We start from the raw sequence: 222,193 nt of genomic DNA, 5'->3' as shown, positions 1-222,193 counted from the left end.
TTTCCATCACTACTATAAGCATTTTTAAAATAAAGTTACTGTTATATTCAGAAAACAGTTGGATTCCGCAGTCAACCCTGCTTCAGTTTAGTATCTCAGTATGAGGGATCAGGTACACTAACTTAGTTACTCTTACAAAAACAGTGTGTGACTTGGCACCCCAGAAAAGATGCACAACCAATTTTAGCATGCAGGTAATGATTTGTTCCAAGTACATTTCTTATCACTGCACACTACATGACATTAGAATTATTATTAAAATGTCTCTGTTACTTCTATATCTGATTTAACAGAGCCTACAAGGGCAGATAATTGGGAAAGCATCAGACTTTATTGTATGTTTTCATAGTGAAAGTTATTTTATACTGAATAATTAATGCCTTATGAAAGATAATACTGAGTTAAGAGCAAAGAATCACAGGTAGCATGGTCTTGATTTGATAGGACAAATCCTATTGCAGATAACACTGTTGCCTGGAATCAGATAAAGATATCATACATTCACCAGGGGGGAAAAAGTGTGTTTTGGATTATCTCCATGTAGCTGAGCTTTTGCATAATTTTGTATTGTGGTAATGATTCACAGTTCAGAAAATGCTTTTTTCTTCCTTTATAAGGCTTTTTTCTGACAACACCATCAAGCATTACAGCGGTAGCATTTGTGTATACTTGTTGACTGAAGTGCTCCAAGGATAACAGTGTTTTAATAGTAACAATGTTATTGTTAAAGAAGCAAATTAATAAGTTAATTGAATCTGATTTTATTTACCTGTATATCTCCTTACAAACTAGAGGCCCACCTTTGAAGACGCTTTGAAGAAGAACTTCAAAGAAGTTAGTCTGTACTTTGTATTGAGATATGCATGCAAATAAAATCAGATTCTTCTTTCTGAAAACCCTATTCAGTTAACATGAGATGGCAAGTCAGTGCTAAAGGCTTCCAAGACAGTGATGAAAGCATCTAGTTCTTTAGCTTCTATAATTAATCTCAATGTATTTCACAGGGTGGCACCTTGTACTCATGGAAACATGACATTACTGTAGCATCACCCTCCGAAAAAGAGCGTAGTCTGGGACATACCTGTTCATATGAAGTAAAGTAATTATTTCTGGTTTACGACTAGCAGCATAACAAGGTGCGTGTGTATCTATCAGCCACCTAAATGTGCCAAACAGTGCAGCAAAGTTGAAATGATATATAAGGAAAATTAATTAACACTGGATTAATATAGATGTAGAATCATGTGGGTTAGGCACATGTGTATGCTGCTTTACAGAATGATGACAGATATGCCCTCAAGAAATGTCACTGAAAATGTGTCAACATGTATACTTACATTGTGTCTGTCTCTATATATACACACACTACAATTTGGCCATCTAAGCGAAGGAATATAAGCATATATAAATATTTAGACTTCTATATTATTACTGATCAGTTTCCGTCTCTCTAACATGAATAGTCCATTGAAGTCAGCACTATTACACAGGAAAGCAAGTAGTTTAAAACCTCCACCAGTATTATGTGTGTATCCAGTGTCAGCTTCCTGCAAAAAATCAATTCTTGGTTAGCTACCAAAACATTAAATATGTGACCTGCTTACAAACTAAACAAATCTTTAGCCAGAATGTAGATGTTGAATAAACCACCTCCTCGGGCCAGGAGTGTGGTGATTCGGGCACCCACAGCGCAGTAACGAAGGGAGGAAGGAGGGAGAACAGAAGAGACCTGCTGAATCACTTGGAAAGCAGAATCTTTTTGGTTACACGTAAGCCTGCCTCTGAAGTAGGATGGCTGCTCAAAGCTTTTCCCTTCAGTTTGCCCCAGTTTCCTACCATACACCAACCTCTTTAGCTCCTTGCTAATGTCCTCCTGGGACTTTCTTGGTCGGTTTTGTTCCAGCCTTCCTCACTTCTGGAGGTGTCTACTGTTGTCGTGCCCCAGTTCCTTCTCTTTGACTAAGTGTATCTTAAGTTCTCCTCTCCAGCCTTGCTTTGGCCCCTTGCTCTTATAGTTCCTCAAAGACTGAGATGATCTCCCTAGGACCTAGGAGATCCCTAGGAATGAAAGCTGATTCTTCTTATCATGGGAGCTTTGATGAATTCCACCAACTATAAAGACAGCTCTGCTGGTCAGAGCAAAGGTCCATATAGCCCAGTGTCCTAATTCCAAAGCAGCCAATTGCAGATACCTGCCAAAAAACTGTAAGAAGCTAGCAAACATGTGATGCTGCCTCTGAGTACTTCCCAGTCTCCAGCAGGTTTGTGGTTCAGATGCAGTTTCTGTGCACACAGCAATGTTACACAGCAGTCACCCCAAGAACTAGGCCTCTAGGGCCTGAATGGCCCTGACCAGTCCCACCTGGGAACCCCCCCTCCCCACCCATGGGCCCAGGAACCCCATTTCGTCTCAGCCCAGGGCCTTCAATCCCTGCCTAACCTAAGGGTCTCCAGCTCTCTCTTCAGCTCCTGGCTGGACCCCTGGGATGTATGCTGTGGTCTTGCCTCCAGAAAAAAAGCCACCCTGATTTCTTTATATGCCTGGAAAATTAATGTTGAAAGATTATTAACATGTCCACTAGTTAGTCGGGATTTCATATTCACGGTATCATGAAAATAATAGTTGTTGGAAAGCACCTCTTGAGGTCATAGCATCATGGGATACTTCAGGTTGGAAGGGACACCATGAGGTCTCCAAGTCAAAGTAGGGTCAGCTGTGTGCTCAGACCAGGTTGCCCAGGGCTTTATCCAGCCTATCTTGAAAAACCTTCAAGGATGAAGACTGCACAGATGTCCTGTGGCATGACCTCCTGCTCAGAGCAGGGCTACTGCCACATCAGGTCAGCTGCGGCTTTGTCTGGCCAGGCCTTGAAACCTTCAAGAATGGAGGTTCCACCATCCCTGCAGATAACTTGTTCCAGTACTGTGTTACAGTCCTAGTGAAGAAGTTTTTCCTTACACAATTTTTAGTTATATATAAGCACATGTTATTATTCTATATGGATTCAGTAGACACAGAAGCTATTGTACAGTTACATTTGCCTTCCTCTAAATATTTGTAACATGCATTAAGATCCTCCAGAGAGAAAGCACTTTGGAGCTGTACATTAGTTGTTTTAATAACCCTGATGCTCCATCTGGAAAAGAAAAAAGTCTATCATTGGCTCTGCCAACACACTCAGTATTTAAGGTATAGTCCCAAACCTAATACAATTTCTCAGACTCTGTCAGGGATTTAAAACTAAGATTAGTCAGAAATGCATTGGTGGTTCACTAGCGTATAACGCATTCTTCATTAGAATTATTGCAAAATGTTTTCCATGTTTTTAGATGCTGGCATGTTGTAAAAAGAGTAGGGTTTTCTCCAGGATAAGGCTGTGGTCACTTAAAGGAAGTGTGGAGGGAAAGCAGAGAGGGAAGACTTTTTGCACAGGATGATTGCTAATCTCCATCTCTCACCATTGTCGTGCTTGGACAGTGCTTGTTCACATGTTAAAATACATTATAATCAAATGATTCCACCAAACTTTCGCTAAATTTATCATAACTAACCTTTCTCACAGGACTCAAATGACACATTGATAAGACTTGAGAAAAGGCTTGGATAATATGGCACCACTCCTTCAAATGCTTGCATGCATGTTCAATAGTAGACAACAATGAATTTTATATGTGCTTTTGAAATAAATCAAAATAAACCTTGGGCAAGTCTTTCATCCTTGGGCAGCCTGCTGAATTATTTCTGCAGGTACTCATTGAGCTACTCACTGTAAATGTAATGATGTTTACAATCATTCTAAGATTGGCAACATGATATTTACAGAATTCCATCAAGGTCAGCAAAACAGAACCCTTGTGAACCAAAGTGGGAAGTAAATTCAAGAAACAAGACCAGATCAGAAAACATGTGACAAAAGGCTTTTCTTCTGCACAGCTGGGGACGTATTAGTGCAGAGTATGGTTTCTGATGTATATTCTGGAAATAGTATGTGGAAAGGATTGTTGCATTTTATTTAACCTTAAATTTGTAACACCTGTTCTTGGCAGGCACCTGCTCTTTTCCCCTTTTAAATATTTAAATATTGAATAATGTTTATGATTAATTTAGTACAACAAGATAGAAAATGCAGCTCATATCACAAAGAACCAAGGTGCATCTTTTGTTTTCTGTAGCCTGCTTTCTAAACTGTTCAGTAATTTATCACAAGAGGACCATAATGGAGTAAAACCTTGCAGAAAAAAACCAGTCTTAAGGTAACAATTGAAATAAAATACTTGCTCAGTAGTTCTAATAGTTTGGCTAAGTGCCTACAAAAATTGTTTTATTTTCTTTGCCAGTGTTTACACTTATTGTCAGTAGGAGAAACTACTATTCACATTCTCTCTATGAAATGCCACTGAACAGTATTGCTGGTACAGAGTAACCCAGGCATGTCAGGGAAGGTCCAGTAAATACAGTTTAACTTTTAAAAACAATTTCAGCCTCACCTCCAGTGTGCACAAACATGGGCTTGTGGACGTAATCACCTGCACACACCTCAGAATCTTCAGTCATGGCCAAGAATCCCAATAGTGCGAAACTCTGTACAAACTCAGGGAGCAAATGAAGGCAATTCCTACCACAAAGATCATACAACAGGTGGATACCAGACAAAAGAGGGAAAAGAAAAAAGGAAACAATTAGATTACCTGGATCTACGTGATTGACCATGGTTTAAGCACAGCAGCAACCTAATTTTTGTCAAAGGTTCTGTTGGCATCATGGGCAAGGATGAATTTGTAGCTTACAGGAAAGAATTTGTAGGTGAATTTTGTTGATGGATCCTTTGGCTTAAAAGAAAACCAGGCAAACTTATAATTTTCTTCTTGAGCCACACAATATAAAACTAACCTGAATATACTTTTTTTTTTAAAATGGTAAACTCCATACGCAAAATTATAGGCCTCATTTGGAAACTTCAATTCAGCTCAAGAAAATCCAGTAATTTTTTCTAAGTGAGAAGATTTGTGAAGATTATGCCTGCAAAGAACTGTGAAGGCAAGCAGGTAGACTTCCTTTATTGAATGTGCTAAGAGCACGAAATACAGCTCTCATAATTACAGTTATAGAAATAAAGTTATATTATAGAAATATATAGTTATATTCTAGAAATATAACTCAGATTGTTATCTTAATATCAAAGTAGGACAGTGATTTATTTGCAGTCTGCAATTTTTCCTGGTCAGATTTGTAGTTGGCCTCAAGTCACTTCTTCATGCTGCTTGGGAAATTTAATTCCCTTCCCCCTCTATAGCTTGGTGGCTTGGTATACATACAACTGCTATGGTGTTTTAAAAGCATCAGCTGACTATTTTTTTCCAGGCTAGAAGATACATTGCTGAGAAGTTCCACTGACTACATGTCTGTTCTTCCAAACAGACATCGGAAAGCATGTTTGTAATTTCAGACACTGTTTTGTTAGACATACACAAATGCAGAACTAAAACCAACCAAAAATCCATTCCCTAAAGAGAATAAATGTATACAGAAATATTTGTTCAGAAAACTGTTTCTAAGCAATGTATATGGTAAATGGTATACTAGAGTTTTCTTTTTAATATGATTTTACTCCAGTAACTCTAATTAGCAAAGGAAAAGTTAAATATTCAAAGCATTTTCCTTTGCCTTGGAAATACTAAAAAGAAATAGCAGCAAGAGGTCCCAGGTCCAAACAGGACACCTGTGTTTGTGTGCACTGTATTCGTGTAGAATAAAGAGGGCTGCTGTAGCAAAACATTTAAGGCTTAAATACATGATGGAATACAGTGGGCATGCGAGTAGCACTGTTTCAGTGAAGGCAATTGTACATAGCCTAATAGTTAATTATAGTATGGTACAGTAGATATTAGTGAGAATACTTCTGGTTTAAGGTTTTCTTAACTTAATAGAATAACAGGTTTAAATGAGACCTCCTTATCAAAGTATATTAAAAAAAAACAACTATAGGGAAAGCATAGTAAAAAGTTATAGACTCCAGTGGAAAATAACTGACTACATGCACTTACAAGTTTTGGTTTGGGATCACGGCTGTATTAGTATTCAAAACTGCAGTGATAACTGTCATTAAATACAAAGCACAGAAAAGTCAACACATTAACGAACTAAAGTGGCATCATTGTGAGACTATTTTTGGGGGTTTGGGGTTTGTTTTATTGGGTTGGTTTTTGGGTTTTTTCTTCCCTGTGTATGTGCAACCAGGGATTAAATTTGCAGACTTTTGGGAAGAGACCGTAAGGGAGACTCCTGAAAGAGGCTCAAATACAGTCAGCATTTTTTGTCTTCTAAAGAAGCTATTCCTGAAATAGGAAATAGGTTGAAATTCTTTACACTTTCTTTCATCCCACTTTTAAGAAAAACTAAACAGAACTTTTTTAGCTGTATTTCACTGTATTTAAAAGTTGATTCCTACGCTATTAAGCAAAGTGTTTATATGTTTTTTCTTGAACTAACTAAAAAATGATTTTGCTAGAAATGCTTAAAACTCGGCACATTCATAGTCCTCTAAGGAATGCATACTATGCCAAGTCTGAAAACACTTGGAACAGAAAGAAGGTCTGAGTAAATCTTGCATACTGTGCTACATTTTTTTTTACTGATTTATGAACAAGACGCTGATGCTTAGCTTGTACAGTTTGTCTGATCTAGGCAATTAAATAAACACAGCTGCATTTATGACAGTGATTACATAATCACATACTTGGTACCCACAAACTTCTGGGAACATGCAGAAAGCAGTATGTGCTAAAAATCCTAATTCCCTTTACTTTCTCTAATATCACTCTCAATTTATTTTAAATTTAATAAAGGGTTTTGTTTGTATAAGTTAGAAACTTTAATAGTAATGTTTCTGCAACACCAGTAATTCAGATCACTTACACTGTTGTACAGCAGTGGTACTACCACTGCACATGTCATAGAAAATAAAACCAGGCCAGCCGTCACAGGTATTGCTTTGAGTTTCCTAATTTGGAGGTGTATAGATCCTCACGTAGTGTAGACTTTACTACTCAGTGTAATTTCTAGATAGCCATAAAATAGCTTTTCCCTTACTGTCAGTCTTCCAAATTATTATATTGGAATTTGAAAATATTTTATTAGCAATATGCCAGTCTCTGAGACTGACTGGGTATATAAACAGAAACACTGAGCTTTGCAGCATGAACACATTGGATCTCATCCCAGCCAATCATCACGTAGATGAAATTATGCAGAGGAACATAAACAAGGCAGCCAGAGACCTTTAATGATCTACCACAGTGGGAGATTCTTCTCAAATGAGTATTTTTAAAAGTCAGCTTAAAGCCAAAAGAATTTTTTCTGGCATCCTGTAAATATCCACAACATGGATAGTATACTAAATATATTTCGGAAATATTTTGTATTTTTTTTTAAATCTGAAAATTTCAAGAAGTATCCAAAACCCCTAAAACAGTGGGGAGGTGAGTTCAGGCAGTGGTGGATTCTGTTGCAGATTCCTGCACACAGCCCCCGCTACAATTTCAGCAGCGACTGGTTCATCCATGGTGGAGATCACAGTGACAAACCATGCTCACTCGCAAGAAAGAGAATGGGGAAATCTGCGTTGGTTGATAGATGGTTTATCATGCCCCACATTTTTTTCAGTGACCAAAGCCTGTATTTTACTTATGAGGCGGGAGCTGCTGCAACGTATCAAAAATCATTTGTGACCAAGTGGCGTACCATCCATCTGCGTTCATCAGCTGAAATAGGGTGGCATATTTTTTAAAAAGTGTTATAGTTTAAACAAGTACTTTGCTGTACCTGTAGTGACTGATGGTGGGAAGCTAATACCTAAGGAGAAGTTGAGTTCTGCTTTAGTGACCGGCACAGTCTGCATGTTTGGGAAGCAATTTAAGAGGCTCCTGTCTGTTGGATGTATTGTTTGCCCTGAGTCTTGAGGCATTCATTTGAGAAGATAATCAGCCTTGTTAAAAGAATACAATTTCAAGTCTTGACTGAATTGTTTTCCAAACTGTTTTAGGCTTTTTTGTTACAATATTTAGTTAATGAATCAAAATGTAAACTGTGTAATTACTTCAAAGGAGACCACATATAACACAATTAGAGAAGACATAAATGTGGTCAGTGTCTTAGATAAAAATTTCATATGGAATTTACAAAAGCTTTCAACACAAACTATTCTAATTAAAGCTAGGGACAGCAACAAAAGACTTTGCTCAGCATTTATGAAACCTCCATATGTTGAGTCTGATTTTCAGCTGGTAATTCCTCCAGGATTTTTTTTTCCAGATGAAGGTTTTCTTTTACAAATGATGACACCCATATTCTTGTCCTACAGTCACTTGCTGTATGCATACCTGTAGCTGTGTAACTCAGTAATAATGAATAATTATACATGACTTAGATTAGATTTATATTAGATACAAGGAAGAACTTTTTCACGATAAGGGTGGTGAGACACTGGAACAGGTTGCCCAGGGAAGTTGTGGATGCCTTATCCCTGGAAGTGTTCCAGGTCAGACTGGATGGGGCTTTGAGTGACCTGATCTAGTGAGAGATGTCCCTGCCCATGGCAGGGGGGTTGGACTAGATGATCCTTAAAGGTCCCTTCCAGCCTAAACCATTCTGTGATTCTATGATATTTAGATGGCTGAAGTCCTTGTGAAGTGGAAACCGAAACACTTTATCAATTAGAAGAAAAATATATCAGAAGTTTTTTTTGCCACAGAGGAAGCAGAAGTGAGGCATGCACTTTGTTAAAAGACACAGAAACGCCTTAACCAAATGAAGAAAATTGGTATGGCAACTGCAGGAGCAGTATTATTGATCCATTGAGGTAATTTCTCAGCAACTTGGTTTCTCTATGGGGAGAGACAGCTTGGGGGAACTGGAGTCCTAAAGGTGGGTTGTCTCTCAGTCCCACACTGCCATTGTGACTGGCAGTCTTCTCTTTGCACTGTAGTCCACTGAACACAAGGACCAAAAGCCTCTGACGATCACTATGTGCTTTGAGCTCTGAGGGGGCTGTAATGCTATAGTCATGTTTTCATAGGCTCAATGATCTCTTGCATGTGTTTCTATTCACAGCCTAGATTTTACCCCACTGTTCTGCTCCCTTGAGAATGATCCAACATACTGCTGTGTCTTAAAGTGCTGAGAGCACATTTTCCTGCAACTTCTTCACAACACATCAGCTGCCTCATTTTATGCAGCACAGCTGCAGTGGTTCTACACTGAGGACCATAGATGCTTGCAGAGCAAGCTACAGACCATGCATCTGTAAGCAGGAACGGAAAGAGGAAAGCAGGGGTGGAAGAGCTCCTCTTTTAGTGGCAAAGAGCTGTTACGCCTGGTTGGTGTGTTGTTGAATCATATCCTTAGGCCATCACAACTACCACTTCCCCCATGGTGTCATTCCTACTGCAGTTAGCTTTGTTCCATTGCACCATTGCTAGCATGGCTTTTATCCAAAGACAACTGTGTAAGGACAGAAAAATGAGAAAGGGTTTGAGAGATTTTAAGCTGGCAGAACACAGTGTGCTAGCTCTTGCACTTGTGTAGATATGCAGAGCTCTGTAGCTCTGAAAAGCTCAAGGACCAGCTAGCAGAACAACCCAAGGTCTAAACCACAAGCTGGACAGACTCAAAGAATAAGTTTTAGCTCAATGTTAGGACAGAGAAAAGAGAGCAGGGACAGAAAAATCACAGGGACTGGTGCAGCAAACCACTAACCTTTAAGATAGTGCTCAAGAAAATACTAAACTCATCTACTGTGAAAGTGTGGATACATCTGCTAAGTACTTTGAATAACAGGGATGAAGGTGTTTGAGTTACACTGCTGCCTTTGTTTAATGGTGAGGAAAAGGAGCAAAAATATTACAGAACTAAACAGAAAAGGGAGCTCAGCTCCAGGCTTCAAGCAAGTGCATGACGCAGGGATAAGGCAGAGAAGGTGAGCTTGCGGCTGACAGAAGTTGGAAACAGTGAATATCCAGGGAGACAGGACTTCGTAAGCAACCAGTGTCAGAGAAGCACCTGTCATCACCGGAGAAGTTCTGCTATTAGTTCTAAAAGAATATCCACAAGATTCCATTTCTGGACAAGGAGGGAGTCTTTTGGGCCATGCTGGGTATGAATTCCAGTACACAAAAATGCCAGTCCCTGGCATCAGTAAGCTGGAAGAAAAGTGATGATTGGAAGTTCTGCAGCATCATCAGGCAACGGTGATCTTCAGTCTAACATAGTGGCGTGTAAATTTAAAGAAACGCAGCAAACCAGCTATCATTTTTTTCTATGGTAATTAATTTGATCATTTAACAATACTTATATGAAGCACAAAAAGTATGCAGTCATGAGGGACTGACCACAGAAGAAATGGGCAAAATTCTGGTACCATCTAACTTTTCTGCCTATCTTATGCAGGTTTCTTTGAAAAAGGTTTTCTTTTGAAGACAGAAATGAAATGTATGATGATTAAAAGAGACCAGTGACCCAACAAGACTGGGAGCATCCACATAGTTTTGGTTAACCAGGAAAGAATAAAATGTCAGAAAACTTCCTTCTCTTGCAGAATTGCCTCTATTTTAAGCCTACACCAAACTTCTACAGCTCAACAGCCAAAGTAACTCAAAAATACAGAAGCTGACTCTGTGCCCAGAACATTGAGCTTGCCTTCTCAATTACAAACCAGAGCTCATTAGTGCTGCTCTGGGAGCAATCAAGAAATGCCCTCCTCAATCCCTCCAAGTTGTACTGTTGTTTATTTCTGTGTATCAACTTGGTTGGGCTTTGCTAGCCTACACAGGCATATAGCTTGAATCTGTGGGCTAAGCTACAATGGATGAGCCTGGTGATTCCAGCTGACCACATCTAAACTACCCTTTTGGAACGTAACTACAATTTCAGGAAGAGCTGTCTGATGTTTCATGGTTGGCCACGTGGCTCTTGTACTAATGCTCGCCATTTGCTTCTAAGAGCCCAAATGGATTGCAGAAGCAATCCGAGGGAAGAGCAGCATTCATTCTGCAATAGGTGATGAGTAACTCCCACAAGACTTGTCTCCTGTTTCTTGAAATAGAACATGAAAGTTAATTTGGTAATTTAACTTGAGGCTTAAAATGCTGAAGGAAGAAAGCTGCAATTCAGATGTAATGAACTCTCCAATGAACTTTGAACTTTCATTAAAAATGAAATCAATATTGACTTGAAACATTTAGTAAAGTCTCTACTGTCCTTTTGTCTGTCTTCCTCCTTTGTGTCTTGGTTTTCTAGGCTCTGTTCCACTTCTCAGAGGATCTCCCACTCCTGACTGAGGGCATTTGCAGGTGTGAGACCCAGAACGTCAGGTCACAGCTCTGCCAGGCTTAGCTGCACAAGTGACAGTGACTGCTGCCCACTGAGCTTGCAGACCTCCTTCTCCAGCGGACGCAGCTAAATGGAAAGCAGCCCCTCGCTCCCACCACTTGCATACCACAACTGCCACAAACTGCGTTGACCTGAACGTGCAGGGCTGTGAGCCGCAGGGGAGGCTCACCCAAGGGCAGTGGCCTGCCGGACAGCGGGGAGAAGCACCAGGGCCATCCCCGTTCCTTTCCAGCATGATGAATACTTTAAATCTCTGGCTGTGTAAGTATCTAGGCTCCGTTTCCCTTCCTACGTCCCCTCCTTTTGCATGGGAAGAAACAAGCTCTGAGACTGTCCTTTACTGGTTTCAGTTAACCGATGTTCACATTTCAGTCACTCAATATTTACGTTTTTTTCACACCTGTTTTTTTCTGAGTATTCCATATAGTAACAGCCCATTCCAGAAAAACAGACCCAAGTAAATTAATGAGAAAAAAAGTATTGTTCTGGCATAAACATATGGACTTTGAATGTTTCAAGAATGTCAGTGCATTTAAAATTCAGATTTATTTCTTCACTTGGTTTAACTGTCAGTTCTAAAAAGACCTTATTTTTTATGAGACATTTTTCCCACCAGAAATATTCAAGCTGTCACAGTAGTTCATTTTACAGTTTGCAAACATAGGAACCAGTGAAATAGGTAAAGTAGGCTTCACTGGCAGTGAAATTCCACTCACTCACAGTAGCTGAGGCTCTTTACTGCATTTAAGTGTTGCCTAAAGATTTGATTTCTTGTTATTATTCTCCCTGTGCTCATATCTGTTTTAAATACTTTTTCCTGCTTACAGATAAGAACATGCAAGAATATTTGCAATATCAGGATTTGATCTGAATTTTCAGAAAGGATATTAGACTGGTAAATGTATCTTTTTAAAACTACCTATTACTAAAACTTCAAAATAAGAATGAGTAATTTCCGATCAAACAAACATGCTCACGGTCTGATGATATCTGACCCGGCAGATACGTTGCTGTGGGTTCTTTTCAGCTGACACCTGAACCAAGCTCTTCGCTTGTTTTCTTCCTACTATGTTTTATATTTAAGTCCACCTCATACTTGGTTTCCCGATCAAACTCCTATAATTTAAACAAAACATACAAAGATACACTCCTCTCAATTCAAACATGCCAGCGAACAGTCCATAGTTTTTATCAAACAACTACCCCAAACACATCTAAGAACTAATGAAGACATTATGTCCCAAAACAAAACCAGAAGAATTCAATATGAGAATGACTGCTTTCCATCCTCTGTTAATCAATCCTGACAGCTTCCCCTTCGCAAGACTATTGCTTAGGATTCCTTATGCGCTTAAACCCCTGATTAAACACCATTTAGCCTGTTTGCACCATGTTCTTCTCATCAGTTTCTACAAATATTGCACATATGCACTCAGTGGTACTGTCTGTAACAGAATATCAGTGGGAGCATTCCAAATTGCAAAGTTATCCATTGGTAACCTGTTCGGACTGAGGTCTGAAGAAAGGTGGTTTTGCTCTTTATTTTTTTAACACTAGATTGCATTGCTTTTTTCTTTTCTCCCCCCCCCCAAAAAACTTGAAGATGAAAGACTTTTCTTGATTAATGAATGAGAAGAATTAGTGACTTGCAATTTTTGCATATGAGTGTCACCCCAAATGTGTTTCCTGTACATCTTAACTCTTGTGCATGCTATTGAGCCTTTGGTTTGTGTTCCACTGTCTGTGGCCTTGCCTCCAAACTCCTCCATGCACTAAGGAGCTTCTGAAACACTACTGGTGGAATAGTTTTCTTCAGGTTTCCCTGAAGTAACCAAGGCTAAAACTGCATATAAGAATTACTACGATGCAGAATATTTTGTCATAAATTATGTGTCCCCAAGATGCTAATGGAAGGGCAGAGTGGATCTGTCCTTGGATCCTTCCTTCTCCAGCTGATTCCCTTTCTTTCATCACACAGACTCACCAGTGGCAGCTGCAGAGGGAACCGGAGCAGGCTATGGGGCAGGACGCGGCCATACAACCACTTTTCCCCAGGGCCCTCTTCCACAAGAGGAGAGGGATTGGGTTCCTCTCTTTATCATATAGCAGGAGCCAGAGCCAGTAGGGCATTGTCCAATTAAAATTAAATAGCAGCTGTTGACAGTTGCTAGTAGACTAAATTGGTTCTGTGGGGAATAGCCCATTAGAGCAGTCGTCTCGATAAAGAGCTGACCGCGTCTTACACGGGCAAAGCGCGGGGGCTTCCCAGGCTCGAACCTGCCTTCGGTCCATACCAGAATTACGTGCTGCGGCACTCGATGTCACGCTGCCCGGTTCAGACTTTGCTTTTCCTACCTCAGCGTCAATCTCTCTTACTAAAAATTAACCACACGCAACAGTTAGAGCTCCGCTCGCACCGCCACTCGCGTTTCCCAGGCAGGCTGTTCTTCCCCTGCCTTTGAGCAGCAGCCCCGGCCCGACCTGCACCGCGCAGGGAAGGAGGCTGAGGCCAGACCTGCCCCATCACTCGCTTGGCCCCTTTCGCCGGGCAGGAGGCGGCAGCGGGGCCGGAGGGGGCTGGCGTCCCCCCGTGGGGCCCCGCTGGCTCGGGCCGGCGGCAGCTACCTTGGCTGTTAGCTGGCCGGGAAGGGTGAGGCTCTGGCAGAGGCTCCAGTTCGGGGAGCTACAGGTAGGCGGCGGCCTCTTTTTCTTTTCCCAGGTTCGTGGAGGCATTTTTTAATTTTTTTTTTAATTTTTTTTTTCCCCTCCCCTCTCTCCTCCTCTCTTTCCAGCTCTCGCTTTCCGGGTTGGGAGTTTGGTGCGTTCAGAAAAGTGCCTGCAACGGCGCGGGGTTGCCCAGGTGGGGCTGCTCCGGGCTTTTCTGTTCTCTTCTCTTCCCTCCTCCTCCGCCTCCCGCCCCCCCCCCGGCTGGCTTTCCTCCTTTGTGGCCGCATCCAGGGCGCTTCAGCCCCCCTCCCACGCTTCCTCCCCAATCTCCACTTCGGGGAGAGAAAGCCGGGCTCTTTCCTGTTTCCCGGCCGCAGAGCAGCGCCGCGCCGCCCCAGGCTCTCCCCGCGCCCGCCGTGCTGCGGCGGCCCCGCTCCCTTCCCCTCCGGTCCCGTCCAGTCCCTCCCTCTTTCTCTCCCTCCCTCCTCCCGGGGCCGCTCCCTCCTCCGGGGGCCGCTCCCGCACATGGGCGCCGCGCGGGGCTCCCCCTCCGCCGAGGCGGCGGCGGCAGTGGCGGCTCCCCCCCAGCCCCGGAGCGCGTAGCGCGGCCGCCTTCCCGCCCCGATTCATTTGTTATTGTTCTCCCTCCCCCCCTCTCTCTCCCTCTCTCTCTCCTCTCTCTGAACTTTTGTCACCGCGGCGCTGCGCGGATGAAGACTTTTTGCGCGGCGGCCGCCTAGCTTCTCTCCCCCCCCCCTCCCGCCCGCCCCCTCCCGCCACTGTGCCCTGCGCTGCCCTCCTTCCCCCGGCCGCGATGCCGTTCCCCCTGCGGACCCTGGAGCCGCTGAAGCTGTGCAGGTTGGAGGAGGCCGGCGGGGACGGCGCGGAGCGGGGCGGCCCGGCGCCGGGGGACCACGCCGGGTCGGCGGAGGGGGGCTGCGGCCGCCGCCGCGGCGCGGTGCCGCTCTTCGGGGCGCTGGAGCAGGTCAGCTCGTACGCGCTGGTGTCGCTGCTGATGCAGCTCTCCGACCTCTCCCGCTGCGCCGGCGACATCTTCGGCGGGATCCTCAGCGAGGCGGACTCCCTCTGCCACCGCAACGCCCGGCTCCAGCGCCGCCTCGGCGCCCTGGAAGGGCTCCTCGCCCGCCTCGACCACCGCAAAGTCAAGATCCGTGAGTGCGACCCTTCCCGCCGCCGCCGGCCCGGGACGGCGGCGGGTGGCGGGGCGGCTCGGGGAGGAGGGGGCGCGGAGGGGGAGTGGGGGACGGGGACCGGGACCGGGATCGGCCGGGGGGCGCCCGCCCGCTGGCGGGGCGGTTTGGGCGGCGCGCTGTGCTTCGTTTAGTTATTTGCTTTAAAAAATAAAAAAAGAGGAAAAGCAAGAGGCGAAACTTAGGCATCCCCCTCTCGTCCTTCCCGTGTTCAGGTGGCGGCGGCCGCCCCCGGCCTCCCGCCGCGGCTCGTCCCGGGTTCCCGCTGGTGCCCGCCGGCTGCAGCGCGTCCCCCCTCCCGGTGACCCCGGCCCCGGGCTTCGTCCCGGCGGCTCCGGCGCTGGCTGCCACCCGGGCAGTGAGGTGTCAAAGTGCGGGGCCGGTGGCTGCCGGTGTTTTGCCAGTGCCTCCGTCTGGCAGCGGTCTAATTCACCGGGGAGAGAGAGGGTGTCCGCAGCGAGGACAGCGGGCTGACCCGGGGGCGGCGGGGAGCCGGCTGGCTGTCAGCACTTCCAGCGCGGGGAGACTTTAGCTGGGAGAGAGGGCGGTCATCCTGAGGGAGGGGGGGAGGGCTGGGTGGGCTTGTTCATATGTTTCTGCCGGGTTTGCGCTAGAGTTCAGGCCAGCCGGGCTCCTGACAGTTCAGCCCACATGCCCCATTAATTCTTCTGTATGTGCACGGGAAGACCTCAGTAAATAGAAGCCTGGATGTACTTTGCAGCTGGTTTTGTACCTCTCTCAGTTCTCCTGCGCTTCTGTTCTGTGTGCAGAGCTGATCCCAAGTTTGTATTTTCAAGTTCATAAGGAGCACAAGCGGCAAGATCCAGATTCAGCCTCGGGGCTCCCAAGTAGTGGCAGTATGGGGAGGTTCTTAAGTTTCTTTCCGAGCCTGTAAAGTGGCCCTCAGAAGCGACTAACTGTACAGCTACACAGAGCTATAGGAGAAGTTTTTTTCCGAGCTTGGTCCAACTTTGGAGAAAGGATCGTGTAAAAACTGTACCAGCTACATGGAGGAGTTGCATTTGTGCGTGTCCTAGCTCCCCACAGACTCAGTGAAAGATGGCTTGCAACATCAGTTTAGCTTTCTCAATGTGTTGGAAACATTGAGGAATCCAAAGAACTATGTTGCAACTTCTGCAGCAGCTGTATGGGGTATAAGCCTAGCCTAAATACGATCGCTGCTCAGAGACCACCGGTAGTTTTCTTTTAAATGGGAGTAGAAAGGCTGCTTTGCATATGGCATACTTAGGAAAAAAATTGATAAGGAAGGCCTTTCACACGTAAGATTCAAAGAGTATGAACCCTGTATGGGTAACTTACCTATTTCATCGCATAATTATTCCTTATCGTATACTTCAGTATACGGTTCCTCCAAAGGAGGAAACCATCACCACCCTTACCAAAAGGCTATTTCTGTGGTTTGTAAGTGTTAGGCTAAAGTTTTGTGATAACCCGTTTGGCTTTTTGGGGGCTTTGTAACTGCTTGACAAACTTAAGGAGCTTTTCTTCCTCATCAAGACAGGTATATCCTTTTCTGCCAGTATAGTTATGTTAGTTTGGCATAGCAAGGTGCAGTCAGACTTGAAATGAGAATTATTTATTACTGAGGATATCTGCAGTATGGTGGTATATTACATTGATGCCCTGACAGGAAGCAGTATTTATTTATCTCTGTTTTAAATAGGGAGCTAATTATGACTGCACACTGATGCAACACATCTAAAGGGAAGGGTGAAATAAGGGTAGTGCTGCACTGTGCAAACCCTGAAATTTTACATGTGTCAGATGTTTAGTTATTGTATTCTCTCTTGGTCATCATTTTGCACAAGTTCTATATTTACTACATAATTTTTTTCTATTACAACTCAGTTCTTTGAGCTAAGCCTGTTACTGCTTTTAATTTTATGATCTTTGCTCTTGTCATTGCAATTCCCAAAACTGGACACAGTTCTTATGTTTGGCTTTCTCCATTTGGTTTTAAATTCTTTGGTAAGTGGCATCTCTGCTGTCAAATTTAATTTTGCTACTTAACAGCTGCACTGCTGCTGCTAATATTTACTTTTCAAAGATCTCATTTATTAAAGTCAACAAGAATTAATGATGATTTCTTTCTTATGAAATACAGACTTTTTGTAAAGGAGGATTATTTTATTTGCCTAACAGTCGCAAGGAATCGATACGTGGGCTAAGCATATTGACGTGAAGTTGCACAAAAAGACATGCCAATTCTCTTTTTATGTGCTTTCTAGATACTGTAATCTGGCCAAGGAGAACGGGTGGGATGATCAGTTGTAGTTAGCATCATGAACGTCTCTATAATGCAAGCCATCAAGGCTTGTCTGCAAGTTTGCCCCTGTTTCTGGCATTAAAGGGAAATATCTGCAAAACAAAGAGAGTGGTTCAGTAATGCTGGCTTTGTTTGGGAACAATGACAAGGGGGATTTTCCTTCCCATTTTTGAAGATACAGAAGCTTCACGGAGAAAGCTGTTTGCTGGTGTGGGACTCTAAGAACAGCAAGGATTGTAAACAAATTTAATTGCTTTCTCATTTACTAGATTCTTATTGCTCATAAACCTCTTCTTGTGGGGAAAATACTGTAAACTACTGTATTTCTTGCGCACAGGCAGATGCAGCATGACATTGTATCAGGTGACTGAAGTATTTTGCTCTGGCTTTCAGGATGAGGGGATAGGACGTTGTACAACTGCTTTTCAAATCATGAGTAATTTCTACTTGAATAAATGGCTTTTGTTCTCTTTGTGGGGCCCAGACAATAATTTCCTCTTGGAACCGAAGGTCACAGGGTGACTTTTGTGATCCCACCACGATCTTATATGGGAAGGACCAGAAGAGGACTAGCAAACTTCAAATCTGGGTCACAACCACTTCTTGGGAAGTAGCTGCAGGCTGGCAGCTGTTAGAAGCTACGCTACATATGTCCCAGGTGCTTGGCAAAGTGCTTGGTTTGAAACTGTGAGGGGGTTTTATTTGTGTACTGTCATCATTTTGATTCAAAGTAAAGTTTCCGTGTAGTATCCTTCAGATAACAGGGGTCCATTAGTGTTTGTTCCTGGCTGAGCATGGGTGGGGGTGTGAGGGAGGGAAAGCAGGCAGAACAAAGCTCTTTGTCTTCAGTTAGTCATTCTTTACGGTCATGGACTGTACTTGCTTGTCTAGCTGTACGGTGCATCCTTGTGTGTGTGTGATCCATATGCTCCTGGATACACGTACTGCAGTATTAATAGGTCAGTGTGCCTTGAATGATCTCTGCCGTTTCTCTTCTGTTATATACTCTTTGGTATCCTGTAGTGAATGCATTAGTTCAAGCACATCCATTCATTGCACCCCATGTAAAGGAACTTTCTGATGTGGCAAACTGGCTCATGATGTGCTGTACTGCAGTAGGTGCTACATCTTTGCAACACTTATGGGGGTAAACTTTCTCATCTATCAAGAGCAGCTGGACTTCTGCCATGCCCTTCAACTGGGAGGCGTGCTTTCCAAGGGTTTTGTATTGGTGTGCCACACGCACTCAGAGAGTTTAATTTCATGTCCACTTCAGGATGTTGAAGGTAGCTTTCAGTTGTATGCGGTCTTAGTGATGGTTGGTTTTTCCAGGGTTCGCCACTGATGTTGGGGTTCACTGGAATAGTTCAGCTCCTCTGGTTTAGTTTGGCTGTCTTAAACTTTCCATTTAGGATGGTAGAGAAGCTTCTCTTTATGTCCCTCAGCTGAGAAACTTGTGCCTGACTCTATTTCAATACAAGGATATTTTTAAGGCCATTTAGAAAAATGCTTTCCTGACGTGTATTTGAGCTTTGCATGATGAGCAGGGTGTTGTGCCATAAGAAGGGACATGAAAATATGATGACACATGTCCCTATGGGGCTGATGACTGGTTATAACTCATGGTGGTGGGAGGTACTAATGGCTCGAGGTGGTTTATAAAATTCAAGTGTAGTATGCATGACCTTAGTTTAACTGCACTAGCCATGTCTAGAGAATTAGATTCAGTACTTCTTTTTAATAGTCTTTCGTCAGGTTTTCATTAAGCTGATGTGCATTGCTGTTTTGCGTGATGTTTTGTTATAGGTTTCCAGCATCCAGCTGCTGTAATATGTTTTACACCGTGGAACTTGCCTAACAGCTTTTCATCTTCTAGTAGTGTGCATCTGTAGCTGTGACCTAGCATTAGGTGATGCAGTTTTCATCACTTTCAGTTCTTAAACATCAGGGTGGGTGAGGACAAATGCTTCTTTGAAGTGATCAGAGCTCATCAAAAGGCATATGATGGCAGTAGAGAAATCTTGTGTGAATTACAAGGCCAGCTCTTGGGAAATGCTGTGAGGCCTTAAACAGTCATTGTTTTTATAGGGCGTGAAGAAGGACATTTTTTCCATTAATATTTGTCTTCTACCATCTGCAGATACTTAGGCAAAAATTAATATTGCTGTTCTTTTCTTAATGGTTCAACAGATTGGAAGGCTGTCCCTTCCATCTTCTGTGCTATTTTTAGTCTTTCTGAAGAGATGTTTTGAGAGAAATGCTGGGAGGTTAACCTAATGACAACTTCTGGTTCAGTTTCTCCAGTAGTAGGATGGGGTTTGGCCAGTTGTACCTCCTATTCTAACAAGAAGAAACTGATCCTGTGGGAGGGAGGAAATGCTACCTCATAATTAGCGTTGTTGTTGTTTAAAATCCTTCACTGTTTGGTTTTAAAGGCACAGCATAATCATTTGATGTTCATGCAGAACGTGTATACATATGTATGTATTTTTTTTCAAGTTTAAGCACATTAATGCAAGAGAGCTGGGGGGGATGGGGAGTATGGCTTTCTATTTGTCTGCATGATGGAAGGACAATCCAGTTTACACTTCATCTCCTGCTATTTTGTTTAGTAAGTATTTTCCACTCTTTGTGTGCAAGGCAGTACTGGAGCACGTTTCCTGCTTTAGCCGAACAGGAAGCTTTATTCAGCTTATTCCTAGGGAAACCCCTCCTCCATCCCTAGCCACCAAAAGTGAGCATTATTCAAGACAGTATCAGCAGTAGCAGGAGATGAACGGGCAGGCTGACTTGCTGGGCTTTCTGTAGCTTCTGGTGTAGGGATAGAGTGTATGAGATACTTGTCTTCTTACAATAACAAGAAGAAACCTTCTTTAGAAGAAGGTTTAGGAAAAAACCCCAAAACCAAACAAAACACACATCCTCCCAAAAGAAAAAAAAAACCCACCACCACACCACAACCAAAAACCCCAAACCAACCACCAAAACCATGGTGTGCTGTTGAGGAAGCTTTGGTGAGAAAGGACTGACTTTCAGGTGAAAAATTCTGTTCTAACACTATGTGGGAGCTACAGTTCAGCTACGATACTCTGCAGATGCTTGAGGTGACTGTGCACTATGGTACTTTTCCTCTCTCTGTTGCTGTGTAATATGAAGATAGAGCAGCAAAGTTCAAACCATGTTAAACAGTTAATTGCTAAGTTCCCCTTGCGGGCGGGCGGGGGGGGGGAAGAAATTTTCTCTTTTACCCTGTTGTAATTATTCAGATTGCTGCTCAGAAGCAATATAACTCTTGTTTTATTTAGCTAGTGCAAGACTAATTATCTGTGGAAATTCAACCTGATCCAAAGGAGATTTCGTTTGAAATAAGCAGGAAGAAAGTCTGAGTTAGAAAAAGATTTCCCATGGGGACGGTGGGCCAAGTCGCTGTCCTGCTGAGTGGCAAAGCTCCAGCTGAATTCAGTTTGATGAGGGTTTGGCTTGCTGTTTTGAAAACAGTTGACACTCTTTGGCTGAAATGTAGAGCTGCTTTGTACATTTCTCAGAACCTATTATACACCACCTATGAACATTTATTTCCGTAGATCTTATGATTGGCTTGAGCACTCAGGAAAATGGTGTTTAGGAGAGGTAGTTAATGAATTAAACATACTTGTATTTAGTTGTTTTTAATTAGGATCTATCTTGAAGGTTCCTAGATATTTTAGGATACAATAAAATGTCTTCAGAAGTTTCTCTTCCTATTAGTATTGGCAAAGTCTCAGCTTGGTTGAGTGCGAGCTAGTAATCTTGGTCTTGTGGGCTTCTCTCCTAAGCTGCTAATATGAAGTTCCTGCAGAAGAGGCATTTTTGGGGTGAACCTATTAACAAACATAAAACAACACAGTGGAAAACCACTGAAATTCCTCAAAACCTCTGTCCTGGAATTTAAACCAGCCTCTAATCAGTGGAGAGTCAGATGAGGCTTTCAAGGGGGATGGGGAGCAGATTATCCCACATGCGCTTAGTGATTCCTGCACCTTCCTCTGAAGCTTTTGGTACCAGCTGCCATCAGCCACGGGATACTGTGCTTAACGTTGCCAAGGCCAGATTCACTATGGTAATTCCTGGCCTTTTTCCGTATTTCTGGGTGAAGGAGGGGCGATTTCCCTTTCCTCATCTTTCTTTTTTTTTTTTCCCCTGCATGTTCAAATAAATGATACAATAAGTGAGGGCATGTGCTTTGGTTCCTGTTGTGAGGAGCATTAGTGCAGCACAAACAGAAAGGGAGATTGAGAAATAGAAGGAATTAAAAAATGCGCATCGAAGGCTTGGCAATTATGCAAAGTCCCGGTTTCTTTTGTAGTTGTAAACTAGCTATCAGCAGGCGAGATCAAAGCTGTCCACCCTAACAGTTAACAAGATCAATTAAACATGGTAATTAAATGTTGTTCTCGGCTGTAGGTTGGGTAGGAAACCTGCTGGTTGGATGGCAATCTCCAGAGAGCTTGGATGACATGCCACTTAAGAGACTCGAAAAAATACCTTTCTACCTGTGGGTTAAGCACAGATTAATGTGGGTGGACTTTGCAAGTTGTTTGTATTTATATTGTACTGTGTTTTAGCTGGGCAGGGCTTCTTCTGACTTCAGGCTGTCGTGTTTTTTTTCTTTGTCATTTGTGAATTATGGTGTTTTCAGTTAGGTTTTATTTATTTATTTATTTATTGGCCTCTTGTCCTTTAATCAGCATTGTGCATATGAGATTTCATTGCCCTTTGAGAATTATGAGTAGTTAGAATATGAATGTTTAAGGTCCTGCTGAATGTGGTTGAGGTTACGTCACTGTTCAGTCTGGAGGCAGGGTAGCTATGCCTGCAGAGAGGGGCAGTGCTGAGTGATTGCTTTGCCATAACTCCTCTTGGTAATTTCCCCGTCGGAGCCACTGGTCTACACGTTTTTTAGGTTAAGGCCTGATTTTTTTTTTTTTTTTTTTCCCCTTCCTCTTCTCTTCTCTTCCTTTTCTTTAGTAGTTTAGGCTCCCCACCCCAGGTGTGCTCTGAGCTGCCCCTCCATCTCCCGTCCTGCCTGCTCCGAGGTGTGACCATTTCAATGTCCACTCTGCACCTCTCCACCCATGTTGTGCCTGATAAAACTGGCCTGGGGCATCTCCCCTTCCTCAAATAACAGCACTTTCTGCGTGCCTGAGAGTTGGCAGGATTTGGGAGGAAGGAGATGAGGGGGTGGGGGGCAGAGGCAGGAAAGGGTGAAATGTGATGGAGCTTCTGGCTTTCTCACGACAACCCCTTCTCACCCCTCCATTTGATAGCCCTTGATGTTAGCCCCAGTGTAAGGCCTTCCCAGCTGGGGTTGCGGCACAGTGGATAGCACCGTAGTAATAGTCTTAATCCTGTCCGACTACGTCTCTTTGTTCATTTTTAATGCTTCCCTTCCAAACACAGAGATGTCTATTGCTCCGCTATAGGAGTATAAATCAGGAACAAAATGATTTACACCATTATGGTGGTGGAAGTGAGAGTATCCAAGTATCACTTGAAATAAAAAAAACTCAAAGGAATTCACTGTAATGTGTACCTGTGGTTGAGTTCTTATAACTTTGGAATTTAAAGGACATTTTAATGTTTCAGTAGGTTTAATTTCCTTAATCTATATGTGAGTGGCAGCTCTGTTTTAATCTGAAATTTAACATCTTGACAACCAGTAGATCTGTTAAGTTAGTTGATTGGATATTCGTTTTACTGTAATCAGGCTGTAGGCTAACTAAGCAAATTTTGATTAAGAGAGTAATTTTTTAATTAACTTAGCTCCTATTTTTCAGAGATTAGGACTATAACAGATGCCTCAAAGTAAATTGGAACTATGGATGCTAGGTGAAGAATTGAGCCACTTAATTTTTCTACTAGCAATAAATACTAACATAAATTGTAGCGGAAAAACGATAAAGTAGAAATTTCAAGTATATTGAGTAATAGTGACAGTGGTGGTTTTTTTTATTCTTATTTTTTCTGGTTGAATGGCCAAGTGGCAAATGAAGACAAGAGACTTCTCCAGAATATTTTAAATGGTAACATATTGTACTTGAATGCTCTTCTGTCTCCTTGCTCCTCCCAGTTCTTTTCCTTTTTAGTATCAAAATGCTGGCTACAGAAGAGCTCTCACGAACTTTTAAGTGGTGGGATAAATATTGCCGCTGGCTTACATATATTCTTCTGTGTCTGGTTGTTACATTGGTAAGCTTTCCCAACAGCTTGGGTTTGAGTAAGAAAGCAAGCTTAGTCCTTCTCCTGGCAAACGGATATCTGTCTTCTGTTTTCTACTTTGGCGAGTTTTGGCTTTTGGCAACAGATGGAGTTTGCTTACGGGAAGCTCAGCAGGACCTGAGAGGGGTGCTTTGTGGGTTATCTCTAGTGGCACCTTTTGTTCTGTTGTACGGGAGGAAAGAGCTCCCAAGTGAGTGGTGCTGGCTTTCCCTTCCTATTCGGTATCTAGTTCATGCTGAGTAACTGAATCTGCTTGAGTGGCTTGAAAAACCAAGTGGTGTTTGGCTAATGCAGTATCTTTAAATGTTAAAAAGAAAACCTCAAAATGTTGTTAGCCACGTTGTCCTTAGAGGCACTTAAAACATTTTGAATTGGAAAAAAGAAGCCAACTACCAGGAAATGGGAACAAGCTCTTACAAAACTTACCTAAAACATTCCCTTTTTTGTTAGCTGTGGTACTTGATTTTCAGTTTAGAAGAAAGATAGCGCAAGCAAAGCTTGATTGATGACACAATAAGATCCACCCACCACCCCATTTATTCTGGACATGAAGCAAATAAAATCCTTTTTTTCTCAAATTTTGAATGATTTTTTTCCCCCTCCAAGATACGTAGTAGACACTGAAAATGTTTCTTTGCAGAAGTCCAAGAATCCAAGAATTTCTGGAAATAATAATTCTGTAAGATTGAGATATATGTTAATGTGTATATGAACAATAATGCAATGAAGTATATGGTTATAGTCGCCTTTATACTATTTTGATTTGTAGTGTTGGAAAGATGGAGGCCCTATTTTGTGAACTTCAAATATGAGGAAGAACTTAATAAGTTTGTTCTACATGTGTTATGAGGGAGAATGAAAATACTGTAATGTTCATAATATGCCTTGGTGTGTTAGTTTAGATGCAGTTTTCTAAAACTTGTTCATTAAACTATTTCTGTGTTCTATTAAAATGAAGGTATGTAGTTACTGCATGGTTCCTCCTGCGAGCTTTTTTTTACTAGCATGTGTATGTGATAGAAGATCAAGAGTATTATAAGGTATAAGCGTATTTATCACAAAAAGTCAGTTTGCACAGGTGAATGCATGCCGTGGGGAACGGGTAGGGTAGGAAATAAAAGGGCAATAATGGGGGAATAGAAAGGTTTTGTACCAGTCGTGTTTGGGAGCTTGATGGGAGCCAAGATTAGGGAAACTGGTATAGCAACTGATCTCCACGGGGCCAACACCCTTCCCTGTATCTCTGGCTGCTGCCCTCGCAGTGGGGAGCATGTACAGTCCTGTTGGGCAGGCTGGGACAGCCCGAGCCCTGCGGGGAGCAGTCCCACAGAGAGGGGGGGCCCCGACCTTGTCAGGCTGCAGCTGGGCTCAGCCCCGGTTGTGCAACGTGTGCCGAAGTGGCTCTGCCTCTGCGCTTGCTGAAATCCTGGGTAGCGTCGTGTAGGCTTTACCTCGTCCTGGGGAGGCAAGCATGATCTTAACGAGGGTGGTTTAAGTGTAAGTAGATTATTACAGTTGATTTTGAAATTATAGTTGCAGTTATAATTATATAATAATTATAAAATACATGGAGTTGTAATCTATAATCATGATCTTTACCTTCAGGAAAGATAGGAAAGCTGGAGAAAATGAGGTGAGTGCGAGCCAATTCACTTGCCCTGCCTTGTCTTGGTGGTCGGTGGTAGGACAGGGCTGCCCTTCAGCAAGAAGTCCCCTGCACGGCTGTGCTTGCATATCCTGAAGGAAGGTGGAACTGCAGTGTTGGCCTACTTGCAATCACAGATTTCCTTAAAACATTAGAAAGCACTTGTTTAGCACAGCCACAATACAGATTTAACTGTGAGCATAAGGCTCTTTGCCCCGAGAGAGTCTAGTCTCAACACATACAAGTCAAGCTAGAAGATGGCAATTTAGTTAAGTGTGGTTTAAAAAGGTCTGTGTTGAAGAACCCAAGGTTTCATAACAGTTATGGGCCTTCTTGAGGTCTGGAGGAAGAACAGGTAATTAGAAATCCACGGAGTGTTTGCCTGAGGTGAAGAATAGCACAAAAACATACAGCTCTTGGTGTTTTTTAGTTTGTCATGTCACAAAAGCCTCTGTTTGTTCTGTATCTGTTAAACAGACATTGTGTCTACTTGATGGGAACGAAGACCAAAACTATCTGCAGTACTTATTATCTTGCTGGCTCCCACTCGTTGCTGAGTTTGGCTTGAATTCTGTAATTCGTGATGTCCCCTCTAAAGAGCGTGGTATGTAACATGGGAGGGAGCACTCTGCAAGGCATGTTGTTTTGACCCTGTTGCTCTAACAGAGCATGTTTTCCTCTCCCACTGCTTTTCCCAACACACAAAATACAGTAGCTTTTTCCTCACGAATCACTTTGTTACTGTTAGTAACCTTCCTGACAAATTGTGAAACTTGCTGCAGCCTAGAAGTAGTTAGAGTTTGTAAACAGTAGGATGAAGAGTTGGTAGTTTAGCATTGTACATAGAGATAATGTGCTGCAGGTTAACACATCACATATTTAAATGATTTAAATGCATTGTGTAGTGCAACTGGTAGAAAAACTAATTAGGTCACGATAGACAAAAGGTTGTCTTCGTTTGAGCTCCTGTCAGCTTGGCATATTTGTGCTCCGTTGGTTTTATCACTAGTTATGTCTATGCACATACGGTATTTCTAATTTAGATTATTATTAGTGGGTTATATAAATAAAATATGAATAAACTTAATCCTGAAGGCAAATGAAAGCGTGGGTATATTTCTAGCAGAAGTTTGAACTTACCAGGGAGAACCCCAGAATATCTCAGCATTTAACAGAAATAGCAAATTGGAAAAATGACCGACTGACAAAAGGCAGACACCACCAAATAGCAGGCTTTGTTATGAACTCTGTAAGTAAACGCTGAAGTGACCAGAGTCTTTCTCACCGCTCAGCCTGAAAGTCCTGCGTGATCTCAGTTGACGCTAGAGCATAGTTTCCACTTACAGGGTGTTAGAAAAGGTACTTGAACTATGTGCTGTTTGCTGCAGTACCTTTTTTGATTTCTCCCCGCACGTCGGTAACGGCTGTTGAAGCTGTGACTGTGTGAGTTTGAATGGAATGAAACTTTTCAAGGCAAATTTCTTGAGGCTGCTTGAGCAGTCACCAAAGATCATGTATTGAGAGTTTTGCAACTGAAAGGGTAGATGCTCTTTTCGTGGTCCTTGAAATCACAGAATCCCGGGCATGGGACAGCACCTCTGGAGATCATAGAATCAGAATAGTTTGGGTTGGAAGGGACCTTTAAAGGTCATTTAGTCCAACCCCCCTGCAATGAGTAGGGACATCTGCAACTAGATCATGTTGCTCAGAGCCCCGTCCAGCTTGACCTTGAACGTTTCCTGGGATAGGGGCATCTACCACCTCTCTGGGCAACCTGTTCCCATGTTTCACCACCCTCACTGTAAAAAATTTCTTCCTGTATCTTGTCTAAATCTACCCTCTTTTAGTTTAAAACAATTACCCCTTGTCCTATCACAACAGGGCCTAATAAAAAGTCTGTCCCCATCTTTCTTATAAGCCCCCTTTAACTATTGAAAAGCCTCAATAAGGTCTCCCCGGAGACATCTTCTCTTCTCCAGGCTGAACAACCCCAACTCTCTCAGCCTGTGTTAATAGGAGAGGTGCTCCAGCCCTCTGATCATCTTTGTGGCCCTCCTCTGGACTTGCTCCAACAGGTCCATGTCTTTCTTACGCTGGGGGCCCCAGAGCTGAACGCGGTACTGCAGGTGGGGTCTCTCCGGAGTGGAGTAGAGGGGCAGAATCACCTCCCTCGACCTGCTGGCCATGCTGCTTTTGATGCAGCCCAGGATACGGTTGGCTTTCTGGGCTGCGAGTGCATGTTGCCAGCTCATGTCCAGCTTTTCATCCACCAGTACCCCCAAGTCCTTCTCGGCAGGGCTGCTCTCAATCCCTTCATCCCCCAGCCTGTACTGATACTGGGCGTTGCCCCAACCCATGTGCAGGACTTTGCACTTGGCCTTGTTGAACCTCATGAGGTTCACATGAGCCTACTTCTTGAGTTTGTCCAGGTCTCTCTGGATGGCATCTCATCCATCAGGCGTGTCAACTGCACCACTCAGCTTGGTGTCGTCCGCAGATTTGCTGAGGGTGCACTCGATCCCATTGTTGGTGTCATTGATGAAGATATTAAACAGTACTGGTCCCAATACTGACCCCTGAGGGACACCACTTGTCACTGATCTCCATCTGGATGTTGAGCCGTTGACCACTACCCTCTGGATGCGACCACCTAATCCAACTCCCTAGTCAGAGTAGGCTCGGCTTGAGCAGGGTGCCGAGGGCGGTGTCCAGTTGGGTTTTGAATATCTTGAAGGATGGAGCATCTACAACCTGCCTGGGCAACCCGTGCCAGTGTTTGACTGCCCTCGTAGTAAAAAAGTTTTTCCTTATGTTTAAATGGCATTTCTTGTATTTCAGTTTGTGCTCCTTGCCTCTTGTCAAAGCATTATAAGCAGGACCACTAATATACTTTTCTTACTGGAAGGTTGTCCAAGAGGGGTGCTAATTTGCACCCAAGATGGACAATGTGATCAAGAGAGCTGGGGTACTCTGGGGCCTTAGGTAAATGTCGTAGCACATTTATCTCAAAAAGGATGGGTAAGGGAAGATGTTAGTCAATCAAGCAACAAAGCCAGCAGCCAAAAATCACATTTTTTTAATTATAATTTTTTAAAAAATATTATTTATTTTTATTTATAATTATTTACTTGGGGGCTTCTGACCTTGCAGGGCTTCTTTGGAAGAGCTTTAATACTCTCAATAAAAATACCTACTGCTTCTGTTGAGAGGCGAGGTAATAAACTTGATCTCAGAAAGATGGAAACTATCTCCAGTGGAGATAGCAGAAACTTTCCAGTGTTTCACCTTACAGATAGTGTTGGCAATGTCTCTTAGAGAGTGAAAAGCATTCAGTGTTTGCAGGAGGAGTCCTGAACAACCCTTCCGCATGCTTAAGAATTTCAGCAGCAGCTTTTTTTTTAAATTCTGACAAAGATTCTTGGCTAGGTTTTTGGAAACTGTTGAGGAACTAGGTTACAGTACCCCCTTTTTTTTTTTTTGCTTGTTGATGGGAGCTTTATCAAGCAGGTTAGAAAAGATACCATATAGTTCTGTTCTTCATCTTACTTGGGGCAAGCAAGTGAACTCCAATGAGAACTACGGGAACCACCTCCTTCATCATCCACAGCAGCAGTTGATCAAATAAAGTAGTCCCTCGGTATCCTGTGTTGCTGCTAATTACACACATTTTCCAATCCTTCCCCTAAGTAAGCACCCCTTTAGGCCGAGTTAAGTGCCAGGACTTTGTACGCGTGATGGTGCTTTAAATGAAACTTGTGATTTAAGGGCTAAATAAAAGCTATTGGAGAGAAATAACTTATTTTAAAATGTTTTTGTTAGACTGCAGGATTATCTGGTATTTTACCTAACCTATTACTTAGACACACGGATGGCAAACAATTATTATACATTCATTTTTTTTTTTCCAATGAAAGTTCATAAACTCTCATTAAAGTGTCCAAATTCACATGGAGGAAGCCAAACTGGCATTTGATAAAGCTATATTTAAAGCTCTTGGCAGGACTTTTCCCATATGAAAGATGTTATATGTAAGCTCTTGTAATAAAACTTTTTTCAGATGACAATTCTAAGGACTACCAGATCATCCTAAAATTAAGAGATTTAAATACTAGATCACAGTTTTGTGTCAGAGTTCTCTTGTCTTACACCATCTTTGTGTTGTACATGTAAACTGTTTTTTGTTACAGCACCTCTGGGAAATATCCACTGGATAAGGTTGTAATCTCAGGTATTTGGCACCTCTGTTGATTTCTGCTGTGGAACCTTGCAAAAATGGGGTTCACTGAAAAGTCTGGTCTTAAGTATTTGAGCATAATGAATGTGGTTTGTTTTTTTTTTTCCCCTATTGTGTTTCTAAGGAGAATAGTTATAGCCTGTGGAATACATCCTGTTTTCTCTGCTGCAGTGAAACCCTTGCTTTTTATTCGTAATACCTACTATTTTTCTTCTTTGTTAAGGCTGCCCACATCTGACCCAGGACTTCTTAAAGCCAAAGGCTAAGAGAGATGTGTTCCTTTGTTTTTTACCAGAGAGGAAAAGGTTGGTTTTTTTTTAAACAAGTTAGTTTTCCCTGTGGTGTTTTCAATCAAATCTTGTGCATGTGTGTCTCAAAAAAAAAAAACAAAACAAAAAAAACCAAACCAAAAACCCCAAACCAAACAAAACCAACCCCAAACAAAAAACCAACCCCCCAAACCCCCAACAAAAATTAAAAAAACCCAAACAAAAAAGCCCCCAGCAGGTAAAAACAACTGATTGACTTTGTCCAAATGGTAAGAAAACCAAAGAAGTAAAGGCATTATATCCTAAATGTATATATTCTGATTTTGTTTTTCTGATCTGTATCATTAGTAGTTTAGATTAAGGACCTAAACTGCAGTCATTTTAAAGTTGATTATATTCCTTGATATACATTTTTATGTAAGTAGATTGTGTAGCTAAAATTACTTTTTGCCTGTTTCTTGTTTGCGTTTAAGGTCAAGAAGACATGGAGGGGTGAAAGTCTGGGTTGACTTACGATTTGCATTTTCCAACATCAGTTTTGACCTTGAGTTGCTAAGTATGAACTTGGAACAAAAGAGCTTTATAGAAGTGGATGATGGATGGGTTGTAATATTGAAGTTTCCCTCCCCCATGCTCACATCCTCAGAGCTCAGTCTGTCATTAGGCTGAAGCACTGTCTTCGTAGAGAAGAGCCTGCTCGCTTCAGGAGTTAAAAATGCCGAGGCTGGTTCTTTGGGAGTATGTTTATAGTAGTGAAGATGTAGGAGAGAGAGAAAAAGTGAAAAGTGTGTAGGTAAGTTTTGGGTTTTTTCTTTTTTTCTTTTGGGGGGAGGATATCTCCTAATGTTTCCTAATTAGGTAGCTGTTTTAGGTCAACATTTTGCCTATCTATTGCATAGGAAATGCTATTATATTCCGCTTATCTCCTCTCTGTGAACAGCTTGCTTTGCGTATGGATTATGGTACCTTTTTTTAAATTACTTTTTTATATAAAAAAAGTCTTTTGGAATCCTATCACCCTCCAGCTTTTCCCCCATTTATTTCAGTAGCTCTAGCTATCGCAGGTTCGTGTTTTGGCAAATTTGCTGAGATTACCCCTCATTCTTCTTCAATGAAATGCTATAAAAACAGAGAGGGGGTTGTTTTGGGAGGAGAGGGAAGTACCAGCAGAGGAAGTAGCAGCCTGAACGGTGGTGTATCCAGGAATGCTCTGGAAACCGGATTTTGCAATATTGAAATCTGAAAACAGAGTTCCTCCTAACTAAGGATTGCTCTTGAGTTTTTAATCAAGCTTTATTAATATTCAGTAACGAGTATGATGTAAGAGCAGGACTGCTGTAGAGCCGCAGTGGGGTGAGCGGTGCCGTGTCAGGCTGGCACTGTGGCTCCCAGCTGGGCTTCTGCCCATGGTCTGGGCTGTCCTGAGATCAGAAAGTGGGGGAACGTGGCTACCTGTGCCGTGATACCCAGTTGATGTCTCCTTTGTGTTTAATGAATTAATCTGTTTTGCCGTGGAAGGAAAAGGTAGAGTGGTTACCGGAACAGAGGGCACAAATGGAAAGGGATGGAGTGAAGAGAAACAAAATTAGCATGAGGCAGGCATCGGTCCCATTGAACTAACAAAGTTCTGTCCTCTGCAGCCATCTTGCAGTCAAGTTAGATTCTCATGTGTGTTGTCTTACTGTTGCTAGTGGGGGTTTAGCGTGTATGTGAAACAAAAATAAACAGATGAAGGGGAGGGGTAAAAGTGTCACTTGTTTTGCGGAGAGAATTTTAGGGGAAAAAACCTGAATGTGAAAAATCAACAAAAGTTAAAATGCTGTGGATGAAATCCTATGAGTACTACCGATGCTTAGAGTGCTCACGGTTGCCAGTATCCCTATGAGACCTCTAAAAATGACCAGCACTCTTGTACTGCAAGCTTCCAAGAACTCCTCTACTCTAATTTAAGACTTGCCTGAAGGTTAGAGATCTTCCTCTGCAAGTCTTGAAGAGACAGATCTTGAGTTTGGAAACTGGAAATACTGGATTTGTGGATGCAGAAGAATGGACGGATGCACAAAGAACTGGGAAACCCCTGTATGAAAATACCACCGCCACCATAAAAAAAAAAAAAAATCCTTAAATGGAAAAGCAACATCCCTTCTTTGAAGGCTGATGTTTCAAAGTGAGCCACAGCATAGATGTGGCCATTGTGATGCGGCCATAGCTATACCTGAAAGACTTTCTCACTCATAGATGTCAAAAGGACTTTGAGGATGAGAGAATTCCCATTTTACAGTTAAGACAAAGAAAATTCAGAAAGGTCGGGTGGCACGTCCAAGTAAGGTAGTATCAGAGCCTGCATCTCAATCCCGGTGAAATAGGATATCCCAATGGATTAAGCTGCTTTCCAATTCATAGGCTGCACAAGCTTGATCTGGCTGGAATTGGCTTGCCTGCTTTTGAACTTCACTTTGATCAGTTTGGCTTTGATGAATAGGGTATCAGTGGCCAAACCTATCCACCAGATCTGAGGAGGAAGGGAGTAGGAGTGCCTGGTATTTTGCAGACTTGGGCCGATTGTGACGATTAAGACGACTTTAATGATAAAGGAAAATAGTTAAATTGTTCCCTGTAACATTCCATAGACATTTAAATACAAGGCATTGCTTTTCACCCCAGCATTGCATGGAATTAGTATTTCTATTATCATTATAACATTTCATTTTGGTGTACTGGGAAATTCACCACAGAAGTACCTTCTCTAATGATCAATATTGCAATGGTCCAAAGGTGTCTTGGATTTCCTGTTCACCTGCTTGGCTATGTGTGTGCCCAGAGACACTCACTGCAACACTGTGGTTCGTGCTTCTCCTTCAAATCCAGCTTGCGCTGGCAGCCTTCTCGCTGGTCTGCTGGTTAATGCCTAGGCTGAAATCTTGCCTTCTGCTTCAACAATCCTGAAAAGCCTTCCTTGAAAATCCCTACTTTGATTAATTCTAACAACCCCTTGCAAACAAACTGAAGAACAGTTTTACCACGTAAATTGGTAAGGGATTATAATGTACGTACTGATGTTACTTCATGAGGTGTGGAAAGGGTCAAATGCTTTTTGACTTCAGTTAAGTAAATTTCACAAAAGATGTGTATGTGATATCCCCAGTGATTAATTGCTCTCAAATACTTATCCCAGCTGAGTTATGTAATATGAATCTCTGAAGGATTCCCAATAAAAAGTTTGGGAATGGTAGATGTAAATGTCTGCAGTGGCTTTCGAAATTTTAGATGTGAAAAGTGCTAATGGGAAAAATATTTTACATAGCTCCTAAGATAAAGATAGAGTCTAGAATTTTTTAAGGCCTTGTGTTTAACTCCCACTGATTTAAAAACTTGAGGCTTTACTATAAATTGTTCCTTATGCTTCTGGCAGAACAAAAGTTGAGTGTATTCGGAGAAAGTAGACTAAGGCTGAGAAGTGAAAAATAGCAAACGGAAAGGTGTGTACCTAATTCCAACTGCTGCATGTGAAAATCTGCTATAATATATTTAAGATTGTATGAGAGGGTGCTATTTCTGAGTACCCCAATAAGGATATTTTTTTTGGCAGCAGGGTAATTAACAATTTTTCTTGGTTATGTGGAGTCCTAAATTTTTCAGAGTGCTTTCGCTGGCAACCGAGAAATTAGAAATGGATAAACACTGAGCTGAACGTGTAGAAGTTTTCAGTATGTATAGAAAATAAAATTTCAAGGTTCACAATACATGTACTAACACCTGAAGATCGCAGACAAAGTTAGGAGTTTTCTTTGGGTTTGGTTGAAAATGGGGTTTGCAAGGGTGTAGCCTTTCTGAGGCGGTTGGAGGCAGGAGAGGGTTACCTCTTGTGCCGGAGTGCTGAGATCAGCATTGACTTGGGAGCCCTGTGCCTGCTGCATGCAGGGGATGGGTAAAATGAACAGTTTCTCTACTTAGGTGTAAAGGAAATACAGTAAAACATCTGTTGTGGTAAAGGAAAGCATACCTGAACACATGAAAGTGCGAGATCTCCAATCCAGATAGGCAGACAGCCTGTGCTTATCTGGCCTGTGTTCCTCGCACTAACTACTACCTCAAACAGCTTTTAATGACGAGGCTGCCGACACGTTCACGTTTCTCCGCATGATGTGCACTACCGCGGTCGTGTTCGCTTGTGTTGGACTTTGTCTATCACTCGTCGGTCAACCTCTTGAGTGGTATCACGCCAACCACGTTTTCGGCCCCGTTTACATGGCAGTGGTGGCTTTCAGGTCTTAATTGCGCGTGCCCAGCTGTGACAGGAGAAGTGTGGCCCATCCACGCTGTGTCGGTGGCAGCTCCTCTGGGCTAGCTCACAGCAGCCCCCCTCACTCTCCCCCCAGGAAGAGGCAGTCCAGACAGACTTGTCCAGTATGCTACTGGTGGGACTGCTCCCGCTTCAGTTACAGACTGGTTTCTTCTTGGATGCTGGGAAGATCTTGGTGTTGGTGCAGATAAAAATAAAATCAGACCCAATCTGTGTGTGCTCAGCTGACTACAGTGGCCAGTATTAAGTGCAGCTGATTGATATGCTGGTATTCTGCTTTCTGTAGAGGGCCATAGCACAGACCTTGAGATACCGGGATGCTGTAGTAATGGAGCTTGAATAATTATTAAAAATAAAAAGAAGATAATTTTTGCTAATGTAAGAATGTAGTGCAGCATCTTTGTGTGTTCTGTGTTGTTTTTTTTAAGGATGCCTACATCTGCAGGCCATCATGCAAGGCAGTGCTGCCCTTTCTGTTGTAGGGGAAGATGGATCTTTTGAAATGCTTCAGCTGGTGACCAGTAGCTTCTTGCTCTAGTGTTTTACTTGGTCCATAGTTGGTCCCTATCAGAACCTGATGATTAGATACTGAGAAGCAAGGAATAAAATGCACCATCGCTGAAGCAATGAAGTAGTAGTAGTTCCATCAGCCTTGAGCTCCAAGGCAGGATGTTAAAACAGGTTTGGATTTCAGGGAAGCAAATGCTATACAGAACTGGAGTTTATAAAGCTCAGAAAATGACATGTGGTTTTTTTTATGCTGAGGAGAGACATTAGTCCATACTTGCATTCATTTGAAAAGTCATTGACTTTACACTCTTCTGTCTTGGTGTGCATATACAAAAAAAAAAAAAAAAAAGCAGCAATGACCCAAAGGAAGTGCTCCCATGACTCCAGAGAAGGATAGGCAAAATCACTGGCTGGCATGGAGATGGCACGGGACACGTCAGGGTCATCTTGCAGCTCCTGATCGGCAAATGGGGGGAATGATTTGAGCAAGCGTAGGCAAATGCTGCCATTTGGGGCTGCTGCCAGTTAGAAGGAGTTAGAGCAGCCCCTGGTTTTGGTGGCACTTGAGACAAAAAACATCAGACGGGAGCCAGCTCTGGTACTTTGTTGGCCAGCCCTCCATCGCTTTATGACCACTTGCTGTTGGCAGTACCTCTTTCCATCTCTTCAACGCCAGTGGCAACATTTTGAAAAAGTATCCGATTCCAAAATAAATGTGCACATGCAGATTTGCTGAGAATTAACAAAAAGTGTGAAATGAAAACAGATTTAGTTATTTTCATGTAGGTTGGTATGTAGTTCAACTCTCCATAACCACTCCCAAAGGACATAATAAATACTGAAGTGTTTAAATGTAAGGCTTCATATTTTCTTTAATAAATGGTTTTGAGTAAAGTGTCTTGAACTATTGTTAACTCTTTAGAGCAGTTAATGGTATGAGTATGTTTTCAGGATTTTTGTTCAGCTTATGGGTTGGTAGTCCACTGTTTGGAGGGGAAAAAGAACCAACCCTGTTTATAAATGCATTAATCTAAAATAGATTTTTTTTTTAATTAAATACTATTAGATATTAATTTATTGTCTTGAATATTTATAGTGGTGATTTTTTAGGGTTCCTTTTTTTTTTTTAAAAAAGCTTTCCTCACAGTCCTTAAAATAAAGCATGCTGTACTCTCTCCCAACCCCTGCCTTCCCCCAAAGAAAATATTTTAAAACATTATTTTTAGCTCAAAAGTAATTCAGAAATTACAGGTTGAGTTTTATTAACCTCCTTCCCAGCCCGCTGCTACATATAAGCATGCGTGGCCTGATCTCCTATATGGAGTCATTCACGTTATTGCCAGCTGAAATCTGTTCTGCGTACTATAATTCCCCAAAGTAATGCTTTTTTACTTCGGAAACAGTGAATGTCTAGCACTGTGTGTTTATGATGAGTGATGTTTTCAGCCATAACAGTGTTACTCTACTTTACACACATGGAATGACACTCTTCATTTGTTATCTTTTGAGGCACTTGGTCTTATTCTTGCAATAATTAAAGTTCAGCTGAATAATTATAAAGACTAGCCAAGCTTGTCCTTATTTTATGTATTGTTTGCTTGTTTTTATGGCTGCAGCTTATGTTTTTGACAACCAAACCCTGAAGCAGAAATGGCAAACAAGCCCCAGTTGGCATATTTCTAAGGTTAGCTAAGCAGTAATGAAAACTGTGACAGCTATCAACTAGTGGGAGTAGCAACTAAACTGGGTTAGAGTTATTTGAAGCCATACATTGTATTCATTCATATGTGGCGGTTCCTCCATATTCTGCATGTAGTTCTGTTCATTTGTTTATGCTGTAGGAAGTAAATTACATTTTGAAGACTGGCAGAGCTTCAGAAGTTAGTTACTCTCAAGCTTTATTTACAATAGAAAAACTAAAAGGTTTTATGAACAAACTGTAATGAATCTGTATTTTATATATATATATATCTATCTCTCACTGGTCAATATCAGATGTCTAGTACTGTTTTTTTTTTTATCAGCTTTACTAAATGTAGTGAATATTCTTAAGCTTTTGGCAAAGTTAGTATTGTAAGTGTTTGCAATTCTTAAATCCTGGAGATGACACCTAAAAAACGTGAGTGGTCCAGATTTGTTTTATCTCAACACCTCCAAGTCCCGCTTGATATGTACCATTTTGTACCATTTTACAGTGGGGAACTGGGGCGGAGGTTGGCTTGCTCACCCCCTTCCCTCACTTACGGGACTAGGAGTGTACAGCTCATCTGACTGTAACTGGAAACAACTGCTGAACTATCATGTGTTAATTACCCATTCATTGAGGACTGCACTGCTGTAGCATCTGTTAGTCATTATATCTTGTTTAAAAAGAAGCCAGTAGGAAAAATATAGGAGGGAGAAAAACAGTCAGGTATCGGTTTAGAGCACAGAATTGATAACAAATGTTCTATTTCTGGTTTCTTTGCTGCCATGGAAGCCTCGTACCTTCATACAGATAATGTTAGTGTCTTTCATCACTTGTTAAATGAAGTCCTTTCCTGCTGCTTGCAGGTGCTTTGATTATTTTTAGCTGATGCATGTATCAGTAGAAAGCTTTGAAAAGTCTTGGTTTTGCTTTTTCTTCCCTCTGCCTGTAATGTCATATTTCTTCGTTGTTTTTTTTCCAGCCATGGTAGTTATCAAGCTTCTCTTTAGATGGCTTTTCACTTTACTTTCTAAAGCACAGCGGCACAGGGAGCCCAGAGAGGCTCCAGCAATGCAGAAGCTGGAGCCTGCATTGCAGGGCTGTACAGGGAGGTAGCACCAACTGCTCTCAGACACAAACTTGGGGGTTGTTCCTACACTGGTGTCAGCAGTGTCTCTTGAGCTGCCTGCAAGGATCTAACAAATTTGTAAGATTGAGTTGGGATTTCTAGGACAGTACCAAAGAGAATTTGTGCAGTGATTGTGAGAGGGTTTTATATTTTAACTCTTACTGTTTGGGCCTAAAATATAAGGGGTATGGTTGCTGGTTGTTCCCAAGCAGAAGAATAATTTCACACCCTAATTTATGACCATAAATCTTCCCTGTCTGATATGATGTGACAGAGCCATGTACAGTGTGTGTGCTTAGCTCTGTTGGAATGGTGCTCTGCGTAAAACTACAGTGCACTTCAGTCTATGCTGATTTTTGCTTCAAACCGGCTTCTGTGTCTTTTCAGTAAATTTTATCTGTTGGAGCATCTGTGCTATGCCCTGGCATAACCTGTCCAGCCATATCTAATACACCAGAAGAGCTTGGTGTGGTGTGTGGGGGGGAAGTAGCAGGAATAAGGCACCACGGAAATGTTCCAGACGTCTTCCGGATGCATTTTGACCCCAAAGAGAAGGTAGAAGAACACAAATGTCCCCTTTGATGGTGTCAGCAACCTGGTGGATGGGCTCAGCCCGGTGCAAAACTGCAGGTTGCTGCCACCCGTTGTCCTCTCCTCCAGCCATTGCTGCAGGCTCCTTGGGCCAGATCCAGCCAAGGTGCAGTGCTAGTTCAGCCTACTGATCCAAGGGGAAACTTTCTGGCAGAAGAGACAACACACAGTTTTACTAGATTAGGAGTAATGTCCATGCTGGAGGTATGATGGTGCATTCACTTTGGCAGTGCCTACCTTAACAGCTCCTGCCCTCTCTCCAGAGTGCTAGCTCAGCACCAAAGTGATCACAGAAATAAGCCAAGCTGAGATAACTGTGAAGAATTAAAAGAACCTCGTAGGAGCTCTTTTTATCTGGCATTTGCTTACTATAAAACCATACATGCATAACCATGTGTTTGGGAGGTTGCTGGGCCCGGGAGTCTGGACTTGCTGTACAGTAACTTACCTTCCAAGCTAACCCTGATGAATGCCTTAACTCAGTTGATACCTCCCTCCATGGTTCGGGGTTTTTTTGTTTGTTTTGGGTTTTTTTAGTTCTTGAAGGACAATGACAGGTACGTTTCATTAAGTGGTCTCTTCAGACTGAAGGCAGTCAGAGTGCATGAGCTTTAGTCCCTGGGCTGGTGTGAAATAACAGCACTTTCTATCCCTCCTGCTGAAGTGGAGGTCATGGGACCAGAAGGGAAGAAATTGCGAAAGCAGCCTCTTAGGCTTTGTAGCGTGGGAGTTAGGGCACTCTGCTGGTTTGGATTAACGTGGGTTTTAGTCTGCACTCTGGGATTTTTTTCTGCTTTAGTCCAGTGATTTTTTTCATGTCTTTTATTAATAATGATACAACTATTATTAATAAAAAGTTCTGTGTATCCAATTCTGGGTTCTTGATTCCACGTCATTTATAAATCTAATTCCTTTACCTAGATCACCCAAGTATTTTTGGCATGTCAAAATGGAAAACTTTGCTTCCTATTTTCTCTAGAGTATACCTCCCCACTCTCTTGCCATCTCTTGTCTTTGTCTGTAGGGACTGGAATTTTCACTTAGCTGAAATTCCTGTTTCACACACCGTGAGTATTCATTAGTTTCCTCTATTGAAATTGATGCCAGACCTGTGTGGCTTGATCTACTGCTCTAATTAAATGCAAATTAAACCAGTTTTGCTCAACGTTAGTCTGCATTACAACTCACTAATTAAAAATGCCTAATGTCTTGAAAAACCTGAGTCACTGAACTTCTCAGCCTGGTGCAACAGTCTGTGACTTGCGATGCAGTGGCAGAAAGCAGCTGCTCTGGAGTTCAGAGCACAGCAGATGCCTCTCAGATCCTAAATAAGTAGAAGACAGGATATTACCCCTTCCTGTTTGTAGCTGCTTTAATAGGAATTGAAAAGGTTTTTTTAGACGATTATTCACAAATGATGGCTTCAATTCAACCAGAAACTAGTGCTAATGTCCAAACAGGCAGGTTTGCGCTTGTCATTTTTTTGATCTGTTCTGTTTTGCTGGAAACTCTGGGCTTTTAGGCTGCCCTGTAATCCCGCTTCCCCTGGAGCCGGGGTGGGAGGACTGCTGCTCCTCCTTGTTCAGCCCTGCCTGGCTCTTCCTGCATTCATTGGTGTCTCATGTCCTTTTACGTTAAGATCAAGTTTCTTCTTTCTGCTTGACCCCCCCCCCCCCCCTCCCCGCACGTCTCTACCCTGTTTTCATTTGTTCTGTTCATTTGCTTTTAGTATTGATGCTTCCCCAAAGCTCTCCTGTTCAGGACACGTTAGGGTTATAACAAGCATGCCTCTTAATATTAGCTCTCTTCTGTGTAAGGTGCACATGGGGCCTGATTTTGAAATTCTCCTTGGGGTGGGGAGATTGTTACTGCTCAGCACACTTTCCCTTTACTGTGTTTGTAAGCATGGCTATATATACAGTTTAGCTCGGAACACTGTATATGATAATTAGTAGACATGCCGGTAGGAGTAGGCATATTGGTGGGTGGTTATTTACTGCCCACTATACAATTATTGCTTAGTTGCTTTTCATTAGAGTTGTTTTTCTAAACTGGTTCCACCTCTATGCATGTGCTTATTTCTCAGGCTAGTCTTAAACAGCTTGGGAAACTGTTGTAAGATTGTGAAGCCAGTGCCACTCCATGGGCTGTATATCTGGGGTGTTTTGAGTTGTGATCACTTTCTAGAATTTTGTCTCCCCACAAGAAGATGACCTTTCTCAAAATCAGCCCCAAACCACAATCCAAACACTGTACAAAGTTTTTGTTTTCAGTGTCACTAGTAGAAAACTGTTTATTCAAAGGATATGTTTAAAATTAATGGTGGTTCTTTTCCTTGTCCCTAACACTTGGTCATTCCTAACAGTGATCCTGAGAGCTCAGATTGTAGTTTCTCAGTAATGTAGTTTGAGTCAGGATTTCTTGGATTCTAGCATGGCATGGACTTCTTTTTTGGTACCAGCTTCATCAAAGGACAGTAAATCTTTTTGCATCTATAGAGCAGGTGTAAATTTACTATGCCTATCCAGCCTGTAATTATAGGCACAATACCAGTGAGCAAACTGATCAAATATTGCCTCCACAAAAGTTGAGGTGACTGGCTAGCTGGCATTATAGTGGTTTTGCCCTTTAGTGATCTGTATTGGTTGTGAAACAGTGCTCTAATACTTACATGTCGGTCAGATTGCTGATCCCCCATGGCTTTTGTGAAATGCATTTGTTGGTTGCCTGTGAGCACTACCATAGAAGGAAGGCTGTTAGAGGTTTCACAGTGATAGTAGTATTTTGTCTTTTAACGTGTAAGTAGAGTCTTATGTATGCAAGTGCAGAACCAAAAATGCAAAGAGCTCTGGTTTTGGGACTCAGGCTTTTCTTTTAACCTTGCCTTCTGTCATTGTGCTTTTAATCCTCTCTGTAGCTTTTTCTGAATACAACAGAAGTAAAAACGATGGGCATTTTGTAAGCAGCAGAGAAGCATGCCATCGAAAGCCATTTTAAGCTTGCATATGCAGCGTTGTCCAGTTGCTTGAGCACTGGAGTAGGCTCACAAGGCTTGGACTCCTAATTCCAGCTCTACCATTAATCCCCCCGAAAACAGGGATAAACTCTTCCCATGTCCCTGTATTTACTAGGAGGTCTAATTCAAGTGAGCTAATAGGAAGCATTGAACAATCCAGTGAAGAGCGCATTTCTTCAGTTCTTCCTGTTGAAATCAAGGCCTCTCTCCAGTTCCTGTTTTAGTCTTGTTACCATTAATAATCCCTCCTAAGCTGGTGCTGTGACTTGCATTTCTCTGCTCTGGCTGCAGACGAAGCTGGGAGGAGGAGGAGGAGGAGGAAGAGGTTGATGCATCCTCTGCTGGGGCAGTTTCCTGCCCTGCACTTCCCTTTGCCTGCCCGAGAGCAAGAGTTAAATCGTGGCAAGCGGGGCGGCGGGGGAGGATGGGGGCCACTCTGCTGAACTTGGGACTTCAGCTGCTTCTCTTGCTGCTACGTACCTCGTCATGCCCCAAATCGGACTTTTAAATACGGTACTGCAAGAGAAATAGTAAAGCAGAAGCCCACGTCTTACTTAAGCACGTGTAGGCAGCACTCCCCCGTGACCGTAAACCATGCAGGCAGGGAGTCTTGGCAGGGGTGTGGGGAGAGGTTTGGGCAGAGGGGTGCGATGGAGCGGCAGGAATTCTGAAGGGAAGGAGATGTCGAGTGGCAAGAAAAGATAACGGTCAGTGAAGGGGAGGCCAGGCCAGCACTGGGGTGTGTGGGAGTGCTTCAAGGTTACTAGAGGGGAGATGGTAAAAGAAGGGATCAGGTTTAAGCAGCAAGAGTGAGAGAAGGAAGAGGAGAGTATTCTTGTTTGTTTGTTTGTTTTTAAACAAACAAGTGGAAAACCTGTTATGAGATGGCTTTTGTGGAGAGAGACAAACCAAAGCTTGGAGCCTGGTTAAGACTGTGGGCGCGTCAGCTGCAGTGTTTATAAGCATGGGAACTAGTGCCTGTGTTCCTCTGTGCAAAACCTGGTGCTTACAGAGAAGACTGCAGAGATTTCTGGTTTAGGCTTGGAATTTGGCATTTTGGAAAAAGCAAATGTTTTGCTGTACGTGGGTGGGTCTCTCCTGCTACCAGAGGGTTTCTCTGTTGCCCTCTCAGTTCCTTGTCATGCCTGAGGTTGGGTAAGATCTTTCAGAAGACAGTAAAACCAAAGTATAATCCATTTGTGATGAAACACTTGTTTCCTGACCCTTCTGAAGGACTGTTTAACTTTCAAAGATTGAAATGTAATTATGATTGTTTTAGCATGCCCAACCTTGCTCATTGCCCTTTCCTAGTAATGGTTGCTGTATGTTTTGAGAGGAATAGCCATGCATTTTTTTTTTCAAGATTTGCATATTCATACTGAAATATAGGTTCAATCTCTTCCACCAAATGATGACTGTGATTAGGGGGGAAAAAAAAGGAAGAAAAAAAAAGACAAGCCCTGCCATCTCCAGTACAGTGTCTGTGGAAGTATCATCCAGCTTGTCTTTGTTCAAGGGTGTTTTCTCCACTTGCAGCTGCTATATGAAATGCACTAACTCCATAAAATCATAATAGGTGATCTCAGGGGAGGTCAAATATAGAAATTATACTTAACTGTATAACATGCGTCTGCTTAAAAGCTAACAGAAATAAAACTCAGCCACAAACAATATAATGCTGCAGGAGTAATAATACCCTGTATTCTGGGTTTTTTTCTTTTATGTTCTTCCCTGTGTACATTCCCCAGTAGTTTGGTTTTGGGCATCAACCCTGCATAGCTCCAGATGAAGCATGTTTGGAGGGAGAACAGTGGTTTTTACCACGAGAATTCAACAGGGCATGCTTAAAAGAACACTTCCTCTTCTCTCAGGTCAAAAGCTCTAGTTGGCCAAAGTGATTTGAGATCAGTCCTCATTAAGGAAATCCAAAACCAGTCAGTTTTAATTTATAGAATTTAGTTTCCTTAACTACAATCGATGGAAACTTTTCCAATAAAAAGGAAGCTAGTTACTGGATATTTTTGCAATCATTGGACAAATATTAGATGTATTAAAAAAATAAAGCAAACTCATGGATAAAGATCTAACAATTAAAGTTAGGTACGGTGATAGTGTCTTGAAGCATCTCAAGTATGCGATCATGTGAACAGTGTTTGTATGGTACAGATGAGCATGTCTGACCGCAATGTTATTAAGGGCAGGAGATTCCGGTTTGGATAATGTAGAAAGTGAATGGCTGAGGACAACAGAGAATTCAGTGCCACGAGTCCTGTTTTTATATTTTATTCGTAGGTCTACTGACTTTCTACCACAGGTCTGTAGTCTTGGTATCTATTGTGAAAAGGAGCTTTGCATAATGTGTGATTCCTTTTGAAATGGATTTGAAATACTTCTTAAGGGTGCTGTGCTCTGTCTTGGGGGATGGACTTGTAAAGAAATACAAGCACCAGATGAAGAACTGCAGAATATCTGGTTTCAGAGTCTTTCCTCCTATACTGAAAATAATGTTTCTGTGTAGTAGCTCTGTAAGCAGAGAGTGGTGGAGGAGATCTATTGTGTCTACAGCGGTGAGGCAGGTTGAAAGCTGAGAAGCTGCAGTGTGACAGTGAGGGCTTCCCTAGTTACTGTCAGATTGTATTTATTATTACCTTACTTTTTGCTTGCAGCCTGACAGTTATGAATGTTGGTATTCACAGTGGGGAAATTTGACTGCCAAAGGAATTGGGTTTTGTGCATGACGAGATTCGAACCCTGTGTGTGACATTGCATTTAACATGAGTTTGCTGGTTGCAAATGTGCTCGTGTGTTCGTTCTGCTGGGAGCAGAAAGTGCACTTGTAGCTCTGCCAGGGAGGGGAGAAGGAGGGAGAGGCAGAAGTCCGGAAAATGGTAAGTTCTTGCCTGAATGTAGACGCTGTTTTCTGCTGTGAACTTTTTTACCTGCAGCACTCTTGGATTCAGCTTTACCAGTGGGAGCAATCAGCTTCTGGTCAAGAAGTGTATTCATGAGAGCCAGGAGGGGATTTCTGGGGGAGGAGCTACAAAAGCAAGGGAAACAAATGCACAGTAGAAACAGATTAGATTCTTGAATCTTAGTAAATTGAAAAATCACAGGATACCTTTAGCTTCAAAAAGCCTTCTGGAGATGAGCTAGTATTTTTTGCAAACTGGAATGACCTTAGCCTTTCTTAAGTTGCTGCTCAGTGTGAGAACAGAGTTAAAACAGGAGATTAAACATGAGCAGAGTTCATATTCCCACCTGCAAATCAGCTAACAACTGACACTTTCCACATTTGGTGGAATAACAGTATAAGAGTAGTATTGAGAAGACCCCAGAACAAATCAAGCATGTATGAGACAAAGAATCAGCAAAATAATCTTGAATTTAGAATTGTGGTGGTACGCAGCATGGGCATGGTATTTTAAGTACTTGGGGTTTTTTTCAAGTTCAATTAAAGCTTTAATTTGTGGCGAGATGGTTTTTGAAATGCCGACATTATCAAGAATTGATGCTACAAGCCAGTCAGATGTATAATGTGGATTGGAAAATGTTGAATAAAGTGGACAATAACTGTATTTTTTGAAAAGTGTCTCTAAATTCGTCCCCTTGGTGAAATTCTGTATCTCTTTCAATTGGCATTTGAGGTTTACCGACTGAAAATCTCTGTGGCTTGACTGGTTACGAATGTTTTCATGCAAGCACATTAGCTTTTAAGTTGGTACATAAGCTGCTTTTTTTTAAAGAAAGTGAATAAGCTTGTAAAATAGTGTGTTGGAAACAAAAAAAGTCTTTTTTTCATATAGACAGATCTGATTCATCAGAGAGCATCAAGATAATTGTCACGATTTTCATTTTAAAAGGAAACCAAGAAATCTTGGCACAAGTGTAAAACTTTCTGTTGCTATACTGGCCTGTTGCCTGGAGCTAAATATTTGCCTCATGAATTTTCCTTTCCCTATCAGGAACAGGAAGCAATGTTACAAATTAAATGCATTAAGGTTTGTAAGTGATGCCTGTTATTCAAAAAAGGAAAGATGCTGTACATGTTACATGATTATAAACGAGATAAGGTGATTTTCATTCTGGCTGAAATTTGGATGGTCACTTACTCTTCGTGATTTGAGTACTTCCTAATGTGGAGATTTGTATCTACTTGCTGCAAGTCTACTTCATCTAAATAACTAAAAATATGTGTTAGAGTCAGGTTTAGTTACACAATTTCAAACACTTTTAAGATGACTAGACACATTTTCCTTTTCCTCTATTTCTCTCTTTATTTTTCTTTTCTTTTAATGAGCTCAGCCATCATCGAATTGGGCTCTTGCTGTTGCTTCTTGGCCTTCAGTGCTTCACGTGCTTCTTGTAACTCTCCATCTTCCCTTTCGTCCCTGTCCCTGGAGGGGCACAGCAGTGGCTGGCAGCCAGCAGCCACGTCTTCCCTCCTGCATGGCTCCCAACGGGCGCTGTCCATGACAGGCTGTTACCTGGAGTAAAAGGAAAGAGAAACCAATCCTGTTGAGAGACCAGAAAACCACAGAGGCTGAGGAAATACGGAAAAGGCATTTTAAGATATTGGTTCTTTCCAGGGGCTTCTGGAAATGCTCCTGCTTGTTGGGAAGACCTCGCTCTGCTGCGTCAGACAGCAGGAAACCCAGTGTCCCAGGCAGCGTAGCTGCCTGCATCCCAGGCAGTGTACCACGGGCACAGTCTTAGGTACATAGTGTATTTTGTTAAACACAATAAACAAGTGACTCACCTTCTCCTACTGCTTGAGACGAGGTAGAGCACAAGCAATTGATTCCTGCCCTTCTCATAGTCGTAAAGGAATTCAAAGCCACCACACTACATTGCATACATACTACATAATACGGTGAATAGTTCTGTAAGGCTGCAGTATCATGGTTTTTTTCCAACTTGGGGTTCTTTGAGACAATGAAGGTGATGGTGCTAAGTTTGACTGTCACCAAGACTGATGAAGGGCTTTTTGCTTTAACTATGTATCCTACAAAATCGACTTCATGTGAGGAAGATATTAATGATATTTAACGGTAAGCCATTCGATTTGGATCTTTGTTGAATCTGCAAGGGCCTCGCTTTTTGCTGTATTTTTCTGCTTTGTAGGTAGTAGTTGCCATGTTTGTGGTATTAAAGGATAAAATTTAATGGTGAAATAAATTAGCTAGAATGCAGAGCTTTAATCTTTTTGCTACTTTCTGATTCTGTGTTTCTGCAGTTAGGCAAGTTGGTTTTTCCCCACTCTTTTTCCATGCATATCATGTTGTCTCGTTAAGGGAGAAGCTGCTGCCCAAGCATTCACACACCAATCAAGGAGTCTCACACACACCATGCCAGACTTTAACTGCTCGGACCAGAGTCCCTTCGCAGCGGGTGACTCTAGCGAGCCAACGGGTGCCCCTTCCCACTCCTCACACACACATGCTCACCCTCAGGCACTGCTTCTTCCCTCAGGGTCGACCCTAGCTTCCCCAAAACAGACTTGCTAATCAAGGCCTTCAAAATAAAAAGCGTAATTTATTCTCTCTGTGGTGCACAAATTTAGACAGCTCCAGCTGGCTGCCTCCGGAGAGGGACCCCAAAAGCTAAAATCCCTGGCCACTTATACCCTTGCAATCCAAGTTCCTGCCCCTCACACCATGGTCTGGTCCAGCAGTAATATTTGGGTCTGGGGTCTTCTCTGTCACTGGGTCCTTTTTCTCTTCTCTAGGCAGGTTCTTTCTCTTTCCTGCTTTGTAGGCTAGTGGTTACTATGTCTCCTTCTCCTGGCTCAAACTTGCTCTGGGCTTGCCAAATCTTCTTACTCCTTCAATCAGAGGGTAGGTCAACGTTAAGCAACAGCATTAAGCAAGCTACAAGTTCTGCTTTATTATGAATGACTACTTTTAAGCAGCTAAACAAAGTCCTTAAAGCCCTCCAAAACATATTAACAGCCTCTATAATTTATATACGTTCTTGTGCTATTATAGCCTCACAATCTTATCCCATTATTGCCATGTGTTGTTTGTGTCACGTTGGGGTGTTGTCCGCGTGCTCCTGTAGCTCAGCTTTGCCACCTTCCACAACAGTCTGAGGTTTAATCATTTCCCTTTTGTTACGTATTGTAAAATAAGATTTCTGATCTCCAGTACAGACTTACGTATTTTATTGTCTTTATAGGTAATTCTCAAAAGTTTTCCTTTCATTTTGCCTATTTTATGCAGCTGTGAAAGGGCTTCCTTCTTAGCTAAGCATACCTGGCATTAACGGTTCACTGTGTGTATCATTACTACATATTTATAGTTCTTGAGTTAAACTAGTTTGAATGAGATTTGGGCATACAATGGAGTTTTCCCATCTATTCTGGAAAAGCTTTGCATGGTAATAAGCACTGCAGTTAGCTGAAGTACTCTTTATTTCCTAATGAAATCTGTTTTCTCTGGACTCGAGGAACTGTGGGAGGGCACTGTGGTAGCCGTGGTTTGTGTCTAGCTGTCCATTATCATATAGCCTTGTAGGAATCAGCCAGAAGAGTTTTAGAAAATAGCTGTACTGTCTTTTATGTTAACATTTTTAATCCGTATAGCCTTCCGAGAATCTTAGGCAGTAATAAAAACTGCAGTCCTATAAGGGACTTACCCATTGGCTTTGTAATCTACTGACTTCACTGGGCAGGCATTTGTTTTCATAAAATGTATTGAGATACATGCTTCCAGTTCCTGATGCATATCAGAAACAATTTATTATGTTGAGGGTTTTCTATTTAACTTTTTTTGAGTTTTGTATTGCATAAAAGCATCAAAGTCAAAGTATAAGATATTTTTGTCACTCAACTACAGTGTTTGTATGTTAAAAATAATATATGTGTATGGCATCATTGATCTGCATAAATCTGTAGAGTGTAAGAACTGCCCCTCATTTAGACGACTTCTAAAAAAACAATACAGAAAGAGAAATTAGAACCAAACTGATACAGCTCAACCCCAAGAAATACCTGTGTCCATTGCAAGAATTTGAATGACCTGAATTAGAGGCTTCGAATGGGAAGCTGGAGGAGAGGGGGAAAAGAAGGCAGTGTGTTTTTGCAAGAGAAAGAAGACAAATAAGTAAAACACCCAAGGGAAGATAAGGAAGTTTGGGGCTCAGCCTGGACTAAGCTCAAGGTGTGTGGCATTGGGATTGTGCCCTGTGTGACGGTGGTTTTGGGCAGCGAGAAAAAGAAGAGTCTCCTTTTTAATCCTTCATGTACACAGGGACACTGTGGGTTGCTATGAAAACTTTAAAGCTCTCATTGCAAATTCTCTCTAGCTACAGCAAATTATCACACACAGAGATTTTGTCTGGCTGTTCTAATGCAAATGGACAACATTGATTCTTCTGTCACAGAAAAAGTGATACTGAGCAAACCATCTGCGTGGGTGTTTTGCCTGATACAAATGCTGGGAATATAGCTGTTTAATTCTACTAAGCTTTTATTATAGTTGGTTTAAATTTTTTTTTTTATTTGTGCCTTTTAAACTGTAAAAACTTAGACTCATGTTTTGTTTCTAAAGATATTTACTAATGAGGAGCTGATGTAATTTGTTTGGGAGGCCGGGCTCTTTTATATACCGAGTGGTGTCCTATATTCATGAGATAAAATCTGATAAATGTGGACGAAGTTAATGATTCTTAACGAGTCGCCAGAATATTTGTTGTTTGCAAGTTGTTTTAACTTGTAACCATCCCTTGACAAACCAGCAGAATGGCCTGTTGTGATTTGCAGCAGCGTGTGTGTCACAGAATGCGCTTACTAGTGCTTTCCACCCGCTATTCAGCTTGCTGTTGCCTGCTTGTTTTCTGTTTTAAAAAGTATTTTCATTGTCAAACTGCATCCAAACTATTCAGTTGGAGCAGTCCATTTGCTGGTGCTCCGAGATGCTTTGTTTTGTCCTGGCTGACACCTGATGATGGACACAGAATATTCTGAACCAAATGGTAAATATGAGTCTTCTACTTATGTCGCTATTTTTAGATATATTGATTTTATTTAGGTCCAGCAGATGTTTTATGACTGTGATTGAATGTGGACGAGGTCACAGTACAGTGTGGAGCTCTGAATACCAGCAAAAATCCCAGGGATGTAAATGTGTAGAAAACGGATGAACCATGAAGAAAAAAAAAGTCCTGTTTGCAGAATATTGCTGTGATAACAAAGGAAGATTTTTGTCTTCTTTTATTTCTGAAATCATAAAAATCCTACATAAATATGTAGGATCATAACAATATTTGGTAGTGAATAAGGAAGGATTTTCTATGAAATCTGACTTTACAGGCCCTTCAAAGCTAAATAGCAAGAACTGAGGAGCTATCCAGAAAAAGGCGTTTGGAATGTCTGCTTTGGTGAAATAGGAAAAAAATGTAGAAAAGCCTGAAACTATGGTGTATGTTGAGTGCTAAGGTTTGGGAGAAGATCGCACAAAAATCTACAGACACAGATGAAATAGATATAAAATAGTCTATGCACTGCATCTTGCATTCTTTGCACTTTTAATTTATTGAAGGTTTTTCTGCTCAGTTAGTGTCCTGTCAAATACTGAAAATTGGGATGGATAAGAGTGCTCCAAAGAAACCTTTCTGATGTGTTTGTATTTTAGGAATTAATGGAATTATTAGAGCGTGATTCTACAAATATGTACAATTTATCTTTTCTTGCACCACCTAAAGGGAGCTGCTCACACGGTCAATCAATCAAATGCGTAAGGCTTTGCAGGATTAAATCTTAAGTGTTCTAAATAAATAAGATCTCTAAAATATTTTTATGCTTTTAAATGTTTTAAGGTGTACATGTAGCTGGTATTTTATCTCAGTATGTGTGTCTGCATAATTTCTACAGTGGAAACCCCCCACTTGTTTCTTTCGTTGTGTTTCTCTCTCTTGCATGCTCTCTCTGTCTTTATTTTTTTAACTCAACAAACCAAAAGATACTTCTAAAAATTACTCACTCCTAAAAGTCTAAAGGAGCCCCAATGATGTCATACTTAAAAAAAAAAAAAAAAAAAAAGTTTTCTCATTTTTGATGTTGGAGAGCTTTTATTTCTCTTCCTACTGTGCAAGTGTTTATATTTTACATTTTTAAGGAAATTAATTTTGAATGGTTTCTGATTAGTGGCTTGGCCCTGCTTTATTGTCATGCTGATTTTCATATGGTTCTCTTAAAAATAAAATATCAGCAAGGCAGACATGGTAACGGGGGGAGAGCCAGCAGCCCTAGATGTTTCTGGCCACCTTAATGTGGGGAAAGCCTTTGAGGTAAGAGCAGGAACTGGGGAGCCAGGTCCTGAGCTGGGTGTCCCAGGCAGGGAGCGAGAGACGACGAGGCGGGGAGGGAGGCAGCGATCAGAGCAGCACAGGGAGGGATAGCTGGAGAGGGTGCAATAAGAATATGGTGGGTTTTTTCTCCCGGATCAGGGAAATTAAACATCTGATTTATAGCTTTGCGTAGTGGGCTAGAACAAAGGGAACATAACTGGGAGCAAAGGTGCAAAATACCAGAAGAACAAGCGGCTGAGGGGAAAACGCTGCGTTACAGGTTCAGATGCTGGCTGCAGGGTGCAGTTTGCTGGTGACTGGGTCTGGAGGCTGTGCCAACTCTGCACCCTAGCAGTCCTGTGCTACTGATAAATGAAGCATTGGAGTGGTATGGTGGTGCCCAGCTGGGATGTTCTGTGCTGGCCGAGTCGTTGCTGACCGAGGTGGGGACACATCAGTGCTAGGACCTGACCTTTAAATTGTTTTCCCCATGTAGTGAGGGGTGCATGGTTTCCCTGCAGAATGTCCCTAATTCAGGTTATTCCCAGCAACGCTGGAATCTCCCTGTTTGCAGGACTGAGATGTGTTATTGCTGCACTTCCAGCATTCGTTGCCTTCGTTCATTCAACTTGAAATATGTGAATGCCAGGTACACAGAAGTGCTCTGTAATACGGCTGGAGAAGTGTAAAGGATTGGAGGGGAAAGCGCAAATAACACATTGTTTCCACAGCATATTTAATTCTGTGTTTGCTTAGATGTGGAAGACCTAATTGAATTAAAAAAAAGTCTTCATTTACTAAAAAGGGAGTTTCTTCATGACTATACAGTCAGTAGCTCTAAATTTATTCTCCTACCACTGTCAAGTGAATTTAAAACTTGTCTAAGCAGGTGAAGTTGGGCTGTCTCTTTGTCACAACAAAACAAGCAAAACCCTGTTGTGTTTCCTTAACTCTCCTAGGAAACTGCTCACTGGAGGGGTGTCCGAGGGTGAAAGTTGGCACGTATTCCCTTCCATTATTTGCTCTTTAACCCTTGCCGCTGCTGGGTGGTCAGCAGCCTTGCACCGCTGCACACATCTGCCACAGCAGCACACTGCTTAAGCTAATTGCCCCATGTCAGTTTTTCTCCTCTTCTTAGGTTTTATAAAAACTTGTATTTTATTATTATCTAGTAAAGAATTGTATGTGCTATGTCCCATCTCGTACATTTGCTGAAATTGTTTTATTTCACTGTCAATTTTTTTAATCTTATTGAAATAAACGGGGCTTTGGAAAACTACAGTGAAGAGTTTGGTCTCAGGGAAGGCTTAAATCTTCAGTTGCTTTCATTTATGTCCTGTGATATATTATGTAAAATCCAGTCTGGTTTTCTTTGTCGTATTTTAAGTAATAGGCGCTGCTGTGGTTGCGGTGTAGTCTCTAATGTTAAGCTAACGAGGTGCAGAGCAGGATTGCAGCTCTCGGTACTCTCAGCTGCCCCGGTAGCTGCCGTGGTCCCGGGTGGTGGGTGGCAGCCCCTGTGCCTGCTCTCGGCTCTGGGACAGCCCCTGCACTGGGGCGCGAGCTGGTCGCTTGAAGATGCGCTTGGGCACGTGTAGCAGTCACTGGAGTGGGGACGTGCCTACATGCTTAGCACCTTGTCACCTGGGGAGACAACTAGCGCAGAAATGAAATTTACTCTTAATTTTCACATTAGTCCTCCACCTAATTATTTTTTCCTTCCTGACAGAGTGACTCTACCTGCTTTTTAGCTGGCAGAAGTCTGTCAGCCTGACACTTTGATCCTGAACTCAGAAATAAATTGTGATTAAATTGTGATGCTGATCTTTCCATTTGCTGAAGCTTGCAGTAGCTGCTCAGGAGTAATACAATGCCCTGCTAACTCCGCTGTGTCAGTGTTGGCTTCATCACGACACCAGAAACATCTTTTGTTCACTGAAAGTTTATAAAGCTTTTCCTGATTGTTTTTAAATTGGCGTTACCCACTGGGAGAAGTTCTAGGTGGTTATTTTTTTTGGAAGGGCATGAATGCACAAATGTGCCTCTACTTACTGTGTGTAGGCTTAAGTGAAGTCTGAAAAATTTTGAGGGAGAGAACACTATTATTTGATGTTTATTAATAGATTTGAGAGTAAGCCTTTTTTTTTTTTTTTTTTTTTTTTTACCTGAAGACCAGGAATTTGTATGTTGCCTGGAGGTGCTAAATTCCCAGGCAATAGACCACAGAGGAACTGAAGTCACTTGGAAAAATTGAATGTAGAGATGCCGCTCATGTGGTTGTAGAGTTGAAGTAAACTGCAGTCCAGTTGTTTATGTATTTGTCTATAGACTTGTTAATTAAATGTTTTATATTTGAGAGTAAAATAATATAGACTTTTATGTAGAATTTGAATTCTTTTTCCATGTTTTTGTCCCTAACCTCCAAGAAGTATAGGCAAAGGGAAAGCATTGTCAAGCTAAGATAGTACAAAGTTAAACTGAACTGTAGAGCTGTAATGGGAGTTTTAATAAATTCTCTTCTTTCCATCAGTTTATGTTTGTGATAGGACAGGCCAGAGCTGAAATTTAAGACTTTTCTGATTATTTCAGGTTCTGCTAATTTGCCTATAGGGAATTCAGAAGCAGTATCCCTTGAAGGCCTCATGCCTTCTGTGTGCCATGCAGAGATGTTCTGATCCTTTCTATGATTTATGTGAAACAACCTTGCTTACCTGTTGACCAAAATGAATGAAGTTCTGTTTTCTGTTAACTGGCAAATTGCTTCTGCTGCTTTATTTCTTCAAAATTATCTAAAAACTTCTGGGAGGCCCAAATGAAATTGCCTTTTTTTTTTTTTTTTTTTTAAATCTAGTTTTCCTCAAGTGTAAATTGTTTGGAACTGAAGGTTATTGCAGTTTGATGGTTTTGGTAGCACATGAAATCTTTGATCTCAGTTGTATTCCAAACGGCCACATTATTCCTGTTTCCAAGGCATCACTGTGGTTAGCATAAATTTACAGACTTTTCACAGTCTTACAGGAGAGACTAAGTCAAAACTTTTAAAAATAGGTATAAAGCTTGGGTTTTAAACAAGTTTAACTGTTGACCTAAGTAGCTTGATGGGTTTCCCTCCATCCCTCCCTCCCCAGAAGTGAGGCAAGAAGCTTATATATAATAACTGCTGCAACCACTCTAGACTCTTTGCTATATTATAGTGTAGTACCATATGGACAGTGGCATCGCCTATACCTAGTGCAGTGCCATAGAGATATGGCTGATGTGTCTACTCTGTTAACTGCGCAATAATAATTTTTAATTTACTTACAGCTTATTTTCTAATAGTCTGATGCTGTGGAATGAAAAAGTAGTGTTTGAAAGACACTATTGCTTTCCTTCTCCTTCTTACCACCACTCAATACCAAAAATGTCAGTTCTGATCTTTTTCTTTTTTGTGAAGGCTATGTGGTAAGACTTTAGGGTTTTAATGGTGAAGGAAGCACAGTGTTTCCTTACCCACTGTATTAGTTTAGTTTTTGTGAAACTCAGAAGTTTTTACAAGAACTTTCTGGCATCTGTTGTGTTGGTGTCTGCACTCTTCATTTTGTTACTCTTGCAGTGTCACCATTTTGCAAACTCTTGATCTTCCAGGCTAGATGGGATCTGCATTTCTAATACAAAAATTCAGACGTTTTTACAGATCAAAATGGAACAAAAGTAGACAAGTTTCTCCAGAGCTATTAACCTGGCGCCTTCTCATGGGTGCTAATTAATTTACTTAAAACTATCAATGACACTTCAGTTGCAGCGATTTTCCTTGAAAAGTGAAACATTGCAGTATCCACAAATTTTCAGGATTATTAAAAAAAAAAAAAAGTACCTCCAATAATGCCTGAGGATTAAATTTTGGTAGCTTTAATACAAAATTTGGGTTTTGTAGAGTAGATATTAGCCAAATAGAAAATATATGTACAAAATACAAAGGTTGTTCAGGAGCTTGCACAGGGTCATAAGGTTAGAGGGTGAAGCATGAAGAGTAATGAAACAGGATATTTTATTAGAATAAGGTGCATTAAAAATATTTTAAGAGTTCTATTTGCTGGAATGCTTTTTTCTGATACTTCACTGTATGAAAAGAATCCAAGCGTGCTAATACATTGTCAGTATTTTCTTTTCCACTGTCTCCAACTAAATTGAAGCCCAGCTCCATCATGATTTTCTTTTCCCAACCTATCCTCTTTATTCCTAGTTTGCGAGAGTATAATTTGGACAACACACCTATCCCCTGGGCAAGAACCAACAAAGTTTGACTTGTTCTACTAGATGAGCTCTTCGACCAAAATAAAATGCTCCCAAATTAGAGCTGGGGTTGGGTTGATGAAAACAATAAATTGAAGACTGAGAGCTTGCTGATATTCACATTTCCTATACCAAACTTCATATTTGTCGGGTATGTAATCATCTGTCTTCACATCATTTGTCAAACTAAATGCCGCTGGCATCAATGCAAGTTTGGCACAAATCTTGATAACAAATCTTTATTATAAGTAACAATGAACATAGGAAAATTGTGGCGATGTTTTTGGTAAATGCTAAATTTTGGCATGGCATGAAAATTGTGGTAAAAGTTCTGCAAGGCCATGACTGAGATGGACATCCTTTTGTGCTCGTAGTCAGGCTGGCTTTGGAAGAACACTGGAAGTCACTTTGGGGATAAACAAGTATTTTGGAAGTTGGTTTTGGCTATAGAGTCGTGTTCATAACTGGCTGTTACATTTAATTAAGGTGTTCATGGTTCTTGTCTAGTTAGAGGTTTCCTTCTTACTACTTCTACTCTTGGGTAAATTTCACTGCATGTGGTTAAAGCTGAAATCAAACATTAATGTTAATGCATAATATTATTTGAATGTTACACAGGCAGATACTGAATAGGTATTTGAGCAGATTCAAAGTGAGTATTACTGAAATAGAAGCAATTTTAGCAGGAGGTGTTGTGTTGAAAGTGGTACAACAGAAAGTTGGTGCTATAATAGAATATCTTTTCGAATTTAAGGTTAAAATTTTAGTATGTTGCTCTTCAAGTAAAAGATGGTCCTTTAGTTGGAGACTTCGTTACGCTGAGTAGTGAGATATAGCAACAAGGAGCAGCTGGCCTTAGCTGGTGCTGGCAGAACCTGGTCTGACGAGTACATTCATACACAGTTCAGTCTCAGGTCTGGTGGAGCCATTTCCTAGTGCTGTTGGCTGGCTCTTGTGATGGGAAACGGTAATGGAAGTTGAAAACAGTGTTTCAAGGAGAGGCTACAACTGGCAAGCTCTTCCACTTGCTCAGATGCAGAAATCTATGCATTTTAACTGGGCATATACCAAGGTAAACAGACTCTGGTTTCTGGGAGGAAAACTGCATTTGTTCCAGAGCTGCTTCATGTGTAAACTGGTTACCTTTGCCTTTGGGACAGGGTGTGTGGGTAGAGATAGGAGCGACTTTACTTGTCTGATTTTTACCGAGTGCTACAAATCTGTCAGAAACCCAATGTGAGTTTTGGTGTCTGAGGAAGGAACTACTGCAGAGTTTAAGGAGTTCCTGCCTGGAGCCCTCTGCTGCAGGTTAATGCCCCGACAGCAAGATTTTCCAAAGCTTATCTATCAAATGCTTTATCATGAAGCTTCTTTAAAAAAAATTACCCTCAGTCTACTTTGAGGTTTCAATATAATAGAGATGTAAATAAGGCAGAATATTTTCATGCTCATTTTATAAATTCAGAAATAGTTCACTTCTCTCTAACCTGCTCCAATTTTTACACAAATTCTTCTTAACCACAATTTATTATACTAAACTGCAAGACAGAAAAATTCAAACCAGATATTATTCCAATATTTCAAATTGGAAATTTGCCCTCTCCAGAAGGTATCTGACTTCCTTAAAAGCATTAAATCTGTCCATATTTGCTGTTTTCCTATTTTGCAATTAGCATGTGCCTAACTTTTGCATTTTTGACTGCTTTACTACGTTGTGCAGGTGCTTAATGTATTTGCACACTTAGATTTATAGATGAATGTCCAGGAAGTTTTGGGTAATATTAAAGAGCCAAGTGTTTTAAAAAGACTGAGCTTTGGCTGGATAATCACATGTTTTCTGGTTCTCTGTCTTCTATGCTTTTGCCTTATATTCCCTTTTGTCTGGGCTGTTTCCATGCAGCCCCCGCTGTTGAGCCGGCAGACCAGGGGAGAGGGTAGCAGCTAGCCAGAGCTGCTTGCAAAGCGGTGCTCTCGCCACTGATGCTCTTCAGCAGAAAGCAGTAGGCACGTCAGTCTTTCCAAATACTTGCTATTATCCTGTTCTTCCTAGCTTTGCTGCCTTCTCCTGATGCTCAAGTAGTTTGGGCCATGTTGTCAGTATTGTGTATTAACCTTGCGTGTCAGTGAAGTGATTGCTTCGTTGTTGTCCTTGCCAATTCTAACGTTCAGTCATTGAATGTCTTTCCCTGACTTGCTTGTTGTTCTATTTTTCTTTCATGTCATACAGCATCCATGAGCTTTTGCTGAGTGAAATATAGAGAATTATTCATCATTTTAATATATAAGGGCTTAATACATACCTGAGTCTAATGGGTAAGGAAATAGTTGTTTAAGCTGCAGTATTTTATTTGTATCTCATAACTCAAACAGTACAAATCCATAGGCTTCATTCCAATTAACCACGCTTATAATAGTATTGTGAAACTGCATGCATTCTTTTCTCTATTTCCATTCCTTCTGTCCATCAGCCCCACCATTTGTTTATTATCCCTGTTTGTTTTATTTTCTCTTAAGGTTGTACATGACTTGGAGAAAATCTTTTATACTGTGTGTTTGTATGGCTTAGGTTGGAGTCTCTTACTGTAGGCAATGGGAGTTTTCTATGCGAGTGACAGGTGAAAGACAGCAGTTCTGGCACTGACATTAAAGTAAAGAGGTGGGGCCAGTTTTAGGATGAGCGTAAGCTCCAGATTATGATCTGGATGCAAAATTGGGGTAATCTGTTTTTCTGTTCTGCTTGAGTCTGTAGTTTCATACTAAGCTTTTACAGAGCAAAGTCTCTGTGAACACTTGGTTAGACCTGTACAGCTCATGGAGTTTCATCCAGTAATCTCTACACCAGGCTCAGTAACACTCATCTGAGCTGATCATCTCTCTTAGAAATATATTTAACAGTTAAAAGTTGCAGAAGATAAAAATATTTTTCATCCTAAAAGAGAAACATTCTGAAAGTATGCTTCAAAGTCTGTTCCTCTTCCCTGAGAGTTTGTACTCTGCACAGACGTGAGAAATACAAATTTTAATTCTTTTCAGAAGAGAGTAAATAACTACAAAATATTTGAGCTTCAGTAATATTTTTTTCTAGTAAGTCTGGGTTCCCCTGGCATTACTTGTGTAGTCTCATGTCTATGGAAATGTCAAGTTTGCTGTTTATTTGCAGCATTTCAAGATATAGCTCCAAAAGGACTTACAGAGGCCACACACTCAGCAAAAATTTAGTGCAGAAAGAACCCTGAATACTAGTAGCTCTGAAGCTGGAAATAGTGGCCTTATCGACATGTGCCTGTCATACAACTTTTGATCAAGTCTATGAAGTCTGAATTCTCACAATAGGGAATTTTCTAGTGCTAATACTTTTTACCAAATAGGCAGGGCTTCCACTAAGCATAGCACTGTGCCAGCCCATGATGTCTTTCTAAGCAGCAGGCAAAAACCCCTCACTGTTTATATTCCTTTTGTTTTCCAACCACTACAGTCAGTTAGTGTTGCTAGATTTACATCAAATGCATCCTTCTACAGAAATACAGTAACTGTACCGAACACACTATGTGCCATACACTCTGAGAAGGTTTCATGAGGAGCGTAAGTTTCTTGCAGCACCTGTGGTATATTTGTTTGCTGGTGTGATGCCAGGGAGCCAGAGCTGCTCTCGCTGGTGTCAGAGCTGAAGGAAACGCAGTATTAGAAACTTATAATCTTCTTGTTTTGGGGCTTTTTATGAAATACTTAAATGAGGAGAAAATAGCTGTTAAATAGAAATAAATGTAAACCTGGGGAAGGTAGCTGGGAGAGTTGATAAAATACATTTTGTGCAAGTTTGACTACTTGCATGGTTTTCACATAAATAAACATCATTAGGATGTGCTTCCAAATCTTGATGAATTTTTTGATCTGCGTACCATGGTGTAGTGCCAGGGGCTGGCTTTGAGAGACCCAAAGAGCTAAAAATCAAGCTTTGCAACGTAACTTTTAAGTGAGCTGAAAGCTTCTACATGTTAGTGCTAGGTTTGGTTAAGACACTTCTTGGAGTTGCTGTTTTGTTAAACTTTCAGGTGTGTATATACTAATTTTTCAAATCACTAACTTATAAAAATAAGTGGAATATAGATTACAAAGATGCATAGATGCATCTGGGAATTATACCTTTTGATCCTCTGCTAATAAAAGGCATAAATTACCTTTCCTTGTCTAAGTAATTGGGAGGTTTGCTGGGGTGAGGGGCACAAAACAAGCCCTGCTACCTATTTCAAACTATTTTTTCAGTGCACATGAGTTTTATATATGGTTACTTTATTCTCCAAAATTTCTCTTTGCAAGAATTACTCAAACTAATGACTCTTGTGACTTTTCTCCGCTGAGTTGTTGTACAGGTGATGTTTACTGCACGTGAGGCTTCTTTTACATTCCACAGAAGCCTGCCAGTTTTTTTTCTTCTGTTTCAAAGCAAGAGTTCACATCTGAATGTTTTCTCACTCTAGTGGTGGAAAAGGTCTGTTCTAGTGCACTGTAATAACTCTGCAGAAGGGTTAAAACCCAGGGGAACAGGAATCAAGCATTTGAAAAGATGGAAAGGTATTTGTATTCTAATAAAAGTGATGAGTTTTTGTTTTTTTTTTTTTCCTTCGGGCATGAACACTGTTCGCCTTGCAAATGAGAATTCAGTTTCTCAAATCCATGATCATTTAAACAGTTGTGAATGTACGAACGAAACAAAATGTAGAGATTGTGAAAGTTGTGCAAGTAAATGAGAAATTTTATCTTTTTTAAAGTTGAAGTAAATTGGGTTCAGGGTGTTTGAAACTGATATGGAATAAAAGAAACAGGCATTTAGCTGCACTCAGAACCCTGCTTATAACACAAGGTTTAGCAACTGAATTTTTTCCTTGAATTCAGAGCTTTGTTTGAATGTAGGTGTTACGGGCACTAGAACACCAGAGCACTGGCTTTTCCAAGTGAAGCTTTTCCTACATCCATCTTCTTGCACATGGCTGTTGACTGAGCGCAGGTGACAGGCCTTGGATGGTTGCCTCTCTTGGGATGCAATGTCATGATTTGTCCTTTAGTGACCTAAAATCAGGATGGCAGCCTGGGCGTGCCAGCCACAGGCAGTTCCTTCAGCAGGTAGCTCATGTCTTATGCTCTGTAGGGGACTCTCCAGTCTAGTGACAGCAGATGTTGTCAGTGACAGGGAGCCAGCATGGAACATGGGGGAATTTATTCATCCCTTGAAAATGCCTCTTGGATACACGATACGGTACTGCATGAGATGTAGCTTTGTCTCCAAAAAGGCTTATGTGGATAGGTTTTACTTGCTCATTTATAAATTCCTCTAAGCCTAGATAAATCTGTCTCTGGCAGGGAGAACTGGCTTAAGCTGTGTTTTTACAAGATGAATTCATATCCCGTGTTTCCACCCCGCACTTGCATGCACACCCCTCTCAGTTGTTCCAGCGCAGCCGTACAGCTGTCCTGTGACCCAGGGCGGGGACGGGGTCTGACTTAAAAATGCAAAGGCGGAGGGGGGGAAACATGTTTTGCGGTTTTTGTTTTGCTCAGCAAAGCCAGATCTGATTCTCAGTGTGGCTGTGTAAACAGGCGGGCTGGCATCGCTGAAGGGCGGGCAGCAGCATTTCAAACAGGCATTACAGTGGGAGGCTCCAGTGGATGAAATCATGTCATGAGCTTACAGTGCGTCTGTGCGGGGGTGAGCCCGTCCTCCTGTCACCGGCACAGTCGTGCTGATTTTTTTTTTTTTTTTCCTGCTTCAGTCAGACTTTTTCCCTTTCCTTGAGGTATGAAATAGCCTTTGATTCAGTTGTAAGCTTTGGGAAAACAAACACATTCAAATATGGATGGATTTATGCAGGCAATCTCTCTGGTTAATGGTGTTGGCACTGTCAGTTCCTTTTGAAGCTGTCTTTGAGACATTTACCTGCTTGCTTATTTTCCTTTTTTCTCCTCAGAAGCTTAGCAACCCCTTTATTGCTTCCTTTCCTCTTCACCAGGGAAGCAGAAGTACAAGTTGAAGAGCGCATCTGACAACACTGATCAAAAATAAGCATTTTTCTACTTCTTTGCATCTCCCCTCCCCCAAGTTAGTCTTTAAAATTTCCAGTACAGTAGCTGACCAAAATAGTTAAATTCATATACTTTGGAAAAAGCCTCCATCCTCCCTCTTCTTGACTTCCATTTTTCTGTGGGCTGATTATACTGGTTTGTTCTTCATCTCACCTCGCTGCTGGGGTAGGTTGCAGATACATCTCTAATGTGAGAAGGTGGCAGAAGCTGCCACTGTTATTACTGGGTTTTGAATATGTTGTAGTCTGGTATTTTCCTGCTTCTAGAGCTCTTTGAAGAGCCTGAGAACCAGTTGTGTGTGCTTTTTGAAGTCCTGCCTCTTGAGCGAGGCAGGAATCCCCACTGGCTGTCCCTGCTGATGCAGGAACCCGAGAGCTTTTCCTTAGGACTGCATCCTGAAAAATGGATGCAGTGACATAATGGCCACCCTGTTTTGTTTATTCTTTTCCTTCATACCTTCTGCTCCTCCCAACTCATGGAGGAGCAGCACATCAATCCATGCTTGAAATCACATAGAGATAGCTGCAGCATTGCTAGGATTGGCACACAAAAGAAATTGCAGGTATCTGTGCGTGTTGGGGTGGCCTTAGCTGTAAGAATTGGTGGTGGTCGGATTCTTACTGCATTCAGGTTTCAATGCTTGAAACAGCTAAATTGTATAAAGTCATACACAGTAACTTGAATGAAGTGAGATAAAATCAAGAGGAAAGGAAACAAGACTCAAGGGCCTTTAGCATGCCCTTATTAAGACTGTAACCAAAATACACGTAGAAATTATAATCAAAGATCAACCCGAGTCTGCTTTTACACCTCTGATCTGAATATTACAGTTTCAAAGGGGAGGGATTAGTTTGACTTCTCAGTTAACAGAGGAAAGAGGAGAGGTGGAAAAATGTCTGATTCACCAGTTACTACATATCCAAAGTTGTCTTGTCATGTTAGGCTTCAGCTCATTTTGTATATGCATGATTGCAGTTTCCTCTTTGCTTAATGCAGGGAACAAAACAGCGTTTCAGGAAAACCGGCAAAAAGGATGGGCTGCGCGCCATGTGCGGGGCATTGCTGCTGCCCCTTGCCGTGGCTGATGCCTCCGCCGGCTCGTCCTCCTCCTCCGGGCTGTCAGAGCTGGGCGGTGGGCTGCGGGGCAAGCTTCAGCGCGGGAGGACCGCATGCGCATACGGCCTGCTGGCTACTCCGCTTTGATGAAATGACTTTAAAGGCATTCCAAAAGCAAATATGTTTTTGTGATGGATCGAACGGGTATCGTTGATGTAGTTGGTTTGAATTTTTGACCGGAGAGACATAATTTTTCAGTAGAGGTATGTGCCCTGCTCTACTCTCACCCCATCCCTCCCTCCCCAATTTTTTTTTTTTTTTTTTGTTATTTTTCAAAAACACAGATATTTGACGCCCTGGATGTTTTAAGACTGCTAACGCTGTGATACGTCAGGAACACAACTGCTGTGGATATTCTCTTTACCCAGGTCATTGTTCAACTGTTACAACAAATTATACATAGCTCGTTATGAACACAACACAGACTTTTCCCTATAAATCGCCAGCCCTCACGTGCAGTTGGGTTCAACTCCATGCCTGAGCCTGCACAGCTTAAGAAAGTCTGGCTTTGTCTGAAGGGCACCAGAGACGTTGCACGTAGACTAACCAGACGCTGAACCCTTATGCCTGTGTAACTGAGATTGTATTAATTGTGCTTACATTAGCTCTCTGCTGAATGGAGTCAGCCTGCCGCAAAGCAGGGCAATGTTGGCAGCAGGGCTCTGGCCGGATCCCATCCTTCCAGTTGGAGGGAAAAGCATTCCCAGCCAGGAGGAGCATGGTTTGAAAGTGGAGGGAGAGAGGTTGTGTTTCAAAGCTGGGCGCACAGCTGATGGGAGGTTGGGTGGTTGTAATTCAGGTGGAAGTGGGGGGGAAACGAAAGGAGGAGGAATGTGAACATTGTGTGAAATGTGGGTACACCAGCTGAATCATAATATTACAAATCAAAATATAAATATTTAAAATCTTTTATTTAATGTCATTGTGTAACCAAATCCATGTGCACTCAGATCATGAATGCAACTTCATATAAATAAAGAACATGAAAGTTATTTAGAAAACAATCCATATTTAGTCAGTTTGGCACGGTTTTCCCATGATGTGTTGCTGTCTTCCAGTCCCTGCATTACTAGTAGCGTCACTTTTCAGTATGCTCTCCATAGGACAGTTCTGTAACATTCAGTGGGCCCAGCTGTGACACCCTGTAACAGAGGCACCTCACAGCCACTTAGTTGTGTGGCCTGATTGAATTAAGATGCTTTGAGCAAGGACTATGATCAAGAGTACTCTACAGGCGACGCGCAGCGTGGTTTGAAGAGTGGAGCAGAGCCCTACTCAAAACCGAGAGATAGCTCTTGGAGTGAAATTGCTATCTAGGTTGATACTGCTGGCATTGAATATTCAGTGTTTTGAAGGAGAGATACGAGTGGGATGGGTATGTTTTGTGTGTGCCAAGCAGATACGCAGAACTGATACACCACTTGATGTTTGGCTCATGATGGGAGATGGAGCTTGAAAACAACAGCCATTTAGTCCTGAGTTTCTTCCCCAGTTATTTTTCCTTTATTGCCTTTCTGCATTTTTTTTACAGCTGCAAAAGTGTACGTTCCTCCAATAGAAGACAGTGACCTATATGTAACTCAAGTCCCTACGCAATTACTGGTATAATAAAACGAAGTGATTCAGAAACTTTTCATCAAAGCTGTAAATAAATGACGAAATTAAAAAGACCTACTGAAGGTGATCCTTTTCCATGTGGAGATCTGATGGTCTTGTGCACATACACGGAAGCTGTGAAGTTCCCAAGTCCTGCTTCTGGCATTGACGGTGACTGCTGCAGTGGTGAGGCATCACTTCTCCCCTGGCTTCTGTGTTAAATAGTTTCCTCTATTAACTGGCCGAATAGTTTGTTTCCTCTAGAGTACTTCATCAGGAAGCTGCCAAACCTGACGTACAGTGGAGCCTGTCTTATTCTTTGACTAGTCTCATTGAATTTAGTGGGTGTGCTTGTTAGGCTGTAATTAGACTTTGTTATGAGTAAGCAGCATCAGGCTATAAACCTAATATCCTTCTGAGATGAGTGCTGCTTAAATAATAACCTTCTGTTTTGTCTATCTAGTCTAGATAGACTAGAGTCTAGTCCAGCAAGCTTTCAAAATGAAACACTATATTGTATGGCTCTAATAATTTCCTGTAAATAGCAGCTATTTCATACTGCATTTAGACCTGCCTTGTACTTGATGAAAATACATGTGCATTTTGCGCTGATGTTTCCTTTACTTACTAATATATACTTTTTGATTCAAGTATCTTTCTTTTGCAAGTTAGCTCTTCCTGTTCACTCTTGGCCTCCAGTACTTATTCTCATCTTGCATATTACTGTTTTTTCCAAAGAAATTATTACTTACATTCTGTGCTGTACTTGCTGTACATACACTTTCATATACGATATACAATAAAATAGAGCTAGATATTTCAAACTTTGCATCAGCTAGACCTGCTTAGGGAATCCTGCTTTGTTTCTTCTTCAATTCTGTCTTCCTTTTGCTTCCCGTGTTTTATCTATGAAAGCTGCTGTGTCTGAATACCCTTTGCTAACCTTGTGCCTTTTCTTAGTACTTGGAAAAATATGACAGAGTTAGGAGGTGGGTGATGGCCATCAGTAAGACTCAGGAGTGGATGAACTCCCAGAGTACATGATTGTGTTTGTAGAAATGCAGTTTGAATTATTTTAAATAAGAAAGTCAGCTACAGAAATTCTAGTTGTCAAGATATGTCTCTCGAGCTCTCTGTGCTATGTAGAGCCATGGCGCCGTGGTGGGAGAGCACGTGTGAGAAGCTGCCTATATTGCCAAAAAGTCGTATATTTACGGTGGTTTCGAATGTGTTGGCTCTCCTTCCCTTGCCACCTCCTGCCCCCTCACCTGCCGCGTCTTTTGCTCCCACAGCCGTGTGGCCTTGCACCGTGGGCTGGTTATGAGGGTGCCATGAGCCGTGCAGCTCTGCTGCGAGCCGACGCCGGGAACTGAGCTGGTGTGGGAAAGAAAGAAAGAAAGGGAAAAGGGGCAGGCTTTTTTCGTTGGCGTCAGATTCTTGCTGGGTATGTCTAGCGGGGAGAGAGAGGGGAGGGATGAAGTAGTGAGGAATGTTCAAGCCAATGTACTGCTCTCACTGTGAGCGGTAAGACGATGGTCTGAGAGTACATCAGCTAGTTACAAATGATTGACTTACTGCCAGCTTAGATGTTTCTGTGCGTTGCTTCAGACCCTTCCGCTGTTTATGTCTGCTTTTAACAAAGTGAAGATGGTTAATTTAATCTATATTTATGTTGTAGTCGGGCCTGCTCAAGACGACATGAGGTCGGTTACCAGCTCTCTGCTAATAGGTTGTAACTTTTGAAGAAGCTCAAGACAGAAACCGCTTTCGTTTCTGTGCGCGCTCCCCGAGGAACCGCCGTACCATCTCCTCCCGGGATGAGCTCTTCCTGGCCCAGGTGGGCTTCTTTAGGGACGCAAAGGGGTAGAAGTGTGTGAGGGCAGGTTTCGGTGCAATCGTTTCCAAGAAGTGGGAATAAAGCATGCAGAGGGTAGCAGCTTCCCCTGCGGCGTTTGGGCTGTGCTCATGGATCAGATCCATCGCTCTTCTCCCACGCGCGGGGGGAGGCTCGCAGCATGCCCCAGGAGGCACCGCGAGAAGGGAGGGACAGGGGAGGTATACTTTGGGTGGATTTCGACTTTCTCCTCAAGCCCTTTCTGAACAGAACAAGAGGAACAAAACCTCCTCCCAAAATGTTTTTTCGTAAAGGGTGTTAAGACCAGCCACAAACCCTTTAGTGTTATGCCGATAATTTAGAGGGCAACTTAAACACAAAATTCAGTTGTTTGAAGTTAGTTTTCACTGAAGTTGTATGTGTGTCTCTAAAATTTCCAGGTGCTTAGATATTTGCTTAGTAAAAAAGCTTGTTTCCTTTGAGCTAAACTGAATACCCAAGATTTGAACAGAATTCTTAGGTGAAAGAGCCACCTTCTCATCCCGAGGACTAATTACTGAGGCTTTCTGTTTTCTCAGGAGTCTCATCCTCTTATAATAAATATTGCATTTTCAGAGCACATTTCCTTGCTTAGAATTTTGCTTGTTGGGATTAGCTATTGTAGTGCTGTCACCTACCCTGCGGGGTTGCTCCTGCTTGGCTGCACTGGGGAGAAAAGGGAGAAATTACTGCAGCTTGCAGAGATGCTTTGCCCTGATTATTATTCTACACTGAGGAGCAACGGTCCACCTCAGTGCTGACCGCTGGAAAGCATGTATTTGCAAAGTGTCCGCTCCTGGAGATCCAGGACGAGAAACGGCCCGTATTCAGGTGTAAGCAAAATTTCGAATGCAGTTCCTTCAGGTGTAAGTTTTATCAATTTGTTTCTGTTTTTTGCTCTTGCAAGTCTTTATGGTTTTTGAAGGGAGGGAAGAAAGGATTGAAGTTTCTTTTTATTAGGTTAGGTAAAAATAGGATGTCAGTGCATGTACGGTCTACTTTTGGGGCAATCAGTATGGCATGCACTACGTGGCCTTGACTATGCAGTTAAGGGAACAGAAGTGCTCTGGTTTTTATTTTCTGCAATTTAAGCACAGTAAAATGCTGTCAAATAAGGTCTATCAGGATTCTGTAAGTTTGATGAGGCCCTTTTCTTGCATTTTTCTTCCCTGCTAAGCTGCTTGGTATGCCAACGTCCTCCAAACTTTTGCATGCTGTGAAGTAACGAAGCAGAACATTAAATCTTTTAAATCCTAAGAGTGCCGGCAATCTACTGAGCATTTCACAGCGCTGTTGTCAGCGAAGAATGTGTGCGTGTATTCTCTACATTGTAATTCCCCGAGTGTGAAATTAGATCTGCTACCAGTTTCTTTTTCTTTTTTTCCTCTTCTTTAATTCTTTTTCATATCAAATATAATATGTACTTTAATCGCCCGATCTGTTTCTGGGTATATAAAGCACGGGATTACCCTTTTGGTAAGTAGATTTCTTCTCTTTTTTTTTAGCTTCATAGTACAATTTAAATAGAATGAATGATTGTGTGAAGAATTATAGGCTTTTTTTCCCTTTATTTTTACATTTGGGCTCCTTTTGAATATTTACCTATGTCAGTCTTATACATCCCTATTTATATTTTAAAAATCTGCTTTAGTAGCGTATGGTCTTTTTGTGATGAAAGTTGAGTTTAATGAGTGCTTTCAAAACATTACTTTGCTAAATATAAAGATAATATTGTATTAACTGCAAGTTTCAGTAGCACAGTAATAATAGTGTCTTAAATAGTTCTTTTCCTTTACTGTGTTTTTGTTGATCACAAGTGTTAACTCACAAGTCTTCCCCCCCGCCCCCAGTTTAAACAAGTCAGTAAACTTTCTTGTAAGTGTGCCTTCAGCTGTGAAATGAGACTGATGCTTACCTGGCACATCATGGAGTAATGTGAAACTGATTAGTGCCTGAGATTTAGAAAGGGGCCAGGGGGCCATGGAAAGTTAGTGAGTGACTGACGTTGGTAGCTGGCACAGATGTAGTTATCTGCAAGGATAAAAATATACAGTTGACTGAAAAGGCACGAATGAGATTGAATTGGATTAGTTTGAATAAAGCGATCCAGTGGTGCAGATGGCTTAAACAGCTGAAATTCTCTGCTCTGTGCTCACCAGCATGCCGAAATCCTTACAGGGATATGGGAAGCCTCTGTGTTACAAAGGATGGAGAAAGTTCAGGTTCCTTTATGGAAAGCTGAGCTACTTGGAGATGTTTATCCGAGGAAGCAGCAGGTAGTGCTTGTTGTAAATGTGTTCTGAGTTAGCAAGTCTGTTGTGAGTTTATCTGGGGAGAGAGTGGATGGGGGGGAGGCAAGTACCTGTGGTGTGTGGTACTGAGGGGGAAAGATCACTTATGGGCAGCTTTGGGATTCCCATTTGCTAGACTTGAGGTGGACACGGGGACAAGGTGCCAACTGCTCTGTCTCTTAGCACAGGTGTGAGTAGGGCCATTTCTGGATGCAGTCATTTATTGGGGAAATAACTTATTTTGTTTCTGTGTAAATTAGATTTCATGTTTGGAAATAACATGGGCGTATTTCTAGTCCCTGCTTATTGCAGGTAGATTTAAATAGGAAGTTATATTTTTGGCATTTAGCTGACTAAACAGAAGAAAGAGCATGCTTTCATGCTTGTGAAAGAGCAAGTTGTCCTTGCTGTTCAGAAATCCAGCTTTTTTATCTGAAAATTAAGTTAGTTAAAAAAAATTGTCAAAGCATACACACTGCACAAGGTCTGCTGGTGTAGAGAAACATGAGTAATCTTTGCTTTAAGTGAATATATTTATTCATTGATTTATCTTCAGTAAAAATGTAGGGATTATAATGCAATGAAGCTGTGAGGGACTTTGATGTAATGAATCCTGGAAGCTCAGGTGAGACTATGGAAAACTTAAACTTCCTTATACTAATAAGCTCACAGGGGCTGCAGACTAAGACTGGCAAAGAACAATGATTGTTTTTTCCTTAAAGCTGATTTGCAAAAATATTTTCGTATCTTTTAAAATAATAATTAAAAGCTTTGAGTATTCACAGGTATCCTTGTTTAAGAGCACTAAGCTTCTGTTGTACTCGAAGTCTTCTGTGATCATGTTCTGTGATTATGGGTAGGATAGAAGCAGCATTTGTTGAAGTTGTGTACTTCGCCTTGTCGTGGCCTTGCATGTTTTTAGTGAAAAGTGCGAACACTTGAAATGTTGGAATTTCTTTTAAGCAGCAGCACTCTCGGCTTTCACTTCCATTCTCTTTAATCTGGGTGAATATGTCTAAACAACTATGCTGACATGGCAATCATCAGCCAAATGTTTGCACTGTGCTGCAAAATAGAGGAAAGCTTATGAAAGAAATTCCATTATTTGAGATTTATTTGACATACAGGTGTGTATGGTTTCAGGATGCTGTTGCATCCCTTGTTTCCTGGAGAGTCCTCTGATATAGTAATTGTGGCATTTTTCTCCTGTGTGAAACTTGTTGCTGTTAGCTATGCTTTTTTGGCTTCCAGAGGCATTTAATGAAGCCTTCACTTTAAAATCCCATGAGAGAGATAGCAAGATCAGAGTGGAGAAAAGCCGCCTGTTTATCACTTTCCTTGCAGGGAGGGTTGTAGGTGCTGTGCTGACTTCTTCCTCGGTGCCTGGTGTGGCTCACAGCGGTGATTTGCCTGTGACCTTTCTCGTGAAAGCTGCCGTACTCGTGTTCATTAGTGTAGTTCTTGCTCACACTTAATTAAAGGTAGGTCCTTTGATGCTGTTGGCATGATTCTGTACTTGAGGGTCCTCAGCTGCACTAATTTGGTCATAGTTAAAGCATAATGAAATCGTGCTTGTTTGCTCACTTGCTGCCCAAAAGGCTTGGTGGGAACTTGTGTATGCCTTTGTGTTAGGCATATCTCATACTCAGGATATAACTTTTGTTTTAAAATTGAGCAAGGAAATGTGGTGGAACCCATCCTTCATGATCTTTAGGATATAATTATTTCAGTGTGGGACACTATGTAGAGAAAAATTCGTATTTCAAAAAATAAACAGATCAGCCAGGTGCAAGAATCTCTGTGTGTCTGCTGTGCTTTATAATCTAAACAATGTCATTTAAGAACTTGATCTAAAAGACTTTGAAAAGCTTTCCTTTCTCCATTTTGAGGTATTTAATGATTTTTCCAGAGATTACAGCAATAAACTTGTTGATGGATGAATCTTCCAAATCCTGTAACATTACCATTTTAATTGGAAAATGAATGAAAAGCTGTTATAACCAGGGGCAAGAGCAGATATGAAAGAAGTGAGATTCCTTGGAGAGATTCTGTCCCTTGGTGGAGTGGCCTTTGGTATGCACTTTAGCAACACATTTAAATTATTCATATAAAAAATTTCAATATGAGTAATAACCATTCAGTGCTCCTTCAGTGATGGTCTTCTGAAAAACAAGAACTTTTAAAAACCTGGTAGGTTTTGAGACCAGGTCTTGAATGCTTTAAAACAAAAGTTGCTCTAAGATAGATGTAGTCTCGTAGCTAATAATATTGAGAACTTGGGAGTGCCTTCCAGTGATCACGGCTGCTTTGTAAACAGTCTAGTCTTGCTTCTGTTAAAATTAATGAGAGTTTTGCCACTGGCTTCGGTGGAAGCAGGCTATGTCTCTTTAATTATTTGAGGTTCGCTTCACTGAAGTTTGGTAGTAATTGTAAAGTTAAAGTGCAGGCGCAGAGTCAGAAAAACAGACATGAAATCCTGGCCCCATGGAAATTAGCTGACTTCTATTGTGGGTTTCCTCACAGAGCTTTTTAATAACCTATGCAACTGAGATAACTGCTGTTCTGTAGTTTTCTCTGTTGGTGAAGTGGAGGAAATGATACCATAAATCACAAGGTGGTCATGGGTTTTCGTGTATTAATAATCTCTAATGGAGTGTTAGATTGTTTTGGTTGAAGCATGATGTGGATACGCAGATAAGTTATTGAGTCTCTTGTAAATAATAAAGTTGTCTCTTCCCTACATACTAATTCACTAGTGGAAACACAGCAGAAAGAAATCTCCTTTATTAGGAGAAGGCATATTTGAGCAGGTACCAATTAATTCTTTTAAGGTATCTGTAGCTGGATGGCTGTTTCAGACAAGGGCGTCTCCTCCTTGATGATCCTCACGGTGGTTTTCTTTGTATTTTTTCCCATCTACTGCAGGAAATTAAAGAATCGTGGCCCTGCCTTCATAGCACGTGCACGTAGCATACGCTGTGTTTCTTTGTAGAAAATGCCACGCTGTCACATGCTGGCGATGACAGGTTGTGCTGGCTGTGTTGGATCGGCTCTCTCCTGTCAGAGAAGATGAACAGAGATGTGGCAGGCGTGGGTGGCGGTGGTTATCCCACCAGTGCTGTGCTGCTGGGGACTCAAGGCTCAGCGGTGAGCGTATAACCTGCCCCTTGCTCAGCGCCTGTCCCGGGAGCTCCGCTGAGCTTCAAGATCAGTCGTGGGAGTCTGAGTGAGCGTTCAGAGGCTGGGCTGCAGTCTGGGTTTCCCTCAGCCTGTGGTGAGACGCCATTCCCGCCGTGTCTCACCACAGCCCTTCTCTGTGGCTTTGAAGAGGGAAGGTTGAGGGAAGTCCTGATTGATTTTGCTGTGCAGGCCTGGGAATTAGTATGCAAGTGATGAGACCCATAGGAATCATCAGCCAACCCTTGCACCTCTTTGATGACTTGCTGTGGCAGCATTGTGGAGTAGTGCTGTGGTAAGGCCTGTATATTCTGCAATTCTGAAAGACACAAGAAGTGTTTTCAACGTCTGTTTACTTAGCTTTAATGTACAGTCTACAAGCAAAGGCAAAACCAAATTAGAAATATGGGTGTTGGAAAGGTTTGTGGCAATGCTGAGTTATAACTAAAAGAAGACGGTAGGAATTGCTGCAAAATGGTCGTTTACTATAGGCTGTAGGTTGGCAGCAGCCTAAGAAAACGTATCTGTGAACTCAGTGGTGTCTCCACTGCTACGATCTCACCCTCCCCTCTCTGCTGAACCATTTCAGTAACGTGACAGAAACAAAACCCATGGGATAACACAACAGAAGAAAAAGATTATTTTCTGTTGGGTAAGTGGCTGGGGGTAGAGGGCTGGGATGCTGGCAGACAGCAATTAGATCAGCTTAAGCTGCACGAAATTGGGGCCTCGGGGCTTTCCTCTGCTTCGTTTCTCAGCTCTAACTAGCTGGTCTCTGCTCTGACTAGAGCGGGTCTTGCAGCAGGAGCTGCCAGCTGGTGGGGCTGGGTAGGGGGTAAGTGCCAGCGCAGCTCCTGGGAACGCAGCGGCCGGAGCTACATCTCGGCAGCGGCTGCTATCCGCTCTTCAGCTGGTCAGTCTTCCTCTGCTCTTGATGGGCTTAGTTGGAAAGTGAAGAAAATTTGTGGCATGTTTTGAGCAAAACCTTGGCACCAGTGCCTGTTGCTGTGCCCTCCTTGAGCTGGCACAAATGTGCCTGTGTGATTGCATGGGGAACCAGGCAGGGGTAGAGAGGATGAAAAATGGCCCATGAAGGTTTGATGTGATTTACTTGACTTTGCGGGGTTATTTTTCAGCCGGATCAGTCCCTTGGGCTGGTTGGCTGCTGGGGTGGCACTGGTCCCTGTCCTGCGCGGCAGCGCAGGGTGTGAGCAGGAGCAGCTGTGGGTGACGGCTGCTGAAGCAGTGCTGCCGCCAGACGTCGAATCACGGCTTAAATACAGCTCGTGCAGCTCTAATACTTAGTTTAATTTGTTTTGGCTTCCCTAGAGAAAGTCATTTGTTATGAAAACTTAAATGTGATAACATTGCTTGACTAATTCCTCCCTTGTGAACCATATGATGTGCCATAGGGAACTGGGTGATTCCATTTTTCCCCAAGAATGCTGGATTTCAGTAACTTATGAGGTTGTGCTAGTGCTGCCTCTCTATTTTGGTAGCCTGCACTGACCCGTTTATTAAAGTTGTAAAGAAATGTTCGTTTCCAGTTAAATTTTCACATTTGTATTTTAATAGGAATACTTCAAAATATTTTAAAGTACATTGAACAGATCTTTTTGGAACACATCTTTATTATTTTGTTAAAGCTTAGTGCCACCCTGTCTCACAAAATGTAAGTTGCTTTAAAAGAGTGAACATCTCCCATTTTTTTTAAAGCAAATGCCTTCATTTAGTTGTAGATCAGTGGTAGATTTATTTTTCTTTTTAAATACATATATGAAGCAGAAAAGAGGGAAGAAATACATAAATATGTAGAGTTGCTCTGGTTTTGAAAAAGCTTCCTATAAATGCATTTATGCCTTAGACGTCAGTAATTGAAATGCTGCCCTCCCTTTACAAATGTACTTCTTGTTATCTGTTCACATTGACACAGATGAGCCAAATCAGAGTTTCGTGGTAAATATATTAATTGGAAAAATTGAAAAATATTGGTCTTAATGTTTCCCCTTATAATTATGGGAAATAAATGATCTTATTTGTGGTAGTGGTTGGCTACCCATATATCTAGTAATTATAATTGTTACAAAGAAGTAAAACAGAAATACATTTTTTCTGATGCTATATGAATTTCATTGGGAATCGGTAACGATTGCAATGAACATGCATTTTTGAAGAAGATTAAGTAAACAAACAAAAAGATAAAAGGTTGGTTGGCAGGCTGACAACTTGCTAGAGTTTCTGCTGACTCCTCTGAGTTTCCACTGTGATCTCCTTCCTTTGAAAACAGGACGAACGGGTTCAAAATTATCTGGCTGTGCTGTCTAAATCAGCCGATTTTCACTGTCACAGTAAATGAGTTTTGATTAAAGAGGTGCTTTGAGCAAAGGTGGTGACAGATTTATGCTCTGCAAAGCTTTACCTGAGTGACCTGAGTCTCTACACCTGAATTATTCTGTATTTAGAAGGGAACAATTAAATATAGCAGGGGCAACTGAGTTTTTTTAATACAGCTGTGTAGCATTTATGACTATCATAGAATCACAGAATGGTTTGGGTTGGAAGAGACCTTAAAGATCATCTAGTTTCAAGCCCGCTGCCATGGGCAGGGCCACCTTCCACTAGACCAGGTTGCTCAAAGTCCCATCCAACCTGGCCTTGAACACTCCCAGGGATGGGGCATCCACAGCCTCTCTGGGCAACCTGTTCCAGTGCCTCACCACCTCATAGTGAAGAATTTCTTCCTTACATCTAATCTGAATCTACCCTTTCGGTTTAAAGCCATTACCCCTTTTCCTATCACTACACGCCCTTGTAAAAAGTACCTCTCCAGTTTTCCTGTAGGCTCCCTTTAGGTACTGGAAGGCTGCTGTAAGGTCTCCCCGGAGCCTTCTCTTCCCCAGGCTGAATAAGCGCTACTCTCAGCCTGTGTTCATAGGAGAGGTGCTCCAACCCTCTGATCATCTTCATGGCTCTCCTCTGGACTCGCTCCAACAGGTCCATGTCCTTCTTAGGTTGGGCGCCCCAGAGCTGAATGCAGTGCTCCAGGTGGGGTCTCACGAGAGCAGAGTAGAGGGGCAGAATCACCTCCCTCGACCTGCTGGTCACAATTCTCTTGATGCAGCCCAGGATGTGATTGGCTTTCTGGGCTGCAAGTGCACATTGCCAGGTCATGTTGAGCTTCTCGTCAACCAACACCCCCAAGTCCTTCTCCTCAGGGCTGCTCTCAACCCACTCATCGCCCAGCCTGTATTTGTGCTTGGGATTGCCCCGACCCATGTGCAGGACCTTGCACTTGGCCTTGTTGAACATCATGAGGTTCGCATGGGCCCACCTCTCAAGCCTGTCAAGGTCCCTCTGGATGGCATCCCATCCCTCCAGCATGTCGACCGCACCACACAGCTTGGTGTTGTCAGCAAACTTGCTGAGGGTGCGCTCAGTCCCGCTGTCCGTGTCGCTGACAAAGATGTTAAACAGTGCCAGTCCCAATACTGACCCCTGAGGAATGCCGCTCATCACTGGTCTCCACTTGGTCATCGAGCTGTTTACGACAGCTCTTTGAGTGTGACCATCCAGCCAATTCTTTATCTACTCAGTGGTCCCTCTGTCAAATCCATGTCTCTCCAATTTGAGACAAGGATGTCATGCAGGACAGTGTCAAATGCTTTGCACAAGTCCAGATTATGCAGATAAAAGCCACACTTTGGTTTATGGATGAAAGCTTTACACTTTCTTTTTGTTTTGTTTTGGTGTATATGAAAGTCGGGTCAGAGTCCAAGTGCACAGATTCTAACCGAAGTATGTGTCCTTTTGATTTCATAATATGTTTTAAATCAAGCGTAAATAATAACAGAGAATGCTGCTGAGTAAACATAATTCACGGAATGCTTGGAAGAACCACTTTAACAAAGTGAATAGTAAAACAAGGCAAAGACTCTCAACTGCTTGCTTTTTAAGCAGTACTGGTGAAGTGAACCTTTAGGTGGAAGTCTTCAAAGTTGAGATTTACAATACAATTAAATTAGTGTCAGTGTTCTCACACTTGCTCACTCCAGATGGAGGAGATTTATCAATAGAAGTATATGTAAGAACATTTTTAAAAATGGGTTTGAATATTTTATGCATTCCAGGGGCAGCATCTGTTTTTGGATGAGCTTTTTGTTAGCTGCTTTGTGTATAGGACTTTATCTACTGTGTAGATTTAAATAGTGTGCAATATATAAAAAGAATGGAAAGTGTATCTATTTGTGTATATATAAATAGATATAAGCAGATATCTGAGGGGGATAATTTCCCGCAGAGAGAAAATGCTGACAGAATACACTGTTCTGCACATTGATTTTTTTTTTCTTTTTTTTTTTTTCTTTTCCGTTTGCGTATGTGTGTTTTATAGAACAGCAAAAACCTTTAATGAAGTCATCTGGCTATTGATTGCTTTCACATTAATTTAATGTGTACTAAAGAACTTACTATAAATGATAAGAATGGTGAGCTGCCAAAAGTATTTTTTTTCTTAGTGACAGTTAAAACGATTTCATTTGTATTAGTAAAAGTGTGCAATTGTAATTTCCTTGTCTGTTGCTAGTAACTCTTCAACTTGATGTTTTGGTTTGGAGTAAGCATGAATTTTGGGCTTTAATTTAGGGTCTCGAAATATTCCTCCTCCTCCCCTCAGTTTTTCAGCAAGGAGATTTTCAGGTATTGGATTGTGGATTTTAGCTGGCTTAGGTCACCATATAAGCTGTCCTGGTTTTGGCTGGGATAGAGTTAATTTTCTTCTTAGTAGCTGGTGTAGTGTTATGTTTTGGATTTAGTATGAGAATAATGTGGGTTTATCTCAACCCACAAGTTTTACTTTTTTTTTCCGATTCTCTCCCCCATCCCACTGGGTGGGGGAAGTGAGCGAGCAGCTGCCTGGTGCTTAGTTGCTGGCTGGGGTTAAACCATGACATATGCAAAAGCTGTTCTAAAGCAGGAAATTACTACAGTTGGGAATTTTTAAAATTTGTATTCATTTCAGGACTAGTACAACGCTCGTGAAAGTTTTGATGAATGTGTGGGTTAACATGCTGCATGCATGATGGGTAAAGAGGATGTTATATTGCTGTGCAGTTTGTCCAGATACTGGATGCATTCGCTACCTTGGCAATACCCATATCAGACCAGGCAAGGGCGAGAAGAGATGACAGAGATGGAAGGAAAGCAAAGTGGCTGCAATGACTCTGGCAGGGAACGGGATTTTCCCTGTGCTGCCCAGAGCTCTGCTCTGGCTGGAGGGGCGGCTGGGTTGGCCATCACGTGGGGAGGTTGGCCTTTGCCATGCTAGGAGAGGTACTTGCTTCCCACTTGGAGTCCGTAAGCAGATCCCGTGTTTCTGCTACAGTCTGTCCAAATTTAAAACCCCTGGTGTTCCTCAAGCCCGTCATTTGGTAAGAGGACAGATTATTTTTACATGCAGTGTGTAAGGCCAATATCACACAGTCCAAGAGTATTACAAGAAAGTGTTGGTATGCATAAAAAAAATACATATGACCAAGTTTATATTAATGCCTTTATGTGAAAAGTTGTTTTTAAAAAAGAGTTCATATTGCATCAAATCCAGGTTTAAATAATGAAGTCCAAGATTCTCCAGTTACTGATGAGTTTTGTACATGGTGCTATTGTAATTTTTGGAAGAGAAGCAGGAGTGACTTCATTCGAATCAAGGGGTATGGCTTTTTTCCACTGTCTCCTGGAACTGATCTGAGAGAGAGAAACACATGTACTCCGTATCCCTCCACAAAACTACCAAGGGTCCACATTTACAAAGCCCTCATTGAAATGTGCTAGTCCTCCTCAAATAATTAAAAATGAGAAATGAATCGCCAAGTTTATAAAACTGTATGCTCTGCTTGACAACACTTTCTTTCTCTTTAGCATGGTAAATTAAAAAAAAAAAAAAAAAAAAGAAAAAAAGAAACCAGTCTGGTTGACAGTTTCTAGGAATATTCTAGGCCTTGGGACCAGAAATCTGTTTGTTCCATTTACATTAACTTCCCCCCAAAGGGAAGAAATAAGCAACGCAGTGCTGTGTTAGCATAGCCACGCTTTCTGCAGGTTGCAACAATAATTCTCCTGCTTACTCTCCCTGTAGAAAATGTATTGATAACATAAGCGATCATCTCCAAGAGAAGTAATGGGTGAGGGAGAACGGTGATGGGAGGATGGAGGCAATGGTAAGGGGGATGCTAGTTTCAAGAAACCACCAGCAGGTTGTAAAATGGAGACTTGTTTGGTGGAATTTTTGAACCAGTGGCCAGGAGGTTGATGTAAATGAAGCTTCTGAGGGGTGGGAGGTTGAAGCATGAAGGTTGATGGACACAGTGCAGTTGGCCTAAAGAAGCAATGACGTGTATGTATGTATGGCCTCAGATATTTTCTCTTGAGCACGCAGTTGCCTCCTTGCCACATCAAGCGGGCTTGGGGCACGTGAGCCTTGGGGGCAGTAGGTGTCCGAAAACTTCAGCTTTGGTTGCTATGGCTCTGTTGGAGAGCAGATTTTCTCTCTACAAGAAACTTGATTTTAGTGTTGTGTGCCTTTGCATCGACTCGCACGCTTTTGCTGGAAGCCAGCTGTGTTCAGGGAGCAGGCTGCTGGCTGCGCTGGTGGCACGAGAGGGAATCTGACAAAATCTGTATCACTTCAGGTTCATTTATAGGCAAGGGCTTGTTTGCAGCTGTGGTGGGTAAATGAAACAGTGCAGCATCTTCCTTAGCCCGTGACAGAGAGCATTTGTGCCATAGGAGCACTGCAAGTGGCTTCCCCTGTAAATTTGCCCCAAATGATGGTAAAGTAATGTTGGGCTGTTTCTTAGAGGCAGAGGTATGGCTGTACTGCTGAGAATTTAGAAAACGGAATATAATAGAAACCAGGCTGAAATGACATCATTCTTTTCTGTTTCATAAGCACGCGCTGCATGTGTGGACAGTGCGCAGATGTTTTGCTTTGATAACTTGCTGTGTAGGTTTATGGCCTCGGAACGTCGATAATTAAAGACGTTAGTTTTATTTTGAACTGTGTGAAATTCTGTGGAAGCATGTATCAAACTAAATTACATCTCTGCAATGTTTAGGGTGTTCTAGTCATAAAAATTCACTACTTTAGTACTTAGTATTTTAAGTATATTTTTTATTACTCTTCCTCCTCCTTTTTATAAGTTGCTAATTGTTTCCAGACATTTTTTCACTATGATGAAGACCTCTGTTGATGTTTTCCTCTTCTTTCTTTAATTTTTTCTTTCTTTTTTTCTTTTTTTTTTCTTTTTTTTTTTAAGTGCAGTGTGTAGGGAGGTGTTTTGATTTCATCCTCTTGCTAGAAAGTTGGAGCAGTAAACTTTGAACATGTGATGTTTCTTGCCATCAAGATTTCCTGCCAATGGTGTGTGATACCACAAAAAAAAAAAAAAAAAAAAAAAAGATTAAATCTCTGGAGAGCTTTCTAATGGTTTGTCTTAGTTTACTCTTGTATTCCAGACTAGACTCTATTGTGTCTAAGAGCAGGATTGATGTAGCTGCCTGACTCTGCTGATTGCTAGAGAACAGCTTTGCTAGATGAACATAACACATTCCATAGGTTTCTCCCTTTTATGGTCTCAGTTAGAAATAGTTTTTTAGCTCCAGTATGGTTTAGTGAATGTATTCTGCTTTTAAATAGACACCCAACATATGTGTGTCTGCTTTAACAAAGGGCCAACAAACCATAGATCAGATCAAAAAATCATTTTTCAGTTTGACTATATAATCCTACTAAATGGAGTTTATTTTTCCTTGTGTGTCTTTTCTCTTGTTTGCCAAAGTTCCTGTTCTTTAATACTATCCCCAAGTTTCTCGAGAACCTCCCAATCAAATGGCCAGGACCCTTTTTCAGTCTTCTGTGTTGATGATTCAGAAATGCCATAAATCGAGAAGAAGAGAGAATTAAGCAGTAACATAAATATAGTGGAGGTGGTAGCTGTAGCAGATTGCTTCAGTTGTGGACCAACGGTGATTTACAGTAGTGCATAGCTTGTGTTTTTTACAGAAGATTTGTGTTTCAGAGCAGTGAAAGGGATCAATAAAATGGAAGAAATTTTTCATTTCGTATCATATGAAGAAGGCTGTGCTGAATTCTCAGAAAAAAACCCCAAACAAAACAAAACCAAAAACCCAACCCCAAAACAACAACAAAACCAAACCAAATCCATGTCCAAATCCCCTATGCTTGTAAAATCTTGTCCCTTCAAAGAAGCTTTAGGTCAGAGGCCTTATGTGGGCAAGGGAAGTACTCCTCTCTTCCATCCCGAAATTGTGGCATCTCTCCTGTGGGCAGAGGGTTATCTTCATCCTTGTGATGGAAACGTCAGCCCTCATTCTGCTGATTATCTTTTTTTTTTTTTTTTTTTTCTTCTTTCAAATCTCCATTAGTAAGCTCCTGTGTTGTCCAGCACTCTCATCATTGTCTTCCTTTGCATGGCAGAAGCATGTGACATTTGTTGTAAATGTTCTAGACTATTATTTAGTTCTAGTTCTAAAACATTGTTTAGTTCCAAGGTATTATGATTCGTTTTGAGTAACTAACTCTTCTGCATTACGTATCTCTTGCCAGCTGTCTGTTCGTTTGATCATAAAAACAGAAAAAGCAGTCTGGTTTGGTTGACCACTCTTGCTTTCAAGGCAGATCTATCAATTGATGACTTGGTTTATTCAATTTCAATAAAAACATTTTCAGTATACTCTGATTTATCTAGTCGGTCATTAATGCTTCTTCTTTCTCACCTCTCTTAATATATTGGCTTAGTTTTCTCCAAGAAAGGACAAAAGAAGAAAATGTCAGTCTATAGCAGATGTAGGTCACTTGGCTAAATTGGTAGGCATGTTTCATCTTTAGATAGAAAGTGTAAATGTTGATTTGGTCCCTTCTTGCTTTTTCTGAGGATAAAAGCAGCTTTTTTTTGGAAGCTGATCTGCAAACTCAGTAGTAAGCTGTCTCTTAGATGAAAATAAGGAAACATAAACAATTTTTCAATAGGAACTTGTGGTTTAATCTTTCACACCATGCAATATAAAAATTGGTAAGCTCATTTATTGGTGAACTGGCTACAGTAGGTGGCAGTGATTGAATTTTTAGTCTCATGTTTTTGTCCTAAATTCATTACTGATGAAGGAAAAGCTAAAAAGGAGAGGAAAACAGATGAAGTATAAAACTTGTGACAGTAATTGATAGCTAGGTGGAGGCATTCATCTGGAGCTGCCTGCTCATCTTTATACACACCCAGCTTCGGGTGATTCAGAAAGAGACTTCTTTTACGCAGAGCTAGTGAAGAAAGGGAGGGAGGTGAACTTGCTAGTGGTGATCCCATTCTGGTCATCCAGAGGTTGCTTTATGCTTAAAAAAACCCTAGGAAGTTAGCCTTTTCAGAATGAGAGCTTTTAAACATAAAGTTGGTGGTGGTTTTTTTTTTAAAGTTTGATTAAAATATGAGTGTAATCAATGATGACAGTTTTAAAGAATCAAGATCAGATTTTCAGTAAACTCTTTGAATAAAATAAGTATTGTAGGACAAGAATTTTAGGTTTCATTAATTAGCTTTTGAGTGAAATACTTTTAGTCACTTGTGCTTTTGTTTGGCTGTGTGTTTTCTGGGAGGAGAGTGTGCGTTATTGGTTCATACTGGCTAAAGTCTTTACTACACAGAAAGTTTTCTTACTTAATTTCATACAGTTGCTGCTTCAGTTCTTGCTTCTTTTCTAACACTTAGGATCTTGCAGTATTTTTGTTAGTATTCTTGTTCTAGCTACTTGGTGAGCAATTGCTTGGTAAACTGCTTTCACTACTAAGGGTGTGCACCCAATTACCCAATAATGAAAAGCCTGTATTTTTCTTGCTTCCACCCTGATGGGGCATCAGCTTGACAGGAGTGACATGAAAATTATTGTATGCAAGCATTCAGCACCCTCCCCAGGAAAGCATCCCTTATCTTGCTTTAACTGCATTCCTGCAGTGTAACTGCTTCCCTTACTGAGAATTTGGCTAAGATCTCCCCACCTGTAGAAGTGTGTTTAACCAAAGCATTTAGGATCTTGAGCTTACTCGAAAAAATAATGAAATATGAAAACAAAAAGGATTTTTTTTTAATAGCTCTTGAGGTTTGAACTTTTATGATGTTTGGGTTGTGTGAATTTCCCTCATCCCTCAAATTAAGTTTAGAATTTTTCTCTTTTCTTTGAAGATAAAAGATGAGACTCTTGCCCAGATATGTGACTCCCAAGAACCGGGATGTGGGAAGAAGCATCACAAATATGATTCACCCTGAATTTTGCAGAAATTGGGAGCGCTGTGAAAGGCGGGGGGGAAATAGGTGCATATGCATGGTGTTTCCCCCCACGTCCTGTATGCAGAGCGGCAGTGTGGTTGCTCTGTGCTACCCTGCCTTCCTTGGCTTAGTTTCCCACTGGCGCTACCCTGGGAAGCTGCATTTGGAGAGGGAATGATACTGGAGAAAATGTTTGATGAGGTTAAAGATATTTTCTCATGTCAGTGTGTGGCTCTGACTAACAGTGTCCATCACTGGAGAAGAAAGCAATCATTGTGATGAGAGGAGGAGGTAGGAAGGAGGCCAGCCTCCCTGCAAGGAGAGGGCAGACCCAGTTTTACAGGCAGAACCTGTAGGACAACTGCAAATGAACCTCTGCTGAAGACATGCAAAGGCAACAGCCCTCTCTAAGCTTAAAACTAGCTGGTAGTGCTTAAAGGATGAGTGTCTGCCCAATGGACCTGCTGCTGAAGGCAAGCAGGGTATTTCAGGCTGCATCTTGAGCTGTTTTTCCAAGAAGGGGTGTGTGCGTGTTATGTGTTTTGGTCAAGGAGTGAGCTTGTGTCCTCACCTCAGCTCCAAGGCAGTGATGTCTCTTTTCCATCAGGGCTGGAGGGCCAGGGATGTCTGTCCTACCCTTTGTTCATATGAATGACTTGTCCTTTTTTTTTTTTTTCCTCTCCGTGCTTGCCACTACTACAGAAGTGTATTTTCTGCCCTGTCTTGTATTGGCTTTTCTGCAGTAAAGACTGAAGGTGAGGGTTTCCATTAGAAAAAAAAAAAGACGTGTTGAAAGCCAAGCAGCAGGCAGCAACTTTGCCAAGGGGGCCTAGAGCTAAAAATTTGTAAAGGAAATAAGGTTCCCTGGAATTACAGTGGAAATACATTTCCACTTAATTTCAGCAGGCTGCCCTAACAAATTGTAATGTCTGTAGTTGGCTGACAATGTAGAAATAACCCATGAACTAAAAGAAGTTTACTTCAGAAGACGGCTCTCTTAAATTATTTACCTTGGCTTCGTCCTCTCCTGAATTGAGGAGAACATAACAGTGTTTCCCTCTCTTGATCCCTGTCTTGGCTGGTTGCTGAGATGCTTTTGGATATAATGAAACCTTCTTAGCATAAGAGAGAACTTCCAACATAGCAAAACTGATTGCCAAACCTAACAACAACAAAAAAAAGTCTGCATCCGGTAATGACCTTCCTGTGATCTTGGATGCCATATTTCTTTTGTGCTGTGGCAGTGATTTTTCCACACATGTTTATGAAGCATTTTGAATTTTTTTTGGTGACATAATTCACATAAATGTTCTGAATGCTCTCTCTGCCCAACCCTGACCTCACCCCACTATGTAGTATCTTTAGTATTTTTTCCTGTGCTGAAAACTACCAAAGACTTCAGGCATTATTTTCCCACACATGGTGAAAATAAAGCACTATTTTAAAAAACCAAAACCAAAACCACCCATGCAAACAGATTTTCCCCCGAAAAATAGTTCTGTTTGAAAAGCAAAGATTTTTTTTTTTTTTTTTAATTTTTTTTTAAGTACAAGTTGAATAGGGATCCAGGAAAGCACTCTGACCTTCTCCTTATCAGTACCTTGAATTGTCCAGAAGAGAAATGGAGAGTTTGTAGAAACCCCTGGACAGCTGTAGCCTTTGGGGGTACAGCTGTTTAACCTGATGCGCTCTGCTTCTGAAGAAGTTCCTCTTCTTTCAGTGCTCGCGTCCACCCTTCTCCTTCAGCTTACCGTCCCTTTGCTTGTGCTGACACAGCTGTTTTGGGGCTGTAAGTTGGCTCGCTGCAGTCATTTAGATTAAATCCCCACTTTTCTGAAAGGCCACAGTTGGAGTGGTGCAGTGTCCTGGGCAGTCCTTGAAGCGGCTGCGCTTGCACGGGAGCAGCCCTGCCACGCTGCAGCGCAGGAACAAGCATGCAGAGGACAGGGAAAGATGGGAACTTTATTTTCTGGCTTTACTTGAGAGCAAAAGAAAAGGTACTTTGACCCCACCTGAGGGTAGATCCAATTGACTACCCAGGAGGGTGGGCTGCAAGCACTCTCCTGGGGGCTGTCGTAAGTTGGTTTGTTTTGTTTTTTGTTTTTTGTTTTTTTTTCTGAGATACTCACAGTGACTCCTAGAGCAGCCCAGAATTTGGGAGCCATAAAGGAGGTGCTTTGTCTGTTTAGTTTTTTTATAAGTGTCTAAAAGTGGCACTTTTTTCTCAGGTTTTTTTTTTTTCCTTTTTTAGAAGAAACCATGCACGATACTAACTTGACAACTAAACTGTGTCTTTTAAGATAGCCAATTCATTGCTGAAGGATGCGGGCAGGTACGATATATTCTAGTGAAGATGTGATTTCCATCACCCCCCCTCTCCCCCTAGTGATCTTTAGAGCTGTCAGTCTGTTGCCTTTTGCTGGACCTAAACTAAACAGAGTAACTCGGGATCCTGTAACCAGAGCGGCCCTTTGTAAATGAAGGTCAGTTGGGTGCAGTGCTGTAACAACAGCCTGTAGAAACAGCCTTAGACCAAGGCTTCTTTTGTTAAGCAGAGGAATATTAACTACACTGAGAGTTCCTGAAAGTGGGTGGTTTCTACCGCCAAGCTCAGTAGCTCTTTGTCGTAATGAAAAAACAATGCTGTCTGCAAGTAAAGATTGAAAGCATCTCCTCACATCTGTTTGTCTAAGCTTGGGAAAAGGTGCCATTGGATGAGAGGAGCAAATCCTGCTGTGGCCGTGCTCATACTTGAAGGAAAAGCTTTAAATGCCAGCAAATGCCAAGGTGTCTTTCATGAAGTTAGTTTTAATTTATTTTTAGACTTGATTAATAGTTACTGCAATATTTGCCTTGCACAGTTTTTAATGGAATGCTTTAAAAAACTTGTTTAATATGTGATAGCTTCTGTGTAATTGTGCTCTCGTACAATGTTTTTGGTGAGAATGAACTAGCACAGTTTTACCCAGAATTGTTTGGAAGACACCAGTGTGGAAAGCAGAGATGACTCACAGTGCCTTGGAGGAAGAAGAGCTAGCAATTAACCACAGAGCATGGCATTATCTCTATGCCAAAGCTGACTGAGAAAGCCATCATGTTTTCCACTTTGCTATTTCGGGAAAAAGAGTACCACGGAGAACTATTGTCTCTTTAAGCAATCTTGATAATCTTGTCAACTTGATGAGTTTAGAACAGGTATCATGGGAGGCATGTGAATCAAAAGAAGGTGGTGGTTCCCATCTAGAAACCATTGTTATTTTTATTTGATGAATAAATACATATGAAACATTCTCCTTATTTGTCAGTGGACTCCTCCGGGCGAATAAACTCAGTTGCATGACAAGAATGTGGTATGTGATAGAGCACATGGTTAGATAAGTATTTCTGCATAAATTTATTTTCTATGTAATCCCATGTGTCTGTACTCATATTTCTTTAGGAATATCTATATGGTATCTGTTTCTATTGCTGGCGGTTTGCCAGATGCCTGTAAATAAGGAATGTTTATTGCAAGTGAAATAATAAGTATATCTTATTTCTCAAAGTCGTTTGTTTTCCATTTGCATTTAGTGCAGTAGGGTTCACGTTGATGAAGGTGGCTTGACTTTACAGACAGAACTAGGTGAAAAACATGGCAATTAAATCTTAATTTTGATTTCTTTACAATAAAAATCTTATCTTTTAAAGCATATGTTGAATATTTGGGGGGGAGGGGGATGTGTTTTATTTAAATTAGCTTGACATTTCCTTTTATGTCTAGTGGCCTTTACTTTTGCTTACACAGAGAACACAGTAAGAAAGGGGTTAGCTTCCATTTTGGGTCCTTCTTCTTTTCCTCATCCCTCACCTCCTGAAAGATGTAAAGATGTATTGCTGTTGTGGTGCGCTGCCCTGTTCTCATGGAGCTCTCCTGCTGCTCCACTTCTTCCTATGTAAGTGTGCAAGCACAGTTACCAAGCTTGAGCCAAGTTCCTTGTTTCTGCCAAGGAGAAGTTGAAGGACCTCATGAAGTATTGGATTTGGCACATGGGCTGCCAGTTGTGCCAATTGCTTTACTTAATTTAGTAAAAAGAAGAAAAAAAAATTGTATGGATAGAAGCAGTATTTTGGCATTGGCCATAGAAGTCAGACTGAAGGAGGTGTTCGGGAGTTAATGATGCATCAGGATTGATACTCGGTTTCCAAGCATCTGAAGTGGAAGGCTTTGAAGAACCTGCGTGATGAGGAGCTTAGAGTTGCTTTCAGGCTAGTAGGGTATTGCAAGCAGATTGTCTTGTGGGCAGGAAAAAGCCCTAGGTGAAGACTAAGCCTGTAATTTAGTCTACTGGTTAATAGTGAAATGTCAGGACGACTTCATTTAAAAATTACTATCAAGGTGTGAATCTTCTTTGCCTTGATGAAACCACCTGAAATAGTGATTGGTGGTTGGCATTGGCTGTGAGAAGTCAGTAAGTCTGCTTTCTAAACTCTTTCCTCCTTGGGAGAAGTTGATTTGGGGTGTTAGTATTGTGGGAGACATCCACTGGGCTCTCAGCAGATTAGTATCTGATGAACAAACATTTTTTTACACCTGTAATTTCAATAATACGTGATTTCTCTTTCACTTTCTACCCCTCCCACCCTGTATTTCACTAAGTAGTATGCCAGAGCTTTCTTTAGATATGTAAACAAGAAGCTGTGGCACAAATTACAGAAGATTGCAAAGCCTTGATTTGGTTTTCTCTGTGCTGTAAGCAAAGAGCAATGACTTGAGAATTGACACTCGTTTTTTTAACTGTGACTAAACAGCTGTTCTGTTGAGGCTGATTATTTCACATGCCAGTGGTTGAGAGACAGCATCAGATTATTCCCTCTGCTAGCGTGAATGTCCTTATTTGTCCTGTCTTCTCTTCTACTGAGGATAATTTTGGCTTTCATTTTACCTCCTGTCCTCACCTTGTTTTGGCAGCTGATGAATGAGAACCCTTCCTGTGTGTCAAATGTTTTATATAGGGTCTGCTGGGGGGACCATAGGCTCTACGAGAATGATCCTGTGTATTACTCTTTTGTACGCTCGGGTCTTTTTCCACCTAGAAACTGCTGCTGGTAGGGGAAAATATTAAAATGTTTCAGGGTTGCAAAAAAAGAATCAAGGTTGATTTCAGGCCTGTATACGGCAGAAGGGGAGATTGCAGGGGGGGAGAAAATTTTTCTCGTTGGTCACAGTTGGTGCTCCTGCTGAATATGTGGATGTGTACGTATGGAGTGAACACATGCGCAGGCACTCCATACAGAGCGAGCACATACACATACACAGGCCATATGTTCATTATTTTAGAAGTTTTGTTTTCTCTTGCATTTTTATCAAGCTTTTAGCAGGGCTATTTCAATTGGGATTAAATAGAACTATGTAGGACAGTAACTAAGATACAAACTCTGTGTTTTCCTCCTTGCTCTCTGTGTGTCAGCAACATTCCTGGTGCTCATCCTCTGCCTAGAAATGAGTTTCTTTTAACCTAGAGCTTGTTGTGAGGAAGAGAGGAGATTGCAGCAGTCCTCCAGGTGTGGCGGGGATGGGTTTCTTTTACAAATTTTGTCCAGAGTTGCAACACACTCCTCTGTACTTAGCATGTATCAGGTTAAGCAGGCATGCAAACTTACAAATGAACTGAAAAAGCACGACAGCAGTCCTATACCTGTGCACACGCATACAAAAGTGAGCCTTCTGTCTTTCTTCTGAAGTTCAGTATGTATGCATTGTTTACAGAAACAGTACATTCTTAGCTTGCTTCCTAGAAGTGACATACGTACAATGTCGGTAAGGTCAGATAACTTTGCTATTTTGGCTGTGAAGTAACTTTGAAATATGTTTTAAAGATACAGGACTCAAAACAAAACGATGTCTGCAAACAGCATTTGTATCTACAGGAAGAAATAGCTTCCTGTGTTTTGCATGTCAGACAGTGAGACCTGGTTATAACACACATATGAACTACGTTTTCAGTGTTGGAATAGTCAGGTCTGCCCGAGTGTCTCACTGGGTTCTAAAGTTCTTTTTTAGCATTTGATTATTGAAAATACCTAGTAAGATGTATAAGTTGCATATTTTGTTAATCAAAGAGTGTGTAAATACAAACAGGAAAAAAGAAAACAAAACAAACACCTTTTGCATTTACAGGCCTAGTAAATAAGATGAAGAATAAGGATTTCTGAGATTAGTGACGATTCTTTGCCGCTTCTTTAGCCACTCTCTCTTTTTCTTTGTGGTTCTGTTATCTACAAAACCATTCAGATTAGTGCATTAATTAGTTTACGTTAACCAGCAGAGGGCTTCCACCTCAAAGCAAACAGCCATATCCCCTCTGCAGTTTCCCTGGTATGCTCTTATTCAGAGAAGTGGGAAATAGACATACATTTAGTTGTCTAGAGTACTTCCCTGCTGGCAGAATGGTCCTCAATTATATGTTAATAAATGTTTTTTATACAGTTTGTTTTTTAACAGGCTTCCAGATGTTTTTAGTACAGCTGTCAGCATTTCCACAGGAAACTTGGATGATCCAGTAGAAGTTTCTTGTGCTTAACCAAAATCTCGTATTTCTAAATTTCTCATGTAACTGATGTGTTGCAAAGTTTCACTTGCGTATTCAGGTATTTAAAGTGATTTGAGCCCCCTTTTACTATGAACATAGCATATGCTGAGTAAAGTAGTAGGAGAGAGTACACTCATCTTAACAATTTAGATTAAAGCAATGCAAGTTGCATTTATAAAGTCAGAATTTGTTTAAACCCATGTTTTCATTGCAGAGTGTTCAAGAGCAGAGAGGAATATATGTGAAGTAGATACAGGGTTTTACAAAAGCACGCAGCTTTCCTGGGAGGTAGGAGCCGCCCAGTGAGATGCAAGGGGTGGTTTGATTCGGAGCATCCTTCCTGTCAGCTGGGACAGCAGTTTGGAGCGGCTGGGTGCCTGGTGGAGTGAGGGTCAGTGCCGTGCAGGAGGAAGGAGGCACTGAATGCTGGTGGACTTCTGTAGCACCTCTCGAGTTTCTCTCCCAGATCCTGTAAGTGACTTCTCGTGTTGATCAGAACTGTTATGGAGAACTTTTGGTGATGCAATGAACAGACAAGTGCCGGGGGAAAAAAAATAATCTCTTCTAGAGATAGAAAACTTACTCAAAACCTCCTCAAAAATTCAATACTTAAGATAGTTAATCTTCACAGACTATCAACACTTGGGATATGTTGGTTAGCAGTTGTGAGCGGCGTACTTCCCTGGCCAAGCCTCAGCTTCGGAGGGGAGGTGACCCTATGGTTAAGAGATTTTAAAAAAAGATTTTGTGCCATGAAAGTGGAGCCCCCCAGCTCCAGAGGACTTGTATAGGGATCGAGGCAGTGGCTACAGGTAGTGGGAGCTTTTAGCAGAGCTATCTTAATTAGCGAGTTGTCATGCCCGAGTCAAAAGCCACTAAAACTATTAATTACATTTTAAGCAGAGGTAATAACATCCTTCTATGAGCAGATAGCTACAAGCTAAATCACAAGCGTGTGTCACCGTAACTACGTCGCCACCGACATCTCCCGCTAACCCCGGCACCCTCGGCTGGCGGGAGCAGGCCTGGCCCGGGAGCTGCCTGTATCCCTGCTGCCGCCCGCCCGCCCTGCCCGCCCGGGGCTCGGGGCAGCGATTCCCGCCGTTCCTGGCAAGGCAGCTGGCAGCTCCTGTTGCAGGTACTTGCAGTGCCTTACGCCGCAGTGCTAGCGAGGAGGGCTGCCTGTGAAGTATCCAAATATTTGCACATTGTCTGAACTCATCAAAGTCCTGTTACTTGTCCCCTTGGGTTGTATGACGACATAAAACCTCACATCAAAACCTGTGTGCTGGGAGAGCAGAAGTTATTTACCAATAAATACAAGCTGCTTTAATTGGAAAATGGTTATTGGCTGCCATGAGGTAAAACTCGGCTGCGCGCAGTCAAGGCTGAAACTTAATGCGGTTTGAGCCCTTTCCCCGTGTCCCTCAGAATGTCCATCGTGCTCTTACCCAGCAAAGCTCAGTACTTGAAACTGCTCCCGCAGTCAGTGATTGCCTAACTCCTTGCGTACTTGGAAGCAGATTTAGGGTTTGCATTGGTTCTGGAATTATGCTGATTAAGAAAACCAAAAGCTTGCAAGTGTATTTGTACCCGGTTGAAGCAGGAAGTTGTCTTATGTGCAGTTGACTTGCCTGCTCTTTTGGCATCAAACTATTTTAGAGAAAACCAGCATTTGTTTCTGGGTGATTCTGGTGTTCGTTCTGCCCCTTTTACAAATATCTTACTTTTTTGCCAACAACCAAACTGTGTGAGCGCCTTGTTCGTGCTCCTTGTTCAGTTCCTCTCTCACAGTAAGAGCGGTTTGGTTGGTTGGGCAGGAGTTAGCCCTACGTGCGGCTGGGGGGGGGGGGGGGAGAACCAGGCCCAGGTTAGCCTAGCACTTTATAGAAACTGTCCTCCAGGTTTTCTGAAATTTCCTTACCAGGGTAAGTACAGCTATTAAATACGAGAAAATATTGCCTGCCCTGATGCAGTGAATCTTTCCGGGGTACAGAAGTTGAAGGCAGGGAGGCTGGTGGTAGGTGCGTCATACAGACCTGTCCAAAACCTGTTTTATTCTCTATGGTGGTCTGCAGTCTGATCCCCCCCACCCCCCACCCTAATAAAGTTGGAAATGTGAATGGGATACTTGAAGCCGTCCTACAGTGCAGAACCCCCTTCTCTTTTAGGTGCTCATTTATGGTATGGTATATTTATAAGTTGAAAAAAACCCCAGAAGGATAAAATCGGTAACAAAACAGGAAATTTTCATTCGTAATTAGGGCATTCAAAGGCTCTGTAATGGTTGTGATAGAAGCAATTAATAGGCATTGCTTTTTGTGCAAGACAGGGCCTACTTAAGTAGGTCGTGAGGCTGGTAGCCAGGAGACCTACTTTCTTTTCTTAGCTTTGCTGCTTATCCTTTCTGTGATCTTGGGCAAGTAACTTCAATTTTGATCCTCTTCCTTCTTTACTATTTCTTGCCCCTCTCGGGTCCATTCACATCAGAAGGGAAAGAGTGTTTTGCTATGTGCTCTGCACAAAAGGGGACACAATCTTAACTGGAAGTTTGAGGCCCTGTTGTAACACCAAAACGCTCTCTGTGGCTGCTTTGCTGTAAATAATCATGCAGGAATATAGATTACTTTGCAGGTTTGCTATGTAAGCATTTTATAGGGTACCTGCATAAGAACAGGCATGCTGTAGATAAAGACCTCCGATGGAGGTCAAGTTCACAAGGTTTCGATACCTACTGAAATTCCCATGCATCTCTGCCCGGAGATGATGAGCGGCGCTGGGGAGATGACCCTACGTAGTGGATTTAGTGGTGTTGGGGCAGTTTCTGGGATGGAGGGTCTCCCGGGACTGCCGGGGGGCAGCCCACACCCTTCATGGGCTGCAGCAAGAGCTGTGGGGCGAAGGGTTGAGTCTGCAGGCAAGGTGTTTTCAATGGGCTTTTGGCGGTGCTTAGTCGAAATGGCTTTATGACTGGCTGGTGATGAGCGGTTACCACCTGAAGGAAAACACCCAGGAAGCCTGAGAGGTGTCCTCTTGGCTGTTGGAGTAGTGGCTGCCCCAGGAAACTGTACACGTGAATCACCCTCCTTACTGTCTGGTGGAATCATCAGAAATGATAGACTAGGAAACGTAGGAGTTAAATTAACATGTGAATTATGCCAAAAACCACAGCCCAACCAAAACCAGAGCATGTCTGCGGGGGTTTGGGATTGTTTTTTTTTTTTTCTTTGTTTTGTTGGTTGTTTTACACTGAACCGAAACCTTTTCCGTGCAACAATTTTTTGTTTACTGGCCTTAGGGGAACGCGGTGGCTGTGAGCCATGTATGTGTATTTGCTTAACAACTTTTAGAGAATTCTTTGACGATCAGGTTGTGATAGATGGTAAAAATCCCGATGGCACGCGAGGCTATGCATATTTACTCTTGTTCACCTCTAAAAATAAAAAAAGAAGGGCAGGGGGGAGGAACCAGTTTAGCTTTCTACTTCAACCCCTAGGTTTCTTCTTCTGTGATTCCTTCATGGTTTTTTACTGAGATGCGCTTGTATTAAGTGAACCAAAAATAATGCCTTAATCTTTACATGCGTAACCTGGAAAATATAAAGCCCATTTACTTGTATGACAACTTCATAGGGGAGAAAAAAGTCAGGCTGGAAAATTAGCTAAGCTTATTAGAAGCATACCTTGTTTTTCTTAAATGGCTTTGTAGAGCATTTCACAAAATTAAATTTAATCCTCTAAAGTGTGTCAGATGCTAAAATTTCCAACTCCTTGGCCTTGCATTTGGCTGCTGATTAAAGCATAGATTAACCTGCAATTCCATTGGTGTTAATGCTTCAATATGTATTGTTTTTTAAATGGTAATCACTATTTTCTCTTGATCTTGGGAAATTTACTTCTGATCCACATGTGCAACAATGTATGCTGATATTAAGCTCCTTGTCACCTACAAATAAAAAACATTCTGTGGTAATGACAGTATCATGATGAATCTTTTCCTGCAATGAAATATAATAATACCAAACTCTGAGCAAAGTGTTTCACCACTTTATTTACAGTTACAGTGGAAATGTTATGGTCAATCACCCGCAGCAATGTTTTCACCCTTGCATCATCAAGTTGTGACTCAGCACCATGATATAAAAGTAGACCTCCAGACAGGTCAGGAAGATTCCTAAAATCAAATTGCTGCCAAGACTCTGGGCAGGTCTCTGGGATTTACCCTGGCATTTTGGGCTAACCTGAAAGGGTTTCCTTCTTGTTGGTTTCTCTAATCTTCTAAGTAGTACAGTGGAGAGGAGATGACTGTGATTCTGCAGTTCCTACCAGGGTTTTTATACATCTGGCTCTGTATAATTTAGCCAGTAATAGCTGTGGTAGTTTACAGTTCTCTGTACTTTGCAGTACTGGCAATTCCAAATGTTTGCTCTTTCTCAAAAGAAACAAGTTGACTTAAGGCATGGTCTTTGATTCTTTGATTTTTACATTAAATCCTGCCTATCTGAACATGGACTGCCCCAAAATGGACATTGCAGTATTTGGGTCTCTAGGGGTATGTCATCCCACAGTCTCCAAATCTTCTTTTAAGCAAAAGGTCTAAAGAATAAAAACAAAACAACCACCCCCAAACCCTCCCCAAGTCTCTTGTCTCATCATGGATGGGGGTGTGTGTCTTTTTAAGACAAAAACCTCCAAAATAGAAGGACTTGATGACATAGTGAGAAAAGCAAATGTTAATGGTCCGTGCTCCCATTCACACCCCCCCTCAGCCCCCCTCCCCAACCCCACTACACCACCACTGACTTTGGGAAGTGGTGGAAGACATGCGTATGTACATATGCATTACCTTGCTGGGCCAGCTCAATTTAAATGCAGCCTATTAAATTATTTACAGAAGACAGTTGGCCAACCCATTGTGCTGTGTTAGTAGGAGCCAAAGGTCACTTTGGTGTGCCTGGTTGATTCATAGGGTAATCTGATACAGTACTTAGCTTTTTGCCTCCCAGTCAGTGGGTTAAACCTTATCCTCTTATTATGAGTCCGAGAACCATAAGTTTCAGAAAAAGCCGGAGCCTTTGTTTTTAATGGTTTTGAAGAGACTGTGCAGCAGAATCCAGAGGGCTGCAAGAGCATCTGCCAGGGGGTCGGGGCGCATTCTGATAATAGTGCAAATCTGACAGCTTGGGAGCTGAAACACTGTGCCCTTATTTTCTTAAGCTGCTTTTCCTTTTGCTAACGTCATCTGCAGCCATTAGGATGTTAAGGCATTAATGCTTATTCTTCAGATAGGTGGCACTTTTTTGGTTTTTCATGGGTTTTTTTTATTATCCCCCCCCCCCCGCCACGTTCCGTGCTACCAGCATCTCCTTGAGGATTCACTGAGCTGATTTTATTGAGTATCTCATATATTCAAGTCTATTCTTTTGCTGCAAGATACAAACTTGTGTGGTTTTTGTCAGCTTGCACCTTTGTGACAAATCCCGTCAAAAACCATAGGTATTGGGATGTCTTGGTATTGCTAGCTTCTGTCTGCTTTAAAATGTTGCCTTTGCCTCTCCCTCTTCCAGACTTACTCCCTCCTGGAAGCAGCATTGGTGTCGGCATGCAGGGCATGCAATTGGCATTGCGGCAGCTTTCAGTAGTGCCTGGCTTTTTAAAACCTTCACACCGCAGAGTGCTTTTCCCAGCTACTAGTTTAAAGAGATGGCAGAACGTAGCACAGCTGGGATTGAAACCTGTTTTGTGAGCTGTAGTCACACCAGTGGGAGTCTGGTCAGTAAAAATGTCTGCTTATGCACAGATTTTGTTTGTGTCTATGCACTTGTTTTTTATTTTTATTTATTTATTTTTTTAATTGTACTACCAGGTACAGGGGCACTAATGTTTTCAGCACATTCTGTGCAGGATGCTTGTGGCATTTACAAGCTCCAGAATTTTATTTTTCCTCTCTCCAAGTCCACAGAGGTGCACAAGTGCTTTTCTATTTCTGTACACAGGGTTCAGAAGTTTGTGCTGCCACCGAGCTGGCTGAGGAAAGGAGGAGTTTTGCTTCTGCGGTCGTGCTTTTAGGAGAGCGAGCCTATCGTATTTCACTCTAATCCTAAGCGATAGCCACGCAGTCTGTTTTATTGTTAGAAGAGCCTTCCTGGAGCTCCTTCACCAGGCTTTTCACTAGGGGAGAGCAGGGCAGCCAGAATGAGGAGGCAGAAGTGTGGTCAGTCCCTCATGCCTCCTGAGCTGTGCCATGCTGGGGTGTGATCTCTGCCTGCTCTTCCCCTGTTGTGGGGTGTTTTTGATGAGCCAGAAGAGAGGACTGAATCGCATGCATGCTCCTGGGGAGCGATGCCAGGGAGAAGAGTGGAGCTACAGTTTTTGCTGTTGAGTGGAGAATGGGGAAAACATGTGCCTTAGTGCTATATCCTGCTCAGCCATTACATGCTTCTCTGAGCTGCTGCAAGGTGCCACTTTCTGCTGCTTTTCTCCTCTTTGTTTTCTTTGGCAGCTCCCTAAGTGCTGTATCAAAACAGCTTCAGGGGAGCTGTGCTGGCACGGTCACCCATCTCCATGCTGGTGCTGGTTCAAATGCAGCGAGAAGAAACCTGGATGGAAGTCGGATTGAAATTGTTTAGCCTCCCTCGAAAACCACTGAGAAAGGGGACAGGAACAATTTCAGAAAGGTCTGTTTGGAACCAAGGCCAGTAGCTGGCTTGAAAGAAAATGAAAAAGGAGTGTGTTTCAAGATCTTTCAAACTCAAACAAAACCCAGGCTCCCTCTCGCGTGCTGTAAGCTGGATAAATTTCTCCTCCTTGTCAAGGCAGACAAAGAGATTGTTTCGCAGCGATGGTGAACTCTCCTCCATGTGCGTGCAGCAGGTAGACGACGATGATGAGAACTGGACCTACAGGAGCCAGCAGAGAAAAGGTGACTTGCTTTTTCTTTAACCCTTGTGATTGCTGCTGCCGTGTGAGCCCCTGGTCCATGCTGTTGTCCAGCTGCTGGGGTCCCGCCGGGAGCCAGGAGCCGCAGGTGGGGTAGGAGGAGGAGGGCAGCACAAAAGCCTAGGCGCAGCATCGCCTTGCCCAGTTTTTCTTGGGTTAAAACTGTGAAAGCTTATAGTAATCAATGGGGAAAACCTTTAATTTTCCATCGGGGCAACATAAAGGTACTGACTGTGTGGTGTGTAGGTAAGTTTTTGTTTACTCTCCTTGTAGCCAATAGTCGCTGGTGGCAGCTCCTTTGGGCAGGTGCTGCAGAAATCTCTCCTCTCTATGTGGTACCAAAAGCCATTTAAGACTCCACTTGTAACAGTCTGGGTGGCTTTTTGGATGACTGCCTCATGGTCCTGCTGGAAAATTTTAAGTGTATTTTGTTTTATGAGGGCAGAATGAGAAGAGGTCCCAGATGCAAAATAAAAGAGATGATGGGATGCTGATGGGAATTGCTCCACAGAGAGGAGGAGGGAGATCTAGGATGCGAGATAGGCAGCTCTGAATGAACCCTTGAAATACTCAAACCTGGAGTACATTTTATATGAGACTTTTAAAAAGTACTTTTCTTTTTTGTGTTCATTTTTTTGAATGGAGTATGTCAGGTACTTGTTCAAGCATACCTCATATTTACCATAAATCAAATTTCAGAAGTTTATTCCTCTGAGATGGTGAGCACTGTTACCACTGCGTTTACTGGCTGGCAGGCAGTGGTGTGTGTGTGTGTGGTTAAAAATACTTGATAAAGTGATTTGGTTGTAATTTCTCTAGTGCTGCCAGTGCACTGGTTTGTTAAAGGAAAGTGTAAGGTTGACTTAGTTCTGCTGTAAGGTCACCTTTGTAAGAGCAGGCAGGCTCTCCAAGGGCATTTGAACTTCAAAGGGATTTTTATTTCTTTTCATTTCTGGGAGCAGTTAATAGCTATTTGGCCAGAATTTCAGTTCCGAGTCAGAATAAATTGTGGCTTTAGTAAATGGTTTAGATGCAGGAACACTAACACAGGATGTATACACTTGTGCTTTGCTCGCAGCATGCTAAGAGACGATTTTAATCTGTGTTTTGAAGATTGTTTTTTAACCCCTTTTGCTGCTGAAAAACTACTAAAAAGGGAGTTTGCATTTGCAACCAGTGGCTAATTTTTACTTTTGATTGTTGGCATGTTGATATTGTACAGCAATGTCAGATATACTTCTAACGCCTGTGGGATCTTACATGCTGTGGATCAGAAGAAGCACGCAGTCCTGCTGCTGGTCACTGTGTAACTTCCATAAAAGTTTCTCATGCTGCCTTCCTTAGCCTGCTCTCACACAAGGCAGAGATGGGAAAGGAAGCTTAACTGATGGATTAATGGTGTATTAATTTTTCTGAGTGATTTACATAAAGAGCCCATTGTACAGGCTGGAGGGGGAGGGCAGAATTCCTCCCGTAATTGGGCAGCAAGCTATGAAAGCCTCCCTGCCTGCCTATAGCAGAGATGACAATACATCATTTTTGAAAGGAAGGTGGAGGGAGGTATAGATTATGCAGGGTTTATTTCCCCTTTGCAGGGCACAATTTGACTCGACTTTTAAAATCTGCCTGGATCATAAATCTAACTGTGCACTTCTGCCTGTCTGGGATCCTCTGCTTGGAGGGAGCTGACAAACTGGCAGGGGATGCCAGGGCCGGAGGGAGTTTGGGTTACATACTTGGGCAGGAGAAGCTTGTCATGGCTGTGTTTCACCCAGGGTTGTGAGTCAGGCTTGCACGATATCGGAGCAGTTTGAGTATCCGTACCTGGCAGAGTTGTCATCTTGTGTTTGTGTTCAAAGGCAAAACAATGTGTGATAAATGAATACTTGCATACTCGAATTAGCTTGCTCCATTGGACCGTTGCGTTACTGCTTGCCAGCCTTTGTAAAACTGAGGGCTCAAAACAATATTGTCTTTGGTGCTTGAGTTAACCATGTCACTTAAAATTAACGCAGACTAGAAAGAAATGGGATGCACAGCAGGCTGGAAGGATGGCTAGTTTTATATAGAAAACCAGACTGTTGATTTTAAATTAGCTGAAAAACTATTAAAATTTCATCTATCAAAATAATTTTGCCTCCAGTTCTTCCTTAGGTAAATTGGTAAAAAGGTAAGCCTGACAATTCACAGGGTCTCTTTCTATCTTTTTCTTCGCCTAACTGGACGTGTAAAGGCAGGAGTGTTAACAGAATTTGGAAATGAAGGAATTGTTGTTTTTCTTTCAGAGCTGTTTCTCTTCCTGTCTTTTTAAACCTCTTATTCTTTTGCCGCTTCATTGCTCTTCCTGTCTCATATTGCATTCCCACGAGGCTGCTAGGTGACAGGCACAAGACAGCATGTGTTGCGTGGTATTTCACCAGCAAAGTGGCTAATCTGCATTGGCTGCAAACGGGAACTTGCAAACAGTAGCGAGCAGCGAGATTGGTTGGATTTGTGAGTTTAAAATGAGCAAGAAAAACAAAAAGTAAATGCTAACTACAAACCTGGGGCACACCCTGATGCCCTGTGCAGCTGAGCTCTATTTGTGTGGAAGTCAAGTCGGCGGCCGCCGCTTTGCTCTTTGTTTTTAAAAGGTACACAGTAATGCAGAGTGTTTTGGAACTGGTAGCACCAATTAGACTTCACATCTGATAATGCAGTTACTAAAAGACACGGTAAAAGTTGATAGTAAGATAAAGTTTTGTTGTTTGAAACATTACTTGCTCAGCCCTCTTTCTCTGCAGTCAGCTGAAGGACCTTTGAAATGAGAGCACACTGTAACTCCCGTGTTTCTCTTCTTTAATCTGAATTTTTAGTTCAGATTTCTTACTTTTTGGGGTAGCAGAAGTTTCCTTTATTCTGGAGCGTGTGTGTGGGTGAAATGATCTTTTTTTTATTCCCGACGCCTGCTCCAAGTGTCCTTTCTCTCTTGAGTAGGCACTGCTTACCCCTTTCTGTTACTGGTGTTCCCGGAGGTGGCTCCAAGGGGAGAGGGCAGGCCAGCGTGGCCAGGGTCAATCTGAATTCATCCAGCCCGATACAGACTGAGCCCGTGGAGCTGACCGTGCTTCACGCAGGTGCACGTGGGGTGTCGGGGCAGCGGTGCTGAGGGGTGCTGCTGGCTGGGGTTGTCTGTCTTAGGAAAGCCACCGGAGTGGCAGAGGCCGGCCTTCTCTGCCGCTGCCTTGGTCAACAGAGCTGGGTTGTTCTGCTGAGCAGGGTCCTGTGGGCTCACGAGGCAGCTTTGTGAGCACTCCGTAACTGCTGTGCATGAGGGATAACAGCCTCGCTGCCCTCACAGAAGATACCTGTGCAATGATGCCCGCTGGTAGTACAGCTGCTTTGAAGAGGCAGGTGTAGGTCCAGTCAGACTTTGGTTTTTGTGCAAGCTTTTTGTTGGTAGACGTTCTAGTTTTCATCTACTTTGCTCTTCTAACGGCACAGCTTGCTTCTGGTACGCTTGGTGGGAACCCAGGGAGCAGCTTAATTTTTGCAGTGGCTGAGCCTAAAATAACCACTAGAAGCAGGGCTGGTTTGCTTGCTTATGGTTCCTGGAAAACCGAGCAGGTCCTGGTTTGGGGGCTGTTCCCCGTGTCTTGGTGCGTTTCTGTGTATGCTGGAGGTGCAGCGGTAGATGCGTAAAATGAGTGGTGTGCTGCTCCTACCCCCAGATGCTTTCAGACTGAAGCTCAGAGTGTTTTTTCCTTTCAAAAACACATTATTGAAAAAACACTGACAGAGTTATTCTCTGAAACTGATGCAAAGGTGCTTGTGTGCATTGCAAAGTGTTTCCAACATGTAGAAGTATCTAACAGTCATTCGTGTGGGCCTGTGCTGTTTACCATGAGTATGACATAGCAAGTTAACGTTGAATAGAGGTAACACATGAGGCAGTTTATGGTAGAAATCTCACCATGTTTGCTTTAACTTCGCAGGAAAGGAGGTGAGTCCCATTTCAGCATCAGAACATCTTACTGAGTTTTGCTGACTTTTTTGTCTTTTCTCTCTTTCTTCCTTCCCATTGGTTTTGGAGGTTGGAAAAGGACAGCTTGTGACAGCGGCTCTGAGCAGTGCTGCCTTCATGACTGGTCTTGCTGATCTCCCCGCCATGCTGGCAGGGTCGCAGAGAAAGGGAAGATGTTTCTCCGGAGCAGTTAAATACGCCTAAGCTAGTGACTTTATTTCTCCTGTTACTTCCTCCAACAGTGATCTTCTGGCCAGGTGTTGGAGAAGCACAGTTAGCAGTCAGGTCTGGCCACAGGTGTCAATGCATCAGAAGAAGCTGTTACCCATCAGGAAGGTTTTCCCCCTCTCTCTCCAGCTCCTGTCCCTGCTTATTGCTCTTGATTTTTTACCCACAGTCCCCATTTCACGTGGTTGCTTTCCAACCTTTCTGCATCATGAGAAAGTCAAAAGCCTTAGCTGCTATTTACTGCAGGCTATACTACCTGGAAAACTTATTTGGAGTCATTACTCAGAGAAACCTCGTTTCTCAGATAACTGTGGTCTTTTAAAGGCTGATCAAGCCTGGTTCAGAAGGTGGCAGCCACTGGCTTTCTGTTGTCTGCTGGCCAAGTCTCAGTCCTTAACATAAAAGCATGTGGAATGCCCATTTTTTCCTTGCAAAAACAGTCTAAATGTGAAACTTTATTTTAATGCTATAAAGTCCTTTAATTCATAAGTAACTACTTGTGGGCTCAGCCTTTCATATCCTTGTGGCATATCCCATGGAGGTAATCCTGATGTCCTGATGACAACTCTTACCAAAGCTGTCAGGTAACTTCCTACCCCACCCACTGCATATCAAGGACTGAGAATGTCACACCAAGGGGTTAAATTTCCACAAACTGAACAATTAATTTCTTCTGTCACAGTAGCAATATTGGTGCTGCCTTATTATGTCAGTAAAAATGATCTTTAGTTATGCCTATACTACCTGCGGTCGGTTTAAACATATATTGCATAAGTTTGATACTATCAGAGGAGTTTTTCTTCACATTCCAGAGGCAGAGTTGGGACTCAAGACCTTCAGTTTTTGTAATACCAAGGAGTTTGTATTCTCAGTGCTTCCTATAGAAACTTAGCGTAGGGATTTGCAACTCTGACGTTGTCTAACTGCAGTGTCAGAGCATCAGCTTGGTCTTTTCCTAAAGTCCACATGAATTTTTTAAATTTTGGTTTTTTAAGTCATGAACACAGTTCATGAGGGGGGTTCAGAGTCAGAGCACTAATCACATTTTTTTTTTTTTTTTAGTAATGAGGTGTAAGAGTACCAAGAACTAGGAAGTCCCCATAAGCAAGATTACTGAATCCAGGCTTGCTGTTGCTATTGTAATGTAAAATCATTTAACGGGGCTTTTTTTCCTATATGTTTTTGCACAAGATCTTGTGTTCAAGGGGGGAAAAAGTCATGTCAGTTCCTACACAGGTAAGGGCCCATAAACCTGAAGGGAGCTGTTAGTGTTTGTAGAAGCAGTAATATGTGATGGATTGTAGTGTTGGGGCATGTGTGTCTGTGAAACGGATTCTTGAAGCTTTGGGCAAGTCCATAAATGATTATTTATGAAAACCTCAAAAAGCATTTGTGCAAGAGACTGGAATAACTCCCAAACAAATATTACATCTTCTATATACCTTTTTGTGGAAGACTTTTTTTTTTTTTTTTTAAAGACGTGAACGTTTTATAGACACGCAGTTTTTTGTATATGGGCAGACATACACAAATCTAAATATTTAAGTGGAAAAATAGTGAGAGATTTGATACAAAGGCCAATTTTCTGTCTTGTCATACCTTTTACGTGTTGTAGGTTCTGTTTGCAAAGATAAAATTGGATATAGTTATACGCATTTGTAAAAATTTGCCTATATGGTCAAGTTTGTGTCTTAGTATTTGTGGTTGAAACTGTTGGATGTTGCGCTTTTATAGAAGCAGTTCTCAGCTGGAAGCAGAGGTACTACTTAAATTACTTAGGGTGTACTATTTGTATTTGTATGTTTGTATTGTGGTGCAGCAGACAGTTCTGTAAAACTTTCACGATATGCAGTTGCAACTGAAACTTTTCATGCTGGTAAAACAGCTGAAGACAGTCGAAAGTCCTGCATTTAACTACAGCTTGAAGTAGCAACTTGTGTATGCTGCTACATAAATGAAAATTTAATCAAAACTTTGCCTTCTTTCCCGTGTCTTCTGGTAAATATTGCCATAGATGGGCATCTGAAAGTGGGTTTGCTAAGCAAAAATTTGTAAGCTACAGAAACAAGTTAAGTTTAAGTAAGAAATGTTGACATGTATCACAGAATCATTTGTTCAAACCCACATCTCTACTTTTGCTTTATCAAAAAAGCATGGATCCAGCCATCATTGCTATTCGTTCTATAAAATCCTTGCCAAATGTCAATCCTTTGCTATTTTTATAGTACAAATAACTTGTATTAAAAAAAAAAATGATCTTTGTCACCTGATCAAAACCTTCCAGGTGAAAATAGAAGAAAAAATAACTTGCTATGACCTTAAACATTTGCTGCAGCCCTTCCCTCTTTCCCAGCTGCTAACCCAGCATGTCCATTCCTTTGCAGGAAGCAGTGGCTGGAGAAATGCAGTCTGTGCTAAAGGACATTTCTGAGTAGATTTTTTTACAAACAGTTGTGGCTGGTTCCGCTGTCTATATGCTGTCTCCTCCAAGAGCCATAACCTCTTACTAATGTAAGTTTACTGTGTTGAAGTGTCTTAATCTCTCAGGGGATTGTGGAGTTTTTTTTGTTAGGAGGAAGGAGTTGAAGGGAAGAACACGCTTGTATGGCATGCTAGAGCTGCTGTCTCAGAAGGGTGCTTTTGTTAGATGAAGGGCAAGTTAGCTGCTGGTATTTGAGAACCGTGAAGCTCCCTGGGTTGCTGCTCCCGGGGCAGGTGCCGGTTCCTTCTGGGCAGCTCTGTGCTGCTGCGAAGTGAGACCCTGACTGTTCTTACCTTCTGTAGCACACCTTGAGTTTCACTTGCAGAGTAGCTCCAGTAGGTTTTCTTGGCTGGTCGCTGTAGGAGACCACAGTCTTGGGAAATGCAAACAAATTGAGTAGCACCTGACTTAACTGTGTGTTTCCAAAGTTACAAGGACATCGCAACCCAATTTGTCTTGCAATTTAGCTTTACTTGATGTTTGAATTAGCACTGTAGCTAAAGCAGTGCTTTTCACAGAATAGTATGTCCTTTGCTTGCTTCTTTGCAGAGATGAAGAAACACACAGGGTGCTGTGATCTTCCTTCTGAGAGTGTATCATTTTGATCTTTATGAATGGCTTCAAGTTACATTTCATGATGTATACACTTCTATACACTTTTTTTTGTTTGTTTGTTCCCAGGATACTTTTTGTGCCCTCCGAAGTCCAGCTAATCCTTAGGCTGAAAACTTGGGGCAAATGTTTCCCCCTCAGTAGAGGGTCAAAACTGATGTCTCCTGACCTTCACATTTTACTCTTAGCTAGCTGTATTTTATAAAGCAGACTGGATGTTTTCCAGTGAGACATTGTATGCACTGTTTGAGCTGAAACAACGTGCTGTATGTGCTTTCCTACGCGCTGCTCATCAAGTAAGAGAATACATGAAAATTTCTGTTTCCATGCAGTTGTTAGCCAAGTGTTCCGTGAATTGTCCCCTAAAACTGAGGGGACCTTTGTCTCCAGCATGGTAATAGCTCACTATTCTGGCAGGACATTGCAAATATTACAGCTACTTGTTTTTCTCCAGTCTCCATTACAAATGAAAAGAAAGCGAAGTTAAAGGTTAAGAATGTGGTTTAATAACTAAAGTTAATAAATTTTGCAAGAGTGTATTTAGCTTCTATTACAATATATGGAACAATTAAAAAGGGTGGATTTGACAGTTTGTAATTTAAACTGTGAAATACATTTTCTTCTTGTCTTTTAGTTGCAGAATCCAAATAAAAATAAATTAAATTCTAGGTTTTCCATCCACCTGTTTTTTTGCTGACATTTACCTGTTTTTCTACTAGCCTCTCTTTCCCACTTGTAGGTAGAAACCCCTTTGTTGTCTTTTTCTTTTTTTCTGGGGAACTGAAATGGGAACTCCACTGTAACCTTATGTGTAGCTTGTTGTTCCAAAGCCTGAGCTGAAGTGGTCTGTTAAAATATAAGGCTTAGGTGCTTATGATATCTACGCAAGGTATATTTTCAGCATGTGAGCATGTATGTTGGACATGTAAGAGTATGGTGTATTTTCCATCCCAAGGAAAGGGTAATTAATATGTATACCCTCTGCTCCTTCTAGAGCTTCCTTTATATAAGGCATGGCAGCTTCTGCTTGGCACTTTATCTCCCTGAAACAGATGGATTCCCTGGACATTGAGTCTCGATGAACTTGCAGTGTTCTGAAGGCAGTTACGAGCTGTGAATTAAATGCATTGCAAGTGGTGTATCGCCCATTCACTCAAAATGAAAAGATGCAAGAAATGTGTAGAAGGCTTTCGGTAAAGTTGCTCAGAAGCTGTCAAATCAGAACACCGAAGCAGAGGGATTGAGAGGGCTGCGTTTTGCTTGAGAGTAGCTCACAGAGATGTTAAATAGAAGTTATCCACGGTTGCAGTTTCTCCAAGGTAACACAGGTCCATAATAAAAGTGCACACGCATTTGTGTGCGTGTATATTGGCAGGGAGAGGGGAGGCAGAGACATGACCCCCCTTCCCACTTCCTACATGAACTGTGGGTCATGTCCATTAACCGTGGTACAAGAAGCCGTGCTTGCCAGTTGGCAGGTCAGGTTTGATGGGGACGGCTGCTGGATGGAGGCACAGCTTGGCCTCCTCGCTGCTTCACCCGGGAACGGCACCTGCCCGCCGGGCAGCATGTCCCCATCGGTCGGGTCCCATCAGACTCGCTCCCATCACCTGCTGCCTCTCTTTCCTTTTGCTTGCATGGGTGAATCTTCTTACTTCCCTGTGGCTCTGTTTTATTTTGCACATGCGGGTGTTTGCTCTCTAATGCAGCGGGGATGCTCACGGTTTATGTATTTGGCTTAATACTCTGAATCACACTTTTGTAGGCACCTCGCTAGTGACTATAATAAAGAGGGACCTATGGAAAAAACAGGCTCTTAATTTCGGTTCTGTCATTCATGCCCAATTTCAGTCCCTGAAATAGGTATAGAAACTAATGAAAAGTGGAGGCTGTTGCCTTTTAGAAACTGAAATTTGTTTGTACTTGCTTGTAATTTCCATAGAGTCTTTTGTATCTGTTTTTCTCCCTTGTAGTCAAGGCTGCTGAAGAGCTGATGAGTAAGGGTGACCGATTACGGCATACTGTACACTTACATGGAAACTTTCATCCAGGAGTTATTAACTCAGTTTTATTAACCGTGAGTAATGCATGTAATACCATGTATGATAAATAAGGCATTTTCATTTCAGAATGCAGATTAGGTCATTGTGACATGCAGTGGCAGAATCAGGTATGAAATTATACGTTTGACTTGTAGCCAACTTGACCGGCTTTTGCAGAGGGAGAAGAACCCCCTGTGCTCGGCAGCACAACTCCTTCCACCAGGCTACCGGCTGGCTAAGACAGTGGAGCTGGACCAACACTGAGGGGGATGCAGCTCCTACACAGTCTCCAGTAGATACTGATTCAGCTGCAACTGTGGGGAAGGCAGCAAATATATTAAATTAATCAGGTCAAATGAGAAATAATTCATTTTGTTCTCCCTGCTCTGTGCTGACACTTCACACACATGTGCTGGAACTTCAGTGAAGAAGCAGTCACGTTTTTACCCTAGGGGTGATGGCAGAAAATGCCTTGGGGCTAGCTTGGGTTTGTAGCAAGGAAAGAGCCAGAACCGGTGGGCATTCAGGAATATTTCCCATTGCAACGCACAGGTGAAGCTGTAATAACCTAGAAACCGCTCTGACACCCTGCTCTGTGCTCTGTTACTGATGAGAGTGCTTACTCTGTTTGCTATGCAAGGACAGTGAATGCCAAAGTGCTGATTCTTGTCGTTTGTTTTCAAGGACTTGGGTGTATTTTGGCCCATAGCTTTAAATCAAAAGAGAACTGCTTAAAGTACTGCTGGTTTTAGCTCAGTATTTCAGTGAACTATATCTGGTCCATTAGGTAAGCATGTTGACGATGTCAAGACGGCTCCCAGCTAGTACTGATGGCGTGCCTGCGTGGTTGTACCCCTTAGGTCAGAAGAGAAACTCATTTTTCTGTTTGCTTTCTTGTGTTTGTCTGGTGCGTGTTTCAGCCTTGGGGAGATTTTCGATAAAAGACCGTTGTTCTGTATTTGGTGACAAGGCGCTGTAATTGTGCGTATTCCAGGAAACAAACCATTCTTTTCTCCTCCTCCTTGTAGGGCTGTGCGTAACAGTACAGTTGTCTTTGGATGCCAGGATGATAACGGGGTTAATTCAGATGTCCTTCCTGCCACCTGTGATTTTGATATTCCTGGTTACCCAAAGGCAGCCTCAGAGCATTCCTCAGTGTCTTGTTGTTACCAGGGCTAGTGAAATACTGAGGGCATCAGTCTAGAGGAGCAAGCCCATGTCAACCTGTGCTACGCCTGCAGCAATTTTCTGGAGTGGTGCACAGGTGGCTGGGCAAATGAAAGTGCCTGCAAGGGCTTTTTGGTTTTGTTTTAATAGTAAACATTATCAATAAAGCCCTGTTGCATCCATTAATCAAAGATAATTTGACACTCAACCCTTGCAAAACAATCATTTTTTATTTCAGAGCAGGTCTTCTAGCAGCAGATTGAAATTACTGGATTGCCTGTTGTTTTTCCAGACTTCTTCAGAATGTCTACTCTAGCCTCTCTTTAAATTTAGGACAGTCAGTGACTGTTTTGGTATAATTCGTTTTCTCCTTGTCACGTGGTAAGCCTCTATACACTTTGGTCCTCCCCACACAACCAGGAATGCTCTCTTTGTTCGACTTCTGCGGCAAAGAAATTTCTGAATGAATTTGGAGAAGTTGGTTACAGATTCTTTTCTTGACCTACAGCAGCTCTTAAAAAGATTTTGCCCTCTCTGTGCCCTTTGTCTGAAGAGTAAGGCAAACAAAAGATAAGGCAAACTAATTCATGACTTCATTGTGTTTGTTTTCTTCCTCACTTGAGGCAGAAGACAGCCCATTACTAAAACCATTTATTTTATTATTTTTAATGCCAAGCACTTTGCACCTACAGACATTGCTGGGTTTATTACAAAGAACTTTTTGTTTATAATAATCAGAAACCATAACACAATTTCACAAATGCTGTGTGTAGTATCTAGTTGAGAACTGCCAGTATAGCTATAGCTGGGGTGGGAATAGAAATAAAGTTGTTTCATTGAAAATTGTCTTTTGATGAAAAAACCAGATACACAGATGAAGGATTTTACTTTGGGTCCTGAATTTACATATGACTATGTTCCTTCTTCAAGTAAGAGGTCAGTGCTTTGGGTTTTAATTCTCTGGGAAAACAATTTCAAATGGTTTCAGAGGTTTTATTGGAAGAAGGTTGTTTTAGAAATCAGTTTTAATTATGGGCAAATGTTTTTTTCAAATGTTTATATTGTTTCTGTTCATCCTTGTTGCTTAAATGTGCTTAAAATTCATTTTTCCTAAACATTCAAATATTTGGAAAATTCTTTTTCTCATGCCAGTCTTGAAAGGTATGACAACGCCCTGTAGCTGTGAATCTGGGAGTACATGAGTAGCACTATACTTGTTGTTTCACTGATAATTTGAGAAGGTCCATTCACACCGCAAGTCACCTGCCTGCATTACTTTTTGCAGGACAGGACATATCTTTTCACCTCCTACTATGGTGAATATTTATCAATTTGAGTTACTTGAATTAATCACGGGGTTATTCTAATTATTCACAGTGGATTCTGCTTTAAAGGACATACTTCTAACCTGATCATTTGAGTAAGTTACTTGTTTCATTATGTTTCCTGTGACTTTCCCCAGAAGAATTTTGTCTTCTATAATAATTTTTTAAATTTTTCTTTCCTTCTCACTGTATGAGGAAACTCCACCCTAATCAGTCCTCAAGTGGAACGGGTAATATAATATGTGCTATCAACTGCAAGAGATAACAGCAAAATATTTTCTCTCACTTTGGAGTTACAAGAATATTTGGTTTTACTTATCAAAATAATGGTTAATATCTTTTCAGCCGGTGCTCGGTTTCTGAGTCGATGCTGCCCCTTTAAAGATACGCTGGGGCTGACCTGACCTCTCTTTATCTCCCCCCTCTTATCACCAGTGGGACCACAGTGCCTTGTAGGCTCTGGGTCTGGCTTTCCTTAGCGCTTGAGCCAACTGCAGACTAACTGGTGTTGGGCTGTGACAACCTTCAAGTTGAAAACTTTATTTTTACTCCAGCTGTTTTCTTTGGATAGTTTTTCAGGGTGATTTTTTTGGTTTTGTTTGTGGGTTTTATGCACAGTTTGAAAGGGAAACACTCGAGTGATTCAGGCTTTAGAAAAAGATCTCTTTCGATAGTTGGCACCCATCCGGGGTATCAGAAGTTGTCCTGGTTTCAGCTGGGATAGAGTTAACTGTCTTCCTAGTAGCTGGTACAGTGCTATGTTTTGAGTTCAGTATGTGAAGAATGTTGATAACACTGATGTTTTCAGTTGTTGCTCAGTAGTGTTTAGACTAATGTCAAGGATTTTTCAGCTTCTCATGCCCAGCCAGTGAGAAAGCTGGAGGGGCGCAAGAAGTTGGCACAGGACACAGCCAGGGCACCTGACCCAAACTGGCCAATGGTGTATTCCATACCATGTGACGTCCCATCCAGTTTAGGAACGGGGAAGTGGGGGGGGGCAGGGATTCACCGCTCGGGGACTGGCTGGGTGTCGGTTGGCGGGTGGTGAGCAATTGCACTGTGCATCATTTGTACATTCCAATCCTTTCATTATTGCTGTTGTCATTTTATTAGTGTTATCATTATCATTATTAGTTTCTTCTTTTCTGTTCTATTAAACCGTTCTTATCTCAACCCACGGGTTTTGCTTCTTTTCCCGATTTTCTCCCCCATCCCACTGAGTGGGGGGGAGTGAGTGAGCGGCTGCGTGGTGTTTAGTTGCTGGCTGGGGTTAAACCACGACAGTCCTTTTTGGACTTTATTTTTACTCCAGCTGTTTTCTTTGGATAGTTTTTCAGGGTGATTTTTTTGGTTTTGTTTGTGGGTTTTATGCACAGTTTGAAAGGGAAACACTCGAGTGATTCAGGCTTTAGAAAAAGATCTCTTTCGATAGTTGGCACCCATCCGGGGTATCAGAAGTGTATGTCTCTGCAGACCGCTTTGGTTCTAAAAGGAAAAAGGATTTAATTAGACGTCCCAACAGCCCTGCTAGCTGGCAGTCAAATTGGGATGCCCTTTGCTGCGCAGCAACATCTGAAGCAAGACAGAAACAGTCTAAACCCTCATCCTTTTTCCATGAGTTGGGCAGGTCTGAGCTGTGTTTTCTTCCATGCTTGTTTTAATGGTATGATCTCTAGTATCAAAAAATGGTGCAAGTATATACATATTTTTCCTAAATTTATTTCCCTCCATCCTGTTGGATTTTCAGGTTAGGACAGCTAAGAGAAATGGCGCTAACGATGTTACATTTTCAACAAGGGAAAAATGACACTGACGTATTTCTTTTAGTTGTTCTCAGAGAGCTGATAGAAATTTCAGTGACTTGAGAGTAAGGGAGAGAATGAAAGACATGGTTTGTTGTGTCAAAATTCCTGACTTCATGTGGTTAAAACACTTCTGTTTAGAAGACCATGACCAGTCCTTATTAAACACAGATGTACATGCACAATTCTCCATGTCAGTCGTGGTCTCCTCTATGGAGCCAGTCTATTTAGCATCCAGTCAGTAGGAGCAGTGCCTCCATGAGAGGTGGCGATGGCAGTTGGCATTATCTCCTCTGCTTCTCCCTTCGTGGGGTAGATGTGGTGGGATATGTTCCTGGAGGCAGCGCTGCACGCTTGTAGCTGTCTCTTCGTATGCATCTCGACATGGGTGCTGGTCTCTTCTGTCAGGTGGCTGGAGATAGGACGAGAGGAAATGGCCTTAAGTTGCGGCAAGGGAGATTTAGCTTAGATATTAGGAAAAATTTTTTTACTGAGAGGGTTGTCAGGCATTGGAATAGGCTGCCCAGAGAAGTGGTTGAGTCACCATCCCTGGAGGTATTCAAAAAGCGAGTAGACGAGGTACTTCAGGACATGGTTTAGTGGGCATGGTTGATGGTTGGACTCGATGATCTTGAAGGTCTTTTCCAACCTAAATGATTCTATGATTCTATGACATGTAATGCTTTACACAGTCAGTATACTTTGTGATTTGACTGTTGGAAGATATTTCCATGTTACTTCTATAGAGTTCACCCCGGTACAATGGGGAAATCTGGTTCCCTAGCATCACGGACAGCAAAATGAGATGTAGGGAGTCGGAGAATCAGTTGCCTGATGGGACTCAGAGTTGGGACCAGGTGTGATGTCCTGCAAGTGTCACAGCTGCCAGAGAGGGTCCAGGCACCTGTCCAGTTGCTACAAATGCCCAGGCAAGAGAAGACCATCACTTGGACCTCCCGCCTTCCTAGATGGCAAGGTCCACCACCTCTGAGGCACTCAGTGAGATACCAGGCTTCTGTAGTTCTGCTGCTTGTAAAGCTATGCACATCTTTGGGGCACTCATAGAGTCCTGACACACTAAAAAAGGGGGAAAATAGATGCTGGACTGCTTTATGGCTGTCTGGGGTTTGGTAATTCTGCTCCCTTCCCAAATCTGTGAATTCTTATTTCATTTATTTATTAGATTTTTTTTAACCGTTGCCTCTTTACCAGTGGGCATCAGGAAGGTGGGGATCCCTCCCATTCAGGCTTCTTTGCTGTCCTCGCAGTGAGGGTGGGAGAGGGAGCTGGTGAACAGGACACAGGGTATCCCCCAAGGAAGGGAGGCTGACCCAAACCCTCCTAGAGGGGTATGAGCTGCCAGTGTTATGGCCCAGAGCAATTCTGACTTTTCAGCACTTTAATACCACGTTGCCTCTAAGCTGTGTCTAATTTCTCAGACAATGTTATTGTTCCGTAGTAGGCTTCCTCTTCCTTGTTCTATTGACAGTTCTTCCCACTGCCTATGTGCAGAACTGACTGCTAGTTTTGTCTCTTTTTTGTATTTTTCTACTTGTGTTTGTGATTCTCCTAGAATCTGTTGTGTCATTTCTCAGTCCCCAGTGGTGTGTTCACAGCTGCTCTCGGTCCCCAGTGATTATCACTGATGCGCTGCTTACTTCCCCTTCCAGGTAATTAATGAGTAGATTTAACAAGATTGGACCTTAAAATCCCTCTGGTATCCAAGTAACCTTCCTCCAGCTACAATATGGTTTTGTTTATTTTGCCTCCATGAAGTGTTTATTCCTGGAGCCCTCTGAAGAGTTATGGTAGGAAATAGTGCGTGCATGCCTGGAGCACCAGAAAATGGAATTAAGGGGAAGGGGCCCTTTTGCATAAGGAAATCTTGACATTAGTCTGTACCCTTTCTAGCAGGATTTAAAAGAGAAAAGGCAGGCTAAGCTATGTAAATGCTGTTTCTGGATTTTGAGCTACTCTACTGTAATGTCTCTACTTCTCTGCCACTGCAGCCTGCTCTTAGCCCACTCTAAAATGAAGTAACTTTTCTTACATGATGGCAGATACTTGAAATGTGATACTTTAAGATCTGAGAAGGGCTAATGGGACTTAGCATCGCATCAGTGCTGCTTCATCTGGGGTCTAAACTGCCCTTTTCAAGGTGTCCGGACCAGGTTTTTTTCTGGAGCTCCACCCAAAGATAATGTGTGTTTGCATGTGTTCCTTACTTCCATTTGGCTTTACATGGAGGATTTTAGGACTGGTGCATTTGGAGACAGTTGCAATTCTGGCTTGTTCAGCAACGTAGGTTACCCTGACCCTTACCTTGCTGCCTGGTTCTTTTATTTCTTTGCTGTACAAGGCCAGGCCCTATAAAAGTTAGTCAACACAGCTGCATTTAGACCCAACTATCACCAGTAAGCACAGTGCTGGTAGCAGCTCTTTGTGACCCTTATAAAAATAAAATGCTTACAAGGTTGTGTGCTTCTATTCCTGAAGGTCTCCTCCACAGAAATAAGGTGTATGTGAGAAATCTTTTTAGCCACAACATCTCTGGTGTTGAGCTGGGGAAGCAGGCTTAAGGCGCACAGAAAAGAGATACACAGTATTCAGAAAACAAGCATTTTCCCACTTGGACTGTGGAGAGTAACTGGTGCATTGTGGAAATTCAGTACCCCCAGAACTGAGATGTTGGTGAGAGGGAATACACCTTTGCAAAGTTCAGGCTGGCCCTGTCTCTAGAAACGGTGGTATTCATCTTAATATAAGAAGTCAATTAAGATGCAGCACGGTTTGATGTCTTGTTTAGATTCTCCCTACTCTTCATCTTCTTCGTACAGAAAATTGGGTGGAGGGGTCCTCTGTCCCTTGCTAGTGGTCAGGTAAAGATGAGCTGTCTCTGGCGCAAATGTTGAGGTACGCTTGCAAGATTTTTGTTTATTAATTAAGCCTGTACGTGTAGGTGAGAGAGAACACTGCACAAAGAAAGCACTTTCTGGAGAGAGACCAGACATCTATTCCAGAATGAAAAAAAAAAGAAAACCCCAAACAAACCCCCAACCACACAGAGCAGAGTTAGTAATTCGTGACGAACAGTTGAGTGGGATTGAAGCGATGCATTTCTCTAACGCTGACCCACTGACGCCCGTCAGCTGAATGCGCAGCGGTGCAGAATGCTGCCCGGTGAGCTCGAACAGCTGCCTTCGGGCCGGGGGCTGCCGGCGCGGACCGAAGAGGACCGGCGGCCCGTTTTGTGACTGCCGCGCTTCATTCGTGCGGGGCCGATCGGGGCGAGGGGAGGTGAGCGGCGGGGAGGTGTCCGCGCAGCAGCGGAGGCCCCGGCCGATCGATTGGGCGGCCGGGGCCGCGGGAGCGGGCGGGGGCCGGGCGGCGGGGGTCGCGGGCGCCGCGGGGTGCCGCGCCTCGCCTCGCCTCGCCTCGCCTCGGCGTGGGACGGGCTGCGGGATGTTCTGCCTGAAAGGTGAGGCCGCCGCGCGGGAAGTGAAGCTGGCGCCGTCGTTGCCGGCTGGACCTTTTCGTCTGGCGGAGGAGGGATTTTAGAATTGAAATGTAATCCTTACCAAACAAACAAACAAACAAAACCCAACAGCCCCCAGAACCAGAACGCGTATTCCGCGCGTGGATGGGAGGGCGTCTGAATTCGTTGCTCCTTTTGTTCCTGCGAGCAGGGAGCGGGACGCCGCCTGAGCCCTGCGGGAAGGTGCGCGGCAGCTCGCCAGACAAAAGGCCGGGCTGGCTGGCTGGCTGGCTGCGGGGGGGGGGGGGGGGGGTCGGGGGGGTGCTTTGCATGACAGGAACTTCTGTGGAGCATCTTCACCGGTGATACTGCGCTAGAAGTTTATTTACCTTTATGGGGTTTTGCCTCCGTTTGGATGAAATGTCAGAGAATGGGTCGTGCTGCCGTATTGCAGATGCTTGGCAGAAGCTGCTGCTGCTCTGCCGGGTGATGCTTACTCTCATTTAGAGACGGTGCAGAGCCCTCGGGACGATATAGAGTTTTTATGTCCAAAGAGTTATTTTTGTTTCATCTTTCTGATTGAACTTCCCAAGAATGTGGTTCTGAAACTGAACGACTAGGAAAAGCTTACTATTTTTGTTTAACGTCTGTATTTCTGTTTTTATTAAAAGTTGGTATTACTGCTACTCTTCTTTCCTTACTGAAGTACAGTTGGTGAAAGCTGACACCAGAGAGCTGTTGTAAGGAAGGGTTTAGAAGTTGTAAAAAACATACTTTCCTCTGGGAAAGAATAGCAATGAAGTTAAATACTTGAGTGCTTATCAATGCTTCCTCAGAATATTCTTCTCTTTTCCCTTAAGTTGATTCAAACCGTTGACTACTTTTATTCTGCTAATGAATTCTGTTTGTGCAAAGTCCCCACTAAGGATCTTGGTACAGCTGCCAACCATAAATTAAAAAAGGCATTAAAAAAGCTCCTTTCTTGCAAATTTCAGAGTAGTGAGCCAGTGTTTCCAGAGAACACCTTAATGAATCGTACAACAGAATTTGCTATGCAGTGGTTTATCTTAAATGAAATTGTTCCTGTGTACAAAGTCAAAAAACCTGCACTGTTTAAATATTTTAACTGCACAACAAGAGGTTTTCAATTCATGGACAACTCAACAGATCATTGGAATTTAGAAACAAGGAAAGATGAAACTTTTGTTAAAGCATTACGTTAGAGATACAGGATAAAAGTTGTTGTTTAAATGAAGAGTATAATAGGTAAAAGGTTTTCAAGGGGGTTGGGTAACCAGACAGCTAAGAAGACTGAGTCTCCTGTAATCTAGATCACCTGACTGAAAATGAACCAAGGAGTCAAGTTTTCAGAGACTGTCATATGTGCAGCAAATTAGTTTGTACAGAAGCAAAATACTTTTGTCTTGCATAATAAAACTGAATTACACTTGCTTTTCTGTGAATCTGAAGTCGAATGTATGGGAAAAGTATTTTCCAAATTTTCAGGCTTTATTTCTGAATAAGAAAAGTTTCTAGTTCCAAGATATAAAAGCAGGGAAGGTTCTGGATAGTTTTCCTGCATAGCAATGTATTTTGACGTGTTTTAATTTTTTCTTGTTTGCATGCACTTACATACTGTTTTCTCTAAGTGACTGTGCTTTGTGCTATTTTGTTAGTTTGTAGTAGACTTCTCCCTACCTTGTGGAGCAACAGTTATTGTGTATTATGTTATTATGCATTGAAAATCATGATCCTGAAATAATCAGCTGGGGCATTATCATTGATAACCTTAACAGGCGAAGGAGTCTTACACACCAGTCCTTTTGCTGACGTGATGGTAGCCTGTATAGGGAGGAGGATTTGTTTGTCTTTGAAACCGCATGGCCCATTTGCCTTTCAGATGCTGGTTTGTTTGGGCTCGGAGGGCTCAGGAAGAAGCAGGGTAGTTGTTCAGGCGCTGCCCGGGCTGCGAGCTCTCACGGTGTTTTCTCAGTCTGATGCGGCAGGCAGTCTCGATCAGATGAATTAGTCCCAGGTTTGCATAGGGACTGAAGCGGTGTATTTGGTGGGCGTGGATGTGCTGGGTGTGCCTGGGATGGGTGGTGAAATCCCTGCGCTAAAACTAGGTCTCCATGAGCTCTAGGGGCCTGCTGCCTCTAATGTTTTCTTTTTTCAGGTTGCTGTTTCTGTTTGCTTTATGATAGTCCGTACCATCGGCACGGAGCCTCTTGTTGCCGTGCCCTTCCTGGCTGCCCCTAAAGAGGTTTGGGGTGAAGAGGCAGTGGGTGCTGCCTGCCTCTGCCCATGCAGGGTGGGTGACCCAGCACCTCCCGCTTGCAGGCGGACCCGAGCTCTCCGGTGCTGGGGTGCTGGGGTGGCCCTCGCACTGCACCGGCCACGGCAGCACTCAGTTCTTTGGCATGGCCCTCGGGGTGACCCCCATCGTGTGAAGCACAAGTTGTATTGGTGTTGGATCGAAACTGGGTATCTGCAGCAGAGGCAGTGCTGTGTGCTTTGACGCTGTGTGCTTGTTATTGATCTTTTGGACTGAAGAGGTACAAATGGAAGATATAAATAAATTTTCTTACAAAAGAATTAATTCCTAGAAGGGTCATGAGCCAGTTCATTGCCATGTGCTGAAAAATGAGCTCATGTTTCTGTAATATTTGCCTAGAGTTTCTCTTTCCTTCATAGCTTTTGTAGAAGGAGAATAGTGCCAAGAAACGCTGTAAAGCAAGCATGTGCGCTTACTGCTTGCCTGCACTTGGGAAGTATTTTCCACCCTTGCTTGTCTTACAGCTGTGGATTTGGGGGGGGAAGTCTTTTATACTAATAATAGCAAGAAGTTATGATAGAAGCTATCCATGAAAAATCCCAGGCATGTGCTGCTTGCTCCCTGGAGAAGGTTTCCACACTAGAAATGCAGATTTTTTTAATTTATTTTTTGTAAAAGATCATAGGGCTGCTCACCAGTTGTCTTGTATGTTATGTGCGTGTAAGGACATTCCTTGGATTCCTTTCTTGGCAATGTTCTCATAAAACATCCAGTGTTTGAAATCAGAAACAGATTTTCTCTGATGTCTTTAAATAAATGCATTTTCCAAGTCAAACTAGGCAAGCAAAAATTTGTACAAGTTGCTTTCTTCTTTTTTTTTCTGTTTAAAGTTTTACTGTTTTGTGTGTATAACAGCAGGCCAAAATGAGGGAGGGGACGTGTGGTAATCTAAATGAAGGAGTCTGTCAAAGTGAAGATTCCTGGCAGAATTTGATGAGTTCAGTTTGAGCCTAAGATGGGTCATGTGGCCTTTGTTCCTCTGACTTCATTTCAGTTTTTTTATTTGAGTTGTGTGTAATCACAATGGGACTCGTGAGTCAGACTATTCTTTTTGTAGTCGTTTTTTATGTCATACGCATAATTTTAATAGGGTGAGTAACTGTGGACACTTCTTACCTGCAACTCTTCAAAATATAAAAGCAGTTTGAACAAATGCAGCATTAGTACAAACAAATGAGGATTAAGTATCAAGCATATGACTCTGAGTTAAAAAAAATCTACTCCTGAAAGAAGAGCTCTGCTATTTTTTTTCATTTCTCCTGTGTCTTATAGAGTTACTCTTTCTGCTGTGCTGTTTCCAGCCTCTCTTTTTTTTGCCACCGATTTTTCTGTCCCCACCCAAGTGAATGACTGCCTGGTTCATCTTGGGTGCAGCTGGGGTCTTGCCACTCGCTCGCTTGATCGACAGAATGGCAGTGTTCACAGCTACACCTGTGTGAATCCCTGACATGCCAGGAGAGCCATGGAGAGCTCTGTCAAACACGGTGTGTTCACATGCTATGTAAAAAATGGGCTTTTACTTAATTACTGAAGAGATTTTAGTGTTTAAGACCGCTTGAAGGTGGTGTTGGTTAAATGACAACTTTATTACCTCACGCTGAAGGAAGGAGAGGTACTGGTGTGAGGAAAGATGTGTCTGTGGCTGAGCATGGCTAACAGCATCTGGCAGAGGGCCGGCCGCTCTCTGTCAGGCAGCAGTAAATGTGAATCGCTTCTAACTGTGCCTGGAAGTACGGAATGAAATTGAACATAACGAAGGGAAGATTATAGGTCTGGATAATAACATTCTTGCTGAAGCCAGGTGCTCAGAAATATTGAAGATCCCCATGTACTTCTACTTTTTTCCCCTCTTAAGTATCATTCAACCGCTTTACCTACAGCTACAGTCCTGTTGTGTAATGTTGTACTTAAGCACCAAATAAAACACTGTTTCTGCTTGGTTGAATTTACAATCTAAATACATTGGAAGGGGGCAGCATATATAAAAGCAAAGTGGATTTCTGAAGGCAGCAGAGTGCCTGGGTGGCTGAGCCGCGGCCGTGCCCGCACTGCCTCTACCCCACTTGTTCCTTGGCTCTGTCTGCAGCAGAGGGGGCGAACAGAAGCCTCAGAGAATACTGCTGCCGTGCCGACCCGTCGGGGGGAGAGTGCCGTACCCCAGCTCTTGTTTCTGCGGTTCAGAGATTGCCCGTAAACACATTTGTTCACCACATTGTGCAAGCATGTTGTTCCACTCCTTGGAGCTGTTTCATTTGACCGCCTCCGAGGAGACCACCAAATGGTACTGGCACAGAACCTTCAGAATGAATGCCTATTGTTTGCTGTGGTTTTGCTTTGCTTTTTTTGGTCATAGAACAGGGTGTGGGCGCCTATTTTTTCCGTTAAATTTTTAAGAAGGCCAATGGCAGTGGGTGAAGCAGGGTGAACATAATCAGGCATTAGATAAAAATCTTTTCTGGCAGGTACACCAGCTTTTCCCAGGGCACATGGGGCTTGTCACCATACCACTTTAGGGTGAAAGGTGAGTCATATAGGTTCAGCTGTGAAATCAGTTAGTATTGAACCTCTCCTTCAGTAAATCTTTAGCTGATGATTGGAAATGTGGAGGTCAGGAGAGACTTCTGTATGTGCCTAGCTTTCAGTACTTGAATTCAGCTTGTGCTTTTCAAACACAGGGCAGTATAAATACACACAAAAATACTTAATGCTTGTCGTCTGTTAGTTTACTCAGGTGGTGTTCAGTCTTTAAGACTCTATGAAAATTGACTTGTCTGCTGTCACAACTGTGTAATTAACACACAGCTTTTCCTTAGGCTCTGTTTTTACTTTCATGTGAGCATTTAATGTACGCTCTGCCTTTTTGTTCCACACCTAGTTCTTTACTGCAGGGTGCAAGAGGAGCCATTTGCACAATTCACAGAGCACTGCAATCCCAAAGAGGGCCTGTTGGTAAATGAATCATAGGTAGAAGGATCGTCTGCTGTTTTCCTTGACCTGCTAATGTTTGCTTTTGAAGAATACCTATTAACCCCCTCCATCATCTGGAGGGCTGCGAGTACAATGCAGATGGGGATTGCTGTGCAAAGCAGTATTGGAGGGCAGTGAATTTCTGTCAAATTGTAGCAAGAAGCCAACACTTAATTTTAAACAGTGAAAGCGTGCAGGCTAGAGAATATTAAAACAGATGTAAAAAGTAGCATGCACAGCTGATTGGATTCATAAGCACTGAAAGAATTTCATGTTGAAGTGGTCTTTGAAACAGCACGTACATACTTGGAACCTATAAATATCTTCATACATTTTTCAGTTGTTTAAGCATAGTAATGATTTCACATTGTTTAAGTATTGTGTTACCAGATTTGTGCTGTCTATGCTTGTCACTCTTCTACATTGGCTTTTTTTTCCTCCCACCAGCATTTGTGCAGAAGGCCGCTGTTCCTTCTGGGGAAATGCCATAAACCTTTGTCAAATGGGAGACCCATTCCCTGTGAAAGCACATTGCCTGGTATTAAGAGATGGAAATTTTATTAATTCTTTTATTCAGAGTCCTGTCACAGCTGTGATCTTGCCTGTGGTTAATGGCTGGTAAAACAGTCTATAATTACCCCAGGCATCTTTTTTTAATACTATCCCAGTGTTGTCTGACTTCCAGTCCTTTAGAGCATCCCACTTTTTTCTAGCTATATTTAAAAAAAATACAGAAAATGGTTTTGGCATTTGAAGCTCTTGTGTAACTTATCTGGACCTTCAGAATTTAAAACATTTTAAACTTAATTGCTGGTCATATGCAGAGGGATTACAAAAGCATGGCTTATTTAGTCTATCTGGTAGCTTGGGAGGTAAATACCCCAAGGAGGGAGGAAACCTGTTGAAGTCCAAGGATAGTATTGGCACAAGATGAATGGTTATGAGTGCGTTCTGAATTAATTGAAGTCAGACATTAAAAGATCCCAAACCATCCGAGGAGGGAAGTTGTGGAACAGACTTCCAAACAGGATAATGTGGACAAAGAAGTGTTTTTAAGATGGTTCTTGATAAGTTTGGGGAGAGTTTAAGTCAGAATTTCTGGAGCTGGTAAGGGAAGTTGTGACAGAGGGCCATCGGGCTACGTGGAGGCATTTGTCCTGTGCGTATGTTGTAGTCACCCCATGTTTAACTGCTTCTGTTGGTCCTCCTGTGAAGACCAGGAAGAATTATCCCTTTAAAAATGTAATTGCGGCTTCTGAGGTTTCTCTTTATTCTGTTCTGCTTCACTGGAGGCTGGCCGGAGGGAGAGGCAGGATGAGGAGCAGGGTGTGCTGCAGGTCCTCGCAGCATCGCACTGGCTTGCCGCTGTGCCCTGCTCGCCCCATCCTTCCCTTTGGGCTGAGCAACAGGTACCGCTGCGGTGGAAATCTCCCCACAGCTCAGCCTGGTCGGGACCACTGGGCTTTTCCTGTCCTCTTCGAGCGCTGGGTGTGCTACACGCTCCTTACAAGTTTTGTCTTACAGATTCCTGCTCTCACAGGGGCTTCGGACCTCGCTGACACCCTTCCATTTTCTCTTGCTCTTTTCCTGTGACGTGCTGCAGTTACACACGTAAGTGAGATCCTGCCGTGTCTCGCTGTAGGCTGCTTGTTATGAGGTCTTTCTTGGCCCGCGAATCCTCCTAATCCAGAGACCTGTTGGAAATCTGCTCTTTGCCGCACAGCATCCTGGCCCCTTTCTGTTTCTGATTTTTAATCCATCCCCATTTTAATTTAAACCCATCAATAGTTGCCGCAACAGAAAGATAAAAACGGGAATTTTAGCCACGTCCCATTAGTGAAGACAAGGACTAATACTTGTGCTGAAGCACAGGCATCTTCAGCAACAGCAGATTCTACATTGTAGGAGGGGAATGTGCCTTCTGTCTGGACCTCAGTCACAAAGTCTTGGATTATTTTGTGCGTCTCTTAGCCTTAAGAGAATTGCTGCATCTTTAACATGCTTATGTGGGATAAAGAAGCGTGACGCTTAAGTAATGAGGAAAACACAGGTTTTTCCTCCCTTCATTATTAAGGTCAACCAGTTGGATGCTCTTGCCTGAAGGCTTAATTTGCGGGGAGGTTTGTGTTAAATAAATAGGAGAAAAGCTTTCTACCATCTGAATGCACAAATGCACCCTTCTTTAGTTGATCAGGTTTGCTTTTTGTTGTCCCAGTTTCATACCTCAGATGAATTCAAGATCACAATGAGGTTTTTGTAGTTGCTGGCAACCAGGAGCCATCATTTGTGCAGCACCCTGTGGATAGGTGCCCTTCCCCATGCAAACCATGCTGGAAAACAGCAGACAGTGGGAAGACTGAGTCCTTCTTGAGGAAGAAGGGTGCAAGGTTTGGTGTTAAACTTCTCTCCTTACAGGCAGAGTGCTGGAGTAAAGGTGGCTGTCAAATTAGGAATATGCGCTTAGTACCTTAATTAGAATTTAAAAGACAAAAATACGTTCTTTCTCCTGCCTGTTATACAGCTATGTTTTGAGAAATTTATAAGGAGCAAGGTCACTTTTGTTCACCTTACCTTTTTGGAAAAGTGAATTAAAAAGGCAAATGAAAGCTGTCAACTTGTCTCTATTTCTTTGTTACCTTCTGAAGGTTTCAGAAGAATGCTTTCCCGTGATACGGAGTTATGCCTTCCTCAGCTGTATTCCTCTCTGCAGCTGTGGTAAGACTTGAGATGGCAATAGCACTCCTTGGCAGGATTGAGGCCAAGAATATATTTAAGAAGAGAAAAAAAGAAAAGCTATTTTTCCTGCCTAATGGATATTTGGAAGACAGTTTTTGATTCTTTTCAAAGTCTTATTTTTCTCGATCTTCGGTGTGTCCATGTGTATCGTTATGTGTCAGTGCATGGTCTGGAGCAGCGTGGCTGGTGAGGGCAGTGTCCCTGCCCAGTGGCTGACCAGGGGACTGCTGTGGTGAGAGATGTCCCACCCTGTTGGGTCAAACAGATTGTCACTCCACCCTGAAGGTCGTTACGGGTTTCTCATCTTGTGCTGTGCAGGGGTTGCTCTGCCAACTTACTGCTTCTCTTTTTAAAGGATTGTTTTCAAATCAGTTAAAAATTATTTTACTTTTCTGCTAAAATTTTGAAACCTGTTCTTGAGTTAGCATCCTAATTTGTGGGGCTTTATTGTAATTTTTCTTTAAAAAAAAAAAAAAGAGTGTAGCGCAAAATACATGCAAAGGCTGAGTGACTCTTTTCAAGAACAAAAAAGTTTATAATGATCTGTTCAGCTTCAAATTTATCTTGATCCAGTAGCCTGAGGAGGTTGTATTCTGTCAAAATATGGAATTTCAGAGTATGTAATTCTGAAATTAACAGAAGCATAGATTTGAAGAATTATACAAATTTTCCATGTCCTAGTTTATGGCTTTGGTATGGGCCTTCCATAACCAAGGCATTTTGCATTCATCAGTCAGGGTTGTTGCAGAGGAGATCCTTCTCTGACACAATGTCAGCATGTAGGGAGGGTAATCAGAAAGGAGGCTTATTTTCAAGAATATTGCTTGGAAATTCAGGATTAATTTAATTTCTTTTTTTGCTAGTAAACAGACTGAAAATGAAACCCATAGACAACTGCATCTATTAATTTGTGTGCTTACTGTGACACATATGCAGATGGCTGCTCTTTCCAGTTGATTTTGTGAAGCTCACCCACTTGACTTGTGTTTTTTTTACAGAACAGTAACTGCAGATACCGAGAAAGAAGGGCACTGGTAGGTAGGCTGTATAGCAGCTATAGCACCTGCATTTAATCATTTTGTTGGAAAATCAGGTATTGTAAGAACAGTTGACTTCAGTAACTTCGTATTCTGCATGAAAAAGCAGTCCAGAAAGTTTGCTGTTAGGGATACAAAAGTGACAAGTCAATATGAATTTTCTGTAAAAATTGAGACTATATAATTGACTATATAATTGATACTGAAAAGTTTACACATCATATGGATATATTATTGATTGTTTTGGATTGAAATACTGTTACTTTGTACTGCTTCTCATGAGCTTAATCTTTTCCATGGCAATGGGTGAATATTTTTGCCATTACTCTTTCTAATGGAATTTGATGCATTCCTCTGCTGTGATCTGCAAATCCGAGAGTTTACTTACCCTTTTTAAAAAGCCTTTATGTGACCTGTTGGAAAGTAGGTGGGCTGTATTTAGCCGTAATTCCTAAGAAGCTAGTGCTAACTGGCTTATCTTGCATAAATATGGTTTTCAAGTAAATGTGACACTTCAGATTAAAGATTTTGTACTGAACCATTCCAGGTTAATGTGATGATATTTGATATAAAGTATTGTTTTAGTTCTTTTAACGTACTTCTCTCTGCTGAGGTATAACCTTTCCTTAAGCCGCTGACAGAAGTGTGTGGCAAGGTTACTTTTTTCATTGGTTGGGCATTTAAAAATAATAAAACTACCTTACCGTAAGCACACAGCAATGATTATGAGAAGCTATGTCTACACTGGCAAGTAGCATGACGGAAGAGAAGGGGATCTGTAGCGTGGAGTAGTTGTGAGGTCCTTGTGCCTGCAATGCAAACCAGTGGCACGGGATGTGGAGGTGGCCAGGGTCGTGCCAAAAGGAGCATCCCGGAGTTGAACTAACATGTGGCTGAAATGCGTGCCGACATGCAGGAAGACCCTTTCAGGCTGCAAAGTGAAAAAACATGACCATTGAGTTTCTTATTTTTATGGCAATTGGGTTTGCCATTCTTGCTCCTTCATCGACATTTTAGTATTGTTGCATTATATTGTAATGTATTTGTACCTAATGTATTAGCTGTTGCTCTGTGGTCTGAAAAAGAGTGAACGAATGCCTCTGCCTGGCAGCAGCAGACTGATGCTTTTCAATGTTGCATGTTGTGCCCTACAGAGTGGAAAGTCTTGACCTTGTGGGGGTGGGTATTACCTAGCGGTTTCTGTCTAAAATGGGTGAGCAACAGATCAGCTCATTTTTTGACATCTTGAGACTTTTTTTTTTTACTATACACTGAAGCAGTGCTTTGTTAGTAAAACTGAGTTTCACTTTTTTTTCTTTGCTACATGAAGCTTAAAAGCAGTTCTTTATAGGGCACTCATCGAAGCACCCTGACCATGTAAAACCAAAACGTTTTAAGAAGAACCCACTAAAAATAATGAACTCTCTTGATACGGATTTGAATTCTTTTAATAATTTTTGCCGTTTTAATCTTGAAAGCCCTCCTGGCTCTCCCTTATGCACCTGGCCGAAGCAGGCCTTCACGGGAATGTGCGTGTCCAGGAGATGGCACTGCGTTTTTGGCAGCGGTGATGGCGAACGTGAACAGAAGGCAGCCTCAGCAGAGCATCTCCTCCAGAAGGAGGAGGGCTGGGATGCTGTAGCCTTCTGAGTGAAGGCTGCTTTTCAACAGTGGCTTTTGTCAAGTAGTGTAAGTTGCTTTGCTTTTCGTATTGAAAATCCCACTGTGTGTGGACTCTTCCAGTGAGCTGCTTGGGTGGCAGGGAGGTCGCTGCTGCTCTGTATGGGAAAGGTGCTTCCCTCTTTGGGCTTTTACATCTATTAAAGGAATTGTGAGAGAAAATAGGAGCGGGGAGATGACTTCTTTCTCTTCCTGTTGCCATGGTAATGAGTTTAATGAGCAGACCTGAAACGGGTAATCCTACCCAACTCTGTCTGAATTGCCATTTAATGAGAGTTGTAAAATAAGCTGGTAGAGATGTGACTCCTTTGCTCGCAGAGTGCGTGGGTGTACCAGCGTTACCGGCACTGCCATCCGTTGTGGCTCCAGACTGGAAGTCAACTTCTACCCCAGCTCTTGGCAGCAGCGTCTTTTACTCTTGTGTTTTCAGAAGGATCAGCAGATGCGTGGGACCCAACCCCTGGAGTAAGGCAGCAAGAATAGCTTCTGTTTGAACCACCAGGAGCAATATCTAATTGGTTCAGTCTCGCTAACGGCTCTGTTTTCTGTCCCAAATGTGTGTCACCCCCTTCCCAAAGGTGGTCTGGTTCACAGAATGCACCAACCAGAATACTTCATCTTTCTTTTTGTATGGCAACAGAGCTAAAACGGAAAGGCATAGAAAAGCTTTTCTGAGTTACCTGCTGCTTATACAGCTGGCTTTATTTGCTTTCTTGTTTAAATAGTGCAAAGCAGTGATCAAGAGTTTATATCAAACATATGACATTGCTTGTTGCTCTTAAGGCAGCTTCCTAATTGAAAGTAAAGATGAATAATTAGAACATAGAAGTATATTTTTAAGTGCTCAGGGACTGCCAATAATGTAATGCAAAGTGTGTTTTTCTCCTCTAGTCTTATGTATGTGCTGTATATCAAAATACTTATTGGATTAAAAATAATTACAGAGGGCTATTACATAACAGCAAAGGAAAAATTAAGATACAAAAGAGAGGGTAGTGGGTATGTTGAGAGTTGATGCGGCAGGGAGATAGGGGGAGGCTGTTCCAGATAGTAAGAAAAGACTCTCCTCCACTGTCATGAAGAGACAGAAAAAGACTCTTGATGGAAACAAAAGATACCAAAAGTATGTGCAGCAATCTCTGCATGGTTTTAATGGGAACGGTGTTAATTCTGCGCTTACAGTGAATATGAAACCAGAGGAGCTATTTTGCTAGTAGGGCTACAGTTGCTGGAGACTGCCAGAAAGCAAGAAACTTATGTCAGGAAGGTTTGTAAAGATATTTTTGCTTTCCACCAAAGCATTGATTCCTCACAATCATTTTAGTTTATTTTTTTTGTTGTTGTTGTTTTCTGTTGTGTTTTATGGGTGCCTGCTGTATCAAATGGTTTGCAGATTTGGTGTCCCTTCAGAGGGCTGAGGTTCGCCTAAGGATGACACTTTGAATCTAGAACTGGCTATTTGGGTACCAGGCATTAAATTAGCCAAATGCCCCAGCATTCAGGCGTTTGCAACCAGTTTGTTAGGCACACAATTGCCAGCAACACTTGCTGTAGCTTTTTACAAAGCATATTTGATTGCTAGGACTGCTTTGAGCTGTCATGCCTTATTGCTTATGACCTTTTAAAAAAAAAAGGTAAAAGTTAAAAGCTTGATAGATGCTATGTGATCACAAGCATCTGATAAAAATACATCCATGAAAGTAGTAGGGGATAGAGCTAATGCTGGAGAATGCGAAGATGGCCACGTGGAGAGAGCTTTTTGGAGCATCATGAAGCTTTGTGCGCATCCTGGCAGTGGTGCCTGCCGTCGTCGTCCCGCCCGTCCCGCTCCGATGTCTGTCAGTATTGTACGAGCTCATCGAGCTCATCAAATGTTCAGCTTGCTTTAAACACTGTAAAACTGGTACCTCCTGCTTGCTTCCTGTTTAAGAGATTCATATTCAGTTAAAAAGCAAATTACAATACCTCGAGGGGATTTTTTTTCCCTTCTTTTGAAATTGTTTAGCTTTTGTCTGCTGTATGTGTGTTTTAAGGAGCATGAGTTAAGACTTCAGACACACTAAATTAATGCACAGGAAAGAGGAAGGGTACATGCACAGGCCAGGAGAGCAGGACATCCCGTGTCCGATCTGCCCATTGCCAGCTCCCGAGGGTGCTGGGGTGCTCCGCTGTGACGGGCATGTCCTCGTTCTTGCTGTGTCCCAAGTTGTCCATCTGCAAAGGGAGGATACTTTCTCTCCGAGAGTATTATTCTAACGCTTAGTTAATGCTATATGGCTCTGATGAAATACATTTAATGTATAAATAATTTTTTTCTTGTTTCTTTTAAAAATAACTGTTTAAGTACAACTTAAAACCTCCAGCTCATCAGCCAAAAAGCCCAGAATACATCAACCCATCACTGCTAAAAATAGAATCGCTGTCTAATTAGGGCAAAGTTTATCCCTGTGGATTTCCACAAGCTCTCTTCAATTTCCAATGTGGCTGTTGGGCTGGCATCAGAAATTACTTCATTTGATGGTTTTGTTGTGCATGGTGTTCATAAAAGCGACATTATTTCACTACATTGTGCATATTACCATTTTCCTTCTACCCAGAGGATCTACAAATTGTACGTAAAGACTGATGATACAATTTCTTATATAGCATATTTACAAAGATTATCTTAATACTAGCGTAGGACTGACATGACCATACTTTGTGATTCCAAATTCCCCTGAGTTCCCATTAGGTATATCCTATATGCTTTTTAAACTCCTACGTATAATAAGTCATCAGTATTATTGCTGTTCTCAGAGCATATATGCTTGTCTAATAAAAGGGCTAATGGTTTTTTTGGTTGTTTTTTTTTAAATTTTGTTTCTTGTAATCCCAGAGTTTTGGGAGTCTGTCACACTCCTAGCAATCTTTTTTCTTTAGACCAAATGTTGCTTCCCAGTATAATGTAATCAATTTTCTTCCTAATTATTCAAGCTCTCCCTAATAGAGCCTGACTGTAAAGAGGTGGTTTAGCGAAAATGAAATATGCTGATAAAGATGAATATGCATGTTTAACAGTCTGCTCAGAACATTCATACTTGCATTACTAATAGTTCAATCTTTAAAAGGCGTGAAAAAGACTAATAAAGGAAATAAAATGTTATTTGGGGGAAATCTTTATATAAATGTTAGCCCAAGGCTGAGAAAAATGAACAGCCTCACTTTTGTGTATTTGAAAACATAAACCAGGGCTATAGCTGCAGTAGAATAAGTGAAGTTTAATCAGAAGTTTTGTGGTAAAATTTTGGGTGAAATTTTTACTTTGTGAAACTTAGATTATTGCTCCATATAGACACAGTATAAAATAATTTTTTTAATAGGATTTTTGGGGGGAGACTAGAAGAGGAAGAGGCAATGTACACAATGTGTTTCTCACATGAGATGGTATGTCCTCAGCCTAACTCTTTATGGTTTTGCAGTTGTTAATAGCTGAGACCATAACCATCACCAAATCTTTTATCATATATGTTACCACGGTCTTCCAGGCTTCAGGGAAGAACTGATTTATTCTTCAAGTAAAAAATTTGTGGGGACATTAATGCCTACCATATGGTAAATATACTTGTTAAACTGGATTTCAGCCTTGATCCCATTATTGTGCATCAGCCTTGCTTCGTGAGCACGCATTGGAAACATGCCTAATTGAGTATGTCTGTAGTCTAGGGAAGTGCATGGGAAATGTCACGGGGACTCCAGGCCAATATGTTATCCTGTGTCATGTTGTTAAGTGCTTGGGAACATCTGAGTCTGCTGTACACTGAATTTTGTCTGTGTCCCCTGTCGTCTTGCTCCTGTGTTTGCGCTGCACGTTACCTAATGATACTGGTTTGATGTGTAGATCTACACTTAACTTCTATGTCAACTAATGTGGTTGCATAGAGATATGACAACTGCATGCGAACATCACCTGATACCCTATTGAAATACAATTTGATAACATGATTTTGAGTTGTTAAAATAAAAAGCATAACAGAAATTCAACTGTATTCTTGTCTAATAAAAGATACCGCTCCTGTCTGCAGGAGAAATAAATACAAGCCCCAGTGCAGTCTTTTATCAATAGCTTGTTGATGTTCAGAAGTTTTGTGCATCACATCTATGAAAGTGACTCTTCCTGAGACCCTGATAATCGCAGGGAATTGAAAGGGTGAGACAGCAGGCACAGTGGCTAGACAAGTGGGTTACAGAAATATTGTTCCATTAGGGAGGCATTAACAGGGCCTCCTTATGAACTGGTTCACTAACAGCACTCTCGGAGCTTCATCCCACCCAGGAGGACTGTCTAGACATTCCTTTATTCTGGCGGACGCAAGAATATCAGTGTGGTTGATGAGTGAGTTGAACTCAGCTAGTGTTAATCACAGTTTGTCTTTCTCATAGTCTGATGAGTAAATGTACTTGGCTTTGTAAATCTGTATTTGCCTCAAACTCCTGGTTGCCAGCGTTCAGTTTATGCCGGTGAGTTTCTGCTATATGTACAGACGAGCCAGTGGTACCAACAGCTGTCGCCCATGCTGTTGGCACATTTTCCCCATTTCATCGATATTTTTGCAGAAACTTGAAATTGTTGTCAAAAAATGTAAAATTGTGGGCAGGACTTGTTTCATCCCTATTTATTAAAGTTACTTGACATGTTTCGTTATAAGGCCTGTTTTCATCTGTTTGCAAGTTTGCTGAGATTCGACCATGTGAGGTGTGTATGAGACACTATATAGTGAAAATTATTTGCCCAGGTTGCTGTGCAAAGTAACAGGATGTTAAACAAAAAAAATCCAAATATCACACAAGCCGGTTTCTTGCTAACTTGCTACATTTTGCCAGCACCGTGGAGTCAGCATTGCAGACAGTTTATGCTGGGTGGTGCTCTGTGTGCTGCGTGTTTGAATGCTGAAGCCACACTGGTGCAGTGCCTGCGGGCAGCTGGTATATACACCCTGCTCGCAGGCTGCGGCTGCCAATGCAGGCAGCAGCAGTGCCAAGGCAGCAGGAGATGGGTGCGTGCGTCAGGGAGAAAGCCGAAATGTGCATCCGATCTGATATTTTTGTTGTTGTTAAACGGTGATATTTTTTTTTTCTGTCCCAAAGTTTATTGTAGATACCAACCGAACAGCAGATAAAGACTTTTTTAAAACGCATAAATACTTACCTGACACTATTGTGCTCCTATACATAGAGCAGCCACTTTCATGAATGGTATGGGCTGCGACCAAAGCATTTATAAAGAAAAGTTAAGGAAGCAGACTAAGAATTGGTCTTTGTTGTACTTTTACTTAGGGTTTTGATATCTTCCCATTTTTAAAAACAAATATTATCCCACGTAATCTTTTGAACAATATAAAATAAAACGCAAACTTTAAGAAGTTGCTGAAGACAGCAGTTTATGCAGGGTGCATGTCTCTTCATGTGCTGTTTTTCTTGCTGTCCCAATCTGACTGTGCTGTTGCAGCCAATTCAAAAGCCCAGGAAGGGCACGCTTCCTGGATCCCGCAGAAAAACAGTATAGGGGATGTGAGATTAGGGTTGACGCGGTTACCAGCATGGAAACTTGCTTAGTAGTGCAGTATTTGGGAGAGGTGCCACAGACTAATGGCTTGCGGATGAGGCTAAAGAACTGAGAATACCTCAACTCTAATCCTGGCTTTTGCACTCTGTGGGCAGGTTACTAAATCCCTTTGAGACCATGTCTTCATCTTTAAATAGGAATAATACCTATCCTCTAGAGGCATTGTGAGGATTTATGTATTTATGCAGTACTAACTGAGTGCAAACTGAGAACTGCTTGTGCTTTGTATTCAGCATCAACCCAGCTGTAGTCTAAACTGGAAGACACCACCTCCTTTTGGTGACAATCGTTACGATTCTGACTTGGAAAGGGGGTTACCTTACTAAAATCCAAGTACTGAAATCGTGACACTTTTCTCTTTTTTCTTTAGTCTGTGTATTTTTCCTGCTTTTGCATTCTAGAAGAAGGTAAATGTTCTTGTTCTTGGCAGATTCCTGCCAAGTTACGGTTCCCTAGCCATCAGTGCAACAGCAATTACAGTAAGTTAGCTTTAAATAAGCCTCTCGGATATGGCCATCTGCGTATGGCCGTAGTACCTGTTGTTCGGAGGGTGGTGAATAATCGGGGATAAGGCTTAAGAGAAGCAGCAGACTGGAGTGGGAGCAGGAAGGGAGAAGTGTGAAGTCTGTGGCAGGTGACGGGGTTTCCCAGCTCTCTGCAGTCCATGTTTTCCAGCCCGTGGCTGTGAGCTGGGGGCTGGTGGTAGGGCCGGGCAGGGCATCCAGCAGCCGGAGTGAGCTGCTTTACCAGGTGGTTGATTTTTTTGTTGTTGTTTGTTTTCCTTCTTTTTTAAGGGCTGGCAGAATGCTATTCAAAACAGTTCCCAGCATAACCAAATAGCTTAGCTTGCCTAAGTGCAGAGGAGGAGAAAATCTTTTCCTTCGCAGCCTTTTGAATGCGTCCGTTCAAGGGTTGTGAGCAGGCCACTCCCTTCTACTCCAAACTAGCCATTAGGGACAGGAGGGACATCCTTGAGAGCAGCATCTCACAATGATCGCCTATGTGCACTGCCTGCCCGCGGACCCGATGGTCGGGTGCCTCGGCAGGAGCAAGTGGCAGCCCAGCTGCAACGATGAGGAGGAGGAGGAACTTATCCCGCTGTATTCCAGCAAAATGGGAAACACTCACACCAAGCTGCCCGGGCGCCTTAAGAAAAAGTTACTGAGCAAAGACGACAACTCCTTCTGGCCAAGTAAGAAAGATCAGTTCCTTTTTGTTAGCTGTTTTGGTCGTTTAGTGTTGTGTTGTCGTTAGTGAAGAAATAAATAAGGAAAACAGACTTATAAACAAGGAAAACACTCGTGTTTCTCTTACTCTTTTGGAGGATGAAGGCATTGGGAACAATTTTCTTACTGTAAGAATGTATTCCCACTTCAGGAGAGTGTACGTAAATATTGTATCTGGTGGGACCGCTACGTTGATGACACTGTCTACGTCTGTGTTTCAAAGGTCTTGAGCACTCGCTTTCAGTTCAATAATGCTCCTTTTCAGCAAAATGATTGTTTTAGATGAGTGGAGCTGTTGACGTGGCACTCTAATTGAAAGCCATAGAAACAATCAGTGTATGAAAAGGCCAGGAAAAATAAGAAAAAGGTCTAACAGACTCAAAGATGCTTAATGCAGTTGATGAGTACTTATTTCAAAAAAAAAAAATCTGCTTTCGAATAACCTTAGGTCTAAGGTTATTTTCCTTCTGAACGTGAGAAGAAAGAATTCCTGAATTGTGATGACTCTCTCCTTTTTTAATCTGTATAGTTTCAAGTTTCACTGGCAAATACAGATGGGAAATAGGGACAGAATAGGACAGACAACGGTAACGTTCAGCTGTTTTGTTTTTAGCCTTATTGCTTGCCTTCCCCTTTTTTCTGACCACCTAAGCAAAGGCACCCAGCTGTTTGTGGAATGGTTGCTCAGAAAAGTGTATTTAAGGGCGATGGGGGAGAAATTTCACAAGACAAAGAAAGCTTTTCCTGCAAAAGCCAGCTGTCTGGCTACCTTGCACCAGCCCTTTAAAAAAAAAAAGAAAGTAGATGAATATATTTGCAACTGTATTGATTTTTTCTTTTCCTCATTAGTCTCATGCTGATCATCTGACAATGGCTAGTTATTACCAGCAATTGAAAAATCACTGTCTAGGACACGATGCTAACACTGATTAGTGAAACCACCTGTATTTCTGTTTTCTGTATTACAGTGTTTTCCATCTAGTGCTAAGCAAGCTTCGTTTGATGTCCCCTCCTGTAGGAGGAGTGTGATTTACCACATGGTTGTTTCAGGCCTTTTTCAAGAGGAAGCAATTTCTTAAAATGCAGGGAAAGAAAAATCCAGCTCATCTGCTGAATTTTTGTATTTTTAGAGCACAGGGATCAATTCTGGTTCATTCAGAGGGGAAAATGAAAATGCTTCCTTTATGTAAAATTATATAGCTTCTGTACTGTAGGACCTGGGGAAACTCTGAAGAGGCTAGGAAGCAGCTCCAGGGATGCTCTCAGGGAGGAGGACATGGCCCCTCTGTATCCCAGCCAGCCTGGGGATTGATGATTTTGTCTCTCTGGCTGGGTGACAGGTTAGTTCGTTCCTACGAAGTCATGAGGTTGACTTTCAGAGCTGGTTCTTGTAGTGCCCTTGGAGGTGTTGCTCTGGCAGCCGAGCTCAGGGCATCGGGAGAAGCCGCTCGGTTTGAACTTGCTTCTCTGGAGCGTGGAAATGGGATTGAGGAGTATAGCTAGGGCACTCAGAAATCCCTGCTCCTTCTCTGCAGCCTGCCTCCTTTTTCTCTTTGTGCTGTCTGTAAGGAAAGGTGTCCATCCCCTCCTTTTAAATGCACTTGAATTGAAATTAATAAAACTTTTCAAAAGATGGGTAGAGACAGAGAAATGGGGAACGGAGCAGTACTTTAAAGAATAATTACGTTACTACAGTATTAGAAAGCGATAGTAAATAAGTGCTGATGATCCTAAGTCATCTTTGCATTTAAAAAGTTTGGAAACTGAAACACAGGGATTTTTTGTTGGTTATTTTTGTGTTTAAATAGTTGAGTCACCTCAAGGCACTGTCCAGTTTCTTCTTGGATGAGAACTTGATGACCTCTGAATTGAAATTATGTAAATAGGTATGCAAGGAACAACCTGGGAAGTTTTCGCCTGAGTGGTGTGATGTAGTTCCTACATACGCGGTGGGAGCATCTGCTCTCCCTGTCCAGGTGCATTAATTTTTTATTGTTTCTTCAACATATTCCTAATGAAGAGAGAAGTATCCTGTTTAATTCTGTTTAATATTTTTAAACTTGTGTGCATGTGTGTAATTTTGTTGATTTATAGTCTAGCACTTATATAAGCAATTGAATTGTTTGACTTGTGATCTACTGAAGCTTTTCAATGCAATTTCTGGTCCCTAATGATAAACATTTACATGTTACAGACAAAGTTTATTGTTGGTTCCTTTATGTTGAGTTTCACTGATGTCTGTTATGACCCCATGCTTTTTATTTGTTCTTTTTGAATTACAAACCGTTGAAGTTTCAGTATTTAATGTTGGATCCTTAAAATGGTGGGTGGCAAAAATCAGTTAACCTGCTTTCTGCCCTGACTTTCCCCAGCTCTTGTGCTTCAGAGGTGGTGTCTCACCGTGGTACAAGCATGTACACGCGGGACACCGGCTCTGCCCCCGCTGGCTCCCTTTACTTCTTACTCAGTTCCAGTCCATAGAAACAAAAGAATGGCAACGTAATTAAGCCATCAGTTAAAAGCGTTATTTGCAGGACAGGTAGTATTTCTCTTTGAGATAGGGAGGCTGTGTTGCTTTTAAACTCTGTTAATGTTTATTTTAAGGAACAAAAGTGTTTAAGAGTGGAAGTGCTTTCTGGGACCAGGTCAAGTGATAACTGCAGAGCACAGTAGGGGATTATTGGCTGAGCTTTATCTCTGTTGATAAAGGTCTCCCTTTGGGGGTCCTTGTTGAGCGTCATGAGAACTGCACTTCGAGAGGTTTCACAGTGCTGATGTACTCTGTAGAAAATGCCTCCGGTAGTGTTAGGGTTGTTTGAAAACGTAATACAGTCAAATTATTGAACTTTCTTTTGGGCTGGGGGAGCATCCTCGCCGAGGGGATCCCGATGGTCTGCAGCAGTAGTCCCCAGCGCTCCTGCTCACCCTACAGCATCTCTGCTACAGAATATTCAGTTGTCAAATTATTTGTGGTGTGATGTAGCAGCTGTGACAATCAAGTGACCATGTTAGGGTTTGGGTTTTTTTTAAGCTGTAGCAATTGTTCTGAGAAAACTGTTAAATTAGTGATTCTGTGAAGTGCAGGTTCTGCATTACCATGTCAGCCTCCTTTCAGCAGCCGTGATGCCATTCCTCTGCCATGCTTTGCTGCCAGATTGACTGTAAATAGACAACATAGGATTGAAATCAGCCCGGAGTGCAGCAATATATCCGTTAACAGCCTGCCTGCTGGAAAAACAGTGTTACAGTTGTGGAGGGACTATCTCCATCACGTGTTCATTCACGATTATAGACAAACTCCAGCAGTGCTGAGTGTTTGGTAGTTGGTTTTCCTGCAGCAAAGTTAAGCTGAGATCCACCACTGACCAGGTTTGGCAGAAATGCCAAGGGCTTGGTTTGGTTTAAATGCCTGCTGAATTGGAGTCTGAGGCTGTTGGCAGTGACTGCTGCTGTGGTAGGCTGTCACCTCCTCCTGGTTAGAGCATCGCCTGCCTCTTGTGGTTCCCATTGCCACTTCATATTTTATTAAATTCGCGAAGTTTAAAGATGTGGTGTGCTGTTGCTAACCTAGCTAAACTGTGGCATCTGCTGGCTTTTTGTGACGATAAAGTTTTGGTAACGATTTTGGAGGTTTTTTCTTTCTTTTACAGATGTGGGAGAGAGCCAACGGCAGTGTCAGATTACTCTTAATGTTTGTTAAACAGTAGCTTCACTTACTGGGTTTTTTCTCAGTGTTTTGTTGCCTGCTAGCTCATGAAAGAGTGCTTTCTTCTTTTTCATTCATTATGCTTTCTAAGAACAAAAGCTCTGTCTCATCTGTAAAGTCAAGACCTTTCTGTGTGATGTGTGTTTTGTGAAAAACATAGAATTTGAAAGAATAATAACTAAGTCTATTTATACATTAATAGGATGTTCTGAACCAAGGTGGGTATTTTACTATTCGCTATTTGCTATGGCTTTTTTTTTTCCAGGTTTCTCTTCTGATAGTGATGAGATTTAAATTTCCCAATTAAAGGCTGTTATATATTAAAAAAAAAACCACCAGAATCCTTGTGACTTGGGAGGAGTCATCCTTTGCCTTCTCATTTAACAGTGTGAAACAAAGACTGAATCGCTTTGCATCTCTGCAAATCCCAGGCCATACGGAGCACTGAGCAAGGCTTTGTAGCCTTTCGTGCCCTAAGAGACAGAAGGACAGTCTATTGTGGTGAATGGCCAGGATGGCTATTTGCAGTGACTGGCCATCCTCGTTCCCAGCTTTATTTGCAGCATCCAGCTCATACCATAACAGCTGATACATCGGATTGCATCAGATAAAGCCAGGAACTGGTTTGTTTTGAAAACAAAAAGTAATTTGAGTATAATTTTTATTGCGTGCCTAAAAAAAGGGGATGATTTTCCCCTTTTCTCTCAGTGTTCTTAATGAAGGCTTGTCTTATGGCTGAGTTTTCTTGGAATTCTTGTTCATTTGGCCAAAACGAGCCACCAAAATCTTGCAAAGCATAGGAACTTGTTCATTTGTACAAAATTACTTTAGGTCTTGGATAAATAACAACTCTTCTGGTGCGCATTTCTGTACGTGTCTTGCATTTCTGGCTCATCTTGCTGCACGTTCCCTGCGTATGCCATAGAGAACAAGCCTCTCCGCCCATCCTTTTCTGGCCGGGCCATGGAGGTCCAGCTCTTGGTCTCCTGTGCTGTTGCTGTACGGCTCATAAGCCCTTTTGAGAGGAGTCAGATGCGAGAGCATTGTGGGTGGAGGGATGAAGAAGAACATGGAATATGCTGGGTAAAAAGAGATTAATGTTGGGTTTTTGTAAAACACTTAATAAGTGAATCAGTAACGTGAGTATGAAGGCCTTGCTGTGTTGCCTTGCCAAAAGAAAACGCTTTGCTAGCCTGGCTGCTCACTGCTAGGTGTGAACTTGTGCTTGCTTTTGCAGGGAGGTGCTGATGGTGGATGTTTCATGCATTCCTCCCTGCCTGCGAGCAGATGAGAAGCTGTGTGTGGCACTCAGGAGCACGAGGAGGAGGTGGGGAGGTTTTGGTACGGAGCTCATTAACATCACTCAAGTGCATCTGGAGGAGTCTGAAAAAATAGAGTTCAGAGACATCTTTTGTGTAGTTTTTTTGGCAATTGGAGCAGGGAGCATCTGCTGTAATTAAGGAGGTGGAGTAATGTAAGTGCAAATCCACATGTGAAACAGGTGAGATTGGAAAGCCTGTGGTTGAAGATGGTGGTTAATGGTAGACTGAATAGGCTCTTCAGTGCTTAATTTGATTAAAACTCCTGTGGCTTATGGATGGTGGTGGGTACAGGATATTTGCAGATCTTACTGGGAGTTGCTTTATCTAGTGTAGTGAAGTCAAGAAATGGTTTTGAGTGCTATAAAAAAAAATAGACTCAGATCAGATTAAAGCTGAAACACGGTGGGAGAACATGAAACTGCATGGAAAAGGCACAAGCATTTTAAGGGATGCCTTTATCAGCCTGGCTAATGGAGTCACACTAGCAATCAGAAACGGATTATGGCAGCATTATCAAAATCCATTTTACTATGCCGTGTTTCTTACTCCATCCCACCCTCCCCCAGGCCAACACTTTGAGATGAAGTGATAAAAGGTAACCAGGTTTTATAGCTGCAGTGCATTTCCTTGTGCTGGAGGAGTAGAGAAGCAAATTCTCCCATTAACAAGGCAGATACTCCAGAAGGGATGATATGAGTCCATTTTCCAGGACTCTGCAGATCGGTGACTTCCACCGATCTCCTAAGTCAGGTTGTGTGCCTGTGCGTGCTAGGTTATGGTGGTAGAGCGCTTCTGTGGCATTTGGCACGTTTGCAGTGCTCCTGCAGCAGAAATCCTCCTGGTTACTTGTCTTTTCTTGTTAACTGCTACTAGATGTGAAAATCTTCAAAGGCTTCCTTACCACTCCCTTATTTTCCCTGTGCCAACTGCTCCTCGCACAGTGTCCTTTCCCTTGTTTTTTCTCACACTGTTGGGAAGCCAGAAGCTTCAATAATGACACCCTGGAAAAGTGTGATGGTGCGTTGCCTTGCAAATACTTTGATTTATCAAGTATCATGTTTGATGCTTTGTGTATGGCACGTGCTGCCCCAATTTGAATGTAGGTAACCTGCAGTGCTGCTTTTGCAGAGCCCGTGGTAGGTGGTAATGCGATGATTAAAGCAGTGTATTGCCATTTACGTGGTGGATATGATGACCTCTATGTTGTGCTGAGAGGGAGCAATGCGGGCTGCGCAGCGTACCACCGGTGAGGGACAACCAGAAAAGGGCGTACAGCCTCCGCAGGGGACATGGGCTCCCATTGGGGGACCCTGCACAGGCAAAGGGGTCTGGCTTCTGGGTGGCAGCTCCTGTGGCGAGGCCTGGGGGGACCAGGCTGGCAGAGCATCGCTGCCGCCCACCCCAGTGCCTCTGCCTGCTGGGGGATCTGGGTTGTGCAGGTTTGCTGGTGCTCAGAGCTGGTGCTGTGGTCCCTGGCCCCCTGCCCTGCCAGGGCATGGGGGTTTTGCTTCTGCTCTCAGCTCCCAAAGAGCTGAGGACTGTCCCTGAAACCACTTTTCCTCTGTATTGCTCCTGCATAGGCCAAAGTAACACCTTTTAAAGGTAATGGTATTAAAAGTCTGATAGATTACAACAGATTTTTAGCCCTCTATTGTTTCCCTGCCCTAATCTGATGACAAATCATTGAAAAATGTGTGCGCTGCTTGATCCTCAAGATTTTCAAACCTCTGCTTGGACACAGTTACACATCAACTCTGCTTTTGTCCCCCATCCACAGCCACTCGCCCTGTACTATGGCTGTGATACTTTAAGAAAACACATGCTCATTCTCTGAAATACATCACTTCTTAACTCTCGGTTGGCTTGTACAAACGTCTTGGAGGTAAAGCAGACTTGCACTTTCCTGGCATTGCAGCTAGCATCGTATAAATCTGGCTTATTTATACCTTGTAGTGTTAATAAAAAAGGCATTTTTAAAATAATCCCAAATGCCAATAGGCTTAGTGACATTTAAGCATGAGCGATGCTGTCAGTTCATCTGCAAACAAAAGCGGTACGTCTTAATTTGTCTAATTACGCTCTAACATGCAGACCAGCTGCTGCTGTGAACAAAAGCAGTTGATCGCACCATTTTATTAATTGCATATTAATTGCCACTTTCATGTTAACCATATGGGTGATAGTGGAGTGGAGTGAAGGCTACTTAGTGGTGGAAAAGAGAAAATGAACTGGCAGAGTGGTATCTTCAGAGGACAAATCTCAGAATGATAGGGTGCCTGGAGCTTGCTGATGTGATCTGATTTTTAGAAGGAAATTGTACTTTTTTTCCCCATGCTACATTATTGTATTTAAAAGTGAGGGGGATTTGAGTAGAAAGGACTGTGCTTTGCATGATGACTGTGTACTTGTGACAATACTACTGTTACTAGCAAGTTGGTACTAAATTTGTTTGCTAATTTGCTGAAGGCAGCCTAGCTGGCATGTGGCCATCTGCCTTTGTCTGCCTGCTGTGCCGATGGATGCACCCGCGCTGCCAGGAATCGCTTGCCACAGAAGCAAGGCTGGAAGAGCCAAAAGGAGTGCAAAACTTGCTGATTTTTATACTTGATGCAATTTTGCTGCAAGTATGTAGTCTTGTTAGATAACAGTGGAAAGTCTTGAGCAGAACTGGGCTTCTTAAGAGTGAAAGATAAAAACCTTGACGCAGGTGGGTTAGCTGGTGTAAAATACCTACAGCAAAAAGCAAATGGTAGCGGACTGGCTGCTGCATGTATCTGGCATCAGGTGATGTTGGATGATGCTCTTCCTGAAAGTGAGACTTTAGAGAGCTGCCCTCAACTTCTCTTTTTCATTTTTGTGTTGTGTGAAGGCAGCAGCCGCTCTCAGCAGATGCTGTCGGGCAGCAGGTGTAGGTTAGGAGTACGCACGCAGTGACTTCTTTCCTGTCACCCCCGGACTGACATTATCACGGTCTATAGAGCAGCTTCTTCAACAGGGCTGTGGCACTGCCGGGTGGCCATCTCCTGCCTCCTGGCAGCCGCTGGCCCGCAGGCGGGCACCCGCAGCAGGGACAAATTATATGATACATGCAAAGGAAGCTCACTGAAACAAGACAAAAAAACCACCCAAGGTCTACCTTGAGTTTATTTGCTCTCTCCTCCCCTTCACACCTCTTCAGGAAGGTGAGCAAAACCCCATGCTGGAATTTTTAAGCTGATGAAGGGGCAGCAGGTTTGGTAGGAGGAGGACTCAAGGGCAGCTCATTGCTTTCTTGGAAAGGAAGCAATGAGTTAATGGCAGATCAAATAGAAACATGTCTAATTATGTGAAAGGAAGCGCAGGACTGGACCTGGAGTATGCAATGATTTAGATAACTCAATCTTGTCAGTCAGTTAACTCTGCCTGCTTGGGTTTTCTAAAGTGAGTATTTCAACATTAAAGGCTTAGTCCCACCTCACTGCCAACAGATGGCATTTTGCTTGCATTTCCTAAGTGTCTCAGAAGAGCTAGGATTGGGAGAGATTGGTTATTTAAAAAAGGGGGGGGAGGTGGGCACAGCCTTTGTTTTAATTAACATATTGTTCCAAAAAAACCCTACCCTAAAAACATTTTTCAAACTGTGTTGGAAAACACCAAAGGAGACACAAGGATTGTACAATTAAGAAATTACTAGCAAGTAGTTGAAAGGTATATTGGATCTGATCTATTCTAAGAATATGCAGTGCCAAACAATAATGGTGACATTCCTATGCCTAAGCAGAAATTGGGTCAGAGAGGTTGTTTCCTTTTTTTAGTAAGAAAAACGCTTTAAGTGGTTCATCGCAATTACATCTCGGTGCTGTAATACACTGCAGTGGGATATGGATTATGGGGATGATGCACGACTGGAAAGACACAGCTTGAATTTCGGATTGCAAGCGGTGCCTGCCATTACAGCAGTTAACAGAAACAGCACCTGACTTGTGAGCTGACCAGTTTTGACCTGGAGTCATTGGAAGAGAATAAATGCGAAACCCCATGATGCCACTTCTCCAGTCACATCAGGAGGGTACTTAATCAGCCTTCCCGTGTCTTCAGTACACACACAGGCAGGCTGTGGCCTGGCTATTACTAATTTAAAGGCTGAATTCCCCAAAGCACTGCTTGTGGCTGTTAGGCTGCAGCCCCTGGCTTTTGTTTGGAAACTGTTTTTCAATATGCTGGTGACTGTCTAGGTTACCAGCAAGGGCTTGTCCCCATCAGCTGAGCATGAACTGGTATAACTGGAGGCTAGGCTTCTGGAGAAGAGCGAAAAACATGTAAATACTGTGGTTGAAAGGCAAATTATCCAACTGTGATGCCTTTTCCGTGGGAGTGCTCAGCTACCCGCTCTGCGAGGGGTCAGTGGCCACATGCTGCTCATCCCAAAGGTCTCATCCCCCATCCCTCTGATTTCTGATCTGAGCCATGATGACTATGGGACAACTTTTCCTCCTCAGGTTCAGTGCTGTCATTTGTTTGTCCACTGAACTTTGGGTGCTTTGACAAGGAGTTTAAGAACAGTGAAGTTTTACACACAAGGGCTGCGGAGCACATTTGTCATTGCCCAAAAGCATCGACAGAGGTTTATAAAACCATTTCTCTGCAGTTTCATGATCTGTTCTAGGGAGGGCTAATTAAACTTGCAGCTGGGTAGCATCTCCAAAGCGGGTTTGGCACCTGTCCTAACTGAATGATCCCTCATGGTTGTTCTCAGCATCAACTTTTAATCAGCCTGGCCCTCCTTTTGTTTGTCAGATGTTTGCCACAAACGCGATGGCATGGCTAGACCAGGGACAGTGGGCTGCTGTTTGGTGGGTGTGAGCAGGTCCCCAAGCAGATGGTGGTAGCAATTTTAGGTTAAATAATTAATAGCATCAGAGAAAAAGACACTCTTTTATGTCAAGTAGCTGAAGGTGAGCGCAAGTGTTTTCCTATGTGTGATGCTAACCTTGTCCTGTTAGGTTTAATTAATCCGAAGAGGAGCAGGATGCTAATGGCCCTGACATAAAAAGAAATATTTTCAGAGCCTATATGAACACAGTTTTTTAATTTCTTCGTTCCTGGAGCAGGGTGTATTCTTTGTACGGAATATTAGATGTTGCAGGATGTGTCAGATATTTTTAATGTCTGTAGTTTCAACTATGTTCTTCAAACCAGCCATGGTTTAAAAAGAAAAATGTAAATTGAGCTTTGGTGTGCACCAACTTAGATGATTCCTGGCATGGTGGCAAAGCAGGGATCCTGTTAGGCAACGCTTCTGTCTAACTCAAGTGGACTGGAATTGAAGTTTGTTTAGTGCTGCATTGCAGTGTCCTTAAAGGGTGCCAAAGTCTAGAACTGCTTGTATCGTTATCCATAGAGACAGGAAAAAGGAAGAGCCTTTTCATGGACTACATACTGCAAAATAATTTTGGGAAAATATAGCTGTGGTTTTATTGACTGGTTTTCCTGAGGGTGTAAACTTTATTCGCATTGACCGTGTTATTGATCTCCCACCTCCTTCTTTACATTGGAATTGTATCTTCTGCTCCAGGGTCAGCCCTGCCCTGGAGCCAGCGGGAGGTTTCCCACCTCACTCTTCCAGACTATTTTTAAATCGGGCTTGTCCCCTTTTCTCAATAACTTGCCATGTAAAATGCTGTCCCATTCCAATTCTGTAATAGCACAAGCTGTTAATTAACAGTCCTCTGGACAAATCTGTAACCCAAAGTTGAATTTGGATCGTTGGGTATAGTTTAAAAATGCAGCTGCTGGGATACACGGTAGTTTTATCAACTGTCTTGAGATGGCAGGGTTGTTTGCTTAGTAGTAGTTAACTACTGATATTTCTTTGCCTTGTTCTTACTGTTGTCTTAGTAACAACAGCTACTGGGAGGTTTCAGGAATGACCGAACTGGGCAGGACAGGTGATTTTTGCAAGCTTATTGTCTGGGCTGGAATACCCGTGGTATTTCTGCACAGAAATTTATTTTTAGGCTCTGCATAGTTGTCTCTGTATTTGTTTGTGTGGTATCTCCAGTCTCCGATCAAATGTTGGAAATCTCCAAGTCACAGTGAATCTTGTGTTGGCAGGATGATATGTTTAGAAGCTCTTTCGAAAATGTATTGATAGTTGTAGTGTAAGCGGTGTTGATCTGAATTGTGGATGCACACTTGCATTTCAGTTGACTTCAAGTGAGAGTTCACCACTGGAAGCAAGTAACTCTGAAGACGTGATGTCAGGTTACGGTGATCAGGATACTGAGCTGAAGTGCGGGTGATGGTGCCACAGCTGCACACTTTCAAAGGTGTTCAGATACAAATAGTGAAAGTACTTGAAGAAATATTTTTAAAACTAACATCAGCTGTCTCAAGTTTTACACTTACACTTCTCTTCCAACTTTTCCAATTTACACTTCAATTCCTCCAACAAAATACAAACTTTTCTGCAGTTTAGATTTTGTGCTAAGTGGGGAAGCCAAGGATACCAAAAGAGACATTTTTGCAATTAAAAATGGTATCTTTCATTTTAAATGGTGTATGTTAAACCCCTTGTCATGTTACAACTTTACTGTTTGTTCAGTTTTCTGAAGTTCTCCAGCCATAACAGGGAATAACTAGTTTTTCTAAAATACAAAAAAGTGTAGGTATCTGCAGTAGGGATCCTGTAGAAAAAAGTAAGGATCCACTCCTTTCCCTTTCTGGTGGGAAATGGAGGCAGAAATGGCAGACTGAACGCGGGAGGGGAGAGAATCTCCATTTTTTAATCTTTTTGTGGCTTACCTTTTGATGAAGCACCTGGTGATGCCTTGTTGTTTGCTTAATGCCCCCACATACTTACTTATTGAAACCATTGCCACGATATTAAAAATTGTGTTAGATGGTGTGCTCACTAGAGCTTTCTGAAGACATTTGGCGGCAAAGCACCTTTTTCACAGTAGCATCATTTAAACTGTTAGATGCATTTTGCTAGCAATCCAAAGAAACACAACTATTCAGCTGTTAATGTTGACTGACCATGGCATGTTGTGACGTATGGGCTGCTAGATTGCATATGATTAATAACAAGGATGTTCGCATCTCTGACGCTTTTAATCAAACAGGTGGTAATAAAATTTTGAGTTGGTTATCCACATTATAGATTTTGAAAGTTCAGCTGATTAGCAGTATGAATTTAGGAGGCTGTCCTTTCATTTGGCTTTATTGAGAACTTCTAATAAGAAGATGCTGACCACACAAACATCATCTAACAATTTGTTTTCAAAAGCTATTGGTATTCGATCCACACGCCCATGGCCAGCCAAAGACGTTCTCTGGAGGTGCTGTGGTAGAGATGTTGGTTCAATTGTTTCCTTAGGAGCTTAAAACAGGTTGCTGAATCCTGCAGCAACATAATTATTCGGTGACTGTTATATGGACTCGATGTCTTACTTCAGTTTAGAGAATATTGTTTTTCAGGGCAGGTTGTGCCATTATTTAATTAGAACGTACCCAGGTTTTCAGATTTTGTCAAAAATCTTAGGGCTTTAGGGACAATACCAAATGTCACAACTGCTGAAATCCGTTTATTATTTGTGAACCTTAGCTTTTACTTATCATTTTACTGTTGTGTTCTGCAGATAACATTTTCAGGTGAAGTTTTTGAAAGTTTCTAACTAAGAAATGAAACTTTTTTTTCAAGTTGCGGTGTGAGACAGTGAGCGAGAACTTGGTGCTTGATTTTGGCATGAGCAGTTATATGATCATATGAAGGTTGGTATTTTCTAAGGAGCTTAATTTTTTTCATTTATAGATTGCAAAGTTCTTGGGAAACTAGAGGATGTACTGGCCTAATTTTAAGAGAGGGTGTCTCCAAGCTTAAATGAGACTCACCCTGAGTTTATTAAGAGTCAGCAGAAAGAAGAAGAAAAGAAGAGTCTGGCAACTCCTTATACCAGGATAATCCATATATAAATAAAAGTATGCCAAAGAGCAATGTTGGGCGGGGGGGACAAAGACAGGCTACAAGAATTCTTTCTGTGACCTTTAAATAAGTGAAATGAGTGGGGAGCATGTCCCCTTCAGGATGCCCATAAGGAGAATGCAGACTGAGATTAGTTGAAGATGTCTGTTGGATATTAGTGTGGATCCACAAGTGCACAGCTGCCAAAGATGGAATTACGGGCTGAACAGGGAGATGGTCTGGGACACAAGTTCAGAAATGGCATTTTTGCTGTCTGGTTTTGTTGGTTTCACTCTTGAGTCCTACAGGATGAATTGATGAGAAGACTATGCAAACTTGTCTGCCTGGTATTTTTTCCATCACTAATTCAGAAGAGAAGCATCTTCTCTATGGTGCATTATTAGGGCAAATAAGAGTCAAGATTTTGCAGACCAACTTACTTGCTGCAGCCATTTCTGATCAGTTTTTCAGGATAAGCTGTAGTGTAGGAGCATTGAGGTGGATTTGGAATTTAAATTGAGAATATTTCCTGGTGGCATTTTAAAATGGTCTTCCTAGGGAGAAAGAAAAGTACTCTTCTGGGAACTGACATTGCCTTAGCTGGAGTTCAGGAGTGGCCAAAGGAAAAAAGGATTGTGCCCTGCAATTTAAAACAAAACCATGAAACAGAATTGCACATTCACTAAATGTTTTCTGTTCTCCTGCCTGCAGTTACAGTGTGTGGGGAGATGCTCTAACCAGAAGAAACTGCTGCTTTGTCTGCAGGCAGCCCTGCCCAAATGCTGCCTTTTCTCTCTGGTGATGTGTTTGCATGATAGAGGATCCTCTGGAAAGATGTTTTGAATTGTCAAAGGAATGAATTAGCTTTATTGTGCTGTGACCTAAATAGGGTCATCAGATCAATCAGTCTGCTGCTTTTCTGTCCTCTCTGGCTTAGGTTGTGCTGCTTCTCCTTCTCATCTTCCTCCCTCTTCCCCCTGCCCCCTTCCCAGAGCCTGCAGCCATAATCCCTTACGAGCATGAATAAAGGAGGGACCTGCCGGGGTACCCTCTTTAAAATAATCCCTGCTTCCTAACTGCCCGTGCAGAGATGGGCTCAGTGCCCGGCTCCCCTGCTTCACCAAGGCAGAGGTTGCCTTGAAAGAGGCCATTGTGAGAGAGCTGAGCTGGAGACAGGAGGGCAGCTGAATGCGGTGCCGCCCGGGACTGCCTTTGTAGAGGGAGCACTTTTGTTCTCCTGGAAGATGCCTGGAGAGGGCCGGCCGGGACTGGCTCTACGGGAGGGAGAAACTCCTTCTGACCACAAACGATTGACTCCTGTGGTGTGCGGGGCTGGCTTCGACTCCATTTAAACACCAGCAAGTGGTTGATGGCACAGGCGGAGGTGGCTAGAACAGGCATAAAGCTCAGGCACGAATTTTGAAAACACTTGAGACATTCGGTGTTTCTTATCTCAGGAGCTTGCTGTTTCTTAATGATGGAAGTCTTGCCTAGAAGTAAAGGTGTAGCCTTCAAGGCCAGGTGGTGTTGGTCTGAGCCAGGCAGGAGCCTCGTGACCTGCGGGAAGGGGTTTATAACCCGCCTTGGGTTCAGGCTTGCCCTGCAGATGCCTGGGTGCCTCCGCGCAGCCTGGGGAGGGGGTGCTTGGGGGTCAGTCCCATCGCCGCTCCCCTCCGGACACCGCAGCTGCTCGGAGGGGGCGGACGGGGTTGGCAGGGAGCAATCCCAAGCACACCCTACATGGACCCGTCCTCGCTGACATGCTGGAAACAACTGCCCTCCAACAGCTTCTTCCCCGTGCATCCATCCCCACACGAGCTGCTGGAGGGTGGCCCAGTGGAAACTTACTTCGAACGAGTGACTGATGTGTCCGTAAAAGCAAAGGCATCGATTTAATTGTTTTGAGTACATCTGCTTGCCAACGTTTCTACTTTCCCTTTTGCTTATTGGAACAGAGACTCACTGGAAGAGCTCTCACCACGCAGTTCCCAACTCAGTTGTACGGTTTTACTTTTTCTTTCCTCTTAAAATGCCATCAATGCTATACAGTTGTTTAATGGAGGATTCTTCCATTGTTTGAATAAAGTTGCTGTGGCTTACAACTAAAAGTTTAGGTTTTGAGATGATGATACATGCTAGTAGTTTGATGCATCATTCCTCTCGTGAACTTGATACGTGTGTTGGGTTTACCTCTCCTTCATGAAAATAAGGGGTAAAATTTGTCTTGATTTGTGGGAGGGAGCAGGAATGGGTTGCTTGAACTATTCTTGTGCTTTATTTGGGTTTTTTTAAACTTAGTACTTCCTAAATTTCGTACTGCATGTGTGCATGGGCTGATGAGTGGCAGTAGGAAGGAGAACAGTTGATTCTCACCAATTCGTTAGTGTCCCTGATAGACAGCTGCTGCCAGGCAGCTGCTCTGGCTGTGGTTACCAACAACCCAACTATGTCCCTCTTCAACATTTGCCTTTTTATAAAGCCTCAGCTTCTTCAGCGGATCTTGTGCACTAGTGCAAGGTTCAGGGCATTGGGTTGTGAATGGGGGGGCTGGACAGGAAAGCCCCTCTACCCCAGGGGCTGGCTTGAAATATTTCCATGGAAGCGGAATATTTCCAGATTGTTTCACAGGCGCCGATGCTTCATGTTGCTGTGAATGTGGAGGGTGGCTGTCCCAGATGGCTGTTGCAGAGCAGGTCAGCTGTAAAGTCCCTCTAAAGAGGGGAGAGAGCAGGGAGAGGAGTGAAGGAATGGCTGCAGTGTTTCAGGCACGCCATGCTCATGCAGCCTCTCATGTTCACTTCTCTTCTGGGTGTACATGGCCTCTACTAGAAAGTAAAATCAGTTTAACCACCCAGGGATTAAAAACTATTATAATGTGAACTAAAAAAAGACACAGTTTTGCTAATGAGTGTGTTATACATTCATGATTTTGAGCGTGCTGTTTGGCACTGCATCTTGTGCCTCTCATTCTGTTTGCTTCAGTCTCTTGTTTGTTAAGGAGTTTCTTCTGGGGCAAACTTTGTAACTTAAGTTAACAATCCCATCCTGTATGAAGTGAGAATTAGCATTTGCTGAAAATCTTCTCTGTATTTTCTGTATTCCTTGTGATAGTATCCTTGTGTGGTGGCAAGTGAGTGTGATCCCTGCTTGTAAGGATGTGGGAGCTGAGGCGGTGGGTTAATATTAACTTGTCCAAGGTGAAGTAGGATGTGTGCCACAGAGCAAGGTCTCCCCAGTCTGCTACCTGTCTGTGAGTCATTTGCTTTTAAAGAACTGATATCACAGTGTGTGCACACCTACTGTTCATGCTGGGTTTATCCAGCTTTAACAAACTTTCACATTTTTTCTCTCAAGGTAATTTTAGGTGGGTTTTTTGTTGCTGTTTAGGGGGGAGAGGGTTGTGGGTTTGTCTGCGGGCTTGGCAACATTGGAGGCTGAAGTCCTTTATCTGTTTGCATAGTGACTACAACATAAATTTTCTCAGTGTCCCATCTTTTCCTTCTCTTCTCAGTGCAGAGGGGCAGGCTGTGGAGAAGCACACTTACTTCATGCTTTCAGGTCTAAGAGAAGTGCCATTAGAAGCCAATTGCGGTTACGGTTTCTTGTGACAGGAAAAGTGTTTTAAAAAAGCTGTATTGAGACAACATGCTGAATTTCTTGGAAGCCCGTGGGTTTGAAGTGGGGAAAAGTTTTTGGTCATTGTTGACCTAGTGCAGACTCTGAGACATGCAGATACAAGTAGCCAACTGGTGTTTCCTTTGGGGTATCCCCTTATGATAGCCATTTTTGATGTTTGACCTCTTTATCAGCATGACCTGAGGGAAGGTGGAAGCAAAGGGGGATGAGGATGAAAGGCAGACGTCATCTTATGCATTGTTTGTTACTGGGTTTGAATAGCTGCCTCCTTACTGGAGATCAAGGCTTGAGGACAGTGGCCAAGCACTTGTTCTCAGGCAGGAGAAATGCTTCAGGGTGGGTTGAGGATCCAATAACAAAGAGCAGCACTGGACCTGGCGCAGGTCGCAGCCCAGCGTGGAACGGGGAAGGGCTCCCTGAGCCGTCCAAAGTACCCAGGATCATGTTGATGCATGTGGCCTGACCATAAAAAGGGAACAAAGTCTTGCTTCCCAGGGCTTGTAAGCCTCTGTGAGGTGCCATAAAAGACCGCAGGGAGAATCTGTTTCACTCCCAGTAGCCCAGTCTCCCTAATGTGCTAGCTTGAAACTGTCACCTTCCCTTGTGCAAATGCATGGTAGCTCCCCTCCCACTTATAGAGGCACTTCCTACATCCTAAAAAAGATCACCACCACACTAAAAAAAGGAATTTAGCACCTTCTGGGTTTGCTCGTGGATGGCAACGCTGCTGGAGTTCGAAATGGAGCCATTCTGCACTCACCTCCAGGGTGTGTCCAGCAAGTGTGCATTTAAAGTGGTTTTAATGATGTATGGGTGATGGCAAATTCCTAACAGGAGTATTATTGTGTATGTGATTTTTAAAAAAGCAACACTAAATAGTCATCTTGTTATCAGAGTTTGATGCCAGGGTCATTTTTTGTGTAAGATGCTTGATGGAAATCAATGCAAAAGCAGAGGTACCTTCCCCGCCATTGCTGCCACAGTGGCAGCATGGTCTTCTGTCCTCTTGGCAGATGTCAGCCAGTCAAAATGTCTCTTGGACCAGCAGCTGCTGGACAGACTGGCTGCTAATGGCAGTTTTGGTGTCAAACCCGTGTTGTAATTGTAAAATCTCTGTGTTTGGAAAATCCTGATAAAATCCTGATAATGGTGTGTTCAGACAATGGTGGAGGCACTTTGTTTATGGTCTGTTCTGCACGGTGCCAAGTCTCGGCCATTTGGTGAAACTTGGGAGTGAAGTTCCTGTGGAGCATCTGCTTTTTACATGCTGCACTCCAGAGGCCAGATCCTGCTGCAGCTTTGGGGTCAGTCTGAGCCCCCTGCTGCTGGCATTTTTCTTTTTCCTGAGGAAAAAATCCTTCTCATTGTTAACCCGAGGGTGTTTCTTAAGCTTGCTTTGTGATGGAGGGCTTGCTTCTTGAGCCTGAACATTGTGCGAAGGGCATGCCCTGCTGAGCACATTGATTTGGTGCTTAGCATTTTCTCTTTAACTTCTGCAAAATAGCAGTTCATTCCTAGGGAGGATGGCTGTGGACCTCTGTACAGATACTTTTTTTTTTTTTTTTTTTTTAAGGCATGAGTATATAATGCGCATTTCAAAAAGCTGGGCTATTTCATCTCTGTGCACAAGTTTCATTTGATGAATAACAGTTCTCTATTAGCCAGAAATAACTCGATTTTGTTGTCCGTGTATCTGGTCTGAGATGACGCTAATAAGAATAAATTGGGAGCATTACTGAATGAAATTCAGTATGTGAAATTAGTGGGCTGATGTCCCAGGCAGTGGCAATGACTACGGGGAGAGCAGTGGATCTGGAAGGGTAGGCAATGCCGAGGGGAGACTGCATGTTACAGCCAGCTAAACCGCAGCTCTTGGGTCCTTAGAAAAGTGGGAGCGAGAGGGTAAAAAAAAAAAACCACAAAACAACGGGGGGGGGGAGGAAGGGGGAAGGATGGGAGCGGTGGGAAAGCAGGGCATCCTGATTTGCACGAAAATGCAATTCTCATTTGCAACTGGAAGGAGGCTGCAGGGCAGCGGCTGGGGGCGGCAGCCGGCGGGGCGCGGAGGCTGCCTGCCCGCCGCCCCCCCCGCCCGGCGGCGGGCACCGGGGAGGTGCAAAGGGCGGGGAGGGAAGGTGCCGGCATCTCCCTCTGCTCCGCCGGCAGAGCCGGCTAGCGCGACGGGAAGGAGAGAAATCACCTGCCAACTCGGACTTTATGGAGCAGCCAAACTTGGAGAGCGGAGGAGAGGATAAGAACAACTGAGTAAATGCATGGGTAGCAAGGACGCCCGATTTTTGCTCCTGTGCAAACGTGAATAACAATTAGCTTTTTTTTTTTCTCCTCTTCTTCCTCCTGTTTCGCATGTTGAAACTGGCTGTTTTCAGCCCACCAGGTCACAAGTGAGGAGGATAAATTCAGGCTAAAGAATTGTAAATGTTCTCGTGCGTCAGGAAGATCTAGACAGATTTAAAGTTGTGATTTCAGGAAAGAAAGGCGGAGGGGGAAAGCCGGGAGAGGAGAAGTCTGGCGTGCAGAGTTTGAACAGGCTCAGTCTGGAAAACAGTCACCTTTCTGCAGCTCCTGGGATTTCTGAGATTTAAACTCCAGGATCGCAGTTCAACACCTTGAACATGGTGGTTTTCATCAACACAAAGCTTAAATCTCTCATGAAATTTTTCAAGAGAAAGAGTAAGTAGTTGTGCGCGCTCGCTGCCCTTTCGGGAGGCAGCCGAGTCCTGCAGGAAAGTGCAGTTCCCTTTGGCTTTGCTTCTGCTTTCCTGGAGCCTCTTTTTAAGATTTATCTCACTCTTTTCTTTGTGGAGTATTTTGTAATGTGCGGAGGCAGCCTTATGAGGTCCCTTAGGACCTCTGCTTTGGGATACTGTTGCTTTTGAAGTCCTTTGTTGTGGTGGTTTTGAAGGAGCGAAACTTCTGGGTGTGAAAGGAGCAGCTCGGTGACAAGTCGTGCACAGGTGTCACCTGCAGTCCTGCACAGGTGCCCTGCCGTGTGCTGGGGCATCCTCCCAACCTCTGTCAGGAATCTGTCTCTGCGTGTGTGGCTGCCGAGCCCATGTGTAGCTATGGGCTTGTATCTGTGAGGTATCTACATAAAGCGTGTCATAATGAGCTGAGTTTTGTCTTTTAAAGATGCTCTAGTTTCAGAACAGCTTTTAAAATCGTGATTCTTCATTTAATTCGTGAAGACAGACGAATTGTGCTAGGGAGAGTAGTTGGCAAATGTGCGCAGCCCTTCTGTCGACTAGTTTTGATGACCATTGCTCTGATGAGCAGTAAACGTTAATTTTGGTATGGTGGGACTGCAGTCAGACAGTGGGCTTGGCGGCTGGTGTTTCCCTCTTCCTCTTCCTCCCCCAGCCTTGCTCCCCTGCTCTGCCAGGGGATCGCGAGGGCTGTTTTCCGAGCATGCCGTTGACTATACCTATCATTTTTTCTGTAATATCGGGATGATTGATGCTGTAACCAGGTAGGTGGTGACTTGTCAGTTCGTTGTGATTTAGGTTTGACCTCTAGTTAGCAAGGACGGGAAAAGCAGGCACAGACTGAACATGTATCTGTCTTGTTGCAGCCGATATGTCTGCGAGAGGGGAGGGGATGCAGGACCAAGCCACCACAGAGATGAAGAGACCAATCAAAAGTCTTGAAAAACCTTTTTCGAGGTCTGATACTAATCTAAAAAAAGTGAGGAAAGGTAGTTAAGAACCTTCCCTCCCACCCCAAGTCCTTTTAGGACAAAACAGGTGTTGAGCATTAGGTTGTAGATAGGTTTTGAAGCGAAAGGCATAGCTTATTTTCTTTAACGAGTACCGATTATTTCCATCTGAAATGATCCTGGCAGACGTGCGGTGGTGTTAGGGAAGGACTCATTTTTCAGATGGCAGGAGGCTGTTGCCTTAGTTTTGCTTTGCAGTTTACACACCTCCTCTGCTACCACAGAGGCATCAGCCAAACTTCACACAAAGTGATGCTACAAGGCAGCGCAGCAGTGAGCAGTGCCCAGGTGGCAGGGAAAGCAAAGGGAAGGTGCGGAGCTGGCAGCGAGGCCAGCATGGCAGGTGCTTGGGACGCAGCACAGCTGTAGTGGCTTTTTCTGCCTTGAGGAGCTAAAAGCAAGGATGTGCAGCATGCTGGCTGAAGACCAAAGGGTGCCTGGGGGATCATAAAGTATGAGCCCCAACTGCCCTTTTCCTGTTTAGAGGGTGGAGGGATAAGGCCATTCAACTGTAGAAGTTTTTATTGATGATAAGCCTCAAACAAAAGGTAATGGCTGTCTCTCAGGAAGCATAAATGATAAACAAATCTTAGCAATATGTGCTTTGGCTTATTCATTACTTGACTGTCTATAGGGAACTTTGAACTTGAGCAAGGTCTGTATTTTATTTTCAAGTGTGTATTGGCTGAGAAGAGGTGGCCAGAACAATCCCTTTTCAGTGCTGTTGTGCCCTGAGCAGTATTTGCCCAGGGAGTTGCTGTTGTCCAAATCTGCTTTCCGCTGACAGCAATGGAAAGTAGCTAATTTGTTGGCTTCACTGGAATCTTTGTTCCTGGTTTGAGCGAGCGTGAGTTCAGAGAAGGTTATTTCCCGATACAAATGAACCTGTCGTAATCTCTCATGGCGACTGTCATATTCCCAGGGTCACCTTTGAGCAAGAGGAAGCTATCCTGCAATGCACAGCGCCTGGTGGGATCAGGGGACAGGGAAACCGATCTCGTTTGTGAAGACTGGGAGCTGGGGGGGGGCGGGGAAACAGTTGCAAGTTCAGAGTAAATACGACAGCAAGTATAAACATGGGAAGAGGGAAAGGTGTTTCCTACATAACATAAATTTAGACTAGAAATGAGAAGAAGGTTTTTAACTGTCATGGAAGTGAGGTTCTAAGAGAGTGTTTTGATGGGACTACAGTGGCAAACAATCTTTTTTGTTTTAAGATGATGCGCAACAAACTTACGTGTGGGGTTTCATGATATAGCTATGTACAGTAGCATTTAACTTTCTTATTATTGTCTCTCTCTGCAGCGGTTTCCAACCTAGATGAAGAGAGTAGATGGACTGTGCACTACACCGCTCCGTGGCACCAGCAGGAAAATGTCTTCCTGCCCTCCTCAAGACCACCTTGTGTGGAGGACCTGCACCGACAAGCCAAGCTGAACCTCAAGTCAGTACTGAGAGGTAAGATGCTGTTGCTGGCACAGATGTGTCCTAAAGAGGTGGTAGTTTTTGTCACAGACTTTGCAAACTTATCCAAATTGCAGGCTTTGGAAGAAACTTACTTATTTTTCTGCCTGCAGCACATCAGGAACGTTAGTGGGATTTACCCACTCAAATCTAGGGACAGGGCAAAAATGCTTTTGCTATCAAGGGATGAGGAAATGTGTAACCTGGCAGAGCTCTCTAGAATGGAAAAGGGGACAACCTTGTGTGTTTTGGCCATTTCCATTCAGGTTTTGGAGTGTTTCCAAAACGGTACCTTCAATTTCAGTAAGTCCTGAGTTACTCCATTTATACTTCAGTGTAAGAACCACATCAGAGGTGTTTCATTTGGTGATTTCTTTTGTTCTTGTACAGTGTCATTTCCAGGGATGTGGCTACTTGTGAGAAGTCAGAAAAGGTGCTGAGGGAAGAGAAGGGAAATGGGGAACAGGGCACTCACAAGGACTCCTTCAGTAGTGAAAGTGGTTTCTTGCAAAAGGGTGCAGCATATTTTTAAGGACCAATTTTTACCCTTGGTACCTTCTTTGGGGGTGTACCCGTACAGTCTGGCACAGAAGGTGGTGTGTTGTGTTAGTGCAGCCATGAGGCCAGAGGCAGGCAGCTAGCGGGGAGGACTGCAGAACATCTGTCCCTGGGCCAGAAGTAAAGTTTAAAATTACAGCTGAATGTCTGTGTTCTGGAAATGGTTAACCTAGATTTTTTCTTTACATTGGCTACTTAAAAAAGGGGGTTACCCTGCAAAGAGCCAACTCATTTCAATTCCCTTTTTGTTTCAGCAGGAACTGCAGGTACTTGATACCTTGCAAGTTAACCTGATTTAAAAGAACATTGTAATTTTTTGTTTGTTTAACATGACATTTCTGCTTTTTAGAAGTGCAGAAAACTTCATTTTGTATGTCTGAATAGAGAAGTGTTTGGCTGCCCTATTTTATTTCTCTTGCTGTTTCTCCAGTTAATTGATTTTCACCATCTCTTACTAGGTGCCTTTTGTTATCATTTAATAGGGGAGTCTTGACAGCCAGTGTTATTAGCTCACGCATGGCTCAGCAGATAGTGTGTGTGTGTCCTCTATACTTATTACTGGATTAATACATTTGTACAGCCCTTTAGCCTTGAAATATTTACTGTTCCCTTGCAGGCACACTTACCAGTTCTTCACAAAAGAAAAATATTTGCCTGCTTTAGATTAAAAAGAATAGTGCTTGTGGCTAGCTTTTTGTAAACTTTAACTACTCATTCTTCTATTTTTCTCTTCTCTGTTTGGGACTATTATCAAAGAAAACTGCACAGGCTAAAAAGCTGCTCTCATTTTCTTGTGTTTTATCAGAAATTTATCTACTGCAGTTTCCTCTTCTATTTCGATAAATGTATATCTAACATATTTGTGTGAAACTAAGTAATATATGCTGCTTCCCCCAGCTTACACATCTGAAGTTATTTCAGTCTGCTGGGATTTTTCTCTAGAGCTGCTACTCTTTATAAAACAAAAGCTATTCAGTCCTACTGCAACTTACCAGTTAGCCATTTGTGTTAAATAAACTGGCTTGTGCCGATGATGTAGGGCTCCTTGGCAATGAAGTGAATTTCAGTTTCATGCTTTCAGGGCAGTAAGTGAGAGAAGAAACTGTGATGCCTTCACCAGACCTCAAGTTGCTGACATAGTCAACAAAACTCTGCTATTTATTTATTTTACCTCCAGCTCTTTCCCTGGGCCATATTTCCTTAAGAGCAGTTTTAAAATAACTCTTTGCTGTGGCCTGTAGCTGTCCTGAGTAGCTACAGCATGAATTTAACACCATTTTTGGCAATTTCATTCTCGCTGGTCAGGGTTCTGAGTAGTAAGAGAGGTACCACGTAAAGTTTTATCAGTTTTACTCTGCTGCTGCTTCAGCCAGCACTGTGAAATTAGGAAGGTGCCAGTGCTTCTGATCACATTTGGAGGATTGGGTTAAACGTTCTGTAGTCAGAGCTGTGTTTCATTCAGTGTGAAAGTGCTGTTGAAATTGAGACGTAATTGTGACAACTGCTGAACTGCTTTTCCACCTGCTGCTTTAGAAAATACAGAGTTTTCTAAAGCTTTTTAATGGGTAGGAACTAAATTCAGTGCTATGTGATTATAGGATAGAAGACCTTGGAGAAAAGTAGTCTCATGAGAAGAAGCACTGTTGGGCTATCATGGGAACTTTAATTCTGCCTTTCTTGGCCTCATGATGAAGCTTGCATTTTGACATCTTTTTGGTGTTTCAAATTCAGTGGTTGGGGTGAAGCATGGGGCAGTAGAACAGCTGTATGTGACCCAACGTGCTGCATGGGTGGTGGGGAATGAACAACGTTGGATGACAAGGTGTGCCGTACTCTGTGCAGGAAACAGTGGGATGAATCCCCCCATTCTCCAGAAAGCGTTTGCACAAACTGGAAAGGAGTAGAACAAAAGCAAAAATAATTTTTTCATTGTTGGCTGTTGGAGATGGAAGTAGTGGATGTGCATGGCAGTGGAGAAATACTTAGGTTTGGTAATAGGGGAAACTTCCTCCCAGTAAAGATACTGAAGTGCTAAAATAAATTTTTGGGGCCATGAAATCATGGGAGGTTTTTAAGAACAGGTGAGAGAAACACTACTCAGAAATCGTTTATGCATATTTAATCCTACCTTTAGAGGAGGTTGGGAAGGAGGGGATAATCTCTGGTGGTCCCCTCGAATCTGGTGATGTGGTCGTGAGCTAGTAGCTCTAGTAGCTATAGTGCAGACCATTGAAACATGTTTGACAGTTTCCCAGTCCTGTTCTTGTTCGGATTATGAGATCTGATGTTGCTGGTACATAGCAATTTGATTGCAGACTATTAATTTGTTACTGCATTCATTGCTTCCCCAGTGAATGGAAAAGTAAGTGTAAAACTTAGGTAATAAATAGTAATTCACATGCAGAGCACAACAGTCATTTAAATGACCTGTAAAGATACTGAATGTATAAAATCTTTCAAAATGATTCAAGCAAGGTATTCCTTTCTATCAAGGTGTTTTCACCCATCTAGTACTAACCAGATGAAATCCTGGCTAGCTTTTAAGACAACGCAAGGTCAAACCTATTTATTCTGGTACAATTTTAACAGCAGATTTTTGACAGCATAGGTCTAGATAAAAAAAAAAATCTAGTGGAATAGATAAGAAGCTGTCTGTTGTCTAGAATAAATGTTTAAGCACCACTTAAGGACCAGAAAAGCTATTTTCACTGCTTATTCTTAAACTGGCTTAAGAATAAAAGTTAGGAATAGCGATATTAAAATGTATGATATCTAACCTGTCTTGAAAAATCAGGTACTCTGCTTGGTGAGCTCTGCACACTCTGCATACCTTTACAGGAAGCAGCGTTGTGTTTGGAGGAGGAAGAGGTTTTTTCATTTATTTTTTGTGCAGTTTATTACTTCATTTCGTATATTATATATTGAAATGTCCTCTGCTTATCACACTGGGGAAGTGGATGCAGCATGTGATAATAGATGTTGCATGGGGAGATTTTTTAGATTTTCGTACCTATAAGCTAGCCTTTTACCCTTTTGAAATCAGGGGGAAATATTGCGCTTTTCCTTTATGAAGCTACTTCAAGTATACATGGTGAGATCTTGCATTCAAATTTGTTCATAACTGAGGTAAAGCTGTGTATCCTCCTTTAGGCACATAAGTGCTCAGGTGCCACCTGAAGTTTTAAAAAGCAGTATTGTCCAGTAATCTGAATTAGAAAATGAAGCACCTGGAAGCTGGAAAGTTTGTGGTGCACGGTATATCTGTTCTTGAGAACTGAAGTGGCTTTATGTAACTTATATTAAAATTTAAAGTTGTCATTGACTAAAATCAGTGGCTTGATATGTTTAACCCAGGCTGCATTACTACATTTTAAATGAAAGCTCTCAGTGGCTTAATCTGATGGCTAAAGCAGAAAAGCAAATTCAGCTGCACTTCACAGCCACCGTACCATTGTAATGTGATTTAAATGTTTAGAAAATGATGCAGTTCTTGGGTCGTGGTGATAGATTTTTTTAATGTTTTATTTGCATTGGATAAAACAGGATCTCCTTTTCTTTGGGGAAGGAGCCAGGACCTTGGAGTGCCTGGTGGAGCAGATGGGGCGACATGTGCCATCCAAGGTGCCTGTTTCCTTACCCTCAGGGCCAAACTGCTCCAACTGGCCTTTCCTGAGAGCCTATCTTAAGTGGCCTCTTCGTCGTGTTTTCACAGTCACCTTATGGAACGTGTTTCCCAGCATACAGATGTTCAGATAGAAACAAATCAATATTGACCCTTGAGGAGTCCTGTGTGACTCTGTGCTCCATGTCACTGTTTCCTCCTAGGGAGTCGTGAAAATAGGAGATGAAGATGACAGATGAGAAGGAAGAGCTGAGGCTCTGCATGGGGTCAGGATCCTCAAATCAATCCTCTCCCCTTGCACCGTGTGCTCTGCTTCAAGGCTGAAGGGCTGCTTGACTTACTATTTAGTCTCATGTTGCCAGTATCTACTGAGTGGCTGGACCAGCTCTGAGAGTCTGGTCTGGACAGTAGCAGAGCTATGAATTTAATGTTGTTCAGAGTGGCATTGGTTCATTTAAGGCAGGCCGTTATCTGTGCTAAAGGGGCAGTGCCACATACTGCAGTGTTTCCTACAGCTTTTTTGGTCCGTGAGGCCAAGAGGTTGAGTGGGTGTTCAGCCGGAGTCAAGAGGGTAGCACCATAAAAGAGCCCTCATCCCTGACACAGTGCGTTGACAGTTCTGGCTTGTTGCTCTGCAGCATGGTCATGTTTAAAGGACCATAGTCAGAAGAAGTCCGTAAAGTACAGTGGTCTTCAGCTGGAAGCACATATACAGTAGCAGTAGTATATAGCAATGACACAAATATTTGGCAAGAAAACTAAATTGAGACTAATCCTCATTTTGCTAACTGTACTATAAAATGACAAGCAGTAAGGCATGAAGCGTGAAGACGGGGAGGAGACACAGCACTGTTGTGGCGTTGCTTTGCTTAACTGCTTAGAGCGTGTCATAAGTGTGCCTGTCTATCTGTGCCGGGACAGGTTTGCAGTGTTAGCAGTGTGTTCACAGGTGTAGGTCCAGTGTCCTAAAGGAAAGCCGAAAGTAATCTGGAATGCACTGGCCTCAGATAATCTTGCAAACTATGATGAAGTGAAGGAACAGAAAAAAATTTTTCTATCATGCACCTGAACCCTCTTTGCTTCTGCATTTTTCAAACTATCCTATATTCTCCCTCAAATGTGGATATAAGTCAGTTGCAGGGATAGGAGCCAGAGCAGGGCATATATAGCCAGATTTCCAATGGGCAGTTATCTTCCAGTTCCTGCAATTAGCAGTGTAGAGCACTTGATTTAAATCAAGAAAAAAGTGGGGGAGGACAAGCTCCACTGTTGTGTGTTGTCACTTGTCCATGAGTTGAGAGACAACAGGCATAAGGGGAAGTGATGAAATAACCATGTTAATGTTAAAGGGCAAACACAGCCAGACTGGAATGATGTCAGGCTGTCAGGCGATAGCCAGCTCCTGAAGGGTCTTGTGGACGCTCTCTCTGCACAGTTCAAGTTGCAGATGAGGGGCAATGTCTTGTCGCACGCTGCTGGTTACTGCCCAGTCTGGCTGTCCTTTCCAGCAGCTAACGAGGTGTCAGATACGTACTGAGGAAGGTGTAGGAGTAAATAGTGGGAACAGTCCATATGCTGACTTTCATACTCCTTTTTAGACTGTAGCTGCAGAGACTTCCTGCACAACTGCCTGTACTTCGTGCCTTCCTCCCCTGCCCCCAGGGTAATTGTGTTGATTCAAGCTATGTACATAATACAGGGCTCGTTGTTCCAATGTCTGTGATGATTCATTTATTATCTCATCTTCAGAAGAGCTGGATTTGGCTGACTGTAGCTTCTGTTTAGCTTTGTTGGCCAAATTCAAGGAATGTATTTAAGCAGCAGTGATTGAAACACTTGATTTGTTTTCCAGAAGACATCTGGTTAGCATTGTCAAATAAAACCGGATTTAAGTAGTTACTCATAAAGCCTCTATTATGTCTTGCTGCAAGACCCTCCAGACAGGTATGTGTTTAGCCTTTGTTTTCTCAGTGCATCTGCCAGATCACTGTTCAGATGAGCAATATTAGGGTCAGCCCTACTAGTCGATAATCCTGCTGAGAAGATTATGGACTTAAAATAATCTTATGTTTCATTAAAGAGCTGCAAAATAGGGTGGAACCACTTTATGAACAATAGATCTGGTTCAGGTTCAGAGAGATGTCAAGATGTGAGCTCCCTACCAACTGGAAACCTTAATGAAGTAAAACACCATTAAAGGCTAGGGGTAGACCATATGTTCCTGAAAGGCCTTGGAGCTGTAAAATCAAAAAATAGAAATCAATTTATTTATTTCAACAGTCAAGTTGGTACCAGAGGTTCTGCCCATGTATCCTGCCCTTTTTAGTGTTCCTGAATTAATTCACAGTACATCTGTTGATGGTTTTGGCCAAGTTCCATACTCTAACTGCCCTTTCCAATAAGGAATTTTAAAAAGCGAATATGCAAATGAAACTAAGCAGAATTTGACTGGGAGTCTACACTGCACATGTTTGAAAGCTGCTCTTGTGCTGAAAATTGAGCTACTCGGAAGCACTTAGGTTCCCTATTTTAGGTTTAGTTACATAATGCAGTGCTGAGTGTAAAAACATACAGGGTGGCTATATGTAGATTGATTGCATGATATACATGATAAGTGAAAGCAGTTCTAGTGAAAGGGTTAAAAGAAGGTGAACATTTCTTTCAAAATAATACTAATGATACTATTTTTTTCCTAAACCAGATTAGTGTGTTTTCTGAATGTTTTATAATACAAGTCAGAATCAGTAGGAAGATTTAACTGAAAGATTATCAAACCTCACCCCATTTCAGATCTGTGCCTTTAGTGGAGAGAAGAAATTGAACTGTTACTGTCTGTGGTGTAGTATCAGTGCTAGGTAAAGCAACTTCCGTCACAAGGAATATCAGACTTTTGGTTGTTTCCCTTTTTGCTTTTCTTCCTCCTTCCTCTCCTAGAATAGGGTGTTATACATGGTTGTTTGCAGCACTTTAGATAGCTTTGAGTTTAACATTAAGTGTCCTAGGAGAAAAAAACAATAAAAATGCTCTTCATATTTTTATATTAGCTGTGTTCGGTTGTCTAAGAAACAACAAATATCTATAAAAATGCCAGAGAAAAAGCAGGGAGAATGATTTTAATGCCAGCATCAAACACGCAAAAGGAAGCAAATAAACTGTTAAACTTAAGACATCTTGTCAGCACTAAACGTAGTCGTATAACACACTTGCAGAAATTTAAATTAGCTCAAGACAAACGGTGATAATTATTTTGAGCACTCCCCAGTGACAGCTTGTTAACAAATATAATTTGTAATGGCTCTTGCATTTTGGTGCCATTAAAAAGGTTTTCTGTATGGCTAAATCATGCAGATTACCTGGGGAATTGAGCGTGGGATTAAATGTATTTGTTTTTTAAAAGCTGCAAGAAAAGAAAGAAAGGAGCGATCAACGTGTTTGCATTGATTTAACCCTGTTGAAGGTATTTTCACATTGCAGAGCTCCTTTCAGTCTGGATCCTTCTTAAAGACTTGCATCTGATTTGGACCCTTGAAAATAAGTCTAACTGCATTCTTGATATACTTTAATGTTGCACTTTCATGCCCCATCCTTGTGCTAGTACAAGCATCTGTACAGCTGAGCCCTGAAGCAGCTTGGAGAAGCCAATCTGGAAAGACGGGCTTCCCAGCCTGGCTGGGCGTCCCATTACAACGTCAGGACACTCTTCCCAACGAGGCAGTGAGCAGTTGTGCGTTGGAGAGAATAGACCTAACATAAATACATTTGGTTGCTTTCAGTAAGATTTCTCTGAAGTATCCATTCAACAGACTGCTCTGTTGCAGAGTCCAACTCCCCACAGCATCTGATATTAAAAGCTACCTGTGTGGCTGGGCTTGGCTGCTAATTCAGAGAGGGAACACATAAGTCTTAAAATTTAAGTCTAGTAGACCTTTCTCGTTACTCATCAGATAAGAAGGCCTTGCAGTAAACAATTAAGTTTTGCCAGTGGGTTAAAAACTTGCCACTTCATATGGCACTTGCTTGTGGAAGAAGCCTGTTGGGTACCAGTGTTCACTGTCTCCAGGCTTGTCTTATGCTTTTCTATATGTACTGATAAAAATAAAGATCTAGAAATAGCGACATAAAATTGCATTTGGGGGAAGAGAGAGGAATAATAGGCAAGATAGCTGGATTGGCAAAGGCTGGTATTAGCCAAAGCATCTAGATTGAGCTGTTGAGAAGTTTTTTCAGCTGGGTTGCCACGGTACTACATCTGTTGCAATTCCTGACCCATTAAAATGGGAGTCTGAACAAAACAGCACACTGGATATATCACAGCTGAAGTTCATGAACTTGCTTTCCAGTCAGCATTGGTTACAGTTCAGTTGTTAGACAAGTGCATCATTGCTGTGGCTTTACAACATATTTTAAAGCTTTGATATAGAAGCACTCCCTGTGATAGTCAAGTTCTGCAGATGATACGGGGATTTATACATTTAAGGGAAATGGGCTTTGATCCAAGCTGAATGAATTTTTGGGAGGAATATAAAGTGGTAGAGGCAAGCTGTCTGCCTCATATTTAGATCCAGGGACAAAAATAGATGCTGCACTGGAATTAAATTGAGCTGCTTTTTTTAAAGTCATATTTAGCATGAGATATTTGTCAAAAACAAGATTGCCTTTGTACAGCTCTGCTTTTATATTAGCCTATTTCATCGACACGAAGAGAGCTGTGCGTTCTTATCCCCAGTTTACAAATGAGGGACTCATAAAGAGGCACAGAGCGAAAGGCAGTAATTTTAGTTAGCTTTACTAACCAAAGAGACCTTTGAACTAGGGCGTCTGTTTTAATTACAGTCTCAGGCATAATCATTCTCAACAAGCTCTTTATCTTGAAAAGTTACCTCCCCGAAATTCCCCAGTTAACTGTGTAGTCCAGAGTTACCTTGGTCTTATCCACGTCTTACTACATCTCTGCAAGTAGACAGAGAGTCAGCTGTGCCCTTGAAGAGGTCCCAGTTTGGTAGGTGTGCTCAGAGCATGTCTCGGTACACACTGGTGCGACCAGTCCCACACAAAATCTACCTGTGGCTCTTACATGTCAGGTGGCAACCTTTTTGCATAGCATTTAGAGCACACTGTTAGGAATTTGGACATTTAGCTTATGCTCATCTCATCCTTAAAGAATTTAAATTCGTATCTACATGAAAAATACTTTCTTAACTTGCAGTACTGTATTTTAAGCAACTGTTGGATAAAAAGCACATAATCCTCAGAAGCAGAGATGTTGAAATCTCTGTTACGTTCTGCCCCTCGCGAGAGGGATGCCTGCAGCAGTGGACCTAGCTTTGGTCGTTACTTGTGTGGTGAGGACGAGAGTTAAGGCACCTCAGGTTCTTCCTTAGTTGACTTACCCTGAGGTGCCTCGCTGTATACCTGCGTGCTGCAGGCAGAGTGTAGATACCTGCTTGGACTCTGCATTTAGGAGGCACACACGTGAAATTTAGATTGTGTTGTCGCTCTCTGTAAATGTTCTTGACTGGATCTAACCTGAAGTGATTTGCTCAGATGCAGCAATGCCGGATGAGGAATCCAGTTCTTCTGACACCTACACCTGTCTGTCGCCAACCCACAAAGTCTTAGTTGTCTCAGCCTAACTGGAAAAACAAATTCAAAATATGCATGAAGTAAATTAAAATGATAGGCAGTTATTTTTCAGCTTTGAAACGTAAGGTTCTTCTAAAACAAAAAGCAGTGATACAGGATATATTGCAATTGTTAAAGTGCAACATGACCTACAAAGTAATGGGTAATTTTTAAAAGTTCGCTTTTACCAGATGAATGTGTATTGTACTACAGTCTGTCTGGTTTTAGGTGAAATTTTGAAAAGCTACTTGTAAGATAGTGTTTGTAGTTGTGACTTAGGGAGGAACGTGGTTTGTGGGTGTTTACAGAGGAAGGACTTGGCTACAATGTTTAAAGATTAAAAAAAAAAAAAAAAAAGATTTCAGACCTCAGGGAGTAGAGCAGTTTTCCAGTGATATGTGCAGTGAATGGATAAATGTGTTTTAATATACTAGTCAGCAGATTTATTTCTGTAGTTGACAGTTTAGCTGACTCTTGCAGTTATAGCCTCTCTCTAGTACAAAAAAAAAAAAAAAAAAAAAGAAAAGACAAAATCCCACTCTAAAATACAAGTTACAACATGAAAGGCTCTGCCAAGAAGTCACCGTGACTTTAGCTGAGATAATTTTTCAAGCATGCAGATGCAGCTGTCAGCTTGTCGCTTGTCCCTTCTTGCTGACGAGGAGACAACAGGGGATGGCGCAAAGGCAAGCGAAGCGTGTGCTGGTCTTTCCCCTTTCTCTCTCTGCACCGGAGGTTTCTGTCTCGGTGGCTTTGGGCAGCTCTGCTCCTCCAGGAACCTGCTGCTGGTCTGACTGGCATTCTCTCTTTGGGTTTTAGCAATTGGTCTCGAGTTCCAGTGCTGTTCTTGGAAACGAGGCAAATTCAGGTGTTTCTGGGACACTATCTTTCAGTCTTCCGTTGCTTGACCCATCCAGGAGGATGGCTAGTTATGCTAAGCAAGTCGGAGCTATTCAGATGTCTGAATAACCTTGATGCTGAGTTTCTAAGTTTATACCTGTGAATATTGTGGTAGTTTAATTCTTTAACCAGTGTCTTTACTGGTTACTAATAACTACTTAGAAACACAGAAAAGTGGATTTTTTTTTTTTTTTTTTATATTAAACTCTTTAGTACATGTTTGTGAGAGTATGTCTGAGTGTGTACCTGTGGATGTAGATGGCTACAGAGCTTAAGGCCTGATCCTGCAACAGTCATGTGAGCAGTGTTTCATTAGGGCTAATTTAGGGAGTGATGGTTATGAGTTCAGGCCTGAGGCGTGGAGGACTGGTCCAGGGTGGTGGCAGAAAGCTGTGCCTCTGGGCTGCCGCTGGGGCTGCACCTTGGGGAGATGGCCCAGGCTCAGATGGGATCCAGCCCTGAAAACCAGCACCCTGGAGCCTTTCTCCCTGCTGCCAGGTCAATATGGGGTGCCCCGACCCTGACAGGCAGAAGAACAGTTTTAGGAAGAACCTCATGAAAAGTGGCACCTAGTCTTATACAGTTCACTTACAATTAAAAAAAAAATGTAAATTCATGGAAAACTTCTGAAAAACAACCGTGACTCCATCTCCCCCTGACCAGTTCTGCTGCTGGCAAGGCAATGAGTTTTCCTTCATATAAACTTGAAGATACTGCAACTAGTTTTAGTGGTAGGAAGCTCGGCAGGTATGAAATGTTACTCAAGTTGGTTAAAGGAGAGGAAAAGAGCCAACTCATCCTGTCCCCTCCCAGCAAACCCAGCCCTTCTTCCATCGTGGAGCAGTGCAGTGTGTAGGTCTGACTAAGCAGACAAGGTAAACATTAATCCTGGTTTTCCATGGTAATACCATGTCAGACGAATTACTGAGGTATCAGTGCTGTGCCTTCTGTTCACTCTGGTGATTTGTGGCTCAAATTACCATGTAAGAATACTGTTTGGAGTTGTTGGAAAAGCAGTAAATCGCCTCTGCGTGTGAGACTTGCTGCTGTGTGTTATTGGCTCAGGGTCAGATGCAATTCCACGTGAGCTCCTCGTATTAAATGGAGAGGAGGTCTGGGCTGAGAGGCCTTGGAAGTATTTTCATATGCGTGGCCTGACTGCCTGTCACAGAGGCCATATGATTTTACATGGAGAGGTCGAGTTATTCACAGCAGCGCTGAATTCAGTGCCTGTGGCTCAAAACTCTGGTGCAGAATCGCAGTCAGCTCAGCTGAGCCCTCGCTCTCAGCGTGGTGCTGCTGGTGCCCGCCTGTTCCCCCACGTACTCAGCGGGAGGGAAGAGAGCTTTCCTAGAGCAGCTTTCCTACTTACTCTTTCCTAGAGCAAGTATTTCTAGCTTCGTCGTCGGTATTTTTTACGTAAATAAAAACCTTTTATCTGAAAAACACAAACATGATTGCTTACAGAAGACCATGTGCACCTTTAATAATAGTGATGAGGTTGCGGGGGTTGCCTCCAGCTAGAACAATTTTTAAACAGAGGTTGCCACCCTTGGTCTGGCAGTGACAGTAGCTTCAGTTAGGTGCAGTGATTGACCTTGTGTTGCACTTGTGGGCTGTTGCAGTGTGAAGTAAAAGGTATCTGCCTAAAACCTCTGCTGAGGTTTGTTGGCCTCAGGTGCCATCCGCGGTGTGTGTTTCCTGCTGTGCTGCAAAATGCACCGTGACAGCGCGTGAATAGAAAAGCTGTTCTTAGGGACAAATCACCTTTTCGTTGGTGTGGTTCACCTGGCGGTTTGTAGCAATTCTCTTGGCTTCTTCAGCAACGTCGCTGCAATAGCTTCTGATGTTACAGGGATCTTGTGTTGTGGACAAATGGCAGTTGTGAGCTTGATAAACTGCCAGTTCTTTATTGTCAGTCCACTTGAACTTGCGGTGGACTTGAGACCTTCGGTGTTGGCTTCCTTAAGTTTTTGGAGCTCTTCTGGGCTTCATGAAGTGCACTATTCATCATCTTCATCTCCTTCGTTAGGAGAATAAATAAGGTCAAGCAATTAATATCAGAGCGTGTGTCTATCACGCTCTAGAAGAGCCCATCGCCCTTGGGGTGTGCCACGATGCCTGGTGTTGGAGAGTCTCAGGCGTGGCCAGCCAGGACCCTGGGCCTTACCCCAAGAATGGGAGGAAAAAATAACTTCATTCTTACATACCCCTGAAGTTGTATTCATGTTCGTTTGTGGTGATTAGCGGCTGATCTGAAGGTAAAACTTGCAGTGTCTAAGTTGACAACTTAGCGTGTTAACCCACGGTACAAGTTGACGCAAGTCTTTGGACTGTCTTGTTCTGCCGCAGCCCACTTATCCCTGTTGATTTGTAGCTCAGACCGACAAACAGCCAGCCCATCAGGGTGCTCACATTTGTGAGCGTTATGTGCTGGATCTGGCTGGATCCAGTGCCAGATTTGGAAGGGCGGTGGAGGAATTTGTTTTACTGCGGTTGATGGCAGTCATTTTTCACCCCCTCCTGAAGTACAGCAGCTGTTTGCCAGATGCATGCAGTGTCAGCATGCTTGCACATGCGAAACAGGTAAACCCTCTGCTCCTGAGATGTAGCAATCGATCTGGATCTCAAAACCCACCACCGCCGTCCTTGGTCCTCGAATTGAGAGAGAACTAACAGGTTCATGCCATACTGCCCTTTTTGACCCCATACGGAAACACGTGATAGACGAGGACGTACATTTGGCTTTGATGGAAATGGCTAGTTGTCAAACTGTAAGCTTGCTTTCTTGATGTGCATTTGCAGATACAGGGGAGTCCGTACTGATTAAATCCTCATAGAGCTGTGGTTGTTCAAGGTCACTTAACCCATCGGCATAGAGTCCTCCAGACCTCAGTCTCAGAAGCAGCTGAGGATAACAGAGGAAATGTATGCTGGAGTTGCAAATTCTAACTCCACTTAATCATTTGCCAGGCAAAAGCCTCTCTAAAACCTTGCCCTCAATATAAACATTGCATGTTTTCCATTTTAAGGGGTATTCAAAAGATCAAGATAGGGAGACAGATGATACAGTCACAGAAAGTCTTTCTCCAGCAAGTGATGATAAAAGCACTTTGTGTCATGATAATGCCTGTGTATTGTGCAGAAATTTCAGTCCCTTAGACAGAAGTGTACCAAATACTTAATTTTCTTTTTGCTTTCCTCATCTTTCAACAGATTGACATATCTGTCTCTGGAAATGTAAAGCTAACAGTTTGACTGGGCTGATGAGTTTGGTTGCCGCATTTGAACATTAAATTTTTCCTTATGCTCTGGCGTCTGCTATTCTTTAGCACAATCACACTGAATATCAATTAGGAGGTGGGAAGATGATTGTGGAAAACTTGGGTGAGAGGGATGAGATGCTGACTGGGATTTTGGCTGTTTTGAGTGGGGATGCATGTTTGTTCTGAATTCTTTCAGAAGTTTGAAACTTCTTCAGTATTAAACTACATGTGTTCTGCAGTGACGTGAGATTTTGAGATCCCTGTGATTTGCATTTCTCTCTCCAAAATCAGAATAAATGGTCTCTTCCACGGGCAGGAAGACAAGACAAGTGGTCAGTGCCAAAGTTATTTAGCAGATGGTGCTTGAGTAGTGAGCAACATCATCATTTCAAGTGTAAGGCACATAATGGATGTCTACCGGCCTGGCAAATGAGACCCCCGGTGTTACTCACACGCTTCCGTCTCCCATCCTGCAAGATGCTGCCATCTGTCAAGACACGGAGCCAGGCCTCACTTAAATAAATAAATAAATAAATAAATCCATTTCCCCTTTCTTTCCAAAGCTGTAGCCGTCTCCTGGGTTAAATAAAAGCCATGTATATATATGCTGTGTGGGCTTATGTATATGATATATGTGAGGGAGGGGGAAATACAGATGCAAATATGAGAAATGCACCTTCGGGTTCTGTTACTTGGGACAGGCAATGCTAATGCATGGTGTCCTGGTTTCAGCTGGGATAGAGTTGTCTTCTGAGTGAGTGAGTGAGTGAGCAGCTGTGTGGTGCTTAGTTGCTGGCTGGAGTTAAACCATGACACATGGTAAACGTTTTCAGAAAATATTCAGTACTTTTGTAAGTGCCATTGTACACTGAGTGTAAACAGTAATGGCTCTTGTAATGAATTAATCTCCTCTTTCTCTGTCTTTTGGCAGAGTGTGACAAGCTGCGTCGGGATGGCTACCGGAGCTCACAGTACTACTCTCAGGGCCCTACCTTCTCCTCGTCCTCCAGCGCAATCTGTGGAAGTTACCAGGATGATTATGAAGAAATTGAACAAAAGGTAATGGTGCAGGGGCAAAGTGCTGGAAAGAATACATGCCTAGTGCAGTTTAATTGCCTGCCTTAACATTGTTCAAATAAGGTAGGATTTTTAGAACATCTTAAAGATGCATATTACTTTGAATTACAGTGATATTAGGTTGTCTGACTTCTGTAGTCTCTTAAAAATCCCAGTTCTACCCATGCATTTATATAAAGTTGCCACTGGCAAAATAAAGGTGTGAAAGCCAGAAGGAGTTTGGTAATGTTCTGGAGGGAAAACCCGAGCAAGGGTAGCTGTTTTGAATCTGTTAAGTGTTGACACTCAAGTAGCAGGAAGAGCTATTAGCCAGCCATCAGTGTACTTGAACTGTAACAGCGACATGTACACACTTTGAATTGCTAATACAGGCAGTTATGCTGTTTCATTAGGTAGAGGCTTTGTCCTAATGCATCACAACTGTTTGCATAAAGGCATCCATAAGAATGAAAGATTGCCCACTGAGTTAGGTTTATCAGCTTTCTTTTCAGTTTGCTTCATGGTTTTCATGTTTATATGCCCACATCTCAACTCTGTGTATGCTTAGCTTAGAATCTAGAAATTAATTAAACAAATAAAGAGAAGGGACAGTTGAGCAAAAATCCTAAGAAAGTTTTCAAGACATATTGTTATATATACATTAATTTATATACGCTTCAGTTACAGAACTAGTAAGTTGCATTAGTGTTCTAAAGAAGAAAAGAAATTTTTCTCCTCTGTCGTTATCTTACCCTGTGTTGCCTGTGGGCTCTGAAAGAGAAGCTAACTTTGGTGCTGGGGGAAAGGACATCACTGATGGGGTGGACAGCACGATGAACTGGAGCCTGGCTATCCAAACCCGAAATGCTGGAGCCCCTGGGATTTTCAAGATAGATAATTCCAGAATACTTCGCCACCAACTGTTGCTCAGAGAGTGGGAGGATATCCTTGATTGTAATGCAGTTTAATTTCTTTGAATCCTTACTAAACCATATGTGCCTCTGTAGCATGGACTAAATAACTCTGTCTCTATACAAAGTGTGCACCTGAGAACTCACTTTAAAGGGTACAGTGTTTTCAGTTCTGTCCTCCATGGTTTTTAATCACATAATGAAAGGTGTCATGGAATACGGACAGTCTCTCATCCAGGTGGCAATTGCATTATATCTGTGTATTGGCAGGGAATGTTAAAGCATCTTGTTCAGCTGTGTGTGGTATGTACTGGCAGTGAGCACAGAATGTAAAGCACATTCATACTGTGGAATGCATTATAATGATAATTTGAAAAACCTCACTGAAATCAGTGGAATTATGATTTCCACTGGGGAAAGTATTAACACATTGTTCGTTGCTATTAATGTACTTCATATATATGCATACATATATGTTATCAACTAGTCTTAGCCAATGCTGTGCAGCATATGACCATCTGCACATATAAAACTAATGTAACATTTAAAAAATATAAAAAGAATTCAAATGAGAGCATATAAGCATGGGTTAGGCCTCTTGGAGACTAAGAGTGGTCATCCTTATCATGGTTAAGGTTTTTCTGGAGTGTTAATGTGTTACTAACAATTTCTGTGCATTCTGAAAAAAATTAATGCAACTAATTATACTTCAAGGATAGGATAGCACTTCCATTTCAAATTGAATAGTTTTCTTTAAATATTTTTAGCTGAAAGGATGATTCAGAGCTGTGGAGAAAGATAGTTGCCAAACTGACAGTCTTGGATGTTACTGATTATCTCAGAACCTTAACCTTAACCCTGCAGCTCTTATTTGCAGCTCAGAGAGGCATTAATCCCTTGTAAAAGGTAGCATGATTCTCCCTTCATATTGTACAACTGAGTGTTTAGTGGTGTCCTTTGACCAGTATCTTTGTTTAATCAGCTTTTTTTGTAATGGCCTAAAATTTTACTCTTTTTTTTAAATGAACGCTTACCACAACAGATCTCTGAACTTGAATTATAATCCCACTGGTAAAGTGCCAAGTAATTTTAATAAGTCTTACGCCTTGAGCAAGTCATATTTCAGCTGTCAGAAGAGTTCTTCAGCAGCAGTGTGGAACTGGGGTCACCAAAATCCCATGATTCAAAATGTGAACTCCTCACCACTAAATGAAAGCTTTGTAGCTTTGTTGTCTATTCAAAGCAAAAAAGCCAACATTTAAATTCTGTACATCCAGTACTTAATAGTTGAAATTTGAGAACAGCAGAATAATGGTGGATGCATGAATAGCTATTTACTGTTGGGAAATTTGCTTCTAAGCTGACATAATTGCCACCTTGCAGAAAACCTATGTTTTGCTGCATGGTGATTTCACAAAGGAAACCATTTTTCCCCACTTGTTTTGATCTGGTTTTAAAAAAGACGTAGCCAGATATTCTGCTTGGCTGTCTTCACTGGAGCCATAATCTGAAACCATGGCCAGGTGATGCGAGAGGAGACCTTGATCCACAAACATTCTCATGTTTTGTGATATAAAATGAAGTTCTTGGAACTGCCCTTTTACTCCTAGGTTGATTCTTACAAGTTATGTTAATGGAGCACAGACCAAGCTCCACTGCAGTGTATTTCTGCTGATCCTAATTGAGTTTGTTGGAGATTAAACTGGTTTATCTGGATTTTACATCTCAGTACTGTGACCAGTGTCCTTCTTTCTCATCTCTTACATACCACTCTTGGTGATGCAACTTGGGAGCTATTCCTGTCCTTCAGTATCGATCTGTTTTCTGAGTGTCAAAGAGATATTGAGTTGTCACTTTCAAACTCTGGTTCCCCTTATGTTCTGAAATGGATACATTGTGTATATTAAATGTATTTGTCTTCTGTGTGTGTGTTTTTCTCATTCTTTTTTCTTTCCCTTTTTATCACTCATTCTCTGTGTTTCTTTTTGTCTTGCTCAACAGTCTAGTCTGTTAGACTGCATCTCTCAGTCTTGCGTTAGCGCCTGCTGTAACTTGGTTCCCTGGAGCAAAAAGGTACCTTGCCCACAAGTGGGACCATCCAGCTGCCATATCTGCAGCTTGATGTTACTTGTAGCATTTAGTATATATGCAGTCTTATTCTGCTCTTCAGTTGTTACCTGCTTCTGTTTTCTGTTTAAAAAAAAAATAAAATAAAAAAAATCAACTGCTCAACAGAAGAATGCCATACCAGGTTTGTTTCCTCTATTTGTCCTCATTACTCCTTCTTGTCTACAGTCAAATATCCTCTATTTACTTGGTTCACTGAAATTTTTAAATTCCTTTTTGTCTATTAACAGTTGCCTCCTTTGAAACCCCTCCCCCAATGAACACTGTGTTTTATTTAAATGGCTGCTTCATTGGTTTTTAATTAGCCGAGGAAAACCTTTACTAATTTGGAGTAATGTTTTTTTTCTTAAATGATGAATGTGAGCTACAGAGAGTAGTTGCTCCCAGGCATGCAGTATATCATGTCTTTATTCCATCTATGAAAATGTTTGTATGTCAAAAACTCACAGTATTTTTCCCCAGGTCCTGTCATTTAGCTTATGAACTTTGCCTTGATACAGTCTGTTAAGCCTCGGGTGCAAAAACACTTATTTTGCTCATTCATGGGGAAAAAAAAAGTATATTTTTGCCACTGTACTCAGCCAAACTGTTAGTTGTCTCTTCAATATCTGCAGGACTGTTTAGTATCTTAAGTGAAAACAAATGCATTAACATATTGGCTTGAGGGACTTGAGGAGGTCTAATTCAAAATTTTGCTTGGTGTTAAGAGAGGCTGAAGCAGTTGTGCCCTCCAGTTTGGAGGTGGGAATGCCTGGGAGCCCTGAGGCATGAGCTGGAGGTACTTGTAGGCGCTGGTGCCCTCAGCTGGCTTCCCTGCCCCTCTGCTGCCATGGCATGGGGATGCTCTTGTAATCAGCACATGTATGTTTTGCTGCTTCACGTATTTTTGAAAATACTGCTCAGTTTGCTGAGTTGAAGCAGCAATACAAAGCATAAAGCGCGAAAGCATAAGGAAGCGAGTGCAGAAACAAACTAAAGAGAGTAATTCTTCACTCACCACATACTCACACTGTGCAACTGCTGCAGGAATTGTGGATGCTGAAAGTTTACATGGGTTCAGAAGGCAACTGGGTAAATTCTTGGTGGGGGGAGGACTCCATCCAATGCTGAGAGAATATTCAGGGGAAGGTATCCACTGTATGCATCCTCTGATTTAATTTCACCTGTATATCATTGATTGGCTATTATCGTAGGTAGGCTTTTAGAGCTCTGCACTGATGCAGTACAGCTCTTCTGATGTTTTTAATCCCATTTGCAACAGAGTAGAGGAAGAAGAAAGGAACGTTTATGCAATGCTGGTTAAGGTGATAACTTGCTTGATGGTCAGTAATTTCTGCTGACAAAAAAAAAAGTCTCTTTACTGAGACAGTGAAGGTTATGAAGTGAAGGATTTAGTAGGATAGCAAAGTTGGCTAGTGCAAATGAAGATCTGTGTGTAGAAGTAATAAATGGGAATATTCTATGAAAATCGGGGGAACTAGACAGGGGACCTTGGTCTGGAGGACACCAAATATAGCAAGACATGACTAATTAAACTTAAGTGTAAATTCATGTAAATTTATAATGTGGCAGCGTTCCATAACACAGTGTGAAACCCCGTAGGTTGAAGCAGGCACATGGTTACATTCTCAATTGACCAAGAAAGATTAATGTAAACATTTGGGGCTTGGGATTTTTTTTTTTGCCTGTTATTGTTTGTCTTGATCCCTTTGCATTGGGTAAAAGGGCACTTGAAGCCATCAAACCTAGTAAAAGGTTGAAGAAGAGCTAGGATGTTGGCAAATAGTGATAGACAGCTGGATTGGTATGGCTGCTGTCCACAACACTGATTTGGTTTGGGGTTTTTTTCCTCAATTTTTTTTTCCTGATAAATTATAATTTTAGAAGTTATTGCAGTACGCAATGAGGTAAATGACATGACCAGAAGTTTGAAGTTCCTTTGCTGAAAGGTAAAATTGGTATGGATTGAATTTTCCTCCTGGAGGTCCCATCTTTTTTTTCGAACAGTGTAGTATAAACCCCTGGAATACAAAAAGATTAAGAATAAACAGTGTATTTAGGCAGAGCATGCTGCAAGAAACACAGCGTATACTCACTTGTCATCTGGGACCTCTCAAATAGCGTGAATGTGCTGAGATGGTGAAACTCTTTTGTTGTATCTCAGCGGCTGAGTAGGCTGGGGGACAATATGTCAACAAGGCATTGGAGAGGCTCTGGCTTACTGAGCCATATAGCTTGTCTACAGCATATTTATAGGCCATTTTTCTCTTGGATTCTCATTTCAACTCCCATTTGAAAGTTCATGCTTTTTTCCCTCTAATGCATGTTCGTGAAAACACTGCAATGTCCAAGGCTGCTGCTTTTACATCCCACCTTTCCCTCTTCCCATATGTCCATTAAAAAGAATGAATTCCAACAAATTTTCCTGAGATGAGTGTAACATCCTGTTGCACAGAAATTCGGCCATTTAACTCTAGCAATAAAGTTGTAATGAATCAGAGATGCTTTAAAAATGGGACAAGTGCTTTCTATTCTATTATGAACATAGTGTTTATGATCAGCTTTGCTAAGCAGATACATAATCTCAAAGTACTGCCTAGTCCCGTTCTACTTCTGATATAACAGACCTTACTTGAGAAGACATTCCTGTTATACAGCAGCAATTCACTGCATCTTCTGTCAAGCTTCTGTGTTGTAAACCTGGGAATGTTCGCTAAAAATATGTAAATCCTTATTTTCATCCTGATTATAGAGTTAAATAATTTCTGTGTGAAGCAAGCTGAAAGGTGAGCTGCTTTTTTCTTCTATGTGCAATAAAGCTGTGTACAGCTTTGTCATGCCTGTTAAAAGTATCCTCACATCAAAAAACCCCTATACCGCTATAATCGTGAGTACTTTGGAAGAAAGAATTTAAGTAGAGACCATCATGCTTCTTCAGGTACCATGGAAATCTTACCTACAGATGAAATGTCAACATTTATTCCTACACCCAAAACCACCCACAACTCTTCTACTGAATTATTTTGTAGAAGTACGCACCACTGTCCTTTGGCAGAAAATCATTCTTACTGGCACGGTGCTTTGAACTCAACTGCACAATTGGGTTTTCAGTTGCTTTTCATTCATTATATGCTCACCAAGCTGATTAATTTCTGTCCGTCTTCCTCCATCTGTCCCCAATTTTCTCAACTTTTAATTCTGCAAAACTTGTGATTGTTGCTCCACATTTTTTTTTTATAATTAGGATTTCCTTGTAGTAGATGCTTCAGTTCTTCTGTCTATTTATATACTGTAATGGAAAAAGTGTTCTGCATGGTTTGGGTAATTTCCTTGAAAAGGAAGGGTGGCTTTGTAACTAATATCTCTGCCACTTGACATATTGGAGTAGCCCCTGGTGACTGCTGTATGACAGCTGAGACCTGGCACTGCAGTGTAGCCTGAATGTGACGGAAATTGATGCTGACAGTGTCAACCAAGCAGAGCGAAGGTCACTGGAGCTCATCCTCACCCCACACAAACTGGAAAACCAGGCTTGAGGTGTCTCCCTTGGTGCCCCGATTCAGGCGGAGAAAAGCTCTTTGTAGAACGGGGAAAGTGGTATTTCTTTGCCTCAACCCCTGATAACTCCTTTAAGTGCACACACGCGTGCCTGCCGTGACACTGGGCTAGCACCCCCATGCCATATTCCTTACAAACCCTTTCTCAGCTGTTTTTAAACAGCTGTTTTTAAACCTAACTGGCAGGAAGCATGGCCTGGAGGCAGCTTTCCCTTCTGCAATGGCATCTCTCTCCCAAATGGCTTAAGTTAATGAAGGTTTTTATGAATTTGAGCTATTTGAGGCGGGAAAGTCCTTGTGTTTGTGTGTAAGTACATATGTATATGTGTGCCTGCACTGTGTATAAACAGTGTATGTACACACGTTCATAAGAAGATAAGCATTCACATTATATTTTTATAGAAATGGTTTTAGAGCCTTTTAAAAACAATACAGGCCTGAAAAAATATTGGTGTTCTCCAAGAAGCTTGCATTGAAAAAATTGCTGGGGCTTTCACAGGGCTGAGCCCATTCATACAGAGCAGCATCTATCCCATCTGCAGCCTCTCTAGTAAAGAAATGCAAGACTGGCAGAAATGGATTATTTCCTCAAAGAAAAGCTCCTACATTTCAAAGTGTGGTTCCAAACCGCAGGGTGACATTAGTAATAATTTCATTGCCTGAAATGGTTTTTTATTATTACCTGAAGAGATTTTACTTTTCTGTTCTTTTGCTTTTTGCTTGGAAGTTGCTTTTATTTTTATTTTTTTATTAAATAAAATGTTTGGCCTTGTCCTAAAGGTTGTAGAGTCGAAGCATAATAGAATAAATAAATGGTTATTTATTTATAAACAGCAGGAACTCCTCATGGTAACAGGAAGAACATTAAACCCAGAAATGATAAACAGTGTTTGCAGCACAGTGTCTGGGCGTGTCATTTGTATAGCACTCAGCTTCAAGAGAAAACAGATCGCTTAGACCGAAACCCCATAATAAAAAAAAAAAAAAATCCATATGTTATAAATAGCTGTGATGTTTCTTTCCATGACCGTGTACAGCAGTGAGGGAGTAACTACCGGGAGAGGCAGTGATCCGGTACTGACAACCCTATTTTGGGTAGTATTCTGCTCTCCAAAGGGAGAGAGGAATAAAGAAAAGGGGGGGAGGACTGTAACTCTGGTCTGCTGGTAGTGAGGGAGGTCCCAAAGCAAACACGCCTGAAGCAGAGGAGTCGGGAGGTTGCAGAGAGATCTTTGCTAGTGCTGCAGCCGCTACGCAACTCTTCTTCCATGGTTTTTGTCTCTTTTTTGTTTTGCCTGGGGGCGGGAGGAGGCAGAGGTTGGTTTTCCTCCAGATCTTCCTTCCTCTCCTGCTTCTGGGATTCCCTGGGGTGCCTTGCTGGCAGGAGCGGGGAGGAGAGAAGGCTGCTTCCCCCATGTTTGCTTGGAGCTTATGACCACCTGCTATAGAAGCCCCAGTCATGTCTTCTGTGTGCCCTGAACCTGCCTGTCCTCGGGGTTTGCCATGGACTAGTACTGTCCTATCAGTAAAAAGCATGGAAGAAAAAGCCATAATGTAGCAAGCAAGGACCTTGTAATAAAACCAGCTTTGCTCCCCAAAAGCAAATGGCTTTTTTGGCTTAGAACTTTGTCTGGTGGAAGGATTTGCACAAGCTGTTGCAACCTCTTTTTCTGGTGCAGAAAGTTTTTTATTTCATTGGTTTCTTTCTTTTTTATTTTTTTTTCTTTTTTAGTGAAATGCCCATCATGGAGGTAAAATCTGCCACTTTGATAAGGAATTACTCTTAAAATGACCATTCTATGGCTACCAATATTGTTAACTGCTTCCCCCCTGAATAATGGGCAAAGTGAACCCCTTGACTGTGGCATGAGTTTCTCCAAGGCCAAAGCAAAATTATTCTTGCTACCTCACTGATCCATGGCTGATGATTTTGTAGAGTGCATTGGCTGGCTCTTTTACTGAGCTCTCCCGAAATCTGTCTCTTCATAACAGGCTTCTTGCTGAGACCTTACGCATCCTCATAATGCTCAGTACGGCTGGAGCAAAGCAGTACTCAAATCTCACCTTCCTAATAGGGCACTGGGAAGGGAAGGGGGCAGGAGAGGCAAACCTCAGTGTAGTGAGGGGGGTTAATCACTCCAGGGACGATGTCAAGGTGTAAGATATTTAGTTACTGCGCTTTGCTATGCTCAAGACCACTCTTTTCTCTCTCATTGGTATATATTCCTTAGACTGGTCAGATGTCTTGGATAAATACAATCCAGGTGTTTCGTTGTGGGTTGTTTGTGTGTTTTTTAAATTGTTCTTTTTGTAGGTTAAAGTGTGATATTTGTGAGGGTATATTTTGCTCCATGAGTAATTGTGCTGACTGCAGTGGCAATGCCTTAGTAATACCATAGTCCTACCTTTTTTTTTTTTTTTTTTTTTTTGGTAGTAAACTTACACTGTTGCACGTGTTTCTGTTTGTAGTGTCCCGCCTCTTCCTCAGAAGAAGAAAAGCTTATTACCATCAAAAGGCCTAAAACTCCAGTTTCAAATGAGTTATCAGATATTAACACCCAAACCAACTGGACTAAGTCACTCCCATTGCCAACGCCAGAAGAGAAAATGCGACAACAAGCCCAGGCAATCCAAACAGATGTGGTTCCTATTAATGTGACTGGTAGGCTTTTAATTTCAGTAATTACATTACACTGATGAGGGAGGGAACAGATAAAAGGGGATCCATACACTTCGATAGCATTTTGACACTCACATATTTGATGCATGAATTTTAAATTACTTATTGCACCTTTCTGTAAAAACTGTTTTTTGTTTAATAGTCTGTCTCCAAACTTAATGAGAAAACCTCAAAATCCCTGAAAATGATCATTATTGAAGATAGTCTACACAATATGGGCTTGAAACAGCATTAGATATTCATGAAATACAAGAGGATTGAGAAATAACAGTGTTTTGGTGTGGACTGCACTGAAGATATGTAATGGAAAATCATGTTTTATGTAATGCGAATGATATTTCAGGATTTTGTTCTAGGAATTTTGTGTAAGGAAGGTTATCAGGGACTTCTGTATTCCAAAGACTAAATGTTAAAAAAATCAAGAAAAAAAACTTTAGGGTCTTACTTTTATCAGCAACAAGAGGTTTAGGTGTCAAGGAGAGTAGGGTAAGAACAGCAAAAGTTAATGGGGCTATGTCTTCGAGCAAGACTCTTGGTAAGACATTCTACTTACGTGACCATAGTCCACATTGTCTTGTTATGAACTGTGTGTTAACTCTGCGTTTTGAAAATGCTCTTTGGTTTTACAGTTGCAGAACTCCCACTCTGTGGAAGTTAAATTATGTTAAAGCCTAATACTGAATAGATACTTTGTTGTGTGTAAATAGAATTTCTGTGAAAGATCAAATTATCACTTCAATTTAATAATCCCTCTTTTTCTGTACAGTATCAAGATTGTCTATTATTAGTTAATTCAAATAACTGACCGCTTGCCTGCCAAAACCAGGACGATATTCAATATCCAATTTATTTCAAACACCATATGGCGCGCTCTGCCTCCATGCTCACTCTTACAATCAATAGCTTGCAATGTTTGGTTTTGTTCTGAAAGTAAATTAGGTGTTCTCTTTCCCTGCATGACTACCAATAATTTTTTCACCTATATTTTTATAAATTAGTATTTTAAAATAGTATTACTTAATGGTATTTAAATAGTATAGGACCAGTACTTCTGTGATAAACATCAGAGAGCTCTGAGAAATCAACAAGAAACATTTCCTTAGATAAACAGCAGAAAATATTTGAAATAAATAGCATGAAGACAACAGAAAATTACAAACACCCCACCTCTGGAAAATTAATAGAAGGAAAATAAATGCAATGCTGAAATGTTAGTAGGCTAGCTGGCATTATCTAGGGAATGTAGGATACAGGTGCAGAAAGCCGAGTTATGGGAACAACAGATAATCTGACATAATCGATAAGATGAGCAGGGCTTAGGTATTGTGACAGCAGGAACACGGTATACTTGCAGAAACAGTAGTCTGCTGTTTGATTTAATGACCCTGCGTACTGAAAATATAAGGGGGAAATAAAAACACGGAAAGAAAAATGAGGTAAAAGAGGTCAAATAACCCTGATAGATTTAATTCAGTGTCACTGGGAACATTACCATGTTTGGATAAACTACACTTGTGACTTCAACCAGCTTAATTCAACTGGTGTAGCAAACCTTGCGTCTCCTGAATTGTTTGGTTTGCACTCAGGAAGCTCAGCGGTTCTCAACTTTTCTTATAAAAATAGTGCACGTGCATATTACACTTCACCTTTCTGAAGTGTACTGTTGAGCATTTATTCCCTTATAAACATGGTAATCGGAAAGGATAGAAATGGAGGGCAGTAAAGCAAGACTGCTTTTGCATTATGTGGACTGGTCTCTGGGATCCACTGTTTCCTTTCCCTTGGAATAATTATATTGCTACTGTGAAACAAGGCAAGCGACAGTAACAGACTACGAGCCACGCACAACACACACAAAAAAGCTGCTGTCCTTGTTCCTCTTTAAAAAGTCACAATCTGCTCCCCTCCTCTGCCCTCCCACACACCGAGTAATTTTATTTTGTGAAGTTCCTTATGTTACTGGATGAGGCAGGAAAAAAACGACCAAAAATTCTGTGCCATTTGTTCAACGTGCCATGGAACAAACCATTGCGGTTTTTGTTTTGATCTGGCTTTTTCCTTCACTTGCTCTTTTTCTCACTCTCCCAGAAGAGAGGTCAAAAAACTTCCATTTTATTACTTCTGGCATGAAATAAAAGGTTAACCTCTGAAGAGGCTGCTGGCAATTGACACCGTTTTCAGCAGTGCATTAGTAATGATTCTGCTACAATGGCCTTTCCCGTGGCTGTGCAATAAATGCTCCACGAGTTCAGCTTTTGGGGCTCTTTGGTGAACAGATTGCAACTAATACAGTAGTAGTAAAAATCTGTTGGATAGCCTGAAGCTGCAGGGGCATTGCATTAGGCTGACAAGCTGCTGGCTAGACATTGGGATTTGGAAGCAGTTTTAGTCTTTGGGTGTGCCTGGGCTGAGCTTATTCTGGCCTGGAAGGGGTTGGGCTGAATTTTCAGTGGTGGCCAGTCTTTGCTTTTACATATCCTGGGGGTTAAAAGTTGTATAATAGTGCCTGCTCTCGTGGGTTTTCTGGAACTTTCCTTCCAGATGGAGGAGTCTGGTGATGGTGGAGGTTATCAGCTCCAGGCTGGATCCTGCAAAACATTTAAGCATTTGCTTGAGTCCAGCTTGACTGACTTCAGTGAGATTTAAGCACATACTTAAATACTTTTGGTGAATCCAAGGAAACTGAGTAAACTGCATGAAGGGGAACTGAGTAAACTGTGTAAGGAATGCCTATATGATTAGTTGCAGACCTGTAACAGAAGGAGAAAAGTATCCTTAAATATGCAAAATATATTTAACATCAACATCAATATTTTCTAAAAAAAAAAAAAAGACAATGGAGAAGGGAAAAAAGACAGACATACTGATTTTGCTTGTTGGAATTTATTGAAGCTGCTACTTTGAAATTCTACAAATTTGCACAGTGGCTTTGAAAAAGCCTTTATGTATCAAAAGCCATTGAAGATGGATTGGTTGAGTTAGCTCTTGGGTAGCTCAGGGGAAGAAGTTACCGTGGATCAGCTGACACAGTAACATTTCCCCATGGTCATCCTGTTCGTGCTGTCTGAGGCTTCATCTAAAAGACTCTCTCCTTGTTTGCACCCTCTACTTACCATTTACATTTTATTCCAGGGCGTTCAAAGCTGTATTTTAATTTCCTTACAACTCACTGTCTCAGGCATAATTGTTGGCCTTTGAATGGATAAAGATATGTTCAGAGATGCAAAACTTTTTCCGTCAAATTCTTTGGATTTGTTATAATGTGGCTAGAATAATTATTATCCTGCATGGCAGGATTACCTAATGGTCCTGACCCTGACCCCCATAAGGATCCTAACGTCCTGATAGTGGCAATGCCCCAGACAGCAGATAGTCTGTCTGTATTTCAGAGCTTCTACTAAGCTGGTGGGATCCATAGCTCTAAATTTTATAGATCCTATGGGCTTCCTCCTCCCTTAATCTGCCCTGACTTCAGTCAATCTAAAACTTGAATGAAACTGGCACTTCTTTGTAGCTGCAAGGATTCCAATTAGCACAAGTGTGGCTCATGGGAGCACAAGGCTCCGGTCAAACAGAGTCAGAGTCTTTATATTTACAACATGGTGAATGAAACTGCTATGTTTTTTCTTCGCATTTCCACAAGTCCACATGCTATACTTTAATATATGACTGTATCTTTAACTGTTGTAGAGGTAATGAGGTTTTCTATGCTGTTTGCACGACACACATCGTACTGATGTGCAGTCAGCCAGGGATAATATTTATGATGTATTAGTTACTGTGCATTAATCACTTTTTAGAGGTAAATAATTTGGTCATCAATTTTCAAAAAAAGTGTACAAGGCAAAAAACATACACACGTATATCAAGTTTTTCCTGCATTTAAGTTTTAAATGGGTCACCTAAAGGACATTTAGCAGTGCTTTAAAATGCTTTAACTTCTAAAAAGGGAACTTACATGTGAGATATGGGGTTTAGTCATTAGATTTTTAGAAGCGACAGAGAATTAATTCAGCTCACAATCTGCAGGGCAAGTTTTATCTTGCTACTAGTAAAATGGCCAAATTATAAACCTCTAAACAAAAGTGAATTCCTAAAGAAAAGCTGCTTAATGATAGTGGTGCTTCTGGGTCCCATCATGATACAGCACATGGTCATCATAAGGCTTTGTCTGGCAACGTGCACTTACATGCACATTTTTTCAGCTCTTGGCTTTGTATATTTTTCTAATAATTTATAAAGTTTCAATTTTAAGCAGCTTCCACTCTGACTGAAATATTTATGAGACCACAAGATCAGTTTGATCTCTGCATGCTCCGTAGTACTTATTTGTATTCATGTAAAAAGATCACCACCAGAAATGTGGTACATTTGACAGGTTCAGAGCAACTTGGAATGAAAAAGAAGCGTCTCGTGTGATTTAATGATGGAGCTGTGCAAAGACGTTGTAATATCTGTTGCCAATAGCAATGTCTGTTCCCACATAAACCGTTTTCATGAGCAGATTTGCTTTTTCTGCAGCTTGTTACTTTAAAATAAAACAACAAAACCATACAAAAACCCACAAAAGGCCAAATTAAAGCAAGGATTCTGTTCACTTGTGGAATTAGAGCTGCTCTTACCAGGTCTGAACTGGGCTGAGGAAATCAGAATTCCTTTCAAAACCTGCAGTACTGTGTAATGGATATGTGTGTCTAAAGCCTTACTGTGACGATATGCAGTATCTTCCTTCAGTGTAAACCTTCATTGTAGGACCAAGCTAACATCATTTGTTAATGCCTTTTTTTCCATTTCTACAACAAAACTAGTGGAAGAAGGTGCATGATGTCAGCGTGCTTGGAAGTAATGTTGCTTTGCTTGTTCTACCATGTATTAGGGGAGAATTTCGACCGCCAAGCCAGCATTCGGCGGTCTCTAATTTACACAGACACGGTGGTAAGACGGCCGAAGAAAGTCAAAAGGAGAAAGACTATTACAGGAATCCCTGACAACATACAAAAGGAGCTAGGTATGGCTCATCAGAACTGTATTCCATCCACTGTTCATTGTCACTGCTTATCATTACTCAACTAATAACATTGCCAGTGCTCATGAAACCAATACAGTCTGATAGCCTATTACAGTTCCAAATATGTGTGTGCCTCCTTGCCACCTTGTGCATCGGGAAATTAGGACCTTTTATCTGTTGACTTCCATCTGTTGAAGGGAACAGGGTGTACTGGTACAATGGAAATCTGCAGGGATCTAAGGTTTCTGGTCTTTAATGCTATCCTGGAGATTTGGTCTGCTCCCCCAGGATGTTCACTGAAGCAAAACTAAAGTGGGCACGCATTTTGGCTTGCAAATAGTTACTCACTGGAGTAAAACAGTTCATCGATGCCTTCCTGAATCTGCCGAGAGTTGCATCAACAGTGAGAAACCTGTATATTTTCCAGTGTAGTTTAGATCTATTTGGCAACCCCTTAAGTATCAGTATTATTTGATTGGAAGTAATTTACATGGGCTTATTAGCTGTTGCATATATTCCAAAGGAAAAATGCCTACTCGGTCACATGTACACTACCTCAGGCTGTCCTCTTTCACAGTTAGTAGCATACATGATATTCAGAGTTGAAGAAGCAGTCTGAATTTTGGCAGACCTTTCAGACACTTTTTGCAGAATTCTTTGATTTAAATCTGGTCATTCATATTTATTTTCAAAAAAGATGTTTAAGTTTTTCCCAAATTATAACTTCACAGATAAAACTATGCTCCCCCTCCATTTTTTTTGCAGTAGAGGAAGAATGTCTTTTAAAGTAGCTGGCAGAGCATAATTTTAGGTGCTTTGCATGTGGAATTGTCTCATATGTTGATGATTTCAGAAAGTTTTACTACCTTGCATTTTGCATCTTTTTTTTAATTATGTTTTCAATTCTTGGTTCTTTGTCTAGATTTTTCAGAAAGAGAAACAAAAATATGTAACGTGTCTGGATGGGTTTGAAATGAGCTAGAGGGCCAGGGGTAGAGAAAGCCAAGAAACGAGCAACTACATGAAGAGCAGTTTGTGAATGGAACTGTGCTCCTTCAGCATCTATAATGAAACAGTGCTCTACCATGGGAATCCCCTGCCTCAAGAAAGAAAATTCAATTGCCCTAACCCTGCTAGGACAGCTAAAGTTAGGCAGCTTTACATTTTGTTACCTTTGGATCTCACATAATGATGTTATTTCTAACTGCTGCTCTGAGGTTTGTCCAAAGCTGTCAGGTGTCTTTGACCATCTCTTCTTGTGGGATGGATTCTGTTTTGTGCCTGGCACGGGGAACTCTTCCTCATAGTGTGGGTTCCCTTCTTCCCTCTTCACTGTCCATAGTGGGCCTTGGCACCTGGCAGGAGACACTTTCCAGACCTGGAGTCCTCCTGGAGGTCAAAATTTGAATTTGTTATTTCCTGAGAGAGAACGACACGTTTATCAGCCTTGCAATCAACTATAAACAAGCTTGAGAGTTAAATGAAATAAAGTAGATTTGTTCTAACCAAAGATCAAAGCTGGAAACAAAGCTACATAAAACATAATATTGAATTATTCTTAACAAAAGATGCCCTTCTCCTGTTTTAGGTCTCTCTGAGGCTAATCCCTCCGATGCCATGTTTACAGCTGGTTTGAGGAATAGCAGAGACAACCCTCATCCTCTCTCATCTGTTCAGGATGGACACTTTTTACATTTCCTTCTTCCATTTTAAACTAAAGTGCTTTGCTCTTTGTCTAGAGCTGAGATGGAATGACTTGTGCTACTTAAAAATGCTTGTGCCACTTAAATGCAAAACTGATACAGGACATTACTTAAACTGTTCATTTTCAGGGTTGTTACAGTGGTCTTGGTGTCTAGTGTGGTAGTGTGAAAATTACACACATAGTTTTTGACAGAGGTGGTTTTCATAGTTTTCGACAGAGGTGATCTGACACATGTAGGACCTACCTCAAGGGCAGATAGCAGAGAAAAGCAGAGCGAAGCAGAACGTTTTGTTCCACACTACTGTTTGTCATTTGTTGGGGTTCCCAACACTCTTTCAGGCATGTGGATTTTGAAATGGATGACAGCAGTACTTGGGTGGATGTGTGGAGAATGCTTCCTGCTGGCAGCGTTTCCAAAACTTCAAGGTTATGTTTGTGACCACTTTGGACAGATGTTTAATGCTTGGAAACATCAACTGCAGTTTACCTGGTGGAATAAACTGAGAATGCAGTTGGCATCTATCTTAAAAAGAATTCTTTATTTAATATCTTAAAAGAAGTTTGTGACTTTTGCTAATCTGTTTGCTAAGGGTGACAGGTTTTATGGTCTTGATTTCGGTCTTTCTTCTCTGTGCTGAGCACATTTCATGTTGCACTGCTTGAAGGTTTTCCTTGGCTCCTATTTTAAGTTGCGGAAATTTCAGGGTTGGCAGTATGTCACTGTAGGAGCTCTCTCTGAATGGTTCCCTGGCCCATGACCGGCAGGCATGTAGGGCTTCAGCCATCTGCCCTACAGTGGAAGTTGTTTGAGGAGCTTCATTTTGCTTCCGTGGTGGTTGTATGTCGTCTGGACAGCAAAACGTATGTCAGGAAGGCTCTCTGATGGCTGTATCCATCCTGTTAGCGTATTGCTTTCCACCACTAGAAACAAGGTATGCTTGAAAAGAGAACAGTTGTCAGTGTCTTCATCTTATAGATGAGGAAACCAGGCATGCTGCAGTGCAGTGACTTAGTTGAAGTCACCCACTAGGCTGCTGGCAAGGCTGGGAATAAATTAAGTCTCCCCCATCCTTGTTCATTGCTCTTCTTGCCTTTTCTCCCCTGTCACTCCCCAAATATTTCTGTAGCTGTCCATTCCCTATTTCTCTTACACTGTCCCAAAACAAACAATGAGTTGTTTTAAAACATTCCACAGTTCATTTGATCGGAACAAGGATCTGGACTAAACTCCAAATCAAGCAATTGCATTGTGCCTATTGACATTTTTCCTGTGGTTTCAGCTGAATAAATCTCTTTGTTTCTCCCCTAAAGCATTGCTGTGAATGGCTATAATATTTACACAAAGATTAAAATCCCTTGGTACACCAAAGTTGCTGTGCACAGGCTAAATAACTAACACATACAGCAGATTCTTGTTACCTCTTGTTTATCCTTCAGAAGGAAGCAGAAATTTGAGAGAACCTCAAAGCTTCAACCAAGCTTGAACTATTTTCATTTCTAGCAAGAGAGCCTGGAAGACCTTATGCCAGGCCAGGCTGCTGGGGTTCTCCCCGGCTGCTTTGGCTCCTTTGGAACAATAAAACCAAACAGAAGAGAAAGCCTGCACTGATTGCTGGCCTGAGCTCAGCGGCCATGTTACCGTCATAGAATTTAGCCAAACGTCCTGAAAGGAATCATTAACTGCACCCATGATGCATGCGCTGAAAGTATCTTTAGACATTCCTACTTTTGAGCGGTGTAATACTGCCGTGTTTTCTCAAGTGTCTTCCAGCGATGAACCAGTCTCTCTGCATAGACTGGAAACTTCCGCATAAAAAATGCTGCGTAAATAAAACGCAATGTGATAGATGGGGTTCTGAGACAGAATAAGAATATGAGATGTCTACCAGCTTAGAGATGCCAGTTATTTTCTGAACAGTTATTTTTTAACAGCAGGACTCTCCGTACTGTTTAGCAGAGTGACACCAAAGTAAAAGGATAAGGCAAAGCATTCCTCTCTCTGCCAAACACAGCAATGAGAAAATTAGTTTTGCATACCTCTGAATTACCTTCGTTGTCTTACAGAACATAAATATTATGTATATTTCATGGAGTCAGTGTTGGATCAAAACTGCAGAGAGGGCAGGAAACTTTGAGATGATGTTTCACTTCAAGTTTCTGTGTCCTCAGTCTCTCTGCTCTGTGTTGCCTTTATCCCTTGCCTCTAGCTGTCTTCTTCAGATGGTACTTTACAAGCAAACTGGTATTCTCCCCTCAGGCAAGAAGATGATTCCCAAACAGAAGTTTGGTAGGGATGAGCAGCTCTCTGGGAGAACCTGTCACAGGCCTTGCTCATTTCTTGGCTCTTGGTTATCTTCAGCTTCCTTCACCCGTCCCAACTCTCCAGATGAAATAAAGGCACCAAAATGCCTTCACATTTCCATGGTCCCTTCTCTGTGTCAGTGCTCTAGGGTCTGGCTCAGACTAACTTTCTTTTTGTGAAGGTACCAGGTTACCTGGTTGTGAGTGTTTCTCCAGAGCTCTGCACCGGTGCAGTCCCAGGCACTGATGGACATCTTCTGGTGTCCTGGACTCCCTCCCTGTCTTGCAGGAGGAGCAGGTCCCAGACCCGAGTATTGGTTCACCACAGTTCATCTTCCAAATAAACATACCTCACCAAAGCAGGGCAGAGGTAAGAATCTTCAAGTTTTCCACCTTTTGATCTTGTCGTCGTCTTCTGCCAGGCATTTTGCTTTTCTTTAATCAAACAGAAAGTTTCTGTACTCTTTTGGTTTTCAAAAAATGTCTTCTAATTGTATGCTTTGTATGTACCTCCCTTGAATTATTTAAATACTTTTTTCTCCACCTTAAGGTGCAATTCAGGATCTTTACAGCCCTGTGATTTCCCCCCAGTCTACTTTTTTTTTTTTTTTTTCTTCCGAACCAAAGGGTTCAGAGGGTCAGAATAAGCTCATATGCTTTTCTTCAGCTTATTTCCCTGCCTCCCATTTTCAGTAGCTCACAATGGTTTGTCGCCTACAGGACCTCCTGTCAGTCATCAGGATGGGTATGACTGACACCTGAACCATCAGTCCCTCATCTGCTTTCTTGCAGCACAGCTCAGACCCCCTGTTAGTACCAGCCGGTGTCCCAGATTTCATTTGGGACTGCTGAAGCTTCTCCTTTGACACACCTTAGAGGAAACAGTTCCATGTCAGCAACATGGGGGTCACATAAGTCCTGATCTTTGGGAACTCAGCTGTTCTGTTGAAGACTCCTTTTAATTGATATTCTTTTCCAATTAGTTCCTTTGGCACTAGCAGTCATTCAAGTTATAGGTGCCACAGGTAAGAAGAGTGCCAGATATCCAGTGGTCCTACAGAAATACCATGCAAATACCCAGCTGTTCAAGCCAAGTAATTCTGCACCTGCTTCAAGTTGCAACTTGAACAGCATTTGGAGAGAATATCTCTCAAGAGTTATTGTGCATTTTAACTAATTACTGGTTTTGTAGCTGTAGTTTCTCAACATTGTACCTTTCCAGCACTACTCATCCAGAGACCAGGGTGTTACAAAGTATGTATCATCTGCTTTTTGATAGTGGGAGATAAAAGACAGAGGTGCCAGGAATATAATCTTTACCAGAGGCTGTTCGGTTAGTGAAATTAACAGGATCAAGAAAACTTAAATTCCCTATATTTTCATCAAAATTCTCCCTTTCATGGTGGCAGTGATATCTGCAAGGATTCAGGATATTTTTTGGCTCGCCGTACTGAAAAGTATCACAGGATTCTCTGCAATATTTTTCTTCCCTCTGAGAGATTACAGATGCTTCATGGAACACAGTGAAAATTCCTGAGAATTACCATAAGCCTGATGTACTTGTCTGTTTCTTGTTGAGTGTCTATTAACAATCATTTGGTATGTAAGTACTAGGGTAAAATAGATGAAAAATCTCTGGGGTTTTTTGTAACACTGGAAGTTGTGGTGCCTGCACAGTGACTTAGCCAGGTCACCAGGTTTGGAGGAGGATTGGTAGGTGGGGCATGAGGAGAAGATGAAAGCAACAGATCTTAGGAATGTGCCTGTGGCACAAGAGACAAATGCTTATAGTAGAAATGATTAGTCAGAAGAAGTTTGGGAAGAGAGATTACTTCTATATACTAGTTGAAACAAGCATGTTCTTTGTGATATCAACACACATACTTTTTATCCTCTCAAATCTTCAGTTTTCTACGCTCATTTCAACACAGAGGACCTTTCTGCTGATTCTCTGCAGCAAGCTGCAGGTGCCACCAGATAAGCCAGAGTCACAGGGAGATAGGGAGCCTTCTAGTAGCTATTACCTGGCCCTAGGGATTACATGCAGACACTTTCTTTTTTCCATCAAATATGCAGTCAGTCTCAATCCCTGTCATCTCTAATGAGCAACACCAGTAACTACCAGAGTCAGGGAAAACTGGTAACCTGTATATGCCTATCTTGGATCAAGTGCTTGGAGCTAAGGTATGTATTTGAACCTCTTCTCTGTGCTTCCATGCAAGAGTTGTTAAATATGTTGCATGTTTCGCTTGTTCCAGATAGTGGGTGTTCTTTACTCGCTTCTGGAGTCTACTCTGAACATGTGCATTAGGGAAGAGCATTTGCCCCAAGAGATATTTTCAGCATAGCAAGAAGTAGGGTAATAAAGAAGACAGGAGTGGAGATAACAGGTCTCCTGTGGTGGACATAGCACTGGCTGCAGGGCTACTGGACACAGGATAATATAAGATGCAAACAAGATGATTATTAATTACTTTCAGCCACCTTTATCATACCACCAAATTGCAGCCACTTCTGACTTCATAACATTCAGCATCTGTAATCTGATGTCCAGTTCAGCAATATTTTTTGCTGCTGTCTGCTCAGACTTTGCCCCTGCAACTAGATGGACTTGTGGATGGTATTCTTCAAAAGCTCTGATTCAGTTCCAGAATTTTGGTGTTGCAGAAACCTTGTAACTTCTGACTGCTCTTTATTTAAGTAGAGGTTTTCTGAGAGACATAGCATTTTCACTGTAATAGTCAATTAAAGGTTTGAGCTGTCCCTTAGAATTGGATTGTTCATCTTCTAGCTGCAGTACCAACAAAGGCAGTTTCATTTTAAGGATTTTTGAAAAACCGTGCTTTTCAGTGTTTCTCTGGAAGCGAGTGGGGGTTTTACAGTGCGTTTGTGAATTACAAAAAAAATACTCCTTGCTACCCTCCTCTGAATTCCACCAAAATCTTAAAACCCTCAACATTTTAAGAGAATACCTGAGTCTTAAATGTTCCTTTGGTTGTTTTTTTGAACGATTTTCCCTGCAGATTTCTATTGTCCCTCTTCAGGAAACGGAACTGTAAAAAGAGCAATTGGTGTATTATAAAGGGCAAGTAAATCCTCACAGCTTTGCATGAGATTGTGCATACATGTAAAGCCAAAAACAAAGCTGAAGTAATTTCAGAATATGCTGCATTTCTACAAAAAATATTTAAAACCTTAAAGTTGCGGTTTTGAGGTAGCAACAACCGTGAGAAGTCCCTTCCCTGACCATATCACATATAATGATTGAAGGATGTAGCCCTGTAGTTTATACTTCTGAGACTGGGCTGTCTTGCCCCCTCTGAACCCTGTATTTATTTGGGCTCTGAACCGTTCTAACTACAGGAGGCTTTGCACTGGTGCAAAGGCCTGCCCTGATGGGCTTCCCTGCGGTATCGAGGTTGTAAAGGTTTACTGGTGTTGAGTCAGTTTATGCAGTTTCCATGAGTATATTAGACTGGACCCCGAGTTACATCTGTTCTAGTAACAAACACAGGGTTAGCAGGGATGCTCAGCAGTGCCCTGCAGTTGTTCATGCTGCCCCCTTGTTAGCATTCTAACACTCCTGGGTTTGGAAGGAGGAAAGGGGAGGTTAGCAAGTCCAGTGTCATTCCACTTTGCCATTTACCTTCCCTAGCAGTAACGTTTTTAACAAGCATAAACCATCCATCTGTGTTATGCTGCTTGTGAAATAGAGTGCGTTTAGCTTCCTTTGTGAATACAAACATACTGCATACTGAAATGAGGTGCTCTCAGCCACAGGTCAGTATGTGCCAGCTTTAGATACTTGGTGTAGTGCTGACAGCTTCATTCTCCGCCAGCCCCATCCTATCTTGTGTGTGTGTGTGTATTTGTGTGCATGTTTGTCTTTCACAGTGGTAGAAAGAAGAAAAATACCCCATCTCTTTGGTTATTTACATAACTTAGTATGCCGATTTTTATTAGCGGATATTTTTAATTGGCTAACAGTTGTCATCGGTGATGTCATGGTTCCAGAAACATTCATAATGTCTACTTTGATGTTTTTCTTTGCCTTAACCAAAGGGGGACACTGATTCTATAGAAAAAAATACACAGAGAAAGCAAAATTAAAGCTTCTTAATAACTATACAAAATATGCAAATACCCCTCTTGGTTGGCTGCAGTAGTCCATCTGTTCTGACAGTATCTCATATTAGATTATCCAAGATGCTTGCCAGCATCCAAGTATCTAGCTTTGCTGCAAACCTCTACCAGAAGCAGAAAGAGGCTACGTTTTCATGAGAGCAAGAGATTCTACACAAAGCAAACTAAATAGGCTTCAAGCTGCTAAAAGACTACTTATGTGCCTGGGGAAAAGAAGTAAACAGTCTTTTTGTGTGTACTGCTTTCACTGTAGCCTTTTCAGAGCCCTCTTTTCCTTATCCTAAATGCCTCTTCTGCCTGCCAAGAATAAGGATAATTAAATGTCCTTTAAGTGGTGTTAAAAGCTGCATGATAAGAATACCTATTCTCCTGATCCAACTCCATATAGTAAATATGAAAGGAGAACAGTCCTATCAAGCATGCTACTTCGTCACTCCTGAGACCAGCTAAGACGGAGACTTGAAATAACCAATTTTCCCCCGCAGTTACATATGCAGCATCCTTACAAGCATCTCCAGCAGCTCGCCTGCCTCTCGTGTCTGCTATTTATACAGTAATGCAACCGAATTGAAAAGCAACAGCTATACACAAGCTAATTTTAAAGCAGTGCTCTGGTTTGTGATTTTAAAAGGCAGCTACCAATAAAAATGTAAATTTAAAAGAACCCTAGAGTCCTTTCTACTGACCCATTGATAACTATATTTTGAACTAAAACTGTTTTTTATTGTCCTCAAAGGTTTTTTTTATGCCAATATATGATTATTACTTCTTTAAAAAAAAAGTACAGTTATTTTTTATTTCCTGATGGTGCTGAGGATGAGACGACCATCAGTACTAGCTGTTTCTTTTCCCCACTTCTTATAGTTTTTCCTTTATGATAAATAGAAAGTAGTTGTATGGAAAAATGTTATTTAATGATTTTCTCTGCAGTGTTGGATAATGTCTTTATATAAATGCTCTTATAGCGTATGTATTACTTGTGGTAAAACAATGCATGTTTCAATGTGTTAGCCTCCTTTCAGACAAACTGCAAGACTTGGAGAGCTATCTGTGTCTCCTGAAATTTTTTTTCTGAACTGTAATGCTTTTAAAAAGCAGATCTGATTATTCACATTAGTCTCTGGATTTCCTTCCCCTTTTCTTTATTGCATGAGGCATTAGCATGGAAACACACTTCACATTTCTCAGGCTTTTGTCTGTTCCTGCTGCTTTGCCTACTGGAAGTCAAACAGTGCTACTTGGTTTCTGACATAACTGATTACTATGGAAATCATTACCATGTCATAAACAGAGGATTTCATGTGTCGAATGTGCGGCAGGAACACAGACAATTCTGTAAGCAGAAGGTTCCTGCTAGTAAGGAAAAAGGGAAGAGAAATGCAGAAAACACATGATGCCTGTGCAAAAGCCATTGCTGCAGATTCTTTTTCAGAAGGTATAACCTGCAAGAGCATGGGGATCAAGCAGTTTGCTGGGGTTTTTTGTTTCTAAATGAGTAAGAAGATAGATGTGAATTTGTGCTTCAAGAAATAATTATTTTATTTTGACTCCAGCAGTTGGCACTGGCCAAAGTGATTTCCGAGGGCATTCGATGTATGTCCCAGATCACTGTTCCACGCTAGGGAGACTAGACAGCTATTGCTGTGCTATGCAGCGCTCTGAAACCAAGGACACCAGCTGCCAGACGGAGGAAGTTAAAGTTGTGCCCCCTTCAATGAGAAGAATACGTGCGCAGAAAGGACAAGGCATTGCAGCCCAGATGTCTCAGTTCTCCAGTTCATCTGGAAACATGTCAGTGATGAGTGATTCTGCTGCAGTTATATTTGCTTCTCGCCAAAATAGCGACATAGGTTTTCACAGCTTGCCTCGGGCTGGTGCGAGAGTGTCTCTGCAGTCCCTAGAGCAGACACAGAGCATCTCTATGCAGACAGAAGACATCGCTGGCACTTTACCCCACCAGATAAGTAAATTGCAAGTGGATGATAGTGTCGTGCATCTGAGGAATAATCCCACGACGGGGACCCCGTCGAGGCCAAAGTCTCAAGAGGTGAGAAGCTATGATAGCGAAAAGTCCGCAAGCCCAGCATGTGTGGTCTCTCCTCATGCTACCTACTCAACAAGCATCATACCCAATGCAACACTGTCATCCTCCTCAGAAGTTATCGTTATTCACACTGCCCAGAGTGCTGGTTCATTGGATAGTAAAATTACAAGCTCCACTGCCTACCCAAAGCCAAGAGACAATCCTGTTGCCAGCAGTGCAGTAAGTGGGAAAGAAGATCACCATTCTTCAAGCGGTAACTGGAGTGAGAGTAGCTCCACACGTCACTCACAGACTTCAGATACCATCCCATCTAATACTGTCATGATGCTTTCTCTTGGTGACTCTGCTGTCTCTCTTAGCACTCCTGGAAATGCGGAGGCTGGATCTCAGAGCATGAGCTACAGCTGTAGGAACAATCTTGCTTTACCAAACCCTTCCCAGGACAGCGATGGTAGGAGTGAATCTAGCTATTCAGGGGAGCAAGCACAAGCAGCAGTGAGCAGCACAGAGCATTGGCTGTACAAGTCTGCAGAAAACAGTGAGACTCCTTCATGCAAGGTGGTTTGTACCACACCAGGCTGTGCCACTCCCGGCAGCAACCTGAGCAGCAGCAGCCTGGAGAGGACTTCAGTCAGGGACGATTCTACTTCTCTGTATTCTGTGGACCATGATGGTTATTACAGTTCCGCGCATATGGACTCCGGACTGAAGTCAGACGTGCCATGCAATAGTACTAATGGTTTTGGGAACCCCAGAGACAGCGTGATAAATGTCTTCGAAGGAAAGGAGAAGAAACATCAGGATGACCAGTCAGGCCAAGGTGAGAAATCCCTTGCAAGAAACATCTCTCTGAAAAAGGCAAAGAAGCCGCCTTTGCCACCATCCAGAACAGACTCACTCAGAAGGATGCCCAAGAAAAAAGCCCAGTCTAATGGACAGGTACTTGATGAAACCCTCATTGCCACTCTCCAGCATTCTCTGCAGCTGAATCTCAAGTGCAAAAATGGCAGCTCCCCTTCCCAGAGCCCCTGCAGTGATTATGAGGATCCCTGGGTGTTGCGATCCCGCAGCCAAAGCTCAGTCAGTGCAAGCAGTAGCATGATGTCCACCACTGCTCCAAACCTGTACTCCATCTGCACAGTCACTCCCTCTCAGAGTGAAACAAGTAGCATCAAGTCGGAGTACGCTGACCAGTGGGGTTACTACAGCGACTATCCCGCAGTGACAGATGACCAGGTAAAATCCTCAGTGACCCATTCTGCCAGTACATCATCTGCTCTCAGCGATTACAGCATCAGCCACTTCAGTGATGGCTCAAGGGCTTCTGTGCCACAAGTGCCCAGTGGACTGGCCAAACCAAAGAGCACTTCTCCAGAGAAATCCCACCGAGTCACATCGCCGTCGAGTGGGTACTCCAGCCAGTCCAATACACCCACTGCGCTTACTCCAGTGCCTGTATTTTTAAAATCTGCATCATCAGGAAATGGGAAGTCCAAGCTGAAGCCTAAAGTGCCTGAAAGGAAATCCTCTCTTCTGTCTTCAGTCTCCATGTCTTCATCCTCCACTTCTCTTTCTTCGAATACATCTACTGAAGGGAGCGTGAGTGTGAAGAAATTGGACCCCACCCTGAGCTCTCCTCCGGATTCTAGAGCACCTCCGCCACCACCTCCTCTTCCAACACCTCCTCCGCATTGCCCCGAACTTTCTCCTCCCCCTCCCCCTCCTCCTCCTCCAGCAGAAGTCATGGATCTGTCCCCGTTGCCAGCCTCTCCCACGTTCCCCCCTCCTCCGCCAGAAGCTGATGTAAATTCTTCCTTTGCCCAGACTGTCCCGTGGTTTCCGCAAGAAGCCTCCATCAGTTTGTTCTCTTCCCCCGTTCCTCCTCCTTCTACTTTCCCCTTAGCTGTCCCGCCACCAGCACCACCTCTTGATCCCAAACTAACAAAAGGTGCAACAATATACCCACAGTATTCTTTTAAGAAACGTAACCAGGAAGATTCTTGCTACAGTCCAGTGAAGCAGCCACTCAACAAGCAAGACCCATCGAGACCTGTGATGCCCTTAGTAACTACCAAAGCATTGCAAATGGTGCAGCTGAGGTCCGTGAAAAAAGCAACAGAAGGTGAGCCATCACCTGAATCTGCTTCTGAAACCACCTCTCAGGAAAAGGGTACTGTAAATTCATCATCACAGTCTTCCGTAAAGCCATCTCTCTCACTAAGACTCAGTAACAGCTTAGGCGAAGAGGAAATGAAAACTCAAGGCACTTCATTTAAAAACTCAGTTCAAACACTGGCTCGGGGTTCTCCTCTCATTCTCTCCGATAACATACCCGTGCTTGACAGCGATCAAAAGCCTGCAAGTGCAGTGGGTCTAAACAAGTCTTTTGAAGCTGATTCACTGGGGACAGCTACTGAAGACACGCCCGAGTCTTCAGTGCAGAGCGAAGACCTCCATTCTGGCATGTCACTTCAGGGGTCACCAGCATCTCCTGACAAGACTCAGGTTATACTGCCAAGCAAGAAACCACCTCCTATTTCAAAAAAACCCAAACTGTTCCTTGTTGTACCACCTCCACAGTTAGATTTTACAGTGGAGAAAATAGCTGAAGTGAGTGATGTTGTCAGAAGCACATCAAGCCCAACTAAGGGAGACGCTGAGCTTGCACACTGCGAGGAGGCGAGAAATTGTCTTACAGATGGACTCATTTCTAGCGAGATGGACTCTGGCAGCCTGGTTCCTGAGGGAGGAGCTGCCGGATTCACCTTCTCTGAGACAGTGGGAGCTAATGCCTTTGTGGTGCAGCCTGCTGCATCACCAGTTCAAGAAGAACCCAGGCAGGAGGAGCAGTCTGCTTTTGATGAAGGAAGCAGTTCAGGCAGCAGCCAAGACAGCGGCAGTAACGCGGACGGGCACCTATCTCAAGAGAACGAAAGTGGTGAGTCTCTCTTCTCTGACTCTTCTTCAGATGTAGTAGTAGCTATTTTTAAAGAAGCTGGGGAGTGAGAATAGCAATCCTAGCATTCAGGTGAGTTTCTGTAGAGAAAAGAACCTCTTGCGATAGTTATAAATAAAAGCCTGAAGAAAGTTGCAGGGATCCAATTAATACTTTATGAGATTTCTTAGAATTCCTTTCTAACTTCTCATTATTGCAGACATGGAAAGAAAATGATGCTTTATTTAACTGTGCTAGGATTAAAACATGCTATGAACACATGGTTGGCTTTGTTAATTTTGATTTTGCATTTTAGTGGAAACCATACAAATTTTCTTTCAGTACTGTTCTCTGCCTGTGCGTGTGAGCAAGCGTAGGCATTTCATGCACTGCAGTTTCCTAAGCGTTGTTCTGAAATGACAATAGTGACAACGGTGCACTTGCTAAATCTCTTGGATGCTTTGCCTTAGAGGCAGCGAGGGCTAGTTTCAGCATTATATGCCTGCTGGGTTCCCACGATGGACTGATAGTATTGTTCATTCTCTCTGCATAGCGGAGGTATTTGAATCGGATACAGCAAATAGTTCATTCCTGCCGAGCAATAGTTATGGGGAAGAGACAGACGGAGTGGCAACACCAGCGAGACCAAGGACTACTGAGGATCTTTTTGCAGCCATTCACAGGTACTGGAGGAATTGCCCTTCCATACTGTCAGGTCCGGTAGTTCTCTCAAAATTTAATTAACGTTGTTTTACTAAAACACGCAATTACAACAGTCATTGCTTTAACAGAAGGCACACATTTATCAACTTTCTACTAAGGCTATGTATGAAAAAGATAAGGAAAAGAACTTTTGTTTTATTGTTTTACAAATATATTTAATCCATTCTGAACTAAAAGCTACCAGATTAAATCAATGTAGATTATATTATAAATATCCTGCCCCTTAAAATATCAAGTTACATCTAGTATTTATTGTACTGTTCTCGATCTGCCATATTAACTCTACTGTTGCTTTTTCTGTGTATCTTTTTGTTTTCATTCTCGTTCTTCTCCATCTCTTTTTACTCTCTTCGCTGCTTATATGGTGCAGTTTGGGACAGAGGCTCAACGCTAATGCTTCATGGCAAGCGTGGCTGAAACTGGCAAGTAACACAACATGTCAGTCATATGGCAAAAACATATGGCAAACGCTGGATTATAGTTTGCCATAATCCAGCCTGAGGTCGGGTGTTTTGTGTCAAACTGGTTAATGAATGAAATGTGCAATACTGGCTCTATTATTAATGACATTATTCATTTCCCTTAAAAACAGAATCATCCTGAATAGGCAACTAGATTTTTGTGCTGTTCACATTAGGTTGTCATAAAAAGAAAAGGAAAAAAATGCTTAAAACCAGAAAATGAAAGGTGTGCACCATTTAAACAGTACACACAGAAGACCATTACCACTCTCTGAACTACTGAGCTTGCTTTTGGACTAGAATCGATGTAGTGGTAGTGCCATCTTGTGGCTTTGTCTTTTACTTAAAATGTAAAGGGGCCATCTCTTTTAACTGGTCACAGAAAGTGCTTGGCAGCATCCATACAGGTTTATCTAGGTGTTCAGTCAGTTTGCGCATCTGTGCCTGAGTTTTGCGTCAGGAGTACTGAGGGACGGGAAAAGCCTGTTGTGAGAACGTGGCTGGGAGCTGGGAGACTGCAGCACTTGGGATGCAAATGCTATTTTTTCATTTTTGAAATTATTATGTTTCAGATGTTACAAAAATTACATATAGATGATACTGACTTTTTATAACTTATGGTTACCCCTTAGGACTTGGCCTGTAGGAGCTGTTCTAAAAATGGTCTGTTGCATTCATGTTGCATGGCACTCACTAGGACTGCGACAAATCTATTTTTAGAATGAAATATTCTGGCCAGTAGCCTTTCCATTATGTATGCAGATAGAGAGTGGATCTCTGTGTGTATGCACATACATGTAATTCATGAGTTTATGGGGAAATGGACAATGGAACTGGATGTGACATAGTTAAAACTGCTTGACACCTTTGTTATTAAGACCTTGCTTTTGCTGGCTTTAGACTTGAACCACTATCTTCCTTGGTTGTTAATTAATAAAAAATGTTTTGGTTTTCCCCCACTATTTCTAAAAGGTATTATTTCAGTGATTGGCACTCTTGAATACGTGCTTTGGAGTAAGACAAGAAATTTAGTGGTATGTGTGTTAAGGGCAGGAAGAACAATCCAAGTTTAAGTCACAGTTCTGTTTGAATATATACCCTATCTCTGTCTGAAAAGCCACCAAAACCAAATTTGGTTCTTAATTTTAACTTTCTGCCGCAATCCATACATGCTGAGAAAAGCTGGTTAGATGCTGACAGCAGACTGACTGCTCTGTGCTGCATTCACAGTCTTACTGAATTAGTTCAAGTCAGGATAACTGAGTCTTTCCCTGCAGATCTTTGCAATTGAATTTTTCTTTTTGTTTATTTGGAATTTCATTTAGGTTTTGGCAGCAGTACAATCCCAGCATTGCACTGTTTAAAGATACCCCTAGGCAGCCAAAACCCTAACGAAGGGAAATCTTTTCCCTGTAACTAATGCACACGCATGTTCATGTACAGACTCGCAGAGCATCCAAGCACCAAATTCACTTGCTGCCTACGGTACTGATAGACAGTTAAATCTAGACAAGGTTCTTATGTTTGCCACTACTGAAGTCATCATTTTATCCCTATGCTGTCTTCTGGTGTCCATTCATCTTCAGGCTGAATGGATTTCGGTATTATATTCCTCTTCCAGAAAGGCAGGTGGAGGCACCAGCAGCTGAAAATAACAGCTGTTACAGCTGCCTGTGGGGGTATCGTAAGTGATCTGTGCATAAACTTCACCACTTAAGAGACAGGATCACTCCAAAGTCTTGGCAGAGTTTATGGCAATGTCTGTTGCTGCCACCTACTCAGCTGATGGATTCTGCTACTTTGTTTTCTGGGGTTTTTTGTTATCAGTAGGCTGCAATGCAAAAAGACATTTGAGCTTGCCTCTGCAAAATCTCAAGGCCTTTAAGAAAGTATACAGCTAAAGATCATGTTACTTGGAAACCTGTTTTACAGGAGGAGCAGTCTGTATTGAACACATGCTTGATAAAAATTAAAATGGAATTATAGCATGATAATGTTGTATTTGTAACAAGTCTGCTGACTTCTTTTAAACTTTTGCCAAAATAGCATTTGTAAAATTAACCTTTATACAATCTTTTTGAATTAATTTTTGCTTAGTCTGCAAAGAAGCAAAGCAGCTTTGCTACAGATACCAGGCATGTAGTACATTTTTTTCTTTAAGATTTCTAATAATGTGAAAATGGGGCAATAGAAGTCCAGTTTCCACTTATTCCCAGTTCCATGATTGTTTCTTAATTTTGTTTTTGTTATCCCTGCACTTTACATTTAAATTAAAAAACACTCCGCCCTTTCATTTGGAAAGATAACTTTCATGTCAGGAAGTTGGTCTCTCCTTCATTTAGTCGACAAGTTGTGCAATGACAGAGCACCAACAGAACTGTGAATTTTGTCTGTGCATCTTAATAGAAGCTGGAAAACTCAGTTTTCACAATTCATTTAATGTTTGGGTTGGGGAGGGGATTTTTTTTTTTTTAATCATTTAATCCAGAATGCTTACATGTGGCTCACTTTACTCCATCTTAACTTCAGCAGGAGTGCATTGCAATATCCCTTTCAAAGGCAAGTGCACTAAACTACACTTCTAATTCTCCAGAAAGCATCAAATAAAATAGTAAAACAAAACAAAACAAAAAAACCCAACATACTTTAGATTGCATATTTTTAATCAAATCCCCAAACTAACAGAAAAATGGCATTGAGTATAATCTTTATAATGCATTAGTCTTAGCAGTTGAATACTGACTCCGGAAAACCTGATTCACTAAATTCGCTTAAGTGTTTGGGACATCAGTATTGCCAGTTTTAGTAGTTTCATTGTTCCAGATTTGCAGAAAAAGAACAATATACTTAGCTTATACCTCCAATACCTGCATTAATGCCTATACAGTTTTGGTGGTGTTCTTACTCATGCTTTAGATTTAGATTACTTCTCCGTTATTCCTCTCTTTGCTTTAGCTTAATTCATTGTCATCCCTCTATGCTGAGTTTAATTAGGGGAGGTAAAAAGTTTCATTGTTTGTTTGGTCCTCTTTTTCTGTTGTTTTTCAAAATCAGATCCAAAAGGAAAGTCCTTGGCCGTAAAGATTCTGAAGACGACCGTACCCGCAACCATTCTCCATCGCCCCCCGTAACTCCCACTGGTGCTTCCCCAACCTTAGCTACCCTCAAACAAGCCGGATCAATTCAGAGAAGCATTCGCAAGAGCAGCACCAGCAACGACAACTTCAAAGCCCTGCTGCTGAAGAAAGGGAGCCGCTGCGACACCAGTTCCCGCATGTCCGCAGCAGAGATGTTGAAGAACACGGACCCGCGGTTCCACCGGACGAAGACGGATGCCTCCCCTGACCTTTCCGACAGCCCTGCCAGCTGCTCGCCCAGCAAGAGCAAACGGGCCCAGGAAGAGTGGGCCAAGAGCGAGGGCCTGATGCCAAGGAGCATGTCCTTCTCTGGCACTAGGTACGGCCGGTCACGAACACCCCCCTCTGCTGCCAGCAGCAAGTACAATGTCCGCAACCGCATCCAGAGCAGCCCCATGACTGTCATTAGTGAAGGAGATGGGGAAGTGGTGGAACAGTCAGAGGGCAGGGTCCGAAGGACTTTGGAAGAGCAGCAAGAGAGGCAGCTTGATATGTTTAACAGTGATGAAATGGACACGAATGACTTTCCATATGCTGAGGAGGCAGGCTGCAAGGAGACCTTGGATCCAACCCATCTAGACTTAATGACTCAGCCAGGTACTTCAAGGAAGTATCTAAGCCCTTCAGCTGAAGAAAGTTAAAAGGCAGTGACAGAAGGCATTGGATATTAGTCTAGAAAATGACAGAGGACTAGATTCCAGAAGAAAGCCGAGACCAGGACAAGTTTACTTTGCTGAGCATTTATTCCATGAACTGCATGTGTGTGTTTAAATGCTAAAGCAGTGACAGTTCTGCATGGTTGTGTTGGGGAGGACTTGCTATGAATGAGTGGTCTGTGGCTTAAAGAAAGTTAACAGTTGAATTTTTTGTGTAAAGCCTTAGAAGTCCTCTTGTTGGGGGGGGAGTTTTCTCAGAGCCTGTAGGGGTGTGAAGTTTTTCTTTTTCTTGAGACTGCAATTGTGCAAGCAAAATTTAGGAATAAGCCTGAAAAAAGAGGAATGGGAAGGCTCCTGTGGTACAAGCTGGACATCTGCTTCAAAAGCATTGTAGTGGTGCAGCGTAGTGTGTTCATTAAGCAGAGGGAGGCACGATGAGGCACATTCACCTATGAGGAGGTAGTAGGTTGGTGCTGGGGATACATGGCTTATTACTGGGGTGTGCCCCAGTGTTCAATGAAGCGTGTCCTGCTAAAGCAGTTAGGTCACCAGGTTATGAATTGGTCCAGGGTACTTTTTTTTTTCCTGAGGGAAAATGAAATATGTAGTTAACGTAGAAAAGGGAGCTGAGTTTTATAGCACACTGCTAGCTGCTATGCAGCCACGTGTACGCTTGGTGAAACACTCATTTCTAAGTGAATTGCTTCCTTGACTAGAGTATTCCCTTAGAGAACTGGAACAACTGGATGTGTGCGGAGGATGCCAGCAGACAACAGAAATGTGGGAGAGGAATTAAGCAGTGTACTGCCAGAGTTTGGAAGGGTTGCATTTCTGAATTAGAAAGCAAAATTTGACTTTGAGAACTTGCACTACAGAGCTGTAGGTGGGGCCTGTCTTTCAAAATTGAAACCTGGGAGTTGTGTTTTGCCAGAAGTCTTTCTTCCATTTGTCAAAATGGGAAGATTATTACTTTTCATCACTTGAAATACAGATACTTGCTAACTTTTGGTTACCAAAGAATAAGTTACAGTTACTTTCCTTTTTTATTTGCCTGCAGTATTTCTCTTCTTTTTTAACCTTAATAATTTAGTGAGGTTCGGTTTTATTGTATATTTTACAGATAATAAAAACATTTAACAGTTTTCCAATTGTCAAGAAGACCATTAATTAAAACTGAAATATTGGCTGCAGTTTTTGGTTCTTAGTAGGAACGAAGCTTTTAATTTTTAAGAAGAATTTTGCATCACTTGATGGCGTGCGCAGTTTTTGTATTGTTTGTAAATATTGAAAGTTGTTAAAATATCTTTTGATCTCCCTACCGTAGAATTTATACATTTTTAGATTGCTTTTAAGAAGAAAAAGCACTCTTTGTAGATTATTTATTTTAGAGAAATATGCTTGTAATCTCTTTCTTCAATCTTTTACTTGTTAGTAATGTAAATTTCAGGGGCCTTCGTTTAACTCTTCCCTTCACAAGAGGGGAATAGTGATGAAAATGCTGTGACTTTGCTTCAATAAAGAAAAAGGCTGCCAGTTGCCATATTGTCTTTTGAGTTGATTAAAATCTCCTTCAAAAGATGTGTCCCACAGCGTATGGCAACCCACTGAATGCCATAAACCATTCATCGAACTACTAATCTCCAGTTTTCGTTGCAAAATTTACTAATTCACTTTAGAGACAACTAAAGTGTACTTACATTTCCATCCCATTTTGGCATCTCAATGCTGTGACTAAAAAAATTGAATTAATCCAAAGCTTTTTCCAGTATCATTTGTGAGTGTTCCTACTACTTCTCTCTTACTTGCAACCTGTCGCAGAAAACTAAAATTCTTGGAGAACCAGATTATAAGCAGAGTGAGTGAGGAGTGAAATGGAGAAGGTAAATCCAGCTGCACTCACTGGAACAAGGGTGGGATTCACTGGTGCACAGCAAACTTTCTACCATTTTTGTGTGCTAAATATATTTAAAGAACCATTGGATTTTTTTAATTAAATGAAAACCTAATTGGATAAAGTAGATCATTTCAGGTACTATTAATACTGAACTGAACTATATACTGTTGCAAGGAGATAGTGTGAACTATTCTGCAGCTGCTAAATGTCTCGTGAGCATTGCTTTGGTGTTTCTCCCAGAGCTAATCACATGAAACATAAGTGCTGTGTCCTTTTCACAGCAGGTACCGTCCTTGTCAAAGCTGTGTGTAAATGCTAACTAGTCCTCATGCCACCATCCTGCCAGGAAAATACTCAGCCTTTGTTTTATTGTTTACAAATGGGGAAATCACTTAAAAGTGAAGAATTGCAGCGTTGGGGAAAATTACAGTTCTGGTGTCTGCAACTTATGCAGTACTTCACAGCATTTTGCATAAAGTGCCTGTAGGAGGGAGCCTAGCCAGCTTGTTTCCCTAATGCTGGCCAGCTGATGCTGCCGGTTGTTTTTATAGGCTATATGGGGAACTCTTTGGAAAGTCTCGGCTTACATGCACACCATGTTGTCAGTGCAGGTAGGTGAGATTAAACTTAAAGTTAGCATGGACTGAATTACTTCTCTGGCCACAAGTATCCTTGATGCTCATCTAAAACCCGCATCTGGTGTAAGTTGAGTTTGGGTTGAGGCTTAGGTTTTGGCTAGTGTGCAGAAGGCAGCATTTATGTAGCCCTACTGATGCTGCTACGTGACTACATTTTACACAGTATGAGATGTAGTGAAATACATTAAATGTGCTGAAATATGTTTAATAGTGCTTATAATGGTATTTATTTAGGCAACTGATGTAACTTTCTTATGGAGATACCACCATGTCATCTACCCACTGCCATCATCCTCTGTAGCAGCACACAGAATTGGTTAGTAGCTCAGTTTTGTCAGCAATACAGTCCTTGGCCCAAGTTTCCGCTGCAAAACCTTAAGAGCACGACAGCTTCTGGTTGTGTTTTCTGTACTGTCAACAAATTTGGTGTGTATGTAATTATGCTAAGGAAAACATGCTTAATTTTCTGTCATGCATCCAACTTCAAAGTTACTTTCTTCCATGATAAGCTTCCTCCATAGGGAGGTTTTGCCATTGTGGCTTTATTGGTCAACAAGTATAGATTAAGTTTAGCAAACCTCTGCTAAAGACATCCAAAGCAGTAGGAGAGGAGGAAAAGTACACAAACTTTGGACATGCTAAAGAGAAAAGAGAGATTGTTGTCACCCTGATGCTTAATAAATCATACTGTTACAGGGCTTGTTCAGAGTTCACGGCTGGTTTACAGTTTGCCTCTAAAATGAGTCATTATTGAAGCTAGGTGTGAGATTAATTTCTGGTTTTCCTTGTATTGGGAATGGTTTTCAGCTACAATCTTTTCTGAAATTTTGTTGTGTATTAACTCATTCTGTGCTTCCTTCATTTATGTTCAAAGTTTGTTCTTACTGCCATCAGATGTAGGCAGTCCCCATCCCCCTTAGAATTAGAGCCCTTCAGTTACTACGTTAATACATTCATAAGGCTTTGTGGCATTTACAAGCTTTCACTGTTTCTATACTGGAGAGAGAAGAATGTAATATCTTAATTTAAATGAAGGATGGTTATGCAAGGAGCAATAGCTTGGTGAGAGGAGGTTTGGAAGGTTACTGGAAATCAGTTAAAAGAATTGGGAAAGAAGCGGATTTGAAGACAGGATTTTGAGGAACCAGGACTGAACGCTGGTTCATGCATAAGGCTAGGGCTGAAAGAAGGCACAGAATAATGGCAGAAAAGGTGAAGCAGGGAGATTACTGAGAAGCACAGTGAATGCACAGACAGACAGACAGGTATGAGGCAGGCAGGCTAATGCAGATTCTTGAAGATAAAGAAGCTTTAGCAAGTACAGAAGAGAGAAGGCGGCAAAGGAACAATGGGATAGTCACAGCAAGGGGAAAGAAAAATTTTAGCCTATGTGTTTCTTCACAATTCAAAGGGTATAGAAGGCCAAAGTCAGTCAAACATGAAAAAAAAGTTTTAGAAGAGGAAGAAGAGCGAAACTGTGAGAGCTTAGAGAAGCAGTAATAGGCTGAAGTGAGGAATGCTCTAGGAGACCTCAGGCACCACTGGGCAGGTGGCTACAGGCTTGAGCACAACCCTTGGAAGGGTTTTGTACAGAAAAGCCATGCCTGAAATCTGGACAGAATACGGGATCAGGAAGATGAAAGCTCAGATTCATCCTGCCTAATTTCTACCAACAACCCTGTGTCCAGTGATTCTTGTAGACTAGCTGCAGTTCTCCAGACACCTGTGTGCTGGTAACTTGCTAAACCTTCAGTCGTTTCCTGGAGCAAAGAGAGGCCACTTGTGCATGCAGCACAGCAATAAACATTTTCATGATGCTGCAAGCAAATATACCTTGTCAGGTATTGTTTGTATCCCAGAAAGTTCTGGAAAAGCCATTTATAGCAGCAGTCGCTGCTCCAACAAAGCTGTTGCTATAGTACATTTAAGTGGTTCAAAATGATGCATTGTTTGCTTCTATAAAAGAAGATTAAAAGGATGGAGTTCAAGAATAAAACAAAGCGTTAAAAAAATTTACAGTGGCAATGAGGAATAGTTTTATCTATTTTATTTAAAATAACTTCAGTACTCAAAAAAAGAACACAAAGCTAGAAATTACATTAGCTATATAATGTACAAGGTACATTATATTAGCTTTCTGAGTTCCCCCTTATATTTTATTTTCTGAATAACTTTCAGAAGTTATTTCTTTCCTGGTTAAGACTAGCAAAGTCTTCTGACATAAAATTGATAATTTTCTCTCTGAAGAGGTGTTATCAACTTTAAATTGGAGTGCACCATTAAAATCTTGCAGGTATGCAGTACTGGATCATGACTGTGTCTATACTGGTGTGAATTAATAAACAACAGAGTAAAATACAGAGGTGTCTGATAAAGAACTGCTATGTCCTATATTGTTCTGAAAGACTGGGTAAAAGCCTTGATAGTGCTTCCCCAGCAGAATGAGTACGTTTTATGTTGCAAATTTAGCTCTTTGCAGTTAGCTCCTTTCACATAATGCACAACCAACCTTTTAAGGGCCAATCAATTCTTCTCCCAACAATGCTAATGCAAAATGTCATTGATTTTTAGTAGGAAATTGTCTGTTAATAGTGTATCCAAATGTGTGTGTATATGCATGTGTGGAGGTACATACAGACGAGAGAAAGGCCAATCCCAATGTACATGAGTTGCTTCTGTCTGTAGCATACTGCTCTATTTGTGCACCAGCCTTCTGTATAAAACCAGAAATTCTAGCTACTAAAGGAACAAAAAAAGTAAAAATCTGTCAGGACATGTAGATTGCAGAAGTTCCTGCATATTCACTACCTCTTGAAAAAAACAGTAAATATGTAAGTTCTGTGTTTAGATGGTAAAATCTAATTGGGGGGGGGGGGGGGGGATAGATTAATTACAAAAACAATTAGATCAAATCTGGCAACAAACAAGAAATACAGGAAACAGAATGTTCTATCTGCCATCTGAAGAAGAATGCTTCCACCGTGACAGTATTTAAGAATTGCTTAACTCCCATGTTCTTGTACATCTCGGTCATAAACTAATGTCGTCTTTAAAAGTCAGTCAAATATACATTGTTAGCTCCTGAAGGCAGGAACTTCCGTGCCCATTTTTCTGCAACCCAGTGTGAAAAGAGTGTTAGAAATGTAGCTCGTAATTTTGTTTGGAAAAAGTAAACTGATTTCTAGGCCAGTTTAAAACCAGTGAAAGAGCATTACAATGACAAGAGCATTCAGTGGCCAGTGCAGCATCACCAGTTGAGAAGCTGCCCTAGTGGACTCTGAAGGACAGTCCAATCCTTCTCTCCTTAATCAGGATGTTGTAATGTGCTGCCTAAAAAATGGTGATTATTGTAAATTACTGTGCCAACTGGGAGCTGCAGTGTAGTCAAAAGGATTTTAAAAAAAGCAAAGCCCAGATTTATGTAGTCAGTACAGCAGTCACAGGCTAAGGAGTGACAAAGATTTTAATATATTTACCTTTTTATAGAGTCCTAATACAAAGCAAAAGTATGTTTCAGAAAGGAGATCTTAACAAAAATGGGGAGCGTGTGGCTGGGAGCAGAGGTCATGCAGTTACACAGAAGTCAAAGTGTGGCTCTGGGGTAGCTGACATCCACTTGCAAGCCATGGACATGACCTACAGTACCAAACCACTGGCGATCCCAGATGAGACTAGCGTATTCCCATACACAGCACACTTGATGTTTTAGGGCAAGTCTGTTATCCGAGATCAACCAAACTTAAATTCTACAGAAAGGTCTCTGTGATGTTATATACAGGAAAAAAGTGTACCTCAGTGTAACATTCAAGAGAGTAGCCCTTTATTTATTGCAATGTGGAACACTGATAAGACTGTTTTTCTCCATTCACTGGTGCAGCTTTTTGCAAAGTTTGTCAGAAGTGAAGATTGTGACCCGGGGACATGAAAAGCAGTTGATAGATTATTTCTCTGAGTTTAAAAAGTCACCAGTGCTACTTTGTTTCTAGACTGTTAATCACAACCCTAGGCAAGCCAGCTTGTGTAAAATAAAAGCTTTTCTGAAGTGCAGCTCTAAAGACCAGGACTGACTATGCAACAAATTGGTCATCTAATTCATGGGATAAGTTTCCTGCATGATGTGACAACCTCTGTAGACCCTGGTTGGGTTTTGGGAACAAAGAATCTCAAAAATTACTTTCTGTGCCACGAACATACTCTGTCTCAAATGATCACCAGTGTCTGGGAAATTGTCGTGACCTCTTAGAAGAGAAACTGTTAGTCCATGTTAGACATTATCTAAAATACTTGCTGAGAAAAGAGGGAAGTATCTTGACAATAAATGGAAATTGTCTTTCTCAAAAGTCATCCTGGTTGTTACTCTTGTTCGTCGGACTTTTCCTTCTTTGGATAAGCTACACCTATTAGTTTATGTAGACTGCCATAGTAATATTCTTTCAACAGGTGTTTCCTCATCCTGCTTCAAACATCTTGCTAGCATCAAGACTTCTTTGTGATACTGGTACATCTTCCAAAAGTCCTGCCAAGAATAATAAATATGAAGGGAGTCTAAGTTTGGTTGTCCTTTATGCCCTAGTCTATAGACCATGGACTCCCAAAGTTCATCTGTCTGGGAAAATGCCATCAGTGGCAGCAGCTCCTGCTTCTGTGCCAGTCCATGTGCATACATGACAGCATAGGGTCCTCCAGCCTTGTTGGCTCTTCAGTTATTGTAGACAGCTGAAACCTTTTGGTTTGCTAGGCTGTGGATTCAGAGGAGAGTTTCCTGCAGCTACATTTCTCTCACCTCTTCTAACATGATGTGCCAATCTTTGTCTCCGCTACCTTTCCCCTCTCTTAGCATGTCTGTTCTCCTTAGTCACAATCCCCAATGCCTTCTTTTCATTCTCCTCCAGCAGAGCTCCAGAGACTTATCCTGACCTCCAAGCTCTCACTCACTGTCCCATTTCATGCCCAGCTCCCACAAACTAGAAGCTCAGCTCTGTGTCCATTGCCACCCCACCTTGTCCTCACACCCATGAAAGGACTGCAAACAGCTACAGATAGCAGTGACACCACTTCAGCGATAACAGCATGGACAGGCGCTCGCAGGGTGCACTTAAATGCATGGTGGGAGATGTCTCTGCTGTCAGCTTCCAACATCAAGTTGTGGTTAATGCCCACAGTGTGGGAGCCTCTCCTATAGTCTGTTAGCCTACACCTTGCAAGACTCTCGGCTACAGTCTATTTTACTGTGCAGTCTTTGCTTGCAAATGTTTGGGTTTCCTAAATATCTGTGAAGAGAGGTGGCCCTAGGACAAAAGACAGCGTGTATTAAACATCTTTTCAATGAACAAACTTTTAAGATAAATGGCTGCACACCTTGATTTGATTTGCATTTCTCAAGAACTTGATGTCCTGAGAGATGCTACCTGGAGAAGCAGAATTCTATCAAATAGGGCCGAACTGGGAACACTGAAAACAACAGAAAAGATCTGTGTTTTTCCTGGTAGTCTTCAATTGCGCTTTTCAGCAGTCTATAACTCTGAGAAGTTACTGGAATCTGGAATTCGGTTTGTTTCCTTCTTGTTTGCGAAGTACTCAAGTTTTTTCCTCTCCTCCCTAGCTCCTGTTGCCACAATGTTTTTATTGTGATATAGGAACAACCAATGTGGGATAATAACGGAAGATTGGCAAGGAGGATTGTAAACTTGCTCAAGTCACTTGCAGCTGGGGTGTAGAAAAACACATATATCATATTAATTGTTGTTCAGCCTTGTGTGTTTGACAAGTAGAACATCTGTGTTTAGATAACATAGGCCTGTGATAGACTTAGAGGCACCCTATCAGACATGCTTGAGATTCCTGCCCTGCTGTGGGAAAGATCAAAGCACAGTGGTAAACTACACCTGCGCGAATCCCTGATAAACAGGTGAAAACAGCAGTTTCGGTGATCCTTTAGCATGGATTGAGCTCTGCGGCACCTGCGTCCCTGCTTGTGTGCCTCTGCCTGGGTGCTGCTTTGGGGATCCCCCAGCTGGGATCGTTTCGAAGGTAACAAAAATAAATGTACTCTTTGCATTTCATCTGTGGTTGTTCCTGTGTCCTGCCTGTGCCGACTCACACATTTTGGCATAGTCGGCAGGATCCAGGAACAGCCATGCCTTGGCTAGCAAAAAAGTCAGGGGAGGCCATGACGGTGACCCCCTGTATTCCGGGATGGCCCAGTACTGAGTGCTGGACCCCCGTGGCCACTTTCCTAGCTACACGGGCTCCGCCAGAAGCATGGCCTGAAATAGGTGATGGGGCAGCGGTAACCCCCCAGACAATTGAAACAGCTACGTGTGGGTTGCCACGGAAAGTGGCATGGGAGTCTTCTCGCAAGCTAGCAGGGAGATTGGGATGGTTATTAATTACCTGTCTTAGAGCTCTTGATCCTGAAGTTGTAGCATTACAGAGCAAAATGAGAAAATTGGAAAAGGAAATCAGGACTTTACAAGATGCAAAGGTGATCACACAAGAAATGATTACTACTCAAGCAGAGCGGTGCCATGGGCTGCAAGGTACTGTAGACCAGTTGGTAGCATGTATTGCTAATAAACGAAGGGAGAGATATGGAAGTAAAGTTTTGATTTCCCAAGTTTATGCTCTCACCACAAAACCTTCGTGGGATCCCAAGGAATGGGAGGGAATTATCTGGAGTGAATCCTCGGACTCAGAGGTTGAGTTTGAGTTGGATTTAGAAGGCAGGGAGGTGGTAGAAGCACAACCCCCCGTACAAGTGAAGGGGCAGCGGGAACAAACGGATGGGGGAGTGCAGGTCACACGTACTTACACCCTGAAAGATTTAAGGGAATTTTTAGAGATTATTAGCAAAAGAGTGGGGAAGGCATACTGGCATGGATTTTGCAAGCTTGGGATAGTGGAGCTGCATCTATTTATTAATGGGTGAAAAAGATTTATTAAGCCTTATAGCTAGTGATGATCAGATACAACAAGGATACACTCAGTTGCAAAATATCAGAGATCCTGATAGGCAAGATATTATTGTACCTACTCTATATCAATTGTGTGCAGCAGTTTTAACAGCATATGCTGAACCTGTCAAATTAGTGTTGTCCCTCAGAAATTGGTGTACAAGGGAGGCGAGTATTAATTTAGTGGGGCAGATGGGGATGGCTCATGTGTTGATTATGGGATCCAATCTGGACAGGGTAGCAGTAACGAGAAGTATCAAAATGCAGCTTTTGAGAGGAGCACCTGCCTCACTAAAACCATTGATTATACCAGCAGTCACAAATGCTACTGGTAACATAGGCACCCTAGCGAATACCTTGAGGGTAACTGGGGCTGTAACTTTGGGACCATTTGTGCAGGTGGTGGATAAAGGAAAGCTGGCAAAACCGAAAGGCGTTACAGCATAGGTGATGAGGAAACAAATGTGGAATGATCTTTTACAAGCCAGTGTCCCACGATTCAGAAATAAATGGGATCACAACATCAGAAATGTTTCGCCGATGACAAAAATTAGTGCCTATGCCAAAAAGCCCGCTGCCCCCGGCCCTGCCGCCCACTCCGCGCCCACCCTCTGCCCTACCTGCCACCTCAAGGCAAGGCACTACGTGGCAAATGCCAAAACAGCAGAAACGAAGGTTTGGCAGGTCCCCCAATATTGCTGCCACTGTAGCCTCTTACAGTGCGGGGGACCAACACCCCTATGTTCCTTTAACCATAAAGTGGTGGTCTGGGGGGCTTTTACATGTGTTGGTTCTGGTGGACACTGGAGCTGAAGTTACTGTATTACATAGTAATATTAACAATAAAGAAGCCACATCACAGATCTGTGGATTAGGGGGAAATCCAACCCCTGCCCTCTGAGCTAAGGTTACCTTAACAATAGGAAATGTCACTCCATTTACCATGACAGTGTTAATTGCCGCAATTAAATAATATATTTTGGGTATTGATGTGTTGGCAGGACGAACAGTTGAAACTTTAAAAGGTCGCTTCTGCTTCAGGACTTCTCAAGCGGGATTCGCTATTCAATCTACAACCACCTTGCGTGGATTCCTGAAGTGGAATCCTGTTGTGGTGCCCGTGCCTGCCAAGGCGGTAACTGTAAAACAATATTGTATTCCAGGGTGGGGGGAGGAAATTACTCAAACAATTCAGGCACTTCAACAAGTGGGAATCATTAAGGAAACCACGACTGCTTTTAATAATCCCTATTTGGCCTGTTCGAAAACTAGACGGCACTTGGAGAATGACTGTAGACTATATAGAGAATTGAATAAAGTCATCCCCCCACTTGCAGTTACGGTACCAGACATGGTTAATTCTATAGAAAAAATTAGCAAGAATTTACAGTGCTGGATGGTGGTGATAGATCTTGCTAATGCTTTCTTTTCGATAGCCATTGCTTTAGAAAGCCAAACCCAGTACTTTAGCTGGCAACAAAAGCAATATACTTTCCAAGTATTGCCTCAGGGATACAAATACAGTCCCTCCATTTGCTGCCAAATGATAGCAGCTGATGTAGCACTATGGCCAGGTACCGCTACTGTTTAGCATTATATTGATGATCTATTGATTATGACAGAGTCACAACAAGAAATTGAAGTAGCTGCCGAATCGCTGAAAGCGCATTTACATGACCGAGGCTGGGCAATTAATCCAAAGAAAATACAGGGCCCTAGTACTACTGTACCATTTTGGGGAATAGTTTGGCATGGACAGATTAGACAAATACCACATAACGTACAGCAAACAGTCCAGCAATTTCCTGTACCAACCACAGTGAAACAGCCACAGACCTTCTTGGGACTTTCAGGGTATTGGAGAACTTCAATCGCACATCTGGCAGCATTAATGTGCCCTCTGCAGACGCTAACTAGGAAGAAGATTGTTTGGCAGTGGACCAAGCAACAAGAAGCTGCCTTTGATGCCTGCAAAAACACTTTGATTGAGCACGTGCCGTTATACACTCCTAGGTGAGGATATACTTTTGAATTAGAAGTAACAATTCTAGATGATATAGTCTTGTGGGGACTGTGGCAGATGACTGGGCTGAAAAATCAGAAAGAACCTGTAGGATTTTGGTCCAAGACATTACAAGGTACATTATATCCCAATGGAAAAAAAAAATTTTAGCTGTAGTTTGGGCACTACAAGAAGCTGAAAGAATCACAGGCCAAGACAGCATGACTGTACTCACACCCATACCTATTCATGGGTGGGTTACTGCTGATATCGTCAGGGCCCATGCAGGGGTAGCTCAGGCAGCCCCACATTGGAAATGGAAACATTATTTACAGCTGTCCTGGTTTCAGCTGGGATAGAGTTAATTTTCTTTCCGGTAGCTGGGGTTAAACCACGACAACAGCAACGATTCCTACCAGGAAAACCACATGTAACCACTCGACATGCCACTTTTCTAGGAACTGTGTCATTCAATCGTATGCCCACACCAGGGGAAACTCTTCCCATTGGAGATATCCCTACACCTCCTGTGGAGGAGGCCCCCCCCTTATGACGAGTTAATAGAAGAGCACAAAAAAGATGCCTGGTTTATCGATGGAAGTGCAACATACACGACAAATGGACAAAGACAATGGAGAGCAGTTGCATGTGCTCCGGTTCCAGGAATTATATTATGGTAAACAAGTGCACAGGCATCTAGTCACTGGGCTGAATTGATTGCAGCATCTCTTGCCACCCTGGAAGTGAAGGCACATTGCTTATAGACTGACAGTTGGGTTGTATACAAAAGCCTCACAACATGGTTACCACACTGGGCCCAAGAGAATTGGTATGTACAAAAATACCCTATATGGGGGGGGCAGATATGTGGCAACAAATTTAGCAATATGTACAAAGGTATCCTTTAAAAGTAAGGCATGTCTCAGCTCATCAAAAAGATGATTCGCTTGAGTCACAAAATAATAGGGAAGTAGATACAACCTCTGCCAAAGTACATGCTCAAGCTATAAATGCACATATAGCTTGTGGACATCAATCAGCTCATACTGCATGCACAAGGGACATTGCTCACAATCAAATACCTCTGCCATTACATATTTATAAAGCATGTGCACATAATTGTACTAGTTGTGCACAGCTACATTTAAGGGTATTATATAGGCCATGGGAAAAGATAAAATGGGGTCAATGGGCCTTGCATACCTGGGAGGTTGATTACATGGGTCCCCTGTCCCCGTTGAGGGGGTGGCGATATGTATTCACTGCTGTGGATAGAGTGTCAGGACTGTTTTTTGCTAAACGCACCAAATGTGCTGATCAACATAGCACAACTGAAGCATCAGAACAACTCATTCATCACTATGGACCTCCTCACCAAGTACAAAGTGACCAAGGAACACACTTTAGTGGACATAATGTCCAAGATTGTGCTCAAGGGCTGGGGACAGAGTGGATATTCTACATTGCCTACCATCCACAATGTAATGGCTTGATTGAAAGAATGAATGGGATGTTGAAGAAACAATTAAAAAAGCTAACCAGTACTAAAACTTTACAACATTGGAGTTCACATCTTACTAAGGCAAATTTTTTGTTAAGCTGACAGAATATTCATGATCAAACAGCCTATGATCATATTACAACACCTCCAGTACAACACGAGGTTAGGACTGAAATTCTTCCAGATGGTATCTCTCCCAAAATACTAACTACAGGGGAAACTGAATTGTTTACACTGATGGATTGCATGGTGGGACCGCGACCTATTACTCTAGACGTGAAGATTCATATAATAACCCCTGAGAATGCCATATGGTTCTGTACCCCAACTTCTCCTCTTATTTTACATTCTCTGTTGATATCAGATTCTCGAGTTCTTGTATTTCAGGTATCTTCGATGAATACCTGTGCTTTATCTAGAGGAGATAGCATTGGAATGGTGTTATCGGTGTCACAAACCCAACATCGAATTGAACTTCAATCTGAAAAAGCACAAGGCATAGCTCTTCAGTCTGTGTGGGCAATTACCCCACATCACGTTATCAAACCTGGAGTAGTATTAGCTGAAGGAGCTAGAGCAATGGCGTACGTATTGCTGGAAGGAGATGACATTCCTGTTTTTCTCCCTTATCACAGGTTGGCTTGTCTTGTTGTAGTCTTGTACTACAAGCACATGCCCTGGATACAATTTCACGAGATCAACATGTAAATACTTGGATTTGGTTGGCCTCTGCTTTAACTAACTCATCTGCCTTTTGTATTGAGGGAGGATTAACAGCTGCAGATCTTTTGACAACGTGCCTCACTGGCGTGCCAACCCCAGTAGCTGTATTACAGGATTATACTATGCTAAGTGCTTTTGATATTGATGTTCCTCATTGTTATTTTTTCTGAGTAGGTGATGGCTGTATGCCAAGGAACATTACAGGATTGATTGGTGGTGGACTATCTCCTTCGACACCATAAACGCTGCTTTGATTTTTGAAGGCATGTGTTGCTTCAACCCAGCTGATGAATCAGCCAGTGTAAAGGATGACATTCAACATCCCAGGACTTAATGCATCAAATGAAACAATCTACAGGTGGTGCCTGGCTAGCTGAGTGGTTTAATTCCCTGACAGGAATTGTGGGACACCTGATTCAAAGCATTAATGTAGGGTTATGTTTACTCCTTTTTCTATATGTGTTTATTATGTGCCTCTGTAAATTACCCTGCCTTACACCCCACAAGCCCAAATGGACAGCTCCAGCTTTGCCAGCCCCAGCAGAGGTGGTCCCTTGAGCAAGGGAGTGGAATGTGGGATAATAAGAGAAGATTGGCGAGGAGGATGATAAACATGCTTAAGCGACCTGCAGCTGGGGTGTAGAAAAATAAATGTATCACACTAATTGTATGGTGAAAACAGCAGGTTCAGCAATCCTGTAGCATGGACTGAGCTCAGCAGTGCCTGCGTTCCCACCTGTGTGCCTCTGCCTGGGTGCTGCTTCAGGGATCCCCTGATTGGCAAGGTAAGGAAAATGAATTTACTCTTTGCATTTCATCTGTGGTTTTGTGGTTGTTCCTGCATCCTGCCTGTGCTGACTCACACAACCAAGTAGGGAAAATGTGTGATTAGAGAAAGTAATATATAATCTGATGTGATATAATCTACATAAATTGTGGCCTTTGTAAGGAAAGAAAAGAAAAATGTGGGGGTTTTGCATAAGAATCACCCCAGTGAATGCCTATGGTAAGAGGGTAATGACTTTTGCTGTATTACAGGCTAATTCAGACCAGGTTTTGGCTCTAGGCAGTGCATGGTTTTGTTGGTGAAAATGAAAACTCAGCTCCCTAATGCAGGAAAGTAGGTACTAGTTTACTAACTTTATTATTCTGGAGATTCCCTTTGGATTATGGGGACACAAACCATTTGGCGGCACCACACAAATTAATCCACACCTGGCAGATGTGCTCATTTCTGCTCTTTCTTCAGTGAAGATATCCAATTCCCACAGATTAATTTCATCACCCTGGTGTTTGAGTGGTATTAACAGGAGACTGCAAAGGTGGACACAGAGTGGATGTGCACTTACTGGGGCACAATCTCTATTCTCATCCCTTCAGAAGACCAGATGAGTAAAAACAGCTTAATGGCACATAAAAAATCAAGCAGATCAGCTAAAGGGTATGGAGTTTAAGAAAGCATCTATGTTGGTGTCTTGTTCAAAGGCTGCATTTGCTCCTTTAATTCTGTACAGAGGACAGTAATACCACAAATAAATCTAATATAACTTCATTGTTCTGCCATAGTTCTCTGGGCAACAAAGTATGAATGCCTGTTTTTCTGCACCTTCACGTCTTGTTGGATTCTCTGCTGCATCACACAGTGCATGCTGCCATAACGTGCTCATCGTATTTATGCAGTCTTTCTTCTATGGGGATTTTCTTAGTGTCTTACAAGAGGTGAATGCTACAGTCTTTCCCTTAGTGAGGTCACTATTATGGTCACTTTCCTTGAAACTTGAGTGTCCATGAAACTGAAAGAAATTTTATATTTTTGAAATTATTTAATTTCATACAGATTCCACAAGAGAGGCCATAACAGGGTAGAAAAGCCAGTAGGAGAAGAAGAAAAGATTCTGAGATCCCATGCAACATAATCATATTACATTAGACTGGTTTCCTGAGGAAACCTTGCTACCCAGCACACCCTTTCACCTCAGCTATGTAGTAGGCTCCTAGCACTGTGACCAAAGGGAGTATGTCTGATGGATCACTACTGGTCCTGAATGTTGTTTGTTTTGTAGCAAGCCTGTTAAGGAATGGGGGAAGGTCCCTGTGGGCCAAGCACTTTACAGACCTGACAAAAAGAATGTTCCTGTCCCCAGAAGGTGTTTATTCATCTCAGTTGTCTTCTCCTCTCTGAGGACTGGAAAGAGTTAAACTTACTCACAGGTGGGCACAAGAAATGGCCACAGCTGCCTGTGGGATTGGAAAGGCTAGGCCAGGTGGTAGCAGCTAAGTAATTCTCACGGAAGTCAAGAGCAGCACGCATCTAATTGAAACAAGCCAGACTACCCAAGAAAATTCAATTTTGGCTGCATAATGATTGCTTAAGGGTTCCTTTAAATCCTGGGAACTCCTTGATTGCTCTGCAAAAAACAGACCACAGGTGAAATCTTATTACAAGTTAAAGTTAGTTTTGGTGTGAGCTTTGAAAAGCTCAGCGAAGGTGGCGGTTGCATCTGAAGACATCTGTAATGCTGAACCTTGCTTTCCCATGGCTCATCAGGTGCTGTTTGTTACAGGTATTTTTAAGTGCACAGTGTTGATTTATGTTACGATATTTGTTGCTGTTTTATTGACTGTGACCCAGAACAGAAGTCATTTATTCTGTTGGAAGGATCCTTGCCTTCCTAATGCCCTGTCAGGGAAAATTTGTTGTTCAGGGAGCTATATCAAAGCTGAAGAAAGACCTTGTACAGTATGGAAAACAGCTAAGGAAATCCTCTCAAAATAGTTGTGATCAAGTAGCTTCAACGTAGGTCAAATGTTCAAGTTGCTTTAAATAGTATAGAAACTGTCCTGTTGATGTTTGTTCAGTACAAATTGCATTTAATCTGAAGTTATAACTTTGAGCGGTGTGAGCAGTGGAACCAGAGGATGCAATACTTACATGCCCTCAAGAGGAAGAAATTGGAAAGTAGGTTTAGAAGGAGCTGTGTTAAACACTTCCGGTGAACAGGGTGTGGCTTTAAAGCCTTCTCTTTCTGATCTTGTCCTTAAGCTGACTGCTGAAAGGACTACTACTACTACCTGTTAGCTTCTGTGCCCTTGATTCAACCAACAGCTAGATTAAGGGTGCCCTGGCTGTCAGCTGTATGGAGGCTGTGGATTAAAATTGCACAGCAGTAGGTGTTTGCTAATTACCAGACTCTCTGCAAGACAGACTCCCTGCCCTCTCTAAAGCCAGACCTGTGAATCTGCTGGTGGATTGCTGCAGTTCTGTGAATTAAGGTAGTGAAAGTCAGTGCTGGTTGATCCTTGTGGCTGTACAGCAAACTTAATGATTCAGCAGGTACTGGGTGACCCTTTCTAGGAAACTGTTGGGGTGTCCAAGCTCTCCCCTTGGTGTTAGCACTCCTGGTCCTCCTACATACACATTACTCACCTTTTGCTGTCCGTAAGGCTTGTACCTCCTCGCACTGTTACCTCGTTAGGGTACCTGCTGGTCACGGACACCCCCGAGGAAGGTGTGCCAGTAGGGGACGTGGGAGCAAATGCTGATGGGGCCTGGGGGCTGCCTGTCCCCTCTGCACGGAGCACTTAGGGAGGGAAACTGAGGTCGTGTTTTTGGGAAAAGAAAGTAGAATGTACTCAGTGCCTGGTTTATAGAGAGTCTACCATAACCACTGGCACACAGGTCTAGATGTTACCAGTGTGTTAACTTGCTACTTTTGTAATAAAAATTTGCTCTGAGGGTCTGAAACTTGATTATTTTATTTTGTTTCCGATAGAGATCTTATGAGATGACAGGCTGAGACCACTCGACCTGTCGTCCTTTTGGGTGGGAGTGGCAGGACCAGGGCTGCAGAAGGGGAGCACAGAAGCATGGGAGATGTGCAGGACCTTGGGGTGGAGTGTGGCACTGCTCAGGCCTGTTGGTGTCAATGCCTAAGGACCGTCTCACCTGTCTTGGGTCAGGGACACCATGCTAGTCGCTTGTGTAGCACTGTGCTCGTTCTCCAGTTGATGATTTCTGGTAATGCTTTGGAAAAGGGCTGCTGTGAAGGTGTCAAAATTGTGCTAGACAGGAGCGTACTTCCTTTGCTTCATCTGTCTCCATGCCAATGTCCTCTGTTTGCTTTGATCTTCCTGCTGGAGCTGAACACTGTAAGCGTTGTGGTAACGGATCTGCATTTTTTTTCTTTTTCCTTCCATTGCATACAACAGCAGTGTTTTCTTGTATCTGATGACCACAATGTTTTCTTGCTGTGTGAATTGCACTAGAAACTAGCCATTTATAGACATGTTTAGGTTCTGCATCATTAACAGAGGAAAACTACTTGCAGTAATGTGGGTGAGTATTAATTGAAGATAGGGTTTATAAGCAAGCTAATGCACTTCAAGTTGATTTTTGTGTCTAAAACATAGATGTACAGTCTTTCTGAAGAAACTTGAGGCCATACTAACATCTGAGAGTGGTGTCAACTGCATGTTTTCCAAAGTGGAAGAAAAAGAGGAAGGACAAATTCTACAGAACTGAGAAACATACTGAGATTTTAATGGCTGTGCTTAAATAATTTGTCGTGTTGTAGGCTACACAGGCAGTGAGATGTGTTTGTAGAAATATGCTTGAATTTGTCTGTTTAACCTGTAGTGGAAGCTGGTTTCATGCAAAGCACTTCAAAATGAAAAACAGATATTCCAGATTATGAGTAGAAAATAACACATGATACTTAGTTTTGCTCTGTATGGCTGTGGGTCAGGCTGTAGATTTAGTTTCCCTTTCTGTGTTGCCTTTTATATAGCTGGCATAAAAGTAGAATTAAACCAAAGGAGAGAGAAGTGAAGAATGCAAATTAAGGGAAGGGAAAACAGGTTTGTAAGAGGCTTGTTTCTTGATGGGTATGTTCTTATTTATTCATTGTGATCTGTATTCTTCTGCATACTCCTTTCTCTTCAGGGTGCTTCATGGGGTAGGGCAGTAAGAGTATGGCTCCGCTGCCTGTGCTCTGTGCATGAAAGTCCACTAAAGAAATTCAGTTCATTTGCACTCAAAGAACTAAAAAGCAGGCATTCAGTTCTCTTAGTTTGAACCTGGGGAAAAAAACCCCAACAAACCAAACAAATCCAGTAGGAAATAGTTAGTGACCCACTACGCTGTCTGGACGCTCACAAGTCTGTGCGACCAGATGGGATCCATCCAAGAGTACTGAGGGAGCTGGCGGAGGTCCTTGCCAAGCCACTCTCCATCATCTATCAGCAGTCCTGGTCAACAGGGGAGGTCCCAGATGACTGGAGGCTTGCCAATGTGACACCCATTTACAAGAAGGGTCAGAGGGAGGATCCGGGGAACTACAGGCCTGTGAGTCTGACCTCGGTACTGAGGAAGATAATGAAGCGGTTCATCTTGAGTGTGCTCACGTGGCTTGTGCAGGACAAACAGGGGATCAGGCCCAGTCAGCGTGGGTTCATGAAAGGCAGGTCCTGCTTGACCAACATGATCTCCTTCTATGACCAGGTGACCCCCCTACTGGATGAGGGGAAGGCTCTGGGTGTTGTCTACCTGGACTTCAGCAAGGCCTTTGTCACTGTCTCTCATGGCATACTCCTTGAGAAGCTGGCGTCTCATGACTTAGACAAGTGTACTCTTTGCTGGGTGAAAAACTGGCTGGATGGACGCGCCCAGAGGGTTGTGGTGAACGGGGTTAAATCCAGTTGGCGGTGGGTCACAAGTGGTGTTCCCCAGGGCTCAGTATTGGGGCCAGTTCTGTTTAATATCTTTATCAATGATGTGGACAAGGGGATCGAGTGCACCCTCAGCAATTTTGCAGATGACACCAAGTTGGGCGGGAGGGTTGATCTGCTTGAGGGTAAGAAGGCTCTACAGAGGGATCTGGACAGGCTGGATGGATGGGCCGAGGCCAGTTGTATGAGGTTCAACGAGGCCAAGCGCCGGGTCCTGCACTTGGGTCACAACAACCCCATGCAGAGCTACAGGCTTGGGGAAGAGTGGCTGGAAAGCTGCCCGGCAGAAAAGGACCCGGGGATGTTGGTCAACAGCCGGCTGAATATGAGCCAGAGGTGTGCCCAGGTGGCCAAGAAGGCCAATGGCATCCTGGCTTGTATCAGAAATAGTGTGGCCAGCAGGAACAGGGAGGTGATTGTTCCCCTGTACTCGGCACTGGTGAGACCGCACCTCGAGTACTGTGTTCAGTTTTGGGCCCCTCACTACAAGAAAGACATTGAGGTGCTGGAGCATGTCCAGAGAAGGGCAACCAAGTTGGTGAGGGTCCTGGAGCACAAGTCTTATGAGGACTGACTGAGGGAACTGGGGTTGTTTAGTCTGGAGAAAAGGAGGCTGAGGGGAGACCTTATCGCTCTCTACAACTACCTGAAAGGAGGTTGTAGTGAGGTGGGTGCTGGTCTCTTCTGTCAGGTGGCTGGAGATAGGACGAGAGGAAATGGCCTCAAGTTGCGCCAGGGGAGGTTTAGGTTAGATACTAGGAAAAATTTCTTTACTGAGAGGGTTGTCAGGTATTGGAACAGACTGCCCAGGGAAGTGGTTGAGTCATTATCCCTGGAGGTATTCAAAAAGCGCGTAGACAAGGCACTTCAGAACATGGTTTAATGGGCATGGTTGATGGTTGAACTCGATAATCTTGAAGGTCTTTTCCAACCTAAATGATTCTATGAAACCAAAACACCCTACAATATAAAAGTTAGACCTTGAATCCTATGAATGGGCTTGACATGATTGGAAAGGGTTACATGTACATGTTCTTCTGCTTCAAAGTATTTATTTTGTCACAGATGGAAATATCTGAAAAGTTGTAAGATAAACGTTCAAGAAAAAAAATAACAGCCTGACTTTGTAGGAACAAATGAATATGGAAGGGGCTGGAGAATATAACATGATATTAATGGCATGACTTTTTTGAAATTCTGAGTACTAAAGTCTTGATTGCTGCTTCTTCCTTATACTTATTTTGTGACAACAAAGTCTCCTAGACATTACATTTTTGTGAATAGTCAGAAGTAAAACTACTGCTGGAGCCAAAGTCATAGACAAGTTTGATTTTCACACCCTCAACAAATGGGATTTTTTTTTTACTTAACATTTTCATGGGAAGCTTGTGAAAGTGCAAATGTAGAGTTACACTGCTGTCAGTCTAGTCAAGTATCCAGGAGTTTTTAACGAGAGTTTTCAATGTATTTTTGCAGTTTTCACTGATATCTCTGCTTCTGTGGCATTGATTTATTAGCTGTACCCAGCCTTGCTAGCTATACCATTGCAACGGTATGCTGTGTTTATTACAGAGGACACTTCCCCTATGCTCCACACTTGCATGCCTTTCCTGTTCTGCAGAAGACCTGGTTATGCAAATGATGAAAAGAACTACTGTGTAACAATAGTCATGGCATAGCATGATTATTTACTAACAATTAAACTGAAATTAATACATTCCATAATTAAAAATTCCTGTTTCACTTACAGAGGGTTTTTGAGAGAGCAGTCAGTATTTGCCATAAGCATTTAGCTCATTCTTATTTGATGTTTTTGTGCAATTTTCCTCCTTAAAAGTTTGTAAAAAAAAAATAAAAAAAATTACACTCCTAGCCAGAGTAAGACTGCTGACTCAACTTCCCAGATAGATAAAACTTATATTTGTAAGAGCTGTTTTACTACTAGAGCATATGTAGTCCATGCTAGTTGAGTTTGTACTGGCAAAAGTAGTTGTGTGTCTGTATTTGGAGGTTTTGCTGGCACAGGGACCCAAGTAAAATCCTTGTAAGCATAGATGAAGCCAAACGTTTCATTTTGCGGGCAGTTCTTTCTTGGCCAGTGTGGTATTACTAAACTATCATAAAGACATTCTGACCTGATGTTGGGGTTTCTTTCTTTTTTTCAAGTTATTCCACTTCAGTGAAGCCAGGATCTAAATTTCTTATCAAGATATCTGTTACAAATGAGCATCTCTCTTCAGTGAAATATGTGTGCTGAAATGCTTGTTCGTTCTTTCTTAGACCAAAGGTGGAAGCTGGTTACTTCCTAAGACCAAGCAGTGACTGTCCTGTTTTGAAAACACATTTTCTCATTAGCAAGTACAAACCAGTGAGTCATGAGTTTGTTTTCAGCTCAGCAAAGATTAGGTGCCAGATGCTCAATCTGTGTACAGGCATGACTCAATTTTATCCAAGATGTTCATTTCTGGGCTCCTACTGTGGTTGCAAAGAGCTGTCATCTTTTTTTCCTTCAGGTAAAAGAAGAGAGGCAGGATATTCTATTAATACTAAACCACTGTATTATTATTGGAGATATCCACTGAAAGTTTGCAGCACATATTTAGTAGAACCATTTTGTATAAACTACCTGTGTTGTTTTCCTTTAAATGTCTTTTGAGCAAGAAACTTGCATGTGTGTGAGATGCATCTTGGTCTACAGAGTAATGGACCCATGTCAGTAAGGGAGTCCGGCAGCTCTTACAGAGAGGACAAGCACAGAGATTGCGCTCTAAGCTTTTGAAAGCCTCCTTAATTAAGATGGGGCCTGTATTGTTCCATAGGTTCTTACTAAGTATAAACAAGGTGTTGTATATACATAATCTCATCATGGTTGTTAGTATTTTCTTAATGGAAAACTGAAATAAAACTACCCTTCACATCATGGTGAGTTCACAACTTGTAAGACTTTACAGGTGTATTAGCAGACATTAATATTTAATAAGTCCTATTCTTAATAAGATTTAAACAAAAAGAAATATATACATATAAGGACCTTGTGGTTGTAAAGTACAATGCCAGGGTTACAGTGATCTCTGGATGCATGCGAAATGTCATAGTATCAGATTTTCAAAGAAACAGACATCTGATTTCATACAAAACTTGGAAATGATGAACAAAACTTACTTTGATGTAGCTTTAGGGCATAGGAACAGAAAGTTTGTTGTTCAAACTCTTTCTGTTCTATTAAACTGTTCTTATCTCAGCCCACGAGTTTTACCTTTTTCCTTCCAATTCTCTCCCCCATCCCACTGGGTGGGGGAGTGAGCGGCTGCGTGGTCCTTAATTACCGGCTGGGATTAAACCATGACAGATGCAGAAGGTGTTTTTCCAAGGACCTGATAGCTGCTCTGCAACCAGTAGCACTGATACCATTAATCCTGTGGTTACTGACATGTGTGTCACCACAGGCTGATATGATCAGAGGTAGCTTCTAGGCAATGGAGATTAATTTCAGTATGTTTGCATGAGAAACCTTCTCTTTTGTTTTACTGGACCTTCTCTTTGGGGTGGAGATTTAAGAGTGAGATGCTGGTTAGGTTAAAACCCACTAGGGACAATTAACATGCAAGACTAGACAAATCTGTGTTGGAATGAAGTGAGGGATACCAATTCCAGATGGAATAAAAAGCAGTCTATTAGAAAGAAGAATTTAAGTCATGGGGGTGTTTCTGTTCATTTGAATTTGAGCAAGTATCTGGCTTTAATTTTCAATAGTAGTGCAAATGAGCAGAAACTATTTGTCTAAGGCAGGATTTGAGACTTATCCCATAAATACTATGTCAGAGGCAATCACTCTATATTCTTGGAGAGAATAGCAATTTTCAACTACTTCTAGAAGTATATCAGTCTTGATCACAAGAAATATCAGTCAGGAAGTTACTTAATTGTAACTAAGGTAACTGGAGTGCAGTTTAGAATGATGAGCCCAGGGCTTGGGTTTCAGGTGCTACCCTGGTAATGGTAAAAAAAGAAATTGTGCTAAAGAACAGTGTAACTCATTTCAGAAGACAGCAGATCTTTTAAGGCAAAATATACTCAATTTGATGTGACTATGGCTGAATTT

The 222,193-nt window shown here is 42.2% G+C and overlaps 1 protein-coding gene across 14 annotated transcripts; it reads left to right on the top strand.

Moving 5' to 3' along the window:
* The first annotated feature begins 14,835 nt into the window (after positions 1-14,835).
* On the top strand, positions 14,836-200,191 carry NHSL1 (NHS like 1). Of its 14 annotated transcripts, XM_052784508.1 has the most exons (10): positions 14,836-15,225; positions 151,083-151,235; positions 166,141-166,268; positions 169,178-169,249; positions 175,330-175,522; positions 180,417-180,548; positions 190,251-193,679; positions 194,230-194,359; positions 194,770-194,821; positions 197,915-198,178. In XM_052784508.1, the coding sequence occupies exons 1-10, from the start codon at positions 14,868-14,870 to the stop codon at positions 197,939-197,941; spliced, it is 4,674 nt and encodes a 1,557-aa protein (XP_052640468.1). In that variant the 5' UTR covers positions 14,836-14,867; the 3' UTR covers positions 197,942-198,178. The 14 variants fall into 14 exon arrangements, with proteins under 14 accessions (XP_052640468.1, XP_052640454.1, XP_052640453.1 ...); XM_052784494.1 differs by lacking the exon at positions 194,770-194,821 and having other exon boundaries at positions 14,840-15,225; positions 190,254-193,679; positions 197,915-200,191; XM_052784493.1 differs by lacking the exon at positions 194,770-194,821 and having other exon boundaries at positions 14,840-15,225; positions 197,915-200,191.
* Positions 200,192-222,193: the final 22,002 nt, after the last annotated feature.

The sequence above is a fragment of the Harpia harpyja genome, chromosome 4 (genome assembly GCF_026419915.1).
Source record: "Harpia harpyja isolate bHarHar1 chromosome 4, bHarHar1 primary haplotype, whole genome shotgun sequence".
NCBI lineage: Eukaryota > Metazoa > Chordata > Aves > Accipitriformes > Accipitridae > Harpia > Harpia harpyja.
Note: the sequence above shows the minus strand (reverse complement) of the source record. Positions and strands in the feature narration are given on the sequence as shown.

Excerpts from the sequence above, each read along its gene's own strand:
- NHSL1 (XM_052784493.1), top strand. The coding sequence starts at position 14,868 with ATGCCGTTCCCCCTGCGGACCCTGGAGCCGCTGAAGCTGTGCAGGTTG. Across the intron at positions 175,523-180,416 it reads GGTTCCTATTAATGTGACTG|GGGAGAATTTCGACCGCCAA; the intron begins GTAGGCTTTTAA and ends ACCATGTATTAG. Across the intron at positions 193,680-194,229 it reads ATCTCAAGAGAACGAAAGTG|CGGAGGTATTTGAATCGGAT; the intron begins GTGAGTCTCTCT and ends CTCTCTGCATAG.